We start from the raw sequence: 243,793 nt of genomic DNA, 5'->3' as shown, positions 1-243,793 counted from the left end.
TTTCCCAGAAAAAGCCATTTTACCTATAAATATATACATATATGAAACTTCTGGTGACTTCGCTGGGCACTGCGCAGGTACCCAAAGGAAGAATTTTACTATAGTGATTACTGTTTGAAAAACTTTGCTATTTTAAACTATGAAGCTGTGGGGTGAGGTCTGCCCCTATCTAGGTATCATTGGCTTGGAAGGATGGGCTTCCATGGATGAGGAGGCACAGCAAACAACAAGAAGCACCCCTGCGTGTTGCTGTTGCATCAGCCACAGTCTTGCTTCTCTTAGATCCCAACATTCACGCAGAAGTTGCCATTACCTACATGTTCCAGAGAACATATAGTGTGAACATCTACTATGCGGAAAAATAAGCCTAATTGACTGACATGCTGTGTTTCCATGACATTAGTGGCAGTTTACACATCTTTGCTATTTGTTGCAGAAACTATAAAGGCTTTAAAAGACCAAGCACACAGGAGGATTTGCACCTCAGAGTCATGTAACAGCTTCCTACAGTGTTGATATCTAAAGCCAAAACTCTGTTCTCTGAGCATGCCAAAAGCTATCAACATGGAAAAGCACTCAACGTGGACTACTTCAATAAAAGAACAAGAGGTTAACATGCATTGTCAAAATAAAACTTCTGAAGTCTATGAACTGGGCACAGCTTCTGAACAGCATGCTAAAAAATAAATATATTAATGTCACTTGGCCATGGAGAAGGCAGTATCTTTGCCTTGCTGAGGTTTCCAGAGACAGCATCAGGAATATTGTAGCATGTAGCAAATTTGTCTTGCTAACAACAGGCTGCAAAATATATGAAACTCTGACATTAAATCACACCCCCATCCCACCCCACCCAAACTCTGCATTGTAGATAACCTATACATTCTCAGGATACAGTGAGAAATCATTCTATAGTACATATTTAATTATAATTTAAAAATGTCTAACTTGGACACAATCTCTGGCCAGTAGCAAAGTATCAACACATTACTGAAGTAAAGATCTGTTATTATCCCTTCACTGTAACAAACAGAAATCAAGCATCTCAAGAAGGGTCTCCAGGGGTATCATATCACAACCAATCGCATCAAATAAAAAAATATGCTAATTTCACAAATGAAGTTTGACAAGAAGTAACATTGCATTTGTCTTGGCGAAATGGAGCACAAATGTAACATTTCACAGGTACAGTTACCATGCAAATGCATGTTGAGTTTGTCATTGTTTTTAACCCCAAATCACGAGAAGCATGCAGTTCTCCTGCCCCCACCCCCAACTACTGTATTAGAGATAGTCTGGGTAATGTACCTCTTTGGCATAACCATAGCCTTTTAAGGCAAGATTATACCACTCTAGGAAAGAATACAAGCAAAACTTGATCATACGTATGTTTACACAATGTACATTTTACCATTTAAAAAAAAACAACAAACAAAACATGTTACATAGATTCTCAAACACAGCTCTGTCGAAAATGAAATTTTAAGCTTAAGAAATAGTTTTTAAACTACAAGGCCACCCCATTACTTTTTATGAACAATTTAAAAAGTTCCCACCCCTAAAAATCCGCCACTGTATTTCCGCAGCTGTAACAGTCTTACCCACGCTCTAATACAGTTGATCTTTGCTTGACAGCAACAACAGTTCTTACATAATGGAGATAATGGACTCCGGGATAAATATAGTTCTTAAATGTGTAACACTGGAACAAATCCACCTTAAATGATTAACTGGTCAATTTGGGTGTTCCCCGGCACCAGCGCTCAGGCAGGAGCTTCTGCTGTTCACTCATGTGAGTTCTGTTTTTTGTTGGCATGAAGCTCCACGACCATGCGCGTGTTCAGAATTTGAGTACAAGAGCGATTCACTGGGTACTCTTGTACCCCATTTGCTCAAAAACACGGAGGAGCTTTGTCTTCTGTATTCCTTTATCCAAAGGGGGCCACAGCCCCAGTGCAGAACCTCTGGCCCACACATAACTATTTGGATGCAAAGTAGAATTTTTTAATTATGCTTTTTTTTTTGGTAGTCGTTTAAGCAACTGCGATGGGTTTCAGCAACTGCAACAGCAGACTTAGCTTGCAGGGTCTTTATTCAAGGGTAGCCATCTTCCTCAGCTTTACACAATGGAGCCCTTTGAAGAAGACAAATGAATTGACTGAATCCTTGTGGCCAACGTCCTCTGTAAGTCCTGGAGTACATTTTGACCAGAGGTTTCTCCGTTCTTGTCATACAACAGCTGTTTGAAAGCTTCATTTTCAATGAGGACCATCATGTTTTTTAGGAAGTAACCTTCACAATAGGAAGATAGTTCTGTGACTCCGAGAAACTACAAAAAAGTGAAATTAGAGAAAGGTAACCATTCTGAGAAAACCTGCTCAGCAAATACACTGCATAAGAGCTGCACACAATCAAACACGCAAGCTAAGCCTTTCAGACAGGCACAGTAATACTTACAGATATATATGTATGGAGGGGAAGGAGTTAATCAAATAGTATGTTATGCTGATGATTCTGGTAACAATTCTAAGTTATAAGGCCCTGGCTGTTAAGGAAACAAATTTCCAGGGGCTGAAGATTTCCTTCTTTGAAAATCGGTGGGAGATTTACCACAGAGTTCACTAGACCCATGATTTCATGCTGTAAGTTACACCCTAAAACTACAGGTTTGGAAAACACACTACAGACCAAGTTTCATGAATGTCAACCCTAGCAAGATGGGACATAAAACTCCAGAAACCTCTCATGCAAAGTTTCATGCTTTGAGGGATCTTTGGAGGAGAAATGGAGGTTTGCAGTGCACGTGGTTTGAGGCTGTCAGTATCCCCCTTCCATGGGACACTGCGGCAGGGTTACTGGCAGGGATACTGTAATGTCTGAGCAAACCTTAAATGTGTGAGAGAAAATGCATGAGCAAACCTTAAATGACCAGTAGTGGTCATTTGATGGGTGTCTTGTACTGGTCATCACCCACTGGCTAGATCCTGTGGTCATACAAAGAGTATAGCTGTGATATTCCACTATAGGTGTAATTACAAGGCATGGAAGCGAAGAGAGCAGTGCTCAGCCCATCCTCCTGCCCAAGTAAGCAGCTCCTGCTAGGTCTGAGCTCTGGGTAAAGTGGGAACCTTTGGCTGTGAGGTGCAGCCTGAAGGGCCAGAACTGCTGGGACATTGCACAGCTTTGGGTCCAGGCTGGAACAACTACACAGCAGTAATGCCCACCACATCACGTTCAGAACCAAGAATGGAAATTGCTACAAATAAATTGAAAAATAATAATAATAAAAAGAAAATAAATACATATTAGGGCTAGGTAGGACCTGTCTTCCCAAGGAAAATGAGTGAATTTAACTTGATTTCAAACCAAGCAAGTTTTCATCAAATTATGAGTACACTACTTCGCACTTGAATGCAACAGCACATTTGAATCTGTATTCTTCTCTGAAACACTGTTCATCCCTATTCATTATTTCAATATATTCATGACATTGAAGAAATAATGTACTTTACTTTTCACATTTGTTCTGAGGCACAGACTGCAATCTGCTGAAGTGCTGAGTGTTTTAGGCATGTGTTTGAAACTCCAAATGATTTTGTTGGGAGTTTGGGGGCATTCATGTAAAAAACAACTGGTATCTAGTGGTAAATACTCGATCACTATTATAAATCAAATCTACCCAGTCAATTAGATTTTTCTGGAAGTAAAGAACAGTGACAAAGGCTTTGAAAAATGAAATCCTTAAAGTTATATTAATCGAATAACTGCCTTTGTAGATGTCACAAAGAATTTAAGAATGCCAAGTCCACAGGGATGCCACAGATTATTTTAATACTCTCAATTCAGCTTTTGTGGCCACATCCACATTGTCTCACCTTCTCACCAGTACTTCACCTCTTTAGCCCACACTCTCAAACTCTTATTCCTACAGCTCCTTTTACACAGCTCACCACCCTGCTAAACACTGTTCTACAACCTAGGCCCCCACCACAGAACGCTTTCCAAATCTGTGCTCACTTCATGCTATGCTTCCACCAAATCATATCTTTCAATTGTGATGACAAAGACTGTGCCCCATGTGTCTCTGGATCTACGTGCTCATCTGGCAAAGCAGGTGTTTTTCCAGAGCACCTCAGCATCGCCTGACTTCCTGCAGGTGCAGCTGAGCTTGTGAAGTACAAGGACTGGAAATGGTAGCTACAACAGGAGCAAGTTACTCAAAACCTGCTCCTGGCTGATGCGGCGGTTCCTGGCTTCAGTGCTTCTCACCTCATTCCCATCCTCACTGGGGTCTAACACAAGCTTTTTCCACACTTCAAAGAGCAACACGGAAAAGCAGAGAGTTGGCTGGTGAGCTGGGCTCAAACTGCTTGTGAGCTCCCCTGGCTCAGCAGGACCATCTGGCCTCTTTTGCCACTTACCATTATCTCATATTCATGTAACAAACAGATGAAGCTACTGTGTGATGCAAACACTCTGGGCAGAATGATCTGTGCTCAGATTAATCACCTGCACATCACACAGACCAGGAGCAAAAAGATGGAGTGTCTTCTCTGCTTTGCAGGCAGCGTGTGAGTTCAGGTACTGGAAACCTTCTAGCTATAGCAGTATGAATTTTGGCCCTGGTAATTTACTGGAAGTGGGGTAAATTGGCCCGTGCAGAGCTCTAGGGTGATGTGGCTTAACTAATTCCAGAAGTCAAGATTTCATTCACAGCTAGCTTGGCTATCTCTGCAATGCACAACTTACATCAGTGCAAACAAGACGCTGGCTGTAAAAGCCTCGCAAGCACAGCCATTCCACTGACTCCACTGGGATTTGCAGGCTGGGGCCTCTGCAGGCAAACAAGGAGCTGGATTTAGCCACTGGGTTTGTTCAGTCCCAGCATCAGCAGTGCCCAAGTTCCTCAGACAGGTCTAAAGCTCCATCTAAGAACTTTCTTCAATCAGGATGTAAATAACAGCCACATTTCATGATTCAAAGGAAATATGTGATTTTAAAAACAAAATTATTCAATTTACTTTCAGTAATAGTAATATGAATTGGGAAGTTCCCACATGAGCTGATGAATCAAATATTTTTCAAAAGATTCCTGCACTGCTGATTTTTTTTCCCTGTTACAATAAATGGACCTGCAGATACACCTCATTTCTTGTTCATTTTATAGGTGGAACTTTATGCTATTTCAAACACTGATTGTGTGTTACCTCTATATCTGTGCATTATCTGTGTGTTATCAATACCTAACAGTACTGCTCTCCATAGGAAATACCAGATGATGGGAACAGAGGGGTCAGGTCTGCAGGGGTTTGGCACAATCTACAGGATTACTCTGTTCAATCAAACCTCCATGTCACACTGCACCATTTTATCTCTCATATAGATCATGTAAGCTATAGAAAAAAAAAATCTAAGGAATGCTTTAAAAATATTTCATTGCAACTATTTGTGTATCATTTTCATGTTCCAAGTCGAAGTCTAACTACTAAGCACACAAGAGGAGAAAAAGTGAAACTAATCAATATGGCAACCACCTCCATCAAGAAACAAAAATAGGTTTTCTAGATCAAAAAATGCCATGCTTTTATGCCTAATAACATAGGCTCCCTTACGAGCTAAGTAAATAATTTGATTCCAGTAAGAAGCTGCAAATCTCTCCTCTGCAAGACATAACGTTCTCATTACCATCATTGCACGGCTGTGAGATGTTGCACTTTGACAGAGTATTTTTATATATTGACAAGCTGTCACCAGCATTGAGTATATCACCCCAACGGGCTTCAGGCAGGAGGAAAAAGGAAATTGTAATGGGAATACACAACTTGCAAGGAGAAGGTGAGGTGTCTTATTCACTTAGGTGATTCCTTTTGAATAACTCAGCAGTTCGGATTGCCAGAATAAGGTCTAGGTCTGCCACATGAAGATACACACAAATTGAGTTTGAAATGCTTAGGGAAGAGGGTGAGAGTTGTCACTGATGCTCTTACACTGCATGGTTTAGGACTGTCACTATCCTAGGTACCGATTAGCCACTCAGTCCCAGTAAACGAATGATACATTTTAAATACAAACCAAACATACTAAGCATATGAGAAATGTATTGCTATTTATCATAAAAAAGGACCTCTGAGTATGACAACAGACACACAACATGCAAGCACAGGCAGTTATTTTTACCTTGGCATGATTATAAATATCCACGCAGTTTTCTGTATTAATGCTTTTTGCGCAAATGATCTCACAGTGTCGTTGTAAAGCTTCAAGCTGGAAAAATTTAGCAGCAGAGAGAAGCTAAAAAAAAAAGAGGCAAGGGAAAAAATAGTCAAAACTGCTGAGAAATACAGAATCAGAGCTTGTTTCTTTACTGTTTCATTATATTTTTTTTCTCTGCCCTTGCTTTGGTTAGCACAAAAGTACGGCAAGAAGTCAGAATGAGAAGGTTGCTTGGTTGCTTCAACCCTTTGCAGTCCACCCTAGATAACACTATGAGAAGCTGTACATGGAGACATCACCACAGGCTGCTCAGATCCACATTGGAATAGGGTCAGGGGGGTGGGGGGGTGTGAGAGGAAGAAAAACGAAACAGCAGCTTGGAGAGTCTTTGGTCACTCCTCAAGGAGGGATCTGCAGTTACATTCCAGGATAAAACAGTTCCAATTCAACCATTCCCCAAGATCTGGCTGAAACAGAGCACCTGGGCTGGATGTGGGGATGTCAGAAGAAGAGCCAGGACGAAGAATATAAAGAAATTCAAACCAGATGATGATAACCACCCTGGGCAGTCTTAAAAATCTAGAGAGGAGATAAACTTCAAATCCATCACCTCAGCAGGCTCAAGGAAGTGGAGTCAGATTGGTATATGCTTCTTGCTCAGCAGTAAGGTCATGTTCAGGCAACAGGCACTATCTGGCTCCACATTGCTCCAAGGAGTGGGTGCACAGCAGGATACAATGCAATGGTGGGAACCACCTTGGTGCAAGACCCTGCCTAGTTAACACTCATGTTAGTGTCACGCATCCATATCGCTGCACCACATTGGCTCTCCTGCCTCCAGGACTCAAGCTGACCTCCCTGTCTGGTCTTGTGTCCACCCTATGAGTATACTACCTGGCCAGGCACTGCCTTGGGATCTCTGCATGCCCCTGTAGACTGTGAGCATAACCTGAAGCCTGCAGGGTGAAAATGGCTTACAAATGACTTCTCCAACTGATTCAGTAGTGCTAAGATTTCCCCTGTTTCCCCCTTTCTGTCCTTTTATAGCAGGGAAATGAAATTTCATTTTCTGTCTTTCCATGGTAGGTCTGGCTCTCTGCTCTGGCTTAGGAAGTAGGCTGAGGTTCTTCATTGCTTGCAACCTTGCTCTGACCCAGCAAGGTCTCTTAGGCCAAGCTGTTCAGGTGTTTAGGCATTTATATGGCTCTAATCATCTAGGAGTGTATGACAAAAAGCTATCCTGTGAATCCCAAAAGGGCTCTCATACCACTAGGTAGGAGCACAGGGGAATAAAACTCTGAAACTTCCATGACACTATTCTGACTTCTCCTATGCAGTCTGCTTAAACTCTGCTTTAATCCCATAAATAAATCCAAGTGCTGGAAATCTGCAGTGCTGATGTGATAGCAGCCAGCTGGCCCCAATTATGAATTGCAGCAAAGATTTCTGTGGAGTATTTCTGGTGCTTCTTGTTATCGTATTTGTAATAAGGCAAGTTGCTAAATGCAGCTTTGAAAGATAAAGCCAAATCTTATTCCAGCTGCCTCTGTGGCTCAAGCAGTCACGTGCTGGTTTGTAATTACTTTAAACTGTGAGGAACCATGGCAAGATCTGTTATCAACAGATCAATCAATCAGTCATACATTCTTGAGTCACAGAAGTTTTGAGATGTCACAAAAGTAGAGCAAACAGCTAGCTGAACTGCAGCTCAAGTTTTTTAGCAGCCCAGGTGATAACACATCTCCATAAAGCCATGGCACGGCCTAGCTTAAGTCTCCTTATTTCAAAAAGGGATGGAAATTCAGGAGCTTCTTTCAAAATGACCAGTGAAAGAGAGGATCAGTGACCTTCTCCTACAACACTCCGAAAGTCAGTGTGGGTATGCTTAGTTAAAAATCTGCATTGGAGATGGGTAATTTCAGTTCTGACCAGCTCCATCCTCTGGCTGCTAGCGGGGTTGGTACAGATGTCCCTGTACCCATCAGAACTGATTCACCCAGGCTACTCTTCCCTCAGAGAAGAGTCACTCCCAAGTTCTGGTTAGCAGTACTTCAGTAAAAGCCAAGCCTCATGTGGATGCCCCAGACAGTAGCATCACAGGGACAGAGTAACTAATGTAGGCAACAAGAAAACCTGATGGTGGCAGACTATAATCTGTACATTGATGATTACCGGCTCTTTAAGTAGCTCTGATTTTAGCATTTTCTTTTTGGCTGCTATAATTTGGTGATTGTCACCAGGAAAACTCCCTGAACAACCATCAAGGATTTGCTCAAATAGTTCAGTTCTTTTTAGTCAGAATCATTAGACTGATCATACCTGGCAAGGACAACACACAGTATTATTGGGAAGAGGATGACACAACACCCACACAGGTAATGGATGTGTGATAGACTGAAGGCTCAAGCAGCTGCAGTTGGCTTGGTTTGCCTTTCACCAATGGGCACAATGGCACTGGATGTTTTACATGCAGTGCTAAAGGGGCAAAGAAGTCTCTGTATTTCAGGGAGCACCTGAAGGTTTAATTTAGAAAATTTGACAATCACATGCTTGAAATTGACCTGAACGGTGACTCCAGAGGGGTTCCTCCCATTATTAAAGCCAGGTGCATACCCAAGAGTTCTCCCAAGTGAGGAACCAAATTGGATGCTTTTACACTGCTGAGATAGGGTTGGACATGTGAACCTAAGCAAAGAAGTTAAGAGTGGGGCAGAAAGAAGCTGACTGGCCCAGCTGGAGCACAGCACCTCACCTACCCGGCTGAGAGAGAGAGGGGATGGTTTACTATGCTGCTGGGAGCTGTTTCCAGATTTTGCTAATACCAGCTTTGCATTTCTTTGAAAGAGCCTCTCAAAGCACCTAACGAGATACTTTTATTTCAGTTTTTGTGCTTGATTATCATAATTTTTCTTCTCCTTCTTCTCTGACCAGTCAACTTCACACTGGCAAAAGTTACCACAATGGGTGAATAGCAGTGAAGTAGACTGAGTGTCTCCTGCAGGGCTGTGGACAAGCTGGGCACTCTAGGCAAGGCAGTGCTGCTGGCTCTTACAGGAGTGCTCATGTCTTGCCCGATGGCCAAGTGCCCTTGGATGAATGAAACACAGATCACTTAGCATTGTTCCCATCGCAATTAAGATAAATGTCTCTTACCTCCATAATTTCATTATTTTTAATCAGGAGTGACTCTGCACCTCCATAATAAAGATACTGCATAACCAGCTGTAATAAAACAAAGGGAGTGTTTATAAAAAGCAATCCAAGACATCAGAGAACAAGGAGTAATGTAAAGATTGTAGGCAATACCCAAGGCTTTCCAATACCACCAAGGATTTGTAGATAAAACTGGCCCAAACCTCCTAATTTTAAGAGGTATTTGGTTACTGTCTCTTTCTGCACAGTTCAATGTTTCCTTCACACAGGCAGTCTAATGCCTCAACCCTCACCAGCCACATTGTCTGGACTTCCTAGTGAGCACCCAACAGTTTGCAAGAAGCTGAGTAATTAATTCTGAATTATTAATGTATTCCCCAGTATATTCAGTACATGACTGATTCAGGCAAATACAGCATATATAATGATTATTCCTTTATTCCTTCCCTGGCAATGGAGCCCCCACCTTCACTCAGCTCTGTATGGGCATGCATGGATGATGAGAAAGAGTGGGGAGGCTTTGCACTGTTAACATGAGCCAGCTAAGAACCCTCTGCAGTGAGCTTCCAGCAAGCCTCAAGTTATTGTAGACAGCTGGGAATGATCTGCAGTGGTACCAGTTATTACATGGACCTGTCTGAGCTCTGACTCTAAAATAAGGGGAAGCATATATAGCACATATATGCTAAAGATACAGAAAGCAAGCTCTGTGTTTTCATGGAAAAAACTGATTGAACAATACTGCTAATAGAGGGAAGGAACTGTGTCTCTTCCAAGCCATTCATTAATTACAGAAAGAGCCAACAGGAGAAAAAAAACATCAAGTGCTTCACCTTGACGTGCACTGCCTTGTCTGTATAGCCTGTATAAGTGACATACATGCTATTATATCTGGTCAGGCACTACATTTCCAATCAATAGCACTCTGCAGCTTAGTGTATGAACGGAGGAGAAGCCTCTGCTCATGCAGCCACTACTCTGAGCTACATGTTTCTCAAATACATACGTACTAATTTGGACAGGGCATGTACGATGTTCCTATTACATGTTCCATTCAAACTTTACCTGAAAGATGGGGTACTTCACATAGTTGATCTCAATACAAGTACTATCAGATGAGGGCTTGCTAGACAGCAATGCTTTAAACCTAAATAAAAAGGAGCAAGATTGAAATACCAGCCCAATTATCTCTGTGAAAAAGTATGGCAGAGTGGAAGGACAGCATCAGCTCTTGCAAAAACAGTACACTGAAATGAATGGATTTGTCACTGAAAAGCACTGAGATTTAGACACTGACATAAAGTTTAAAAGGAAGAAGCCTCTCTTAGGAGATTTCAATTTGAATTTTTTGAAAAATACATATGATATCACAATAGGAAAAATCTATATGAGAAATTCAGACTGTTATGATACATATTACAAAACAAAAAATAAACTTTTTTTTAGGCAGACTTGCAACATGAAAAAGCTGCACACCACCATTTTTGAAGGAGATAAATTTTGCCCTATGTCCATTATGCCACTTGAAAAAAATAGTCTGGAACAAAATATTAAAACAACTCCACTAAGACTTTTAATGCGTCTATACAGGTTCAATATGATTGTGTAAGAACAGGCAGGAGAGGAAACTGAATAGGCTGCTGTTCTGTGATTATCAAAACTGGAAATTCAGACATGGATGTCAGAAAAAAACATGTATTTGCAGATTTATGTGAGACATATATACATCTACAGCAATTTATTTCTCAAAACCAGATATTCCCATTTGATCAGAAGGTAACAATGGGAAATGTGCTGTCAGAAACATCTGCCCTTGTACTCGCTCTTTTTGATAATTCCTCTGACCTTTGAGCAGTAATGCAAAACTTGGCTTAGCTAGCAAGACCAGCATTTGCTGGACAGTAACCTTTTCTGTATTGCAACTACATCTTGTTAATTGAAATATGGTTAAGGTTTATTTGCTTTCACTAATGTCAAACTCTACCATGAACACCATGTATAGATTTAAAGCTGGAGTTTGTAACGTGTTTGTATGTCTATCAATATGCTCTAAATCAAAATACCTATTTCTTAATTGAAGGCAGAGTCAGATACTGCAATTGCTTTATGCAAAGCTCTGTGCTGGGTTGGCAGCACAGCTTGAAACAATTCCCACATTGCTCAAACTACCCAAACTTTGTGGCTTGTCTTTGCCACATTTTCAAATATGCCATTATGGAGACTCAGCTAATTTTGTTTAGAAAGCTGTGAACAAATAAGGTTTGTGAGCATCTTTAGGGTTGGGTTGAGCTGGGTAATCTATGTCCAGCCTTCTTAGCACAGGGAACAAACAGACCATAAATACTGTCTTTGGATAGAGTATGATGCATTCTGTTATTTAATCTTATTTAAAATATGTCAAATGCTGTTAATGAATTGTGTGATAGTAGCTTATTTTTCCTGAAGACTGCCTACACTGATGAAAGGCAGGATTTAGCCACTCACAGGATAAATTATTATTAGATTAAGAGCTGGATGCAGCAATGAGCTCCATGCAAATGTGCTTCAGTGGAATGAAGTCAGATGCGTGGCCAGAAGCATGGACCATTTACTGAGTGAGAACCTAGTGATGGGAGCACTGGTTAAACATCCTGCAGACTGATCAGAAACATGCTGTTGAGATTTTCTGCTTAGGAAAAACTAGAAGATTGAAACATTAACTGTCAAAGAATCTTAACAGCAGCAACAAAAGCAAAACCACAAAATTAATTCTATTTTTTCTAAAAAACTAGAAATGTCTCTATATTTTACCTTGGTGATGCAGTAAATAGCAACACTCTATGTGCATAAAATGGTCTTCCTTCCACCAGAAATGTAACATCTGACATCTCTTTGTTGTTAAGAAAATGGGGATCTAGAACAACAAACAGAAGAAGAAGAAAAAAAGCCAATAACTTTGGTTTGGAAGAGGTCATGAAAGTACAGAATATTTTCATGTTTTAAGAAAAGAGGACAATAGTGTAAAAGGATATTGTTTTTAATGAGTAAAGCCCATAGAGCTATTTTGGACAGCCTGAGATAGAACCCACCCCAGCCAGCCAAGTGGAGTTCAAAGGGAATTCAAAGCTTTGAAGTTCATGATGACCTTCACTGAGATAACACTGGAGCTGGCACAGCCTCCCAGCTCTGCTACCCAAAGCAAACTGCAGCTGAACGGATGCTGGAGGGCCCTATGCTCATTTATACCTTATGACACCCCACTCCCTCTGCAGGGAAGTCTTCCTGCCAAGGGGAAGAATATAGCTCAGGTCTTCTGGACAATATCCTGGACAATCACTCAAGTCTTCTCTAAGTCACACTAAAACAACCCGGGCTCTGTCAGCAGGGCTGGGAGGGCTTTGCTGCTGTGGCATCACCTGCAGCCAGCCACAGTGCTTTGAGATGAGGATGGACATCTGGCTTTGGGCCACAGGCTCAATCCCAGCCTAATTAGCAACAGAGACAGATCTTTGCAGATACACGGTCCCACCCTAACGCACCTGACAACCCTCCTGTTTTCACTGGGAGTTCCAGGTCAGCCTAAGTTTGGGGCTGTTTCTTCTTCTAGTTCTGCCTTTGAAATTCCAGTTTTTCTCTGACTTTTGCCCCTCCAAGCCAGTGGCACAGACTGCCCACAGCTTCCCTTGGAGAACCGACGAGTTATCTTCAAGCCACACTTACCTAGGCGAGAGGTCTGTTTGCGCTTAATTTCAACGAGTTTTGGAATAGGGTAGGGTCCATAGCAATGAGTGAAAATGACAGAGAGCTGCTGGCTGATCACTTCATTCTAAGCAAAAGAAAACAAATACATGCAATGTAAGCTTAGTATGCCAGGTACAATCAGTATGCAAAGGAGATGTTACATTGTTCTCAAGCGTTGCCTGTTTTGAAGCTGAATAATTTGATTGTTGAAGCTTTATTAAAATTCAGAGCTTAGGATTATCTGTGTTAGAAACTGCAATTCTCATTTACTTTGTTGCTATGTCTCCTGTAGGAATCAGTTAATATGAAAAGTCCTCTCTTGGGACCAGAGGTCTTAGGAAAATAAGAAACTCTACAGTCCCTGTCCCTTCTGTAGGAACAAAGCTCCTTGGCACTAGTGATTTCCTTTTATTTGCAGACTTACTGTACTGGAAAACGACTTCTTGTCGCTCTTAAGAAAGTGGTCATTGTTCATGTTTTAGAAAACCAGAGCTACAAATGGATTTTGCTGCACAGCCTGGATGCATTTCTAAGTGCAACAGTCTCACAAACAAACCTTCCCTTACAGAGTGACTGAAGCATCCCAGTCTGCCACTGAATCTCCTCGTTCAATCCCAAATGTTTCATTAATGTGCTCTTACAACGCTGGCACTGGCCTGGGCACCAGTGTCCTGAGGAAGCTATCAGACCTTCACTGAACCAGGTCTGGTCCCTGGGCCTTGCCCATTTTTGCCCAGACTTTGGGGGCAAGGCCCCCACAAGATGCTTTCCAAAGCACCTCAGCAGCTTGCATATTTGACGCCCAAGCTGCAAGGATAGCGAAACAGTCACAGCCAAAAGCAGGATTAAAAAGCTTTGGCAAGTTTTATCCCAGCTTTGCTGATAACTGGAGCAGGTCTAGCCAAGTTCAATGGTGCTACATGGTTCATTCATTACAGTATCTTTTAACTACCTTGTTGGTTGTCTAATCCCTCTCAAAGCAGGAAACTGTGAAAACGCAGGGCACTTAGACATGAGAAGGTCCAATGCCAAGGAAGTAAGCAGGAGAGGGGCAAAAAAAATCTTAGTATAAAAATTTGAGGAGTGTAGATGTTATACTAAAAATATCTCCGGGCTTATAGAGCTGAAATTGAAGCTTTTCTTTCTCTGAGCTCATTTCTAACTGCAGTGCTTCTTATATTCCACGAGGGACAAGGAGGACTGGTAGAGATCCTGTAATGACTCCCTTACTGCATCTAATCAAATGGGGTGGGAAAGGGTAGAGCTGTGCCCTCACAGGCACACACTGATGTCAAAGGGGATTACACACGCTCGCCCACAGGCAGGAGCTGGCTCCTATTACTATGTCAGATGTAGCAGTGAAAGAAATACTAAGATAAGAGAAATACTGATACTAAGAGACATCATTTAGCAGGGCACAGGGACCAGCCCTTGGAGAGGGGGCTCACTGCTGTGGCTCTGAGAAAAGGAGGATGTCTCTCACTGGGAGCATCTCCTCTGTTCAGCATCCTCCAGGCAGAGCTCTGCAAAGTGCTTCACAAAGGGAGTGAATCACAGGGCAAAGAGAAAAGGAAGATTTAAGGCCAGATTTAAAGAAGGAAGTGACTCAGCCGCCGGGAGGGCTTGGGGGGAGAGCTCTAGACAGACAGGGCAGAAAGAGAGATTGCTTCTCTGCTCGGAAGGGCTGTGCCGAAGCGCTGTGCCGACTGAGTCAGCCAGGGAGGAGCACGTCCGGGGCGATGCTGATTACCAGCAGGGCAGATCCCAGTTGGATCCAGCAGACTCTAAGAAGTCTGTAAATACAATGGAGGATGTATTCTGTGGCTCAGAGCACAGGGAAGCTTCTGGACAGGAGAGGTGTAATTGGAAGAGCCATGCTCATCCTTACTCACAGTGAATAAAATCAGAATAACTGCACTCAAGAGGACAGCTGCTGGTAGCTGCCTCTTGAATCTGCTGGGGTGCACAGGTCCTGTCTGTTGCTGTGGTTTTGGTGGGTCCATGAGCTCACCAGTCCCAGCCACAGCTGTGCCTGGGCAATAGCTTTGCAAAAACACACATACACATCAATAAAGACAACGCAACTCCTCCGTCTAGGGGTGCCCATGGGAAATGTGCTGAGAGGAAGTCTGAGTAGCAACCTCCCAGCACCTCATCAGGAGCCTGAGGTCTCACTCACTGGTCCAAGCCACAGCACCATGTACCAGGACATCCAGGTGCACTAAGACCAGGGAAGAATAGGTCAATCCCAGTCATACAGGTGTAAGAAGGGGATCCCTGCTCATAGCTCCACCCAGCACGATGAACAGATCAGATGGATGACACCATGGGAGCCTGCCTACACAGGTGAGGTGCTGCCAGCTCCCTGGGTCACCACTGCAGCACAAACCCTGTGGTGTGCAGACACAAGCCCATTATAAATTCACCTTGCCCCCGACTGCCCACAAGCCTGTGAAAAACCTGGTGTAAACTGAGCTCTAATTAGCTCAGGATGTGATATGTTCACATAAGACAGACCCTAAGACACAGAAGAGAGATGGGACAAAGAGAAAAGAGATGCTAGGATGGGTGCATGAAAGAAAGCAGGGCCACCAAACAGACAGTGGCTCAATGCACTGCACAGCTTCAGAGCTCCAATGCAGGACACTGCTCTCATTTGACTGAGAGGAGGTTGGAGACCTTTGGCTTCTGTTGATAGCATTAAATACTTAAAACGTATGTCACTGAAAGACCAAAAAATCTGCTCTGCTAGAAAGCTGAACAATCAGCAGCGTATTTTGTCCCTGAGACACAGGAAATGGAGGGGTGAGCTATTGTAGCAGATTAAGCTTGCTTCTCACACCGCCCAGCACACAGCCAAGCTTGTAGGGCTGTGGTCCTGAATCTACTCCCTGCTGGCTGTCCCAATAAAACAGGCAGAAAGAAGCAGCAAAGATGAGAGAGAAAGGGGATGCTCTTTTTTTTGCAACTGGATGGCTGAGGGAAAAATGGCTTTTTTAAGCCAAATACTGTTCTTGGACCAGCTGGGCTGTTTGTGAAGTAACTGGGAACAACTGTGAGAGTCCACCACCTGGGGCACCAGCACTGGCAGAGACGACACGTCCAGCCTATTCACCCCTACTCCTTGAACAATGCCCATGCCAGGAAGCTCAGAATCCACCATGGTTACCACAACCATTCCATTTAAAGCACCAAGCTGGATAATTCTTGCCCATTGATCCTATCACCCTACCAGCCGACTGTGAGAGAACAGCTGCAAGAATTTGCTGCAGCAGTTCTGAGCAGCAACATTAACACTGGAGGAGCAAACCAAAGTTTGTTTTCTTGTTACAGTTGGAAAACATTGTGCCAGGATGTGTGAGGCTGAGATCTGGAGCAAGGCCAGCATCCTCTCAGACATGGGTGTTCATTTGCAGCCCAAGGGATGCACATCCTCTACTATGGGAGGGGGAAGAAAGTTTGGCATAGGATATAATAAAAATATTTACCTAGCCATGGGGTAGTTTTCAGATAGGCAAGAGGGAACAGGGAACAACTGTGAATCTTCTGAGAGATGTGCTTCCAGCAGAGAGTTGGTCGGTGAGCGAGCAACTTTGCTTTGTAGATACAAGCGGTCTCCTGACTTAAAAGCATTCTTCAGCAGAGATCTAAAGGAATTCCCCACTCCTGGTGAATGCTCTTGGAACTGCGAGGGGAATTAATAAATTCTTTTGAAGCAAAGCTGAGGGTTTTCAAGTTGCTGGAGCAGAGATGACTAGCTGATTGATCTGAAAAGAGGTGAAGACCTGGGTGGGGAATGCTGGGATATTTTTCCCTCAATATTCATCTGATGAAGGTCTGTGGCAGGACTCAGGAAAGGCTCCTCCAGACTTCAGTACATACTAGGGAGGGCTTGCTCCATTCCAGCTTACCCAGGTAAACCCAGCCTAGCTGTTCTGGGATGTGGTCCTGCAAGGGACAGGACACAGATGGGAAATACACAGCCAGTTTTCTCCAGTACCTGTAGAACATATGTGTCATCTTGGCGGCTCCAAACTCTCAAGGGGAAAACTCAGATCAGATTCAGCAGTTAGGCTAAGGGTTTGCTCTTTTCTGAACAGGCTTTCCTTCAGTTGTCCCTTCTTCACAGGCTCCCCCATTCCCACCACATCTCTCTGGACGGCTCAGTTCTCCTTACCGGCCTGTAGATATCCCATCACCACCAAGTGGCTGCCCTCTACAGTGTTAGGCTGCATTTCTTTGCCTCTGAAATCTCAAGCAGTACTTTAGGGGTTTTCTTTCTACTGATGTCACCCTCGCCAGTTCAGCCCTGTTAATGCCATTTTAACTTAAGTGTACCATGCCCTCCAATTCCTGTACCACAAAGCCTCAAAACCAAAAGCTCACCATGCTAGGCAGAAAAGTAACACACTTAGTCTTCTGGGCTTGATGTCTACCTGTCCATACACATCTCCCCAGCAAGCAGAGAAACCACGCTGCTCAGGGAACAGGGATGCTAGCAAAGGTACCTCTTCTCTCCCTGGACCTGGAACTAGCTCTCTGCTAAATGAAGGGTGGCAGAAGTGCTGCTTCTAGTCACCCACTTCACAGGTGGTTCTCAGCAGCTATTGCAGCAGGGCCAGAGTTTCAGGATACACCAAGCCCATTGAGGATCATGAACTTCCATTCATGACATACCGGGATACCCTTGAATTATTCCTCCGTTTATGCTCACCTCTTCCTAGAAAAAGCCAAAAAGAGTGAAGCAACAGAAAAAGCTTTTTGCAGAGCCCCAAGCCCTGAGCACTCAAAGTCTGCAAGACTTTCTTTGCCATGTCTCTGAACCATTTCCATCCTTGCCTAGGTGTTTCCACTACGGTCCTCTCGCATAATTTGCTTTTGCCAGCTGCCTCAAAACTGATGAAATGCCACTTTAGAGGGTCACTCCTAGATGATTAAGCAGCATAATTAATATTAGTCAACAGTTACAAAAGTAGAGAAGTCCAAGAAGTTGGGGATACAGTCAGAAGCAGTAAACTGAGTAACAAAATGGGTTTTGTTAGTGCCGGGCTCAAGTCCTTCCACCACAAATACAAACGGAAAAGAATTAATCACAGGTAAGGCACAAATGGACCCTTCAGTTAGCTTCTGGGAAACCTGCCAAGCCTCCCTTTCAAAAGGCTCTTTATATCACAGCTGTACATTGTATGTAAAAAGCTCAGATCCCCAGGCACAGTCTAATCCCTGGGTGAGAGCCCAGAAAAGGGCAGGTCTACACCATTTATTTATTGTCAGGGAAGAAACGGCTCCTGCCTCTGGCAGGGAAACATTTTAGAAGACAGACAGAGGGTAGAAAAAAAAATCAAACCTGTGTTAGTACGAAGCTGAATCTGCATTATGAAAACACTAAGACAGGATTAACAGTCTGTTACTAACATGCCACTCAGTACCTGGCGTTCACATCTCACACGGAGAATGCACGATGTACATGTGTGGATAACTCGCGTCCTGGTTACTCTGAACTGTTTAGACACAGAAGTACTACAGATGACAACGGGCAACATTACAGATCACTGCAATCACTTGAGAACAGTGAAACCTGCCTTAAGAAATCACTTGAAGTCCCAGCCAAAAGATCAATCACTGAGCACACACTGGGCACTCTGACACACAGAAGGGCATGAGCCACTCCATGAAACACGTAAGCAGGCACTTTAGCATCCTGAAATGTCTTCAGGGTTATTTTTAGTGCAGTTTTTGGTGTGGCTGTCTCCTCTGCAGAAAGTCTACATTTTTCTTCAGTAAAAGCATTTCAATTGTCAGCCAAAAACCACAAGTTTTCAGGTGTTAATTTTTTCTAGAAAGGTAAAATATTATAAGGAGAACAAATATTCTAATGAAACCATTAAATTTTCTATTGAAAAGCAGTTTAACAAGGAAGTAAAATTCCACCCAGCATCCAGAGATCTTTCCCAGTGTCTCTCCAAGCAGGAGAAACATGCACAGCACTCTCCCAAAGCAGGGCTTTCCCCTAGGAGCTGAGCATGACCCAGTGCCTACCTGTGCACTGTACAGGGCTCACCTCTACCCTTTAACCTGAGCCCTTCCTGCAGAACAGCCTGGCTTCTTACAGCAAAACAGAGCTTCACTCAAGCCCATCTTAAATATCTATTTCAGCCCATTGTGAAGCAAGGGACACAAAGGGGAATTTTCTAGCTCCTTCACGTTGCAGTGTTACTTCCTAGGTCATGTGCAGACCTAGGGGGAAAGCCGATGTTTCTGACCACTGTGTCTGGACTTTGCAGAACAGACACATGAGTTGAGTCTGTTGACATTCTCTGAGGAAACTCTCCTGACATTTGTTATAGAGGAATTAAATCCAGAAAGAACACAACAACAAGGGAACAGGATGCCCATCCCAAGCTTCAGCTTTTGAACGTTTTGCTGCAACAGAGCAGGCAGGTGTTTCAGCCTTTTCTGCTGCTTTCCGTTTGTTGGAGATGTGAATTTTTTTTTCAGTAGTTATTGCACCTGTGACAGAGCCTACATGATGCTATTTCTGAAAAGACATATTCAAAAAAGCCCCAATCTTTGCTTTCTAAAAGTTTTTGGATTCTAAGTGGCTATTGCACTGCTGAAAGACTACTTTAGCTTTTAAATTATATAGTCCAGGTTTCTCAAGATACCCATAACCCCGAATCCTTCTGGAATTTAAAAAACTGGTTATTGTTTTGAATTGTTGTTTGTTCTCAATAACTGTCACCACCAGACTGATGGCTGCTATTCAAACAGCTCAAACTTCCAAAAGAGTCTGTGCGCTCCTGCAGCTTTCTTCAGCTGCCTGTAGGCAGCAATACAATTTGCAGAGTTTGTGAAACTCTGCAGGAATTTTAAACTTCCATGAAACATCTTTGCAAAGTAGTTTTCTCCATCTTTCAACAAGCCTGGCTGCATAAGTGTGACCAACACCTCACTAACAGGCTAAATTTTAAAAGAAACTACCTTGTTACTGATGGAAAAGATGAAGAGAGAAAGCTGCAAAATGCAACTAAGGAAGAGCAAGAAATGACTCTTCACACGACCTTTCAAGCTGATTTTGTCTTGCACAATACACTAACAAGAATACTCATAGTCCTTAAAACAAGTTTTTCCAGTGTGAAGCACCTCCAGTGCCAGGTGGAGCTTCAGACAACACTTGTAGCACGTCCATTCAATGCACATGGGGACTAACACACACAGCTCAGTAATGTATGCACACCACAAAGCATTCAAGTGATGGCAAATAGCAGCTCCTCACCCATACTAAGGGGGGAAGGGAGAAAGTTGTAAGAGAGATTATTTGGAATTAAAAGATTGTATTTTTTCACAAAAAAACTAGGTCAAGGACAATCTGATTTAAATTGCTGTACACAGAACACAGCAGTGGATGAAATGGGCTCATAATCTCCTACTTCAACGGTGCAACTGTACTGGCTCATCTGCATGGATGGAGCCAGGTGAATTTCATAGCAATTCAAGTTCACACTGAGCTCCAGAGTGGAAATTTAAAACCAACCTCCTCCAAAGGCCAGGTGTGTTTAACTTCCAAGATTGTGGTTTTGAGTCTCTCTCTTTTCAAATTGTGGAAATGTCAAGATCAAACTGAAACAGCTCCAGGATTTTAACAGGGGACAAAGAAGCATCCCACATGTTCAGCATTTTATCTTCAAGAGAACCTACTCACAAAAACAGAAGAGCTGACCTGTGAGCCCCACCTGAGGCACTACAAAGCTCACAGATCTAGGTGCAGCCTCCACACACAGTTCTTTTAAAAGTCTCTATTTGGGGGGCCCATTCTCTGATTTGTGCCAGCCCTCAGGCTCATCCACTCCTCAGGCAAATATGATCCTCTGATTTGGGGCAGAACAATCCAGCCCAGAGAAAAATTCAGGTGAAGGAAATGTCAACCTCAGCTGGAAGCAGAGGAGAGCTTGCAGTGAGAAGTTTGGGGGTTTCCCTGGGCCACAAAGAGCACCACACAGATACTGACAGGCAGGAATTTAGCTGCATCTTCCTGTCCTTCTGTAACAAGATCTCCCGTGTCATCTTAGCTCTGAGGGACTCAAATCTGCTCTATGCAGCAGCTGAAGTTTAGCTCAGGGCTACTCACTCCCAGAAGTGTCTCTCCAGCTTTCATCTCATGCAGCCCTGTCCAAACCACTTCTAGCAGAGAATGTGTGCTTGTCTGCCAAAGAGATTCAATCCATCCCAAAATGGCAGCATTTTTCCTCCTCACCTGGCAGCCCAAATCCACCACCACCAAGTTTCTGACAGTTTCAGTGTCAGAGTTTTCCCGGTTTGAGTTTCGCTTGCTCTTAGGAAGTGCCTTAACTCAAGCTCTCCATGGCCTTCCCACTGATGCTGCTTTCTCCAGAGTAGTTTGTCTCTGGTCTTTGGTTTGGTAATGACCCAAGCTCACCGCACAACAGCAGGAACTGCAGGGAAGAGTGAGTCCAGAGCCATTCTCTGCCTTTTTTCACAGTTCTGCCTTGCCAGCATGAAAATACTGCCACTTCTCCACTCTCTATCCAATTCTCAACGGTGCAGCTGATAAAGACATTTAAAGGCACGAAAGGAAATGAAAGCGCTCCATCCCACTGGAAGCCACCAGGAGCTGGGTATCAAACCTTCATTTCTGCTTTTGGAAGTCTTCCTCCAGGGCTTTAGTGCAGCAGCGAACAACCGATGTGCAATCTATTCACTGTTCTCCCCCACTTATTTCACAGCTTGAAGAGAGACAATAAAACTAGGGACTTCAGCTCAGCCAGTTTTGCCTGATTTGCCAGTTTTTTGTTGCCGTTCTGTGTTCCAGCATCAGGACTTCTGCAAATTTTATTTTTATTTCTATTGTCAGTGTCCCGGCACATAAATGGGAACAGAGTGCCACCCTGCCACCCCGCAGGACACTGGAATCAGTGCTGGCTGGTGGCAGAGCTCCCACATAAACCCTCACATCTGGACCCTCTAGGAACAGACATTTTAAAAAATATCTGTAAGAAAAAAGGGATTCCATGTATCTGATGGTGTTCTTGTAGATACTGGTTACTTTTTCTTTAATCTTTTCATTTTTGTATTACCTGACCTTTTTGCACTGCCTGGGATCACAGAATCGTAAAAGGGTTTGGGTTGGAAAGGACCTTAAAGATCATCTAGTTCCAACCCCCTGCATGGACAAGGACACCGCCCACTAGATCAGGTTGCTTAAAGCTGCATCGAACCTGGCCTTGAACACTTCCAAGGAGGGGGCAGCCACAGCTTCTCTGGAAAACCTGTTCCAGTGTCTCACCACCCTCACAGGAAAGAATTTGTTAATAATGTCTAATCTAAATCTATCCTCTTTCAGCTTGAAACCATTTCCCCTCGTCCTATCGTTACATGCTCTTTTAAGAAGTCCCTCCCTAGCTTTCCTGGGGAAAATCAAGTCTCTCAGCCTGCCTCCATAGGTGAGGTGCTCTAAGCCTCTGATCATCTTCATGGCCCTCCTCTGGACTTGCCCCAACAGTTCCATGTCCTTCTTACATGCTGGCAACTCCAGAACTGGACACAGTACTGGATCCTGCAAGAACATTTTGTCTGACAGTGGAAAGTAGAAGGTGGGCAGAAGGCATGCTTCCTACTCTGAGACCTGCCCTGTGTTTCTATCTGTTTTTTGGAGAGCCTCTCCGGCCAAATTACTCAAATTACAAATTGCTGTCTGGCTTATCCAGGTTGTCTCAGCTTCTGTGGCTGACACTGTCACTCTAGAAGGTGCTGAAAAATTTGCCTGTTTAATTACCTCAGTTTCCCGGTACATAAAGGAGCGATAAGATCTTCCTCTATATCTCAACTCATTAATATTTGCAAAATTGTTCTGAGATTAGGGGACAGTTGGAACTATTTATAGAAATGCACAATGTCACTTCTATTAGGTGCCAGTTGCCATACAATTAAAATATACTGAGCATCACAATACATAGCAAATGGGACATCTTGTTTTACATCAGCCAAGAAATGCTAAGTGGCTTTGTGAGTCCTAGTTGCTTATTTTATTCTTTTTGCCCTGAATAACTCATTAAGAAAATGTACTGGGCCAGACTGTGATGTTTAGCAAGAGTTGTAATCTCTCCTGAAGTTCCCAGCCCACAGGGAAAAGGATGTCCAAGTGAGCAAATCACAGTCCTCTCTCCACAGCTCTACAAAATGCAGAGCTTTACAATTTGCTCTCCAAAGAGAAGGATGTGAACCACAGTTGCACCTCTTGAAGGAGATTTCCATTCTGTGGGTATATATAAAGAACAGTCTCTGCTCTCAGTCCTTCCAGAAAAGTAAAACAGAAGATCCTTTGAAACTCAGCTTTCTTCAGCTGCCTTCTACCAAGTGACTAGGGAGAACTTTTATTGGCTCATTCTCCTACAAATGAATTTATTTGATTCCTTCCAAAGGGTTGCATAAAGTCTGTCCTCATTTCTGTCTCAGAGAGCTCTGTGAGAGGTCATTTGGACAAGACTGCTGCAATATTTCATGCCATTTGCAGACAATTTGTAAACCCTTACAGTGTCCCAGAATGACTCATTATTTTTCTAAGAATATGAAGCAGTGTATGTGCGTGTGTTTGTGAATATGCATGCTCATGAAGAGCGAAGACAGGCAGCTCCCCTAGGCCCAGAGGCAGGAATAAAGATCAGCCCAGATTTATTCCTTGTTGTGTAGGGTTTTTTGTGGTATTCCAGTTCTTTCACCCCACTACATTTTAGGTTTCAAGCGAACCCAAATCAGAACGTACCAGCTGTATTTGTTTCCATGTTCCAGACTTTGGAAGACCCAGTCTACCATGTTCCAGAGGTATAATTCTATATAAATAATTAATTGTAATGGTCATCACTGGCTTTGGCTTTAACCACCCAGGAGAACACCAATCCAAGCCATCTCTCTTCCTAGATTACAAGGCCTAAATTTAATCTCTGTTGTTTTCAATGTGATTAGTTTTATATCAGCTTTCAAACCAAACATCATCTTGCTGGTAGTTTCTGGATGAACCTATATTAACCCAAGTGAGTTCAGAATAAATAATCTACAAATCCTAGGTTTTGGAATGATTTCCTAAAAGCCATCACAAATATTCTCCAAAAATACCCATCCAATAAAAACTAATCCCAAAGGGAGGGCTCGTGGGAGCAAAAATCAGAACAATTGATGGAACAAATGTTCAAGATGTGTTTGGGACTATAGTCCAAGCCCTCTTTTGCAGCAGGATAGAAGAAATAAATCCATGTAGGCTTTCCCTAGCTGTACTAAGTCTGGGAGTTTTTAGTATTAAGCACCAGAACCTCTTCCCTTTTCACATTATTTAGGTTATTGCTATAGGTGCCAAAAATTATTTGCTCCTTGCAGTTACACATAGAGTTGGGTGAGAAATGTTTCTTACTTCCCAGTTAATTAAAAGAACATACCAACATGTATTGTGGTGCATGAGAAAGAAAAACAACAAACAACAATCAAATCCTTTTGTTGATTTTCATCACTAAAATGATTTGCTGGTAACAGTGAAGTTGACAGGGTATTCCTTGGGAGTGTCTGACTGTCAGGCGGATGAGTAGAGAAGAGACAGTTGGTTTTAAGAGGTTTTAAAAGGAGGTATCCAGCCTTCAAGACATTTTCCTCTCTGCCTGCCCCACGATCATCCCCTTTGCATACCCAATGGTACCTCCCTCAAGAGGTTTTCTTAGTCTGATTTGTCTGGCTAAGAAAATGTCAGCTGAAAGAATAAATCTGGGGAAGCTGCAAGTACAAACAATCACACAGAAGATTTTAAAAAATTATCCTGTTGTGTGCTTGTAGAAACCAGACCCCACAAGTTTAAGAATCCAAATCCCACATGAAGGGGAAAGTCACATGAGAGGTTAAAGAAATCCAAAGCAAACATGAATATTAGATTTGTTGTATGGTCCTGTAAAACAAGCTGGATAAAGTTACCCTTTGGGTTGGTTCAGTGATCAACATTTCTTGTCATACTGCAGTGACCCTTTTGACTTCAGTTTCACCACTATGCACCAGCCACTGCTGTCTCTCCAGCTTGTTAGCATCAGTTTTAAGCTGTTCTAGGAGAACAGGAGATGTGATGAGCTTGTGTGCCTTTAACCCATGCTTCCACAGTGAAAAAAACCCAGAGATTTTATAATACAAATAATACAAACAGTACAAAAAAAAAAAATAATCCTATACAGTCTAAACAAGCCTTGGGACAGCTGCACCAAAACAATATTGCAAGCTTTATGTCTTACGGGATGGGAATGAGGCTCATTCCTTTAAAATACATAATTTATCCTACCTTGCTGGCTTTCAGTATCTCAAACATCAGAGGCAACCCTTGTGTGATGAGCTCCTCTGTGTACTCTTCTTCCTGAATGGACTTGAATTCCTTTAACAAGCACTGAATGAGGGGTCGTCGGTGCTGCTGGAAGGATGTGCGCAAGGACTCCAGCCATGTGTGCAGTGTCCAGGGAACACCTACAGACAGAGGACAGAGCTCATTCCCAGCTTCAGAAAAGGATGCGCCCTTCTGCTTTTTTACCTTTAGTTTTGTTAATCTTAAGATTTTAAGCAAATGCTGCCAAATAACCCTAGAAATCCAATTCCTATTTATCCCCAGTTGATAAGGCTGGGGGTTAGCAGGACCTAATGCACAGAGGCTCTCCTCCAAGTGCTAAGAGAAGACTGTGGTCTCTCTGCTCATCTAGCCTTCAGCTTCTCTGCTGAGACTGCCAATTTGTGGTAATTGCTGTGGTGCTCTGTGATGCAAAAGCCTTTTGGAAACTAGATTTACACTAGCTCATTTGTTTGAATGTGGCCCTGGAGAGCCATTAAATAGCAAAAACCCCATGATTTTGGTCACTACCCACCTGGATTCAAACTGGTGGTCTTCAAATTAAAACTTTCTTTAAGCACTACCATTTTCCCTAAACAGCACTGGGCAAGCTAAGCAGATCAGCCTTTCCAAGTAGCTTGTCATGGCAAAACCACTCTCCAGGAACTTAAAGGGAACTGCTCCCAAGCACAGAGTGAGACAGCACACAGAGCAATTGTACTTCTGCAGGCATTAGGCTGGAGATGACCCAGTTTCTGCTTTTGCAGAACAGAGTGGGAGGAAATGCAAGCTTGGCATTTGACCACCTAAAGGTTTTTTCTTTCACTTCAGCAAACGTCCAGCACCGGGAGAGCAGCCCTGTTGCTCTCCTCTCCCTCATCAGGTGTTTTGCCTGCTCAGACCACCACATGTCCTGATCCATGTTGGATGCCTCCAGGGCTGGAGTTGTGCAGCAGGCAGAGGCTGCCGGGCACCCAGGTCTCTCTCTGGATGCAGATTAGTGGGCACGGTAAACAAGCAGTCCAGACCGAATCTCCTTTGTGCTACCCAGCCACCCACCCCATGGGCAGAAGCGATGCCCCAGGAGGCTGGTATGATGTTCAAGCCCCATGCTGGCACAGTCAGCACACTGAGAAGCCAGTTCCCCATTCCTGATCTCTGAGGCTCGTAAGCCTCAGAAAATAAATGCGTTTTAATGGTGGAGTGCTTTATGGCAGAGTGCAAAAGTAGAGCTCTTAGAGGTGGCCTGCGGGAGGTGGACACTGCCCAGGAGCCCTAGCTAATGCTCTGTCAAGCAACAGTGAAGACAGCTGCTGGTAGAAACCACTCCGTCTTGCAGAAAAGTGCCAGTGACCCCAGAGTACACTGGGGTACACTGCGCAGCCAAAATGGGCTGGGAACCTGCCAGATCCCCCCTCACCTTCTGCTTCCACAGGGTTTGAGGAAGGTAACTGTGGTCAGTTTAAGCAACAGCCCACTGAGAGACATGTTTCTTACAGCGGCCCCTCCCCAGAGAGAGAAGAGAGGGTGCCAGGACTGACCTATGCTCCGTATGTCAATGGTGACATCCACGTAGCCGTGCTCGGCGCTGTGGTACATGGCCTCCTTCAGGGCTTTCAGCTTGGCCTTGCTGTTGCGGCTGGCGCAGAGCGGAGCTGCTGCTGAGTCGGGCAAGTCTGTCCCTTCTGCCAGGATCTCCTCCAGTGATAGAATATCGCTCTTCTCCTTCTCCGGCTGAGCAAGCAGCTTACGAAAGACGTTCCTGTCAACCACAGCGTGACAGAGAGAGAGGGAAAGAGAGGGCAGGAGAGCAAGAATCAGTGGCTAGGCTTTCGCTGTGCTCAGGATACTTGCTGCATCATGACAAATTAGGACACCTATCCAGGAAATTACTCCCATTAATGCCAGGACCAGCTGAGAGCAGACCTGAGGCAGCCCCCACTCCTGCTAGCCCACCAGCCCTGCCTGGGCCACATCTGCAAGACGCTGCTGTTGTGACAGGAACCACACACGTGTCGCACGAGTGGTGGCATCTCATGGTAACAGAGACCCATGAGCAAAACATGACTCAAGACTGCTTCCCACAATCAGGGAAAGCTGAGCTGCCTCTGGAGAAGCTCTCAGGACTCACACCGCGGGGGCCACTCAAGAAGGGAGCTGTCTGGAGCTACTAAAAGCACCACCGCTCTATTAACACTCAAAGCAGTCTGGGAAAGCTGGAGCAGCTAAGACATTCAACGAGGCCAGTCAGGGCAGGTTCAAGCACATCTGAGACTACTTTGCAAAGCCACTGATCTGGCAGGGCCATCAAATAGCAAAGCCCAAACTCAGTCTTGGTGCCCTCAGGTTTGTACCAGTGTAACCTCATTGATCTCAATGGAGTCACTCTTGGTTTCTCCAGCTGTGACAAAAACCAGGCTGGCTCCTATGCCACCTCCCTCATACTCCAAAGTCCTCCCTGCACCTGCTCAGACCCCAGTGAGGGGTGGCAGCAGAGCATGGTGTGTCCTAAACAAATTTGGGGCAGAGAGGGAAGGAGGAGGGGGCGTGCATGAGCACTGTGCAGGTAGGAACACCAGAGCCAGGGCCTATGACATGCACAGCCAGCAGCCAAGCCAAGGGGAGCCCCAGGTCCTCCTCAGGCACGTGCTCCCACTCATGCTGGCTCGCAGCAAGGCTGGAGCAGCGGATGTGAGGCTCAATAACCAAACTGTCCTTTTCATCCCAGGGATCTCTTGCAGGCTGCAGATGGGCAGCGTTGTGCAAACCTGCCCTGACGTGCCTTTAGCATGTTGTTAGAGTGGCAGCTTGTCTCCAAGCAAACAGACGGTAGGTACTGTCTCTAACCTGTATCTATGTTCCTCTGGACGGCTACAATCAGAAAAGTAGGAACGTAAAGATCACAATACTAAATCCATTACACTTCAGTCAGCTCCTGCGTGTTGCAAGATCATGCATGCTAGGTGCTCATTTCATACTTTTTTTTTTTAACTTGCAGCTTACGTCCAACATTAAGGCACACGGGACTTTACGGTAAACACAGATGCAGAAACTGTTCAATGACAATTAAGGCTGCAACAGTGCAGACAAAATCCACCCCAAACCTGAGACATACGTCAACAGGAAATTGAGAAGGAATGTCTTTGGCATTCCTTTCAGCAATCATATCAGCTACCATTTGACAACAATCACGTTGCAACACACCACAAGGAGTTCCCTTCATTATTTTTTTCTCATCAGCTATCAAAATGCAGCTTATACCACCAACTGGCTGAATTCACATGCTAGCAAAAAGCCTTGCTTCTCTGCTCAGTTGGTGACATGTTCAATTGTTCATGCAGAACCTTTCTCCCGCCTGTTCAAACTGGATGCCCAGGCAAAAAATAAGCACTTGAAGGATGCCACTAGACTTGTTCCCACTCTACCTGTGTCCATGTGCAGCAGCCTGACTGAAAGAGTTCATGTCACCTTGTGGAGTCATGGAAATGCCGTTCCTGTACATCGTTCCTATCATGGGGTCAGCTCCTCGCTCCAACAGCAAACTGACCAGTTCAAAATTTCCTGCAAGTCAAGAGATGTATTTTTACTTATTTTAAAATCCAGTATTTGCTCACCTAAACCACAGATCCCAACTGAAAAATTTATTACAGTGGGAGGAGAAAGTCCTTACCAGCAGCTGCTGCCAACTGCAAAGGAGTTTCAGAGTAATTTTCCTCTCCGTGTTCCAAGGAGCCTTCTACCTTTGCTCCTGCATCCAGCAACAGCTAGAAAGAAAGTTCACCATTTAGAGAAACGGGGGGTATCGTAGTTTTCAGAGTTCATGAACAGTGACAAATGAGAGTCTAATGCTTCCTGTTATCTGCAAACTAGACACGATGGAGACAAGCGACATGCAAATTCTGCCCATTTTTTCATAGTGGCAAATTGATTCCTTTTTTCGCTCATTTTACACAGCCAGACACCAGGAGTACTAGTGTCCAACTTCAGAGCCAAAAAAGTGTATCTCAGTATTTCTGAACAGAAATGAGGTAAAGTCAGCATTGGGAAGTAATGCACTGAAGATGGAAGTACTGGAAATTTGCCCAACAAGCATCCTTCCTTCATGGTCTTCTAGAAGCCGAGCACCAGCCTAAAATGGATTGGATTTCAGTTGCCTCCATCTGTTTATATAAAGACATGGCCAAAAGAAAGGCCGCTCTTAAGAACCAATTGCAGTAATGCATCCAAAAGCTGTGATCGCCATCAGGGACACTTCCACATAAATAACAACAAAACTGAAAACAAAAGTGGCCAATGAGAGCAGGATGGAGCCTGCACTACAGCTCCCTCTTGGCCATTTCTGCCTTGAGGCCTTTACAGTTTTGGCCCTTCAATTAATCGTGTCATAGACACAGCTGTTTGTAAGAAGAAACCTTCTTGACTTCCGAGATGCCAAAGCACAGAACCCGCACATCCCTCGCGATGCCTCGCTGGGGTAAGGAGAGTGAGTGCTTCTCCCCCTTCAGAGCAGCACAAGGGCTGTTGCCCACCTCTCCCCCACCCAGAAAGCAGGTTTGTGTTTGCTAGAATATTACAGTGTAAGAAAGTGTCATGAATGAATAAACAAACATATAAAACAAGTGGTCAGGAAGGAGCACAAGGAGTTGTCAGACTTTCTTTGGTGCAACTTTGCTTTAAATTTCTCCTATTTAAACCTCATATTGGTTAAGGTTTGGATACCATATTCATCATATAATAGGTCTATTATATATCAGTACACTCTAGAAGAAGCAGAGGTAACCAATATGAGTATGACAAAACTGGTTTGAGATGGATGTGTTAGAACTGAAGAGGAGAAACAAAACAATGAGATGCAGGTAGGGAAATACAATAATACCTGAACTACAGGAATATGTCCATGCAACACAGCAAATGTCAGAGCTGTCCAATGGCGGGTCTCAGGGTGGACGGATGGGTATTTATGAGCAGTACTGACAACCTACAAACAAATTAAAGTTATTTTTTTTTAAAGAGCTATACGTAATAAAATTCAACCTGCCTGAAAGCCAGGCACGTAAGGGAGTAAGTGGAATAGGAAACCTGGGAAAGGTGCTTTATAAAATGATTGGCTTCATTTTTTTTCCTGCAAAAATTTTCTCCATATTAAAACTGTTCGTGCTGATTTGACAGCTTGAATAGAGTTCATACCAAATGAAGTCTTTTTACCAACTACTGTAGCTCCATCTAAACCACTGGCCACCAGATACTTTTTCACAAGGTCAAAACATCCACAGCTGGTTACAGCAGCACACACTGGGGAAGCAGGGACGGATCATGATGCTTACAGCTAAGGACTGCTCCCACTGATTTCTCCAGACTGTGTATCAACAGCCCCGGGTCTTGGGATTATTCCAGGCACAAAGAAATTCTTTCCACATAAATTGGTATGACTTTTGTCACTGCCATCATGAAAGACACATCACAAGCCCTATGCTAGAGTTCACAGATGTGCTTCCAGGATCCTCCTCTCCCACAGAAGGAAAAAAGACAGCTGAGAAGTGATGGGGCAGTGTGGCATTTCAGAGATACTTTAAGAAAACTCCTTTTTACTGCTGTCTCCTGTCTGAGTCGAGTTAAAAGAGCAGGGTTGTGACAGTTAAAAGAGATGCAAACTATATCCTCAGAAAACAAAATGGTATTTTTCGCATTTCTCCTTCCATTTTCTATGCCTCAGTGCCTGGTGCATCTAATGTAGACATTGGGAAAGATGAATAACCGCTCTTTGCTTCAGTTTTCCTGTCTCAAAGATGGGGGTATTAATATTGATGAGGTTCACAGTGATGGTAAAATCTAATGAACATTTGCAATCCAAGCCTGCACACTCAGATGGAGTGTGACACTAAAATTCAAAATCTTATTATTGATCTTCAGAGGAGGACTAAAATCAGAGTAAAAGATGCACCATCTCTCTGTCTCATCAGTCAGCTATGCTTTTGCTACCTTGTCTGAAATACTTTTATCCACGCAGGAGAGCAGGGCCAGTAATCAAATGCTCAGTTGCATTAGCAGCTCGCATTTACAAGTGCCACATGCAGCATGTTGCTAGAAGCACATGACCAGGCACTCAGTCCCAAGGACAGGGATGAGGGCAAAATCTGAAGAGCTCACGCAGATCCTGCAGCTTGCTGGAGGAGCAGATCTGCACCAGCATCTGGCTGTTATCACCCAGATTTGCCAAAGAGCGAGCTTGAAGGACAAGAGGAGAAGTGTACCACTGTCTGAGTGCAGGTATGGGGCTTCTTTGGGTCTGGGTTTGCTCAGAGGGAAGAGGATCGAGCAGCTTGAAGCTTGAGCCTTGGGGTTTGAGGCTGGGGAGCAAGAGCAGCAGAGGGTGAGGATGGGCAGGGTCACGGTTCTGTGAACACATCCAACTCCTCCTCAAGCATGGATTCCCAGCACTGTTTGGGGCAGCCCATGGCAAGCGGCAAAGAAAACGAAGTCATTCTAACTCCTTTGCTCCTTTGTTTTTGGTTAGAGTTCTTTCCAGTTGGCATAGTATTTGCAGAAGACCTGCAGCTGACTGGGCTCTTAAGGCCTCAGTTGAGATTAGCTGAGTAGCTACAGGTCCCATCGACTCTAGAGCGAATCACAACTTCTCAGCACATCTGGAAATTTTTGCTAAAGATGGGCAATCAAAAAGGGAGGCACCCAGCATTTGAGGCTACTTTTGGAAACATATATATATAGCTGATTTGCAAAGTGAATGGGGGAAAATGATGCAGGCACCTGACAGAGTATTTATTTTTGTTCATGGTTGATTTGCCTTTTTTTTTGGCCATAATTGGCCAATTTGCACAGTTGGTTGTGGTGTGCACAAATCATCTTATAATTGTACACCATAATTATTCACAGTTCTTGTCCCAAAGTGTTTTCATTTGATTTTAGAGCAAACACTCTACAGAAATGAATCAGGGAGGTTCATACTCCTCACTGGCGCTATTCTCTCAGATGTCAGCATTTTCAGGAAGACAAAATTCTTTAAATTTGGATTTGGTTCAAGTCTGGAAGATTACTGGAGCAACTGGGAGGACTGTTCCTAATGAAAACTTGTCCTAGGAACCAAAAAATGCCACCTCACCTCTGAGCCACTGGCAGGGTTAAAGGAGAGATCAGTCTCCAGGCCCATCCAGTCTTTGGTCTATCTATTGAGAGTGGTAACAACAGTTGGGGTATTCAATTACTGCCAGCTCTTGAGGGTGGTTTGCTTGAATTTGGGAAGAGGTGAGAGTGGAACTGAAATCATCAGCTGATTTCACATAAGCCACTGAACAGCAATCAGATAGTAGTAACTGTCAGTCTCTTACAGGTAACATCCGTTTCTACTTTCAGATTTTTTAAAAGTGCAAAATGTCTGGCTGAAAGCAGTGACTACAATTTATCAGCTCGCTCAAGTCCAAACAGAACAGATGGAACACAGATAAGTGAAGCAGACTGCTTCATCTACTCATGACCTCAACAAATTGAAACTGGAATCACTAACAAATAATTTTTTCACAGATCTTCAAACGGCTCTTTAAAAATGTACATACCTGCATTGCACAGAGTCGAACCACAATCTGTTTGGTGGACAGATTGTGTAAATTTGTGATGTGCATTCATCAAAGAGACGTTATATTCTGGAAGCTTCAAGCTCCTAATGCAACAGCTTTTAGCCCAGGGCACTTTGTAAAGCAAAACAGTGGAACTTACACTGCACTTGTGTGCTTGGGCTGCTTAGCTGGAACATCCCAATGCATAGAAATGCTCGAGCTTTGGCAGGTTATCAAACAGATATTTCTTTTACCCTCTTCATTTTAACTCAGCTGAGATCCAGGGAGTCCTTCCAGTATCATTAGAGCTGTGCTCCGTGCTAGTGCTAATGCCTGTATTCATTTGCAGTGTGCAAACACAACTCAATCAATATTACCTGTGGGGTAAGTCTGATGACTTGACCCCTTCTGTGCAGTGAATCCCGATGTTAACCTAATGCAGTTTGATTTCACTATTCATTTCAAGTGGTGCTGCCCAGGATTAGGCAAATTTATTTTCTTTTTAATTCTTGGCATTTTCCTTCTGCTGCAGTTTCAGGGGTTAGTTTAAGATGTAAACAAATAACAGAACAAAGATACAACCAACAAAAAGTCCTCACCTCAGCATTCAGATCTGCTCCAGCATCTAGCAGCATCTGCACCATAGCCTCATCACCCCTGACACAAGCATACATCAGTGGAGTCATGCCCTAGTCATTTTTTGGAGTTAAAAAACAAAGGAATTGACAAATTTAACACAGAACTCTATGATTTTTTTTAAACAATTATTAAAGTATATATAATCAAGACTAACAGCATGTATTTAATGAAAGCAATTACCTCTGTTACAGACATGCCCCTCAAACTAGCAAAAGCCAACCACTTTTGTAAAATCTCCATTTTTGTCATCACTTGTGTTGACTGTTTTTATTTCGTGTTATCCTCAGCATCCTCAGCACGGTGAGGGAAACTAGGCTTGTCAGCCCCACCTCCATCTTCATATACTAAACTAAGCATCTTTGCCTTTGGGGCCACAGTAGATAAATGTTTTTATGAAAGCAATTGTATTTCCACTGGCATTTAAAAAACACAATTCTATTCAGTTTTCTATTATCACAGTTTCATGAAATGTAACTTTTTAATTACTGAGTCTCAAAAAAACATCCCAAGCTCCTCTTACGATAGTTTAGATTCTGGCACAGCTTTTTCATCATGAATACAGTAAGGGCTGGGCATGTTAAGGCTTTGTATAGCACTCCCTAGCAAATCAGGACTTAATTTTAAATGAAGTGTCAGACAGCACTGGTGCAAGTTGCTGGTTCTAGAAAAACATAGCCCTGTTTGGAAGTAAAGTAGATTAAGTAGGTGACCCTTCACTACAAAAACACCACAGTGCAATTTGTATTAATCTGAAATACCTTCTGTGGCTGATCACAATTTCCCTTAAGAGAAGTATTACTGTGGCTGTGGTAATGAGTTCAGATGAAACCATGAAAAAAATCATTAAATCTACCACAAATTACAACTGAAAAAGCTGCTTATTAAATACATTAGGGTATACTGATCAACAGCCACCAGTTGTTTTGCAGTGAATCTACTGCAGCACGCATCTACCTCTGATGCATGTTTCTAGCCTACCTAGAGGTCCCCTGGTAAATCTGCTGTCAGATGATAGCCTGTTTGCTGATTAACCTGAGTGCTGCCATGAAGTGCAATTATTTTCAGATAAATTGGAGGTGCCCAGCATGGCCAGACACAGAGTCACGACACCACTCTCCTTAACATGAGCCCAGCACCAGTACCTTATTTTTCCTGTTTGCATGCAGGGCTAAAGCTAGGGAGTGCTTCTGTATGGAAGGGTTGCCCTTGTAGAGAAAATATACATTCAAAATATAAAGACTTGTCCCAGTAAGGTACTTAAAGTCCCTTCGAAGCACACTGAGTTCACAGGATCGAACCTGCAGCGTACATACGGAGATACAGAGTAAGGGAGCAGGCATTTTGGGCCTCATGCCATTAGTAAGAACAAACAAGTTCATCCCAGGCAAGAAGAGTTCTTGGGTGACTTGGAGTTACTTGCAAAGAGAATTTTAAAGTATTTCAGCTACAGTCAGTGGCAAAACATTTCCTTTGACAGTCAATAAACACTACAGGAACAAACAGGACCATAAGAGTTACAAAAAATGGTGTTTGGGCCTTGAAATGCAGGGACAGGATGGCAGCTTAAAATTAATTACACGTTCCTTACACTATCATTTTAATTTCTGTAGGTGGCATAATTCAATAAGTGACTTTTATGTTTAGCACAAAGAGTCTACTACAACTGAAAAAAGAATTTGAAAACCTTGTGCTGGGGCTCCCCTCTGCGAGGCACATGGACATTGACAGCAAAGAATCCCACTGCAATGTTGGGAGCAAAGGGTCTGCCAGGGGATTTTATTTTGTTATTTTATAGAATCATAGAATGTTTTGGGTTGGAAGTGATCTTGGAAGGGAAGATCATCTAATTCCAACCCCCCTGCCATGGGAAGGGATAACTTGCTCTATATCAGGTTGCTTAAAGCCCCATCCAACCTGGCCTTGAACACTTCCAGGGAATGGGCAGCCACAGCTTCCCTGGGCAACCTGTGCCAGTGTCTCATCATCTGCACAGTGAAGAATTTCTTCCTAATGTCTAACCTAAATCTACCCTCTTCTGGTTTAAAGCCATTACCCCTTGTCCTATCACTTCAAGCCCTTATAAAAAGTCCCTCCCAGCTTTCTTGTAGGCCCCCTTCAGCTACTGGAAGGCCACTGAAGCTGAGGAAGGATTTACCACTGACTGAAAGGCGCCCACAATGTCATTCTGCAGTGTTGGGGCTTTAAAGAGTTAAGGAGGTTTCTAACCTCCCCTCCCCTTGCACTGCTGTCCAGTGCCAGTCCCCAAGCCTTGCTCAGGCCCCTCCCTTTGCATGTAGGAGGAATGGATTTTTAATGAGTCCATTGTTAGTGCTCAACAAACACACAGAGGAACACGGTAATGGCATGTGCAATCAACGCATTTGGCTTTTGGCAAAATAAAAAGTGGCCTTTTTCTTTCAGCCTTGTATCACTTAGAGCTCTGTTTTGCAAGATGTGGGATCTTACAAGATGTGGGATGTTTGATCCAGTGAAGCATTTAAGCACAGGCTTAACTTTCACTCAAATAGGATGCGAGCATGTCTTCGGAGTTAAGTAAATGATTAGGTACTTTGATGAACCAAACCAGAATGTTCCCAGGTTTCCACCTGGAGGACCAAGGAAATATGCTGTGAAAAGTTTCCAGGTTCAGACTAACTTAAAATAATAGTAGTTTTTTATGTATGAACCTTGGAATGAGGTCTCCAATACTATTTTTTTTGGAGGAGTACTGCTCTCTTCTCAAGATCTTCTCCAACAAATCCACAATATTAATTGAGACTGAAGCCACTGAATAGCAACATAACTCACACTCCCAGAGAAGCTTTAATCTCAGAGAACCTAAACCTACTTACAACCCAGCTGCTATCCCAAGTGACTACCTCAAGGGCAACAGCTACCTGCCTCCTGCCAAAGGGGATGTCACAGCTCTGGCAACATGCAGTGACACTTTCATCAGGGGCACCAGAAAATTCAGGGGACTCAATTTCAAAAGGAAACAGTAGTATCCATGGCCATCATTTCCCTCTGGGAAGGGGGTACCACCTCGGTGAGCATCACAGTCCTGTGATGATGAGCATCACAGACTGCTGCCAGCAGGCAGACACAGAGGCAGGTTTGTCCCTGGACACAACCACCAGCTTTGTGGAGATGTAACTCCAGGGAAATTCAGGCTCCTCAGTTGGTGGGTGTTGGCCACAATGACTAATAGAGTCATAACATCGGAGAAAGACTTTCACATCTGGAAGACCAGTTCTAACTGGGCTCAACTCAAGTAAAGACTGCCAGTGATTAAACAGGGTTTGGTGCTACATGTGACATGCATTACAGACCCCAGGGCGGTGTTCAGTGGAAGGATGTTCAGTCACCAAGCCCTGCCCCTCACAGCTTTTCATGGCACTGAAGTAATTTTAAAAATTCACATCAATGCTAAGCTCTCTCGGGATCTCTTTTGGGCTTCAGCCTGCACTGTTAAGAAGACTTAAGGGGACACATTCGCCCTCACGCTGAGTTACCTCAGTACCAACAAAAACTGGAAAAGACCGTAAGTTAACATAGATGTTTGCCTGGCCATGCTCTAACTCAATGCCAGGTAATGAAGGGAAATCATTAAGGTCCTATCTACGTTCAACTGAAAGCTGGGGCTCATATTTTAGGATTAGCAGGCAAACCTCTCACATTTCACAGTTGCTTCTTCACGTTTCTGTCTTATTACCTGTTCACTCATGCTGTTAATCCCATCCGGCCCCAGCAAGGATATGGCTTGCTTAACCAGATCCGTTCGGCCACAGTTGAGCATCCGGAAACCCAGGTCCTGCTTGAACTTCGCTTCAGTAGCAACTGCATCCAGCTTCCGAGATGCACAAAAACAGTCGTCGATTCTGTGGATGTGAGACATAAACTCGCTCAGAGGACACTCAGAGGACAGACCTCACTGTCCCTAGGAAAATAATACTTTGCCCTATCTTTGAAGGCCAGGCACATACTCATTCTCCTTTGACCTATATGTTTCTAGGGAAGTGCTGAATGGGGAATGCTAATGCAAGCTAATGGAGACTGTCCTTGGTCTATCTTTCATGGGAAAAGTGATACATTTTATTTAAAAAATGTGCAAAAAAGCACAGATTTCACTTGATTTTGTTTCCCTATTTAAGTAACGTACAACACATTCTCACCCCAAGTCATCTCTTCACATGGTAAGGTGATTCAGTCTCCTTGCTTTCTGAAAGGTTTCAGTGGCTACATTAAGCTTTTAACTTACAATGTATAATCATTGTATAATCATTGACAACACAAAAAAGGAAAAATAATGCCACTCCAAACACCTTCAAGGATCTTACCAGAACAGCCCCAGTAACAGGGAGGCCTTTTTGGAGCAGACAGTGCATGTAACAATCACAGACTGGCTGAGGTTGGAAGGGACCTCTGGATGTTATCTGGTCCAACCCTCCTGCTCAAGCAGGGCCACCGGAAGACAAGCAGCACACCATGGGTTCAGGGAAGAGAAGTTACTCTTGCCAAGTAATCGTGGCAAAACACCACAAATCCTTGCTGGCTGTGTACAACAGCTGTGATGTCATTCTTTTAAGGTCTTATTCAACAGATCCTCAAACCATAAACTGCTCAAGATACCAATTTCAAAGGGAAGGTGGGCTAGGAGTTACTCAGCCAGGATATAAATCTACAGCTCCAGAGAGAGCCAGGCAATTCCGATCTGATGTTTATCCAACTCGGTTTCATCTTAAGAAAAGACAGATTTGCTTTTCTTTCATGCTGAGGAGTGTCTGGGACAGAGGGTGGAGTCCAAATCCACAGTGCTTTTGGTGTGAATCTGGATAAAGGACTACTGGGAAAACATCGCTTTCATTCTCCAAAAATGCTAGGTCAGAAAACAAGGGGCTACTTATTAATGAAGAACAAGATACAGATCAAAAGTGAAAGTAAAACATACATCCAAGATTTGGTTTCCATTTGATATGTTAAAAAATGCAGCAAACCAAAAGAAAAAATACAAACAGCCTGTCATTATCATTTAAATTTCATCTTCAAAGTGCTTTATCAGAGCTTTATAAAATATATAACACTGCTTAATATTTAACAGCAATATGCAACAAACATGCTGTTTATAGAGAAGCTGTGGTATGTAGTAATAGCTACCACTCTTCCTTTTTCAGCAGAGGAAGGAAAGTGTGATGGAAAATACGCAGCATTTTGACGAAAGCTTCTGCAGGACACAGTACTGAAACAGGCATCTGAGCTCAAGCTTGCTCTCTGCTGTGCTGGGCCGCAACAGGTTTGGAAGACAATGGATATTTAGTTCATATTCATTCTAGTGGTCAGTTTGGTTTTTGACTGCTAAAACGTTTATGTCCTAAGAATGCAAACAAGGTAATTCTCGAGTATCATCACTCAGGGAAACAAGGATGACACTTCATCACAATAGGTTGTTGCAAGATTAATGCATAACACTTGGTCACAATAAATACACTGTAATGGCAGTAACAGATTCTGCACTAGTAATATGCCTAAAAGAGTAATGAAGAAAGCAATGCATAGCAAGGCCAGGTTTTCTGCAGTACTTCTGAGTGAGTTAAAGTAAAAAGAAAACCAGCACAAATATGCAGCGCTGAGCTCAATGACACCAGGATCCCCAGGAGCAACTGCAGCTTGCCACATTCACATCTCACGGCACATTGCTGACAAAAGAGCTACAGCAACATTTGGTACTTGCTACCCCCATGGCATGAGATGCTAGAGATCATCTGTACCCTCCTTTAACATACAGCATAGATAAAGCATGCTCAGAAGTTAGGTGCTGGGGGTTTTGGTGCACAGAGAGAGAGAGAGTCTGGATCTCCCAGCTGCTGCTGGCCATTTCCAGATGACTGGGCTGAGAACGACGTTGTTCCTCAGTGAAGTGCAGCTATGGAAAGATCTAGACAGCCTCTGAGGACTGCAGAGGTGTCTGCCACTATGAATCACTGCTTGTGTTAAGCCTCTGCTTCATCATTTGTACTGAGGAATGTAACATACACTCTGAATAAAATGGGTCAAACTCACTGCTGGCAGAATCAGGCAGAGTTGACGTCAGCCCAACTCAGTGCATGCACAACACTAACTGATGATCTCCTCTTTAAAAAAAAGCAGCTTCTGACCTAGGTTGCACACCCACACAATGGAGGAATGAGGAACAAGGATCTATCTCACCTATCCTGTAGGGGCTGTTCAGATCTCTGCTCTGGCATGGCTTCAGAAATTACTTCTCCATAAGCAACTCCTCCATGAGTTGGCTCCAGTCCCCTAAAAGCACCTGCTTACAGTCAAGGGGACTCATAAATTTCTGCTGATATTGGGTATAGGCAAACTAGTACTCCTCAATCAACTAGGCGTGGGTAAGGGTCTTGGTCCAGGTGCTTCAGGATGCTACTGCTGTACAAACACTGCAACAACAATACAGATGCAGAGGAGCCCGGGGCTGCATGGATGCTAGGACACCTGCACTGACAAAATGTGATCCACACCAAGTACCACAAAGCAGGAAACCACAACTTAGTACCACTACCAGTAGCTCACCGCCTTTTTATACCCCAGAAAAAACCCATTGTGGGTGAGCTACAGCCCTGATTTATGTGACATAGCAAAGGAAACTATATGGCAGAAATTGACACAGACCATTGCTGTGTCATATGTTGACTAATAAAATGGATAGCGATCAAATTGGGGAGTTTAATAAGAGCACAACACAAGGGAGAGGAACAGGGATGCGTCAGAAGAGAAAGTATAGCAACGTCTCAAAAAGCCAGAGAGATGAAGGAGTTAAGGGAAAGGAAATTTAACATGTGCAGATAAAAAGCAGTGAAAAGACACATCAGAAATGATCAGGAACTACAAGTACCGAATAGGAGAACACAGCATCACTTTTAACCAACTGAGAAGACAGTACAGCAGACAGATCGAGCAGTTGCACTTCAAAATGAAAATGGAAAGATTAAAAAAAAAGCAACCCAAATCCATCAAAATCAACCCTAAGCCAACACAGCACTGCATTTGCTTCCAAGTCCTCTTTCATACCATTAACTGCATAATGTTGATTCCAACAGGAGCACAGGGTCTCTGCTCCATATTACACTGTGTAAGGGGATGCTGCTCCGTCACAGGCACCAGCCAGAATCACAAATATAAAAAAGGAAGAAGGAAATAAGCACCCAGGCCTGAATCACTGAAGACTTCTTAACTTTGTACTGCAACAAATACACTGTCAAGCTACAAAGAGGTGGGAAGATGTTTGAAAAACAAGGTTGATGAGGAATGGTTAAATCAGCTAAATATATAGGGTCGCTTTTTAGAGTTGTGAAACTTTGCCTGCAAAGCAAGGGAAGACAGTGTAAGAGCAAACAGAGCTGGAAACCTCCTCAGCTGCACAGTCAGTTCACGGCCCTTTTGCCAGAAAGTCTTTGTGATTGGTTCCAGTGCACAGCAGGCTGATACCAGCCCAGTGCTGGGACATCCCCTCCAAGGCCATCTTGGTTTGCTGCCAGATTCTGCCAGTTGCCAGCACTCACACAGGTCATCCTCTCCCCAAAGACCCCATCCTGCAGAAAAGGTGCTTTTTTCATTGAAGGGACAGGGAAGGCTGACAGGAGAAGAGTATGGGGGCCAATGCTCTTCTTCCCTCCTCTCCCTGGGGACTATCTCAGGACAACAGGACATCACCACCTCAGATGCTGGGTCAGGTCAACTTTGAGGTCTTTCAGAGATGATACAGCGACAAAGGTAGGTCTGACAATCATCCTTTGAGGGTGATAACCTCTCTCAAAATGCTAAGCCCATTTCAGATTCCTCAATTTAGTCACATTTGGGGCTCAGCAGGCCCCTTGGCACCACCACTGCTGTGCACATGCTTCCACTCTCAAAACTGAGAAGATGCTTGAATTAATAACATATATAGATCATAGTCCTCATGCTCAACAGCAAATCCACCCCTCTAATTAAAAGGTTCAATCACACAGCCTGTAGACTCCCAAACTGGTCCCTCCCTACCTTGAATCAAGAAAACAATTGCTTTTATAAGTAAAAGGAAAATTAGAAACAGGTGAAGTATTGTTTACTTTGGATTTGTAGCAAAGCTGTGAACCCGTTTTTTTAACTTATAATGCAATGCAATTTTCTCCAAGTCCTCTTTTAATTCTTCACATATATTGCTTCTACAGCAGTTATCTTCAAGATCATTACAGTGTTGCCACTGCACATAATTAACTTTACTGTGACTTTATATGGGTGATGCCATGGTAACATTAATTATTTGCAAATGGTCACTGTCAAATGCTGCACGGTGACCATGACATTCTATCATACCCCAAAATACTCAAGGCTCTGAAAGGAGCCAAAGATAATCTTTATTTATAATGGCTCCTAGCAGTACAGCAAATTATTTTTATCTTTTCCCAAACTCACATTATGAAAACATAATGCGGCACTTCTTCAACAATGGTTTAAACGCAAGGATTTTTCTTTTTGTTTTTCATTTTTACTCAGACTGGCTTAGATGGGGTCTGTGAGAATCTTTAATCATGGATTGAATACATTGGGGAAAGTGGATGATTCAAAGGCAAAGTGTTTCCATTGTAACTGGTAGACACAGCAGCTCTCTTATTGCATAGCTTTTTAATTATTTGTTCTTTGGGAGGGGATTATTGATCTAGTCAGTAGTGGTCAGTTTGGGAAAAAAAAAAAAAAAAAAGAAGAAAAAAAAAAGAAGGAAAAAATAAAACAAAATTTAAAAAAGCAATGCTTTGTAAATGTTACCAAAAAGGGAGTAGGAACATCTTAATCATGTTCTAAGCTCTACATGCTGGCATAGCATGCTAGTAGTAGGTCTAAAAGAAATGGAGTGGAGACTGTGATGAGCAGCAGGACAAATGTCCCCCTCCACTGAAATGAGTAGATCATCATCTTGACAGCCAAGCCCCAAAACCTTGTTTGTCTAGCTGGGACTCCATCGCCAGCCCTTTCAATTAAAATAATGAAAATCTATTAATTAAGACAATTTTTTTAGCTCTGTGGAGTTCATTCAGTCTGTCTCTCTCCTAAATATGAATAAGGTCTGGAGTAAAAAAATTATAGTTCAGCTGGATAGTCTGGAAGGAGTCGTATTTTAGCCAGCAATATACATGCATTTGCAATGCTGAATTTCTTGGGGTCAGGGATCACAGTTTTGATCTGGGTATGCACAGCCTGTAGCACAAAAGGGTCCTGTTCCTTGCCTGGGGCTGTTCAGTGAGATGACAGACACAAACAGCAAATAGTAGGAGCTGCAGATGATTTAAATCTGTGAGCTCTCTGTATTCCAATGTGGTGCTTTAAAAGGGAATATAACGATGATATTAATAGGACTGCAATATAAATATTATATTGGGACAATTATTTGCATTTTCAGTTTTGGAGAGAGGGAAACCTAAGCCCAAACATATTGATCAAAGTGATGAAGAGCACTATTTTTTAATGCAGACATAAAATATATCCATGTACTTTAATCAGGGGCCAAATCAAGACAAAAAAATAAAAATACTCAAGATATTTATTAGCGAACCTCTTATTCTCATTGAGGCCTGAGAATAAATTGGTTACAGATACTGGAAAATACATTTTAAAAGTCATGTGACTATCAAATCAAGACCCAAATCTGTATTTCAAAACACTCTCAATATTACAGTCCCATGTATATAGGCCATGAACCACGTTCAGAATGGAATCTGACTTTAGATTTTTAACAAGGACATCAGATCACAGGAAAATTTGGGTATAGATTTAACTTTGATAATAGACAGCACAAGTCTTCACTAACGAGTGGAAGACAATATATTATCTGCATCCTTATTATTGTATTCAGGAATGTACAGAGAGACAAAGCATGTGAATCACTGATGAACTTGCTCGCAATGGAAAATACCCAAGAAGGCTGGATCCTAAAGCCTCTAAAGTAAGAAGTGTGACCTGCCCTAAAAGAGAGGAAGAGCATGAGGACAAGGTCCTCTCTTCCAATCATTTCTTTCTTACTGTCATCTTCAAGAAGCCAGTTGGCAGGAGAGGTAGAGATTCACCTCAGGAAACCCATGTTCCACCTTTTAGGTAATAAAATCTCCTTCATACACTGGCACCATCTGACCCGAGGGACTCCTGGATTTTGTCAAGTAGCTTGTTTGCTGCCGCTTGCTGGTTTGGCATTTTTGTGTCTAACTACAGCAATAGCCATGGCTGCTGTTAAAGGCTTTGTGAAAATTTGTGGGAAGAACAAGGACTTTCAAGGAGATAGGCAAGCACCAAACGTCCCTACTTAGAAGCAGCTGTATCTAATTAAATAGCAGAATTTTACAGCAATTTTCTACTGTCTCTCCTTCTCCAGAAACTCAGCCCCTTACCCAGCACATTTTAAGAGAGAGCAAAGAGCAGTGGAAATGTTTTTCTGCCTTCAAATCTCTATTTATTAAAGTCTATTTGTATTTTCATGCTCTAGTACAAGCACAGGATTTCCATAAATAAAACATTAAATGCAACTCTTCCTCTTCTACTTTCAAGTTTGAATTGCATATGTGTGGTACAGTATCAAGATGACATGGAAAATGGTATAGTCTGCTCTGTAAGAACAAAATAGCAGATCTTCCCTTTATGTTGCTGTATTTTTCCTTTTCCACAGTCTTCACAAAACCCCCTAGAATGAGCCAAGGAGGGCCATGGGCTCCCATGGAGCTCAGAAATAAGCTTCACTCTTGAGGTTGATCATCCTGTTTTCCCAGAGTCTTCATCAAGAGGGTTAGTCCCAGACAGAAAAGGCAGACTTAGGTATTCTCACATTTAGGCTAATTGGAAATTAGGACTAGTTTTCAATTAAAGACAGTTTTTTGAAAGCACTCAAGACACTTGAGTTTGCCCAGAGGCCTTTCTGGATCAGAGCTGTACATGCAACTTGGAGCCCTGGGTCAGGCTGCGATGAGGCAAAGGTTGTGGGAGCGGCTGGGACTGGAGGGTTAACAAACACCATCCCTTGCTGCAGCAAGGCTCGGATTCATCTACGCTTTTTTTTGAACTTACTCATGACCCATCAATATCCACATATTTCTGTGTCGGCACTGCCCTTTAAAAATAACCTCTTTTTCCTTCTGCTGTGTTTATACCTGATGTATTTCTAGAGAAGAGTCACATGTTCCATCAGCATCAACTTCACTCAGCTGAATAAGCCCCTTTCTTCCCACCTTCCTCCATGAGAACATTATGTCAAAACTCAAATCACCCCAGCCCATTTCTCTGTACCTGCTCCAATGTGAATATTTGCTTGACCCAGACACAGGATTTGTGATTCCACATCACTTCCTACCACTTCCAAGTACAGAGGCACCAATATTTTCCTACTTCTACTGGAAATACCCCTCCTGATGCATGCTCAAAATACATTTGCTTTTTTAATGGCCAAGGAAAAAGCCACTTTTGTGGTTCACAATTATACTGAGATGAAATACTGCACTACAGGCCTTACCACCACCTTTCCAATACTCAGCTCCCTATACAGTATGCATTATACTGTAGATACAGTGTATATGTTACATATGTACATAATTTTTAACTAATCTCCACATGTTTCCATTTGTAGAAAGAGGCATTTCATCCCATTAATTTTGTCCCAGCACTCAAGGTCATCCCCTTTTTCCTGGATGATTTCCCAAACTTCCTCTTGTCAGGACAATGCCTCTCAGCATCATGGCATCAGCAAATTTTAACTTCATGAGCACACTGCTCAGATTTGTGCCAAAGCCCTTTCTGAAAATTAAAACAAACCAGTTTTTAAGATGGAGAGCTGAAGATCTCTGCTTGTAACCCACAGCAGCCATCCCTGCCGTTGCCATCTCTCTCAAAGCCAGCCCCTGCTCACTTCCCAATTCCTTTACTAATCCCTATCTTCTCCATCTTAACTAATAGCTCCCTGCATGGACTGCATCAAATCTTTCACTCAAGTACAAATAGATGAAGTCTACTGAATTTATTTTGGGTAGAAAATCAGTTATCTTATCAAAAGCTTATTAGATTAGTCTAGCAAGATCTATGTTTAGAAAAATCTGTGTCAAATTTTATCCCATTTTTCCCTCAACAACAAGTCTTTAATCAGTCTTTGCTTGGAAAAAACATTTGAAGGCCTTGCACTAACAGCCTGGAACTTTCCTTCAGGTCATTTTTAATTTCAAATGTTGGGCATTATTACTATTAATCCTTAAAGTTATGGCCCCATTTCGGGCTTGTCAAAAATACTTCCCTCTGACCCTCTGATTTCATGAGGCAGCTCTTTCTCATCGCTGGGATAGAGGTTATCTGGTCACCCCAATTTGAGTGCATTAATCTGCATAATTTGTTCTCCTTTTGGTTGCTGCTTTTCTATTTTCATAACCTTGTTGCTATTTTTCTTTCATTTTCATTGGGATTTTCTTCCAGAAAACAGAGGCAAAGTACACACTTATGTTATCGGGTGATGGTCTCTGTTGGTTCTAATGCACACCTTTCAAAGCTGCCTCCTCAAGGCCAGCACTTACAGATACCAATTTCACCTCTCTCAGGAAGAGGAGAGGAAGAGAAAAGAGAAGACTGCATTGCCATGGTCAGAAGCAGAGACAGGACCCAGACTCACAGCCAGTCAGAAAAGAAAAGGGATATTTGCTGCTGAGCTCCCCACAGGGAACTCAGAAATGCTGATGAAGTCTATGAGCAAGCAATTGGAGGGGATCAAGTTATCATGGCTCTCCATCTGTCGTATTGGCTTCTGCTCTCACCAGCTCTGCTTCCACACCAGCAGTGATGCTGCCACCTCCAAACACATCAGACTGGAGCAAAAGCGGGAGCTCTGAGAACATCAGCGGGGCCAGTGTGCAAACCCTGCTGCCTAGCTCTCTCCTCCAGCATCCACAAAACAACCAGAAACTGCACACAAGGGACTGTGATGCTTCTCATGGGCTCCCTGGTGGTACTGGAGCCCAAGGGTCTCCAACATGGGACCCATGTTAAACATGGGACTGGGCAAGATGAAGACAGACCCCTGTGAGATTCCACCCGTGAGGAACCTGACAGTAAAGATGTCATCTCCCATCATTGCCCTTTGGGTACAGCTGCCAAAAAGGACTTCAGACCTCTCTACAAAATTGTCCTGGGCTCCTCCTGCCACCATGTGGCACCTGCCTCAAGTGTGTGGCCAAGGTGGACAGTAATGAATGCCACAAGGAACAATCTTGCTTCTCCACAGTACAAGAGAAAGGCACAAGCCTTTTCCTCTATGGATAAGAAGAAACCACTCCTCAAGAGAACTAAACTCTGCTCCTCCTTCAAATCCCAGGAGTTTTGCAGCCTGCTGGCCAAGGACACAAGGGACTAACAAGTGTGAGATGGCTTCAAGACACCCCACTGCTGCAGAGAAATGCCCAGCCTCATGGGCAATGATTTTGGAGGATCTTGGTGCCATAGGGATACTTTCAGCTTTCCTCTTCATTCAGACACCAGGAAGGTGTCCCTTGAGGGGCTAGGTCAGCAACCCCACAAGTCATTCCTTCCCCAGCCAAGCTGAGGGACAGATATTCATTAGGATGTTCAGGGGTTCAAAAGCCAGAACCCCACCCTTGGACACTGGAAGCTGGAATCTCCTGAAATGCCTCTTCCTGCATAACTGGAAGTACCAGGACTTAAGATACTGCCCAACTGATTTACTTCAGCAGAACCCAAAGCCCTTCTCAGAGGTGAGGGGGCTGCTTGCCAGGCAAAGAAAGACCCAGGAAAGGAAGCTTTCCCACAGGAATAAGATGGGGCATGAGCTGGAATCAAAGAGGTCTGAGGGAATATTGAGGGCAGAAGAAAATAGTTAAAATAATACATGGGAATTTCGCAGAGGGGGTTGTACTTCCACCTCTGAGACTGTGGATTTTTCTTCAATTTTTGCTGCTTCTGGATATCAGAATGAACATGTACATGCATGCAGACACACTCTCACACTCCTCAGACTATACCCTTCTTTTAACTTCCGACTGGCCAAAAAACAGTCCTTTATCCAGTCAGGTTCAGAAGTGACCAACAGTCCCCTACATGATGCTACCACCTCTCTCAGGTCAGTTTGTTGCAGCATCTTTACATCCTCCAGGAGTGTCATGATACACTGCACCCAGAATGAATGACCCTGATAAAAAGCACAGCAGCCTTTGTGCTGAGCAATACAGGAAGCTCCTCCCTTGCTCTGTTTCTCTGCCTTCAGTCTCCAGTCCCCAGATGTAGTCATCCATTAGCAAACTTCCCCACCACATGTCCAACGGATTGGGACTTGCTGTTTTAAGGAAATGTCCCACAGCATGAAGGAAGGAAAGACATGCAAAGAGCTTTTTGTTTTTAGGTGGAGGAAGGGGAAAGGTACCCTTTGCAGATGTGATAATGAGGAGCAGCCAAAACCAGGCATCTGTTTGCAGCTAACCAGACCCAGTGTGGACTGAGAAGTGATGCTACCTTATTGCAGCAGAAAGGCAGGTCAACACAGTTCTTACCACCCTGCCTCTTTTTGCCAACAACTTACCTCGATCCCTGATGAATTCATAAAAGGTCAAGAGCAGCAAAGCAGAGCACCCACCTTCACAAGATTTAAGCCAGCAGAGAGCTACTGTACACACAGTTCTCTGTTGACTACATCCAGCTTCAGGTGGCATGTTAGGCTACCTGAAGTCTGGTCTCCCGCTATGACAAAGAGTATTTTGGACACAACCTGGGATTCAGTCTCAGCTACCTGTAATGCATCCAGCAGTCAATCCATCTGTGAAACCCACCTCCTTGCAAAAGGTGGAGACAGATGCTCTATTTAAAGCTGCCACTACTGGGGAAAGGGGAACATTTCTCATCTCCCAAGGCTGGAGAGAGGGAAGAAACTTTCTGGCACATCTGCTGCTGTAAAATGAAAGAGAGATTATGAGGGAGACAGGCAACTCCTACCTGATTCCAGCTTCTCTTACTCCTCTATCCAGGAGATTAAAACATTGCAGGAAATAAAGGCAAAGGGTTTTCTAAAAAGGATCAGAAGAGGGGAGAAAAGAGAACTATTGGAATGAAAGGCAGGAAGAAAGCAGAGATGATTTACAAAGCCACATATTTGGAACCTCACTGCTGGAGTATGCAGTTGTGCTGGGAAGTGTCACAGGGATCTGCTGGGAGACTTCCATGGTGCAGTTCAGATAAGAACCAACTATTTGTTTTTTATCTGAACTGATCTTGAAGTCCATAGCCTTTGAGATACTGCCAGTCTCTCCTTCTCCCTCTCTCCCTGTATGCATTTTTTTCCAGCATGGAAGCTGATTTTGCTTTATGCGTTTGCAATGGCAGGCTGTGAATCAACAACGTGGAATGATGCAATATCACATAGGACCACAGGAACTTTTGGGTTCAGGTCTCTGTATTTTAGGGACTAAAGAAGACTGCTAAGAAAAGTCTAGAAATTCAGATAGTTTCAAGGTTCTACTTTTTAAGTTACTTCTATAAAAGTCACAAAATATATCAAGCTAACTGCATTGAAAATCCTCCAGCTGTCATCCATCACACAGCTTATTTGAAAAGCCATCTCCTGTAAAGTTGTTGCATTTTCTCCCCTCTCCCAGTGTTTGCATTTATGGAATTGATCCTTGCCAAGTAGTTGATAGTTGGAAACTCTCCCTCCGTAATGGGAAGACATGAAAGGTTGGAACTTGGGTTAGGGGAAATGAGAAGTGCTCAGGGTCTGCACTGAATACAAATAAAAAATTACAAGCTGCAAGGTTTCAAATTAACATACTGATGCCTCATGTTATTCTTCAGAAAATCTCGGTCCTTCTTTTGATCTCAGGATTACAGGCAAACAGGATCTGATTCGCAGTGACAAAAAGAACCTGCTGCACTACGCCGGCACAGACCTTCAAATAAAGCCCAGATTACATGGACACTCATTTGCAGACCTCTGCCAGCACAGTAGAGTGAGACTGTCATTTTGGGACATCAGTGAGTGAATCGGGCCCCTGCAAACACATAAGCACACACTGCAAAGTCTGGTCTCGCTAAAATCCAGGATTTGTCTCTGGAATTGTTTATCCTTTCACTCCCACCTGATTAATCCTAGGTTGTGCTCTTCAGGCTCATTCCCACTTGCAAGATAAGCATGACACTTCTTTTTGAAATGAATTCTTGACAGCAACTTTAATCAAGTGCTGACCTGTTCCTTATAATGAATAAATTCTTCTGTGGCATAATACGACTCTCCCCAACTTCAAATAATTTTGAAACTCCTGAAAAATTGTTTAGCATTTGATGGCACCACAACATACAAACAAATGACAACTTTAAGAATGGTATATTGTAGTTCTTTTAATGCACAGATATTTAACTCTATCTATGTTATTTTTTAAGACAGAGGATGTAGAGTAGAAACATTAGAGCCTTATTTGTAACCCTACAGGTATTAAATTAGTTGTGCTTGTTCAAAACCAAGTACTAGGTCTTCATAAAGTGTGTAGTACCTATAAATTCTAACATTTCAGCAGGGACTCAGAATGCTGCACTTCTGGAGATGAGGGCCAAGATGGTCACACCAAAGGGAAGCAATTACAGTCAAGATTTGAAATCTGAAACACTCAACATTTTGTTTTTGAAATTCAACATATTTCTTCAGTTAAACGTTGAATAGCTACTACTATAAAAAGCCTGTGCGGATCCCAAAGTATTATACTCTTTGGTGAAAGAGCATGTCAAGGCCAGAGTCAACAGAAAGCAGCTGCTCTGATGCAGGTTGTCACAGCTAATCATGTAGATCACCCCTCTGCTTTCTGTGTTGTAAGAAAGAATGCATCTAGTACTGTATGTAAAGGCAGACTGCTGAAAATTGGGGTTTATGTCCAAATTTGTTAAGCAATAGCAGTAAGTAAATTCTACTGTGGCAGATTCAGAATGCCTTTTCATAAGAAAATCAAACCCAAATACATACTTGACTCCAACAAAGCCCTAAAACATGTTTTTATACCTGTACATAATAATAAGGCAAAACAGACACTAAAAACATATCCTGGCAATAAATACTTTAAGACTTCATTAGAAAACCAAAAGGTCATATCTGATACATGAAAAAGTCAAATTATCTAGGCTGACATTTACAACTAATTTAAACCAACATTAGCATGAAAAATACCATTTTACTGCAAGAGATAGTCTTCCCTATAAGTTTAAATGTGCCCTTTAAGCATGAATCCTGAAAGCACAGCTCTTAAAAATACCTGCAGCCCTGCCAATTATATTTCGGTATTTTATAGCAAAGCAACGTGAAGCAGGCAATTAGCAGAAGATTTCAGCCCCTGATTCGCAAGCAGAATCTAACAGTCAGAGAAGCAAACCACCCATCCTGTGAGCAGACTGTGGGCTCGATCCAGCTGTGACAGATATTCAGGCCCCCATTACCATGCAACCGGCTCATCCACGGATGTGAGGAAACACCGGGAGCCGATGGAGCGACGCACACAGCGGCGAGCCCGCGCATCCACGCACCTCGCCAGGCAGCCTCAGAGCCCTCTGCCTGCCTGCTGGCTGTCACTAGGAAAGAGACAGACACGTCTTTGGCACAAAGCAGCCCCGCTCTTTTGTTGTTGTGGAGGACTTACTTTAACTGTCGAGGCTCGCAGTCAACCCCCGGCAGCAGGAGCCTGGCCGCCTGCCGTACGTCATCGCTGTCCACCGAGAAACTGCGCCGGTGCCCCGCGTGTGCCACGGCAACCCGAATCCACTCCATCAGGGGAGGCAGCACGATGAACGGCCTGGGGAAGCAGACAGACATGACTGCTACAGTACACTTGCATCACAATAAACAGGTATCCAGAGAGAGAGAGAGATGGAGGGCAGGGGGGTGTGGGGTTGTGTGCATGTGTATATACGTGCGAGAATATGGATACAGAGAGGGAGAGAGAGAAACCAGCGAAACGAAAGCACAGGAGGGCACACTGGCTCAGCACATTTCAAACAGGTCTACATCAAGATGTCTCACCCTGTCTCTGGAGCAGGATTATTTGAAGAGTGAGATTTACAAGCTGCGCTCATTTATGGGGCTCCTGTGAGGTCAGTGCACCCACCTGGCAAGTCCTCCCTCATTTCCCCTCACCTCCCTCCACCCCTTCGCACAGTGTATCCCAAAAAGAGGGCAGGAGTCTGGCACAGGACCACATCCTGCTCTGGCTGACAGACTGGGCTTGGTACCCTCTTCAGCCACTTTGAAACAGTGACAGGAGAACAAACCAGGGCAGAGAGAGGGGGTGTCTCCACCCTGAGATGTCAGGGATGGAGAAGTGATGCCCAAGGAAGTCTCCAGCATCTCCTGCCAATGCAATAATCATCCTGAGCTCACTGCTGAAAGTGAGGACCTTTACAGCTGATCCCACTCTATTCTGGGGGTTATCTGTGAGCAGCATCAAAAACCAGATTCCTTCATTTAATTTTTATGCCTACCATTGCTTGTACCAATCTGCCACACCTTTGGGTACCAGCAGTTCTGCCACTTGAGCAATATACAAAACCAACCCTCAATGTGGGTGGTGGGATTCTGGGCCACAGCCCTCACTTCAGCAAATCATGGACACTACTGGAGACACAGTCCTTCACTCCTCAAGACCTGGACAGCCCTATGTCCTAGTGGGAGCTGCCCACGTCATATGTGAAGCACACAGCACACAGTTTGCCTTCATCTTCCCTAAAAATTCTGTAGGGACCGAGAGAAAAAATGCCAAGCCTTAATTGAGAACCATAGATTGACATCCTAGTTTAGAGTTTAAAGAAAAATAACTGCAGCTGAACATCTTGGAAAGTTGCTGCCTGTTAGGTCAAGGTGGACAAAATCCCCAGAGCAACACGGGCTGCAGCAACTGCCCTCCTATCCCCAACAGGTTTTTATATTCACTTCATCTCCTAGCTAGGGTGTCCAAAATGCTTGTCCCTTCCGCAGCTGTAAACAGGAGACAAAGTCTGTGTGGGAAAGGGATGAGGAAAGGTAGAAAAATTCCTCTTCATAAAAAAAGACTGTAAAATTCTAAAAATTGCAAAATCATTAAAAAATAATACACTTGTTAAAAGAGCTACTTGACAACTATACTGTTTCATCCACACTGTGAAACAGATACCATGGCCAAGGGATGTTAACAGAGATTGCTACAATATTAAAACAAAATGAAAAAGAAATGAAACTTGAAATTACTACTGTTCTCAAGGAACGTCTGGAATTAACCTACTCTTACCTCCCTCTTCTGAACCTTTTTCTTTTGTCTTATTTTCCATGTGGCTCCCCTTCCCCTCCTCTTTATCTGTATATTCTCATATTCCCTCTCTTTATTAGCTCAATATATCATCATAATACTGGAAAGATTCCTTTTAGTGCAGCATCATCCCCTACTTTTTCTTCCTTCACTTCTGTTCCTCCTTTTCATTTGATACTGTTTCCTTTATTTGCCTTCCCTCATGTGGTCCCTTTTCTCGGAGGGGAAGAGAAAAAAGTCTGTATTAGGTGCCCAGTAGGCAAATACTTTACATTTTAAATATGTAACTTTACCCCAGAAGGATCTACCCTGAGAAAAATTACTTAAGAGGATGTTGATTCTGGAATATCCTTTTCCTATTTATAGCTCTTTATTCTATTTATTTATCTTTTGAAGACTTAACTTAGCTCTGATATTAATATCCTTAAGGAAAGATGATATATTTCAAAAGTGCCGAAGAACAGAGAAGCCCTGAGGCCACTAACTTTCCCTAGGATGCTGGGTTCCCAAATCTCATAGCCACTTAAATGGAAAACCTTTTCGAAATCTGACATCTTTGGCAGACTTGCCACTTACATCATTATTCTATTCAAACACATCAACGTCACCTCAAGACCAGGCAGCATTTGTTTCCAAGGCTTTTTGCTCTCCCCGGACCTGCTGCGGCCACGTAAGGAGATGGATAAGGACGGAACATCTTCTCCCACAGCTCCCAAGAAATAATTTCTATAACCCAGCTCATTTGTTGTGATGGTGATGGCAGTCAGAGAAGGGAGAGGGGAGCAGCAGGGATCTATCTGCTCCTGGAAAGTGACATGCTTCCCAGGTCACCTATGGCATGTTTCTTCAGCACAGAAGGGACCCTCCCACAGTGTGAAGTAGCTGGGGACAAGTGATTGGTGGCAGTTGTTTTCATCTCTTGCTGAGCCAACAGCAGAAAGGGAGCTGCAGATTACACTGGAAGTGTAAAAATGCATTTAGTGACCCACAAAACCTGCTGATAGGAAAACAATTAAAGGGAAACTCAATTCTAGGTTATGGATTTGCATGAGCAAATGCAGCCTGGATCAGATAAACTAGGATAGGCTTGCACAGAGTCTTCCTATCTGCTGGGCCAAAAGAAAAGCAGAAGGCTGTGGTTGAACTGGGGACTTAGGGTTTCATGCTTTCTCCTCCTCTTGTCCAGGTCAGAAATTCACCCCGCACAAAATCTGCCTCACCACAGTAGCGAGCAGAGCAAATAAAATTATTTACAGCAACTTTTATAACAGCACTACAAAATTGCCTATTTTTTTCTTTCCTGGTCTTTCAAACTTCAACAGAGATCTCGAAATGAATGTGGCTATTTGGTGTAATAAATCCCCAAAGAGAAGAGAATTGGTGTTTCGTGGAAGCAGGGGAATTTTCTCTATTTTTTCCTCTCTATTTTCTCTTTTTGTTCCATACACAAGGATCTGGAGTTCATTCACAATATATTCCATTCCTTTTCCCAAGGTAAAAAAACCCAAGTCATCACGGCATATCTAAGCACGTCAGGGAATTTATATTTTGAGAAGAGAGCCAAATATGGTTGAGTGCAATAGGTTAAAAATACCCTCCAAGAGTCCATGGACCACTTTAAGGGGATTTATTTTTTTTTCCATGCTGCTTAGGTGCCAAAGGAGAAAGAGGAACACAAAGTTACAGGGAGGTGACAACCCACAAGACAATGTGAAATCAGCAAGACATATTTCACTTTTCAAATGATACCACACAAAAAAAGGGTTAGGCGAATGCATCAAATCATTGTATAAATTGATTTGTCTCTGCTGTACAAAGACAAGTAACAACAAGAAGAGTTTGGTACTTTGTGTTCCAGAGCAGACACATAGCAGGAAAGTCACCTAGTTTTATGTTTTTGGAGCGCACACCTTAATTAAATTAATCTAAACACAGCAGGAACACACTGGGCTTGACTCTGCCTGAATGATGTGGAACATCAGGAGCAGCTCGATGGCTGCAGAGGCACCTTACAGGGGTGCAAGGTCAGCGAGTGCTCTGATCTCCTCCTCCAGCCCAAATCTGTACCTGGGCTTAACTTGAAACACATGCTCCTGTCCTCTTTAATTCACTGCAGTTCAAAGCTGAGTATGAGTTTAGGTATAGTCCCAAATAAAGGATAGATTTCAGCACAGGCTTGTAGTTCCCTGAACTGCCATTGAAGAGGAAAAACGTGCCAGATGGGGTTGAAAGGAGAAGTCTCCGCACAGAGGAATCCCCATCCCATGCAAAAGAGCTGGGAGGTGGGGGAGGAATGGGGGAAGCCAACAAAAAGCAGATCCCAAAGAGTTGGACTCTTCTGTCCCCTGATACTTGGCAAGAGGATAGCCAGCTCCTCTTGGAGCTTGCCCTCTCTGGGTCCCTTTTTAAACAGAAAAAGGAATTATCAGAGCCTCACATCACCAGTTCCTCCCTCCACACAGCATCCCTCCTCTTTTCCTCTGGCTGCCCATGCCCCTGTCACAGCTATTTTGGGATGGCTCTGGGACTTGCAAACTCCTGTGCCTTGCAGACATCTGCAGACGAAAAGCAGTCAGTACCCTCCCACGACAAGCGACCGCTTCCCTTCCTTGCCTTCCTCTCCTGCCCCAGATATCACACGTCCTTCTCCACATCACCCTCAGACCTGTCAGCTCCCTACCAGCACCCACCCACACCTCTTCCATCCAGAGCAGGGCCAACGACCCCTCTGCACCCGATCAGATGTCAAACCTATGATTTTTTTTTGCAGGGCTGATGTCTCTGGGGCAATTAGAATTACAAAATGGCTCATCAGGAAAGCAAATGTTATGGAAGGGGATCTAAACCTAAGGTATAACCTGCTCCAGTTGTGTCACCTTTTGCCTAAAATCCACACTCCTCACAAGATGCACACAGCAGCCCTGAGCTGCCCACCAGCTTCCTCCTTGTCTTCCTAGCACAGGAGATATTAAGTCTGTTCATGCATATGCAATACCTCAGGCTTTTCATTACTATTATTACTGTTGTTGTTGCTGTTGTTATCAGTGGCAGTTTACCTGTATATAAACAGGAGTAATCATCAGATGGAAGAGCATGAGAAATGAGCACTGTAAAATTCAGTAGGATGCTGCATTATTTTTGCATGGCTCTATGAGCAGACCAATAAAGCTCCTTTTTGATCACTGCATATTGCGATGCTGGAGTTGGAAAGCACCAGGGCCAGCACTTCTACAAATCCTGACTCCAAACAAACCCTCACTTCTTTTTCTCCCTGTCCCTACCACCTTTGCCAGGCACACAGTCCTTGCTGTCCATCGTGACTTCATGGTCCACATTGCTGCACAGTCCTTCAAGAGCAAGGCTGACACACCCAACCACCCAGTTCTTGATTTCTCAGCAGGGTAAGCAGCTCTTCTTTTCCCTTGCAGAGAATAATCCAGCTTTTTGGTGGGACCCCTCTGCCAGGAAAGTGGTGTCCTGCCTCACTCTCTCCTTCTAGTTGCCACTACTGGAGTGACTCCTGAGCTCCCCTCCAGCGGTGACTCCTAAATCCTTTTTGACAGGCAATGAGAACGCCAAATCTGGGATTCCTGCCTGTTTCTTTTCTGGCATACAGACTGAAACCACCTTCCTGATAGTGCCCGTATCACCTCTGAATACTCCTCACTCAGGCTCAGTCCTCCTCCACCGTCGCTCTCAAACCCCAGACAAGCCACCAGCCCCTCATTCACAGCACAGCCCGCAGCATACTCCAGGTACAGGAGCTCAACAAGCATGCATGAGAGATTTCCCCAAATAATCACAGTGTTCAAAGAAAAAACTGTCACTTTGAGCACAGCACAGCACCCTCTCTATCTCCAGGGGCCCTTCACAGTGCTCTGCTTCAGATGTTGAGCCCTTGTCCCACCACACACAGACACTCAATGTACATATTAAAATCAACCGCTACAGAGACAACTGGCATGATGGTCTGCATCAGGATGGGAACGGAGAAATTCCCAAGGGTTAATCCCATTGGGATGTGAATTCCCACAGCTGCCTCCAGCTGTCCCTCCCTCAATTTCACCAGCTGTGAAGAGTACATAACTGTGTAGCCCTGACCTTGCTTTAATGCCTTCTGTGTGGTTCAATTATTGCAATAGCTTTGGATTATTTCTGTTTGCAGGAACCTTCAGCTACTGGGGAGGATGCTGTTGTGGTAGGTACTGAGTTTCTTCACCCACTCCAGCCAAGGAGTGGTGACTGCAAAGTTACGTGGCAATGGCTACCAAAGGGCTCCATGTAGGTAACTGCTGTTCTACTGATGACTTTTGCAATTTTAAACACTGCTTCTGAGAAGCAGAAGGCTGTACTTCTGCAAGGAAAAGCCTATCTCAACAAAGGTAGGGAGATGTTTCTGCTTGCAGATATGAGTCAGCAACTTCAACATTAAGAAAAAGTATTTTCATGTTTGGTTTCGTGTTTATGTTTTCATGGGTGGTTTTTAAACAAAATCCCAGAGTATGAATTGAAAATCATTCTCGGTTCTGAGGCTTTTCATTTAGAACATATCATGAAATCATATATGCAATGCAAGTCCATTTTTAGCATCACTGGAAAACAGAAAAGCATGTTTCTCCCAGTGTTTAGGATACATTTCAGATGGACTTAAAGGCAACACAACTCTCATTTTATATTTACACTGTAAGCTATTTGTCTTCATTCTGAGAAAATTATGAAGCCTTCAGAAGGCTGCCAGCCACACTGGGACCCATGGACCCAGCAGCAGCCACTGATGCACCACACAAGTCCACACAGATGTCCCACACTAGCCAGCTCCTCACCCACCCCAGAAGCCCAGCTAAGGACATTCCAAACAACCAGCTTCTGAAAAAGCCAGTCCTGTATTTTGTTCAGGCTGAAGGATCCTTGCTCTCACAAGAGCCTTAGTGAGACCTGCCTAGGCGGAGGGAGGGTTGACCCTCAGGCTTTCATATAGTGAGACATCAGTGCTCCAGATTCTGCACAAGGGTATCCACAAGCCATGGTTTTTGTGCTCACATCCAGCGTTTGAACGCGCTATCCCTGGTACCACTTCTGCATTAAAAACATTGACAGCTGAGACTTGAAATGCAACCAAGTCAAAGTGATGACTTGGCCAGCAACCACAATGGGGAAATATTTCACAGGCAGTTTTGACATCAGATGTGACAGGACCGGCTGCGGCGTAAATCCCTGGAGAGACGCCAGTGTAGGGAGCACGGTGCAGAACCCCCTGGGTAACACACTGTTCTTGCAGTGCTGCACGCAATTTGTCTATTTAAAAAAATCCTATAGCTGTCCCATGGACAGCTTAAGCCTGGCTTGATAAGTTAGACATAGAATATGGCCCCAGCCCAGTAAGGATGGTTGTCTGACAGCTGAGCTATGAATACTGCAACCTCACCCGCTGCAGGCAGCTGCCTGTGCAATTTCTGAAGGGATTTTTTTGAAAGTGAAAAGTTTGATATTTAGAATGCAAATCTAGAGGAATTATGTAAGGATGGATCTGGGATTTCTCTTCAGTGGTTCCCAGTAAAATCAACCCTGGAGTTAACTTTGAGTTAAGCAAGCGCACGATTTTACCACGTGAAGTTTTCAATTAAATAGTGAATAAAAATATGTAGGGTTATATGGGGCTGTGTCATACTAGCATGTGTAATCCCTTCTTCAAATATATGTTGCAAGGCTTTTTAAGGTTTCATAGCAGGACTTCCACATTCCCAGTGCTAGCACTTTAGCAGTTCTTCATCAGCATTCCCCGTAATTCCCTCCACTCTCTTCTGGTCTTTGCTGGAGACTGCTCTACCCATGGAGTCTGTACCACATGATAATTTAAATCAGGTACACATTTTCTTAGTTATCTTCTTTTTCCTCGTTATCTTCTAGTAATCTGTACTACAGACACAGCTGTACCAGTTAGGAAGGTGCTTTGAAAGCGTTCAACTTAGCAGTGGAACACTCCTTTCATTAAGCAGTCTGCATCACATTAATTAGTCAGGTACATTAATAGCTATCTGAAGCATGAAACAAAATTCAGATGATGACCCAACCCTCCCCATTAATCACAAACAACTACAGACTACAATTTGCATGTGTGTGCATGTGTGGGGGACATGTACCTTTTTGTGTGTGTGTCCACATGTGTCTACAAGGCAGGCAATAGCCCCTGGGATCTTCATATGGGATTGCTCCACATGCAGGGAAAAGCAGTGAAGGGAAAGTGAAAAGAAGGTTAAAACCAGACACATATCCATCAACTCAATTAAGACTTGAGGGGAAAAGCTAAAGGCTGCCAGGCAGCACAGGCAGATAATGCTCCTCAAAGTCAGAGCAGCAGAGGAAGCGCTGGAGAAGGAACTTTGCTGCCTGTAAGCAGAATTAGCGGGTAGTGCTGGACCGGCTGAGCTGCTGCTTCTCAATGAGTTGTTAATGGGGTACATAGAGAGTTAGGAAGTAATGAGGACTTTGTCAATACAGCTGTGGATAAAAGTGGGTAAGGAACCACTTAAGGAAAAGACCATCACACAAATCTGCAACTACAGAGCCTGTGCTTTCCGGTGCTTCAGAAATTACTTGCAATAATTTTGGAAGCATTACAGAGGCTGAGAAGCTAAACACAACCACGGGACAGATCCTTTTATTAAACCAGAAGCACCAAGAAATAAAGAAATCTTGGCAACTGTGGCCTCATTTATAATTCCTTCTTTTTCTTTTTTTTTTTTCCAATTCTTGGGAAAGCAAAAGAACGAACAAATCTAAATAATCCACAGCCACCCACAGATGGCAGCACCAGGCGAGCACTGCTTTCGCAGGCAACACCCAGCACAAGACAAATGTCTCTTGTCATGGCCTGAATGGGTGTATTAGGGAAGGGGGACCCCACAAACAGGTCCATCCCCGCTCCCTATCTTCATGCCTGCCAAAAACAGCTGTCTACATTTCGACAAACAGGCCCAAACCCCCTCCTGTACCTCCACGCCTGCCAAAAATAAGTCATCTACATGGTAGCTGGGGCCATTAGATAACCCGCCTCAGGAGGACCGGCTTGTGTCAGTGCCAACAACACAGTCAAAAAATTAGAGGGTTTCTTCCAAAAGGACCAGATTGGAAGAAGGATATTAATTTAGGGTGGCAGTGGGTCACACATCCATCTTATGGTTGGGTTTGTTGGCACTTAGGAAGTGGGGAAGTTTTCTGAGCAATCCTGGCCACTTTCCACTCCCTCCCCTTCCCACAAAAGCAACACTGTGCTCCCCCCACACCATTGCTGTATAATCACTTTTCCCTTTTATTTTATGTAAAGACAAACACTACTAAAAACACCCTGCATTCTCGTTTCTTCACCTCCATGAAGAGTAAACACAGAAAAATGCTCCCTAGAAAATACTCCCTAGAAACGAGGCACTGGATTTATTCAAAGGTAAACATCCTGTTCTACACATCCCCCAAGACTGTGAGGAAGGTGTTGCTTTCTGTACTGGGAAGTGCTAAGCTGAGCAGGACCACCATCGTATGGGCTTCCCTCCTGCATCCAACCTCTGCAGAAGGACACCCAGAGCTTTTGCAGCTCCCCAATTCAACGCAGTTCAGGCCTGAAATCCAGGTGAGCTGGAGATGGGTGGGAAGGATGGGAGCTGCCCTCATGGGCAGCTCATCAAGCCCTGCAAGTGCTGGGGGAGCTCTCTGGCCACATCCTGCAACCCTCTCCACCCTTGGCACGCACAATCAGGGAGGAGGCCAAGCCAGTAGCCAGGTTGGTTTCATGTGAGCAAGGACAACCCCCATTTCATGGAAATACTGCCCATGGCCAGATCCACCCAATCCTGGCTTCTCTGCACCAGCAGGGACACAGAGGAACCAAGGATGGGGAAAGACACTTGGACTTCCTTCCTTCCTTCTGGGCTTCTTCCAACATAAAAGCAATCGCTGCAGCTGCAGAAGAGAGGGAGTATGGCATGTAGATATGGATACAAAAATGTCATGCTTGACAAACCCATTCCCTTCCAATGCACAAAACCCCACTGTGGAAACCAAAACCACCAGAAATAAGTCATGGACCACAAAGCACGCTTGCCCTTTCAAAAAAAAAAAAAAATTGTTGGAAAATAGGTAAGAAGGCTCCTCAGAGCACTGAGGAGAAGTCAGCTTCACCAACGTCTTCTCGGGGCAGCACAGGATGGTTGTGTCCAGCTGATGCCCAACCCCATGGAAATATCTGAGCTTATGCCTAACCCTGCATGGCTCCCACTCCAGCACTAAGTCCTAATGCATGTTTGATCAGGCAACAGGAGGAGGATCTGCTCCTGCCAAAAGTGACCACAAGCTCTTGGCAATAACACCGAGTACTTGCTCTGGCCCTAACCACACACCGCAGTCGTTACCCTGGCCTGCCAAGGGCAGTCGTCTTGCCAGAGTATTCAAAATAAAGCAAAGGAGAACAATTGCTTTAAAATAGTCAGGGTTTCAAGTGCTCTAATGAAGAGAACATGTATTGGGGTGACCTCAGAGAAAGGAAAACCTATTAAAGCAAATGCTAGAAGTGATTTTTCAAGTATTCCCGCACTTTTCCTTTACCACAGGGAAAGTCTGCAGAAACCTTACAAAACCAGAGCCTCAGCCTTATTCATCATTATAGTCTCACTGGTTCCAGTGGCATTACTGCTACAGATGGGGACTATAGATCAAGTGAGGGTATTTTCTAATTCTGGTTAATTTTTCTGCCTACTAACCACTCTTGGACATGAGTTAGGCCTTCCACAAAAACAAGGCTGGATGACAAACCATGAAATTAAAAATAATTTAGAAAGATGAGAAAATTCTGCATTCTTGTAATTTTCCTTCTGATTTTTATATTTTGTTGTTGTTGTGTTTTGTTTTTTTTTTTCATACTTTGGAAACAATAGAGCAAAAAGCAAAAACCATGGTCACGGAGCAACCCAAACTTGAAAAGAAGCAAAATGCCATCCAAAGGCAAATGGCAATATTCCCAGTAACATCATTAATGCCAGAGTTCCATCTCATATGTTTTTCTGTGAATCGATAGAAAAGTATCTCAATGAAGATATCACATTGTACACCACTTATGATTACACATGCGATGAGATTCTCAAATGCTGCTTTTGAGATGCAGAGCTCATACTGAAACAATAATCATGCCCCATATGCATGGCCGTTGGGGCTCACGTGTAGAGCGTGATGGATAGGTTGGGATGTAGTGTGAAGCTCAGCTTGCAGAAGCAGTTTGCATTTATACCACCATGATATCCACCCTAAAAAACTAATACCTTGCACTTTTCAAGCACCAGCTGCTCCTTGCGCCTCCATACTGGGGAAGCCTGGTTTAAGACAGGTGAGAAGCACAGCAACGGGGGATCAGCACAGCCTGCCTCAGCACACAAGTGGAGGCTGGTGTTACTAGAGGGTTTGCTGGGCTTTTGACAGGAGATGGCTTTATTTTCTTGGCCAGCAAGCTGTTTCAGTTGCTTTCTGCATTGCCAGAGTGCAGAGTTGCCCTGTGCTGGGCACTCTGCCTACAGGCATTTGGTTACCCTGTCTGTGGGGTTGCCATGTGCTCCAGTGGCGTCTCCTCATCTTGTGGCAGACCCAGAGTCAGGATGGCACCTCAGGCGTGCCTCCCTTGCCCTGGCCATCCCTAGAGCAGGGACAACAGCAGCACAGCCAGAGTCTGCCTTGTCCCTGGCCAGGGCAGCCCTGAGGTTATTCCCGTGCCCAAGTACTCACACTCAGCACGGCTGGAGCTCAGCATCTTTAAAGACCTTTCCTTTCCACACACTACTCTATTCATTTTCCACTTCCCCAATCACAGCTGTCAAGCCCTATTAATGTGTAGAAAAAACACATTTAAACCCAAACCTGCAAGGCCAGAAATAGAAGTTCTCATTTTCTTTTCCAAAACACAGAATAGCTGAGCAACAACGAAAGGAAAAGGAAATCTCTCCTGAGTGCACATCTGGAACCAATTTGCTGTATGTAGCCACTGGGTGTCACTTTTGATATATATTGGGTCAGCCACACAGCACTTCACCGAGACAAACTGATTTCAAAGAGGTGATCCTAAACCAAACCAGACTGCTCTGCAGCCTCTCACACTCAAGCTGTAATTAGTAATTAGCCAGCCAGGCTTATTTATTAACAAAACATCTTCACCACGACATTAAGCACCATGCAGTGGCTCTTACCTCTCTGTCTGCAGCGTGACTTTTGATGGCTCCACATTGGGGTTTTCCCACTCCATCTGTGGACAGTGCATGAAGTAGCAGAGGGTGTACAGAGCCTCTGGCTCCCAGTAGAAGGATCCTTGCTTCTGGTGCATCGGTGTCCCGTTCCCATGCTGCTTGGCATTGAGGGGCTGGAGGTGGTGCATTGCTCGAGACACCAGGTCACCTGGAAAAAAAGCAAAAGCTGGGTGAATGCCAGGCTTTTTGGCTGTCTCTCTCCAAAGTTTTCAAACCAAATGGCGTGCCAGGCTGGTTCCATTTGACCTCACATATACCAACAGGAAGGGTAGGACAGGATTCTGTGGACTTCTCATTGCCGGGTCAGACTTTGCCTGGTGGTTTACACAGCTTGGAATGACATAACTGGGCTGCACACAAGCCCCAAGTGAGAGATTTCTGCAAATACAGTTTGTAGGCAGCATCAGCCTGGCCCATCTCAGCACCACCAGAAAAGCCAGTAAGCCAGGGCTGGCATCACAGTGACCTACAGGAAGCCCTTGGAGGCTGCCAAAACTCCATAGGCTGAAAAATGACCAGTGGGAATGATGCAGAGTGGCATCAAAAGCTTGCACCCTCCTGGGAAGAGAGTGGCAGGGTAACACAGCCCCTTGCAATGAGGATGGAGGCAGTCAGATAACACACACAGCACTGCAGCAGTATGCAACGGGACAAAAGGGTGAAGAAAAATAGAGGGGGGGGAATTGCTAAAAGACAGTAGCAGAAATGTGCAACTGAAACTACATTTTGTAGGCCCAAGATGGGCTAAGAAAACTTTGTGTTAGCAGAAGAGCAAAACCCATGAAGGAGGCTGAACAAGCCCCTCAGGTTTCCAGAGAACAGAAAATGGCCCAAGAGAAAGATACGCGTCATGTCCCCTGCTCAATGTGGTTCTGGGCTCCTCCTCACATGGGAGACCAGCTGCAACATGCAGACCGGAATCATCAAAGCCAGAAAGTGAGATTAGCAGGCAAATATACAGGCAAGCAGCAGTGAGTCTCTTAGCACAGTACTGATTGTAACTAATTAACCAAAGCATCTCCCGCCAAGGCAGTGAATTCTACAATTGTTGACCAGTGACTACTCTATCAAAGGCAGGGAAACACTTGTGGTTATAAACTGCCTGTTTTCACATGTTCAAATCACCCTGAGCATGCTTTGGGGGGAAATAATGATCTCAGACCAAATCAGATGGTTTGTTTTAAATGAAAATCTGAGCAAGAGCCCTTTGGGTCATTCTTAAGCTATACAAAAGTGAGTGATGGGAAAAAGAGGACATAATTTTCCAGTGTTAGGAAGCTGTTGCATGCTTTCTCTTATTTGCTTTACCCAAGTGACCACTGAGCACTGAAACTTGGAAGGAAAAGCTGGAAACGTACACAAAGGTAGGAACATAAAACCAAAATGGGGGGTGGAGGTGGGGTGTGCTGAGTAATGAACTCCTGGGCAAACTTAAAGGAGAACCACTTCGACTGCATGCAGGGCAGGGTACAGAGGGTTTTTTCTGCAAAGTCCTACCCCTGTAAGCATATGACCTGTCTCCAGCCTGACTTGCATAGAAAATGCTGCTGCTGCTGTGATAACATGCTCCAGGGAGAACAGCAATGTCTTGTTGAAAAATGCTAAGCCCAGTCCTGTAAAAACACAGCCTTAAAACCATGAAGAGAAGAAAACCGCTGGCATGAGAAAACTGCCAAGTCCATGATTTTAGGGTTTTCACACAATTTTTTTGCTGCACTCTGCAATACTCCTCTGATTCAAAGCCTTCATTTAAAAATAGTTTATGTCTTTTCCTGCAGTCAGGAAATTGTTATGATAGGACCAATCTTGCAGCCCTGCATGCTCATAACTTCCAAGAGAAGCTGTGTGCATGGGAAGCCTGAAGGATCAGGTCCGCAGCAGAAAGAGATGCGCCTCTGAGATGACTACCCAGTCCTGTGCAAAATTACCTGCAGGTAGCCAGAAGTAGCAGGTAAGTTTGGGACCTCCCTCACTCAGCCCACTCTGCCACAGCAGACTGGCACTGGCTAGCCAAGCATGGGCCAATTTAACTGCTAGCGGCCTCAATGACAGCAAAAGTAAATTCCTCTCTTTTTCTCTGAAAGGCAAAATAAAGTATGTAGAAATGCTGGCTGCAACATCCAGCTTTAAGGACAACAGCAAAAACAGAGAAAAAGAAGTTGCACCAAATTCAGTCTTTTCAGACCCAAGCCACTGTGGCCTTAAAGCATCTGGTTAAAGTTAAGCACCTGACTAGTCTTATTTCAGTGGACTGAGACATGAGGCACCAGAGAACACCTCTGACTTCTGTACAGAATGATGAGTGAAAATCAGGATGCAATTCAGGCAGCACTATCACTCCATCTCTGTTCCTCCCAGAGCGCTGGGGCGATGCAACCTCAGTGACACATCCAGCACCAGAGGAAGCTGCATGGTGAGTAAGGAGGGAAAGCAGCAGCCAGAATGACGTAGGCAGGGAGGGCAGGTCGACACCGCTGCTGATGCAGGACTGGAGGAACTCGAGCCTTGCTGAAATATGTGGCAAAGCCTCCATCCTTTTCAATATGACCAGGAGTTCAGCCTTTTATTTTGTATCTCCTCAGCTGCTTCTCAAGAAACCCGAACTAATTCATGTTATTAAAGCTGAATTGATACTTTTTGTGTTTCAGCTTCATTTAATTACATCATACTAAAAATTAAATCTTGCTTAGATCTTGCTTTTTGCCTTTGCTATATCATCTCTTGTTACATGTAAAATAATTTCTGTATCAACAATTATTACAACTTTCCTCTATCAAAGACAAATCAAAGCTTAAGTAATCAATACCTATAAAGCATCAAGCTTCACAGAGGACAGTAAGCAAGCATACAAAGCTGCACTGTGACCCTGGTACCCAAAAGGCAGAGCACTGGAGGCAGGACAGGAATCACTGCTCTCTCTTTAATCCCACAGTGTCACCTTAGGCAAGCCACTGCATGCCCCGGTGCCCTTTTCCTCCTCCAGCTGCATCCAGTCACAGTGCAAACTCTTCAGGGCCAAGACTGCGCTTTACCATATCTGTGCACCAGGATCAGTGCCAAGAAGACACAAGAGAGCTGACAGGCACACGTACACACTGTATGGTAATACTTATGCACACACTGTAGAACACAGCATAGTACAACATCTGGTTCAAGATGCACATGTGTTGCTTCAAATCCCTACCAAGTTTTGCTGCTTCTCTTCTTCCTTGCTAAATATGCTCTTGCTTCTCCATTTTCTTCCAAAGAATACAACAAGAGTTAAACTTCTTTTTGATCCTGGCCAGGGCACTCTAAAGGCCATGGACTTGAAACCAGCTCCATGATAGGACTCACTGGTCTTGTCTCCAGCAGTCAGCCAACTCAAGTCTCAGCTGGGAACCGAACCAGTTTTTGCTTTCCTTGCCAGCTGTAAAAGCCACAGTATATCTGAAAACTGAGGGCAATCTTGAATTTGTGGCCAAGTATAGAGATAGAAGCCCCTTTCATCACTTCATGCTAACTGCCTCTTCTCTTCAGAGGCATGCTCAGCTACAGCAATGCTCTGCAAGCGGAGGTTACCTGCTCACACCATTGCTGGCTCTTCTGCTTCTTTTTTTGTACCTGAGAACATGCCTCAGCTATATCAACCGAGTGCATCTGGACGGCTGATAAATTCCCGAGTGCATAATAACTGAAAATCCCAGCAGTTGAGTCAATCTTGTAGCTCCAGGGATGCGGCTCCTGAGGGCTGTGGCATCATGACAGCAGGGTCTCAGCAGGGATCCCTGCCTCGCTGTCCCCTGCGCTCATTTTTGCCCCTGTACCACTGCCTGCAGCCCAGATGAGGAACAGACTGGCCAGCCAATCTGCCTGACAAAAGACCTTGCCAGTCTTACTTTGTTTTTAATCTAAACCAATAAACACTTCCACAATTTATGCAAAATAAGCCAAGTGAGCTGAAGCACAAACTGCTCTGCTGGCAGAGCAGGGAGAGGAAGACATCACATCACACAGGGTAGACAAACACATACACAAAAAAAAAGAGAACAGCAAGGTAGAGGGATGTTTTGGAGTATGTTTGTTGCCAAAATTGGGAAGCCAGAACTGGAGGGCAGGCTCTCAGAGGGCAACAAAGGCAGCAGCAAACCCTGGGCTGGCACTGCCTTGCAGCCTGGGTCAGGACGGGGAAGAGCTCCAGCAACACAGCTCCATGCTGGAGCTTGTCAGCCCAGAGAAGGGCCGTGCCTCGCAGGCTGGCTAGCAAAGGACCCGTGAAAGCACCACCACAGTGTGTGGAGAGCTGCTGCTGTGACTGCCAGAAGTTCATCCTTTCCACAGCTAACGCGGGACTCGCCCACCACTGCCGCTGTCAGCTCGGCAGGGTTTATGAATGCAAGGGACATGTACATTTGATTTAAAGACTGAAAATATTATGTAATGCTCACATTGTGACGCAAGACTGGTTTAAGGCAATCCTGAGTGTTTAAGGAACAGCTTCACTGACTTCGAGCCAAAGATGTGATGTGACAGGGTAAGTTAAGCTGCTCCAGTCTGTATAGCGGGTGGTATATTCAGCAACATACAGTGCACAACTAGACTGCTTGAGCCCTCTGCACAATTACCATCTAAGCAATTTTTACTGTATTTGGCTTCAGTAAAAGCTATTGCCACTGCTCTTACTATTTTAGAGCCCAATGTTTTAAAAAATAACACATTCATTTCCAATTTTGTAACACTGGGCGGGGGGAGGGGGGCGGCAGAGAAGGAAGAAAGAGGAAATTATAGATGCCCAGTGCCCACTTCTGAGAAACTTTCTGGAGATTTTATGGTCTGTCATGATGGACCTGATCTTGCAAACATTCCTGCTGCCTATGAGCACTACTTTTAGAGGGATAACCTTCCACAGCCTAAAACGTTTGACTAGGTGTGAGTTCACACAACCAAAACCCAGTGGTGAACGATGCTGGATTGATTCTTACACAGGGGAGAGTGGAGGATCTCTGTTTCCACCAAAGACCTCTTCCCACATGATGCCTCGTTAGGGCACTGTGTGAAGCAGCAGCAGGCCATGTTTCTAGCATGACAGCATCCTGCAGGCAGCACCCATCAGTTTAATAACATTGGTCTGACACCCTTCCAGCTGTCCATGACTCCAATGTGAGTGGCCTGCTCCCAAGGATCATGTCCTGTGGTGGGCCATGCTGACAGCAGCAGTGTTAGTGCTTTGCTGGCCTAGCTGGGTGAGTATTTTCTCTTGCAAAGAGGGGGCCAGAGCCATAGACTGGAGTTGTGTCTGTCCCTCAGAACCTTTAATGTCCTCCTGTGTCCTGTCCAGACCATGAAAAAGAGTAGCAACAGTCAGGGAGCTGCACTCCAGATGCCAACTTCATGTCAGAGCCAGGAGTTTCCAAAGTTTGGCCCCTTCAAGCACATGAGCCAGGAGTAAAACTCACTTTCTTGACCTGGATTCATTTCACACCTCAATATGGAAATCTTGGATGTACAGTTTTGCTCATGACCAGCTCTGGGGAGACTGTACTGAAAACATGAATTATAACCCTGATAGTAAATCATGGTCTGTTCAATCCAACTGCTTACCTGGTGGCCATGGCCATCCTGCATCCCTCTTGTACTGTAGCTAAGTCTCTCTCCCTTCCTACTTCCTACTTCCCACTTCCCCATTGCCTCTGGTTTCTGCACCAAAGTGATGCACTGCTACAGCTTGCCTCAGCAGGTGCCTGTAAGTGCATGAAAGCGGGTGGATCCAAGCAGCTGAGCTGCGCCTCTTGTGCCACAGCAGATCGCCTCCAGCCAGCCGCTCAGCCATCCACATGCTCCTGGTTTCAGCTGCACTGCTCCTCCACGTTTGCTCTGCCTCCGGTGTTTCATCAGTCTCTATGTTTCAAAAGAGAGCTGAGGAAAAACGCGCTTGGCAAAATCTTTCCTCAAATGATTTATTAGAAGTCTTTCTACCGGCACCTCAAGATGACCCATCTATACCAGGAAAGAAGGGTGCAGAGCACTGGGGTGGATGCACACTACAAAGTGTGTCGGTACGTATTTCACTGTCACATGCTCTTAGCACAAAATATCTTCTAACATATAGCCATGCTACTGTGGGCACACAGTATATTCTAGACTCAAGAACCAGCTGGCTCAGGCTGTGGGTGTGTTTGGAGGGCTGCAACACACAGTCCATGGAGCATCCCACGTGAAACAGATTCACCACAGAGCTCACCTTGAAGAAACCTTCCCACCTCTGCTTGCCCATGTCCTGCCTCTATATGAATTTGCCACCCCAGACAACCTTTTCTTCTCCTAACTGCCATTCACGGAAGACCAAAGGAAGAAGCTGTGGTCCCAAACTCTGAATTCAGCACTGAAAGACACGATGAAGATACAAGCAGCCCCTTTCCTGACAGTGGCTTCCCTGTGGCCTCCCACAGATTATTTAACCTTTTATCTTCAGTTATCCCACCATCACAAGAAAGTTCTATTTATATTACTGACTTAAGTGTTTGTGTACGATTCAGTGTTTGCTAAGCCTTTGAAGACTGAGAAATTAGGGATTGGATATATCCCATAAAAAGCCACAATAGTAATTAAACCTTTTTAAGTTCACGTACCTATTTTAATAACATTACCACCTTCAAAATCTCCAATCCAAAGTGGCAAGCATGAGGTTTGTGTTTGATTCCCTTTAAACCACATCAACTCTAAACAAAACAAGCTTTGACTCAGATGAGTTATTAATCTGCCAACTTAATGCAGAGCCTTCCCTCTGCAAACTACCACTGCCTTACGGACTATCATTCCTGGATTTTCCTTGGTCTGATGTAGACCCATGTCCTCAAACTCTGAATTTAAGAGTCTCCCACGGCTCAGCAGGCCAGCTGAAGAGTGCAGACAGGATAGGGTTGACTGCAAACCTAAGGAAAGGAAAATGCTGTTTTAACCCCAAGCATGCTGTGATGCACAAGAGCTCAGGGGTAAATAGGAGCCTGCACCCCAAGGGTGATGTACGTAGAGGAGTTCTGAGCAGATACATTGGGAAAGGACAGTGGAGGGTTGGAGCTCCAGCATCCCACCCACCAATTTCATGTCTTTTGCCTCTAACCACCAAACCTGAGTGAGTCTAAACGCACAAGGTAGAAACCCTGGAGGAATCAAACCCCTTGCATGGGGACAGACCCCAACTCAGTCCCAAAAAAGGTGAAGGGGCCTGAGTCCCACCTTTGGAGAAAGCTGAGGAGCCCTCAAAGGGCTGACAGCAGATGGGGCCCAGACAAGCAATATCTGCCTCTGTTCATCCCCTGTAACCCAAGACTAATCCACTACCCTGGTCAGAAGGAGGGGATTATGACACTGGGTATGTCCAGTGGAATGGAAAAAAACAACAGGGGGGCATTAAGTAACTCATGACCCCTGTTGTGCACAGATACAGGGAGTGAATGGAGGTTCAGGTCCACTCCTCAGAGGGGGCTGCAAGGGAAACAGAATAGCAGTTGTGGGAGCTGGCAACCAGCTAGCACTTAACAGAGACAGAAAACTACCTAGCATTTAAGCATCACATTAATCTGTCTTGGGTTCTTTGCTGGGGTGCAAGGGGGCACCTCAACAACTTCTCTTTTTAGCTTTGACACACAGAACAGATGACATGTGGATCACAGAGAGGAGGCCCAAAAAGCAGTGGGAAAACGAGGGACTAGAGATCATTTGCAATAATGCAGCAAAGGGCCCTCAAAAACTAGAAGTATCTCCACATCTGGAGAGTGCCCACACAGGCTGCCAGTCTATGGACAAACCCTAGGCTGAAGGGAGCACTACCACCTGGAACTGCAGGTTTCAGCTAGCACCTCCACTTAGCTCAGCAGTGTGCTGCATGAACCAAACCATTCACAAAGAAAAAGCTTTGGCCTTTCTCTATGGTGCTGCTTAGCCTGAGAAAAATATCTGACAAACAGTAAATAAGCAGAGCATTCGTAACAACTCTCCTTCAGATGACACCCTTCCAGCAAGCACCCTTGCCCTGACATTTGCTTCTAAGCCTAGGTTTAACCTCTTATTTACAGTACATGAATCAATCTGTACAGCTCTTGCAGTGCTCCTTCCTGTTGGTTGCAGAGGATTGAGACTAAATGAAAAGCCAAGGGAGGGGATGCTGACTTTCATCATCTCCTCAGCTGGAGCTGTGAGGAGAAATGAAAAACAGTATTGGTATGTGCAATCACATTCCTGCTTACACTTGAGCAGTAACCCTTCCTTTCATCCCTAACAGTGTGGCAAGATCTACTGGGAGACTGTTATTTTGGAAATATACACGTGCAGCACTGCAGAAACAGAGAGGATGATGGGGAAGAGTGGTAAAAAGGAAAACATCACTGAGACTTGAGGGGTGATGTGGAGGAAATACCAGCCTGAACATCACATCTGGGAGATGCTTTAAGTTAAACACTATTCAAAGGTCAAAAAGCTCTCAGATGAGCAATGTTAAGTCACATCTGCATCTTCAGATTATCCTAGTTTAAAATGAAAATGTTTACTTTTTGTGGTTAACACAATAATAATACCACTGTCACCGGTCCCTATGGCTTGCATAACTGGGTGGCAAACATCTCACACAAGAAAGCCATAGTAGATTGGTTGTCCTTGGACTCAGTGCAAGCCCCGAACAGTTTTCTGCTCTGACACAAAGACATTCATGAAGACTCATTTTGGATTATATCCTAAACCACAGTTTATTCCTCTGTGAAGCTCACTAGACATAACCCTTCAGCAGTCTTATGCATGTGCCCCAGCATGGTGGTCCCAGCTTGGCCATACACTAACACCTTAGGGTCTTCACCCAAAGGCAGTAAGGGAAGAATATTCTGTGGTGCCAGGATGGGTGCCCACCACACCCTAGGGCTCTGCTTTTCCTTGTCAACACCTACATGCATGTGGCAAGAGAGCGAGAGAGGGTCCTCCTTCATCCAGCAAAACACCAGCGACCTCCAGTTGTGAGCTTCATCCTTTCCGCATGTGGTCTCCAAGCCAGCGGTGGTATTTTTAGATGGGTGATGAATAGGTGTGTTGGAATGTTATGCAGTTAAATATAACATAAATGCTTGTGGATTGCAAGCATGCATATAAAGAAGTTGGGAAAAATATTCAAAGGTCAAAATGCAGTATCACGGGATCTCTCAAAAGCCACAGCTCTCCCTAATATTCCTCTTTTTCTATTCAGTCTACTTATTTTTCTGTGACTGAAGGGGAAGAAATTAAAATAGAAGAACTAGATATCTAGAAGAATCCACAAAAATTTCTGAAAAAAAAAACCCCAAACAGATCTATACCCCTCTAGGTCTGGTTTGGAAATACAGGAAACTTTAGGAGAAGTTTATAAAAAAAAAGGCTTGTGAAATATTTTCTCTAAGATTAAACAGTGAAATACTGTCAGGCTACTGTTTAAAATCCTATTATTTTTGCTGTGCTTCAGTTCTTCCCAATATTCTCTATGTAATAAGCATTTCAAATGAAATTACATTATTTTAAAACACACTGTAGTAGGCAATTACAATTCCTGAATACTAAATGCCAATATAACATAGACTAGATTTATTGTTGTTCCTTAACTTTGTGCCATATTCATTATATTTTAATGAATAAGGTTTCACATTAATTTTTCAAGCCTTTTCCTTGGAATCACACATTAATGCTGTAATTGCATTGCAGAATTAGGCCCTTATGTACATTCTCCTTCTAAGTCCTGAAGATGAAACCTTACTTTCATTTCCCCCCCCCCCCAAGTCCGCAACATCACATCTTCCTCCTGTTTTCGGGAGAGTGCCGCAAGGCCAGCGGTGCCTCCTTGCCTCGCTGTTGTCAGGCCAGGTAGGACCATCCCAGTGACCACCAGCACCTGCTGCCTGCTACGCCCAGGAGATGAGAGCAGAAGCACCACACAAGCAGGGTTTGGGGGAGACCAAAGCGTCACCCACTAGTCCAGTTGTACCTGCTTGGGTATGAGGACCCCTCAACGGCAGCCTGGGTCAACCTCATCCGCTGCAGCATTCCCAGGGTGCTGCCCACACTCTATGTGCCCACCATCCCACCTTTCTACCATTTTTTCTCACCTATGTCACCTCACAGGGAGATGCAGCTCACCTAAATGCTCTTTTCAAACACATCAGACATGAAAAAAACTAAGGAACCAGATAAATGAGGGCCACCACATGAAGGGTGTGGTGAAGGTATCACAAGACAGAAGGCCTTTCACCTTGAGAGTCTGTTTCCACCTGAGACAGGCTGTGAAGAAACTGAACAGATTTGAGCTGAAATACAGGTGCTGGGCAGTAAACAGGACCCACTTGTCAGCTGTCATCTTCCAGGGGACAGATTTGATTTCCTGGTCCCAAAGCCTCCAGCAGCTCACCAGCCAGCCACACCACTGAATGTGAGGATGCTGCACAGAGCTGAGAGCAGGGGAAAGCCTTTCTTCTGCATGTGGGTGTTTTTTAATTCTAGTTATTCTGCGTACTTGCAGTAGTTTAATTATTAATGTTAATAAACTATAGAAAATCTTATTCAACTAGAATTGCTTTTTTTTGTTGGTGGTCTTTTTATTCCCCTGAGATAAAATCAAATTGCTTCAGTCCAAGAGCCCTCTTTGCCCTTGTTTTTTGTGCTCTTTTGAAGAGAACAGAAATGAGGTCCTGACTTCTGGGATATTGCAAGCTGGTGGGACACTGTGGACACATGCCCGGGGACTGCCCGCTCTGTAGGTCCACCAGGCCAAGTTTCTGTGCCTGCCACTCACACCTGGTTGCCATCTCCTCCCCTTCCTGTTCACAAGTGGTATCCTCTTAGTTCTCTTCTATTCAGAGAGTTTCTCTCATCACCTCTACTCATCCCTTCAAGAGCAGAGGCTTCTACATACCTAACCCTTCCCTCATATCCCACTTTCTCCATGTCAGAGCTTGCCATATCCTCTGTTCTCTCCACCATGCCACTTCTAAAGCTCTCCAATCCCACTCACACCACCGTGGCTGTGATAAATCCTCCTTCACCTACTCCCTCTCCACCAACACGCTCTGATCCCCAGGTGTTCCCCCTTGGCTTCTCCCTGCTGCTCAGCACTTCTGCTCCCACACTGTGGTTCCCCAGCTTCCCTCCACAGCACAGGCTTTGCTGTAACTTCCAGGTCACAGCCAAGAGACAGATACATAAGCACTGAACAAAGGGCAAACTCCCTTGTAATCCCCACCCCTTCATTTTCTATACATTTAATGAATTTTGCCCAAATTCACAGGTTCTTGCTCGCTGATGTGCTGTGCGTCTCCCTCCACGTTTTGCAACTCAGTTTTGAACTCTGCACCAGCACTGCTCCACAGCAAAGATTTCTACCCAGCTGAGCATCAAACCTTGCAAGCTTTGCCAATCACCCCTCCTCCGACTGCTTCTTCCCCAGCACGTGTTTGCTTGCAGTGGCTGGGGAGGTACCTCCAGAGGGCTTTCTGGAGGGCTACCAGCATGCTGGAGGTGCCAACCTCTCTGACAGCTGCGTCTAACACCCACTGGTGCACTCTTTTCTTCCAGCTGGCTACCCTGAAGAGTGTTTTGCCTGTGTTTGCAGTCAACAGAAATAAAGAAAACAAACCCTATCAACCAAGCATTTGAATCTAAGATTCAAATCTTAGAGAAGATACATTTCTAAAAATCAAATTTTAAAAGAGTGAGAGGGGTAATTAAGGAGTCTGGCTCTTTGGGTTGTGTAGAGAGGTTAAAAAAAAATCCAGAATGAAAATTAAAAACCCCTGAGGTATCCACAGATTACTTATTCATTAAAACACGACCATACGTACTTTCAGAAAAAGAGCTGTATTTAGTGTATTTATGCATAATTTGGTTGGCCCACAGACAGTACTGTTGTGTGTTTCATGCACGTGAAATAAATAAGCATACATTACTTAATTTGAATAACACCAAACACCTGATTTCAGAGATGGAGCAACACTCCACACTAAGGCATGTAAGCGCTCTTGGCTTGTTGATGTTTCACCAGAGCAGAGAATAACTAGCAAACTGAAAATAGAATTTCATACTGTGGCTTGTAGAGCAACATCCATGGTATATCCACAGGGCTCATGAACAGCACGTAAGCTTAGCCCTGATGATATGATGGAGCTACAGAGGAGACTCCCGTTGCTACAGGGAAGGCCAAGAAAATGAACATGATACACCTACACGTTCTTTACAAAGCTCGTACCAGAATTCAGTAATAAGAACAGTGGTAAGCTGGGCTGCCTCTATCTTCACACAATTGAGTCCTTTCAATTTCTCCCCCAAAATTTCATTACAGACCTTAAGAGAAAAATACTTGACAGCACTTCTGACAGACCTCAGAAAAAAATTAAAATACCTTCAACCTTTTGTGTCTGAATGTTTCTGTTTTCCCCACCCATAGCTTCACATCACTGACCAAAGCCTAAATATATGATTTTAAGGCTTCTCTCTTAATAAAAAATAAAAATAAAAAATTAAAAAACATTCTCCTGGTCACTTTATCTTCATGTCACATGTGGATTCACATTGCCTTTGCCTCCCACAATTTCTTTGTGCTGAATCCAAAGCTTTCTGATTTTGATAGATACCATAGATTCTTGCATTTCTCAACGAGTGTTTAGTTTAACAGTAAGTAATTTTCTTCCTGGCACAAATTCATTTAGTGCAGGTTTGAGTTGTGATTCTTCCCTCTGCTGGAACTGGAGAAGGAAAAGCAGGGTGAAAGACCCTCTATCAAACAAGCTCTGTTTTAAATTTGTGACAGTATTTCCTTCGCTTATTGCAACCTTCAGCTTTTTGCCTGCCCATCTCAAAAAAGGCATCTCAGTGAAATGAGAGAGGGTGCCAGTATGACAGGCGTTTGCAAGTCTGGCCAAGTTGTGAGGTGCTCTGAAACACAATGTAAGGAAGACAAAACAAAGCATCTTTCATCTTTAAAAATGGGAGAAGTGTATGCAAACAAGACACAGGCATTACTAGAAGCACGAGACTTCCTTCCTCCTATGGTTTCAGCTTTCAAACTGGCCACAGAGCATAAGCATAGTTAGGTCTGACCAACATCTTCAACTTTACGTGTGCCCCTTCGTCTCTCCTCTGCACAACCAGGCAAGGCAAGCAGCTTTGCTTTACTCCAAGGAAAGAACCCCAAACATTATCAAACAACCTTGTACTTACTGAGTTCTGCAATGCTCCCCACACGTGTAGCAAGTAAAGACTGCTCGATGGTCCTTAGCTCTGACTGGCTGAACATCTGCACTTCCCCAGGCTTGTTTGACCTTTGCTGATCTTTGTGAAGGTTCAAGCTGTCCGGCAGGCAAAGAACACCTACAGTAGGTAAAAAGAAAGGAGAATTCCAATGTAACATCAGGCAGTATGGATAACTTTGTTGTCCCCATTACATCATTTTGAGGACATTCCAAGAAAAAGCCAGTGTGTGCAGACCTCAGACAATCAACATCTACAACTCAATGGCACAGATGATTCATGTGATCAGAAGTGGCCCCTGTTAGTTCTTCTGGATATCCTCAAGTCACTTATGTCACCTAGAGATAATTCTTACAGAAAATCCTAGAAAATTGCCCAAGGAGGAGCTCAACAGGGTTCCAAATAAGCTTCCTAGAAACTACTCCAAACTCATACAACAAAATTATTAGAAAATTGTACCTCAGTGACAGAATTCTTAAAGATTGGCTTCAAAATGATATATCAGACAGACAATACCTCTACAGGATTCTTCTGTAAGGGGAATTCTACTCACAATTGCCAAAATAACAAACAGAGTCAAGATGCTCGCAGTGTCATTGATGGGCTTATCCAATTTCTTTTGTAAATACAACTACTGGCAGTTGAACAGCTTGGACTTCAAAAGCCCATTATGCAGAAGCCCTTACAGCTGTGAATTTTTGTGGGGCAGGCCATAAGTAAAGTTACTGACATAAAACAATTCACATACACATTAATTCAGCCAGAAAAGTCACTTTCTGCCATGACATCTAAGCCCTCAGGCACAGATAGAAGGCACACACTCATTAATCAAAATCACTGTCATGCTAAAAAAAAGTACAGAGCAAACACTGCTTTACCATCCTTGGGTAACAGATGCATTGAAGTCCAGCTTGGAGAGCAAGCTCTCCTCCCTTCCTGTGGTCTATACACAGCCAGCTATAGCCATGCTCTCCACACCATCACCTACCCAATCCCACTGGAAACACACAAGTAGAGATGCATTGGAGGCAGAGGAATTGTACCTGATGCATGATGATTAAATACCAGCTTATCTCTGCATGATATGCAACAATGACCCTTGAGAAGATGCCAAAGCAGGAAATGTATTTTTATCTATTAGCTTTTACTATTCCTTCCTTTTAATCCTAGGGGAGAGGTTCTGCCCTAATGGGCCAACTAGACTTTGCAAAATACATTAAGGAAGATGTACATATTTACTGTTTTTCTTCCAGGGGAAGAATTTATCTACCTTCCCAGCTGATTAAGTATATGGTGTCTAACTCTAGTGATCAGTCGTTCTACCAGTAGATACTATATTGGATGTCCTGGGCACAATGGCTACCTTAATCCCTGTTTACTTCAGTTATGAAACAGCCCCACGAACATCAATGCATTGGAGCATTGCAAGGCCAGGTAACATGCGTGAGAGGGGATGCTTCTCAGCCACTTTGTTAGCTCCACCAAACTGCTCTGGATTCCCTCCTCACATCCATCTTCTCCCTGAAAACACTTTAGTCTAAAAGTTGTATTTATAGCATGGATCTAAAAACACCCATCCTGGGAGGAGAGAGACAGTGAAGGTTCAGCGAGCAAAGACAAAAAACACAGATATACACTGGGAAAACCCAGACCAAAGTTCTTATCCACTACACTGGAAGAGAGCAACCTAAAGCAGGATAACCCTCCACATGCAACAGGTACGCCAGAACAAAATCTCTAACAGCCTGCTTGAGTGCTGGAGATAGAGAAGCAGGAGCAGCCTTAATCCCAGCCCTGGCTCTGGTCCCAGGGCTGTAATAACCACAGTAAAACCCGCCCTATGCAGGTGTAGAAGATCAGGAGAGAGGAACATGACTCGTAAGGGAGCACCCTGGAGAGAAAAAGCAGGACATCTGACACAGCAACAGGGAGGAAAGAATTAAAGGTAATGGATAAAAAGCATCAAGAGCTTATCAAACAAGCTCTCCAAATACTCCCACCATCACTCAAGAGGCTGACTCGCATAAACACTTGGCACACTGATCAACATTTATATTCTGGGGAAGTACAGAGCTCAAGAAGTACAACACCTGGATTTAAATTGCAGACTTGCCTGCATATTTAAATAAGTATTCTCTCTTGGAAATCTTTCTCATTTATTTAGATTATTCTTTATAACTTTAATGGGTAGAAATTAAGACAAAATTGGAAGAGTCATCCCTGCAGAAAACAGATGTGTAACTGATCTAATACTCAAAGAGATTTCTAAAAACAAGAAACAGAGCACAAACAGCTTTATGGCATCTGAAAAAAAAAATAATATCCAGCAGGGAAATATTTTTGAGTGAAAACACACCCCACGTGTGGAAAAAATACTGTTTTAAGATACCTTCACAAATAAGATTCAAATAGTTTAAAATCGTGTAGAGGAGATACTTCTCTGGGTGATTAAAGCAGCATGATATAGACATTTTATCCTCTACTTTGTCTATGACTCTGTTCCCACAGCCAGGCCTTTTCCTTACAAATAGCCCTGATGATTAATTACCCCGTTCTTTAGCGAGGGGAGTGTATTCTTAGGCTCTTGGATGAGAAGTGCAAATGAAATGCAAAATGTGCTATTGTTCAAAAACTTTGCAAATTATAGGATACATCACGCCAAAGGGTTTTACTCGGGCTGGAGATTAGTGAAGACATGCAATGGCCAAACATCTGATACTTGTATGCCAGCTTCAAAGCAATAATTGATCACAGTCGGTGACCAGTGGGGTGATGGAAGATTTGTTTATAACGCTCATAATTTTGCTGGATCAGATCTGGTTTTTGCCACTATGGAGAAAGGGAATTCTATGGCTTGGGCATGCAACTCTGCCAATTTTCTAACTTCAACTGTTTTCCCCGAAAACAATTATGAAAGTGAATAAAATGCTATTTAGAAGAAAAACCTGCTATCTTTTTTTATCAGCATTTGATGTGAAGCGCAAACTTGCTGACTTATAAATAGAAACGTTTAAATAGCCACCACCAGCTTTCACTGGTTTGGCTAGAGTTCAACTTCCTTATTTTAATTCTCTGCCAACTGGTATTATCTGCTTGCTTTTCCAGCTGTGGCTTCAGCAGCACCATGTTGTACTTGACAAACAGGTGAAGGTCTCAAGTTTCCAATGGCCTGAAGAACAGGACTTTTCCCCACACACACTTTTCTGGCTGTGGCTGCCGATGCTGTCCATTATTAGACACTAAAGATTTCTGTGCAGCACCTTCAGAAATTAACGGTGGTATCTGTCTTTTCTCTCAACTGGTGCTGCTCAGTGTCCTTCCTTTCTGCATGGTGACTCAAACCTGTGAGCTTCTTTGCCCGTTATTTTATCCCTTTTCTTCCCTCCAATTCATTAGAGTGAAAACTGAGCAGTCAGTTGCTGCTCAAGAAACACAGGGCCAGACTGACTTGGCACACCCCTGGCTGCTCTCTGCCACCAAGCCATGTCCAGCAGCTGTATGCAGATTTATGACTGCTGTGAACCACTGGAGCAAGGTGAGACAACCAAAGCACTCAATTGCATTTGCATTTTGTCACCTCTTCCCCTTGGTTGTACCCTCCTGGGAGCAGGGGCCTGTCTAGGACTTGTCTCCAAGGAGACATACCCAGAATGGGCCATACCCAGTTTGCTTTGTAAGTATAAGCCCTTGGCCTCAGGCTGCCCTGCAGTCTGTAGGTAATAGGCTGAAGAGAAATACAAAGGAAACATTTTTAAATAGGCAGGATGACAAAAAAAAAACAACACAAAAAAAGGGCAAAAAAACCCCCAACAATACAGTGACAAGCTCCCAATGCTCTCCCTCCTAAATCTCCAGAGAAAAAACAACATTATAGGAAAAATCCTATGCACAATTATTACACTTCACATTTTTCCTGCCCTCTGAGCTAGGCTGAAGAACAAGCCAGAGCTCAGTCCCCAGGGACTTAAAAATCTCAGACCAAAGAATTACTGCACAAAATTACAAAGTCAAATCTGAAGATGCCTAAACTTACAGAAGAAGCATTTTTTTTACATCTTCATGTAAACTCATCCAAAGCCAGGGGGGTACCTGGTAACTCTATTCCAGTCCCCCCATGCACATTGCCACCTCTTGGGCTTGGTTGATGAACCACCCTCTATGCAAGCCTGTTGTGGTATAAATATACATACATTTGTTCATACTAATTGCAGAGCTGCCCATGCTGTCCTTGCAGCAAGACAGAAGAAGTGTGCATGCATCACACAAAGATCCCAAACTCAGTGCCTGGCAGCAGCCTCAGCAGTTTGCCCCTGCTCCTCAGTCCCTCCCCAGAAAAACAACCCAAAGATGGCCAAGAGCAAGTCCAACACTGGACACTGCAGCACTCGTGTTACCTTTTCGGCTTTCAAGGCAGGAGGAATATGGGGTTTGTAGCCCAAATCTCACCTAAATGCAGAGGAATCACTAAAAATTCTAAGCCCCCTCCACTGTTCCTGTATTTAGATAGATATCTGCACTTACGTATATACCAGCTGTTGCAAAACATTTGATACCTGAAGAGCTGGCACCTACAGTGCCCATACTTGAGGATCAGCAGTTGGACTTCACTTTCTCTCAGGAGACACAGGAGGCTACTGGCTTTCCATGAACCATGTATTGCTCTTGGCACTACAAAGCTATTTGCATCATACAAAGGCAGATCAAAGGGCAAAACAGTGAGACATTAAGACAAGCAGTCTTTTGTATAGCACCATGAATGACTACATAATGTGGAAAGCAATAAAACAGCAAGTCTGTTTATTTGGAATGGGCTGTAAAGTTCTGGGCAGAGCTGTGCTGCATCCTCAAACATCCCACAGTTTTGCCACAAATCAGCTTTTCCATCTAAAGCAGCATTTTCAATAGTGAGTGTACCTCAGAAAAAAGAGATACAGAACCTAAACCTGCAGTTCCAGTTGCTGCAGTCCTCAAGTCACTGCTCCAACCTTCTCCTCACCTATACATCCTTCAGTACCACAGACATCCTATATTTGAAGCTTTTTCATATATATATCTCAAGAAATCTGAAGATATTTAATCCAGCTATTGCTTGATTATACAGCAAATTCCCCAAGACCAAAAGATACCTCAAGTGTCACTGAACTAATTTTTTTACATGTTTATGTATACAAACTGACAGACCAAAGCAAGCAAGGAAAAGTTTGCACTGCCTACATTCACGGGTCTGCAATGCATAATGTCACCTACATTTCCAATTGTTTGCCTCCTCCTTCTCCTTTGTATTCAAATCCCAAAACACATTTGCAACAGTACTAAACTGATAAAAATGCCCACTGGACAATGTGATTAAAATTATCTGTGCTGAGGCATCTAGCAGGAACACAACACGAATGTATTTATTTTGACTAAAAATGTAAGCGCTGATAAATACTATAAAACCTTTTTTGCACATTTCAGTATTACCATTTGTTCCTTTGGGAAGAGTGCCAGGTTTCTCTTTATTTATTAACTTAAAGAAGAAAGGTTTTGCTGCTCTCTTGTTATTTTTCTTTAATTAAGGGCTCCTTCAAGAGAAAATAATTTCAAGTATCTTTGACCTCCCTCTTGACCTATCTATTATATCTTAAGCAAACATACGTATCTGGAAAACAGCTTATACTCCCACTTGCAAGGATCCTATAAGAGTGTATAGAAATTAAGCGTGCAGGAGAGGTATCAGGCAAATTGCTGTACAAAATAAGCCTGAAAATTGAAGTTAACCCTGAAGGGTCCCAAAAACATGTTGTTGCACATTATGTTGCTCAAGTGAATGCTGACCTTACCTAGGAGGACTATGTTTAGGAGTAGGAAATCCACTCTATTGTCATAATGTTTCTATTTTTCACACAGGAACATGGGACTAGAAGGTCTTTGAGTCCCGTCTCCTGCTCTCATAAAGAACCATGTGAAATTCAAAAGCTTGCAAAACATCCAATAAAAATTCTTTTCCTTCCACAAGCTCATGTACCAAAACCCTTCACAGCACCAGAGAGCATTCTTGAGATCGAAAGTATAAAGGCCTATGGCAAAGAAATAAAGGGGTCAAAAAAGTATTGCCAGCTGCCTTTGCAATAGCAAAGCACATCACACGGTGCAAACCCCACATGGTTGGTGTTACAACATGCAGAAGAACTCTCCTGGCCCCACATTTTGCAACCGTGGCAACGATGCACTGTCCAGGAACACACCAGGTTTTGAAGCATGGTGTTGGAACACCAGCAACAGGAGCTCAGCATCCCCAACACCAACACACAGGAGCTGGTGAATACGAAGTGGCATAGACCACCACACAGAACCTTAAACTTTGAAAGAAACCCTGTGGTTCCTGATGTTTGAAGCAACCTGCACTGTGACTCCTTTGCTTGGGCAGTCAACCTGACTGGCAAGGCAGACAGAAAACATCTTGACTTCTCCTTTCAGAAATGAGACTACAGGAAAAACCTCTAATGCTACTTAAATCTGCCAGTGCTTTCAGTTAACAGAAGACCTGGAAAGCATTCAAAGCAAGGAGTGCTAAGTGTCTTCTTTCCACACATTCCAGCCCAGTTAAATAACAGGGAGAGGCTTTGCATGGAGAAAATGCAAAGCGCTTGGGAGAGCCAGGTGGTGAGATAAAGTTTCCAGAGCCTGAGTCTTAAGAGTAGGCAGAGCAGCACAAATAAGGAAGAGTGGAAAAGTCTCAGGAATCAGATGTAAGAGACTAAAGGGACGCTACTTTGTGTGTTTTTAACACCTACTACCCAAAGATATTAGTAAGCACTTCTACTTAGCCTCAAGACACTGACGTTAAGCAGGTACGGTAATATTCATGTCTGATTTACAGATGAAGTAAAAGTAAAAGCACTAGAGGACTTAGTAACTAATTCAAAATGAAATAAGAGGTATCAGAGAACACCAGGAAAAGAGCATAAAGCTTCTAGTTATGCAGTTTAACCACAAGAGATCACCCTTTCTCTCCTGGAAAAATCAGTAGAAGAGCAAATGAATAACGCTTAAAAATGAAAGAAACAGGAGCCTAACTGCTAAAAATTACCAACAGCAGCAACCACTGATAAATTACAAACAGAAGTTGTACAAACTCTGCAGGTTTTGGGTTCTCACCAGCAGGAACTTCACTTCCAGAAGCACTGTGAAGAATGATCCTCGAGCTACACAAGGGTAACTTTTTCTGGAGGTTTTGTCTGACCAGTTTTGTCTTTGGCTCCTTGCAAATGGAAATTCTACTAACTGCGTATCTGCAGAGCAGTTTTTTTCCAAAGATGTGATCATTTTCAGGGCAGTATCCCAGCTGAGTTGGATTTCACTTCATCAAAAGCCAGAACAGATGATCATCTAATGCAGAGAGTACCTCTGTGAGTTATTAGACCAGATTGTTATAGGAAGACGAGATAATAGAATTATATTACAATGTGGCTGTGACATCTTCTCTTGTAAGGAGTTTCTTAGCACAACACATTCTACTTAATTGGGATGTCCTCCTTATTAGGATCTTTCTAAGGCAATCGTTTTAGCGTAATGATAATGAGTTGCAATCACTGCTGCTTAAAATGGCATAGAAGTAACAACAATTCAACTAAATGAGGATATATTCTAATAGAACCAAACAGTTAAGTGGTGCACAACCAACTGGAACACAGGATGGATTTGACTGTTGAGGTGATGTATGGCAAAACAAAGAATAATCAGTACACCCTACTAAACATAGAAACTAAGCTCCCAATTCACCAGTTACAGCTTTACATTTATTTTTATTAGGATATAGAGGAAACAAAATCTTGGTCCTGCCAAAACAAATTGCAAAACTTAAAAATCCTCAGAACCACCATTAAAAAATACTAAAAACACTGATGGTGAAGCAAGCCAGTTCACATGCAAGAGAAGAAATGAAGACTCATCTCCTCACGCTTATCTCAAGGTCTCTCTCAATTCCCTAAAATGTCCCTTGTGGTACTGTCAGGGGGCAAAGCAGCAGCAGATGCTGCTTACCAGCATGCATCAATGGTCAGGACCAACAACACATGTGCAAGCTGTGGCTCATTCAATAGCTCTATCCCTCTCCCTTTCCCTAGTGAGGAGACTGACACTCACCACGCACCTTCACCTACCTGTCGTATTCACAACTGCTCTTCCTGTTGACCCCGAAGGGGCATTTTATCAACTTCACAACAGAAAAACTGCTCAACAGTACACTGTGCTCAACCATGCTATTCCACTGTCACAGTGACCACAGAAGTTTCAGTGCAAGTTGTGATTTTTTTGGCAAAGAGATGTTAGAGCTGACACAGCGCATTTACTTCATGCTGAGTACCCATCAGCTTGAGCTTACCCTGATCTAAACTATGCCCCAGACATAGAGATTTGGAGGAGAAAGGTTTTCTATTGCATTCTTTGACAGGACACATCCAAAGAAACTAAAATTTTAAAATACCAGTATCATGGTCCTTCTCTGCTACATGCAAATAAATAGAATACATGCAACCCTCAGTGTCTCCAAAAAGCAAGAAGCAAGAAGCTGAGAGGACATGGGGAATTCACAGGAAGGAAAGAGCACCAGGAAAGTGTTGGTGGTACTTGCTAGTGAGGAAGCCTGGAGAAATATGTATTTAACAGCATCCAGCCTGGGAGATGACTCCTCCAGCTACCAGCAAGTGCTCAAGATGGCAGACACATGCTCAAGGAGGAAAGGATGTGTGCAGGTACAAACACAAGACTCTGGACATGCACAGGAGCACCAACTCATGCAAAAATGGATTTGGCTAAAAACAGGCACAACCCTTTATTAGACAGGGAGTTCACAGAAGGTCTAAGCCTTTGAGTCACTGAAAAGGACAAAGAACACGTTAACAGGTTTTATTTTATGAAAAAGGCCTGTCGGCTGATAGAAGCAGGACAAGAGAACTCAGTGATTCATAGCTTAATATGCTTTCCCAGAGTCTGTAATTTCCTTCATTTCCGTCAGCCCCCCGAAATGCCCAGCCATGACAGATGACTTCCCCTTCAGCAACTGTGACGCGGACACGGCCTGAAAGCCCAACGGCGCTGACACGGCCTCTCTCCTAATCCAGTCCAGTCTCATCCAGTATTTGATAAACAAAACAGCAGCAGTTAATTAAGCACTATTGGATGGGTTTATGCTCAAATCTCTTCCTTGTGAGCTGTTTTAACAATACTGTTGTGGACTTCTTGAGAAGACAGTCTATTTCCATTGTAAATAAAAAACCCCATGCAAACACATAATCCTCCATTTTTCAAGGCCTACTGCTATCCAAACAGGCTCCTGTACCAGTTACTGCAGCTCTAGAAAAGCAGCACAAAGTGTTTGATCCAAAATAACATTTTTTCCACTGCCTTCTTTACTGTGCCACCACTCCTTTGGCACAGGCACCGTGCATCAGATGCCTGCAAGAGTTGGACTCATAATTTCAAAAACACCAATGCACTTATTTGAGCAGTTGCACGGAATACTGTACAACACACTTGGCAAAAATATCTCAAACACTTTAAAAAAATCTCCTCCATTTGCTTCAGTATTTGTAAAGATCAGTATGCTTTTTAGAGGAGAAGGAATTGCCAAAATTCCTCCTTTCGCTTTGGAGCACCATCAGCTTGTACAAAACCCCATGAATAATGCACAGCAGAGCAGACACTTGGTGTTCAGCACAGGGCACTCCCATCACAGTTACCAAATGCAACCTTGGCATTTCACAGGCAGGCAGCAGCTGGAAATGGGATTGAGGGAAGCGGGATGAGGCGCCTGTGGTCTCCGGAGCAATCACCACTTTGTGCTTGAGAGCCAGTTATGTCTGCAAAAGCTTATGCAAACCACATGTACAGGAATAAGCATGTTTTGCAATTCAATCTGGTGAAACACCTGACCTTACAAGGGTGGGGTGGCAGGTTGATGGGAGAATAACACACCTTTCTGCAGAGCTGGGTGCTTGCTATTTGCTTTCTAAGTCACCTTCAAAAATGCCAAAGCCTTGGGCTCTGTCCCAGGGAATGCTAAAAGCATCACCATCCTTCAACTTTGAACAACTAAATCATCAGACCCCAAAGGATTCTGGAAGGGCACTAGGGCATGTGCTTGAATAAGAAAATAAATAAATGCAATTAGTAAACTCTGCAGTTGGTAGACCATAAAGCTGAAAATGCAGGACATGTAGGGGCTACGATGAAGCCTCCAGGATGACAGGATACAGGTGAACAAGACTGCCCTGCTGCCACACGTTGCCGTGCTTGGGCGGGGAAACGCAGGAGGCTCTGGCAGAACTCTCAGGGCCTTTGTAAGGGTTGGGATTTTACCCCCAAGCGATGAGTTTTGGGTAAACTGGAGCCCACAGTAGAGGCTGAGTAATTGGAATTTCCTTTCAACTTCTTGCACAGATGAATATCATATTAGCCACTCCACCCTCACCATGAAAGCCCACGCTTAATGAAAGTAAAAGAATAAGAAGTTTTAGAAACACGCGCTTTTATTTACTGGCTTTAGGGCAGTATCCCATCACTCCAAGCACTTAGTACTCCCTCCCACCCTGCTAAGGATGGCAGGGAGCACAGCAGGACTACTGTGATCTCCTGAGCTGTTGAAAACCCCAGCACAAGACCTGCCCTGCAGCCCTGCGTCATTTGGGGTATCCCTAGCAGGTGAGATGTTCTCATCTGCCAACACCAACAGCCATGACCTACCTGGGACCAAGGTACCCAGCTCCCACCTTCAGCAAAGGAATAACCCTCTGCCTTCAGCCTGTGTTTTGGTGGGGTTTTGCCACATATTTAAAGCCAAATATTCATCTAAAAGTTTCACCGACTGGAAACCCTGGATACTGGCCAGATGACAGTCCTCTCTAAAAGTAACCTTCACATTCTTCAAAAATTCCCATTGGCTTACTAAATAGAAATGGCTTGTTAATAACGTGTACTTTACCGTCCAGACCTTTGATATAGACACCTACAACAATAAATCAGCTCTGACCAGTAAAGGTTAACCTATATACATATATATGCATGGCAAAGTCATTACAGAAAATGAAAAAAATGTAAGAGACATCAGACTGTCACTAGCATACTTTTATGACCCCTTGCCCTACAGATTGGCTAGCTGAACACATTTCAAATAATTCAGGTTTTCCAGACTTGAAGGACACCCTCTTCCCTACCCAGCAATAATACAAACTGTGTTCAGGTGCATGAGCTCAGAACATGGCTACCAGTTTAACTGAAAAAGATTTGTAAAAATTACTTTATAGAGTGGTTTGGGATTGTTGGTTTTTTTGCTTCCTGAAGAGTATCCATTTGTACATTCTGAATTTCATGATAATGAGACACAGTTTTCTTCCTAAAATACTCATTTTTTAAAATGATGCCCTCTATTACTTTTCCCAGACAGAAAAGGCTGTACATTTATTTCCAGAATGGTTAAAGGTCAAATCCAGTTTTCATTTATGCATAATATTCAGATTTTAACTTCCACATTATTAATCTCCTCCATTTTTTCACCTAGATATTCACACACAGTTCCACAAACACCAGATACCCTGGAGTAAAGGGATATAATCATTTCTACAGCAGACCCTTCTTCAGCACACTGAACAGAGTGCAATTAAGGAAAAAACAGTTGCTCACTATTTTATGCTTCTAGTTCAGAGTGGTCTTTGGCATGACTTCAACACAACCACATCTTAACCACCCTCTGCTTCAAGCAAAGCATGATGACTTTCCCCATGGGCTCCTTTCTTCCCAGGGGTGCCCTCGCTGGGACAGAAGTGCCTCCCCAGTGGTGCCTCAGCCACCCCACAGCATTGCTTCACATGCCCTTCCTCAGTACTCAAGCACCAAATCTAGGGTGGGGACCAAAATGCAGAGCAGTTCTTCCCCCACAGCCTTGGTTTTGGAAATGTCTGAGCCAACTTGGCTGACATTAAAAAAAAAAAAAAAAAAAAAAAAGGTACTTTAAAATCATTTTGGGGTAAGTGGTTGCCCTAGAAAAAGCTACATGCAGTTGGGAGATAGCAGAAGCAAATGAAATCAGGAACATATAATGATCAGCAGCAGGTAGCCATAACAATGGGCCATGCTAACTGCCTCACCAGCTACATCTCATCTGATTATTTTATTTAGCCTTTTCTCGTTTAAAACAGACTGAAAGAAACCAAATGGTATTTGGAAACTTCTAGACATGGCTTCAGTGGGTCAGCATTGCATAACTGACAGGATGAGTAGCAGCAATATATGCCATGAAGGACACAGGAACTGAATATACCTTATCGATGTCTATAAATATCTAAAGGGTGGGTGTGAGGTGGATGGAGCCAGAGTATTTTCAGTGGTGCCCAGTGACAGAACAAGGGGCAAGGGGCACAAGCTAGAACCCTGGAAGTTCCATCTGAACATGAGGAAAAACTTCTTTACTGTGGTGGTGACAAAGCACTGGAACAGGCTGCCCAGGGAGGTTGTGGAGTCTCCTTCTCTGGAGATATTCAAGACCTGCCTGGATGCAGACCTGAGTAATGTGCTCTGGGCAATCCTGCTTCTGCGGGGGAGCTGGACTAGATCATCTCTAGAGGTTCCTTCCAACTCCAACAATTCTGTGATTCTGTGAATATAAATCTTGGAAACTGATTTAAGTCAAAAGCCCAGATAAAAAAAGAACCCCCACATAATAAACGAATACAAAGTAAAATCCATCATACTCTATTTTCTCAACAGTCAAATACACTCCATTTCCATCACTCAGGTACAGTCCCTGAACAGCTGCCTGGTCAGGATGTCATATCTTCCTCATCTTGCTTGTGTATAGTCCTCCATTTTTCACTGGCTGTGCTCTTGACAGCTACCTCCTCTCATCATCCCTGGGACCCATTTCTCAGCATCTTCTCCAGCCTTACAACAGCTCCTAAACTAAGTAAAGCTGTACTTATTCCAATCACATTCACTGTGAATAAGCACAACAAAATGCTCCCTGTTTTAGATTTCTTAATATTAACAATTATATGAACCATAGGGAACTATAAGAGAATTATGAAGTTCATAATATTTGGAAAAGACACAGATTCAATGAGAACTAGTATTTTGCAGCATAAAAGCACACCATGAAATGTTAATTGCAATGTACAACACTGCAAGACCTACGAGAGTGACAAGCACATTTTCATCATCTCAGCTGCATGTCATGAGGAAAATGAACAAAAATAGACTAAAATTCTAGTTCAAAAATAAATCTGTAATTATTTTAATTCCATTTTAGTAAAGAGGCAGAATTCTTCCATTTCTATCATTTGTAGATTCATGGCCTTCAGCCATGAGTGGACAACATATTACCATTGACCCAAGGCACAGGGACTGCCACAGCAGGCCAAGAGTGATCTGTGAGCATCATTAAGAAGTTTAAATAGAGTTCAGATATAAATATATATATATATATATACAGACACACACAATGTGAAATTAAGGTAGGCATTTGCATGCACCAGACTTCTCAGAGAGTACCCTCTGCTGGAAAACTGTCATTCATTTTGAACTAATTTGCCCAGAAATATGTAATCAATAAAGCAATTCTTGACTTGCTGCTAAGAGTCTGAATAGGCATTGGATTTGGTTGAGCAGAGAAAAGCCTGCAGGGCCACCTCCACATACACCCCTCTTGGTGGATGCCTAGTGGAGCCAACAGACAACAAAATTACAATTCCTGTCCCCTGTTTATCTATGCATTTGTTTCATCTTAAGAGTTAACAGGCAATAGGATTTGACATTTCTCCTAAGAGCACCTGTTTTAGAGCGAGGGCTAAGCCACAGAACAGTGCTGAAGATGCTGCCTCATAGGCAGGTGACAGCTCCTGAATGTCACAGCTCCTGCACAGAGCACTAACCCATCAGCAAAAATACACCCAATTGAGTACATTGATGCAATTTCTGTCATTGCTGTGGTCTTTTGAACTAAGTCTTAGTGCACTCAGGGACAAAAATATACTATCTACAGACTACCCACAGGTAGAGCTAAACTATTCATTTAAATGGGAAACTATCATTTTCTCTTACACTCTACATAGATGCAACACTTGGAAGACACACTGCACGTGGGTCATCTTTTCTGACATGAGGTTCACATAATGAAGAAAGACAGTTCTTCTGGCCCAAATTCCTCATGTATGTAGGTGGATACAGTGGATGCTCAAAATGGTTTGTTGAGTAAGAAGGTTGCTTCTCACCCTGGCAGAGGTGGAAGCAACCTCCCTTCTACCCATCTCCTGCAGTGGAAGGTTATGGTATGGCAACATTCCAAAATCTGAAGTTCACCATAAACACTGCTGCAGTGGGTAAAGCCTTCAGTATGAGAAGTGAAAAACCTGACTTAATGAAGAGGAATTTTGACAGAAAAGGTGAGGGGTTTTTTTTTTGTTGTTTTGTTTTGTGTTTTTTTTTTAACATGGAAATTGTTATCTTTTGTATTTCTAGAGCACAGCAAATCACGTTAACTTTTTCATTTAATATATCTCTAAGTTCCTTCCTCAGACAGTTTCATCTTTGTCCAGCACTTAGGTAGCATTCTTTGTCCACTAAACGTAGCTAGGGAATTTGACACATTTTTATTGTGGGTATACATGTCACTAATACTGATTTATCATAGGATCATGAGCTGTTTCCCTGTCTCTTCTTAAACTGACACTACCCAAAACTCTGAATTCACAACAATCTTTAGTGTCAATTGACATTAAAAAGTCTGCTACTTGTTTTTAAATTATTATTTATAGGGTTGAGTATAACAATCATGGAAAAAGCAATGACTATGTGACAATCTGAAACCTTCAAGACCAGTTCTCAAAATCCCAAACATTGGGAATTAGCATTTTAACATATATTCAACCCCATAAATATTTAAAATTCTACTTGTTCACATTCAAGGGTCTCCAAGTAACTTTGACTTTGCCCGGATCATGAAATGAAGGAGACAACTTCTGAGACAAGGTTTTCTTTTTCAGATGGAGCTGGAAAAAGGAACTGGAAACTGTCCTTCAGTTTTGGTTACAAACTGATCTTAAGGCTGCCTCTTGCAAAGTCCACTCATTGGAGTTTTGTTGTTTTTTTTTTTTTTTAAAAAAATGTTTCAGAAGGGATTGGATTCAGAAAGTGAAAGTCCAACAGCATGGCATTCCCCAGCACATTCTGAGATAGGAAAACAAGATGCAGGTGCAGACACAGACTGTCCTAAACCAATTTCTCAGGATCCACAGCCTTGATCTTCACACACTTTTGGAGAATTCAATCTGAATTGTTCATAAAGCAAAATTCTGGGGGTCTGCACATCCTGGTGGGGACCAAAGAAAAATATGACTGCTAGAGACAATGCTTGCAACTCTAAGGAGAAAAAGACCTAAAGATTTTTGGGGTGACTTCAGAATCACGAGAAAGATGCAGGATGAAGCAATGGCTTCCATGTGCAAGCGGAAGTGTGATTAAAATATCCTCAGGCACATAACTCAAGAGACAGCCCAGACCAATGCGATGCAGACAGGACAGATAAGGAGCTCCTGAATTGTGGTTTATCGATAGGACATACAAGATGAATGCAGACAGCTGTAGCAAAGGAAAACAAGAAAAACATAAATGGTGGAAAATAACCCTGAGCTGCTCTGTATGCTTTTGGGGGACAAACCGACAGCTGCATGTGCAAATGTGATCTACCATCTTCTTTTTATGAGCTAATAGTAACTACCTGGTGTGCATGGCCGCAACATATGAGTATAGCTCTGTTGAAGCCAAAACCAGTTTGCACTTAATTTTAACTGTACACCAAGCCCTAATTTAGGCACTTCAAAAGCCAAAAGGAGACTGACCAGGAAATGGCTCCGAAGCAAAGCGAGACATTCAAAATAGGTACTTCAAACACAGAGAAAGATTATGCATCTTTGTGGCAGCCAGAACACGCAGGTCTTCATCCAAAAAAGACAACATCCAGGACAATAGGACAATGTCTTGTCCAAAGACAAGAAATGCATTATTAGAGAGGAACCTAGACTTGGTGGAAAAAAAAACATTTTTATCACCTCTCAGCTGGATAAAGGCACCTAATCTACTGATCATGAAGCCTTCAGGCCTTGGCAAGCCCCCAGTTGTGCAGCACATCATCTCAACCACACAGGCTCCTGCAAGTGCCAAAGCCACCACACTTCCCCCAGAACTCCCAACCCCATGGTGTCCCACCACCTTGCAGTCCAGGTGCAAGTTACTCAGCTAATAATAACTACTTATTTGGCTAATATCCTGTTTGAATATCAAATCCAGAGGCCCGTGGGACATGCTGGAAAAGCTGCCGCTAAGCTGAGCAGACACGGGATGTTTGGATGTGGAAGGTGACTCCCATAGACATGTGAAATGCCTGCTGTGCTGGGGCTCGGCTGGTGGCAAACTCTAATGAGCTGCCCGCCTGTGGAAATCCTGTTCCAGCAACAGCTCCCCACCGGCACCTCTGTGAATGTGCCAACACCCACTCTGTTCAGTTCCCTCAGTTGATTTATTTTGGCTACTGACCAAACCTCCACATGCCACGGCCCACAGCCGGGAACCTGCGAGAGCAGCAGGGGAACAGCACGGGGGGGTTGGTGACACACCACATCGCTGCCAGCCCGAGAGCAGGGGAACCAGCAGCAGGGCTGGCTCCTCATCGCTTCAGGAGGGCTCTGCAGCAACCACACCTGTGAGAACGGACTGACCTCCTTCCTCACACCCAGGGACGTACGTGACATACGTTGGTGCTGTGGTTTGCAAGCAGGCACGGAAACGGGCTTGTATTTTTGCTGGTGGAGCGGTGTGTGCCGGGGAGCATCCTCTGGCTTCGAAAAACCATTGACACAAACCAGCCCTGCGCCGGCGGGGCTTGGTAAAGCACGTTGCTGGGTTTGCTTTATCACTGCAGACTATGTGCTGCTGCAGATCACTCCCATAAAATGAGATACATCGCTGTAATAAAGGAAACAATATTTACCGAGATACTCTAGAACTTTATTCTCAATATATATCTTTGAAGCAATTAGCGAATATTAGGGCATTCATTTTCCTTAGACCTCTGTGACTTGGTCGGGTATGGTTAGGTCTCTTTTATAAGGTGTAATGTGTCAGATCTGCCTTGAACAGGAGTAGAGATGCTGGTACCTGCCACAAAACTTGAGTTCAGACGCCTTAATCTGCCAGCCCAAACCCCCTTCTCTATGAGAGAAAGTGTTGGCAGCAGGGTAAAACAAAGCATGAGATGATCCCTAAGCAACATAAGGCTCACTGCCACAACCACCAATGCACCCAGTAAACAATTTAACACCTAGATCCAATGAAAGTTCAGTAAAGAAGCAATGTTCTAGTTGGATGCAACATGAAGTGGTTTCACCCCACTGTACGTACACTGACACTGGGGCCACTGCCCCTTCTTTACACCACTGATGATCTCAAAGTGTCCCTAACTATGAGCTCAAAACACTCCTCATGATGAAAAATGAGAGATGTCCAGAGGAGCATGCTGCACAACAGCAGTGAGGTGGGAAGAGGAACTTTAGTCCCATGGAGAAAGCATGCCTTGTCCAGGTTGAATGATCTTCCACAGCAAGTGCAAGCCCCTCATAGCACACCTCGAAAATTAACTGGGACCCAGGATTCCGTCCTCCGTTTGCAGTCTGCCAGGGATGTCTCCTTGGCCTTCAACAAGCCCACAGACCTATGCATGCCCATATTTATTCTTCTGTATAACTGGTGATGCCACGGAGGTTAGTTTCAGCAATGTCTGGAAAGCACTTTGAAAAGCACTATGCTACATGAACAGCCCCCAGAGTAGGCTCATCAATAAACCAATTCTCAGAAGAAACAGTGAAAATGGAAAATGGGAGAGTCATAGTGGCTTATTTAAAACACAGGCAGATCACTTGGCCTTGGTAGCAGAAGGGCGCATTTCACAGACAACTCTGCTATGCAGAGGTGAAAATGAAGTGCTTGTAAAAAAAAATTTATTCCCCTCACCCAACACTGTGGACTCTAATAAATCCAGATGTCTAATATTTCCATTCTTATAACTACGCCTTGTGGAAAAAAAAAAAATCAAAAGAAAAATGTGAGGAAGAAAACATGCTTTATATTCATTACAGAGCTCAGAGAACTGCACAGTCTACCTGGGAGAGTCAAAAAGTAAAAAATGCAAAGGAAAGGAAAAAAAAAGTAAAAATGCAAAGTACAGATGTTTCAAATCATACAGAGCAAATATTCAAGTGAAATATTATGAAGCAGCTTAGTAGAACTGTTTTAACAGTCTCAAAGATACTTTAAAACATTTCATTATTGGGAAATCCAAATGTCAAAAAAATCCTTGAATTGGCTTAAAAATAAATACATTTTTATAAGTAAAACTGGAGTTCTTTCATTTGCTGCTTTATTTCTACAGCTTTCAGCACATACTCTGTTGTCAAACTTATCTTTTCAAACAAGAAAACCAGAAATTGCATTTTCCTGCATGTCAGAGGAGAAGCTCTCAAGATAATCCAGCATCCTGAGAGCTGAGGCTTTAAGAAAACAATCAAAAAGGTAGAGACCTTTACCAACCACTTCAGCCGTAACTCTTAACTAGGTCCTCACTAGTATCTCAGCCATTCAGTCAGAGATTTTTAGTAGCACCTTTTTATAGATTTAGAGGCAATAAATCTGTCAAATCTTCCTGCTTTTCTTTCATCTTCTGTGGAAAAAAAATAAAATAAAAAAGAATGCCAAAGTAAAGCTCATGTGATTTTCCAGGTAGAGGGAAGACAGTGAAAACAATTTGGCACTAGGAAAAAGAACTCATATTGTCAGTGTCCATAAAAATATGTAATAATACAAATATAATTCACCTAACAGTCCCAGGACAAGAGATTTTTTTTTTGTAAACTGTACTTGTGACCTTATTATTATTTTGTAGATGGCTCCAACCCTTTAAGCTTTGCCAGTATCAACACAGAAACCCCTGCAGGTTTAGGGACAGAGGCACAGCCACCAGAGCTGTGGGCCAAGGGCTGGAGCACTATCCCACCTCCCCTCACTGCTGGAGATGTCTGGTGGAACCAGTGAGCCCAAGTGCTTTGCAGAATTGAGTAATCCCTATCTAGGTCATGCTTTGAATGCAAACATGCCACAAGGAACTTAATAGAAATTAATGATTGTGTAAAACATGGTGATTTTAAATTTAACATACAGCATTGCAATTTGAAAATCTGGGCTGGCATTTCACAGCATTTCCTTGGTTTCAGCTTTTTCTAAAGATGTAAAAGCACCACCCTAAGGTTTAATGAAAACGCTAAGGGACAGTGATAAATTACTTTAACCCAGCCACTGATTTAGCAGAATGTTCTTAACCAGATGAAGCCTATAGGAAACTGGTTTCAGACAAGGCAAAACTCATACCAGTTTTATCATCAGTACACTAAAGATCAAAGATGGCAGGACTTTTAATTTGCCAACTCATCTGCTTTTTGTTTTCATGTTTTTTTTCTTCAAATCCTACTTCAAAAATAACGTAGCAGATCAAGCTCTCCATCACTAGAGTGAAAAATGATGAGTAAAACCAACAGAATCACTGAGACTACCACTGAGCAAAACACTCCGGAAAATCCAGTCCCCTCTCTCTCTCTTTTTCAGGTATAACTAGAACTCATCAATGTCTTGCTAATCACTCACTTCCAAAATCCCAACAGGAAGCAGGGGATGCCAAGGGAGCTGCCTCCAGGCGAGCAGCCCATCCAAACAAGACCTCTTGCTCTATGGCAGAACACACTTATCTCTGCAAAGCCTTTGTTTAACCACCCCAGCTGAAAACACATGTGAATGACAAGCATTTACAAGTAATTTAACCTAAAATTCATGGTGGGGTTTGTTAGTCTTTGCTGAAAACAACATTTGGAAGCCACACCCAGCCTCTGCAGCTTCAGCAACCAGGGCACTCCTGGTAACATGGAACGGCAGCTGGCAGCACTTCCCATGGCCAGCTTTAACACAGCTCACTGGTAATTTTCTTTTCAGAGATGCTTTTCTCTGTCATTTCATGTAAACTTTACATCAAGTTGAGCAAACTTTTGTTTAGTGAACTCAAGGAACTAATTTTAGAAAAGAAAAAAATGAAAGGAAAACTATTTGTGAAAATCTGAAAGAGGAAAGGAGTGAATAATTTGACCTGAAAGCTCATGTGTTGACCAGATTTTCACTGTAAGACTAATCACTGAAGAAAGCACCGAATGGCAAAATTCACTCATCATAAACTTCAGAGATTTCAAGAAAGCACTTGACAGACTCCATCACTATGCACTCTGGAACATCTTGAAGTGTTAGGCCTGCCAACAAAAATAATTACATCATCAAGCCTTTATACCAAGCTGCAGCTTGAATACTTAAAGCAAATGTAGATTTAAGTACAGGGTTCAACATGAAGGATGGTGTCAGATCACCAAGAATTCGCTCACTTCTATAGCTGGGCACTGCAATCGACTTCAATGGGAAAACAAACATAAAAGTAACAATATAGAATCATAGACTGGTTTGGGTTGGAAGTGACCTTAGAGATCATAGAGTTTCACCCCCCTGCATGGGCAGAGACACCTCCCATTAGACCAGGTTGCTCAAAGCTCCATCCAACCTGGCCCTGAACACTGCCAGTGAGTGGGTCTCCACTGCTTCTCTGGGCAATCTGTTCCAGTGTCTTACCACCCTCATAGTGAAGAATTTCCTCCTAATGTCCAACCTAAATTTACCCTTCTCAAGCTTAAAACCACTACCCATTGTCCTGTCCTTACACGCCGTTGTGAATAGCTCTTCTCCAGCCTTCTTATAGGCCCCTTTCAGTTATTAGAAGCTCGCTATAAGGTCAGAGCAGACGGGGGAAATCACCTCCCTTAACCTGCTGGCCACGCTCCATCTCAGGACATGGTTGGCTTTTGAGGCTGCAAGAACACATTGGCAACTCATGTTGAGCTTCTCATCAACCATCATCCTCAAGTCCCTCTCAGGAACGTTATCGATCCATTCTCCACCCAACGTGTATTTGTGTTTGGGATTGCCCCAACCCAGGTGTAGAACCCTGCACTCGTCCTTGCTGAAATTCATGCAGTTTATATACTGCATAATAACAGGCCCCTTCAAAATCCAGCCATTGCCTGTCCCCACGTCTTCCAAGTGTATCCTACCCAGCATCCAAGACTGACAAAGGCCAAATGTTGGATCCAGTGCTGGATGGATTTAGCAGCCTGCTACAGAGGAAAAAATGTAACGAAACCCCAACTTCCATCTTAGAAGTAGTGATGCAGTTTATACAGCAAGTGGCTGTAATTCAGTCAACTTTGTTCATTTCACCAACTGAAAAGAGGGTATTTTTGCTTAGCATCTTAAATAGGATTTAAAAATTATCTGTGGCTCAAACTTTTCAAGACTACTAGTCTTCAATTCAAAATGTTATTCCTGCTTTGGTATGCAGAAAAGAAAAATGTATATCTGCAAAGGGTACAGCCAGACAAATGCTGTTGGAAGTAAATTAATCAGAAAATCCTAAGTATAGCACAGTATGTATTGATAAGAGATGCAAGGATTTACTCCAAGACTCTTATCTGTAGGGTTACCCAGAAAAGGAGGTAGAAACATTTGTCTAGCATGGTAAGGATGCAACAAGCAGAAGGTAGGGGAAAAAAAAACTTGGGAAAAGTGGAAATAACACTGGAAGTTCTGCAAGCACAAGTGGCTTTTTAGAGTAGTTCCTCCTTGTCTTCAGCTACACAGATAGATAAAAAGCTGCACTGTTAGGTCCTGGCCACAGCAATACAGACACCAAAAAGCTGTAATTTTGCTTGTGTAACAGCATCTCAACTCTGGGGTTTTTGCTGGTTGGGTCTTGCCAGCCAGAGGCAGTAAATCCTCACTGACAGCCACACCAGCAGGACTTGGCAGCACCAAGAAGGCTTCAGCCTGCGCTACCCCAAGTCCCCAGGCATCATGAGCTGCTGCATTCTTGCATGTGCAAAAGTACAGTCCCATCTTGCACCCGTGGAAATGATATTCACAGCAGAGCTGCCCACAAGCAGGCACACGGGGGAACAGCAATAAACCTGTCCCCTCGTGTAACTGATCTTTGCTCAACTACAGGTTTTATAGAGCTGTGCTGCAAAACTGGGGAATACTTAAAAGTCACTGCTTTTAAGAGACAAGGAGCTGCTAAAAATGAGATGTGTTGTGAAGGGATTCCTTCTTTCTATTTTAACAATGTTGTTTCTATAAACGTTTTGTGTCTTTATTGTAAGGTTGGAAACTATGAAGGCTAATTTTAAAAGAAGAGTGAATGTTTAAAGCAATGTAAATCCCCCTAAATGGCAAAGGCAGTCTATACTGTATAATATACTGCAACTCCTAGCAATCCACTAGTGTTTAAGTGACTAGTGTGTGCATGACCTCAACTAAAATTAAACTTTACAGCCCAGTATTAAATGGCTGACAAAAACTGCACTTATTTTAACATATGCACTAAATAAAACACAAGGAAGCCTGAAAATTTTTAAAAAAACAAACACACAAAAGCATTAAAATTATTGTACTCATCAATATATAGGTATTAAAATATAGAGACAAAATAATAATCATTTTAGGTTGACAATTCACTTAAGTTGCAACATATTCCAAACACAGTAAAAATCAGGAAACGTAATTTTTTGGAACAACTTAGATAACTGCATGTGCAAACCACACCAAAGGAAAGTTAAAGTCACAAAGTCAAGTATTCTAAAATTAGGAATTGCCCAATTAAATTTACTACTGCAATTGTAGCTTTGTTCTCCTGTGCATGCATATTACCACACTTGGTTTTATTCCTCTCCTAGGTTGTTGTGTTTGGTTTGGGGTTTTTTGGTGTTTTTTTTTTTTTTTCCACAAAACTGACAAGAGACCTCCAAAAACTATGGGAAAGTTGGAAGGAAAGCAGAAATAACAGAAGATTACAGTGATTGGTCCCCGATTGTAGAGAAAAACAATAACCAAGAAATAAAAAGATACTCAAACACCCTCTGTGTTTCCTTGTCCTCATGTCATTGAGATTGATGGCTTCACATTGGTGTGTTTCCAATGCACAGTTAGCCACCTTTTCTCTGGCTGAGTATCTACATAGTGGTACTTTATTCTAGGAGGAAAAATCCCCCAGATTTTCTATCTGTTATAGGTAATATTCCATGGAATATGGAAACACAGGACCAATCTGCTTTTGTGAAATACTGCTCTGCAATGCCAGAATTTTGTTCAGCCTTAAGTAGGACAGTTGAACACACAGTAAAACCCAAAAAAGGAAGCATTTGAAACTACATCTCACCCTTTATTCACTCAGCTTTAAAATGATAACTCCTCATTAGAGGATCACCTCATTAAATAGCCCATCTGGGTTATCGTGCAGGTTCTCCACTTTAACAGGCAGCACAAAACCCCAGAGAACTTGTGGACAGTTCATGTCCAAGAGCTTTTTCTTTGTTGCACTAAGCAAAGATTTGCCTGGCGTCTCTAAGGACCCTGATGGCAATAAGGTTGGGCATCTTCAGTTTGTTCTCTCCATCATTAAATCTCCCAGGGAAAGTGCTGTCTTTCATTATCACCATCATTAGCACTTCCTGGTGACTATGAATTCAGTTCCTTGAATCACCTGTCCCAGCTCTACTATTAAAATCCTCTGGAGGAGCTTGCTGACTCTTTCTAATCCCAGGTAAAAAATGTTTGTGTTATTACAAGTTATTTAAGAAGACCTTTACAAAGCACAAAGAACACACATTTGAAGGGCAAGGTTCACCAGCACACAGGGGTGATGAACATTATGCAACTGCTGCAGTCATTTTTTAACACCTAAAGAAATGCCTGTGGGTCCATATATCCCAAATCTCGTGTTTATTTGAGGTCAGAAGCAGGGGTGACTGAATATAGCCTACTGTTTGTGCCCTCAAAGGCAATTCTTGCGTCATGTAATTATTGTCTCTGATGTTCCCACACAATCGGTAGCGTGATCTTCACCTTAGTGAAACAACTGATGAGAGAGGGTGCAAGACAAGAAACAAAACGTCCTAGTGTCATTTCTTTCTCTGAATGCCACTAACACAGAAAACAGAGCCCCACTCATAGTCCCAAAGGCAACAGATATTAAACTACCCTTCTGATCATCTTCTACATCTTTCCACGTATTTCCACATGTAGTTGCAAGCTCAGGCACTCTCAGCTAACATCGAAAACAGAAAGAAAATATTTAAGACTTCATAACCTTAAGATGGTAAATGCTGCCAGACCAAAATGAAGTAGGTTTGAGACAGCTTATACCACAAAAGACCCTTATGGATGTTTTTGACACATGTACATATTAAACAAACAACTTAAATGTCAAAAAACCTGTTAAGGCCTGGAGTAAAAAGAGCTTGCAGTTTCCTGGTGGAATGGCAGCCGGATGCTGCTGCATTGCTGACACATGTGGATCAGGACATCAAAAAATCCAAACCTAACACCAACAGCTTTGAAAGTAGGTACAAAACAACACCTTGCTTAAGTAGACAAGGCAGCATAACTTAAATTCCAGCTTGAGATTCAAAGCATTTTAATAGCAGCACGCACACATGAAAAAGCGAAATGTTTTAAACCATAGAAAGCACCTCTTTATTTTGTTTTCTAGAAGATGCACTTTGACCCTCATGCTTTATGCCACTTTACTTTCTTTTGCTGCTTTATATTTCATTCAGAGAGAATAAAAAGCAACACAAGTGCCTGAGACCTGGAGAGAATTACCCACATCGCTGGTCTTTCTGCACCTTTGACACTGTCCAAGAGTGAATACCCCAGATGTTTTCCATCTCTCCCTCAGGCTGAGACCAGCAAGACACATGTCCTGTCCTGGCTCCAGCTGTGCCCCCAACAATCCAACTGTGCCAGCTTGTCTCCATCTGCTCCTGGTGGCTCTCCAGGAGCAGGAGATGGGGACTCCCCACCAGCTGCCAGCTGAACCCAACAGAGCAGCCCAATCATGCAAATGTCCAGGTTCTGCACCCAGGGTGGGCTGGGCAGCAGGCAGACCTGCCAAGTGAGCGACAGCTCTGCAGGGGGCTGTCATTTTGGCAAGGTGCTGTGAAAGCACCAGGACAGCCTGCGCAGGGAAAGGACCTTTGCTGATGGCTTGACCCTCCCAGGAGGTAGCCACCACATTGGCTGTGACCCCCTGCATTCATGGACCCCAGGCCATCTCCTCTTGACCACTTGTGGCCTCAGACCAGGGCTACAGCTGGCCCAGGACACCTGTGCTTCACAAACTTCCAAAAAAAAGAGCTACTCAGTACAAGATACTGAAATTCAGGCCAAGTCTTCCCAAGTTGAGTGGCGTTTTTCTCGGCTCACAGAAGACTGAGGTAGCCATTTGTTAACTGCATCCTTCACCCATTAGCTTTGCAGTCTGCAAAGGCGAAATACTGCTGAGCGCTCACATTAGCAGGAAGTCTTAATGAGGGCAAATGCTGGGAGCATGCTGCAAGAAAACCAATTTCCTCACTTAATTTGGACAAGGTGAACCTGACAAGATACTGCAGTTGTACTTGCTGTCATACAAATTCAGAGCAGACGGAGGCTGCTGGCTTCAAACTCGGGGCTACTCCTTTTCTAGGGAGCCCACTCCAGGAGAACTCACTGTTTTTTTCTGCAGATTGGGTTTATCTGTCCCTTAGATGAAGGTCAAGGAAAGGCGAGGTGGGCTACAAGGCACAATCCCACACCAGACATGCTCTGAAAGGAGATGAGCAATGGGACCATCTTCCTAGTATACAGCCAGACAAGCAACTTACAGAAGTGATCTTTTCCTAACACTGAGACAACCTCAATCAACTAAAGAACAATTTCACAATTCAACCTCTCTTGTTTCCCCTTGACCACCTTAAGCAAAATAATTAGCTTGACAACAGACATAATTTGCCTTTGCATCTCCAGTTATGCACAGGGCTTCTGCAGGCACAGATATCCCAGCCAGACAGTTTAAGGATTCTGTAATTTTAGCATAAAAATGCAGACAGTGCAAGACTGGGCAATAGTGGTGCAAGGTTTTGAGGAATATGGTCCTGAATGTCTAAGATCTATGTGTCACACATATTTCCATCATCCCTTGTTTCTTCTCCATGTATAGAAAAGCAACTTAAATTATCAGGAAACCTCTTTTCCATGCAAACACAAGGCAGAATCACTCATTTAATGAACAATGGCTTCCAGAGTATTCTATCGAGACACATAGACTATATTCTGAACTTGAATAATCCCTAAACTTCCAAAATTACCTCAGGAGGAACATACAGGCTTTCACCCTGCAAACATATGCATATGTATATCTTTGCTTAATTGAACTGTTACTCATATTTATAGATGTTTGCAGAGCTGGAGCTTCTACCTCTTTGTATTCAAGTTGCTTAACAGGGAAAATGCAAATGAGGTAATGTGCTGCAAATGCAAATTATGTATTACTGATAAAAAGTTACAATTCAGCACAGAGGATTAATAGAGAAAATATTGGAGCCTATATTGAAAGAAAGAAGTGGGGAAATTACAGATTTCTTAAAAAATGTTTTACACTTTCTATTTCTTATATTTACTTCCACCTATTAAACATTTTTTTATTTATTATCCCTCAAAATGGAGCACCTCGCCTTGTTTGCCAACTTCAGGCTGCATACAGATGCTGAGATACTGTTCTGCCTATCAAGATGTGGTTTTTGCTACTTTAAATTTAAAAACTCCCACAGAAGGCACTGAAACAGGGTGATGGCGAGAAGGTGAGGGAGGCAGGAGAGACTGCCCTGCTGAAAAGCTCTGTTGTGTTCGGCCACATATTTTTCTCATTTGTTTAGTCTGAAATTCCTCCTTCAGTGACTCTGGATTTCTTACCTTTTCGGAAGGCACCAGGAACATCTGGACTCCATATGCCTTGCACATACTCTGTGCCAAATGAAGCTATTTTTTGTTTTCTAAACCTTTTATTTCTCCCGCATTGCCACTGACGAGGTTTTAAATGTCTCCACAACAGACTACAATGTAACCTCAGAATCACTCCGTTTGTTGACACCAATTCTGTGGTGGTACAATAACTGTGGCTGAGTTAGAGGCATTTTTTGCCTCATCTTCTTTTTTTTTTTTTTTTTTTTTTTCCAAGATGATGATAGTACAAAGGAAGAAGGCAATTCAGCAGTAATGTCACCTGCACACAAGGAAGCTACCCCACCGACATAAAGAAGGAAACAAGTAATTCTGGTGGTCCCTGCTGAAAGAATTAGACTTCTAGATAGAGTTAAAAATTTTCCTTTGGTCTCCTGATTTCCCAGCTCTTGATAGAGCTACCCTCTATGCTTTCTGAAATTAAAATACTGGGGAAAGTGCCATAACCTTGTGAAAGTACTTCCCTCTCCCTTAGCTAAAAAAGAATGCAGCTTTTATTTGCCTCCTCCCCACCAGGTATTTCTGCATCACACCATCTCCCACAGGGCTCTCTCATATCCACTGCTGCTGGAGCTGCAGCTACTGGAGAGACAACAGGCCAAACTGAGGTTTCTTCCAGCCAAACCACTGATGAAGAGGTTTGTACCACTTTGAAACTTGACAGCGGGTTGTTTTGCTGTTCCTCACTCTCCAGGATGAGAGGGATGCAGAGACCCAGAAACACTTCACTAATTATTTGGACACTGTTCCAAATCCAAATGGGATTTGAAATATTGTCTCTGTTCTAGAATAAATGGCAATCTGTGTGTTTTTTTCCTGCTGGACATGAGGTTGATGCAGAGGTGTTAAATCTCAGCAAGGAACCCACTCAGGTTCTTTATACTGAAGGAAATATCAAGCCCTGGATCCCAACAACCACTACATTGCATCTGTCAGTGTTACAGACATCATGCTTTTCCTGGAGTTGCTACTTTTTGCTTTGTCATGAACAGATTTCATCTCAGTATTCAGGCACTAGACTGAAATGGGGAAGACCAGGGTCCATTTCTACAAACACCTCAAAGGGCCCTGAATAAGGCATTTGTGTGAACTTCCAATCTTCTCTTGCCCCTCATCTGCCCACAAGATACTGGACTTGCAGAGAAAGGAGCCAGTCTTCTTCAGTGCAAAGAACGTGCCTCCCATAATGCCACCAGCAGAAGCAGGACCTGCTGGATAATATTATAATAAAATTGGCGATCATCACGGCAGCACCTAGGTTTAGATGGGCTGGTTTTAGTGTTATTTCCCAGTTACAAGTGAAAACCACAGCAGTTTATCCCAGCATCCCAAACACTGATGGTTCAAGTAAAACCCACCTGTGCTCCAGGTGTGAATTTGCTAAGACAAATCTTCACAAATGTATCCCTGTCACAAGGGACATATTTAAAGTCTGCCGTAAGCTTTGATTAATTTACCAACATACGTAAGACTGCACCTTCCTTCTGTTTCAGGCCAAGCACCTTCAGTCCTATTAACTCCTTGACGATTAAGGATAACAGTGCTTAAAGAGGTGTTTGCACATAAGATTATGTATTTACACCAAGCTGTATGCACACACATGTAACTGTTACACTGTGCAGCACAAGGGCTGGCATCCCCCTGAGCAGCCCCTCACGCAGTCTGTAGCAATGTTAGTTCAGCTTTCACAATGTGATGGGGAGGTTGCCCCACTGCCTCCATGGTGAACCTGGAGGGTAATGCACACCCCCACTGTCACACCCAACTCTCCTGCATCTCACTGAAGCAAAAACTCACCCCACCTGGGATGGCTTCACTGGCTTTATTCTTCCCTTCATAGGATCATTAAGGTTGGAAAAGACCTCTAAGATCACCAAGTCCAACCATCAACCCAACACCACCATGCCCACTAAACCATGTCCCAAAGTGCCATGTCTACACATTTTTTTAACACCTCCAGGGATGGTGACTCCACCACTTCCCTGGACAGCCTGTTCCAATGCTTGACCACTCTTTCGATAATGAAATTTTTCCTAAAATCCAACCCAACATCCCCTGGTGAAGCTTGAGGCCATTTCCTCTGCCACACACCAAATATGGGAGCCAGGCTAGAGTACCATGGGACTGTGGTGTATGGTCAGGGGCACAGGGGCTGCACTACCCCTCCACTGCATCCTCCTCCTACCCCTGTCCTAGACAACAAGCAGCCTCACAGGCTCCAGTGGGCTGCCCTTGTTCCAAATATCTGCTGACCATTCAGTGTGTTTACTGCTTACTAGAGGCTGCACAGGAAACACTGTTTCACCTGCACTGCTTTCAGCCCCACAGATCTCCTCAGCTCCACTCCTGGGGTTCAGAACTGAAAGGTGCTGAGAAATTGGGCTGTTGTGCAGGAAGACAGAGCACCTCCTTGAACTCTCCCACACTGTTTGCACCTTATGAGCTTAAAGGCTTTGCCAGGCCAACTCTGACATCAAGAACACCTCCTTACCACCCATCTGTACAAACACAAACAATGTACACTTCTTTCTCACTCACATGCACATGTGCATCCCTGTCCTTCTGAAGTACAAAACACAACAAAGAGCTGCCCGTGCGCAAACATCCCCGAGAGGAGGAAAACATGTGGCATATGCTACTGCATTGCTTAATGCATCATTTATAGCCTTTCGGGGACTGTACCACTGTGATGAGTAATTTGGCTATAATATTGTCCAGAGACTGCACTGTGTAGATTAAGGCACTTTGGTGGTCACTAGATGGGCAAAAAGCAAGAAAGCCATGATAAAACCTGAGCTTACCATCAGCATAGATCTTGCAATGAGAATGAGAGCTGAAATAGGCTTTGCACTGTCAAAACATTTATTTCTTTCACCACCAAACCTCCTAGTGTATAGCCCACGTATAAGACATGCAGCAGATCTGTCTGTCGGGAAGCAGAGGCCGGCAGCACGCTGTCTGTTTGCATCCATGCCCAACCACAGCTTCAGCTGGGCTGGGTACAAATTCAAACGCAAGGAGTTAGCAATCACAAACCACATCTCCACCACAAGCACCTTTTCCCTGCCACAGGACGATGCAAAGATCACATCTGAAAATGAGATGAGACAATCTTCACTCGTCTTTAACAGAAGGAGTCTCCGGGTCAGCAGGGACAGCGACTGCTCAAGTGCTGTCCTGATTTACACAGCTGTAAACTCTGGCAACATATGAACCCAGGCACAAGGGCGAGTTCATAAATTATGAACAAATATGTCATGCCAAAACACATCAATCATCATCAGTCACGGACAAGCCAAGCACCACCAATTTGTAATGTTGACATTTGCACAAATCTTATACAAACAATCAATGGAATCGCATAGCTGACTGGAAAAGGAGACACCGGGTTTATATCATTTGACACTGGATTTTTCACTCAATGCAAAATGCTGAATGACCTTAAAATTGACAGAGTCAGTGCTGTAGTCAAAAGTCAGATAAATGGCCTTTTCCCACTAGAGAAAACAGAATAATTTAACCATTAATTCTTTTCTTCAGCGCTGCTGGTGAAAGCCACCTCCCTAAACAGGTGAAAACCTGAAAGTTTGTTTTACTCAGCAAAAAACCTGCACTCTGCTCCTAAAGAAAAGCATCAAAGAAAAAGCTACGAATACGAATGGTTTTAACTATGTAATGGAAGTTTTTAATTGATACCACAAGGCTATGTGAATGACACAAGGAGCCAGAAGTTGCAGGCTGACATTCCTAGAAATAGAGGGACTAACAATGTTTTAATGAGCTATTTTAGACAAAAAACTGACTTATTGGCTTGTCTTCTTTGAACTACTATTATCAGCTACTTGACATTATTTAGCCTCCTAATTTCATTCATTTTAGGACCACTGATGGTTGCATTAGGACAGCCTGCAAAATGATCTAGCCTTTTGTTCCGTGGTTATGAACTGCAGAGCTTCCAGCACTCTCCTTTTTGCAGGCAGGAACAAGTATTTCCTGAAAGTGTGTTTTGGGCAGAGTGCATTGAAAGAAGAGGAAACTTCTGTGGTTTTCTCTCTCAACTGCCACACAAAAAAGGACTTCCTTGCATTTAATATGAAAAGAGAAGACATCTGCTTCTAGATGGCAGAGCAGACCTTACTAGGAGCAAAAGGTAAATGCAGCTCTTGTGTGAGAAGCTGTACAGTTACAAATAACAGTTCTTCTTGAAGGCTTAAAAAAAAATAAATAAATGCTGCCATTCATTTGTTGGAAGACTTTTGCACCTCAGCTCTGTCACCACAGCACATGCCAATGAAAAAATCAAAAGCAAGCCATTTCTGCAAGCATGGAAGGTGGAATGGGCAACCACCTTGGAGAGGTGCACGATACTCACCACCCAGCAAAGGATCCCAAAATCACCCCGTTCCCCCAGCAGGAGGATGTGCTGCTTTCAGAGCCAACTGGCCACGTGGGGGTAAGGCAGGTGTACCCGAGTTAGTGTGAGTACACAAATGTAAAGGTTTTGATGAGATAAGAAAGCATCTGTAATATTTGCTCTTCAGCCAGCACTCCTCAACCCTTCCACTACATACATTTAAAACTCAGCACTGATTCAGCCAAGCACAAAAGCACACACTTGGATTTCAGATGGTAAATACTGATTACAGTCCCACTACAGGTATTGTTTTTAAGGGGAGGCACAGGATTAAATGCAAGTGCTTTGCTGAATCGATGTTTTGATCTCTTTTTCACTAGTATCTAATCCTGTGTCTGAGCTAGAACATAAGCCCATAGGTGTGGAGAGAAAAAGCACTCTTCTGTGACCTGAAGATCCACTATTCACAAAAACAGGCATGTGAGAGAAGGGTTAACTATTCATGTAACATTGGGTATGACCTCAGGCGTCACTTTGCACTTGAGTGGGATTCAGAGCAACTCTAAAAAAAACCCTAAAACCATCAGGTATTATCCCTCTCTCTGGGAAAAATAATAATTAAAAAAAAAAAGGTGGCAGTGATGGGAAGGTGAGGGACGTGTACATTGGCTGGAGCTGCGTGATGGGATAGTGTTTCTTAGGTTGGTTGAGGCCCTGGGAGCCTCCCAGTTTTCCAGTGCCACTCTGCAGAGGCCATGGGACCAGCCCACCCCCACTTGCCAACCTCCAGCCCTGGCTTAAGCCTCCACTGAGACTCTCCTCTTGGGGGCTGTGGCTTCCAGCATCCTCCACTGGGTCTGCACAGCAAATGGAAGATGCTGATAGCATCTTCCAGACTTTCCTTTTCCCTGGGATGTGGGACCTGGCCATGCCAGCGCCTGTGGAAGCGGAGCCTGCCCTTCCTCTGCCACAGTGCTGATTGTCAAGAGATGGGCTCCACAGTCAGGATCTTTCAAAAAATCTTATCTTAAGGGGCAGGAAAGCTTTGCTGACTGTTCAAGCAGTTAAACCACAGGTGTCCCCGTCGCCACAGGGAGCAGGGGGAAGGAAGGGAGCTCTGCAGGACATGGAGAGCAGCTCCTTGCTGCACCCAGTTCAGCACTGCAATTAGTATGTTTCGAGGTCGATATGCTGCAATTGATTTTCCTCTCTCTTACCAATCTAAAATGGGAATAATTCCATCATAGTTGATGTAAACATTAGTACAAAATTGGTTTAAGTCAGAAAAGCATTGGGTTGACTGTGTTAGTGTATCGGAAAGTTTGTTTCGAAAGAACAGTCTTTATTTCCTTTTAACTATGTCTGCATCAATAAAATTGTCATTATTATCTTCATTTGTTTGAATGCCGTTGCTCAGGTTCATACTGGAACAAAGTGTTTACAAGTTAAAATCCATAGGCCCATGAAAATCCTTCTGATGTGCCACAAAGCTTTATTTCTATAGAATACTCTGGCTGAAGAGAATACTCTCCTTTTGTGGATGAAAAAGAATTTCTTTCTGCTTAAGGTGCAGCCTTGCCAACACTGGTAAAGCAAGAGCTGATGTTTCCTACTAACCATATGGAATGTAGAGATCTTTTGCCACACTCAAAAAAAAAAAAAGAGGCTTAAATTTTATAAATGAAAGACATAATCCCCACACCAGGATCTGAAGCTTGCCTGTTGCTGTGTGCTCATATGGGATGGTGCCTCAACACTGCTCTTGGATATGCTCACAGCCATGTCCCACAGCAAGGGACGTGGAGGGGCACTTGGATGGGGACTGCAGCAGCAGGTCACCCTGCAGGACTGTCAAGAGGATTTGACAAAGCCTGAGTTTAACAGACAGCCCCTGCCCCCAAAGCAAGAGAAGAATTTTCTAAAATACTCCAGAATAAAATGAGAAAACCTTCTTGCTCTACTTCTAAAATGAGACAGTAGAGTTTCCTGCTTGCTACTGAGCTGAGCCAGGGCATCTCCACTGCATGATGCCCAAAACGAAGGGCTGACTTGCTCTGTGCAAACAACATCCTTCCTCCCATGGCTCAGATTCATGCTCCTGTAAATTTACCCATAGGTGCTGCCATAAGAAGTTTAAGCCCACAGCTGTAACCAGAAAGAGATTTGTTCTCCAAAGGTTTCTAAAGCTAGCTGCTGTTTTTTTTCAATATTACTGACAATGGAAGATGATTATGAATATTATTATTCCTGTTGTTATCATTATTATCATTATTGTTAAAGTAAACCTGTCCAATAGCAGTCCTGAAGAAGAGAGAAAGCTTGAGCTCTCTATTTGGGTCAAGTTTCTCTGTTTAAACAAAGGACATAAAACCATAACAATTCTATCAAATGCAGATAGGAAGCTTAGCAAAACATTAGATTCTCCCACCAGTTATTATTTCTCAGTAAGCCGACATCTGTGGGATCACTCCTGGGCTTTTTAATTTAGCATGTCTTCTAATTAAAGAAAGATTAACTGCACTTCCAGTAACTGCTCCTCCTTCCTCCATCAGGCTCAGGTTACTGTCTTCCTTCCAAGCCCCCAGGAAGGGTTGGCTAACTGAAAACACATCCACTACAGCCCCTCTCCCACCTGTGGGCAAAGCTCCAAGGCGCCAGCTCCACCACAGTCCCGGTTCCCCCAAGAGGACCTTCTTCTGAGTAAGAGACAATCCTCATGGCCTGAGCAGGATGACGGCTGGAAAAGCACACTGATTCTCCACGTTTCCCTTGAAACTGAGGGGCAGAGATGGCCATCTTCACAGGTGGGCTTGAACCTCACTTCCTCTCACAGAGCCACTGTTAGAAAATATGCTTCCTCCTTCCAAAGCTGTGATCAAATGACTGAACTTAAATGGGACAAATCTTGGCATGTGCACCAAAGATCCTGCAGGCAGTCTTGGATGAGCCCAGAACCATCTACTGAACCCCAACCCTATCCTCTATCCAAAGAGACTTGCTCTCAAACTCTGTTCACCCATGGTGCTTCCCTGTGACTCCCCAAAGGCTTCCTTAGCATTTACTCCAACCCTCAGCTCAGTTTTCGCTCAGATATTTCAGGTACCAGCTTCCCATTATAAATGCTGGGAGGTTACTCACCTACATCAGTTCAGGACCTGAACCTCAGATCAGAAAAGCCTGCCTAAAAACTGGTCCTAATAGTCATTAAACCAGCCATTGTGGTAGATGATCTGCAAATCACATGCACATAAACACATACCCACAGCTGTTAAAGAATAATAGTGAGGTCACTATATGCAAAAATAATAATAATAATAATAGAGCTAGGAAAACTACCTTTCATTTATCTTGATGAGGGAAGGCACCTGGTGTTAAGTGAGTTACAGGAGCAGTGAGGATGAGTCTGGTCTTCCTGGCACAAATCCCATCCCAGCTAATTTCCCATGGCAACTGATCTTAGATCACCTCCCTAGCATGCTGTCCCTCAAAGACAACTATCAGGGGACAGCTGAAGCCAACAGTGATCAGCCATGGGAGGGTCTGCTGAAATTTTCACTTGTGAAAACATCCTATGAAAGAGCAATCCCTTTGATACACACACACACCCAAATCAGTTTCTCCCACAAAGTGTAAATATTGAAGACTTATCTGACTACCAGTGGAATCTCGTGGGCGGTGCGTACAAAGAGAGGAGAATCACTGCACTTGAGGGATGAGGGTTGACTGTCCATCTGCTTGTAGCACAGAGATGGAAGACAGACAGACTGCAGAAGCACCCTCAGTGTGCACCAGCCTCAGTGGCCACAGGGGATACCTGCCCACCTGCTCCTTCAGGCAGATGAGCACAGCTTTTCCTCGCACTGACAAAGGGCCCTCAGCACATCTGCTGGGCTCAGCCTGCACCCATGCAGCTTTTTGGCAGCCCTCCATCCTGCTCGGCTCTGCTACGAGGTTGCTCTCTGGTTCACCAGGAAGTTTATTTCCTCACTGGGAAGCACATGGAGCTGGGGAGGATCTGGCAAAGGAGGGCTGGGAAACCTCCTCACTACAACCAAGGAGCTGAAGCCCAGATATGGGGAGCAGCTGCGTGCCCAGCCAGGCGTTCATGGGTCCATCGTGAGTGCAGGAGCTACAACAACTGCAAAATATGGGATTTTAGCAGGTCCACCCCTATCCAAACCTGCTGCACTCTAACCCACAGGCCAGCATGCAGTGTGGTCTAAGACCATGGCATTACATGGTCCCCAGCACGGGCATCCCCTTGCTGCTTGGGCATGTGGGCTTCCTCGGATCCAAGGTGTGAGCTGGTCCTCCAACACCTCTCCATCACCAGAGGTTCCCAAGGCTCACAGCTGCCTTACCCTCCACCACCATCAAACTCTGCAGAGCTCTGGTGCACAGGTTTCTGATAAGAGTAATAATAAGCTTACCACCAAAATGATGGGTAGCCAGCCCAGGAATACTAGTTCTCCCAGTAGAAGTGATGTGAACAAGTTCCCCCACCGGGTGCCATATAGAGTTTGAGATCTGTAATGACTGCTAACCACACCACCAACAATGGACCAAAGGCTTATTCTCATGAAAGCTCACCAAAATTAGTCATATACCCATTCCACTCTAGATAATTTGATATCAGACAATTTTTTAATTTCTCCATAACATAAACTCTTGCTCACTTGCATTCAAGATCAGAGAGCCACTTCATCAGATGCTGCTTCTCCACTACAGACATATTTTGCAGAAGGCAGAGAGGATTCATGTCAGATCTGCTGCAGATTTTGGTGCACTCACTGGTCATGGGTCTCCCATTTGCAGCCCCATGAAACCTTCTCCCTGCCACCCACCAGTTTCCTTCCCTTCTCACTTGATCTGAAGCTCTTTGATAGAGTGATTTCATGTCTGCATGTAGCAAACCTACCATGACATATCTCTTGGGCAAGGCAAATGCTAAGTCACAGCAATAACAAAAGTGGGCTGTGAATCACTCTTGTCCTGTGTGGAACAGGACTTTATTTCTCCTCTTTTTCCTCCTCCACCCATCATTGCAAAATAAACAAAACAAAACAAACAAAAAACAAACAACTCCCAGTATAAGACATGAGACTCAGCAGAGCTCTGCTGCTGGCAGGGCCAGCCCTCAAGCACAGACCACCAGTGCCCCTGGATAATGCTCTACAAAGAAGTTTCTCCATGATAGTTTAAAACCAGTTTTCCTGGCGGTCTCCCTGCAAAGCTGAAAGAAGAACAAGCCTTTTGCATGTGGGAAAACAGCGCTGCTCACATGCAGACAGCTCCTAACTACAGCATTTTAATTAAGGATTGAATCATGTTCGAGCTTGTGTAGTAACAGCCTGTAAAATAATCCTTTTAAACACCCGTTCATGGTACCTGCCCCATTGCAGCAGTGGGATGGGGAGAAGGGAGGCTCCACTCCAGCACAGCTCCTCACTACTGATCCCTTCTCTTGCATTACCCTGCCAAAACAGAGGGGTGCATGGGGGTGGGAGGGGGTCAGCCTTGTCCCTAAGGCACCTGCCACTGCATTTTTCACCTCAGGGGACACCCTGCACTGCCATGGCCTCCTGGGGTGGAGGAGAGGCCCCAGGAACGCACTCCTTACCCATCACCTCCACCACAGCCCTCCTGGTGGCTTTGGTCCTGCTTCCTGCACAGAGCTGCCTTGCTGCTGGCAGGATGGTAAGCCAGTCAGGATGCTCCCAGCCCCACCAGCAGCACCAGTCTGCTCCCTGTGACTTAAATGGGATGTCTGAGTGCCTGATGGCTCTGCATACCTGTGTTTTTAACAGTCATCTCAGCACCTCACTTTGCAGTGACTGATAAACCTCTTCCTAAAAAAAACCAAAACAACAAACAAAACAACCAACCAAAACACACCCCTCTATTAAAAAAAAAAAAAAAGCCAAAAACCCCCAATAAACCCCACCCAAAATAAAATAAAAAAGAATATTACCAAGGAATGGAGCTTTATCTCTCTGTCCTTTTTAGTTTTCTTTTCTCAAACTAAGAGTATAGTGCCTTCATTGTGCAGTGGCAGCTATGAATATCAGACTTACCACTTAAGACATCTGAGACTGTTTAAAGAGAAAGGAGTCTGTTTTACCCTACAGGCACAGAATTTGGAAAGGCAGGCAAGCCAGGTACAACCTACACCAGAGAGTGTGGCTGCGAGCAGCATCACCTGCACTCAGGGCACCACCTGCAGTATGACCAATCCTGAGGTCAGTACCTCAATAAAAAAAAGGCTCATCTTACCTTGTGATTACTGGCACAGACATTGGGGCCTTCATCAAACACACATTACAGTCAGTCATATTTACAGGGCAATTTTCATCTTCTTACTCTGGCTCAAAGTAGAATGACTCTTCCCCTACATCCCTTAGCAACTCCTACTCAGTCAAAACCTGAATCAACCTGATTTTTCTTTTTCTTTCTTTTTTTTTTTTTTTTTAAATTTCTCCAGTGTTGGAAGTTTGGTCTAAAAGACAAAGGGAAATGGTTGACAGAAGAAATAAAAATGGAAATGTGAGCGTCATTAATCAATATGCAGCCCTCTCAGAAATGAAAAAATCCTGACAAGGGTACAGACTCCAGTACACTGCTTCAGACATCCTATGTATATGCATATGTCTCTGAACGGTCTCTGGGAGTGCATACCACAAGTGCCTAGATTTGAACTTGAAGGTACCAGCCCTGGGCATGCATCCCTGCTTCTCCCACCACTAGATTACCACGACAGCACATCCCACCCAGTGCTGCAAGCAATGACTGGGACAAAATGTGTTGACCCTGACCACTGCCTGTTTCTCTACACAGCCTATTTTACCTATTTGAACTTGCAATCCAGGGGAAAAGGACAGATTATAAAGCTTTACAGTGGAAATCCATCCCTGAATTGTAATCTCCCTCTGCTCTGCCTTACTTGCTCTTACCCATAACTTGATACCCATATTAAGATCCAAAATCCTAAAACAGAACAAGGCCAAAGGTTTTGGGGAAGCTGTGCTAAACACAACCTTTTATTCTGTGTTAGAACATTGCTTTGTCATTCACTGGCAGCCAGGAACGATGCTGCTGCTTCCCTCAGAAACTTGCCCCAGTCTGAAAACCGTAAAATTGCAAAATCTTTTCTGTTCTAACCCGCCTGGATACAGCCAAGTTTCACTGTGAAGTTCAATCCATTAGCTGATTAAAAGCTATAGATCATGCTGTCTTGGACACATTCAGGCCATTATGAATAAAACCTGTCAGAAAAGCTTCCAGCACAACCAGTATCTTTGAAATTGCTAGGGCTACAGTTAATAAAACTTTGCGTTCAATTGTTCTTCAAGTCTGCAATACCAACAGGCAAAGAAATTTATGGTATTCTTTGAAATTACATATTTAGAAGTGAGTTACAGGTCCAGCAGCTTTAATTCCCAAACAAACAAACAAAAAAATTCCCAAAAGAATACCAAAGCTGTTGTTGCATGCCAGCAACAGTTTGCTTATGAAAACTGCACATAAAAATATAATTTATGAATTCCAGCTCCAGTCTGCAGATTCATTTCCTCCAGACTTAGTAAAACTTTGAAGACAACTTTCTTCATACCCATCTGTCTACTCCCATAACTCTTAAAAAAAAAACTACAAAAAAACAACCCAACAAAAAAAAACAGTTAAGGAAACACCGCTCTAGCCAACACACCCGGCTATTATTCACTGCCATTGAGAGCCATCAACTTACCAGGGGTAGGATTTGAAGTAAAAAAATCATACTAAACAACAGTTTTTTTAGGGTTTGCAAATAAATGCTGACTGGTACATGGGGGCAGCTGTTTTCCAGCATTGCTACAAGAGCTCACTTCCCCATATGTTAGGATTGCCAGGAATAGGGACCCTGCTATTCAGCAAGGCACTTCCCTCATTCTTAAAATTCAGCTGTGCCACCAAGGGTGGGGTGGGAACCTGCACACATCTGGGAGGCCCTACTTCTCCTGTTCTAGCACCAAAATACCACTGGCTGTAGCTAAATTAGGCAAGTAAATTATGAGAATGCAACTGCTTCTTGAACATCACAAAGCCTACTTGACTGTCGCCTCTGACACCAGTTCTGGCTTGACAGGGAGAAGAAGAAAACTACCAGGTCTCCTCTGCCCAAGTAAACTCCCTCTCACTTCTGTCAACCGAGAACTCAGTCCTTCTAAAAGCACTCCTTAAATGCACCTGGGTATGTCGCCGTCTTTTTGTTAGTGTCACGGCAAGCCCCCTATTACAGGAGATTTACAAGACTTCCTGAAGGCTCAGCAAGCCTCCTTACTCCTTCAAACTTTGTACAAGAAATAAGCGAAGACTTTTCGTCTACACATTACAAAGATATCTATGCACTTGCCTTTTAGAGCAGCAAAACCTAAATCTTGTCAAATTGCTAGCTGCACACTATTTACCTAAATCATTTATCCTTATAATCTTCAAATGAACTTCAAAGAGGCTGTAAAGGCTCCCAGTGTATTCAGCCTTCATGGCCACAAAACAAAGTTTATGTAAATATTTTTAGCTCAGTTTTCATTTGCCAGCTAGTTACCATGTCCCGATCCCAAGCTCACCAAAGGCAAAGAAAAGACTCTGTAATTATTTATGACTCCTTCTTCACCTGCCATTCTACATCAATGGTACCCTATGAGTATTCGTAAATGTTCTGTGACCTTGTGAATTATTTTATTGTAGGATTTAGAAAAAGCAGCTTTTCAAAGTGACAGGGAGTCATTTACAACCTGCATAGTTTGGCAAATTACTGAAGTGCAGCTCCACGCACATACTAGTGTTCTTCACCTGGTATTGTTTTAAAATGTAAGTTTATTGTTAAAACTGCTCTCAAAAAAATCTTATCCTATAAAATATTCTTTGTCTTACTATCCCATTTAATAAACAGCCAACAGTAAAGGTTACTGATCTTGTTTGTTTTGAAAACTGAAGAACTGAAATAACAGAAATCATTCCAACTGACAGATCACACTCAAAATACCTCTGAAGTGTTTTGGCTTTTTTTTTCCCTGCTGGAACTCTGAGGATGAAGAGAAGTGCTTCTCCACGAAAGTTACTGAGAGCCAAGCTACAGAATGCAAGCAGCATGTATTTACTTTAAAAAAGTGAGAGACGTTTTAGGCAACAGGAAGAGTGGGTTTATCCTTTTTCCACTCTTCCTAAAAGCTTTCCAGTGGCCCATTGGGTGCACAGTTCAGTTGAATGCCAACAAACTTGCTTTTTCAGACTTAATTTTGCAAAGACCTCACACGGAAACCATTGTAAATTGCCAAAGAGAGGTTGAAAATTACAGTGTTAAAGTGCTGGGAAGCAAAGCAGCCATACAATCCCACAAATCCCACAGAGGACAGGTCAGATAACGTCCAACTACCACTAACATTAAAGGAGAAACTAGAGTTTACCAGATCGTGTGATTTCTTTTTTGACATTTTGACTTTCCCCCCTATACCAATGGTTTTTATACATGTATTCTGTTATGCTCTTGCTGATTGTCAGCTGTCACCTGAAACTGGAAAGAACACACAGCATTTACCTCAAAAGGAAACAAAGCAAGTGATCACCATTATTCCTGGAAGCCTCAGCCTCCAAAAACTAGAACTCAGTTTCTCAGGGCAGCTTGACTGTGAAATAAGGATATATAATTAATAGAATGGCAACTAAACTGACAGTACCAAGTCTATAAAAGAAGTTTTCAAGACTCATTAACTACTTCAATCAAACATGCTCCTTAGTTGAACCCATATATTTCTAACAAACTAGTGTTACCAAAAATACCCGAATCTGTGCCAACTGCACTTTGAACAAAAAATTTTGGTAACTGAAGGAAATACTTTGACGAGGACAAGAATAATCAAAGGTCTGGACCTGTGAAAGAAGAATGATCAGATTTGCTCTGAGGTCAGCAAACACATCAAAGATTGCTGCAAATAGAAATGAACTGATTTGCTATCCGCAATGACAGTGCACAGAACAGGAACTCAAAGTGCAGCAAGGAGGATCTAATTTAGGCATTAGGGAAGGCTTTTTTCCAATGGTAAAGATAACATTGGGCAGGTTTGCTGAGGGAGCCTGTGTAGTTTCACATGTTGAAGACTTTTACAAACTGAGTAGGCAAACTGTGCCAAAAAGGGCAAAGATATCCTACTGGGCATAAGCAGGTGGACTCCTGAAATAATTCCCAGAGCTATTCTTTTGAGCATATGATAGATTAGTGGACTAAGAGATGGAAAACACCATCATCAAGAACAAAGATTAGGAGTTCCTCCTGTTTGTGGGAGAGAACAGGAGGAACGACAATGCTGACTAAATAAATAAAGGGTGGAAGGACACCATTTGCTTTCAAAGTTCTCACTGGCTGGTGTTGCTCAGGATCAAGATGGCAAACTAATAACTCCATAATTACATAAACAGTTAGCCACAATAAATGCATTGCTTGTTTAGTTCTAAACACAGACAGTGGTGAAAGATCAAGATTACCATTTTGACAAACACATAGACTATAATAAAGTGTGGATCCTTCTGTCTCAGGACCTCAAAGCATTTCAACAAGGCTCCCACTGCTAGTCCTGGCATCTCCACTTTACACAGGACTGAAGCAGACAGAGCTTGATTTTCTGCCTGAGGTAAGGACACCCCAGACAAAGCATTCACAATTTTCCCATCCTCCCAGCATCCAACACAATTTAAACTGCCATGAGATTTCCAGTTGATATAAATCCCCTGACTTGTTTATAACTGCCTGAGGTAACAGAGCATCTTCCCTAAACTGAAGGAGGTGTAGGGACTCTACAGGATTGAGAAGTAACTCACTAGGGAGATAAACGGGTCTGAAAGCGTATGACAGAAGATCTGAGCTGGCTGCCAGGAGCTCTGTGGGTTCTGGAACTGTTAAGTTCCCAGATCCATATGCCTGCATCTTGAGTTTTTCTACTAAAAATGGGGGTTTAGAAGACTAGAAAGCTATTATTGATGAACATGGGAGCCCAAGATATGAGCAATGTTTCAGCCACCTCTCTTTGCCCTCTGTTTTGTATCAGAGGATACTTACTTACACAAATGAATAAATAAATATTAAAAATAAAAATTAAAAAAAAATAAAAAATTGCCAGGTAGGTGCATTTATGAACAAGCCAAATACCATTTCTACCCAAATCTCTGTTGCTAGTCCTAAAATTACACGCACACTTCCAGCTCTAAGGAATAACAGCACAATTACCTTTGCGGTAGCATCTGTTCTGAGCATTTGCTCATATGTTTGCTGTCCCCAGTGAGAAAGACAATACTGCTCTGGTACAAATGGAGGCTTGGGAAAGGAGATAACACCCACTGAAGACCTGGTACAGATTCGATAAACATGCTGCTGAAACTCTCTGACAGCAGTCAAAAGGGAAATTTATTCCTTGAGCCCCATTTCTAAGTTTATGAAACATGTTGGACAAAAAATCACTCATTGCACACTAGCAAGTATTAGAAAAAGACCTTTTGAAAGCCAGTCGCCGTTAGTAGCTGGGGTCTCACACTGTCAAGCTGTGGCATCCTGTTCATGAGGACTTTACAGATGACTCCAAGGTATGAGCCTTGTCACCAGAAGCTTTATTGATATTGTGCTGAAGAAACCCAATCAAGCTGAGAGAAACAGAGTTGTTCAGCCTGGAGAAGAGAAGGCTCCAGGGAGACCTTATTGCAGCCTTTCATTACTTAAAAGTGACTTATAAGAAAGATGGGGACAAACTTTTTAGCAGGGCCTGTTGCTATGAGACGAGGGCTTTAAACTGAAAGAGGGCAGATTTAGAGGAGATATAAGGAAAGTGGTGAAACATTGGAATGGCTGCCCAAACAGGTGGTAGATGCCCCATCCCTCAAGACATTCAAGTCAGATTGGATGGAGCTCTGAGCAACTTGATCTAGTTGAAGTTGTACCTGCTTATTGCAGAGGGGTTGGACTACATGGCATCTAAAGGTCCCTTCCAACCCAAACTATTCTGTGATTCTGTGAATGTATTTGGTCTCTCGAAATGGCAAAGACTGAGCAACATGCAACTTCTGCTTTGTGAAACAATGCTCAGCTCCAGGCTTTTCCTCAAAGATAACACTTGTGCACACTGGGTACCACTTTCCTACATGTTTTCAAACACAGGTATCAGCAGGACCCCAAGAACTGAGATAATGGCAGACTGGCCACCTATATGATCCCATTTCTCAGGGGTCCTTCTGCCTGCCAACAAACACTCACACAACCACTCAATCAAGGTCCTTGCATGTGTCCAGCTTTCAAGTCCAATGTACTTCAGCATCACCTTTCAGTCACAAGCTCTCAAAGGAGGACAGATTGCAGACCCACTTTTATCCCTGGAGGTTTAGCCTTTGATGTCTTACCTTATGAGCATGCATGTCACATCTTTAGACAAGTTATCTGAAGACATCTTCAATACATTTCAATCACACAATCACCAAGATGTTACTTCCTTACCTATTTTAGCTGCTGGAGTAATCTGACAACATATTTTATCTAAAACCTCCTCCAACATAGCAAGATTTTACCAAGTGATGCACTCAGTACAATACAGCCAAGAAACATGGATTTTCCTTAGATATTAATGTCAGCTCTTTCTACCCAAGGGATGGCTCCTGCCAACGTGCTAAAAGACACTTTCCTGTCAAACCTCTGAATATGGAGACATCAATACTACCCTTCAAGGCAGGCCTCCAAGTTTCCAAGCTGCCTAAGAAGGAGCAGCTGCTCATTAGAGAATTTTTCTTTTCCCAGGACAAAAAACTTCTTCAAGCTGAGAATTAAAATTAGTTTACCTTTTTGAGCTCACTCTCTGGCTGGTAAGTTGAAAGCTTTACAGGCACAACTAGTAGCAGGGAAACTTAATATAAGACACAACAGACTTAACAGGTCAGATTTTCTGTTTCTCTGCTCTTTCACTCCTCACCTCAGCATGGTTCTTACCACCTCCTCACAAATGATAGGGTGGTAAATGGTGAGGGGGTCCATCTTAAATCTCAGAGCCTAATAAAACCCTCCTGAAATGGGATATGATACAAACAACTCAGCAAAATGGCTCAGCTTCAGAAAAACAGAGTCATTAATTATTTAGAAGACAAGTGCCAAAAATATTCCAATTAGATTCATTCCTATTACCCTCTTGCAGCTGCCTTTGCTGAGGAACTTCCAGAGCCCTTTACTCTGTGTGCCTGAAATCTTAAAACTTTTCTAAAGCAAAACCAATAACAAAAAGCATCTGAGTACTTGTCTGAAAACTGCTGCTCTGGACCATCTACAATTTTGTGGTACTTTGTGCCCCGTGGCACGATACAAGTCTGTGTTTCCCATTGTTCTTGTTCATCTTCTTAAGGATGCTGCTGTTATACATGCTGGTTTTGGACATCAACTCAATACTAAAAAAAAAAAAAAAGGAAAAAAAAAGTTGTCAGCTAATTAAGTTTATGTTTTCATCGCCCATTCTGATGGATGGGATTAGGTCGCCAAGTGTGCCTTGCAGGAAAGGATGTGGTTCTTCCTGAACCTATGCCTGCATCCATAAAGGCTGTATTATAATCATAGCAACATTAATACTGAGCCTACTGCTACCTATTGAAAACTAAAGGCAATACTACTGAAGAAAGCATCTGTGAACTACGGGATACGATATAATCATTTTGACATTTTTCTGAATGATAATTCAATTGTCTCCATTCCAGCAATACACAAGCTTTGCTCAGGCCAACCAATCTGTTATCAAACATAATACAGGTAATTGGAGTTCCAATTAGCAATGAAGATTAGGTGAGCATCAGTTTACATGTAATAAATTTTCATGCAAAATGTTACTGGATGAAAAGATAGTCTATGTGAAAGCCTCCTTTTGATTGCCTTGCGTGGCACTGCACCTTGCTTTTCACTCATCTAATCTAGCTTTACTAAGTGTTCAGGCAACCATTTGCTTATCCTGAATGCAATGAAAATTAAGGTTATTTCTAACTATTCATGTTAAATGCCCATTTGAAGATGTCTCTTATTAAACTTCTAGATATGAAGTAGATCAACTAAAGTACAAGGTCACACTGCACCGATTTTTCAAGGCCTTTGCTCAGTGATTTTCTTGGCTATCCTCTGAAAATCAGAAATATCACACAATATGGGCAACGATTTCAGACCCTACCAAAATCATAACTATGCAATGACCTTTATAGCCCCAGACCAAAAGAGAAATTTTACTATAATTTTTTAAATCAACAGAATAAACTATTTTCAATAACACCTGCACTGGACCTGGTAGAATGGCACCTCAACTTCAACAGGGGTTTGTCTGCAATGCCACACACTAAACCACCACCACCAGCAAGACACTGATAACACAACCCATGGCTTATCTGACTCCTGTTTCCATGGTCTAGAGAATAGTATCCATCCTAAAAACTTTTAACTGCAATAATACATTGCTAGGTACTTCAAGAGTAGCTAACTGCTTGAAAAGTACAGCTAACATCAACATTCTCTAAAGCTCTTCCCTTCAGACATCATCTATTTATACACACTTAGGCATCAACTCTGGAAAGCAAACTACAAGCTTTTGCTTGCCAGGGGAGGCAAAAAAAAATAGTGGAAAGCATGCTCTGATTTGAAATCCTGTAATCTGCTGTCTTAGCAAGGGGAATTGGAGGAGAAAGACATGCATCTCCACTCAACTCTTCCAGCCCCATTGGCACAACCATCCTGCCCATGGATCCCATGTCACACAGCTGGGGCACCCCAGCTCCTGCGCCACAGGGTACCCAGCCAGGATGGCTCCATTCCCTGCACCAGCCTGTGGGCACCATAATTCCTGACCAGGTCTCTTTTGTTTGATCCCGGGCTATCAATTGCTTCTTGTGAGAAAATGCCTTTCCAAGCTCTTCCAGGGGGGTAATGCCTTTGGGACCAGTTCCTTGGCTACACATCTCAGCAGTTCCCCTTTGTACCTCAGCCCAGCCATGTGTGCCAGAAAAACTGTCCCCACAGACTCTTTAATAAGAACAAGTGATGATTCACTGAATTAAAGCACCCTTAGTCCTAGTGGCTACAAATTTAGCACAGAACTGCAAAGTTTTCTGCTGAGCTTCAGCCTGCCCTTGGTTTCCACCCAGCCTTGCAGAGAAGCATCCCAACCTGAGGGAGGAAAGATGATTCACCCCATGTCACCCTTGTAGGCGAGCAATGAGAAGGGCAACAGGAGGAGACTTCACACAATCCCTGTAGCTTACACTGAAGGCTGGCCAGGCTCCCAGGGGAAGGAAACAAAAGAAACAACCCTCTCCTTGTCCATCAGCTGAGTCCTCAGGGCTGCTTGCAGCCATGAAAACTGCTGCTCTGGCCCCACAGCCTCAGCCCCAGAAGCCATGTGGGTACAATCCCCTTCAAAGTCCTTTGCCACCACTGATGGAGAGCTCATGGATAAAGGTGCTACCTCTGGCAGGGTCTCCTGCCCCCTTGCCCCACGGTCTCTGCCATGGCGCTCAGCTGCTCTTCTCTAGGCAAACATTGCCATTTCCTCATCACACTTGAATCCCCTCTGTGGTCACCTCCCCAGCAAATTTGATTAGAGCTACACATTTTCTCACCTCCTCTAAGCAGAGCGGCTTATTCACATCCACAGTTGCTCTCCTGTACATTTGTTTATCCAACTATTTATACTGGCAAGCAGTCACCCTTGTAACCATTACAAGCTAACCCTTTGGTGAGACCAAACCAGCATGTTGTCCTGCAAACAGCCACGGCCCACTAGTCCTGCTGCAATAACCAGCTTTTTGCACATACTCATTTAAGCTGACGTTTCTCCCGAGCAGTTTCATTATCCCCGCCGTCAGCCAGCAAGTCCATCCCCCCCTTGGGAAAACCCTGCCTTCTTGAGTGCCTCGTTCCTCTGGCCCGTGGCAGGCCTGGTCCTGTTTGCATTCAGCCACCCCCAGGTCATGTAAAACCAGGGGGGAAGGAAGGGGAACCTTAGGAGGGGTGCAAGCTTTATATGCTAATAAGTCCCCGGGCAGTGAGGTGCAGGCAGCATGGCTGCAGGGCAGGTTTTGGGCAGGAGCAGGTGCATGGAGCAGAGAGGCGTGTGTGCACCTTGCTAATGGTCTTCAGACAGGACATTCCAGCACCTCCAACGTGACCCATTAACAACTAACAGGATGCAGTAATGAATATAGGGCAAATAAGTCAGCACACACCCAGCAAGGCAGGCTATTGAGCCTGCACTTGGAAGAGAAGCCTCTGATACTAGACCTTTGCCAGGTTAAAAGTGTTGGCAACAATATGTAAATGTGCTTTATACATGTATAGACATCTCTCTCATCAACTATTCCTGAATTTCCTGGATTAAACTACAGAAACCACCAGTGATATGGCTGTTCGAAGCCTACGAGGAACTGAACATGTGGTGGGTTTTAAGTAACACCCACTCCATGCTATTTATTAAATGACCGGTGTGCTTTTCCAGAAACCAATTTTGCCAGTCATGATCTTTCCATGCTCCAACTGAGAAATCAAGAGAGTCAATTCTGGGATCCAGGAACCACTTAGGCAAAGGGAAAATGGTAAAAGGACCTGAAAATCAATCACAAAAAGGACTTGAAATTCTCCCTTGATCGCTCTTTTTGATCCTATGATGATAAGAGGTTTATTTGTACCTTGGAAGGCTGAATTTTTCACATCCCTTTTGAGAAGCAAAGCAAAAGTAGCAAAACAAAGAGTATCAAAACCAGGTAGGAAATGTCACCATGAAAATACGGCACAGTTATGCACAGATAAGCAAAAATAAAATACCAGTGATAACAGGTGTGTTTGGCAGGGAGGGGACTGTTTTTGCACTGCAGAGAAAAGCAATTAGAACTATCTAATTTCCCAACCACTTTCAAAGGGCTGGTTTTATTTCTTTTTTTCAGTGGCATGGCCGAGACAAATTCTGCCAACATTCAAAACAAATTTTTGTGATGCTCATAACACTTTCCTCCCAGAAACAGAGGACAGGCTGCTCTCCATCAACCCGTGCCCAGTGGGTCCCTTCCAACACACATAGCATCCACAATACATCTCTCTCTCATTCAGAAAAGAGGCAAGAGATTTAACTTTTATTCCGTAGATAATCTGGCGCTTCTTGGGGGAGCCCATGTATTATTCACTAAAAAATTTCTAACACCTGTTAAATTATTGCTAAAGGTCAACATTTCCTATTCCTCACAAGAACGGATATGTTTTGTTGCCCTTCAGAATAAATGTTTGTGGTAATACTTCTGTAAGCGCAGGTCACCCCACCCCCTGCCCCCAAAGAGGAAGAGCAAGCCAGCTGGAGCAGTGACATGCCCTTCCCAGTATTCTCCACCTTAAGTATTAACTCAGTCCTCAGCACCTGCAGTCATAAAGAAAGTCCTTGATGTGACACAGCAATAGTGAGACTGGCTGGAGTGCTCTGAGTTTACTTTTCTTCAGAAGGGAGAGGGGACACTGCTTAAATGTCAAAGAAAGGTTGGGGAACACCAGCTTTTCAGCTTGAATTACCAGATGTTCTGAGTCATCCCCGAAGTTTCACATCCGCCATCACAGCCTTGAGATCAGCAATGCGGCAGATTTTACATGTGATGACGTGAAACTCCTCGGGGTTGGACTTTCCTGAAGGACAGAGCTTACTTCTGCTACATACCCTCTAAGGGGCCAGCAGCGACCAGTGGAAGAGAAGCCTGGTCCTGGGCAGTTTCTGCTCCCAGGAGCTGTGGCTACAGGAGAAATGTCGAGGCAGTTCTACACAGATGTCCCTCCACCTCTCTTTCAACTCCTCATGCTGCCAGGCTGAGGACAAGTTTTTCAGCTACATGGTTCTTCTGACAACTTCTCCTCCTTTTCTTATGCTGTAGAGAGCCCAGAGATTTAACATCCTTGCCCTAAGCGCTCCTTCCAAAGGAGGCAGAAGAAACACCTGTATCTCCCAGGGGAAGGAATTAAGCTAATGTCTCACTGCAAGCATCTTTCAAGGTGATGCTGACAACAGTGTCTGCTGTTAATGTGGCTGCAATAGCTTATATATATCAGCATGGGTACCCAGCTGGAAACATTCAGAAGCCTCTATCCCAAACTCCTCAGCACTGGCACTAAAATTTATAGCCAGACTACCTCCTGGTCATCAGAGTGCACATGTTGCCCGCCTGAGATGTGAATATTTGCCATCAACCCCCATCAACTACTCTTGCTGCTGTAAAAGCAGTTCATTTCACATCAGTGGGATCTAGGCAGCAAATTTTCAGTATCTATTCCGCCCTGTTGATAGTGTCGATAAATTACTTGGAGAAACCAGCTGTAAAAATTGCTAAGTTGCTGATGACATGAAACTGAAGGGAGTAGTAAATACAAAGCAACCACGAGAGAGATCCAGAGGGATTCAGATCACTTATGTAACTAGGCCAGTACAGTGAAAATTAAATTTACTGCAGAGACAACGTAAAGTATGGCTCAGTTATTAGAAAACTGCAGAAGCAAACAACTTGCACTTCTGAACTGAAGCACAAGAGAACAGGACCATAAAATAGCAGCACGCACCCATCAAAAATCTCTCTTGAAGAGAAAAAAAACTAATCCAGCGGAGCTGATGCTGTGATGGGATCTGCAGTAGCTGGAACGGCACGGCCCTGGCAGGGGGCTGAGCAATTTGCTGATCACACTCCCCTTGGAGATGATAGGGCAGGTATGAGAGCAGGCTGCAAACAGAAAACATCCTTTCTTAGCAGGCAGCATTGCTGTTTCACTGTGAGCCTTGCCAAGGGCTAAGTAAGCTGCTGGGAGACAGGACAAGAAGCTCCCAGACCCGCTGGCCATGCCTGCGGCAGCTGGAGAACAAGCCCAGGTACCTGAGCCCAATGAAAGCTCTGAACTGAGAAATGCACTGAGGCAAGGAAATACATGAAGGGGTTGTGGATATAAATTACAGCTTCCCAGATTCCTTAAGCAAGGACTACTTTCTCTGAAAAAGGCATCCAAAATCACCTGTGCACTACATCGTGCACCCATCAAACCCACAAGAGCCCAAAGGCTGGAGTTCAGGGGGAACAGGAGCACAACACAGCAGCCTGATAACCCATCAGGGCAGCTCCACCACAGCCATGACACCACCCAGGCAACACCATGATACCAGCACTGACAGCTAGTGCACTAAGGTGAGGGCACCTGCCTGCCCTGGGGACCAGGAGCCTGGCAGCTAGGGCTGCTCTGACAGGGATGGCCACCACGCAGCAGAGGGGAGCAGATGGAGCAGAAGCCAGCTGCCAAATCTGGCCTTTTCACAGCATGACATTTTTCCAAGGCTTTGCACTTCACCTACTTTGTACAGATCCTCGTGAGGATCGGAAGGAGGTGTGCCTGCCACCAGGCAGCTTCTCTGCCAGACCCCAAATCCCCACTCCCAAAATACCTCACCTAGGCCATGTAACATGTATCTCCTTAATCTTGTTCTTGGAAATACGTAAGCTATTTTGGTAAAAATTCCCTCCCACTCCAAAATTAAAATAAAATACACAAAATAATCAGTTTGCTGACCTTTTTGGGGAAATTTCTGCAGCGGGTTTTACAAATTCGCAACACAATAAACAGCCAATAAAGTCCAAAAGGGCAAGAAGTCAGTCAAGGGACTTGGTGAGCAGATTGTAACCTGCAATTTGTATTGCACAGACATTTTAAAACTACAAAAGCCGAGACAAGATCCCTACTGTAAAACTGCCTAGTGGCTAAAGAGAAGTATATGCTTCACTTTAACATAATAGATTACCAGGTTGATGTTCCTGCAACACCTGACATTACAGCAAATGGTGAAAAATCTTCAGGCTTCAGTGCTGCCAGGTGCTGAAAATCCTTGTAAGGTGCTGGGTACCCCCACCTCCCCCAGCCTTCACAGGGTGCCCAAAAATGCTCAGTGCTTCCTTGGCCACATGCAGGACCACAGCACCCAGGTGACAGTGCAATGCGGCAAACCATCTCTCCTCATCTCTGGAGAAGCATTTCTATCCTGAAGCATAAAATTTGTTTAGCTCTATATTCATATGCATAACCAAGTATCTGACATAAAATTATATAATCCCTAAAAAAAACCCCATAAAATAATCATTTTGATACTTGACTCAAGGGCATCTAACAAGCATGAGGGAAGAGAGGAAACTTAACCAGAAGTTCACTTTTTAAGTGGAAAACAAAAAGTGACCTCAAGAAGTAAAATCATTATGATCAAGAACAATATTGAAAATGTAATTAAAAATGTTATTTGACATAATTTCAGGAGAACAGCAAATGAAAACATAATCAGCATCTACATATAAGCCAAATCTCCCACTCTTAGATGTTCTTTCACATGTGACATTTTATTGTCTATAAATCTGTATCACGTTTTGCAGTACAGAACAGAAAAGCTCAGGTTTTTTGGTGGGTTTTTTGGGGTTTTTTTTTTATTTGTTTGGTTGGTTGGTTTGGTTTTTTTTTCTGTGTGGGGTTTTTTTTTTTCCATTTTCTTTTCAGAAATGCAGTACGGTTAGCTGACTGCATTAGCTTCATCATTGCCTCTCAATCCAAACTGGAATTTCCCAAATGTCTTTCCCCTTCTCTACGCCAGCTGTGCCTCTCTGCAGCAGCCTGCTGTCCTGGCAAGGGAGACTCACACCTCCAGGGTCCCCTAGGGTCACTTTTGAATCCATGGCCATTTGAGGGAGAAAATGAGGTTTCCAAAATGTTGAGTCTCTCAGAAATGAATGAAAATTGACAACAAGATACAGGGTCAGAAGGACCCTGTGGGCAAGCTGCCTCTTGCCTGCCCGCAGCTGGGGAGGATGAGAGGGGCCTGGAAGAAGCCTGGGGACACAGGGACAAACAGGGCACACAGCTTAGCTTGGCAAGGAGGGATTTGGAATTTCCATGCTTGGGTGACACAAACCCATTGAGAAAGCTGCTTTTAACAGCTAATCACAAATTACTTGCTTTCCATCTGAGGCTCTGCTGGTTTCTCTCCTTCTGCCTGATTTTAGCTCCTAACTCCACACCAAGCACCAAGCTCTAGGACCCTGATGCTTCATGGTGCTAAATTGAGAGGTCTCCCACAACACTTTTTGCCTTGCAGTGCCTATTGCAGGATTTTTACCAGCAGCCCCCAGAGGAGATAAACAACCCAGCAAGCAAATAAATAAATTTATGGGGTTTTGTTTTGTTTTTCCCCTCTCTCCCTCTCTCCCTTTCCTGGTGAGATTTCAAAACAGACATCAGTTCATGAATAAAGAAAAGGTTGTTCTGTTTTTGTTTCTAAGATAATGAATTTTTGTGTATTTTTAGTGCCAAGGAAAACAGACACATAAGAAAAGGGATGAAAGCAACATGGATGCTAAAATTTCCATTTTCCTGAGCTTCACCACATCTAGGCTGTGGCTGCATCTTCCTGCATCTTCACAAAGGGAATGAATGGGTCTTCCTGGTGCCCACATTGATGAGTTTAAATTAGACTGAAGTCAGTGGGACAAGCACACAAGATTAAATGGTAGATTTGAACATCCCTTGATCCTGAGGGACCTTAAATCAGCCCTAGGCCTCCTTTCAGAGGGAAAGGATTAACATCAAAGGACAATCATGAGATCTCTCACTTTGCCACAACAGCTGCTGGGGATTTAAAGGCTGTGTAGAAATGGAGTAAAAGAACGTGGGAAAGGGTTAATGTCTTTAGAAAGGTTTGAAACGTGGCAATCAGAATAACTGCCTTTGGATGAGAAATGCTAAAGATGATGAGCTCTGTGTAACAAGCAGGTAATTGAGTCTTGGTTCTTTGCAGCTTACAATGAAACTGAAGAGAACGGCGAGATGGATGGTAATTGCCCCAGGTAAGAAGTGTGGGTGTAGCTGTGGACATACAGGGTCAATACTGACAAACACACCAATCTGTATCATTTCTTAAACGAGGTGCTCTACTCTCCTGTTTGCTGAAGGTAAGTTACTACCATCTCTCACCCATTCGTTCTCTCCCCAGAAGCAGCACTGTGCAGGAGGAAACCTTCGTCTGAGCAGGGCTGGTTTGCTCAAACACATGTGGCTATGTATTCGTGCTGGGCACCTGAAGACATGCTCCTACTGAAAGCTCCAAATTCACCCCATGGCAGAGCACAAGCTCACAACTCTTCCACAAGCAGACTTTGAGCATGGCAGGTACTAAGAAAACCAAAAAGTCGACCCCAGCAAGCAAATTCACATTTAGGATGTTAGTTAACACCTTTTCAAGCCCAATGTCTACTCAAAAAACATCCTTCCCAAAGGCCTGAACTTACCAGAGCCGAGTGCATCCAACTTCAACTGAAGTCAACATCTACCTTAGTGGCAACTTTAGTTTAACAACATTAAAAGTGCTCATGTTTCCTCAACAAAGATGCAAGAGCCCTGTGGGAACTGCTGGTGGATAGGTTTCTGAGAGAGCAATATTCATTTCTATGAGTAGACTGCACTTCCAAAAAATAACACCAAAAAACCCCTGTGCACGTTTGCACAGAGCATGGCTCCTACCTCAGGTCCCAAGCCCACAAAGACCTCTTTAGCTCTTTCAGATGATGGAATTTCTGTGGGAGCCATGCTTACAGAAGAAAAAGAAATGCTCAAGAAGCATAAATGGAATTATTATTTTCTCTCTGTTACTGCTGACCGAGTAAACATCTCAGTAACTATTTATTTACTCCCACAGCACCCAAGGACTTGCTCCAGAAACACTGGAAGTAATTTCCAACACCCTGCAAACAACTCACGCTCCTCCACACTCTAGGTCAACCAAGCCTGAGGGTCTTTTAAGAAACAACTCCTGACCTGGAACTAATGCCTCAAGCTCCACCTTCAGCAGCCACTGGAAGCATCTCCTTCAGTGCTCTGGGTTCGCGTTACTGTTTAAAAACTCACTTTGAAATTATCTAAACTTACAGAAGTTGAGGAGTTACATTTCTGGAGGAACATCATTTGAGCCATGACTCAGGAATTCAGCTACTGAGCTTCTGTTGCCACCACTGGGACTCCAGTACACCTCTCAAACCCAGCAGGTGGCTCAAGTGTTTCATCAGTACTGGGACCTGGGCTTAAAATAACTTCTGGTCACTGAGACACCCATGGAGGTGTTCACTGGTTGTGCCCAGCAGGACACAATCACCCCACAAATGGCAGTCCCTACCAATAAGAGCCTGCAGCATCCACAGTGGAGGTCCCACAGTCCTTCCCAAAGGGTCTTGATCTTTTACCCATTAACTCCACCTGTTTTTTACCCTGCTGCTGCATTCATCACTAGTTATGTCCCAACTGACTGCAAATAATTGATCCCTGCCCACTCTGAAACTGTACAGAGGTTTTTTGCTGCAAACAGTATCAAGGATCACTTCTGAAATGAAAACAAAAAAAAACCCAGCTGGTTATCTTAAGCAGACTTCCCACAGCTGGAGATGGAAGTTCAAACATCAGTCACCCTTGAGGACCACACTGCAGGAACACTCAGGTAACCCATCATGAGCCCCTGACTCTTCTCTGGGCCACTAACCCTATACTTAATATGCTTTTATACTCCGCATATTTAAGTATTTCTTCCCACCTGAATCATGCTGTGTCTTCGCTCACTCCGTTTTCATCAGCTTTCAGTCATTTGTCTAATCACTCTGTAACAGCCTTCATTTTAAACAAAATCAAGGAGAATCTTTATAATTTACAAAACACATTTTGTAGCATACAGGCCCCTTCCAGGGCTGCCCAAGTAATGCATACATAACTCACAGTTTTGCCTGGGCTTAAGTCCGTCCCTAATCCATGAAGTTTTTCTCCAATTTGAAGTCCAAGGGCTCCCTTCCCCACACTGAGCACAGTGTGGACAAATGGACAAGCCAATGCACAGCCCTTTGACTTACAATCAGAGCTGTTTCATTTTACTGCCAGTAAAATGAAACAAAAAGTGAAGCAAAAAATAACTTTGTGGTTTTTTTCCCCAAGTGTCCTGGTTTCGGCTGGAATAAAGTTAATTTTCTTCCTAATAGCTGCTATAATACTAGGTTGTGGATTTAGGATGGGAACTGATAACTCACTGATGTCTTAGCTGTTGTTAAGCAGTGTTTATAAGTCAAGGACTTCTCAGCTTCTCGTACTTCCCTGCCAGTGGAGGCTGGGAGTGCTCAAGAAGCTGGGAGGGAACATAGCAAGGAAAGCTGACCAAACTGGCCAAAGGGGTATTCCATATCCACACCATATGACATCATACCCTATATATAAAATGGGGGGAGATGGCTTGAGAACATTGCAACTCAGAAACTGGCCAGGCATCAGTCAGCGGGTGGTGAGCAATTGTATTGCATGTTGTTGTTGTTAGAATATTTTTTCCCTTCCTTTTATATCCTATTAAAATCTCTTTATGTCAAACCATGAGTTGTAGTGGTTTTTTTCCCAATTCTCCAACCCCCATCCCACTGGAGGGGTGGAGTCAGCAAGCAGCTGTGTGTGTTTAATTGCCAGCTGGGGTTAAACCATGACACCAGATCAACCTCTCTGAGAAGTAATGAAATATTCCCATCTCCAACACTTTATTTCAGCAACCTGTGCATGCCTGCAGAAGCAGTACTGCAGGCACACTGTGCACACAAACACAGTGAGTCCCACGATCCTGGGAAGCTCTGAGGGGGCTGTATGCCCACGCTTCATAGAATCATCCTGGTTGGAAGGGACCTGGAAGATCATCAAGTCCAACCATAACCTAAATCCCCAAACCATAACCTGATTACCCTGTTCAGTGCTTAAATCATGTCACTAAGCACTATATCTGTATTTCTTTTAAATACTTCCAGGGATGGTGACTCCACCACCTGCCTGGGCAGCCTGTTCCACTGTCTAATTGCCCTTTCAGTAAAGAAATTCTTTCTAATATCCAGTCTAAACCTCCCCTGGTGCAGCTTCAGGCCATTGCCTCTCATCCTGTCATTATTCACTTGAGAGAAGAAGTCAACTCCCACCTCCTTCCAACCTCCTTTCAGGGAGTTGTAGAGACCAATGAGGTCTTCCCTCAGCCTCATCTTCTTCAAAGTAAACAATCCCAGTTCACTCAGCCTCCCCTCATAGGACTTATTCACCAGACCTTTCACCAGCCTGGTAGCTCTTCTCTGGACACACTCCAGCAACTTGACATCCTTCTGAATGGTCCACACTTGAGCTGGACATCCAATGACCACAGAGATGCAGCACAGCACACATGCACTGTAAGTGGTACATATCCACTCTTAACTTCTTTCTGTGTGCTACAGAGATGGTCTCAGCATGCCCAAGAGATATTTCCAAGCATCTGGACACGTCCGGGAGCATCAGGAACAATAACAAATTTACAGTTCTTAAATTCAGCATGAATACAGAAAATAGGGATGCATTTGGAAAACCTGAATTTAAAGTGACCCTTCACTAGTATTGATAGAAGAATGTCACAGTGGGTTGGGAAGCAAAGAGCCTCCTAAAAAGACAAAAAGGCCAAAAATAGTACCTTTCCCTGTAGCCATGAGGCAAAGAAAGACACCTACTAAGAAGCACAATCTCAAAAACTGCCAGACACACTCTAGGTAATAAGTACTTTCAAAGCAGCATTAGGCTAAGGACTTGGAGTAAGTCAAGGGACGCTGTACAGAAGTACCACACAGACCTACAACTACAGTGAAATGCTGGAGGACCTCAGTACTGCGCAAAACGTTGAACGACAAGTACTTAGGAGTCCCTTCATGTGCCAACAGCGGGTAGGACCTCTTTGTCCACCTACAGAAAACCCTACCAATGGATACTGCACTCAGTCTCAGTCAGAGAGACTCGTATTTACACGCCTCCCCATACCAATGCCACCGTATCCACCTGCAACCAATAAATCCCAAGAAGTGATGCTTCTGCTGGCTAATCCCACTGGGCTGCCAGCCAAGCTCTGAAGTCCCAGCACTGGGGGCCACTGGCATAGCAAGGCTGTTTTGACATTATGCTTCGATATAAGATGCAGAACTGCCTGACCCAGACACAGCAGGCAATGCCAAAGCCATATCAGAGCAGCCCTGCAACTTGCAAACTCCAAGTGCCAAAATTTGCTCTGGATAGTCAAGACTAAAGGAACTACAATCCAGAAAGGCTTATGAGTGCACATTTTCCAAACTGCTGTTCACTGAGTCTCCTCCTTAAATGAACAGCTAAATGACATGTGTGGATAAACTACAGTTTTTAACAGAACTTCTATTGCCTGAAATGCACTTTTCCCACAACTTTGTATATTTTTAGCAATCATCACAGGTAGAACATGCTCACCACCTCCTTTGGTGGAGTAGTCTCCATCATTTTTACTGCCAACAGTCTTGTTTGTTTTAAACAAGGACAAGCCCCAGGTAAAAGCACATAATTATAGTGCCGTATGGTACCCTGGCATCTAGTACAATTCTTACATTTGCAGACTCGACATCGGATTGTATAGCAGATAATAGATGTATTTCATGTCTTTGATTACCAGCTACTGCTGCTTGTAATAAGATGGGAGAAAAAGGAAGTCCATGACAAATGTACCCACATATACCAAGAACATCAAGACGTGTTTTGACATCTCAAGTCACAGTTTCAATGGTACATGCATCCTTTTATCAGCTGCCTCCACAAACATTCATTTATTGCTAGTGTATGAGAGGGTAACGGGGGACCCACAGTTTCAGGTGATGTGGTGAAAGCCAGCTTCTGCACAGGTCTGCTCCTGAGCCTGACCAAGTCAGCCAGGTCTCAATGGCTCCTCCAGGATGAGCTCAACTTAAAATCCAGTCAGCAGTCACAGCACAAGCAGGAAAACTGTGTCGTATCCCTTCATCTATTTTCTCCATCACCTGGAGGACCTTGAATGATACTCGATGAAATTGGGCAAAGCTTAGGTTTTAGGGTCAACTGTGGCAACACCACTGCAATGCAAAGATAAATTATTTAAATAACAGACTGAACTGTATTTATGGCAAAACGTGAAGTTCAAGTTCAATATGTTCTCCAACACCTTTCCCAATGTGCTGTACTTGTCTGGCCAAAGCTACTTTGACATGCATAACCAGTACTGGGGGTTAGAGGCTCAGAGCAGCCGACCACAAAGACTTAACCTTCATCTGCTAGGCACCCTCTTCCCCCCTAGTGTGTGACTGGCTTGAAAAGCCCAATGTACATATTTTCAAACCATAATTCATTTTATTTGCTGTCAGGTTTCTGAGTCTCTGGAGCACACGTGCTTCCTATTTTTTAGCTCCTTTGTGCTGCCATGGCATGTAAAAAACTGACATGTGTGCAGTGGGGGTGGATTTTGAGGGAAGGTGGAAAATCAAATGAACACTACCATTATTTTGAAATCCCACTGTAGTAGCTGGGGCTTTACAGGGCATGAGGAAACAGTCCCTGAAACACTCATAATAAAATCACAGAAGCTGACAATAACGTCACTATTCAAGATGCAAAAAAGCACCAGCATCTGGACCTCAGTAAACTGGAAGTCTACAATCATCATCACCACATAGCATCAAAAAGAAAAAAATCTGTAGGTCATATACCAACAGCTGTGTGCTTTCAATGCTTCTTTTTTCTGCCAAAGGGGAAGGCTGATTTAAAATCCATGGTCACCACAGACCACTCTGTGGTCACATTTTCAGTCACATTGGTTCTGTCCCCAACACCAACCGAGCTGAACAATGTCAAACCCTTCCATTTGTCTTCCTTTTTCTTCTTACTCTGAATTTCCAAACTCTCCCTCGAGAGGCCAGGAATAACTGGTTAATCAAAACCACCCTGTGGTTTGGATAAAAAAAAGCTAACCGCAATTTTTTTTTTTTTTTTTATGAATCAAGCATTCCTGCTTTCAATCCACAATAACCCCACTTTAGCTACATGATGGTATCACTCTGAACCTGCATTTTCCTGTTTACATTAAAGTTATCAGCTGATATTCCTGAAATAAAATAAGTATGTAATTCCTTCCTACCCAATTCTTTTAAAACACCACTATATTAAAGGTTACATCATTAAATAAACAGTTCTCATGGCTCCAACTAACCAATGCTTTCCACTGAAAAATTCTGTTTTATTTAACTATTAGCTTCTTGATTTATCCTTTTTTTTTTTCTTTTTTTTTGAGAAAAGTTGCTCTGAGTAATCAGATTAATAATGTTGCAACTCCTAACTAAAATTTTCATGGGAAAATTATTTACATGCTTCCATTGTTGAAGACTGATGGCAGATATGAACCAACCTCTCTTTCAGAGCTGCTGAATATGCAGAACCTGACTAGAACTGGTCTGCTTGATTATATATCAATTTATGTTTATGCATAACTTACTATGAATGTATCTTGCCTTAAAGGCAACAATCTACTCCCCAGATAGATACTTCATTCTGTTACTGAATGCCTCCCCTCATGAATAATTGCAATAATTAATTTTTTTTTAATACAAATGTTCTGGAAAACTCTCAGGCCATTTTTAACCAGAGAATGTTGCCATTACATTTGCTACATACAAATGCTGCAAAGTGAAATACTGCTCGGCATTCCAAATTGCTACTAAACACTTTGTAAAGCACTGCAGTGGTTAACTCCTTACCCACCCATTTAGGCAATGTATTTATGTAACCTCTACAACCTTTACACAAAAGCAAGCAAACTATTCCTGTAAGAGGTAAAACAGGGAATTCTATTTAGGTTTCTCCTTACTTCAAGAGTCTCTATCCATGAAAACCTCATTATTTATAGTTTTTCCTTCAAAGAAAGACCTTTCTGAAAATCTAAGAATACCATCAAGTACAGCTTTACAGGAAAAACAACAAATAGAATAATCAAGATCAGTAGCTTTATGCCCAAAACTCACATTGATTTTATTAGGTTACAACCCAAGGAAATTGCTGTGTTGTAGAAGAACCCAACAATGACACAAGTGCTATTGACAGCACTTGTGCAATAGCTAATTTTTGGAAAAGAGCAGATCCTCCAATAGTAGCAGCATGGAAAAATAAAGTATGGGAAATCCTTTCTTAAGGGAAAATAAAAACAAAGAACTGACACACGGATGTAAAGCTGGATCTAGCTGACTTTCATAATGTGTGGGTTTACATTTTTTTTCAGAATATGAACAAAATACATGTGTAGTAGTGCCCTGGTTTTGGCTGGGATGGCTTCAGCTGGGAGGGAGTTAATTTTCATCTTAGTAGCTAGAACAGCTCTACATTTTGACTTCAGTATAGGATTTAGTACGGGAAGAATATTGATAATACACTGATGATTTTAGCTCTTGCTAAGAAATCAAAGGCTTTTCATGTCCCCATCTTGTTCTGTTTTTCTTTTTTTTCTTTTTTTTTTTCTTTCTCACAAATTCTCTTGTTGTTTCTCCTCATCAGGCCATGGTTTTGCTTCTGCCTCCTCACTTGAGACACACCTCAGAGAGCTAACATGGAAGTGGCAGCCAACATCCCTCCACATAGATTTATTAGGTTCATTCTTGACACAGATGAGCAAGAAGACATTCAAATCCTCCACCATAATTCCCCTCTTCCCTTCTGCCTTCCTTTGGCCTGCCCTCCCCACATCACTTTTCTCTGTGCTCCAAATTTCTTCGATCTGTCCTCACCTTATCATTAGCTGTGTGCTGCAACTACATCATTGTATCTCAAAAGCTGATAACTGAACAGGACAGACTCAAGGTATCAATCAGTCATTTGCCTCTCGGTGAAACCCAAGGGAAAAGGTGAAACAAAGACAGGCCCAGCAGGCAGCCACCTAGGATTAGCTTCAAGCACTGCCCACCTACATATTTCCCATGCTATACCTGAGAGACTGCCCAGTGCCCCAGCTCTGCATCTGTACAGCACATCCTAACAACAGCTACCTCCTTCAAAAGGTTGGTTTGCAGCTGAGGGTCACACCTTTGGTAACGAAAAGCACTAAGAGTTTGATAAAGCTCCTCTGTACTTATGGTGAAAGGAGCTATTTGCATGACCATCCTCCAAAGCACCATTAACATGGAGCTGTTTGAATTTCAGGGGGTTTGCAAGCGTGACAGCTCACTTAGACATCGTATGTTCAACTCCAGCAGTACTGCACAGGCATTACCTTTCCCTGGACTCCACAAACATGATGCAGTTCCCACTCAACTGCAGCACATGTACTTCTGAACCCATTCCTGAAGCCTGCAACCCAGCAAGAAGGCCCTTGCAGGCAGAGAAGGGACTCATGTCAGCTGAAATCTACTGAGCAGCCTTGTATAAGGAGCACTATCCCATGGACTATAATGTAAATTTTGGCCAGAGGTGGCTCAAGCTGTCCTGCTCTTCTCTCATGCACTGAGCAAATCCCAGCTGTCACCCTGGAACACCACCACTCAGGTGTTCCTCTTCAAAGTGCTTTCCAAATGCTCACCCATTAATGCTGCCAGAACTTCTGAGAAGCAGACAGCTCTGTTATCCCCAAATTACTGTCTGGGAAGCCAGGGGAGGGAGTTGCAGGCTTGAATATTCAAGGAGACTGTGAGGCATTAAGGGAGACATTCAGCTGCCCCAAGTTTCCAAGCTGCCCCCAGGTTCTTGTAGCTAGACACCAATGGCCCTGGAGGTTTCTGGAGTGCAGCTGAGAAGAGGTGAGCAAAGGGCAGGGCAGCCACAGACACCTCAGTGAAATTAAACATCAATACTGTCCTCAGTGTCCAGTTCCCACCTCATTTTTGGTCTTCCCTTAGGCTCCTTTGAAAACCCCAATGCTGGAGATGTCCTCACAGGAATGCAAGAAACAAACTTCTGAATGAGAAGTCCCCAATCTCAGCCTCGCACTCAGGACCACCCAGCTGTCCTCTCTCCACATCATCACGCTGCAAAAAATAACATGAACCCAGGACTCCACAGGACAGACAAAATAACGCACTGAGATCAAACAACCAGATGAGCAGACACCTCTATGAACTCATACCAGTAAATACAGGTTGCACATCTTCAGGATTTTAACCAAAGCAAGAATATGAAAGCTCTTCCCATGGCCTGAACAATTCACCTACACCAGCCAAAACAAGTGAATTACACATTTATTTGCTGAGCAGGAGCACAGGTTCTTTTTCTTGTTCTATTTAGCACCCTCAACTGTACAGCCCTTGAGCAAAGTGACCTAAATTTGAGGTTAGGCTTGCCTCCAGCCAGGTGCTGGTCTAGATGCTCTTCAGCACCTGCACCAGCCCTAATTCTTCTCTCACTCACCCCTCCACAGCACTGGGATGCTTTTGGCACTGGTGATTTGCAAGGCCCAGAGTCCATTGCTCCACTGCCCACTCCTCCCTTAGTGCTTCTTTCTGATCCTGAGCTGCTGAGCCCATGTTCCCCTTAAGCTGCTATAACCGCTTGTTCAGGTGATGCTGCACCAAGGGAACTGCATCTGAAGGCAATCCAGTACTTCCGAGGGGTGTCATAATTAAATCATTATTTGGTGAAAAGCTAGTGAAATGATGCCTTCTGGAGAACAAAAGCACAGGCCACATAAACCCAAGGAGCTGGAGTAGCTTCAGACAATGTGAGCTCACAAGCAGGCAGCAGACTGAAGAGCCTACAGCTAGGAAGAAGGCAAAAGGAGCCAGTGCACAGAAGGGGATGGACAATGAGAAGACAAAAAGAGAGAAGAGAATGAAGGAAGCAAGAGAGAAGAATGAGGATTTTGCTTGGTCACTAAACAGAATAAGCCAGGTTGTCAACTGGTGCAAACTGGTCAGACTTGTCTCCATCTGTGGAGCTGGCCACGCTGGGGATGGATGAAACACAACCATCGGTGTTGTGGCTCTAGGAAGGAAGCCATCTGAGCGACCAGGGTTTTGCTGGGACATGCACCAGGACACTGACAAGGCTAACAGTGGAGCATTCAGTACCATTTTTAACCTGTTCTTGTTTAAAGCACTTCTGCAAATATTTAAGCTCCAGAAGTCCCAGCAATGAGCACAATACACAAGTTTTTACAGCAAAGAAAGCAAAAACAAACGAGACAAATGATCTTCTCTGGTCTAACCTTTCCCTCGGGCTGTGCTCGTCACTGCTGGCACATACAAATTCGGCCTATAAGATCTACTGCAACAAGTTTTCTCTAGTCCTGCACTAGCTTAGGATTTCCAAGCTGCCTCTGTTCCTAGCGACAGGCAGAATAGTTGTGTTCCCGTATCACACATAACACGGCAGGCAGCCGCTGCTGAAAATGCTGTGCTTAAATACAGCTGATGTGGAACAATTACTGTCTTGTAAAACATTATAACGGAAGAACTACCGGAGCCGTTTAGTACAATTCCAGAAATGATACAGCTCCTTCTGCCTTCATACGCTAATTGCACTGAAATTGCATCCAATGAGCCCATGCATATTTAATCTGGTCTAGGGCTGCTGAACATGCTGCTATTGCATGAGGTCCTATCAGCCAGAACCATAAATTATTAACTTTGCCAACTAAACTTCTGCTGAATAATTTTAGGTTGCCAGTGCAACGTTTGACAGAGGCAAAGCTTGCTTTGTGTATCCCTTTATCATTAATATTCTTCCTGAGTTTCCTACAGCACTGAAGTGTTAGGAAGGGTCACTGCTCTGTTCAAGATGAGGTCTCCAGGGAGGATGTGGTGCCTCAGACAGACTGTGTTATGTGCCATCGCTGAATATTTTCCTAAGCAAAGCACCTCCTCTTGGGTCATGTCTAATCTCATCACTAATTATATCTCTTTGTTAAGGCCAAAGAACTTACCTGGTAGTCATCTTTATTAGGCAAAGATTAATAAATAGACATGAGCCTGCTTTTCAGCCTTCCATCTAACATGCAAAGCACCGCTAAGTGGTAGGAAAAAGCACAGAGAACAAAAATCCAATAAATGAACCTGTGCCTTCACAAGGCTTTGCTCATTAAACAAAACGAGGCTGTGACAGCTCTGCTTTGCTCCGGGTAGTCTCCACTGAGCTCACACCCCGCAGCCTGTGGCAGGCGTGTGGTTGAGCACACACCAGTTTCATCCCTCCTGCAGCAGGCAGTGCTGGACTTGATCAGTGCCTCTGCTGCCAGCTTCCTGAGCTGCTCCCAGCATCATGTCCCATTCACTTCTGTCCCCCTCACTGCCATCCCACCAAACAGCACCCAACTTCTGTAGGCACCCAGCAGGCATTTGTAAGCAGGGTAATGGCACTGGCTGCTGGCAGTGGTACACCAGGGCATCCATCACCTCCCCTTTACACTTATCTCTGAAAGGACATCTGAATGGATATCTGCTGATGCTTGCAAGAGTTATGATAAAATAGATACAGAAAAAACAAGCAGCCTTGTGTGGGTATATGAGGGATACTTCCAAAAGTTACCAAACAAGTGATGAGCTCTGGAGTTGTTAAGCTCTTCTTCCCAGCTTTCCCACACTTTTCATTAGGGACAGCAGGGTTAAAGCCCTCAATCCACTTGCTAAATTCTTTTTTTCCCCCCAAGTACGTCAAGATTTATTCCAGGCTACCAGACTGCAACTACATGAAATCTGAGATTCTCAAAATAAATGTATTCTAGAGGTACAAACTATCCCTGATACTAATTGCTATTAACACTAATTATCGCCAACACAAAAATCTCCCCATGGAAGATGCAAAACATGGATCTTTAGCTGTCAGCGTGCGTAACAGCTGGTGGAGCTGAGCGCAGCAGGTATCTGCTCACCAGGGTTTTTTTCTGGCAGGGGGGAGGCAGCCTAACAGCAAGGGTCTCACACCCAGCATTACAAATTGGCAGACCTTGGGGAGAAAAAAGGAAATTCTGAACCAAGGAGCAAAGCCCAGATTGTTGGCAGACCAATGTTTGCTAAGGTGCCATTTCTCGAGTAAGGCTGAATGAATCAGCTCATCCTTGCTGTACCTCTCTCTAAACAGGCAATCTTTACCAACAAAAAGGGAAGGCAAACAATGCCTCCAGCACTGTTAAGTATCATATGAAAGCAGTGCCCAACCTACTGTTCGCTGAAATGAGCTCAGTGGAAGTCCCACGGAAATCAGCACCCTGGACTGTAATCCCCCACGAGCATTCCCATCATAAGTTTTACATGTAATTTTTGTCCAAACACAAAGAAACCAGAGAAAGGACCCACCCTGGCTCGGTTGATGCAAATCTCCTAGCCTGGGCAGCCCAGGAGTGTTTACATGCACATTTAACTGATTTGAAGTCATGCTTTCAGTTAAGCAGACGTAACTTGCGGTAGGACCAGTAGGAGCCCTGCATCTATGTGATCCCACTGACCTCGGTGGAAATCCCATGTAGAAGCTCACCAGCCCAACCCTGGCTCTGGGGAAGTCCCACATCCAGGGCTGGTTCCAGATGAGCTACTGCTACACCAGTCCACTCCACCAGCAGGTCACAGCAGAGGCTGAGTACACAGAAGAGCATAAAGCCACATTTCTGGAACCTGGCAGCCTACAGAACGGGATCCCACTGATTAGCACTGCCATGCAGGCTCACACCACCATCTCTTTCTCTCAATGGCAGCAAACACACCATTCATTTGCTCTCCCAAAAGTCAAAGAAAAATTATTGTATTTGTCACTCACAAGGCATATCAGTTCAAAGGTTTCAAAGGATGCTGGCAGAGCAATTTGGGTGCACAAGGGTAGAGATGCCCACAGGGGCAGCAGGCTGAGAGCCAAGCACCCAGAGCTAGAGGACTACACAGGGACAGTGCCTGAGGCAAACAGGGCGTCTGGCTGTGTTGGGCTAGGAGGGAGGTTTCTTGGAGGCCAGTGGTGGTCCAGGGGCATGACAATTGACTCAGGGCTGCCCGAGGCACAGGACAGAGTAAGGAAGGGTGACGTAGGATGTGCAAGACTGCCCCAGGAGTGTGGTACCCCTGGCCAAGAGCAGCACAGCAGGCTCTGGGGACGAGGGTGAATTCCTCTCTCCTGGCCCTCTCAGCAGCAAAGGTCTGACACGGCATGAGCAGCAAAGGTGCTGAAGGAAGACACACCAAGCAAACTGCTGCACACTCTCACCAACCAACCCCATTATCATCCTGAAGCTTCCACAGATGAAGACGACCAGTGCCAGTGGCAATGTTTCTCCAGCTGTTTCCCGCATCTGGGATGTCACCTCGCTTTGAGCTAAGTTGAAAAATGGCACCTCAACAACTGCTCTGAAATACATGGACCTCCCTACCACGGGATCTGGTGACAGGCCCGTATCCTTGCCAGCAGCCACAGCTCACGCTTTCCTCCCTGTGCGGCGCCATGTGTCCCTTAATACCCGTGAGTTGTGACACAAGAGCACGTACACCCCAGTACTGCTGCACCAGACGTTGGGGTTTTACGAGGTGACCACCAAACACAGATTGGGTAATTTGCACCACTAGATAGTGCCATATTTTGCCTGTAGATAAAATACGTTCACAAATTCCCAGTAAAAAAAAAAAATCAGTGTTTTCTGAAGAAGAAAGCGAGGAGGCCGAAGGCCAAAGGGCAAGCAGGAGCTGCTGGAAGAGCTGAGCAGTGGGAAACTGTTTAACTGGAAGCACAGGGAGGATGACAGAGGGCTGGGCAAGGAAGCAAAGAGGGGTCATCGCAGCAAAAAATGCTATGCCAAGAGAAGGCAGTAGCTGAAGGCCCACACCATACAGATTTGGCTACTGATACTGAAACATAACACGTGTTCAAGTTACTCTTGGAAGAAGGGGAAGGTTTGAGACAACCACAAGTAAGAAGTGCGAAAAGTGAGATGAGGCAATTGAAGTACAACTGGTTTAATTTTCAAATACAACCATGCAATCAAAGCACCTCCCATCTGAGGCATGTGGTGAGAAGCCAGCTCATGTGGTTCATGAGGTCACCAGAAGCCCCAGCAGAATTACACCCTTCTTTTGGAGCTACTTATTACTGCAATACACCACATCATCTTTTCTCTTGGCTATAAGTACAAGTATTTTAAAAGGCCCAAACCATGCTGCTACTTTGACAGATTTCAAGAACTAAAAAAAAACGTGAGAGAGAGAACGATGATCGCCCACCTAACAAGCTTGTCTCCAAAACACAGGTATAGAACACAGAACCCAGATTCTGCCCTGATACGCATCTTTGCTCTTACATGGATTTCTTTGGAGTACTATGGCATAGAATGGTGATGATTTACCTCACGGCATTACCCTTTTCTATGGAGGCTGTCCTCTTTTGAAGACAAGGTTCTGCTGCTTCAGTAGCCAAAGGTTAAGCCAGATAAATGCCACGTCTTCAGGCCTGAACTAAAGAATCATAGACTGGCAGGTTGGAAGGGACCTCAAGGATCACCTGGTCCAATCTTTCTAGATACTACTATAGTTTATATGAGATGGATATAAAAACAACTTACAAAGATTTTTTTATATACATATAAGGATATATAAATACATTTATAAAGATATTGGAGAGGTTGGGCATTAGGTACCCAGAAGAGGCACCAAGAAATACCCTCATGGTCGCATATGAGAGCAGCAGTCAGGATCCAACCAAAATCTTTGCAATAGAAATAAAAAAAAGCAGTAGGAGGCAAAGCTGAGCACTTGATTCAAAGCATGACTACTGCCTTAAAGGGAAGGGTTAAATTCATATATATAACAAACTTATCCTGCAAAAACCTCACCCGGAGGTTTTTATTCAGGTGAATGCCTCTTGATTTAATTTTCAGTGCAAACTTTATGATCTGGCCAAAAAGACAGCTTACAAAGAGATTACAAGGTTCAATTTGAGAGCTTATCAATGACAGCATGGGTTGAGCTTACTTAATTTAGGAGAACAGGAGCAAGTCTACCTCCACAAGACTAAAAGGCTGAAACCCCAAAGCCTATATAAGAAAATCTGCTGCAACTGGAAAGGACAGGGGAAAAAAAAAAAAAAAAAAAAGTGGAGAAGTCATTTATGGTTACTTGGGATAAGTGTAAATATTTCCCATAACTGCTGAAGGGCTGTGAAAACACAGGAGAGGGGAGACCAGCCAGACAGGTGGGGCAAAACCACGCTCAGAGGAGCACGCAAGTACATGGTACAAGCTGCACTGGAACAACACACCTCCTAAGCTGCTACTTCAGTTTCCGATAGGTATTTACCTCTACTAAACAAAAAACAATGATATTTGGGTTCCCCAAAGAGAGTAAGGGGGAAGATGGGGGAGCATGGAGCTGAGAAGGGGACAGAGGGAAGCTAGATTGGCAGTGACAACACAAAACGCTGCACAAACACACAAATAGCTCCTTTAAAAAAAAAAAAAAAGTGCTTTGCTCATGGCCACAAAAAGCAATGCACTCAGCATATTTATGGTCTGTGTGTTAGTTTTCCACATTAAGATGACTGCCAGTGCCTTCCAGGGCTCTGAAAACTTAAAAGTCTCACTGGAACCCAGCTTCTGCTGATTTATGTTTGCATCATCTAACCTCTGTGAACCTACACTGGTACCAATGACTAAACTGCTCTGAAATAGGATTATATCATTTCTAGGACAAGGCGTGTGTGTAAGTATTCTACTTAAGCTTCAATAACAGTCCAGCCAGAAAAACTAACCCTGCATTTTCATAGTTTGAAATGGAATAACATGCAATCTTTTTTTTAACACCGCATGGAATCTACTGTCACAATTTGCTAAAATTACAGAAATATATGGTTCTATACAAACTTCTATATATGCATGTGTTTTTACTGTATCCTTACCTAAGAATGTTAGGGATGCTTATGTCTACCAGTACCTGCATTTTCAAAACCCTTGCAATGCTCCCAGTCAGCTCAGACAGCAATCAACTTGTGCCAAACACAAAAAAGAAAATCAAATCACAACAGCCTCATCTTTCAGTGCAAAAAAATTAAATCATTGGTAGTCACATTTCAAGCATGTCAGCCTGTTGAATGTTTACTGGAAATCAAGAGTATCGTTTAGCACCTGCAATAGTTCCTGATCTAATGGTTGTCCTTAGAGTTTGCCCACGGCCACAGGATGCCCCTGAGAGATGAGACCTCTGGGTTTCGTCTGATTCATAGCCTGAGTTCTGCCAAGCCACGTCCTCTCTGTGTGTCCATCAAAGACCACTTCACTGGCCCAGAGGACTTGCCTGCAGAGCTACAGTATGGCATATGCTCTTGAGTCTCCATACCCAGGTCCTTCTCTGTTGACCTCTAATTGACTTTTCCAGTGGGACATGGCTGCACTCGTCTCCAGAGCCATCACATTTCACATCAAGAGCAGCTGGTTGTGCACCTTCCGTTCCTGCGCTATTTTGGTAACCTCGCTGGAGCACTTAACTATCAAGCAGAGAAGGCACTATATATGGGAGCATCTACCAAGGCACTCAAGTCTTTCAGCCCTTAAGAAGCAATCTGATCTCCAACCCAGGGCATCAGCAGCCAGTAAATGTAACTCCTGTTACAACAGCTGACAGACTAAAGCAGAAGTAACAGCACACCAGGCAACGGGATCTCCAGCAGGTGTTTTCCTCTGCCAGCTGTTGCACTAAGGGCAGGAATGTTTCCCCAGCCCCAGTCCACTGCTGGTAAGAAAATACTTCCCATCAACCTCAAGAATGATGCGGGCAGCATGGATTTGGATGTTAAGCTGAAATAGTTTGTCAGAGTGAAGTATTAGGTCTCGTTCCTCTCCACATCCAAGCAACTCTGCAACATCTTGAAGCACAGGACCCAAGCCAGCTCCAAATGAAGTCAACAAGAGCTTTTCCAGTGACATACCCAGAAGGTAGCTCAGACCACAAGCAACCACAGACACTGTCTCGAAAGGCTGGAGGAGTAGATGGACATTTGGTGGTCAGTCATGAACATCCAGGACCAAGCACTACTTCCACATACTGACACCCTTCTATACACACGTAAAATGTACTTGCCTATTTTGGTTAACTGCAGTTTGGTTTCAGTTACTGATAACAAACAGCTAAATGTAATAAAGCATATTAAGAAAAAAAAACCAACAATCTTTTCTTCAGATCCCCTCTTGGTAAATTTTTTCCTGTGAAGTGGAAGGAGACTAATTTTCACTTCATGTGGGAACTACAAAGTCATGCAGATTAACACTTCTACTCTATTTTTTTGCAAAAGCTGCCATTTCTCATAAGCTGTATTAAACCCTAGGCTCTGAGTTTGAGAAGATGGTGCTGCTCAACACTGTGAAAACAATAAGGCTGTGTGTATGGCTGTGCAGCATCCTCTGCCCTGCTGGAGCTGAGTAAATTATAACCTTCACTTCTCTCTGAGGAGAGAAATGATTCTTTCAAATGACAATATAAAATGATGCAGTCAAGCTGCCCGACTTCATTCCCAGAGAGATTTTCTCTCGCAACGCAATGTGGTTCGAGTGGAGGGAGTTACCTGAACACTGCATCAGGATGCAGAGAATAGGGCTCTCAGCAGCAGTTCCAACCTCTTGCAGAGAGCATTCCTCAATACAGGTGGAAACACTCACGCACAATTCTTGAAAAGAGAGTCACCCTACATGTTCTTCTATGTCCCTGAAGCACTCCCTGAATAAATAAATATTCATTCATTATGTTTCAGCTGTTGTCACTGCAGCAGGGTCTGAGGGCAGGATTTAAATTTTGGGAGGAACAAGGGGAGCACCTCACCACGAAGAAAATAAAATGTCATTTCCAGTGGACAGCATTTAGACTATGAAGAACTCGACCTGGTTGCTCAGTCACCCCAGGGTCCTGCAAGATGTGGTCCCCAAGCCTGATCTTTACAGCTTACGTCACCAAGGGTGTTCTGCAACTGAGTCAGGCTTCAGTATCATAGAAAAGTCCTCATGTTTGGGTGTTGCAAAAAACTTCAGTCTATCTAGGATGACAAATCCTGGACTTGGCTTGAAGATTAGAACAAGGAGCTCAGAAAGATTATAACATAAAGAAATATTCATTGCAACTGGAGAAAATGCAGAAGAAGCAATGTAATGAGGAAATTGAGGATGAAGGAGCACAGACCCCAGCACCAGGTTAATCTGAAAGAGTTTCAAGGTGCTGGACAAAAGCTGCCTAGCAAGAATGTCCATCTTGCTGTGAAAAAATCCATACACACACAGTTTGAAAAGATAAGTTCTGCTGCTGTTGCTGGGGTTTTTTATTTGGTTGGTTTGTTCTGGGTTTGTTTGTTGTGGGGGTTTTTTCTGTTTGTTTGGGGTTTTTTTTAGGGGGTGGTTAAAGGAGACTAAGCAAAAATACACTCTCAGTTGGTGGAGAGAGAGAAAAGACAGAAAAAACATCCTATCTTAGCATTTCTATGCCTATGTGTGGTTTACTCTCAGTGTAGACTACCTCTCAGCAGGAAGATGATGTTCCCCATTTCTGTCAACAGATAGAAAGACCGCTCTCCCCCAGATTTGCCCTGACTCTTCTACACCACCACAACTACTATGTCCATCCATTTCTGCCAGTGAGCAATCACCTACCCCGCCAGGAGAAGCCACACACAAGAGGTATTTTGGCCACCTTGAGGACACAAGGGCTAGGGTGCATATTGCACAGGCTTCTGGGATATTCAGCTTAGGACGCACGAGAGGAACAGCAGTAGTTGCCTCACATGGCTGAAAGTGCTGCTGTACCTGGTCCCACTACATACACGTTAATCAAACAGCTTTTTGAGTCAAGAACCTACTTCCAGCCAGTGAGTTTGCTCTTGCAAAAGCATGACAATAATTGCAAAACAACAGTGTCATAGGTATTTACTAATACCTTCACTGACATTGACGTAAAACGTTCTGCAATATCATAGAGGAAAAAAACACCCACGCATTCAGCTTGTATTTAAGGGAGCCTCTTAGAAGCACGGCTGGCTTCTAGTTTTCAGTATAAGACATGAACCAGCACCCCAGGGACTGAGCTGCTGTAGAGTGTGAATAAAACCAGGGAAAACCTACCTGTTTGGCACATGTGAGAAAATAGATGCTACGAGGTCCAAATCGGAAGGCTGTAACTCTGTTTATCTACGTTTATCTTCAGTTACCCTCCTGGAAATTACTAACTGGGCTTGGGCTAGCTCTTTTCCAAGAACAACTCGCTCATCATTTAACCTCCATCAGCTACAAACTCCCAGAAACAGGAGATGTGACCTTTACAGAATGCAAGCAGGCAGGAATGACTGCAGGGGCCACAGGGCACACATTATCAGCTAATGCACCTGAAATGTAAGGTAGTCTGAAAAGAGACTAGAGAATAGCAAGTCTTTGATGGTACCCTGGCCACAACCCTCAAAAGCCCCACCTGTGAAGCGTTTTGTCTCTCAATGCTATTGATAAGCAGATAGGGAGCATTTTAGGTTTTTTGACATGTGAGCATAGCAGGGCTAAAAAGCAGCAAAGCTTTCCTTGCCAGGTCGTTCATGCAATTCAGCAAGCAACAATTAACCCATCACAGCGGTGCAAACAAGTTTAGAAGGATCTATTAAGGCTAGGACCACACCCAAGCAATGATCAGCAGGGTGCTCCCTCAGCCAAGAAACAAGAAATCTAGTAACACTTCCTTTTCCACTTTCCCAGAACCTCTGAAAAATACATAGAATGAAGAAAAAAAAGCCATTTACAAAGTTATTTCAGTTTTAAGCTGTTTGCACAACTGAAGAAGGTACAATAAGTTTAAGTGTGACCTCCAGCCAGAGCTAGTTCCCACTGGCATAACCAACATAAGGAAAGTAATGCAGATCCTTTCTCATGCTACCTCCAGTACAAGCCAACCTATTTTACCCCAGCACACAGGAATGCTAAGCAGGTCCACTTAAGAACACATTCTTTGCTCTTGGACGTATTCTCTTGTAGTCCTGGAAGGCAAATAACATTTGCTTTCTGCAACACATCAAACTGAATACTCGCATTTGATTAGGTAGTTCTGGGAGGTATCCTCAGGCTTTCTCTGCTCCTCTGCATTTCAATAATCTCTTTTTAATTTCTAGATGATAGTATTTTCACCCCGAGTGTATTACTATTTCCACACACCTATGCTAATGCCAACACTTCCAGCAGCTGCCCCTTCTTCACTCTCCTGGTCTTCCTACACTTCCATCTTGCTGCAATGATGTGACAAGAATGCCCAGTTTGCCATTTTCAGATAACTGGGTATTTATTATACACCTTACTCCTACTTCGTCCAGGCCACTTGTTAATGCATGGGAAGCTTCACAGAGTTGGCATCAATATTCTTTCACACTGTACAGCCATGCCTCAAACATTTTTCATAGCTTAAGCACAGACCTGCTCAAACTATGTAACCAATCCATTAGCACCATATGAAAACAATTTTTTTAATCTTATTTTTCTGCAGAATGAAAAATATAATAATTTTATTTCAAGCTTAGCATTATGATTCGTATTTTAATTTTTTAAGTATGTACCCTTCCAGATTTTGCCTTAGGCCCCCCGCTGGTGCCTGCAATTCCTTGAAGCATTCTTGCACTGCACCATATGAAAATAAACTGCATTTATCCCCTGCAGAGTCAATCTGCCAACAATAAACACTCTAAGCCTGCCTTTTTTAATATGCAAAACTCTGACCTCAGATGTATATGCAAGGTTGCCACTGGCTTTAATGAAGACAGGAAAGTATATTTAAGGGCAAAATTGGGAACACAGTCTGGTTTTCCTCATACTTCATATAAGCACTCTATCAGATTCCTAAGGGCCTTTTTACCCAGGCCTCTGTAATGAGCTTTTGTGAGCTACACCTCCCAGTAAACCCCTTTCCCCCTCGACTCCAAATGTCTGAAATCTTAATTTAACTCAGAATACAAACAGCAACTCCAGAGACCATTTCTAACCTCACATATTCTTGTGATGCCGCTTCATAGCACGCTGCTCTTTCATTGCCTCGGCTCATCCATCTGCAACAACGCACTGAAAACAATCCCAGCTGGGCACCCAGCTCCCCCAGGGTCAGGCACATAGGGAAGCTTCAGGGCACATGCCAAAATCACAGGTAAAGCAGGGATTCACGGCAGCAGCACGACCCTGGCTCTCAGAAGATGACTAAAAACCTCAACTCAGGTGACATTCCCATCTCACCAGCCCAGCTCACGGAACGGTAACATCGCTCCCGGACCTTGTCAACAGCCAGAAGACGTTTGCTAATATAGCTCTTAATGAATGGAAGTAACTTCACAGATGCTGGATTTTGAGAAGGAATGAAGCAAACAAACTAAAGCACTCAGCCTGAAGGGTTGAAGTCGCTTTCCAAAAGAGGCTCCTCTGAAAGCAGTACTGCTAGACTTAAGTTCTTTCGTAAGGAAAGAACATGGATATGTGGGAGTGGGTCGACGGGAGGCCACAAAAAATATCAGAGGGTTGGGACACCTCTCCAAGGTTCCAGGGAGTTATTATTGCAGCCTTTCAATACTTAAAGGGGAACCATAAGAGATACAGGGACAAACTTTTGAGCAGGGCCTGTAGCAACAGGACAAGGGGTAATGAGTTTAAACTGAAAGAGGGTAGATTTAGAATAGATATAAGGAATACATTTGTTACAAAGAGAGTGGTGAGACACAGGAACAGGTTGCCCAGAGAGGTGGTAGAAGACCCATCCCTGGAAACATTCAAGGTCACATTGGATGGGGCTCTGAGCAACCTGATCTAGTCAAAGATGTCCCTGTTTACTGCAGGGGGGTTGGACTAGGCGACCTTTAATGGTACTTTACAACCCGAAACATTCTATGATTCTATAAACGAAACACACATTAGGCCTTACCAAGTCCAACTCTACCACGTGCCAAATGACCCATTTAAACAAATAAGCCCAGCACAAACAAAGGATAATTAACACAATGTGGAGTTTCTTCTTAAAGGCATTAAGCTTGACACCAATGAGGGCAGAGATCATCACTGTGGGACAGCAGCCCCCCGCAATGGGGTCTACCCTCCTACCAGCACCCACAGAGGGACAAAACTACGGTTACTCAGGAGAACCTGTGGTGCACCTCCACATGTCCTTGCTTTAGAGAGGCCTGGTCCATGGCACAGACCCTCAAAGTTCACCAGCTACTGGCTTTCTGCCTCTTCCCCTGGGTGCTGCCCTGGAGAGGGCTCAGAGCAATTCTGCCAGACAGCAGCTTCAGTCCCCATTCCTCTTCCAAACTCACACTGACCATGGTCCTCGAGAGCATTCACCTATGTCCTACTCCTCCCCTGGCCCCAAAAAACATTACCCTCCTTAAATAACGCAGGAATAAAACAAAGCTTCACCAGCTCACAGGGCAATGGCAAGGAGTAAAGATGGGTTCCCCTCAGTAGCAGCGACTAAGAGATGCCCCTGGATGTGACACAGGTGGCCACACACAGGCTCAGCTCCTGGGGACTAGGGCAGAGCTCACTTTAGGAAGGATTTCAGGTTTTGCAGATGCCTGCTGCTGAGAAAGCATTTCTATTGTGCAGAGGGGTGGGACGGTGAGTAAGCGCCCTTCATCACCCAGCACAGCTCTGCACTGCTACCCTGTTTTTTCTGGGTGGAAGGCCAACTAGAGATAAACTGGGTTTCTTTAGACTATGAGTTATTATAGTGACATCACAGAAAAAGAAATGGGTTTTGTTTCCTCCAGCTCCCTGCTGTAGTTTCCATTAAGGGCAGAAAAATTCAGAGAGCACAACCATTTTCAATTCAAATGCTCCTGCTGTGCCCTCACCAGGACAACTGCACAGGGGGAAGTTTTTCTATTGCCAGAGACCAATAATGAAAGAGTGACCACCACACTACCCTACTTTCAGGTGTTCAGCCAGATGGTAACCTGTAAATAAAAAGTAAAAACATTCAAAACTCCACCATCTTTATCCAAAATGCTTGTCACCTCTGCATCTGATTTTGCACACGCTCTTTGAGATGAAGGTTATCTGAAAGACTTACATTACAGGAATGGTTGCAAAGTGTCCAGGTTATCTACACTGCTGCTTGCATGGGTTAAAAATAGCAGCTGATAACATGACACAACACTTCTGCCCAGTTCTCAAAAACCAGAAGTGACAGGCAAGGTGAGAAAAGATCAGGAAAGGGCAACTGGATTTCACATTTTATTTCACAGGGAAGATGAAATGCAAATCTTACATTCAAACCCTAGGAACCATCCAAACATCAAACCATCCTCACAGCCTCAGGGCATTGCCCACTTGAATCTGACATGGACATTGCTTCAAACTCCCCTTGCATAAAGGGGCTTCCACAAAAGCTGTGAGATTCAAAGGGTTACTAATCTGCTGCCCTGTTAAATTGTGGATAAGCTAAGGCACAGACAGGGCTGGTAGGTGTTAAGAAGAGCTGAGCCTCTCGTTCATGCCCCTAAGAGCCAGCATGTTGTTGCCACACTACTTTGACACGGTGCTGAGCACAGACAAACGGGGTACAACCCCCTCCGTGCTGCTACAGGGTGAGCACTGTGCCCAGCGAAGCACGATTTCCATGCACAGACTGGGACACACCCCCTTACAGAATGGATGACAAAAAAAGTCACTTAAACTAAATAACAATTCACCGCTCAACTACTTACACATTTTTTCAGCAAGTCAGAGCCTCCAACAAGAGCCTCAGTGACTGCATTTCAACTCTAACTGCAGCCACACGCAGAAAATTATGCTGAAGCTCCCTGCACTGAAACCAGACGGATGTCATCAGTGCAGCTACAACACAAACTTGTTCACATTCAGCACCAAAAAACGTGGATAGAAAACTTCCAGGGCCAAGCACCTCATCTGGCTTCAGGGTACTGACAAAAGCAAGTCAGGCAAAGAAGGATGAGCTACGAAAATAACAATTTATCTCTCTCTTAAATAAACGAGCACACCAGGGACAATTCAAAACCAAACAAAAGGTGTACACCAGCTGGATTTTAGGACAAATCTCATGTGGCATTCGGCAGTCTGCTGGACAGAACAGCTGCCATGCCGGGACGGTTCTTGGTCCTCAAATCTCATCCCACCCCTTGATAATGACATCTTGTGCTGGCCTCTGGCATGCCACTTAGTCTGCTCTCCTGAGCTTCTCCATCTATAAAATGGGAATAACCACACTTAATTTCCTTGCAGAGGTGTTATTAGAGTTAATTAGCTAATGTTTGTACACTGCTTTGAAAAACGTAGGAGTCCTCACTCTCTCCTCCTCTATATATAAATATATGATGACCTATTATCATAACCATCTGTGCCAGTGGGAAATTTTAATTGCTGAGCTAGCTCTTGGGAAAGACCTGCCATTCTTTAATATATAGGTCAGAAGACTTTGTGAACTGTGAAGGTAAAGATAACAGATTTCAATGGGGAATGCAATGAGACATGAGGTAATGCTAAATTTGGTGCTAGCAGGGAGATGTTTACTAAAAACCTGGAAGAAAAGCCTTGGTGGCCCTTCTGCATCAACCACGTACTAAGGAAGAGACTTACAATCTCTCTTCAGGAGAAAAAATTTATCTTCAATTTTAAAAAAATAATTAAAAAATTGAGAAATCAGAGACCTGCATTTCAAAATGCAAAGGATGGGATATCCTAAAGGCTAACTTGGAAGAAATATATGTGAAAGCAATTCCATTGCTAGAGAGAAACAAGTGGGTCAAAATAAGTAGCTCCTCTGGCTCCTGACATGAGGCAAGCTCATTTCTTAAATGAGAAAATGAGAGAGGAAACAGAAAAGAAGTTATGAAGTCGGAATATACGCTGGAGGTAAAATATTATAAGGCATAAAGTTAGGGGGACAAACAGTAGGGTTTTTGTTTTGCTTTTAGCTTGAAAGAGTATATGTTTTTATAAATATAACCAAGGAAAATACAGGGGAAAGAATGGGTCTATTGTTCAACAAGGCAGGGGATCACATAACATGAATCCAGATGGACAAAGCACTAAATAGTTATTTCCCTATGTGTTCTGTACAAAGGACATCAAAGTATTAAAAAGGAGATAAAATTCACAATTTAGATAAGCCTGCAAAAAAAAAAAAAAATAGGAAGAAATGTGAAAGTATATCCATTGAATCACTGTGCCAAATTCTTTTTATAGCAAACATTTACTGAAGCCAATGGAGTTAAACAAGGGATAAATTTAGCCTACATTTTATAACTCAATAAGACCAAATTACATGCACAGAAGGGATCTAAAGAAACCAAATATACACTGAGACCATAAAACTGCTGTTGAGCAGTATTGAAGCTCATATGAAACTAGCAAGATACGAGCAGTCTGGAGATAAACAGTTTGTAGAGAAGAGGTACAACATGGGAATGGGGTAAGACACAGAGCTGGGAAATTCCAATCAACAGCTTTATTAGAAGAAATAAAATACAAAACATAAAACAGCATGATGAGTAAAAGAAAAGTTCAATAAAGAATGATTCTGCCCAGAGAAACCTGAATGCCTTCCAAACATGCAAATGTCTTGGAGGGAATGAATCCTAGATTAATTAAGAAATCTTTACAACTTATTCCTATGGATTACAAATGTATGTGGAAGAGTACGATTTCAACAATAGCTCCAAGAAAACAGAGGGATGAGGAAGTCCTAGGTCATAGTCTTCGTTCATCTATGGTGCTGTAAATGTGAATAACATTCACCAGCTGCTGCAGATCTAGCTCAGTGGAACTGAAAGCCAAGGCTGGGCCAGCCTTGTACCCAATTCCTTCCCTGTGTGAACTAAAGCTCTTAGGAAAGGTGGTAACTTATCACACAGGGATAACGATGTTCTCAGATCATCCTGGAAAGCAAACCACCATTCATGCCAGAGGAACCATAAAAAAATCACCAAGCGTGGTCAGACCTCAGGCTGCCAGATGGAGGGGCCAGTTATGAAGACTAATTCAGATGAATGAAAAAGCAAATTCAGATCGTTGACTCTCTCCATTGGAGACCAGCAGTACACTGGGAACATGGCTGGAGATTTTTAGTCACCTACATGAATCACAGATCCACGTTTTCTGTTAGTATGCTTCCTGTGAGCTTAAATAACCCAGATGTATCAGAAATGTGAGTAAATTCCCAGTTGGCAATTTGGAACATATACATGTTTTTTTTCACAATATTTTAATGCAAAATTTTGCCTATTTCCAACATTGGTAGAAGAGAAAAAAATTCCTATAGAACCTACAAATGCTATCATGTGAAGAACACTGATACAGGGTGTTGGGTTTTTTTATAAATAAATTACTTAACAACCGAAAACATCAGGCAAACTTCATGATGACTCACATTTATGAAAGGTAGCAAGTAGCACGTGATGACAGGAAGAGGGCTGATGTCCATCTGCTCCAGCCCTCTTCTTACAGCCTGGAAAGAAAACTCAGTTCACTGTCATGAATACTGAAGAGGTCCAGCAGGTGATTGGAGAACCACCAACAGAGGGGAAAGACTGACTGAAACCATGCAATGAGCCTGCAACTGAGGAGATGTGCACATTCAGGAAGGATAAAGCCTTTGTTCAGCCAAAAGGCACAATCCTGTGGCAAAGACTGCAGGTTTGGAGAGAGGAGAGAGGTGCAGCTGCAGAGATGCCACTGAAAGGATCAGAAGGTTTAGGAGGAACAGGGGGCTTTAAGGAAATTTGTTTATAATTCAGGGGGAGAAGAGGAAGTTAAGACAATTTACATATAATTGAAAAATAGCAATACATACCAGCAAGGGGATGGAACAGATGAAAAATACAGTACACCAGTCTGAGACCAAGCTGCCAGGGTGTGGGCTTCCTGGCTCTTACTCAAACAACCCCTCCAGTGGCCCCATACTTCAGAAATCACTTTTTATTTGACATTATCTGCCCTGCCTGCAGAGGTACTTTGGATAAACCATCTCTAATAACACAAGCAAGAAACAGCTCCCTGCAACATCACAAGTTGTCCACTTCAGAAAGCTCCCCATCACACCCAACTTGTTCCTCTGCCTCCCAACTGGTGTGTAATGCATGTAGCAGGGGACTGAACCTCCACACCACCATGCCCTTGGCTTTGAAGGGATGCCCTGACTGTAGGTTCAACACCTGATGCTTGCTACAGCTTCTGCACAACCCACTCAATAGCTCCAGCAAGCTACAGGACATTTAAACGCCAGGCCAGCCTGCTGCAGCAGCAGCAGATCAAAAAGCCCACAATATGGTCATTTCTGTTTCTTGCAGGAGTAACTACAAGTCCACTTTGTGTTTTTAAAGGCAGCTTGCCTTGTTGAGACAGGAATGGGAAAACAAGTTAATTCAGGCTCACCCATTCTTTATGGAGTTCATGGCCCTTGTGAAAATACCATTCTTTCCCTTCTCTTGCTGCTCAGTGATGACAAACATTTCCAGACCTAAGGCTGAGGGGATGGATTTGCAGGACATCTACCCTTAACTTGACTTCTTGGAAAGTCCCAGGCCTTGCAGAGCGGCTATTTCCAACTGTTGTATCAGCAACCTGGTGGATAAGGCTGGTGCCATCTGGTTTAGTCAGGGATTATAAAAAGCTGGGCTGCTCCCCATGTCTCTTTTAGCTTTCTTTCTCCACTGTTGGTGAAGCTCCCAGGATGACACCCACTTCTCCCAAAAGCAAACGTCAAGCATCCCTCCAGAAACTCTGGTGATTTGGGCTTAGAGATAATACCAGGTGGTATCATCAGGAGACACTGGCCCCATGCTCTTAAATCACTGCACAATGGTGCTGAAAGCCCAGCGTTTCAGTGGCAATTAGCCTCAGCACCAGGTGTCCTACTGGCAATGTCACCAAACAAGCTGCGGACTGAGGGCACCCTCTTCCCATTGACCTTGATGTCATTTCTGAGATTTTCCAGGGCTCTGGTCAACACCAGGAGCTCTTACACGCCACTGGAAAAAGAGACTGCTAAGAGGAAGGGAAAGTCTTTGAAAGTATGGTTTTAATAACTTTGGGCCTGTATCAGCATCTATCTTCCAGTGATAGCACATGGACCTACCCAAGATGGTCACTGTGCATTTCCCTTTATGTCATCTTAATTCCCCTGAACTTTGCTACACGGTGAGATGAAGTTTTGAAGTAACTTGGCACGTAATACGCATTCAGCAACCATTTATGGAAGCACAGAATTAAGTAGAAGAGAAGATAAAAAAACCTCATCCTAGACTGTTTCTATCTCCTCCACTGGTGCTGCAGTGGTGATTTCCTCTGTCCCTTAACCTTCCAAGCTAGTCGGCTGGTACACACACACTCAAGTTCGAATCTAACCTGTATGACCATGCTCAGCAGATCCAATTTCCCTGCGTAAGTTTTGTTGTCCTGCTTAGGAAAGGGCTTCTCTGGCTCCTCCACAGTCTCTGCACATTTCAGCCCAGCTGAAGGATGAGATAGAAGGTATATCAAGACAAAATGGAGGCAACTTGGCCACCAGAAGCCAAACTGCAAAAGCAAAAAGCTGAAGAATGATATGGGCAGATTTCATGCCCCCCCTGAATGGCAGAACCAACAGCACCAAAAAGGCAAACTGTTTTCAGCAGCACTGATGGGAACTTGGAAATTAAAATGCCAGTCCACAAGTGCAATCCATTTGGTTCACCGGCCCATATGGCCGAGGCAATTATCTCCACTCATTTCACCTCTCCACTCACAGGAAAAAGGAAAGACTTGGAAAGAAGGATGGAAAAATACTGATTGAAAGGAGCAATATTTTTCCACCACCTCTTAAAACATTTAAGTATATACTATCTGAAAAGGATATAAAATAGTATAATCATAGGCCATGGTAAACTGTGCCATCTCATAATGTGCAATCATCACTGTGCAGAACCTGTATGGGGTAGATCAATGGCCCAGCAGGGCAGCATGGACATCAGAGCATTCCGGGGCACTGCAGCACAGTGAGGACAGCCTGCTGCAATGATTTCAGAGAACTTCAGAGGTTTTAGGAAAACAAACAAAAAAATAAAATGTATTATTGTCTCCTTTCCTGATATTTGCATATTGCTAAAGGGACAACTCCATTTTTAAAGCACTTTGCAGGTCACCTTCAAGAATTTGCCAGGTATACTCATGCTTGCATTTTATTTCCTAACCATCCTTTATAATTCTTGATAGGATTGTACTGCACAACCTAGTGTTCCTAACTTCCCTTTGCATCAGGTTATGATTCATGAGACGAGTAATTGTCCACAGCTATGCTTCTACGTATTGCATATTTTTAAAGTCAGGGAAGTCTGAAACTTTGCGGGAAGAGAAGGGGGATGTGGGGGGGAAATGGCCACTCAGCTCTAATCTGAAGTAAACACCAGCTTCTGGCAGATGGGTGGGAAGCACCAGAGACCACTAGCAGCATGATGACTCCTAATTTGTAACAAACGGAAACTAGAATGTATGGAATGGGGCTGCCTGCACCCGTGTGCAATAATTAGTAACAAGCTGCACCACCCGTGGTATGTGACACTGTCACTCCAGAAACCTGCCATTCAGGGAAACAGGAACAAGGTTAGACCTCCCAAACCAACACGTGGTTTTAGCTTTAACACTTTATTTGAAGCATGCATCACAGTGACGATTAAGGAACATCCAAGCTGGATGTTACATCTCAGGTGAAAACCCCAAATCAGACCCACTACTTCCCTCACCCCATGGATGCTAAATGAAACCTCACGATCCAAATTTCAAGAAGAAACCTTGTGAAGAAGCCACTTTCTGGGAGAGCCTGGGAGTGCTGCCTTCGACATCGTTAGGAAGGTGTCTAGCACCGATGCAGGCAGAAGGCCATGTCACGTCATGCCTTGAAGGAAAGACAGCAGAAGGGACACTGCTACGGGTGTGCCAGGAGGGACAGCTGCCACCACTGTTTGCAGTCAAATGCACTGCAGCTCCCATTAGTGTCAAGTAGTGGAGAGCACTTTTATATGTCCCTTTCACCCAGTGTTATCTCCAACACTGCTTTCACCTCCACTGTTTACAGGCTGAAGACAGGAAGGGGTGCTGGGAAGGCAATTCACTCAGAAATGCCTGCTTTTTAAGAACCCACCCTTCTTATTTTCCTGCAGCATATGCATGGGTAAAAATAGGCAACTGGCCTCGATAGCTGGTGAAGCTCAAACACTGAACAGATTTGCTGCAACCTTCCTGGGCAAAACCCATCCTTCCCTGCAGACACCCCTGAAAGGAGCTGGAGGAGAGATGCACAGCAGATATGCTGTGGTTTCTGACTACACTGCTCTAGGGATATTGCATTAGACAGGAGCGGAAGGGTTTCCTTCCTCCCCCCATATCCTCCATTCTATGTTTCAGTCTCAAAATCAACCTAGCCATGAGTTTACTGGTGATGATAAGGGAGGACTGAACATGACAGTGTTCAGTACCGCATCACCCCTCTATAATTGCAGCTGCAGAGGCTTGTAGCTGGCTTAGCACCATCCCAACAAAAAACATGGGACTGACTCCACTCCCTCATTACTTGGAGAGGAGCCAGACAGAGAAGGAAACTTTAATTCCCATAGAGCTCAGTCAGCGGATGGTCTCAGAAGAGGAGGGCTGGAAGGAGCCTCCAGAGCTCACTCCTTGCATTAACTCAGTGAGTGCTTTTGTCAGAGGAACGTTATTCACTCCTTCCCACTCCCCTTTTATTTTCTTACAGATCACAAACCCGACAGACACCTATGTTTAATTACAGGCATGGCACTGAAATACCGCAAGGACAGAATTACTCTGGATTCATGGTACACCTCCACCACTTGCTGATTACTTCACTTGCCACAGGCCTGACTCTGTTTCCACTGAATCTGTGCCTGTCCGTGACCCATGAGGTGATGGAGCAGCACCACACCTCAGGTACCACCAACACCTTGTAAACCATGGAGGCAGACGCTGAGCCAGGTTTTCGCATGTGGGCAACATGGTATCATTAGCCAAACTCACACAATGAACAACCCTGTGCTTTTCATTGAGGGGTATCAACAGCTTGCCCCACCGAAAATGGGATCTACAATATTTAAACTGGATCTATGGCTTTAAACGGGAGAAATGTAGATTTAGATTAGACATTAGAAAGAAATTCTTTACTGCGAGAGTGGTGAGACACTGGCACAGGCTGCCCACAAGTATTGTGGATGTCTCCTCCCCTGTAGTGTTCAAGGCCAGACTAGACAGGACTTTGAGCAACCTGGCCTAGTGGGAGATGTTCCTGCCCATGCAGGGGGTTTGAAACTAGATGAACTCTAAGGTGCCTTCCAACCCAAACCATTCTATGATTCTATGACTTTGAGGGAGTCCTTAGCTGAGAAGGAATGGCAGCTACTCACTATGGTGTTCCTGAGCAACCAAAACTGAAAGTCAGTTTGCTTAGTCAATCCCATCTCTCAGTTTCCACAATACTCCTGGCTAGATGCATTTTCTCTTCCATATGCATGCACAAATCCAGCTACTTGGGCTCACAGCAGGCAGCAAGCAATCAAATACAAATGCAGACATTTAAATCTCAGACAAATACTATGCAAACACATGTACTCTCATACAGGTACACAGCTTTCCAGCAACTGAAATGATTCATTGTAAGGGAAGAGTCTTTTTGTTTGTTTGGGGTTTTTTTTTGCTACAGGAACAGGTATTGATCCTGACACTCAAGTGGTATCTTCTCAAGAGAGCAGTTATTTGTCCTTTTTCTATGTCTTTCTTTCTGGACAGATGTCTTGACCAGAAACATTATACTGCTTTAGAGATTCAGTGCACACGTGCAAAAAGAGAAGGGGCAACATCCCATGTTCCCACAGCACAGCAATTGCTACTCCTGTAGGAATCTGTCTTGCTTTGCTGTTTCCTTTAACCCTTACTTCCTCTCGAGGAATTACTCAAGTGTGCGCAGAACAGCAGATGATGCATAAACCTCCCCTCAGATTCCACTGAGTTTAGACACTCACTTTGCGCAAGTCAAAATATATATTTGGCTTTTTATTATTTTTATTTAAAGGCCTACAGGGTTCCTTAAGCGTTCTAGTTCCCTCTGCTGCCATAAGAAGGTGCAGGATTTCTGAATGCAGTCAGCTGCTGTGCAAAGGCTCTGTTGCGGTCTTGGAAAAAACTCCAAGTTCACGTACCTCCCGATGGAGCTGCCTGCAGGATCACACCTGCCTCCCTGCAAAGGCAGAAGCCAGCACTGGCAGTGAAGGTCACCTCTAAGCAGTAAGGCTTCCAGAGACCGTCTGCTCTGGCTCTGGGTCTTTGGAAACAACTAGGTTTCTGAAGTGACCGTCTAAACAATACATGGGGCTGAAAGGAGCAGCCTGTCTCCACAAGGAAGATCAAGAAGGCAAAGCGTTTAAGCTTTTGCTTTCTACTAGGCTTCCATAATACTGTTCTTGAAGACATTAAAGCCAGGCATCCTGCTAACAAAGACAGAAAGCTAGACACCAACCAGAGCATCTCATTACAGGCCCGTCAGCCTCCCCAGACAGTCTCACAAGTAAGAAAAAGAGGAACACAGGAACCTCAGCTACTCAGAAGCTCTGCATGGTTTCCACCTGGCAGAGCCCAGGGCAGAAGCAGGGCTTTAAGCCAGGATGGGCATGCCAGGAGATGTGGCATTTCCATTTGTGAAGGCAGTACCCACCCCTGCTTTACATCCCTTCTAGCTTCCCATGAGTCAGAGAAAAGAGCTACACAGTCAGGCAGCCAATGCTGCTGCAAACTGAGAGGCATCAAACTGACCACTGCCGTAAGTAGCTACAGCTGCGCCTACCCGCAGGTGCTCTCCTGCACCAACAGTGAGGTGACAGCAAACCTCAACATCCCCAGACTAAAAAACATGCACAAGTACAAGGTTGGTTTCTTCACGCTCAAGGGAGGTGGTGCTTCCCAATGCTACATTTACACATGTAAAACAGAGGCAAATTGTTGACTAGCTGACAGTTTATCCAGCACCTCAAAGCAGTAAGACTGCCTGAAACAACTCCCTTTTGGAAAATAGCTCACCAGGAGAAAGCATAAGGCAATCTGATGGACACGGGCTGTGGCATATTTGCTAGTTCTGGATAGCATCCCTTAAGTTGCCCTCACAAGCGGGAGGCATGCCAAAGTCATGACATACTACACACTACTGTCCCCATCAGTCATTCATTTTGAGGTATTTCAAGCATCTGTGTCGCAAAGACAGCTTCCATCAAAAGTGGTGCTTCAAACAAAGACTGGAATCACTGAAAATTGTCTAAGGAGGGAAGTGTTATATGAAAGTTCAAATATAAGAGCTGTTTTTCTCTGACAAGCACACTCCAGGAACAGAAAGCACAGTAAAACACAGTTATTAACAGAAGGATGTATGTATCTTTCCAGGTGAACTCTCAATAATTTGAGAGGATACCAGATCACAGACTCATTTGGTGGGTTGTTGGGATTTTTTTTGTTTGTTCTGTTTTTTTTAAAAAAACACACAGTTATATTGACTTCAACAGAACTTTTCCACTCTGAAAGGACTGGATCTGCCTGATAATATATCTGACCTAAATGGAACTAGAGTCATTTTATCTCACAATTAAAATAAGCAGAAGGAAGATCACTGCAGCATGTCCTCATCTCATACTAGGAAGCAGAAATTTAGGAAAGGTTTACAGCAAGACTTGAGGCCATGAAACTAAATTTTCCTTTAATTACCAGCTGCTGAGTTTTCAGCTTGGACCTGCAGCCCAGAGTCTATGGACTGGGTAAGAGAAAAATCAGCCAGTATTCCCATGCGCCTCTGTAATTTGAAACCATTGAGATATAACTCAGGGTATAAATCACACAGCTCTATAAATAAAATAAATTATTATTTTGTACTCTTTGGAAGACAGCTGACACCAAATTAATGTAGCAAATGTAAGAAAAAATAAGCCTAGCTTGTGGCCTAAGCATGTAAGAAGCTCCTCCTTGTGCCAGGGGAGAAAACACCACCACCACCATTAGCTGGCTATGCCCTAAGGGGTTAAGGCTACAGGTAGCCCACAACACACTAAATGCCTGTCTGTACATAACATCTTCAGGTAATGAGGCAACTGTTTATTAACAGAAAGGGCCACCAGCAAAATTTCAGCAAACTCCCATGAAAGGGCGAGTTCCTATTCTCATGTAATTATATGGTGAATCTTCCCAGTAAGTCCCAGTCCCAAGTTCCCATCACATGGATAGCTGTGACTGATTCCCTATGCTACATAAAAAGCGTGTCCCACTTTTAAAATGCACAGTCACTTCTGTGAACTGAAGTATGACATGTCCCTGGCACAGTCTTTTTAAAACAAAGCTGCTACATACATGTGAAAAATCAAGCAACCCTCTACCATAAAATACCTAGTTTTGTATAAACTAATTATCCTCTGCAGCAAAAAGATCAGATAAATACAGTTCTGAAAGCATGTGGTTATGAAAATACTGACCGTATCATTTTGGCTCTTATATAACAAATTAAAAGGATAAAATGGAATAATTATTTAATTTCATAACAGGAAAGAAATCTTCTAACAGACAACTGTCAATTAAAATCCCTTCAGAAACACCCTGTTCAGTTTCAAAGTGAGGGACAAAGGTGCATTATGAAGTGGTTTAAGAAATGTATTCCTGCCTATTCTGTACCACTCCCACCCAATAATACAAAGCAAAGAGCACAGGACACATCTTGGAGCCCACCGATAAAAAGGCAGTGAGAGCTTTCCCTGCCAAAGACATCAAGATCCCTTGGGGGTGCCTACAAAAAAACATATTGAAGCCTGAGATGCAGTTCCTGTCTCTGTCTTTATGTGACACGAGCATGACTATTTACAAGAAATATGAAGGAGCACATGAAGATCTTTTCTCAAAATCCTTGCAAAATGGGAAGTTGCATTTCTTATTTAGTTTCTAAGAAAATGAGATTTACATGGCTGCATGTGCCTCCATGGCCCCCAGCAACCTTCCAGCTCATGGGTAGATTTCAACTAACTGTGGCCAAGGACTATGGCTCAAGAGACAGCCACTGACAACTACAAGTGTTATGGAAGAAAAAGATCTAGGAGAGACTATACCATTTTCCCCTATGGAGGGAAAGGCTGATGGCAAGTTGAACCTTCATTGGGCATTGGAAAAGCAACACAAGAGTGTGCTGAACGACACAAAGATGGAAAAAGCTTTAATCAACCCAACCCAAATGTAAAGCTCTCCTCATCCCTCCACCCTTGGGATCTGGCCACAATAATAAATAACTCAATAACTGAATTAAGTATGGAGTCTACTCTCTGACTTAGTGGCCCATCCTGTCTCATGGCTTGCTCAGCCCTCCCCAGAGCCTCCTCCCCCTGTCATGCTTGGGTACCACACAAGGGGTCACCAACAGCCAGCTGCCTTTCTCAAGCCCTTCCCAGACAGTACTGCAGTCAGGCAAGCATCATCAGCCTCTCAAACAAATTCAGTGCTGTTAGAAAGACGACAAACCATCATCAAGACCTTGGCCCTCTTAATGACAATCCCACACAGAAAGACTTGGGGCAAAGCCTTGAAGTCCACAGCCCCTCTGCACTTTTCCCCTCCGTCGATCCTCACAGTTATTAGGGAGGCACAAAACACAGGCTTGAGAAAGCAGAGCATTGGCCTCTCACACACTGCTAGATCATGAACAGAGAAACCCACTCCCATCATTGTCAATTAACAAGCCCCATTTTTATGTTTCTGTGGATCATCCCAAAGGAACAGGATAAGGCTACCAGCCTCCTTGCAGGGAGAAGGTTTAGTTCAAACACTCTGCATCCACTTTTAACAGAAATTGTTCGTAGCACATAATTGCAAGAAAGCCGCAATTAATTGTGCTACAATATCAGGAAACACCATTAGAGCCCATTATTTTCCCTCCAAGGCATTAGGTTACTACATTATTGATGTGACAGTCCAGTGTAATGAAGCAGTGCTTTGCATCTTTCTTCCCGCTGGACACCAAGTTCATGGTGGTATAGCTCCAATGCCAGATTAAGTGAGGTGGTTATTTTTTCCAGTAGGACCAAAAATTCCGGTTAACAACCTAACAAACAGCTGTGCAAAAAAGTTAATCACCTGTCCTTAATCAAATGCAAATTCCTGGGCTTCCATTTGATCCAGCTCAAAACTACAGCTACTTCTAAATACTCTGCTTCGACAGTGAATATTTTTACCTCAACTGGACAGACTATTTTCAGAAAGGCATTTAAGAGAGATTAAGCCAGAATGCAGTAAATTAGCGAGCCACTTATGTAAATACTGAACTTCTTTGAAGTTAAGGGGAAATAAAAAAGCAGCTCTAGGTAGAGGGTCACCTCTCCTAATACTGAGAGCAAGTATGAAAGCCAGGGAAGGAAGATTTGCCCATGTCAAAAGCGCAGAAGAAAACCTAGAAGAGTTATCACAAAAGGAGCTCAGAACAGCAGATCGTTCAGTTCTGAGGCTCTTACTTATTCATGGAACTACTGAAATGAATAAAGTTCATTAATGTGAACAATACTGTAGGAAGGAGCCTCTGTTTGCAGAGTGCCCAGTCAGCGGTGAACAGTTCTGCAGGGCAGAGGAAGGCTGGGAACACCCACCACATCTTGGGCAATGCCTGGGAAGGCTGTCCAGGCAAAGGCTGAGCTAAAACATGAAACAGTACTTCCTTTGTAATTATTAATATAAGACAGAGTATTAATATAATCTCTAGAAATGTTCTCCTTCATGTGCATAACCCTAGAAAATCAATCTCCAGTCACTCCCTGCAGTATTGAGCTCCACGAACCCCTAGTATGTTGCAGAAAGGAGAGAACTCTCTAGAGCTACTTTAAATTTACTTTCTTTCAGTTTCATTTAATCTTCTTGCATCTTGCACCTCTGCAAAAAATTAAGCTGCTGATCAGTTCCTGCTTTGCCACTCTCTCTCTTGCACAGTGCAATCACAGCTTCTCCTGGGTACCTTATTTCTGGACCAAATAATGCCACTCCAGTCGACAGTCGGCATACTGAAATATTCCCCTTGGGTTTCCCAACTTTTATTATCTTTTCTGCTGTTTGCCCTATTCTTACTCTTTCTGGAAATGAGGCTATGGAAACTGAACTAATTACTCCAGGCTCAGAGGATGTTTTATGGAGGTGCTGAATTGTTCTCATTTTTCTTTATGCCATGGCCAACACGCATGTGTTTGTCTAAATAGTGACAGCTATTTCAGTGTACCAGTGCCAGCAGCACTGCAGAGCTTCACAGGGAACAAGATCAGGACCTGTCCCAGTGACGCTCCTCAAGCCATAGTCAAGGGGAGGATAAATGAAGAAACCCTCATTTGCGCAACCCCTCTTCCCTCAAATGCCATCCTTACTCCCAAAACTGATGTTTTCTCAGGGGCTCATACAACTCAGTACCTACATGACCACAGAAGAGTGTGAATCCCAAACCTAAAGACCCCAGCATGCCCACAACACCTTCTCAATTCAGCTGGGGATGTCTCAGCACCCCTGTTAGGAGCATGCAACATGGATTGCACAAGCTGCCCATGGGCTTTGCAGCACCTTTCAATAGTACAGGTCTAATTCTGCTCAGCAACCAGCTTTGTAGCCAGTTTTGCAGTTTGGGTGTGTTTGCATTGTTTGCATGAGAAGCAGCTATTAAGCAGGCAGCTGTGTTCTAGGTAAACTCCCAGAGTGCCCCAAAGCACAGCCCTATGTTGCCATCTCATCTCAAGGTGACAAAGGTGGAAGTAAGGGTGGCAGAGTCCCTTACAAAGGAAAACCCTGCCATCACTGTGCCTCCTCACTTCAAATGAAAAAGAAGTCACCTGCAATAGTGGCCAATGCTTGAGCACCCAAGGCCAGCCCAAAACCTTAGAAAACTCTCTATGACTCACCAGCTCCTGCCTAACACCAACGCAGTCTGTAATTAAAGGTGTCTCGATAAAACCTCACCAGCCCTGATAAGGCACTGCTTCCACACCCATCTGGTAACTGCTGAGCGTCTCCACAACCTGAAGTTCCATCTCAAGCCCATCTTTCCATGTGACACCACTGGTCAGCGGAGAGGAGGCAGAGCTGACAGACATCAGCATCCCCATCTGCTCTGGTGGTTTGATGGCTCTCATCACCCCAGGTCTCCTTATAAAACCTGCCAATTATCCCATGCATATGCAGTTTCTATGCGCTGGAGAGGTGACAGCCCATTTCCCTCCTGAAAATCAATTAGACTATCTGCATGCTTAAGGAGGACTAAGCTTTGGCTAGGGTATTTTTTTCTTCTTGTATTTAATCTTGCTTTAGAAGCACTCAGCCACCGCACTTTAACTGCTGATGTATGTCAGACGGCGTCACTGACTTATCCACCTTGGCTCCCAGCTTTTGGCTGCAAGTACATTGCTACGTTAGTTCAGCATTCTTTGTATTAGACAGGTGTTTATCTCATTCCTACATTTAAACCTGTAAAGCAGTTGAAATTACTCATGCTTGTCTTCCCTGCACCAAACGTGCTCTTTAAGATGGACGGCATCACATGAATTCACACCGGCAGGAATTTTTCATCAAAAATAGCCTGCACTTTCCTGGTGTCTGGCCCTGCACTCACTCAGGTTGCAAAACTGCTTTCACTATCCAAAACCATTTGATGCACAAGGAAATTTTTTTGTGAGCATGGTGGTATAACAAAGAACTAGTCAGTAGGTACAGCCCAACAGCAAAGCAACAGCGGGCCCTAACTACAGAGCTGTGGCTTGTTTGGGGTTAGGATTTTTTTCCCTGTTACAGGAATTGCATATTTTGAAAACCCTCCTCCTTACTGACAGCATGCCAGATAATTAAACTGAACCTTTTATTTTTAAAATCTAATTTACTTTTGAAAACATACACTGCTGGACTATTTTTAGAGTTTTTCTTATGTGGGCCAGTGGAAATAGGCTAGTTAGTTAGCACAAGGGCTTACAGGCTGCGCTGAGCAGCATTCACTTTTGTCATCTCTAAGCTGAACAACGTGAATCAGTAAAACAACTAAAAAAAAATTCCTTTCAAATTATAAATAAATACCTGCAGGAAGGTACTAATCTTTACTGCTGGTTTTGAAATAGCTTATTTTTAGCAAAAATAAATCTGGGCCTACAGCTTTGACTCAGGAGTTTCCTTAATTTGTTACCATATGTGAGACCTTGTTCTGGTATTTGAGGAGCTGCCCTCATCACTGAAATCAGGTGAGGACAACAGGATTGAGTTTAGCCATACCTTTGGAAGGTGTTATATCAAACATGGCTCCACACAAAATGTATCCCAGAGAAATCAAGTAACACGAGTAGCACTAGGATAATTTTTCTGAAGTATTGAGTTTCGTGACCCTTACTTTATAAACATCAAGGGAAGTAACAGCATCAGAGGTACCTGCATCTAGACCCTAGCAGTTTTATTCACTGTACTACAATACAGAGCAAAATAATCTACCTACTCAGACTTACAATGAATGATTCAGTGAAACTAATATCCGATATGCTGGCATGCAAAAAAAGTGGTCCTGTATTACAAAAACAAAAAGTCTTCTTAGCATCCTCCACGCAAAGCATCTCAGTGGGTACCCAAAATGACTCCAGTCTCTGAGATCTCCTTTCTGTTGTTCCCACCAAAGGGCTGGGAGACCAGCATAAGTCTCTGTTGCATCTGACCCACCTCAATGGTGGCAGTTTGCCTTGCTACCAGCCACATCCTCTGCTTTGAGGTGAGATGTGAAGATGCTTCACCTGGGGCAAAGGACCTGCAGCCTGGGAAGTGGATACAGCCCACAACCTCATAACCTCTATATTTCCAAGTCCCTGCCGGATAACATCCCAGAGAGAGTTTTGCAAGGCTTGCTCAGCGCTCTGCAAGGAAAAGCCAACCTACCCTGACTTTAGCTCCTTGCTCACAGCCAAACACAATATATTAGCAAAGGCACTACAGTCCAGCCATGTTTACCCAAGACTACCATGGGACCAGGAAAAGTGCAAAACACTGCAGGATACAAAGTCTCCTCCAATTATTTGACCTCCGTGAAAATGCAAATGCATTCACCATACCTCTGCTGCAACCCCAGCCCTGTTCACTTCCCCCACCTGGGAGCAATATTTCACAGCACTGCAATTTAAAAGCAGGCTGGTTTTATTACTTTTAAAGCCTCAGACCCTCGCTGCCTGAGCACTCAAGGACAGAAATCTGGTCCTTGAAGAGGCCTCTTCTCTAATCTTCTCAGGGGTTCCCATTTGCCTGCTCACTTGCAAGCCTATCCTGAGAACTTTATAGCCATGTCAAGTCCACGTGCTGTTCACATGAGCAAGATCTATCCACGCAAGGGCTCCGGGAGCAGGATACAAACTTGCTGACCCAAAGGTATGACCCATCCCTCCTACATCAGCTGCAATGGGCTCTTATCTCCTGGCAAGCATCCTGTAGCACCAGATCCCTCCCTGCACTTTCACTTTCAGCTGCCTTACAACTCCAGGAGAAAAGAGGTTACACCTGTCCTCTCTACTTCCATACTCTTTATCAACAGTATGCACTATATCCATATCCATCACTGACTTAAGCACAAGGGTAAGAAGAGCCCAGTCCCCAAGTGTCACACCAGCAAAGTTCACACCAAGGAGATCTGTGATGTTCATTAACAACAGCCAAGCCACACACCATCACGCAGGTTTACACCAGATCTGCGTGACAGCCAACACGACCAGAATCTGGCCCAAAATTTTTTAACAAGTATGATACCCTTTAACGTGGTGCTTTTAAATGGCCTGGAACAGGCTCAGATGAACAAGTCCTTCCTCCCTTATCCACCTCTGCCAGCTCAGTTCAGCAGGGGCACAATCACCTGCCCTGAGGCCTACTGGTACAAGTGGTCCAATTTTCTTCCCATTCCTTATTACAACCCAGTATTCTTCAAACCTAAATCAAGGCAAAGCTGATTTTTTTCTCCTTATCAGTGACAAGCCAAGAGAATTCCCATGGGAAACCACAAGCATCCCAAGCATCTCTTCAGCCCCCAAAGTTGGTCCATGTGTTTACCTCAGGATGCCAACTGCCTCCTTACAGTACCATATTTTAAAACCTCCTGGGTTGTTTCCAACAATTACACAAAAAAACCAAACCAAAACAAAAGGTATTGCTTACTATGAACCTAGCACAGGAATCAAGGGACAGAATAAAATACCATCAAGTTGACCAGCACTGCTTGAACGGAGCCCAAGAAAATGGTCATGTCCCATAAGCCATGCTATGAACCTTCCTCCTCACCCATAAACTGCCTGGTGAGGGAGTGTAACAATTCAAAACCATCAGTTCAGTATGACATGTTAAATTAATGAAAATAACTGAGACAAGCCTCTGCAAGCTCAACATTGTATCAGGGTACAATGTGTCCCATCCAGTGCTGCTGAACTGATCCACACTGACCTCCTCGTTCTTCAAATGCATCCAGAATCACACCCCTCACTTCTGCTATCAAAATGAGACTACAGCTGCTTTCTCACTCATTTCACCTGATCACTGGCCTCCCCTCTTCTGTTTTTATAGAAGATTTAGCTTTATGGAAAGCAAGAGGAGTGACTGACCACCATATTATATCTTCTCACAGCCTACAACAGCAGGATTGCTATATTACCTTCTGGGAAAATGGGAAGTTTACATGTTGACAAGACAGAGGTGGCCACACTGAGCCCATTGATAGAAAAATCTTTGTTGTAAGAAATCCTCAAAACCAAGGACAGATTGAGAGCCACACTTGAGGCTTCAGCTGAGTCCTCTCTAATGTCTGTGTTTTTTCCAAGCTGTCCAACTCTCTGGCAAAGTATCTACAGTTTAAGCTGACTGTGCAAGCTCTGGAGTAGTTCTGACTCCATCTGTATGCCTTTTAAAATCTTAACATACTTACCAGGTGCATAACAATTGTAATTACAGATTTACAGGGAGACGGTGCAGTAAGTTGCTTTCGGTGAGAAAGAAAACAAGGGAAAGAGCAATGGAAGAAAAAAAAGCTCCTACTTTTTCCTTATATCCTGCTGAAACCTTCTACACCCAGGGCAAAAGATAAACACCCTGCAGACAGAGCCAGCGACAGGAGCACTGGGATGGAGAGATGAAAAGGGTGGCACTGCTGCCAGGGATGGACAAGATGGTCCGGCCAGGGAGATGAAGAGAAGCACCATTGAAGTCTTGAAACTGAGAAGAGACTGGGGAAGTAAGCAGGCTCTGACGCATGCTGTGAAGATTTTGGAGGCAACAGCACCAGTAAAATCAGCCCACAATGCCAAGCAGCCACTCCTTGGTGTTGAAGGAGAACAGGAACAGCTTGATGGGCTCCAAGCAGTCACCACGGCCACTGGGAGTACACAGAGAGCCCACCTGCTTGCGGACAGAAACGGTGGCAGTGCTGCTGCTGGTCATCCCCAAGGCAAGAGAGCATGTCCTGCTGATGAACCCCATCACCCATCCCCTCCTTGCTTCTTCCATACAGCCTCTACTGGGCCAGCAACAGAGCTATTTTGGAGTGGGAGCCGACAGCTTCGGCAAGCTGTCCGAAAGGAGACCCAGCTCTTTTTGCACTACACATTGGCCACAGGAAATCACTCCAGGCAGAGGATTCAATTCCGAGCGCCCACACGCTCCAGGAATCAGCTCCCTTCTCCTCTAGTGTTATCTAATCAAGCGTGGCTTTCTCCTTTCACACCTTCACTGAAGGTAAGGTAGCGGGAAGACACTGAAGCTTTCCTCTGGCTTCAGACACACACTGAAGCTTTCCTCTGGCTTCAGACACAGGAGAACCATGTCCCGGTCCAGAAGGGTGAAAAGGCTAAGGCTTTACAAGTACCCACCTGGTGCACACCTTGGTAATTTACTCTGGACAACACGGAAGATTTCTGATTGATAACTGACAACTTGGTTCGATACACGCTGCACAAGCACACAAACCAATGGTGTTTTTTTCACTCCAAGTACCTCTGAGTAGCTACAGAAGAGAGACTATTAGAGAAAGGTGCAAAGTTGTCCCTAACACTCACCTCCATCTGTGTTACCAGCTCACAGGAGGGCTGAAAGATGCGCTGAAGCCTGTCACAATCCAGCAAAATAGGCCAGGAACCAAATATACTGCTAAAATTACACTGTTATGCCCCTTGTATACAGAGTCATATTTCCCACTTGTAAGTCCAAACTCTCATTTACATTGGAAACCAAGTGGTGCAACTGCAGCCCTCCCCAGCATGGCCATGGCTATAACTGCCATTAAGGTACTTTCCAATATGATAAAGGGAATAAACATATGGGCATACATCATCTTTATTATTACTACTATTATGGGTATTTCTTGTATAACCATTTCTGGGATTTTTTTTTTCATGTTAATACTCATAACTGGACCAAATTATATGAAGAAAAGTGTCCAGAACAGCAGAACCTTCAGCAGCCAGTCAAACAGCAACACTGGACTGGGTCTTCACTTCCCAGTCCCACCATTGCTTCTTCTTAACCCCCACAAGGCAACAGAGGTCTGTGATGAGCACAAACACTGGGTGTCCATTTGTCCTGCTCCTGCCAACACAGGATGTTCAAGCAAAGTACCCTTTCCAGGAAAGGAACACGGTTTCCCTAGTGCCATCCCAGGTCCCAACAGCATTGATGGCCTCAAAGCACGACCAGGCACAACCTCCTGCCCTATGGGCATGCACCTCTCCCTCCCATCCAGAGAGGGTACAAATGCCCAACTTGTTTAGACATGCTGTGGAAGTTTGCTCAGGAGGTTGTCAGGTAAGAGAACTGAGCAAAAATACATTATTTGTTGCACTGCTACTGATGTCAACCTCTGGGCAAGGGACTCAAGTGCCCAGAAGCAGATGAGAAAAAATGAACAGCAGAGAGACCCCTAAGTATAACATACAGGAGCATATAAGAAACTTCAAACTGTATTTCAAACTTTTCTTTACTAGTGAAAAAGAAGATTGAAATAAAATGGGGGGTGGCGGGAGGGGGAAAGGATGTTCTTGAGACTGCAGTTAAAAAAAGGCCCAGGAAAGAGGAATAAAATTCCATTTTGTGCCCCAATATTCCTCAATCATCATAGCTGAAATAAGTTTCAGATTGATTTTCACATTGCCCTTAAAGCCATAATAGCATCTTGAATGGTTCACTTACAGTAGAACACAGAGAAGTAACAGATAACAGTTTGCTCCCCAGTAAGGAACAGGAACATATATAAACACACATACATATACATATATCTCAGAGCTTTAAAGCATTAATTGATTTGATTAAGCTGTGTTAATATATTGGTATTGCTCATTTGCCTGGAGTCCCTCTGGTTCTCCTAGATTAGGAGAAGAGGCTGAGGTTAAACTGAGGTTAGCTGACATGTGTCAGCCAAGCCTGACCTAATCCTGGGGTTCTTCCTAGTTGTTGTGTCTTCCTCTCTAAATAATATTAAGAATAGGAATAAACCACAGGGATGCAGTTTTGCTCCAAATAACTATTTTTAGTAGCTGTACACAAACAGAAAAGGCCAAGTTGTGCACACCAGCTGCTTTGCAGAAACCTTCTCCCTGAGATTCCCAGTTCCCTGGCAGTGTCCCTTGGGGCCTCTGCCTTTCCCACCATGAATCCTGCAACACAAGATAAGGAAAACCCCAGGACTGAAACAGGAACAACCCATTTTCTAAACTCAAGTGCTGTCTAATACCTTCCTCTGCCTGGTAAAAGTGGACCTTTACAACACAGAGTAGGTGACTTTGAGCTACTTGGACCTGCCCTCCAAGTAGCCACTGTGAAAATGAAATACATGGACCTACTCCTACGATTTGCACTGGATCCAAGACCTAGGGAAACATCCCAGTCATGTTGAAGCAGACCTCTGACCTAGACTAAAAGTAGGGGTGTGATGAGCAATAAAGAAACTAAAATAATATACCTTAAACCACAGAGGTGCCAGCTTTTACTGCCTTTCATTGAGTAAACAATATTTCGCTCCCACTATTTCAAGGGAAATAACACTCCATGTGACTGTTATAGGATGTAAAATGAGTCTTGTGCTGTTCAGATGGAGTTTGTAATTGAAACATTGGAGTGCCAATGAAATCCCAAACGTAAAGTTTTTAATTTTCATTCAACCATGACATTAAAATTCTGATGGTGCAAGGGGGGGAGAAGTAATTACTACCTCAGAGTGCTTTTAAGATCTATTATTTCTGATACAGTAACGGGGGTAAGCTCAGACAAGACGCCAGCAGCTGCTAGAATACTCCAGTGGCTTGTTCCTGACACTGTTGCCTGCTTCTCCTTTGCTGTCATCCTTACTCCCATGCCACACACAAGAAGTGGTCAAAAGGTTTATGAAGGAGATGTGACCTGCAATGCACGAAGAAGTGCCACCACCTCCAACCACGTGCCTTCAACCCTGCATGAGGAGTGATCAGGCAGCTGTTGGAGAGCAGGGCTCCTGTCAAGGCCAGAGGTACCCAAGACAAGCCCAGCAGGCTGAAGCACCCACCAGAAGAACTGGCTCAGACATCTTCTTTGTCTGAAGGCATATGACCATCATTTATAGGAAGAAGAAGGTTATCTTGCAATCATGATCTTATTCAGCAGCTTCCAAAATGACTGGGTATGAGACTATAAAACCTCAACTGAAACCACTAAATGCTCTGCACAGCTGACAGGGAAACTCTGAAAGGCTGGCTTGTGTCTTGCAGATCCTCAGACCATCTTCCCCAACACACATGTCCACAAACTATATTAGAACAATCTTGGACTAAACTGATGTTCCTCACATTCTTGCATCCCATGATCTTCACGGGCTGCCCGTTTCACTTCCGGGATGGATATTAAAGTGTTGAATTTAGCCTGGAAAATTTTTAAAGGTTTGACATTTGCCTGCCAGAGAGACACTGCTCCTCCCCCCAAAAAACTGCCTGCAGGAAAGGTACTGCTAAGGGATTTGCTTTTGCACGGTTTTCCTTTCACCCACTTCACTCAAAGCATATAGGCCATGGTATCTCCAGAAAGGATCCCGCCACTGCTTCTCATCCACGCCTGATGGACCCTGATTTCGGTGTCAGTGTGTCCACATGCCACCCAGCTGGAGAATGGCACCATGATTTATCAAACCTCCAGAGTACAAGACCTGTCTCTTCTCCTCGAGTAGCACAGAGAGATGTGAGAAGTCTCCCACCTATTAAGTTGCTTTATCACAGTGTTTCAAGTACTGAGTAGAGACAGGATCAACTTGTGGTTACGCCACTGTATAGAGATGCAGCTTCCAGCAGTCCTAACCTCCACCACAGATTGCCCACATAGTTTCGAGCAGGTCAAATAATCTCTTACATCAGATTTCCCCACCTTTTAAATGCCTGAGAAGGAAACATTTGCAACCAACCATGGAGCACTCAGACATCAAAATGGCGAGGACTATATAAACAGATGCGTATCTCACTGGTGAAGAAGCAGGCTGATGTGTTTAATGGTTTGTAATGGTTGTTTTAGTTGCCATGAAAATATTTAAGAGCATGAAACGCATCCATGGATTAAATCTAAATAAACATAAACAGCAATAAAAAATGGCTTTTATCACAAGAAGGCCTGACTCTTGTTTGCACCTGTAACCCTAAATATATATAACTGGATGCCAAACCAAGTATCCTAAGATACTAAAGAGCAAAACAACGTTAGTCATTTGCATAGCAAGCATAATGCACACAGGGAGAGAGGCAAAACAAAATGGACAACTTGAGTATGATTCGAACATCTTAGAAAAATGCCATTTGCCCGAGTCAGGACTGAGCTACCAAGGAGATCTGTGCCAGGGAAAGCTCTAAGAAAATGGAGATGAACACTCTGAATCCTGTCCCTGGAAGGGAGATAAATGAGGGTCAGAACGAAGTTTATTTAAATCCACCCAGCTGATACAGAAGGGAGTTAGAGCTGCAAAACAAAATGAAAGGCTCAGTAGGAGCCTGCACAGCCAGCGCTGCAATGTCAGAAACGCAACACAGTGCCACCTGAAACCTACAGGCACAGTACCAGGACTGGAGGGAAAAAACCACCGGTGGCACTCCTGGGGAAGGCAGGCCTGCCAGCAAACAGCGCCAGAATAAAGCGTGAGGGTCCTGCAACACATGCCCCTGGCAGCAGATGCATTTCGAGGGGAGACTCAGCAGAGCCTCTGGGGAGAACATCCACTGCTGGAGCAAAACCGCCAGCGGAACCTAACGGATCTGCGTCTATTTACACTGGGGAGGGGGATTGCCCCCTTTCTTTTGCTTGGATGCCTGCTTAGCATCCTCCTTCGGGTCTCTTATAGGAGTGAAGGTGTCTTAACACAATAGATAATTAGCTGTAATACATTGTCTGTAGCTATGAAAACTTAACAGGGCTTATCTATAGACCTGATCTAGACTTCCAGTTATCCTTGTTCTCCCAGTTCCCTTTTTTCCCCAATATTTGCATCTCAGCTTGACAAGCAGTTTATATTTAAGCTTAATAAAAGTGCTTGCATGTGCCTGTGCATGCTTAGAAGGCAGGAGAAAACCACCCGTTTTGAACTTGGACTCCCTGAGACATGGCTCGTTTCATTTGCCCTTCCCTGACAAACAGAGGGAGCGGAAATAAGAAACGTCAACTTTGGGATCCTGCTGTACCGAACGGTAACTCACTAAAAATATGGGGCTCTTCGTTAAAAAAAAAAAAAAAAAGAAACAGAAAAAAAAAAAGGGGGGGGGTGTTAAAAAAAAAAATAAAATCCCCAGGAAGTTGATGCATCACCGTGTTGCATCTGTGTCAAGCTCCGGATAAACAAGCAGCAACATGAATGAAATCTGTCCAGAAAGACTGCATTTCAGCGCCAACCACGCAATCTCTGGCCAAACCGCTGCATATGTAACAAAGTTTGATCTCGCTTGCGAGCGCTCAGCTGCGCTTCTGCCATTTCCTGTGGAAAACTGAAGCTCTGAACCGTGCCCGTCACCCAGCCCTGGCCGACACCCCTGCCCGCTGCCCCTAAAGACACACACACACCCCCCTACGCCCCCCGCCCCCCCGGCAGAGCCAGGCGGGGATGCTCGGCAGCAGCGCCCACCTCGCACTCCGGGCCGGGCACCGTCGGGAAAGGGGCAAAGCCGCGGCGCTGCCCCCCCTCCTCCTTCCCTCCCCAGCCAGCCCGGCCCCGCCACAGCCCCGCAGCCGCGGCCCGCTCCGCGCCCGCGGGGGGGTTCCCGCCCCGGCGCAACAGGTGGTCGGCGGCGCCCGGTCCCGCCCCGCGGCTGCACTCACCGCTGGCATTCTTGCCGCAGATGAGATGCTGGTAGGGCTGCAGCAAGCCCCAGAGCTCGGGGTCGTTGTTGACCGTCTGCTCCAGCGCTTCCAGAGTGAAGCGGGGCGCCTCGGCGCCCTCCTTCTCCTTCTCGGCCGGGACGGAGGCGGCCCCGGCCCCGGCGGCGGCCGGGGGGCGGCCGGGCGGCGGGAGGGGGGCGGCGGGGCCGGCCAGCACCCGGGCGTGGATGTCGCGGAAGAGGCACTCGGTGCCGGCCGTGAGGTAGATGGCGGCGTGCTCGTGGATGCGCAGGGCCACGCGGCTGTCCACCATCCAGCGGTAGAACTTGCCCACCGAGAAGGCCAGCCCGCAGCGCGCCGACTTGCCGCGGCTGAAGCGGTCGCCGCCGCTGCCGCTCATGTTGTAGAGGGAGAGGGCGCCGAGGGCGGCCGCCGTGCAGCGGGCAGACAGCGTCCAGCCCAGGACGATCTCCATGGCGCTCCGCACCTCGTGCTTGGTGCACTTGGCGAAGCGGAGGCTGAGGCGCTGTGCCTCCCGGGCGATGCGCACCAGGGCCCGGCTCACCAGCGTCGAGAGCCGCGCCGCCGCATCCCGGCTCCCGGGGCTGGGGGCGCCCGGCGCCCGCGGCTCCCGGCGCGGAGGCAGCGGCGGCGACAGCAGCAGCGCCTCCACCTCCTCCAGGCTCCAGGGGACCTCCTCAAGGTCGGGCAGGAGCCGGGAGCACTGCTGCCCCGCGCAGTCCAGCACCTCGGAGTCTTCCGCTAGGACGGTGTTGACGGTGTCGAAGCTGTTGTGCCGACTGTGCATGGAGTCAGTTAGGTGCGGCCAGCAGCTTCCTCCATAGGGGTACGCGGGGTGCGAATCCGAGCAGCACAGCGACAAGTTGGAGGAGTGCACCGAGTCCGCCGCGCCACCATACCCGGAGTCCAGCGTCAGGTCTTCCAGCGTCCTCACCGCCGTCTTACCTCTGCGGGCCATCGCTGCACTTCATGCTGCACCCGCGGGACCCGGGCGGGGAGCGACTCGCAGGAAAAAGGGGTAGGAGGGGGGGGGGAAGAGAACAGCGAGGGGGCGCGCCGAGACCCGCTGCCCGCTTCGCCCCGCCGGCCACAGCCTGCTGCCGCCCCTCTCCGCCAGCGAAGCGGCGCTGCTGCCCGCACCCTGTGCTGCCGCCGCCCGCGGCCCCGCTCCCGGCCCGGCTCCTGCACTGCGCCGCGCCGCCCGCCCGCCCGACACCGCAGCGCCGCGCCGGCCAGGCGGCGGGGGGGGGGGGGCGGGGCCATGCAAAGCGCCTCGGGCTCGGACCAATGGCACTGCGCGGAGGGGGCGGGGATATGCAAAGCGCCCCGCCCGGCGGCCAATGGGGCGGCGCCCTGCGCCTGGCGGCGGCTCCGGTCGCCTCCGCGGGGCGCGGAGCCGGGGCGCGCAGCAGCGCGCGGGCAGGGGCGGGGGGGCTGCTCCGCCTGCGGCGCGTCCCGGTGCGGCCCCGGCCCCGGCTCCGCAAGGCTGGACCCCGCCGTCAGGCCCCCAGGGCGGTGTGAGTCATCGGCCCGGGGCGGAGGGCTGGCCAGCCGTGTCCCCGCGCATCGCGTCCTCTGTCCCTGCCGGCTGGGAACGGCAAGGTGTGGAAAGCGCGTCTCTGTTACCTCCGCCAGCGCCGTTCCTCGGGCACATCAGCGGGAGCCTGCTTCAGCCCTGGCTGGTTCTTCACACCAGCAGCTTCCTGATGTTGCTGTAAACAAAAAAACACACACACACACACAAGCAGCGTGAGACAGTCAAGATGTTTTGAAACCGAGCTGAAACTGCCACGTAAGAATAGCAGGCATCACTCGAGTCAGGAAGAGCAATTTCCAAGTAACTAGAGATTCTTGAAATTAACCCCCTAAGAATCACGAAGGCTTTGACAAGATTTGTATTGAGCTCAGGGTGCATTTCTGATGCATGTTGAGGTTTCTTGTACAATATATGGACAATTTATCCCCAGCTAATGTATTTTAATCTCACATTTCCAGGCTTTAGTGTTTTTATGAGTTGCCTGGCTAATATCCCAGGCAACAGACTGAGAATGTGTATGTTTGTGTGTTCTGGTTTTGAAGAAATGCTAGATCCTTTTAAGTGTAAAATACCAGCGAAATTCTATCCCTTTAAGTATAAAAAGCCCAGCGAACACATTTCTCTATCATGCCAACAGAGGCGGCCAAAATTCTTGGGCAGACAAGGCGAGTCATGTAGGAGATTTCCCCGTCCAAGTGAGCAAAGCCTGGCGATCCTTCAAAATAAACTTCCTACAGGAAAGGCACGAACGCAACTACAGGTAGGCTCATTTGTCAAGCAGGTTGGGGAAAGCTATGACACTGCCTAAAACACCAAGAGGGGGCTGCCGTCCAAATGAAGTCAAGTGCTGTCAGAAACTGGTTTCTCAACATAGCCCTGGTCCTTCCACAAGATGCACTGTGCACAGCAGGTTTCCACAGAGATCTTAAACACCACCGTATCGTAATAAAACCAGAAGAGCTGAGAATGGGAGCAACACGAGCTAGAGCCACTGTCATGCTGCAAGTAAGAAGTTGAGGCCCATCATGCCATCAGCAGCTTGGGTTGTTTGGTTTGGTTTTTTTGTTTTTGTTTTGTTTGTTTGTTTGTTTTGGGGGGATGTCAGTAAAAGAGTGTGCCTTGAGGCTGCAGTCCTATGGACTTTGTGGCGAGCCAGCCGTACATCTCACAGTAGAGCCCCCTGGTGTCTTCAGCACTTCAGTGCAGTGGCTGTTGAAAAGTCACATTTCCGTTTGGTAGGAGAAGGAAGGCATCCCCCGAACCAAACCCCTGGGGATATTTGTTTTTCTAACAAACTCCAGTCACTTGACTCTCTACCTACGCCTTCACAAGGTGCCACACCTGCTCACACTGAGCCCACGTGACAGCAGGTCACACTCAGAAAGTCCAAGTTTGGGAAGCTTCACAGTAAATGGTTTGGCTTCACCAAGACATAAGTTGGGTGTCCAGGGAGGGTGGAGCAAGTGAGCTGAGTGGTTTGTTCACCATCCTTTGTAAAAAATAAAGTGCTTCAGCCTTAGGCAGGTGTTGACCTCTGAAATATCATTTTAAAGCTATAGCATTAACCACACTTTGAGACAAACAGGAGAAATGAGAAGTGGACGGTTGTCTCAGGCTGCATGCAAACTCAGGCACTGTATTACTGACTCAGCACTAGCTTGTACTTCAAAAGGGGTTGGGTTTTTGTTTTGTTTTAATTCAGGAAGCAAATTATTGGGCTTTACTAGAGATTTTGTAGTGGCAGCGAGACGTGCATCACCTAAAATATGGCAGTTTGATTCCCAGTCACACAACCAGTTCGGAAGATGTTGCGACACTTGCACAAAGCATAGGTATGTCAGCAGTACCAAGCTGGTTTAAACTTTCAAAAGGAGCAATGAGAGCTTCTGACTCATTTCTTCAGAAGGCTAATTACCTTCTCATTAAAAGGCCTGAAAGCGTGGATCAGTGCAGAGCGGCCGGTCTGGATTTCTGGTGATCTTCAGCACCTGGAGGATCTCACCTGCCCAAATGTGGATACTCCAGCTGCTGCATCTCAGAGCAAGCTTCAGCATTTGGAAGGGCATCTGAAAGTGCTCCCAAGACAGGATGACTTCGTTCTTGGGAAAAGACAAGATCAAACTGTTTGGAGGGAAACACCCCTGCAACAAGTCCGATGCCCACATGGGGTGAGCTCCAGAAACAGTTCTCAGCTTTAATCCAGAAAGGGCACCACACCTCTCCTGTCCTGGGCTGAAAGTCAGGTGTCTGCAGCTGTGCCCCACTCCACAAACCTTACAGCCAAGGCCATTTTTTTATTATAAAAAAACAACAAACCACAATACTGAAGAAAACAAAGTCCCTGTATATGTCAAAGGAGGGGGAACAATTTTCAGCTTGTTGGAGACATGGACATCAATTATCCTTACAGAGAATTCAGACAGGGACTGATTAAGTACCGTTCCAGGATGAAAAGTGCCAGCAAAAAGGTGCTCAGGGCAAATTTAAGTGAGTGGGAAATTGGAGTTTTTATGGGGAGAGCAGTTAGTGCACAATTTTTTCCTTCCCCACCAAGTCAACTGCCTACAAATGGCATCTTCTTCAGAGCTGTATGGAAAAGTATGACAGCAAACAAGCTGCTGGACAGAACAGGAATGTACCTAGGACTGGGCCACTCCATGCATTTTCTGCATTCAAAATTCAATCTGCTGCACTTTGATAACAGCTCAGATCCAAAGCAGCTTTAGCAGGATCTCCCAGTGCTATTCCCAAGTGCAAGGAACAAGCAGCAAGGCTTGTGAGGGCCTTGCTTATATTGCTGGGGAAGTTGAAGTGCTAATGTGTCTAACCACAGGGGGGTTAATTTACAAAGCAAGTCTGTAATCCTGTACCTGTAAAGCAGGTGTGAAATGCACATCCCTGGCAGAGAAGCCCTTGAGGCTGCAGCATGTGTACAGTGTGCTGTGGAGAAGATACCCCTCAAAGAAGGAACAGAGCGCTGACATTAAGTGGCATCATCTTTACAGGGCCACTGAGCAACTGCTGCTAACTGTTTAGACAAGCAGGCTCAGGGAGATGACTGATGTTGCTCCTCAAAAGCGTACAACAGCAAAAGGAGTGGAGATGAGTGATGCAATGAGGCCACCAGCTGCCTAGCTGGAACGGAGGCACTGGTGGTGTCTCCAGCGTGAGTGGGGGGGAAAGGACATATGGCAGCTGGATGCCCCACCACCTGCTTTTTCCCTGGTCAGTCCTATCCTGCTGATTTCAGCAACAAGCTGAATTATGACCCCTGGCAAGACTCAGCAGGAGCTCTGGAGAGGTTCAGCTGCTCCCCTTGCAGGCTCTACAGAAAAGGGCTGCCTCTGAATTTCAGCCGATTATTGCTTAGCCAGGGGCAGCCATCCGGCTGTACTCCTCTGCTGTGCAAAAGCAGCAGCTCCTGCTTCCCACTGAGCTCAAAACCCTTCCCAACTTTCTCCCTGCACCCCCCATGCTCCCATGTGCTGAGAGAGGAGGTCAGTTAGGGATGTGTAGACTCATGCCTGGCACCGAGGTGAGAGATTACTCAGAATTTCTCAGAAGCCACTATCTGAGGATACTCAGAGAAACTACCAGCCAAAATGAAATCTCACCACATGTAATGAAGCTGTGGAGCCCATGGCCATGGTATGTTTTGGAAGCCAAGAGCATAAACGATTTCAGAAAGAGATCTGACAAACCCTGGAGGCTCAGGCCACTGGTAACTATTAAACACATGTAAATGCACGTACAATCTTTGTCCCAGAAAATTTCTCAACAGCTGTTTGCCAGAAGTGGGGAGGCTATGCCAGGGGAAGGAGTACTTTGTAATCACTCGGTTCCTCATGAGTCTGTCATTGTCAGTTGTGTGAGACAAGATATGGTGCTGCACAGACAGAACCAGAGCCCCCAGGGCAGTCCTTTAGTTTAAGCCCTTTCTCCCACACCAGCCAGGGGCACTACCACCAGTTTGCAAGTGCAGCTTTGTTCAGAGGTCTACACAGCCAATACAGCAGCACTTACTGTCTTTACAAGATGTTGGATCTTGTCCTTTGTTCTAAGGAAAGATCAACTGCAATTCTGCAGCCTCTACATGAATCCTGACAGGCTTAATCTCTTGTTTTCTTAAAACCATCCATGATGAAGACTCTACAGCTTCCCTGGATGGTTCTGAGTCCAGATAATCTTACTGCTTCAAAAAGCCTTGCTAACATCTAACCTAACCTTTTCTTTGCTACAAATGCAAATAATAAAAAGATGCTCCAAAACTTTTTTAGAGGACCAGACTGGCTCCTCTGTCTCTTTTTATCTTAGGCAGTACTAAAAGCATGCATAAAGCCAAGCAGAATGAATATGCAGTCAGCCCCCAGCCAGCAGATCTAGGTCCTTCTCACAATTTGCTACAGCACTCCAAAAAGCATAACAGCGTTTGCATGCTTTATGTGCAGTCAGATTATACATATGTACTAGGTTTTGATCAGAATTAAAAGAAACAGGAATAGCAAGCTTCCCAGAGGACAGAGACAAGGAAAGACTCTGTTCAGTCCATGGTAATTTCCATTCTCACCCAAGACACAACAAACCTGCGGAAGGGGTAGATTCATGGTTACAAGAGAACATGATTTAAAGGTGAAATCTAAAGTGACAAATGAGCTTGAGATCAGCAGCGGGTGCCGAGTTAGCCAACCCTTTACTCTTTGCTTGGGAGGATGTTCAGCATAAAAATTATTTAAGTTACTCTCCTGTTTTCAGTAATTTCTTCTCTCTGTCTAGCTATGACCACTGAAATCCTCCTCCTACTTGGCAGTTCAGGAATGACAGTTTTGTCACCTCAAGGAGTGGAGTTCTTGAAGACTTGTTGGCCGTTTGCAGCAGCTCAGCCCCACAGTTAAGCAACCACGCTTGCTGCATCCTGGTGGTGTGAAGAGGTAACAAGCTGGGTCTGGTGCTCTCTCGGCCCCCCGGTGTGTCACACGGTGCATCTGCTCTCTTCTGAGGGCTCGTATTTCTCAGTCCTTGTTTGCAATTTAAGAGTCAGTCCTAATTTAAAAATAAATAAATAAAAAAAATAAACTGGGGGACTTTAATGATGGTTCTTCATGTTACTGCACTTCATGCATAGTTTTACATGCAATTTTAGGAGGTACAGGTACAATATGACCTGTCCCTCTGGTGAACATGCAAAGGGAAGGATGAGAGAAGGACATGCTCTCCACTTTCCCTACTTGTGGGGATTTCTTTTAAAACAGAGAGCGGGGAAAAAAAGGACTATGGAATGTTATCTTAAAATCCATGTGTACCTCTGCCTCCTGCCAATACTTAGGGCTTACTTATATTTCTGCTATTAAAAAAGCATGTCAGTTGAGCCTATTCCCAGACAATGCTGCTTGATGAAGGAAAGTCCCAGGTAAAGACTTTCTCAGTTTCTAATGCCTTTTTTTTTTCTTTTTTTTTCTTTTTTTTTAATTAGGAGGTCATTTGCAGATAGACAAATGACCTTCCCATCCACGTAGGAGATCTCATACGCACCACACGCTCCCATCCCCACCATGCACATTGCCACGGCTGAGGTCCAGCTCCCTGCATCTCCTGTGGCCTCCCTCACTTTGCAGAGCTCACTCGGTACCACATGGACTCCTGGGTGAGTGGGCAGAGAAATGAGGTCCCCAGGCTGCAGGTCAGCTGGCATCATCTCAGCAGGGAGCAGTTCCACCACCACCACCTCCCAGCCCAGTTCCAGTTCCAGGAGAGGAGGCTTTGCACACAGGTTCCCAACTTCACTCCTGCCTCATTTAAGCAGGCAAGGTTTTTTTCCCCTTCCCCTTGCAATAATTGGGGAAAGCATTAATGAGCTAATGCCGGCCTACACAATTGCAAAGCATAATTAAGATAAGAGACTAAAACAATTTTCCGATTTAAGTCAGAAATTTCTACTTGTAGGCAAACCACTAGAAAAGCACACAAAAGAAGTAATTTTACTATGAATAGTTTTTTCTTCCAATAATTAATCCCTTAAAAATATGAAAACAAAAACTAGACATTTTGGCACAAGATAACATTTAAGGAACTGTGCAGTTCCTTTTCTTTTGTCCTAGCACTAGCAAATTCTACATGTTTTCCTAAAAGTTCCCTTCAAAAACTGATCAAAGCACCATTTTTTTTCAACATTACAGCATTCTGTTCATTCCTTGACTGACCAAAATTATTACTGAAATGCCCATATATGAATTAACAACAACAACAACAACAACAAAAACCAACAGCTCACCTCAAACCTAGTAAGAACTAATTCCAGAAAAACCCACAATGCTGTCAGTGCTTTTCCTTGCAGATACACGACCAGGTTAAACAACCAACTGTATCTTGATACATGGGAGAGACAATGGAGCACTCTTGCTAGAAGTTTATTTTGAAAAAGATTACAAAAATAAATTGTAAATATAGCAACAAATAATACAAACATTTTTTTTTATTTTTTTTTTTAAGATTAACAGTAGAGAGCACCAGGTGATATGAACTGACATTTCCCAGCTCAGTCAAAAGGTGCATTTCATCCCCTGTTTCATCACCCAGTGTGGCCCTGCCATGGTGCAGTCCAGCACAGGCACCCTGGTGACTTGGAAATGGAGGATCCAGCAGGATGGGAAGGGAAAGGCCAGCTGTCCACTTTGAGGAATGCAGTTGCGTGAAGCTCTGATCATAAAATCGAGGACTCACCCTGCGAAGGCAGCGGGCTCCACGTGGGTGCAGACATCTCCTGCGAACCCACTGCACTTTCTGAATTGAGTAGCTGTGTTTTGAGGAACTGGAAAGCCCCTATAGACCCCTGATTTCACACATGGTGAAGGTGTGAGCAAATCATAAAATATTTGTGGGAAATCTCTCCCCCTAATTGTCCCATACTCCCCACTTTCTCCACCCTCTCCCCCTCTTTCTCTCCCATTGCTGGGAGTAGACAAACTGCTTCTGGTTTGCACACGGATTATGCTTTATCCACTTTATCCAGCCAGAGACTTCCTGGAGTTTCATGTACTTTAAGAAATATAAGCTACCAAACTGCCTCTTCCAATTTTTGTAATTTCAAGTATTTCTTGCATTTACGGATGCCTTAAGGCTCAGGAAGCAAGCACTGTAGGAGCAGGGAGAAGGGCTGGGAGCCATTTCTGCTTCACATCACAAGCTCTCAAACGACCTGTACCTCATTTAGAAACCTGCCAAAACATCTTTCCAAACAACTTTTTCTCCTTTCAGAGTCCCCAGTTGGATATCTGGATATCACTTGATGCCAGGTCTGCACTCATGTCAGCTGCAAAGGGAAAATAACATTTTCAGTACCAGAAGCAGGGGCTGGGAAGGGCTTGTGCTTGACAGCTGCAGGATGATGGAAACTGTAAATACAGGATAGGAGTGCACCCCGGGCCTGGGAGGTGGTGTGGGTTAAGCACACACACAGTTTTATCCTGTAGTTACAAGGACTGTGGAAGGGAAAACCTAATGACACACTTAGCCCATGCTCCTGCTCCCTGTGGGCAGGGCTCAGGCATAGGAAAGTGCTCATAAGTAGCTGTTAATCGTATGCTGCAAACACAGCACAAGCTGGGTGGGGATCATTTTGTAAGTAGAGACAGTTTAGGCCCTCTTAAAGACTAATTTTCTGATTTTTATTTTTGTTTTAAATTGAGTTTAAGGCAGCAAGATAAGCTCTCCGCAGACTCTGAACATGCAAAGCCTGTTACCCCCAAGCACAGAAGCTCTGTGGTGAAGGTGACAGCCCACCAGCTTCACATGGACTCAGATCTTAATTTCAGTTTAATGTTAGGAAAAGCCTGTGTTCTTGCACCTCATCAGGAAGCTGTGGTGGTGGTGCTGGGCTCCCAAACCCCCTTGGACTTGAGAGGAGTGAGGAAGGATGGTACCTGTTTGCTTGGGCCACTGGAGGAAGCAGCTGCAGAGGTGCAGATGCAGTGAGTTGGTGGAGAAAGGAGCTGCCAGGGCAGATACCCCAGACACCAAGAAGGCTCCAGTCAAATCTCAGTGACAGGATTTTCCCCAGGGTAAAGACAACTGAGGGAGGAAAGACACAGATGCTTCCTTTTTGCTTCCACCTCCATGTATTCATTGCAGCTACCACAGGAAAGAGCAATTGTTTGTTTTTTAAACATTGTCTGGATCCTTCAGCAGCCATGTGCTCGTAGGATGGAGCTCCAAGGTGGGCACTGATCCCAGAGCTGCAGGGATTGATCCTGCACAGTTCTACCTGAGTGGAAAAGAGAGAGTTCATTGTAGCAGTGCAGCCAGGACACACCAGTCAGAGTCCTGCTCTGGGCCTCCAGGGGACCAAACCCTCTCCCTAGTCTCCTCACTGCCTGGGTACTTACGGACTTGGGCAAATCACTTTGTGACTCTGTGCCTTTATTTTCCAGCTGTAAAATAGAGATAATTATATTGACCTTCTTCATAAAATGTCTTGGAAATGCTAGACAACAGCTAAATACTATCGTGATTATTGTATAAAATAATCCATTATAGCCTCTGGATGCTGGAGAAGAAATAAATGATGGCTGGAGTCCACATAAACACTGTGTTAGATCAATGCAGGCACTATTACAATGTTGATCTGGTCTCCTAGTGTGTGTTTCCACAAATCCACATGGGGATGAAAAATCCAAACATATCTCTTGGCTGACAAATGACTGAAGCTATGTTACACGGAGGAAGAAAAATCTAACCCCATTGCACAAACCAAATGACATAGTTCCTGCTTTGATCACAGAAGGAATAAAGTGTTTTTTGGCTGAGTTTTCTGCATATGAAGAGCATTGTTTTCAGTTTGTTTTGGGGTTATTTTCGCAGATGAGCCATCTGAGTTTGATATGAGGAAGGCACCCTACTGGTGCATTTAAATGTTTAACATTATGTCAAAGTGAGGCGATCATGAGCTTTAAAAATTAAAAACTGTCTGGGAACAAAAGCGCTGTCCCATTTGCTAACAATGGGAAAGAAAAATCCCAAAGTCACCTTCAAGCAAGCTCAAGAAAACATCTCCTGAACTCCGAAGAGGCAAGCTGGACAACCATTTCAAGATTTTTCTAGGAAAGATTTAGAAGAAACCACCTTAATTCTATGCTGCACTACAAACCAGCCCAAAGCTGCTTGCTCCTTTGTGTTCAAGAAACTGTCTGCTTCCACCTCTCCCCATACACCCTGGTCATCACCAGGTCCATGCCAATTAAAGCATTAGAGGAGCTACCCACAAAAGCAAAAGACAGGCATTGATTTCTTCCTCACAATGCCTCAACCTGTGTGTTTTGAACAAGGGTGTGTGACAGAGGTGCTTTACCTGCTGGTGAGCAGAGAGCAGTTGCGTGGTGCAGACTTGCATGGGTACCAGCATCTGTGGTGATCTCACACTGCCCAGCTCCTATCCCATCAGGCACTGAGCTGCAGGACGGTAGGTGCTACTCTTCCTTTTCCAAAGTCCTACAGAGAGGTAGGAGAGGAATAGGTTTATAACGTTGTTTTCTTCTTAAAAAAGCCCATTGGGGAAGCTGGCTCCGCAGGCTCTGCAGTTGCAGGACAGTGTGTTCACAGCACAGCGCCTCTGGCTTGGGCATCCGGGTGAGCGTTTAGGAGATGGACTCCCTGGGGTCACCATCTGTACAGTAAATCTGTGGTAGTCTCACTAAGCACAGCAAGGCCAGCATGGAAGCTGTCTTCAAGGAGGGTCCATGCGATATTTCACTTCAGGGAACACCCACATCTTGCCACAGGCTGCTTCCTAAGTACCAAGGTGGCTATTACAGTCCTTCCCAGAGCATTTCAGCTGCTGTGTATGTCTTTTCCAGAGCTGCAGAGCACAGCACCTAACTAATCTCCTAATTAGAAGCAGAAGGCTTCATTTTAACATGATACCTTCTCTTCATTGTACACTACATTTTAAACCTCACAATGCATTTCTTGAGGAGACCTGTGGCTTCCTGATACATTCTCATCTCACAAAGGAAAAATAATCCAGTGACTTACCAGCAAAGAGTGTGCACCTCAGTGAGACATTTGACTGCAATAACCCATCACCGTATACAAAACAATGTATAGCCCAGTCATCCCCCAGAACAACAAGGTAGGGAGGGTAAAAGTCCAGGATTCACATTTTCAATTGTGTGGCCCAAAATCAGAGGCCCAGCCTGAGATTTTGTTAAAAATTTCTTCTTTCTCTCAGGCTTCACATATTCCCCTTGGCCTCAGCTGCTGCTTTAAAAAGCCAGCTCCTCTAAGGGCGTGGGAAGGGGGGAACCTGTGTGCAATATTGGACAGTTAAAATCTGCCAAAAAATTTACAAATATTGGGGTGCTTTGTCTGCATACACCCCACCATCTCTGCCTACAGTTCCTGAGTTCCTGCACTGAGTTCCTGTTCAGAATGTGTAGAACTCATTTATACAGTGAAATACTTCTACTGCCATAGTCCAAGTTTCTTATTTGAAAAAGAGGTGACATTTATTCAGTTGGTAAAATAATCCGGCAGCGCATATTGTGCCCCTCTCACAGCTTCTGGAAGAAAGCCCAATATACACATTCTTACTGATATAAAAGCTTTTCTGCAGTCACTGGCAAAAGTATTTGGAAAGGGTGTCAAAATACTCGTATCAGCAAGATGCAAACAGCTGATTTCTGTTTGCATGGCTCAGACTGTAGAAAGCAGCCATCATGTAAAGGAGTGGTAAAAAGGCCTTTAGTTACATGTTAGAAAACAAAGTGATTGCAACAAGATTTTAAAGTGGCTTTGCTAATGGGAACCAGGCAGCTAATGTCAGTTCTTTCAGTTGTTTGACAACACCTAAACCAAGAAAGTGAGATCCAAAACCAAAATAAATAGCTTGTTCTTCACACATCCACCCACAGGCACAGCAAATCTTCTGTTCGCTTGGGAGAGTCCCTGGCCCAGCCTGGAAATCCCCAGCTGCACTGTGGCTGTGCCACAAATGGGACCAGGGAGCTGAGCTGGGAGAGAAAATAATGGGGAGAAAGCACAAGGGGAAGGAGGAGGGCACGAGCTCTGCTCTGCAATGTAGTTCAGTACTGGAAGAGACCTACATGTGGACACGGCCAGCCTAGGAGAAGGGCTGAGAAACAACAAAGGCACAAACCTGCATGGTCAGAAACAGTGTGCAAGACCGTAGTCTCACCACAGCCACTGACTGCAAAGCCACAGCTGGGATGCAACGGCCACGGCCACCATCTCAGTAGCACCACTTTTTGTCTCTCCTGTGACTTTCTAGGGTCAGGGTAGATCACAGCTGGAGACTGGAGAAAAGCACTCGTGGGCAACATCAGACATACACTGAACTTCATGGCCATTCTCTTCAGATCCTACCGTCACATATGTGCAAGGGAACACGTTGCTGATGCAAAATTTCTCTCTGCATCATCACTTAATTCCAGCTGTTCCCAGAGCAGCATTTTTTTTCATGAAGAGATATCACTGCCATACTGGCTCAAACCACTTGAGTGTTTAATTGAATATCTGATTCCTGGAAGTGGCTGATCTTGGCTTTTTCCAAAGAAATTTTAAATATGGTCCATAATACACGCTAATGGGTCAGCAGCATGTTCTGGAGGAAGATTTTATTTCAAAGATGACTAGGGCTCAACATATTTGTGGGTAGATAGGATAAACAGTGCAATTGTGCATCTGTTTTGTCTATGCAAATGCCTCGACCTGACAGTCCCAAAATTTAAACACTCTAAGTGCTGACCTTGGGCCAGATAGGAAAAGCTAGATCTTTTCATATTTTCTCAGCATCAAGCAACTTCTGGCTGGTGCCTCTAAAAATGAATGCAGATGAAAACCTAGAGGCAAGTATTTTTACAAGTTTGAAAAAATGGCTGAGTAACCTCCCCCTCCACCCTGGTAATTCCACAGAATTATTTCTGGTTTTGTGAGATGAACTGGAATGTTTTTAAGTCTCATCCTCACTAAGACTTTACCCCTGCTTGATTTTGTATTAAGGCAGAGAGTACTCAGTAAGTCTTTCCTCATTGTCCACTGTTTGATATCTTCCTGCCTTAATTCTAGATTTCAGACTCTTATTTTCATCTTCTACCAAATTCTAGACCATGTTTTGTCACACAAATATATATATATATATATATGTAAAATTTTTGCATTATCTTTCCCACAAGAAAACTAAAATAAATGCCATATTCAAGGCAGTGTTGATTTTCCAAGCAGTATTAGATTTCTCCCCCCGTACTGAGAGTAAGGGATTTGTTTGCTTTTTGCTTTAACACAGCTGCAGGCTGGGTTTCTACCACTGACATACCTGCATTCTTCCCAGGAGTCTACTGCTAATTCTGTCACAGCCAGATGAGAGAGCAGTGAATATTGTTCCTGACAGAGTTATTACTTTGTACCTAGGATGCTGAAACATTTAGAAAAATTATTCAAATTTTGGTCTTTATTTGTATGGTATGAAATTACTGTTCACCTTTACTTACTTTGCTTCCACAAGCAACACCACACTGCCATTAATCCTGTGTGACAGGGCTGCTCTGCTGCCCACGTTGATAGCATCTGTATGAAAGGAGGAACAGATGATCAAACCATGCATAAACCAACTGCAGGGCTGAAATTAAGAATAATCCTTCCAATAAAATGATAAAGGTTTGGAAAGAGTTGACATTTTTATAACGTACTGCTGATAAGACAAAAATCCAGCAACAGTTTCTCAGTTCTAGAGTATAAGGAGGAATGCTGAAAGCTGTAATACACCAGCCACTCTTTTACTGCATCCAAAAAAGGATCCAGCTGCTGAGAGATGAGGTAAAAATGAAGAACTTTTTCTGCCTAAACACTTTGCAGTTTAGTAGGTTCTACCTCCAACTTACCCAGATGCAGTAGGCAACCAGAACAGGGCAAGTAATAGGTTTTCAGTTTGGTGCCAGTTCTAAATCATAATAGTAATAACAATAATAATAGTTTGTGGGTGAAGTAAACATTTTGTTTAGTCTGAACATTTTGGCTTTGAGCCTTTTAAACTTCCAAACTGAACCTGAAGGATTTTGAAATAAAATTGTGGCAAATCAGAAGATATTGAAAGCAATGGTTCAGCCTCTTGGAAGTTTGGGCGCTCGTTTCTCCCCTCCTTTTGTGCATATGAACAATCTGACAGAATTGGCATTTCAGTCTCCAAAATGACATTTGCTTTTCAAGAAAACTTTTGGCAAACAAAATGTCATCTCTCTGTGTAGCAAGGAGGTACAAAGAGAAAACTCTCCGATTTGTATTCCTTGGAGTGGCTCAAACACAGCCTGAACCTGGGTTGGGGCAGCCCCAAGCATAAATAACAGGCCGGGTGGAGGATGGATTCAGATCAGCCCTGAGGGAAAGGACTTGGGGGTATTGGCTGATGAGAACCTCAGTGTGAGCTGGCAATGTGCAGTCACAGCCCAGAAAACCAATCGTGTCCTGGGCTGCATCAAAAGAAGTGTGGCCAGCGGGTCAGGGGAGGTGATTCTGCCCCTCTTCTCTAATCTCGTGAGACCCCACCTGGAGTACAGTGCCCAGTTCTGGAGCCCAAACACAAGAGTTACCTGCACCTGTTGAAGTGAGTCCAGCGGAGGGCCACAAAGATGATGGGAGGGCTGGAGTACCCCTGCTGCAAAGACAGGCTGAAAGAGTTGGGGTTGTTCAGCCTGAAGAAGAGAAGGCTCTGGGGAGACCTTAGAGCACCTTCTAGCACCTGAAGAGGCTACAGAAAAGCTGGAGAGGAGCTTTTGACAAGGGCAGGTAGTGAGAGGATGAGGGCTAATGGTTTTAAGCTGAAAGAGAGTAGATTAGATTAGACATTAGGAAGAAATTCTTCAGTGTGAGGGTGGTGAGACACTGAAACAGGTTGCCCAGAGAAGCTGTGGAGACCCCCTCCCTGGAAGTGTTCAAGGCCAGGCTGGATGGGGCCTTAAGCAACCTGGTCTACTGGGGGGCAGAGGGGTTCTAACTTCAAGGTCCCTTCCAACCTAAACCATTCTACGCTTTTGTGATTCAATTATCCTCAAAAGTAAAAATGAGATGTGAAACCCAAAACCTGTAAATTTGGTCAAAGTGAAGAACATATAGCTAAGGTAAAGTAATAAAGACAGCTTTATGCTTACACTAACTTCTGACTACTGATACCCACCTGCTCAGCTGAGGTGAAAAACCACCGCACACCAAAAAGTAAATTTGATATAAAGCTCTTGAAAGATTAATTCACATAGATCCTCCCTCCCAGGGATAAGCTTCGTGTTGTGAGGTCCTCAATGAAGAGGACTTATGCCAAGCTGGGCAGAACAACTCCTGAGATGAACAGCATCCCCACCCAGTCCCATCCTCCTCCTTGCACAACACCCTGCACCTCAGAAGAGCTGAGGGGGCAGGGGCAGGAGAGAGCAGCCATCCTCCTTGCTGAGGAATGGGAAAATCAGGAGAGTCCCTGATGGGGAGAGACCCCTGAGACCCACATTGCTGTAGGGACTGCGTTCCTGCTGGACAGATGTGGGCAGAGATGAGACACAGCTCCAGATGAACACACTGCTGCTCAGTGCAACCCAAATAAATCTTCTGCCACTGCCGGCCTTCACCGGTGACATCCACAGCATCACCTGTCTCAAATGTAACGGGCCTGAAAGCAGACAAGTGGCTCTATTTAAAACTAAAGAGGAAAGTGCAAAGCTTTGAAGTCAGAAGGCACATAATGAATTCAGCAAAACTTTGTATTTCAAAGCCGGTTCTATTTGCAGAAGCCATCTGCCCAGAGAAAAGCTTGAACATGCACCTCTGACAGGAGTCAAAAGAGTTGAGGGAAACAGATCTTATTGAGGATGTTTCACATCATCCATTCCCACAGTATCTGAAATGTCGCTTTGTAGTGGAGCAGCTTCCATCCTTATATCAATTACAGCATTTACATCCAGCTCCTCCTGGGGTTGCTGGCATTTGAAGCAACTGTCCAGTCCAGTAGCTCCCAGCAATTTCTAATGAGATATGTCAATAAGACATCACTGCTGTCCCTCCTAACAATAACTATGAGCTGTCTGGAGCTTTCCCTTAAGCTCACTGTCCTTCTTATCCCCTTATTGAGGATTGTTGATCTTCCTCTCTTGTCCTTGCCAGCACTCAGCTTTCAAGCCACAAATCCAGAGATGGGCCTGTCCATGCAGGAGGAAAAGCAGCAGTGTGATGTGCAGTCCTTTCACAGGAATGGAGCACAGCCCATGAGCCAGGTTATCAGAGCAGGCAGAAAACACTCCTTGAGCAGAATCAGCAACCAGCAGCTTCTCACAAGCACCACCTCCCCAGAGCACCCATCCTCTGTAGTGGTTTGCAGCAACTGGGGCTTACGTTTCTGCACCGAGGAAAGAAAAAAAAAAGAAAAAAAGCATAGTGTAAAGCTCAGAACAAGTCTGCTTAAGAATTCTTTCTGATATCACTAGTCTCTCAAACAGACCGTAAGAGCCATTAAAATTCTCTCTGATAACTGGCTTCCCAAGAGCATGAGAGCCAGGCAAAACTATGCCAGCATCAGACTCTATCGATATTCCTCCTGGCTTAAAACAGTCCCTAAATTAAGCCTGGAAGTCATCTGTGAAGCCAACCTATGTCATAGACTTTGAAAATCAGTCTCTGCATCACAAGGAAGCAGAGAAAAGCAGAGATCATTGCCCTGAGAAAAAGGTTGAAAAACACCACTGGAAACTTAGATCAGCCAGGGCAGTCAGAGGGAGGTTGACCATGACCATTGGCCCTACTAGAGGCTGGAGCTGTGTGAATGCCAAATGTCCATGTGCAGCACTTCCCCAGGACTCTCCCCAGCTGTGTTGCCAGTGTTTACAGACCTGGTGAGATCATCACTGTCTTTGATAGTGGACAGTGACCCTAGTGGAGACAAAACTTACAGAGAAAAGGGTGGGTATAAGCAGACAAAGAGAGAGAGGGAGAACATAACTGTGTAAGCCTTGCTTTATTAGAAATCAGCTTAAAACCAGTTTCCTCTTATTCCTGAAATCTTGGCTTTCTTGTAATACTCACTGGATGCAGCCCACTGCAAATATGGGCAGTTCTCACTGCTATAGCATTTCACCTCATCTTTAACATATTTTGCTTTAAGACATTCCTGCCAAACAATTATTTCTTCATCCATGCTGGCTTGATTAAGAAGTACCAGCCTTTGCTCACCCGTGCTCACACTCATGCCTGGGGCATCAGGTGGGAAACCAGCCCCAGCACCCTGCTGCAGCACATCACAGAGCCCTGCTAGCAAAGGCTCTGCAGAATACTGAGAAAGAAAAGTGCAGTATTCTTCCTTGATGGCCTTGAAACAGAAGCTTTTACCTTCTGCAGTTTTGTTGGTCCAAGCAATTGACTTTTTTTCTGTGCCTGTAGTGTGGAGACAGAGATCCTCCTAGCTGTGACAGCTGTTCAGAGGGGTGCTTCAGAGCCCCACACAGATGCAGAGCTCCAAGGCACATTTATAGCCCTGCAATTGAAATTAAGTTGCAGACACTGGCACACAGTCCCACCTCTAATCTTACTGTGAGTCCTGGAGAGGAAGAAACTCCATGGTTTCATGCAACTGCTCTGGCTCCAGCTGGGGTCTGTCTGCACAAAGTTCTTCTTGGGTAAGGTCCTTCTCAGTGCCTGCATCTTCCAAGTCAACTTTCTGGTAGTTTTAGAAGAGCTGCCGTAAGGAAAAAAGCAGACTTGCTCTGTGAAAGCTGTAATTAAAAACTAACTTTGAAAACCTACTGATATTCACAGAAAGAAATTCAAACTGGATCCTTCCATTAATGCTGCCTGAATGAGCACAGCATCCGGGAAGGATCCCAGCCCCTACCTGAGCCATGTGGCACCTTCTCCAGCTGCTGTCTGCCAGGACAAACCCACACAGGTACAATCCCCTCTAAAACAGTAGGGCTCAGCTGCTTCTCACTGCTATACCATCTCCATGACCATCCATCTCTAGCACCTCCCAGGAGCTGGTAGAAAACTTACTCTATTGCTACTGATGCATAGTGCTAATTGCGAACAGAAGAGGCTGCCTAATGTGGTGTAATCCTGCCCCTTTTTACTTCTACTTTTTCGGACAGAGCCTTTTTTTTTTCCTTGTTTTCTAGAGGCTAATTTATCATCTGGACACCTTCTCTCAGCACGCTACCTCCTTCACACTTTCAGGCCAGCTGCCATCTTCAGAGGCTCTGGGCAGCCAGACAGACTGAGGGATGCACGTGGATATTCATCAGAACTGCTTTTTGTGAAGGGTAAGAGAAGGATATGGCCAATACCAGTGGCTGGGGTTTTTTTTTGTTTATTTTGTTTTGTTTTTTTAAATATCACTATCACACATATTATGGGGTTATTCCAGAGTATTTTTTGCTTTTTCCTTCTCAGCTACAAAGTGAGTTGGCTGATGGAGTGAGTTGCTGAGTAAGCTGTCATTACTAGTGGCTAGTGCATTGCTGGGTTTTAATGCAGAGGTAGGCACTGGGTGTTATCTAGAAAGAGTTGGGTTTTGACTCCAAAAGGCTATACGGCAGGAAGTGAGAGGGAACAGGAAGATCAGAAGTTGAAATACTTTCCAAAAGTGGACAACAGCGGCAACACCTGGTGCAATACTCTTGACTTCAGGGGCTGAAGACACCCTCTTCCCAGGGTGAAGCTGCCTCACTTTGGAGCCCAAAATGTTGGATATCCAGGCCACTTTCTCCCAAGAGTTTTTTCAGCATATACACCAAGGATTCAAACAAGTAAGACAACGGCCACCAAACTACTTGTGTTCCAGTGATACATTAACAGAAGTGCTAATACTTACCAGCTGTACCTACATGTCAGCTTTCTGAAACTATGATAATTTCTTTGTTGTACCAAGAGGAGCAGAAGAGGGTCAGCAAAGACACACGTAGTCCAGGCTCTGCACTGGTAAAGAGGCTCTTAGTTCTTTCCTGCTTCAGGAGGTCTGAGAAAGCAGAAGCCAGGCTCTACTTCAGCACAACCTGGCATTAAAATGACATTTTTCAAAAAGCGCCTGCAATAAAATAGCATCTTCTTAATGAGAAGAAGTGCTCCCAGCAAGGATCAGGGTCATAGCTGCTGATTTTACTGACAGAAAATGAACTTGTGACACGAGTTGTGCTATCACTGCAGAGTTAACTTGGCCAAGAGATAATTAATGGAAGATGTGCGGTTAAGTCGCCTGTGCTGCTCTGAAAGTCTCAGACTGTAATTGGTACCATTGACTCTTGTAAAATAAACTGTACTCCTGATCCAGCTAAGAAATGGAGACGTGGCACTCCAAAAGAAGTCTTTTACTTTAGGAAGTGGCCTTCTGATAAAGTGATTTTGAAACCTGAGAATCTTCTGGGCAGGTTTCTGGCTTCCATTGCTGTTACTCTCCTCAGTGTTGTGCTATATACTTTCTGATTACCCTGCCATGCTGTATGTAGCTGGTGAGTCTTGATGACGCATTTTGATGCATTCAGCACAGCCACACACTAGCATGAACCAGAGATCACCATATTTCTGGCTATGGAGCTAGAATAAACATGGACCTGTGCCCAGACAGTGTTGGCGGTGGCTAGAAAATCAAGACTGAGAGTCTAACAAGAGAACTGGGGAAAAATCTGCTCCACTGAAAACACGGTGCTGGAGTAAATCTGTCATTGTTCACGGTACTGAGGGTTTTGGGCAGCCTGGTTTTGGCATCAGGAGCAGACATCACTGTTCCCATTTCCCTGGTTCCTTCCCACTCTTCACAGTCACTCAGAAGCCATTTCCCCAGATCCTACACATGAACACGTATTAGGCAGAGCTGATAAGGACGGAGAGGAGGGTCTGATAGCCAAGTGGCTCTGCTGCAGACTCTCTGTGTGGCCTCATCATGCCGTGGCTCAGTTTCTCCCCTTAAAATGACTAACAGCACTTCCTTACCTCCCGGGGGAGGTTGGGAGGATAAAAACAGCGACAGCCACAAAGTGCAAAGTTATTACAACCATCCGTCCAGAGACACTGTCAACTTTAGCACGTAGGCTGCTATCAGGCACAGCGCTGAGAGCATTCCCAGAAGCTGTCCTGTTGGATGGAGCACATGGCACGCTCCTCTGGTCTAGGTGCCTCTAGGCTCAGAAGGCTGAACCAACTATTTTCTGCCTCTGCGAGAAAGTCAACCTCTGCCAACAGGTTTCTCCTTTTCTTCCAGGAGAAAGCAGGAAAGGAAACCTCTGCCACCCTGGGCACACTGGGCGAAATGGAGCAAGGGCTCAAGCACTGCTCTGCAGCAGCCCTCTGATGGGAAGAAGCTGACAAGCCATCCTGGGAGCCTCCGCTCCTCCCTTCTCTATGAAAGCAACAACTAGGTGTGGAAAGATGCTGTCAAACCCTACACCACATCAGTTCTTGCCACAAGCGCTCCCTCGCCTCTAATCACCCTGAAAGGAAGCACAGTGTAAACAGTCTGGTAAGATCTGTACCAGACGCCTGCTGTGGTGCATCAGGAGATTAACATATTAACTCTGAAAAGTCCACTAATTTCAATAAGAACTCTGTACTTAAACTGAAAGAAGTTTTGCAGAGATCAGCAGTTTGTGTGATGCTAGGGAACCAGGGAAACCTGTTAACAGCAGACTGTGGATAATTGAGAAAATTATTCAACACTGCTTTTAAAGGACCTTGGATTACAATATTGCATGGGTTGGTAATACTTTGCTCCTAATCTTTTCAAATATACATTTGCAATGGTTTGTTTATTGCTAGCTTTTTCCTTGCAATCAGAAAAACAAAGGCTTTGCTCCTACTGGAGCTCCAGCTAAGCAGAGTAAGCAAAGACAGACATTGCAAGAAAGATTATGGATGAACATATCTATCTGATGCAGGAGGTTTGTTTTGTTGGGGTATTTTTGGACACGTAATATTACATACAATCAGGCATTGAAGTTTTACTTGATAAAAAATTGAGAAGAAACCAACGGCTCAGAATTATCCAAGATAAACTACAGGGCCTGAGACGGATACCAAAGGCAGCCCAGAGGGCAGGGAGGAGTGGGATGCGACTACGAGGGAGCTCAGCACAGTGTGGTGGGAGGGATAAATCTGAAAGAAAAGGGACTGGCACTACGCCTGACAAACACATCCTGGAGCCTAGCAGACTTCCCCTAAGAACCAGTTTCTTGAGCAAAGCTCCATCAGTGAGGCCATCCTGCCACTGCAGCTGATGGATCCAAGCAGCCTGCCTACAGCCAGCCACCTCTTTGGGGCAAAGGGGAGGAAGAGGTGTGTGTTATGCCTCTTAGACCACAGCCTATTTCTTTACATGTCTTCAGTCTTGCTATGTGCATACTCTTACTGAGCTCTACAGAATATTTTTTTACTATCAGGGAGAAGTCACAAGCAAATGTCATGAAAATCTGGCTCCAAAACTGTATGCAGTGCAAAAATTAGCCCTGGAGCTATTGGATGTTTGGGCATGTTTCCCACTTTTTCATCCCGACATACTAAGCAGCAAGAAAGCTGGTGAAACAAAGGAGCTAGATAATCTCCCATTGGAGCAGAGACCCAGTTGCTCTGGAGCAGCCCCTCCATGCTCCAGGGCAGGCAGCACAGCTGAAGAAAAGAGAGACACATCTAGGAACCACAGCAAGGACAGCACGACATGGCTTGCAGACACCAGAGTCTCAGCTTGCCCAAAAAACTGTGTGCCCAACCCTGGCGTGCATCTGTCCTCTCCTCATTCCTGAGCAGCACCACATGAAACACCCACCTGGGACAATTACCTTAATTTAATTAAAAACAAAACAAAAGAAAACAGACCAAAAAACCCCAAACCAAACCAGCCAACAATTCAGTAGCCAGGAACTCCTGCCTTTCCTCAAGGTGGAAGCCAACTATTCTTATTTCTCCCAATGGCCCAGGCACAAGCTGTTTGGTTAAGGTGGGCTGTTGCCCCAGTTTTGTCCCATCCCTATCATTCCCACCTACTTCACATAAGAAAGATGCATATTCCATTTCACTTCAGACCAGGCATATGTGAGTGATTATGTGTGATCAGCTACATATAATTATCTTAGATGTAGGCCTATAAATGACTCATTAAGATCTGCATCAGTTGGTTATTTAATATGTTCTGCTAATTAAAACTTTGTGATGAAGACAACTACATGTAATTATGCCTCTGGACAGTGCGATGCACTTCCAACTAGTATTTGCAATCATGGGTGTAAGGTGACACTTAAAGCAGGGTAGGAAGATATGGGTTAACTGCTGTTCTTAATTGTTCTTTGTTACTAAGATCACAGCAGAATTTCATTGTACAACATCCCGGGACTCTTCCGCATAGTGAACATTGCAGGAACAGTTAAGAAATGTTGTTGTATGGTCCATTATCCTCCTGTATACCTGAGAAGCTTGTGAAAAACAAACAAACAAACAAGACTATTTCACCTAGAAGCAACGTGTCTCTGTTGGCTCATCTGGGGAGGGGGGACAATAAAAGAATTGGACCAAAGAAATGTTTGAGAAAACACAGAGTGTTTTACCCTACAGGATCCAATACCTCATTTCTTGCTCAAGACAAAGACCCTTGCTGGGGTCACCGTAAGCTTCTCCTGAGTAAAGTCTACAGATCTGTGGTCAGCATACACTGGATCCAGCTTCCATCAGTGCCAAGTAGGAAGAAGTACAGTGTCTCAGAAAACACATGAGGCACCATTTTGTTGGTCGAAAGGGAGCTATACTAAGTTTACAACGGTGTAACTAAGTAGGTCTGATTTAGTTTGTCTCCAGTCTTGTTGTCTCAAAATATGTTTTTGTCAAAGGGAATACGCCTACATATTAAACGGGTAGGGACTTTTCTTGGGATAGCTACCAATGTAATAAAACATCACTAACAAGTGATAAATGCTAAGTAAAATAAGCTTCTCCCAAGCAGCTTATGCTAAGAATTTAAACCTTGCCCCACTACCAAAAGACTACCTTATGTGTCATCCTTCTCATCTCATTGACAGCCTGATATCACCACTGGGATAAATGTAAAATCAATCACCTCAGTGGTTCTTCTACTGCAAGTTCTGCTTGGTTAATAACAATGGGAGATGACTGCCCTTGTGTCAACACTAGGCATCTCCTGGGAGGAAGCTCAGCTCACTCCTGTCGTCATTGGAACAGGGCATGCTTCACCCAGGGGAATGACTCAGGTAGAACTTGTAGGTTCTTGTTAGCCAAAGAGTATTGCCTTAACCCTAAAGTCTGCAACTCATGGGAGCAATGTACTGATCTCATCTGTGGTTAGTTTCCAAAAACACTAATTTGTGAAAACAAAACAAAAGCTACAGAAGATAGAAGATATGTCTATAAAATGAATTTGAGTCCCCAAAGGTGACCTGGTATAGTCTGTACCTCTGTGACCAGCACCAGTAACTCACCAGAGTAGGAGAAGCATGAAGTATGCTCCATGTCAACCCTAAATGCTTTCTTCTCCCCACTATCTCTTTCCAGCTTCTCATGTCCAGCCTCTTTCACATGGTACCACATCCTCAAATGCTACTGCAAGAAAGAGCTAGAATGGAATAGGTAACAAAATTATTCAAATATAACTTTGCTTTAGTTAACAAGTTGTTACCGAATGACTGACCTTGTGTCTGTAATGGCATAAGAGTAGTATCTAAAAACCTTGACCACATCAAACAGGCTATTCTTCATTAAAGAAAATTAATGAAGCCCAGTTCCCTACAGACCCGTTACTCAGACCACCTTATGGAGGCTCTTCTCTTTTCAGTCACTCTCACGATATAGTGGATGCAACTAGTCCTTAGTCACTCTTGTCTCAACTGTTTTTGGCATGTGTTCACAGAATCACAGAATATTACAGGCTGGAGGGGACCTCCAAAGATCATCAAGTCCAACACCCCTGCCAGAGCAGGACAAAAAAACCAACAAACCAAAACAAAAAACACACACACACACAAAACCCAACAAAGAACCCACCAAAACAACACAAACACACCAATTAGGGCAGATCACTCAGAAAGGTATCCAGATAGGTCTTTAAAGTCTCCAGAGAAGGAGACTCCACAACCTCCCTGGAGACCCTGTTCCAGTGTTCTGTAACCCTCACAGTAAATAAGAGCTGCCTTTTTGATGCCCAGCCCTCATGTGTTTATAGACATTAATTAGATCCCCCCCTCAGTTTTCTCCTCTCTAGACTGTGTTCAGGTCTGAGTTTCAAGATAAGCCCTTCAGTGCCCAGTGAGACCAGCCATTGCTGATTACATTGCTGATATCAGCCTCTAGCTATTACTCAGGGGAGCACTCATGGTGTAGCTTTCTCCTGTATGAGCATTTCACAGGGTTTCTCTATCCACTGATCTACTTTAATTAAACTGCTTATGCTTGAGTCTCCTACTGGTAGTTTATCAAAAGTGATTCAGACTGGTCAGTCTCAAATAAGGAGGTATAGACCAAGTGAATGTTTAAGACTCAAATCTCCCATGAGACAAAAAAGTTCACAAAACAAGATAGCTTCATGTGTGCCAGCTGCAGCCTGTGATGGCTGTGATGATGCCAGCACATTGTTACTAGCTTGTAGAGAAGGGATCTGGGCTTAGAAAAGCAGGAGACAAAGCTGAACTGTTCAGGAGTTCCTCAGCAAGCACCACCTTTGCTCCTGTCTTTGAGGGATGTGGGATTAAGCATTAGGACAACCAGACTTCTAAACTGAATTTAAGCTCTGCTACATTCGCCTTCAACATAAAAGCGAGAATACAGATACCCCAGTGGATTTATGGCCACGATAAGCATGTTTTTTCTTGTCCATGCCACTTTTATATCTCAGACATCTTTGTTCTTCTATCGGAGCACCTTGCAGATTCCCAGCTAGGGAAGTGGGGCAGCAGGCAACCCTCAAAGGGCTCATCTGTACATGGCTCAGCTCCATTTTCCCAGGTGATTGGTACAGCCACCTCCATAAAGTGCCCCAGGACAGACAAGAAGAGGCACCACCGTTCCTATGGGGTGATACAATACAGGCAAGCTCACCTTGACCTGAAACTATAAGGAAAGGCAGCTTATCCCTGTCAAGGTTCACACTTGAGCAACATCGTAGGGCAGTGGCTGCCAGTGAGTGAACAGCAGATGCAGACAAGGCTTGGGGGTAACTGCAGACACAGATGTGTGGCCGTGACAGTGCAGAGACAGAGCACGAACAGGGTGTGCTGGCACCTGGACCCAGCGAGCTCTCTTTTGGCCTGAAACTGGAAGAGCAACAGCAGGAAGGCCTGGAGGCTGAAGGGGCAGAGAGAAGAGCCTGCCTGTTGCCCCGCCGGGGCCCTGCATTAGGATGGGAGCCATGTGCAGCACAGAGTGGGGAGAAGGAAGACTCTGGTGCCACTTACTGTGCCCCTGGCTCAGCAAGTGACTCCGAGGCTGCAAACAGCCTTGGTGCAACTCGAGACTTGCTATGGTTTCCACTTTGCATGTATTCTTTGGGTGCAGCAGCACTGCTGGAAAGGGCACAAATCCCCGCTGCAAAACCTGCTTCACGGAATAGCAGAGGCGCTCAGATGGAGGAAATGCCGCTTCCCACTTGCACTGCAGTGTTTCCGTGTGGCCTTTGGCTGATATCATCCTGGCATTCTCCTCCAAAAGCAGGTGGTTCCAGGCATTGACTGATGGTAGGAAACGAATTATCACCTCCCCTGAAAAGTTATGGAAGCAGAACAGGATTAGATGTCTTACCCAAGGCCCACAAGGAGAAACGGGGTCAAATCCAGAATTAGAGCAAAGGTGCTTTAACAGTAGGCTACAAGCTATAGGTTTGCATGCAGTCTAGTACAATGTGGCTGTAATCCTGCTGAGGCCTCCAGGCAGCACTGCAGTATGCATCATCATCATAATGAGTTTCTAATCCCAATCAAATGCCCAACCCAGTAGGCACCGCTTGACTCACAGAAAGGATTAGCTGACAGATTGTACACAATTGTTGCAGGAGTCACTGGGTCCCATTATGCAATCCTTTTATGCTGAATATACAGAAATAGCTGAGAAAATGAGGAGCTTTTGCTGAGAACATAAGGAACTGAGATTTTAAAATATAAGTAATGGGTATTCTTATTCCTCAGCCCTAGGGTTAACCCATCACTATAACTGCACACCATTCCTAACTCTTGAATCAACCAGACTAACAAGGACAGGGACTCGTGTTGGTACCGTGAGACAATAAAGACAAGCTACTTATAAGGTGATCCTCTGAGGCATCCAGACCATTCCTGGCTCTTCTCCTGAGTATGTCAGCCACCAGCAGACATATCACAGACCGCACTCAGTCCAATCACTGTGTAGTTTCACCAGGCTTGGGCCTCATTGTTCATCCTACCACATAGCTGCTTAAACCATCCCCCAACTCAAATTAGAGGGGAGGTATACAAGGCACTTAGGGACAGTCTTTGGGTTATACACTTGTCAGTATGGATTCTTTGGTAGTGGAGACAAAGCAAGCTCTTAGAAGGGTTGTTGCTAACCTTGTCATCAGGCATAAAGGAAATCAGAGGGAATTATGCGTGCTAATTTTATTATCTTTCTGAGGCTTGTGATCTCAAAAATCCTCAGGGATTTCCTGAGATGCTCCCTTCTGTCAGTTCCAAATAGGAAGCGTACTTCATGCATGTTCCTCAGATGAACAGCAATTAACAGCGAAACAACAATGGCAATAAATGATGAACAATAGTAAATTAACAACAGAAGGAGCAGACCTGTCCACCTGCCTTTGCTGATCTCTTTTTCTAGCTGGGCAGGACACATACTCCAGCACAGTCAAAGGCAAAGGACATTTGCTACTGACTTCAGCAGCAGCAGGACAGTGACAAGTGGAGCTAAATGAAAGGGATTTCAGTACTGCTGGCTGGGGCCTGTCAAAGAGTCCTTTAAGCTTTGCGCAGAGGGTGGCAGTGGAGCTGACTGGTGGCAGCAACAAGCAGTTTGTTGGTCACATAGTTGGAGTCACGCCTGCCAGACATGCATGGGGGACTACTGCCTTGCGTGAGCATCCTGAGGAGCCCCTGATCTCTGGGGTGGCCCATGTACATCAAGGAAGATATTAACCCCATGTGCACTGCCATCGTGATAGAAGGAAGGGAAGACGGTGGTGCCCTCTCTATCTGGGAAAACATCCCCAGCACCTCTCAGAGTGGACTAGTTTAACTACAACTAATGTAGAATCATAGAATGGTTAAGGCTGGAAGGGACCTAAAAGATTATCAGGGTCCAACTCCCCTGCTATGGGCAGGAACACTTCCCACTAGACCAGGCTGCACAAAGCCTCATCCAACCTGGCCCTAAACACCTCCAGGGAGGGGCTTTCCACAACCTCCCTAGGCAACCTATTTCAGCACCTTACTACCCTCATGATGAAGAATTTCTTCCTGATGTCTAACCTAAATCTCTCCTCTTTCAGTTTAAAACCATTACCCCTTGTCCTATCACTGCCCTCTCTGGTGGGTACAAACAAAACAGGGCTCAGTGATGGGAAAAGGTTAATGTTTAGCTCTGATCACAAGTCTGCAGAAAGTCAAAGAGTGTGAAATGAGATAAAAAATGGTCCTTGAGCAAGGCATAAGAATAAGATAACCCCAAGGCTTTGCCAATTCACCACATGAGGAAGCTCCTTTCTATCCCAAACATAGCCAGAGATTCAGCAGCATGTCTGGAAGCAAATATCATTAGGGCTGATCTAGCTTGTTTTTATCCAGGCGTGACACTGGCACTGAAAAGACAGTGTTGGGTTTTGATCTTGCTTTCAATATTACACAAGGAATCTCCCACAGCAAAAAATTCCAAATAGTGATTAACCTTTTAGGGCAAAACACAGACTTCCTGAGTGTTTGATCTAAACTCAGTTATTTTTTAATTTCCAGGAGTGGATTTTTTTCTTCCTGTTGGTGCTTAGTTCACACAGATTCCTGAGCAGGTCCTGAAGATCTCCTGAAACACATAAAATCTTACACAGAGACCTGAGGTCCACTAGGGATTAATGCATTTAAGCTGTGAAAACATGTTTCTGTAAGTGGCAGCAGAGCTATGTAGAAATCTTGAATATGAAGCAATTTCACATACAAGGAATGTCTTGCGGTTCCTGATGGAGTCAGGTTGCTGTTGTAATTTCCATCCTCAGGGTGGTAGTGGCTGCTCACTGGGAGGGAGGGCAGCACAGGGTCACTACCAGATGCACCTCCCAGGAGTGCGTTGGATTTCAAGGGGGGCATCTGGAACTGAGGATATTCAGCACTACAAAGGATCTGGCTTTTCAAATGCTTTTCCTTCTTGCAGGCCAGAATAATTAAAAATACAGGGGATACCTTGTTTATGTGCTGCTGTCTTCCATGTCCAGGCACTTAATGATAAATCCTTACAACAGTCTTATAAGCTGCTCCTAATCTGATTTGGCAAGCTGGCCAAACAATTCCTGCTTCTGATTTAAAGTGTTTCCTTCTTCACTGAAGGAAGAACTTACTTCACTGCTGAAACCTCTCTCCAGTTAAACGATGGCACTGGAGCAATAAACAACTGACCCAAAGGATCATTTACAGATACCAAACCTACTCATTTAGTGGTACATGGGCACAAAACGACTTCACTGGCAGCAGCTGTCTGCTGCCCACCTCTCTGGATTCTCCTTTGAAGACAGATGAGGAGAAACTTTCCAGAAGCACCAGGTATCCCAGGAGTGTGGGAGTGGGAAGCTGGGACAGAAATTCAGCGGTCATAATCAGGAGGAGAAAAACAGGGCTCTGTTCTACTAAATTAAGCAACAAAGTGGCAAGCCCAAGGAAAAACAAGCAGCATTTTTCAGTCTTCTTGCAGTTTATTATGCAGCCTGGCTGTGCTGTTTTGTGTAATATAGATTTTCCCAAAAGAAAGCTGTGCCGAGGTGTAGTTGAAGGGAGACAGTCAAAAACAGCATTTTGGGTAAAACAGTACAGACATTGCAATAATCTAAAACCCAAGCCCTAGACAATCAGGGTGAAAAATGAACTTAGAAATAACACAAGCCCAGCTGAGCATGGAAAGAAATAGTTACTGCAAACTATGTTGCCTCTGCTTTAAGGTGATTCAATATAATGACCATGAAACTAAAATAATAGTCATGTAAGTGTGATCAGAGTGTTGTATTCGGGTTATCTTAAAAATTAAAGTTTAAGGTGCAAAAATTATAAAACTAGTGTCCTAACATTAGCCAGTAGGACAAAATGACATCACCCTACAATATTTTTGCAACATGCTTTGACAAACCTCTTCTCCCTTCCCCTGTTCAACTGCTTGAGCTAATGCATAAATATTTTTCTGATTAAAGAATAAAATATCCTGGTGGTGTGGGGAGAGACTGGATTCTGATTAAGCCCTTAGGAAACAAAAAACGATGGGTGAAAGAGCAAGTCTGCTTCCTCGTATCTTTATTCTATTCTTGATCACATATTTAAGATCAGAAACTTTAGATAAGTATCTGATCCCTTATCACATGAGATTTCTAAACAAGACAGGTGGAAAGCAGAGAGCAAGAGAAAGCTTCTGTATCTGTAGGAGCAACTTCCCTCCACAGAGTTGCCTGAAAGCTGGTAGCAAAGATGCCCATGAGAAAACACATGCCCCCGTGACAGCATCTCTGCTGTGGCTGCAGCAATGAGGGGAGAGGAAGAAGAGGGAAACATCAGTACCTGAACTGCAAGAGCAACATGTAGTGTTGTTTCTTCTCAAGTCCTCAGTGCATCCCACAGCAGTAGCTCCTTGAAACCAGGTGTGCTGAAAGAGCCACAGCTCCCTTGCTCTTTTTGCTGTAGTGCCTTCTGGCCCACGTCCTGCATGCACAGAACTTCTGTCCCTCCTGATGCATTCACAGGTTACCAAAACTCCTGGAGCTGGGAGCAAGAAGAAACTCGACGGCACAAAAAGCTGATCTCACAGCTGTAACAGCACGGCTGACATCAGCGATGATGGACACAAGTTTCATGTACCCACTGAGCCTCCTGCGAGACCTTAGTTTCACATTTAGGACACTGCCCAATTTCAGCTAAATGTCTTTGTTTTCATTGTGCAGAGCAGTGGAATTTAAGATCTGGGAATACTGCAAACCTAATACACTGCAAGCAGTATCCAGCATCTTTCTGCATCACTATACGGCTGGAGTTCAGACATAGGACAAATTCTTCCCAACTTACAGATTTTTCTAATTGTTTAATTGTTTTTCGATCTTCAGCCAGGGGAACATACAGAGCTGAGCGTTTCATTATATGCTAAGACACAAGGTACAATAAATTATATTGAATTAATCTCTGCTCAAGTAGTCATGCATTCCTCTTTACTGCCATGTTGTCCTTAGAAGCCAGCCTGCCTTGCTCCTTCTAGGCTATGAGCATCATACAGATGCTGTATGTAATTCTGATCTCTCATACACGTGTCCTGTCCAGCATCATCTGACGCAGGACTTTCAGCCTCCCAAAGGTCCAAAGTCCTTAGATGTTTGGATGCAGTTTGACTATTCAGGAAACAACCAGGGAAAACTGCAAAGACTTCTAAAAACCTCTTCCTAAACAAATCCAAGTCACTTACAGATTACAGCAAGGAGGTACGCAACCATGAAAAAGCAGACATCTGAGGGCATCTTCCCCCCCACTGCCAGCTACCCATGCTACCAAGAGTTCCCTGGTATTTGCAGGAAACTCAGGGACTCCAGATCTCCCACTTCTGCCTCTTGCTCTAGAGAGTGCCTCTTCCTTGGTGGAGGGCATTTGTCTTGGAAACAGTCAGCCTGTGGCACTTCTACCCATTCCCCTGGTAGCAGGGTTTTCCATATGCTAGTCCTCAAGCAGAAATGCTACCACAGCTACTTTGAGTCAATGATCACCAGTTGCTTCCTGGGCTCTTCCAGGGTGGAGTTTCTCAAGGCTGATGTGCCTTGCTTTAGCCTCTAAGACTGAATTGGTTTCCTGCTGCCAAAAACCTCACAATATTCATCAGAACAAAAACTAATTCATAAGCTGCCTCTGATTCTCCCAAAACCCTCACATTGTCCTTCTGACATAGGAAATGGGAAATAGAGTTCTTAGAATCTGCCTTCCCTATGTAAAGAAGGAATTATGCAAATTGCACCTTACTAGTCTGGGCTTTACATATTTTATTCTTCTAGGTTGAAACGACAGCAGTTTTTCACATGCACTGTATGAGAGCAGTTCCCAAAGATGCATTCCAACTAGACTAATCCTGTTCTTGCTGTAGGTGCCCAGGCTGGGATGCATCCACAGAGCATGGACTCTACAAGAACAAAACAGTGGAAAAACCCTGTGAAGGTGAAGTTAGTCTCCTGTTTATACTGAGAGCTAGTACTTCATGTAAGCTGTGATGTTACAAAGTCAGGCGTGCATAGTATTATAAAGACATTTCTCCTTGCCCCTTTGGACACAGCTTGACAGAAGCAAGAGAAAGTCTCTGACAGATGCTGATGAAATGAGCTATCTGGTTACAGAGCTGAAATATTTGGAAAGGACACAAGTGAGAACAGAATCCATTGCCTTTGTGAGAAGGGGATTTAATTTCTGAACTATCCACACATGGCAATGAACAACCTTGTCTCTGCCCTCTGGTGACAGCCTGCAGGCACCGTGCAATTATGACTACAGCCTTTTATTGTTTGTGTCCCAGATTAGATTAAGTTGGTATTTAAAGATACAATTTTCTCATTGCATTGTCATACCAGGACAGAGACATGGCTGTTGGCGTGTTCCTACTGAGGAGCAAAATAGAACTCTGAATGCTTTGAGGATTTGGACCAAAAAAGTCCCTCCACAGCTGGGGCCTAGCTAGCTAATCAGCTCAGCTGGGGACCCACCTCCCTCCATGTCTGTCATCATTTAACTCAGGTTTGACAATAATGTTCTCAGTCCCTTCCCCCTCCTACCCAGGTAGAGAAGGAGTTAGAGAAAAAGAGAGAGACTTGGCTGGATTGAAAACTAAACTATACAGCTTTAATTAAACACTAATGATAAAAGAAAATATATATAATTATATACTAATATGTTCAGATATGTGCAAAAACCTCTCGCCTCCCCCCACCCCCAGCAACTCCCACAGCACTCTCCTTAGCTGGCAACAGTCCCAAAAAGTCCCGGAGCTGCTGGAGAAAGCACAGAGTGATGAGGGTCAGGAGAGCTTGAGCCTGGGGGTCGGTGGTGCTGGATGGACGGAGTCCTCCTTGGACTCCAGGAATGGACGGAAGAGAAGGGAAGAAGAAGCAGGAAGGAAGTTGCCTTCTGTGATCTCTGACCTTCCTCTGAGCTTACGTAGATATATGGAATGGAATATCTCTGGCCAGTTTTGCTGTCTGTCTAACTCAGCTTCCTACAGGGGGGTCATAGATCTCCCTGTAGTGTCTGAGCCGGCAGAGTGAAGGTGCGACCTTGAAGACCCAGCAGTTAGAAAAACATTCCACTGTTATCAGATTTTGTTGGAAGGCTCTGTGACTAGTTAAAAGAAAGCTTACTGAAGGAAAATAAAATCAGTAAAAGGAAAATTGGCTTCATCCTGGCTCAAACCAGGACACAGAGATTACATCGTCACATGGAGATGCTGCTGGCCAGAAAGGTGCTGACTGTGTATCAGTGTTTCACTTGCTGTGTCACTGAGCCACTCTGGTTTGTGTTTGTGTGTCTATGAATGTTGTTGTTGTAGCCACCAAGTGAGATACTGTTCGTATAAAATCATAATAGTGTTAACAACATTAGTTGGGATATTATTTTATGTGATGAAGAGTGTGTAACTCAATAATCCATGTGTAGATCACCTGATCCAATCACAAGTCTCTGTGAAAATTAATCATAGGATCATAGAATGGTTTGGGTTGGAAGGTGGAAGATCACCTAAGTCCAAACCCCCTGCACAGGCAGGGACACCTTCCACTAGACCAGGTTGCTCAAAGTCCCATCCAAGCTGGTCTTGAATACTTCTATGGAGGGGGCATCCACATCCTCCCTGGGCAACCTGTTCCAGTGATTCCAGAAAGAATCTCTTCCTGATGTCTACCCTTAATCTCCCCTCTTCCAGTTTAAAGCCATCCCCCCTCATCCTATCACTCCATGCCCTTGTAAAAAGTCCTGTTCCTACCCAGCTTTCCTGTGGGCCCCTTCAGGTACTGGACGGACACTATGAGGTGTCCCTAGATCTTTCTCTTCTGCAGGGTGAGCAGCCCCAACTCTCTCAGCCTGTCTTCATAGCAGAGGTGCTCCAGCTCTGATCATCTTCATGGCCCTCCTCTGGACTTGCTTCAACAGCTCCATGTCCTCCTTGTGTTGGTCCCAGATACATAATTCTTGGAGCTTTAGGTGCTACATGCTAAGATTTTTTATTGAGAAACATCCTAATCCTGTAGTGTGAGGAGGGGCATGGCATGGCTGTGTGCAGAGGTGGTCTTGACTTTGCTGTGGCCAGGCAGGGAGAGGACATCTGTTTTAGGTAGCACTAGGAACACAGCACAGTGCCCTTCTCTTTCCTCTCTTGACTTTAGTGGCTGTATGAACTCCTTAAAATTGTTTTCCTAGTTAAATTGAAAAGTAAGAATTAACATCAATAATAACAGTAATCTAGAAGCATTAATAAAAATAATAGTCTGGAAGCATCATTTTTACTTCTCCTGCTCTTCCTGGAGGTTAGGAATCTTGTCAACCATGTTTGAATCCCAAAACCTTTGAACCAAAAAAATTGCTTTGAAAACCAAAATGCTTTGAACCCCAGCTACAAGCTGTCGTTTTACACCAGTATAAGAAAATTTCTTCCAACTGACATCATTGCATATCTCAATGCTTCTTGACCTCTCTCTTCCTTGTCAACTAAGCCATTCTTATCAATATGATTCAAAGAGAAAAGAGAGTTGGCTTGTTTGTTTTCTTACAGATGGGACAATGAATACACGGCATGTACTCCTGCATGCTGGGCCTGGTGTTGAGGTAGTTCATGCACAGTCAGGTTAAAAAGTTCTAATTCTCCTATATCCCCTTGCACAGATGATCAAGCCAAGTCAGGAGCTAAGTCCATTTTATTTGACTCCCTGGAAAGAGAAATTTTTTAGAAATCTTGTCTTGAAATATCTTTTTTTTTTTTCCTATTACCTTCTGTTCCACAATTTTCCCTTTTTTTGCTTTACCCTTGCATTTCCTTTAGTTTTCAGTCTCCTAAATACTAAACACTGCACCACATCACAAAGTAAGTTACAAATGTTCACACATGATCAGCTGTTATCTTGCTAAACTAAAACCAGGTTATGATAAATAGGAAGTTATGCTATAACATTTCCAGGCAAGCAAAGACAGGGGGCATTAAGGAAACTTGATGGACAGGGATTGAACCCTGCAGCTGAGTGAGCAGGATAAATTATAACAGGCTTTACTGATAGCAAGACTAAAGAACGGGCTGCACTGAGGAAAAACCCCCTGAACATTGTAAATCAGCAATGCACAAAGCCACATAAAAGATTATCCAGGAGTATAACAAAGTAAAAATTAGCATTAGTATCTCCAGAGTTTACAAACAATATTATAAAAAAAATCACAGATATTTCTGCCTACATATAAACAACCAATGTTAAACCATTCCTCTCTTAATTTAGAAGTTGAGATTCATTTGTAAAAGCTGTGTGGCTTAAACAAAGATAGAAACCATATCCATGGAAGCTGAAAGACTACTATGTATATTGCATTTAAATTGAGAAAGAACTTGGTTAATGAAATGGTGAGAACAAACATCGGAGCTTTTGCCCGTAAGAAAGAAAGGTACATCAATGACTACAGAGTATATCATATGCTTCCAAACCATCTGAATTCCATTCCATCATATGGAATAGTCTTCGATGGCCAACCCACCCTTCTTTGTGGGAAGATAACTTTTAATTATAGAACTGCTTGATTGTCACCATAACGGTATTTCAAATAAATGAATTCAAAATTAAATGACAACAACTTTAACCAGGAGAGTCTTCTAACACCTGTTTTGTGGCCCTTGTTAAATATTTATTTTGTAAAAAAACCCAACAACTTATACAAAGCCAAAACCTGTGACCAATATGCTTCTCATTGATTAAGCCAAAGACTGCAGGGCACTTTTATCTTTAGAGACATTCAGTACTTGGGCTTCACTAGCAAAGCACAAATTGATTAAAACTTAGAATGACAGGATGATAGAATCATAGAATCATTTTGGTTGGAAAAGACCTTTAAGATCATGAAGTACAACCGTTAGCCTAACACTGCCAAGTCCACCACTAAACCATGTCCCTAAGTACCCCAGCTACATGTCTTTTAAATACCTTCAGGGATGGTGACCCTACCACTTCCCTGTCCCAGTGCCTGACAACCCTTTCAGTAAAGAAATTTTTCGTAATATCCAATCTAAACCTCCCCTGATACAACTTGAGGCCATTTCCTCTTGTCCTATCACTTGTTACCTGGGAGAAGAGACCAACCCCCACCTCCCTACAATCTCCCTTCAGGTAGTTGTAGAGCATTGAGGTCTCCCCTCAGCCTCCTCTGAACCAAATAATTCCAGTTCCCTCAGCCTCTGCTCATAGGGGCTTGTTCTCCAGACCCTTCACCAGCTTTGTTGCCCTTCGCTGGACTCCCTCCAGCACCTCAATGTCATTCTTGTAAAGAGGGGCCAAAACTAAACATAGTATTTGAGGTGCAGCCTCACCAGTACCAAATACATGGAGACAATAATTTCTCTACTCCTGGTGGCCACGCTATTTATGATACAAGCTAGAAAGCTGTTGGCCTTCTTGACCACCTGGGCACATCGCTGGCTCATATTCAGTAGCTGTCAACCAATACCCCCAGGTCTCCTTCCATCAGGCAGCTTTCCAAACACTCTTCCCCAAGCCTAGAGCATTGCATGGGGTTGTTATGACACAAGTGAAAGACCTTACAATTAACCTTGTCAAACTTCATGCAACTTGCCTCAGTCCATCAATACCACCTGTCCAGATCCTTCTGCAGAGCCTTCCTACCCTCAGGCAGATCAGCATCCCCATCTGACAGTATCCTCTGCAAATTTACTGAGGGTACACTCAATCCCCTCATCCAGATCATTGATAAAGATATTAAATAGAACTGGTCCCAATACTGAGCCCTGGGGAGCACCACTTGAGACCAGCTACCAATTAGATTTAAGTCTATTCACCACAACACTTTGGGCTCAGTCATCCTGCCAGTTTTTTACCCAGTGAAGTGTGTACCAGTCCAAGCCATCAGCAGTCAGTTTCTCCACGAGAATGTTGTGGGAAATGGTTTCACAGGCTTTACTCATCCACTAAGCAGGTCACCTTGTCATAGAAGGAGATCAGGTAATTCAAGCAGGACCTGCCTCTCATAAACTCATGCTGACTGGACCTGATCACCTGGTTGTCCTGCATGTACTGCCTGGTGGCACTCAAGCTGATCCCTTCCATAACCTTCCCTGGCACCGAGGTCAGGCTGACAGTCCGGTGGTTCCCTTGATCCTCCTTCTGGCCCTTCTTATAGATGGGGGCCACATTTACTAACCTCCAGTCAACTGGAACATCCCCACTTAGCCAGGAATGCTACTAAATGATGTAACAAAAAGTAGCTGGGTGAGCACTTCTGACAACTCCCTCACAGGACCCTTTGGTAGATCCCATCTGGCCCCATAGACTTGTGTGCATCTAAATCATGTAGCATGTCATTAACAATTTCCCCTTGGATTTTGTGGATTTTGGATATTTCTACTAAAGCATGAGGCAAAGAAGGCACTAAGTACTTCAGCCTTTTCCTCAGGCTTTGCCACTATGTCTTCCCCCAGCATCCAAAAGAGGATAGAGATTCTCCTTAGTCTTCCTTTTATTGCTAACATATTTATAGAAATATTTTTATTGTCTTTTACAGCAGTAGCCAGAAAAATTTCAAGTTGGGCTTTTGCCCTTCTGATTTTCACCCTGTATGGCCTCATGACATCTTTGTTGTGCCCCCATGTGGCCTGGCCATTTTTTCAAAGGCCATACATTCTGTTTTTCCCAGAGCTGCAACCAGATGTCTCTATTCAGCCAGGCTGGTCTTCTTCCCCACTGGTTCATCTTTCAACACAGGGGGATGGCCTGCTCCTGCGCCCTTAAGATTTCCTTCTTAGAGAGTGTCCAGCCTTCCTGGACTCCATTGCCCTTCAGGCCTTCCTTTCAAGGAATTCTCTCAACTAGTCTACTAAACAGGCCAAAGTCTGCTCTCTGGAAGCCCAAGCTAGCAATTCTGCCAATATCCCCTCTTTTTACTTCTCCAAGAATTGGAAGAATTTCATGGTCACTATGCCCAAGATGGACTTCAACAGTCACATCACCCACAAGTCCTTCTCTATTCACAGGTCCAGTGGGGGGCCTTCCCTAGTTGCCTCACTCACCATCTGTATCTGGAAGTTATTTTCCATACACTCTAGAAACCTCCAGGACTGTTTCTTCTCTGCGGTATTGTATTTCCCACAGAGATCTGGCAAGATGAAGTTCCCCACAAAAGCAGGGCTAGAGATTATAAGATTTCGCTTTGGTGTAGATACACTTGAGTTGGGCTATTGATCCCACTACCTTTCTGAGGGGAGAAGACCTTAATCCAGCTGATCATTCTCAGATGCTTCTGTGATTTCTAACCCATCAATAACCTTTGTGCCTTTGCTGCCATATGAATCTTCATCTTCTGCATCCACTGAGATGGCAGGCTGAACGACATCACCAGCACACCATTCCACAAACATTGATATGTCACCCCGAGGCTTATCTCTAGGAGGCCTGATTTTATCCTCTTCCCCCTTCAAACTTAGTTTAAAGCTCTATTATTAAGCCCTGCTAACTTATATTTCCTTTCCTTTGGGAGAAAGGATATATATAACTTATACATAACTTGATGCTTCTACATAGATAAACCATTATTCTTGAGATATAGTTATTCCAGAGCAGAGCTGAGACTCTCTAGTAGAAGAGGGTACAGGCAACCCCAAAAATGTCATTACTTGAATTCTGTGTACAAATAAAATGGTGAATTATGCTTTCCACAGCTGTTAGTCCAGTGCCTTTCAACAGAGCAGTTAGCTCAGATCTTGTAGAGAGAAATGCTTACCTTCACAAAATATAGCATCTACTTTCAGCAAAAAATATTCAAATACATATAGAAATGTAACTGTCCATTTGTATTATTATTACCATAGTCCTTCAATGAAAATAAATTAAGATTATTTGCAGAATCCTGACTTTGGCTTAGATTTTAGGAAAAAAATACAACAAACCAACAAACAAACCAACAACCAAAACAAAAAAAAAACCACAAGAGTCAGACAAATTTCCCATTTTTCTATCTTTTCAATTAAAATCTGATTTCTTAGGTATGAGGTCACATTTAAAGTTTTGCTTTTCACCTAGCTCATTATGTTAATAGGCAAATAATATTTCAAAATAAAATAATTATTGACTCGGGAAAATGCTTTTTGCTTAGTTGTTCTCCTCCTTATTTGTTAGACTATCTTCATGTGATACGACCAAATCTTCTCTTCAGACTTTTCAGCTGACATGAGATCAACTTTGTAAATGCTTTCCGTTTCAATCTAGTAAATCCAAGTCAGACAAGATACAGGGATTAAGAACATGTGGAAGTATAATAACATTCTCAAGGCACTAAATGACAGCAGGATAAGAGTTCTTGAAACATTATTTTTCTACAACCCAGCAGGAGTCTTTATTCTAAAGTAGCTTCTAAATACATGCATCTTGAGAACTTTTCTGATATAATTTCTAGTCTTTTTTTTGCTACAGAAGCCTTGACAGAGAAGACCATTTCCTAAGACACATAAGAGAACTGAGGACTAGACACTTAGTTATCTGTTTAGCTCTGCAAGTCCACATTACTTTTCCAGAATACCTTTTTTTAAGAGGTTTTAGCTTTCCACATAACATACCTAGGTTGGAAAGACATATCTTAGTGCTAAATTTCATCCTTATTTGAAAACGTTTCAGAAGTTTCTAGTAATATATCCTCTCTACATAAAATCAGAGTCATAGTTATCATTACCCATAGCTTCCCAGTCATTTGTCTAAATGATTAAAGAAAGTTATAGCTGAAGGTGTGTCCACAGAAGCCAGAAAAACATAAACAAACAGAAAGTGAAGCAGATCAAAGTGGAGTAAATGAGTCACAGTCACAGTGAGTCTTACAGTTCCAAGCTGAAAAATAAGTATTAATATTAACGTAGATATTTATGGAGACTTGCAGGCAATTTCATTGCACTTCACAGCAAAGTGGAGACCAGGATAACTCAAAGAAAAGAAAGATATAGTCACAAAATAAGATTTACAGTTAACACTGGTTTCCTCTAGTAGGTCAAAGAAATCATTAGATGTTAAAATATTATGGTGAAGAATAAGAGGGTTCAAGTGTAATAGAAAAGGAAATGTAATCTGCCAAGAGCCTTGCAGCACATGTGCTGAAAAGTCTTCATGCTGCTTAGATCCTTCACTGCTAGCTTTCATACCCAGTAATATAAGATTGTATATAGAAATGCCATTCACATCTTTAAAGGTATATAATGCTCTTTATAACCTCACTGTGCTTTCTTGCCCCAAAAGGAAATACCTTGTTAAGCGGAGAAAATAAAGCCCCCCAAAAGGGAGCCCAAAGGGGAACCAGTAAGATAACAGTCTTCCTTCAGAGGTGATCCTTGTCACAGAGTCTCAAGTCAGCCAGACACCCCTGGGGGAAGTCCAAGCTCTCATAAAAAGCCCCAGTAGAGAATTCAGCCTGTTTAGGAAAAAGGAAAAGTGCATGTGGCACCAGATGTTCACTGAGACAGAGGCTCCATCTGGGATAAGAAATAAGTCTTTTTCATAAGATAAGAAGACATAAGGCAGACTACTTCAAGCAGCCAATAGGTACTGTTATTTTCAACTTCTCATGTGTAATAGCCATCAGGTTATGACTTCTTGTATTCTTTCAGAGCAATTGTATTTTTCCAAACTGTTTTCCACCTTCTCCGATTATAACTTGACATTTCACTCCCTTGTTTTTTCAGCTGTTCGTGGTATCTCAGGATGACTCTGGCTTCTGCATCCCCCAGTTGCACTTCAAAGATGCTAGCTGTACTTTCTGACAATGCTTCTAGCTCACAGGGCTAGTTCCCAGGCTCCAACTTCAAGGATAGCAGGCCTTCCTCTGGCAGTATTTTTTGATAAACATTTTCTTTTTCCCAGTAATCTTCCCCTTCTAACCAGGCCATCTTATTGCTGCTCACATCAATAATATATTCTTAAGGGCTCAGGGGTTATCACTGAAGCTTTTTCTGCTGTTATCACTACCTATACAGACCTAGCAAGAAATAATCACCTAGGACAATGACGAAAGACTGAGAAAGGGGAAAGGAGGGAAAGCAGAAAATATTTTGCACATATTAAGTAAAAGAAAGGTATTCATACGCTAATTAAGTCTTTATTAGAGTGTTACAAGTTTGGTTGGTTTTGTTTTGTTTTCCCTTCAGTGAAGACCTCAGCCCTCAGCATTTGACTTGATACTGAATTTTAATGAATTTGGAAATCTCATTGAACCAGGGAATGGCCTATCAGATTAAATCTGTGTCAGCAGGTTTGAAGAATGAAACTTTTTTTCTTTCTGTAGTATCAAAGAGTGAACAGATGCACATTTGATGATTTGCAGACAGAATAAAAGACTAAGAAATTGGAGTAATAATTGGTCTAACCATGCAATGATTCACCTAAGCAAGCTATTTCCACTTAAATCAAAAAGCATTGCTTACCTGAGCAAGCATTTCCCATCTACATAACAACTTGTAAAAACGGAATTGAAGTCATCCAAGCAAAATACTGCTTAAAATTAAATGAAAACCAGATAAATAATCTTTCAACAAGAACAGCAAATTTTTAACAGTTTTGTATCTGAAGTAAATTAAGAGTATCGTATAGAAATCCTTCTGAAGAATCAACATTTGAAATACTCTTCAGGTGATATTGCACTTTCTTGATTTATTTATTGTAAGGTTTAGGCGTTTAATTGCAGTTGCTTTTTTTGCCAATTCAATTACAGAGGTATGTTTGAAATAAGCTTTTCTCCATTTCACATTCTATCTAGGATAGAATTGTTGTTTTCTTGCCTTGAAAAATCTATTTAGGAACATAGCTGGAATAAACATTTATATACATTTATAAGTTTATCTATACAGATGTTCACCTACTACAGAGTGTTGTATACTACATGAAATCCATTAGTGTTTGTTTAGTTCACTGCTTAGTTAAGGAGGAATGTAATTGTATATTTATGCAAGGACAGTGTTTCTTATTTAATAGACTTCCCACAATATTCACCTAATTAAGAGTTAGCATTAAATAGAAGATACTAATGCTGGAAGTACAGAACCCTAGGAGTTTCAGGTAGTCATGTTATGATACACTAGCATCAAAGGAAGAAAGTATATCCTTATCCTTATCCACATCTTATTTTCAGGAGGCTCATGAAACCTAGAGGCGGCTTCTGGCAATTCATCTGGATCCTCTTTTTCCCTGTTATCAGTTCCACTGTGTGTACAACGGCCTGTGGTGGCAGAATTTCACCCACAGAGTCTAAATTTGAATCCAACAGGGTACAGAATACACATCTGCCAGGCATAAATCTCAGGAGCAACAAAAGTAACTTCTTCAGAATTAAAAGTAGAAGGGCCAGATTGTGACACTGGCCTACACTGGAGGTTGTATGAAACTATATTTGCTTGTGGGAAATCACACTGAATATTCCTGTTTTCTGCAGGAGTTTCCAGTGCTCTTTAGATGGTGTGCTTATTCTATCACACCCTGGTATTTTAGCAAGTTCTTCCCTATATGTTAAACCAACCACAACATCAAAGGGAAACAAGAATAAAGAGCAGCTGAAGTCGTGTCAGGCACACAGGTGGCAACAGATCCCATTTCACCTTCTTCACTTCTGTGGGTATTCATCTGGACCATTTGCTGGTGAAAGTACTTGACCTAATTAATTGTGCTTCCCACCCAGAGAGTCAGAGATATTTGTTTTGTGGTTAAAAAGTCATGCACTTACTCATAACTAAAAGACACAAAAAACCCCTGATAAACAACAAACAAAGAAAGTACATATAAAGTAAGGTGCAGAACAAGGAAACCACGCAGTTAGTTTTAGCTGCTACCATCTTATTCAGAAAATTGTGGGTGGGATCTGTGGACGACAGCTCTGAAAGGCAGAACTCATAAAAACTGGCAGGTGTTTAAGGCCAACATCCTCCAAGTACAAGAACAGTCTATCCCACTACTTAAGAAAACAAGCAGAGATATCAGAAGATCTATCTTAGCTAAGCATGAAACTCAAGGCAAAGCTCCAGTATATTAAAAAAAAAAGTTCTCTCTATGAGGTAGAAACAGGAACAGACTACAAGCAGTGGTGTTAAGAAATCCAAAGTTCAGTTAGAGTTGAGAGTTGCCAAACGACATTAAATGCAACAAGATCTTCTACTGCTACATTCATAGTAAAATGGTGAATAAGAAAAATGTAGGAAAATCTGTGGGCCTTCATTACACTAATAAATCATGATGGCCTTGATCAGTTTCACCAGGGTTCTCTGCCTGCCGCACTCCTTTGCTCACTGTTCTAGGAGCTGCATTTCAGTTCAGGTCTAGACCTTTTGTCCTTTCCTGAACTGCATCACATGTATCCTCATCTCCACCTTTGTCTCTGGTCCTGTTTTCTGGATGAAATTCTACATTGTAGACAGTTTGTCTACTGGATAACACCCTCCTACTTCTGTCTCTTGTCCAATCTCCTGCTGCTAGATCCACTCAGGACCTGGTTCACTACCTCCCCTTGACTGGAGACAGACTCAGGCTGGCCTAGCAGCAGCCAGCTCGTACCTAGGAGCTGCTACCAAGAAGACGGAGCCAGGTCTTTCAATGATGCTTGGTGGAAGCACGAAAGACAACAGGTGTAAGTTGAAATGAGAGGTTCAGACTGGATATATGGAAAAAATGTTAACCCATGAGTGCAGTCAGGCAGTGAAGCAGGTTGCCGAGAGAGGCTGTACAGTCTCCATCTCGGGAGATTTCAGAAATGACTGGCAAGTGCACTGGGCAACCTGGTCTGACCTTGCAGATAAGTCCCTTCTTAGCAGGATATTGAACTTGAGACCTCCTGAGACCATTTCTAAGCTGAATTACCCTATGATCCTACAATTCTGCCTCCTTCCAGCACCAGAAGCACCCTGGAACCTGGAGGAAACCCTGCTGCAACAGCACCTCAAGCCACCTGGAACCTGGAGTAGATCCTGCTGCAGCAGCACCAGAAGCCGCCTGGAACTTGGAGGAGACCCTGCAGCAGCAGCACTACAAGCCGCCTGGAAGCTGGGGGAGACCCTGCTGCAGCAGCAGTACAGGTTGCCTTGAACTCCAACATCACTCCCTGAAGGAGCTGAGAGGGAATGGGGGGCTGCCACGCAACAGCAAAGGGATGGCAGCTGTACCCACTCTGCGGGGAGCCGTCCTGCTCATGAGGGATCTCTGCTCTGTGGATCCTGCCCAGCTTGAGCTGCCTGGCTTAATCCTGCCCACGCCTAACACCAGAGCCAGAGCCAAATGATGTGCAGCTTGGTTGGAGGAGCTGTTCCCTCCCACCTGCTGCTGCTCGGGGGTCGCCCCTCTTACTGGGAAGCTGTCCCCTACAGACCTACTGCTGAGCTCCACAAGCCAGAAAGAACCTGCATCCCAGGAACCACACGCTACAGGAGGGTTAACGCATGCACGTGCACACACACAGCTTTTGAATTATTTTCCTGCTATATGCCTAGCCTGCCTCTCCTAAACCTTGGTCCCTTTGTTCCTCAGTTTGTGTTAAACCTTAATAAACCCATTAATGCGTAAACTAAACATTGGTCTCAGTAACAATTTGTGAGCGTGGTGAGGGTGGTGCTCTAATTTCCACTCTAAAACACAGTCCCGCAGCGGCCGTTCCTCTGTGAGAGGCGAACGCCATGTGTGAGTCCTTGAGTTCATTCAAAAACCCCTCCAAATTGGGGGGAAAGTTGCAGGAGCATCCTGACTGCTGGTAGCCCCCCTGGCATTGGCTCGCAACAGCTCTCACGGCCATGCTCCATTTGTTCAAGACATCTCAAGGACAGATTATTGAATGGTGTAAATTATAAAAGGAAAAGATGCAAAAAATTCTTCTAGACAGCTGGGGATAAACTCACTGCCTTTGAAGTGGTGCGGGTGGCTGCTATGTTTGTTGGCAGTTCCCTATCTTTCATAGTTCAGCCCCAGGCTTAGAACATGGACCTTGAGCCCTCTTGTCCTCAGTAAGATGGCCAGAGATTGCCTACCCTCTCCAAGGACATCGACACGAAGTTGAGTACTCAAAATGGCATCAGGTCTGGGCACCAGGTTGGTTGGTGGTGGCCCGTGTTAACAAGAGTCCACATTTTTTGGGGTTGGCAGGGTGAGGTGGGACAGAGAGCCTTGGTGTGAGTTGGGTTGATCCTGGAAGCTTGGCTGTCTCTGGTGACTGAGAGTGGCTGCTGCCTGTGTTTATTGATACTCCCCTGTCTTTCACAGTTCAGGTCCAGACTCAGGAAAAGGAACTTGAGGCTTCCTTTCTTCAGTAAGACGGCCAAGTATTGGCTACCTTCTCCAACGATACCAACACAAAGTTGAGTACTCAAAATCACACCATGTCTGGTCACTAACTACAGGGATGAGCTATGTCACAAGATTGTAACCTGTACCAACATGGGTGTGCTGTTTGTCAGCTGGCAGGGTGAGCCTGGAGTGAGAGCCATGGCATGAGTCAGGGAGATCCCTTGGACCTGGTTGTCCTTGGTGACCGACGGTGGTTGATCCTTGTGTTTGTTGATACTCTCCCATCTTTCACAGTTCAGGTCCAGAGTCAGGACAAGGACCTTGTGCCCTCCTTTCCTCAGTTTCACAATCCAAGATAGGCTTCCTTCTGCAAAGACACTGACACAAAGTCGAGTGCTAAAAATTACACCAAGTCTGGGCACCAGCCTCAAGGAGGAGCCGTGGAACAGGACTGGTGTATTGGTGAGGTGCTGTTTATGATGTGCCATGGATTTGTGGGCTGGCAGGAAGAGGTGAGACTGAGAGCCCTGGCGTGATCATGAAGATCCCTGGACTCTGGTTTTCTGTGGCCACTGAGGGTGGCTGCTGCTTGTGTTTGTTGAAACTCCCTTGTTTTCTCAGTTCAGGCCCAGCCTCAGGAGAAGGACCTTACTAGCTTCTGTCCTCATTAAGATGGACAGAATTTGGCTGCTTTCTGCAAGGACACTGACAACAAGTTGAGTAGTCAAAATGAAGCCAGGTCTGGGCACAGACTGCAGGCATGAGCCATGGCTCAGCGCGTGTGGGTTGGTGGTGGCCCATGTCACCATCGGCCAGCAGCTTGTGTGCTGGCAGGGTGAGCTGGGAGTGAGACCCTGGGTGTGAGCTGGGGAGATCCCTGGAGCTTGGTTGTCCGTGGTGTCTGAAGGTGGCTTTTACTTGTGTTTGTTGATACTCCCCTGTCTTTCACAGTTCAGCCCCAGATTCAGGACAAGGACTTTGTGCCCTGCTTACCTTAGTAACACAGCCTGAGAGTGGCTACATTCCCGATAGACACCAAGAGCAAGTTGAGTGCTCAAAATGACACCAGGTCTGGCACCCACTGCAGGGCACAAGAACAGTGGGTTTGTGGTGTCCTTTGCCGTGAGTAGGGGAGATCCCTGGAGCTTGTTTCTCCATGGTTACTGAGGGTGGCTGCTGCCTGTGTTTGTTGAAAGTCCCATGTCTTTCACAGTTCAGGCCCAGACTCAGGACAAGGACCTTGATCCCTCCTGTCCTCAGCAAGACAGCCAGAGCTTGGCTACCTTTTCCAAGGACCCCTCACAAAGCTTAGTTCTTAAAATAACACTATGACTTGAAAAGAACTCACACCAAATAATTGCACCTTCAAACTAACAAAATTAATTGTGTATTCTTTGCAAACTAAATGTGCTGAAACTTAGAAATGCCCCAAAACAAATCTATGATTCTCTATGTAAACTTCTAAACACATAGTCTTTTATTTCAAGTGTCTTCCAAAAGGTTTGGTTATTTTGGTTTTGGTTTCATTGACTTTTTATGTATCTGGCTTAGCATTGATAAGCTGAGGCAAATTTTCATTAGTACTGAATCTGAGAAAATTCCAAAACTGTTAAAGAAACCCCTGGTAATACATTCTTTAATGGACATTGTCACCTACATTATTTTGAGATAGGATCTTACTAACACAGAATTAAGCATGTTTAAGAGAAAAATCACTTAGAAGACAGAAATTACTCTATTAGCAATAAAATGTCTTGTTCCTATTTTTAAGTCACAGGAAGAACACTTATTTTTTTTTCCCATACAGCTAATATATATATATATATTAGATATATCATATATGATATAAATAATATATGATATATATACTTAGATAAAATAAATATTATATTGATATAGGCTCAGAATTAAAATGTCTTATCCATCTGAGGAAATTCACTGTAAAGGAATTTAGAAGTCAAAATGAGAAGCCACATGAGAAGCCAACCACCTCAGAACTGATACATTACTTAGGGCTAGTATCTTTAGAGAACAGCAACTAATATGGATTAAGAATTATTTTGATTTTTAACAAAAAAGAAACTTGGATGCAACTGAACTATTCAAGGAATAATTTCCTATCACAGAAATCAATAGGAACAGCAGCACAAAAATTTCATAAGATAGTTTACACTGGGGACAAGTGGGGCTAAGAAGTTAAAGACAGGAATGAAGTACTGTGACTCATAGACCTCTTCCTCTGAAACCCATGTTTGACTCATTCAGTTTCCTTTCTTCCACAGAGATTATAATGGTTCCATACTATGCAAGCATATAAGACTAATAAATAGCATCCACCATTATAACCATGCTATTAAGGCAGATGATGACAGCAGGAGTAGGCAGAGAACAGCATCCTACATAAATCACACAAGCCTAGCAGACAAAAATAATTATAGAAGGATTAATTGCAAATCCCTTCTGGAAGGGAAGGATCAAAGCCAGGGTCGTGTAACCAGTTCTGACATAAGCAGAAAGGGTAAAAGAGAATGTTACAGGGTGGAAAACAAGGTGCTGTGGAAGTTCCATCCACAGGGGAACAAGCTTCAAGGAGCAACAAGAGACAAAAAAGTCACAGGAAGAAATTAAATTGCTCTCTCTTTAGCATGATAGCTAGTGAGTTTGACAAAGTGTTGGAAGAATAAATATTTTCCCTAAAGCAGAAATGTCAGTGTATCCTCACTAGACCCAGATGTGTGCCAAGAGCTTCAAAAGCTCCAAAAAGGTGTACAACAGTATCCAGCCTATAATTTTGAATATAAGAAGTGATTTTCAATCACTGAAGCCAAATATTGTAATATGAAGTTCAAAAGGTTCAACAGAAAGGAACAAGACACCACTGCAGGTATGAGAGGTCTGAAAAAAACCAGTAGGAGGGAAGAGAGAAAGAAATAGCACTATACTGAAACAAGCTGCTAAAAACCCCCACAAACAAGCAAAACCCAAGAAAACAAACAAAACAAAACAACAAAAAGGAAAGCAGTTCCACTTCAGAAGTATCTATTCTGCAGCTCAAAAAAAAGAAATTGACATAGAAAGAATTAAAAATATCCAGGCAAATTATTTTAAATTATGAATATGTTTGAGAGAAAAACAGTGTACAGATTATGAGTTAACACTAGAGACCACAGATAATTAATCTACTCTAGATATGTATAAAATACTAAATATTCATGTATGCAAATGATTAATATTCAAACACCTGCTAAATTATCATTGGTTAATTGGTGATAATTAACAATTAATTAATCAATGTATCTCTATAGAATTGAAAGAAAACAAGTTCCTAACTGAAAATAAGAAGGTACATAAGCAAACACAGGGAGACACTATTTGGCAAGAAATACAGTTCAGCCCCATGACACAGACAGTGGTGAAGACTGACATCCTTCCAGAGACCTATCGAGCTGAGAGGACATGGCAGAGGGGCTGATGGAAAGCCAGGCAGGGCTGAGGATGCACAGAATAATATCCATGGGTGGATACAAGCAGGAGAGGGGTGATGCTGACATCAACCAAAGCTTAGTGCAGGTAAAATCTGAAACACAAACTACATCACCCACATAGCTGACAACAGTGCAATCAATACAGCGCAATAGTGTGAGTATGACTCACTTACTGAAAAAGGCACAAACTGATCCATTTCCAGAAGTATTTCTATTAAAAAACCACCAACAGACAAAACCAAAACAAAGAAACACAGAAACACAGAAAGAAACACAAGAAACACAGACAGACAGACAGACAGACAGACAGAAAGAAAGAAAGAAAGAAAGAAAGAAAGAAAGAAAGAAAGAAAGAAAGAAAGAAAGAAAGAAAGAAAGAAAGAAAGAAAGAAAGAAAGAAAGAAAGAAAGAAAAGATGGAAGAGAGAAGGACACCGGCATATCATTTTTGTGGTAAATAAAGGAAAATCCAGAATGAATTAGTTTTGTCAGGATCCTCCTTCATAAAAGATTTTTTTCAAACCTGTTTTCCAAATTTCTAGGATTATTGCAGTCAGGAAATGTGCAGAACTGGAATTGTGATATTATATAATTATTTTTCAGAGTTTTCATCCCTTCTGTATTTTCAATTTAACCCTTTTCTTCCTAGATTTTCAATTACAGAAGAGGTGTACACTGGACATTGGGATGAACATTTGCTAGCAATAAATGCTGAAATAACAAGACAAATTTATAATTTGGGAAAAAACCTCAAGGGTAAAAGTTAGATATACTTAACTTTTTGTCACTGAATAGACTAAGATAATATCTGGAAGTAATTTTGAGTCCTATATGACTATGATAACTCCCAGGAGCAATTCAGAGGTTGCTATATATTCTTTCAATTTAATAATTAATATTTTCATAAGGCATTTCTTTTAACATATTTCAGCATTTGTCTCTGATACTGATAATTTTCTATTTTTTTTAGCTATACATTGAAATGGAGATTATAGTTGAGTTAAAAATACATGGTTTGGGTTTTTTCAGCTTTTTTTAAGATCAAATCAATAATGAGTCAGTAAAAATTCTTTAAGATTTGTGAAATTTCTTTCTGAACAGCCCTTGTATTTCTGAAGAAAGTTTGTAAATTTGCCTCCCAACACACTACTTGTGACAAATATATTCTTCATGAATCAATAACTCATCTCCAGATTTTGTTTCATTTTTTGACAGTCTAAGTTATCGTTCATGTGCTGGAACAGAGAGTAAAGCTGATTTCATTGTCAGTCAAAACTTAATCTACTGCTGCACCTTTGTTAAACAGTGTAATAATCTGTGTCTACTCATCTTTGAGAGCTTCTCAATTTCAGTATTCCAGTCATCTGCTCCAAGTTTGAGTTTATTTTAGTGATACAAACCTATACATAGCCTTGAAGACCTGATATTGCTGATCTTTGTTGTTGGCAAGCCATGACACTCAGCAGTGAATTTATATGGAAGAGAACTTTACCAAGGCAAATTTGTCTTCTCCTTTGTTTTCTTTTCATATGTAGAACTAGTAGAGACAGAGCAATCTCACTATTAAAATTCTAGATAGGAGGATCTATCTATGAAATTAAAATTTATTGAAGTATCATGAGTAAGACCCTGCCTTCAGAGGAAAACAGATCACAAACAAATCCTTGTGCAGAGGAGGATGACAACAAAACAACCAGTTCAGTGAGAACAGCTGTTATCTAGAGTGAACAGCAGAGTCAACACACAGCCTAAGTCCAAAAGAAATAAAAAGTTTAAAGAAACAGAAGTGTTTGCAGAAGAATGGCTATTTTGCAAGATGGTGAAAGTAAAGAAATGGTTGTTTACTACAAATCATAACTAATGTTTCATTCTTGCCTATATAGCAGGTTCTCTGGACTATTATGAGCACACAGCTGAGTGAATGACTATATTGTCTGTATTTTACGTTGAAAGTCAAAGTTAATGTGCTATGAATGCACATGATTCTTACCCATACACTGTATAGCATGCCTAGAGCAAGTACAACTGGTACACATGAAACACAAAAAGAAACATCTCATGTAATACCTAAAATTACAAAAACTTCAAATATGTTACGGAATGGCAAATCCTTCAAGATTTAAACCTAATGAAATCAAAGACAGATAGGCTTAAAGCTACTCTTCAAGTTCTGTCAGCCGTACTAATAACTTAGCTGGATATTTTTCTTGTTGAATAGATTCTACTAATGTCACCACAGGTATATTTTTTCACCAGAATGTGTGTTAGTAATTTTGAACTTTGAGCAAAGGCACCCCATTGTAACAGTTCTGCTGTGATCAGGATGTCTGTGATTTGAGATCTCAGCTACCATGGCAGCTAAAATCCCAAGTGGAAGTTAAGATTAATTTACTAGTTTTTAATAAGAAAGAAAGAAGACAGAAAGGAAGACAGAAAGAAAGACAGAAGGAGTACTAACTCTTGTAAGTTATTCCTTAAATTAGGAGTCACTTCTCGGCCACTTACATTGAACTCTTCTACCACAAGCCTCTTTAATTTTGAATCCAAATTACCTGGATATCCCTCTGTAAATATGAATTGTCATTAAATTAATAATAGGTGTAAAGAAGCATAACACTGTAAAACAGTTACCACAATGCTTGATTTGTTTTGTTTATTCTTGCTGTTTTCTAGTAACTTTGAAATGATTAATTATTTGTTTTCATTTGGAGCTCTGCTTCTCATTTTCTCTCTCATACTGAGTTGGCAAAAGGTGAGAATTCACATTTGGACAACTGAACTATGACAAAAAATCAAACATGATTTTCAACTACAGATGAATATTTTATTCCTCTCTATTCCTGCCTTCTTTCATCCCATGAATTCCTGCCAGCCCTTCTCACACAGTGACAGCACCTTCTTTGTAGGATCAAAATACAAAACAATGTATTGCAGTATTTTTGGTTAGTGGCATTTCTAATTACAGAAATATTTTAAATTAATAAAAAAGGAATTATTTACTACTGTAGATTTAAGTTTTTCACTGATTGTGATTTTTTATTTACTTTTAAGAACTTTAAAACATAAAAAAATTATGTTGGATCTTCTGGTCTTTCTTTTATTGGTGATTTCACTGGATTTACAAATTTTCTCACAAAGATAATATTTTTTATCGAAGTGGCCCAGTAATATAAAAATTGTCTAGTCTTAGAAATAACTTTAGTCCCTACTTTTGTGCAATTTCACAGGGCAGGCTTCATAAAAATTTTCCAAATTATTCAGGTCAGCCTAACTAATTTTAGTCTCAATCCTTTGCTGAGCTTCATGCCCTGCATTCTCTGCATATAACAAAACCCAGTGGTATAAGCACTGGGTTTGGGGCTGTACTTGTTTTTCAACTCATTGGGTTCTACTTCCAATTAAATTCATTTTATTGAAATTAAGATGGCATTTAGGGAAGTAATCATGGGTTTCTGTGCTTCAGAAACTAAGTGGGAAATTTTGAAAAGAAAATTAAAAAAGGAAAACAGATAAATTAAATGCAGTGTAAGCAGCAACGGTACCCCCATTATCTCCTTGTTGAGTCTTGGTGTTTATTATGCGTGTTTGGACTCCCACATAATCCCACTTTACTTTTTCTGCCAGCTTTCCCTGACCATGACATGTTTTGTCTCTTCAGTTCAGTCTCCAGTTTTTGAAATATAACATAATAGTGGAATTCTAGTTTCAGTTTTAAAGGAAGCAATGGGAAACGGTTACTCTCTTCCCAAGAAATCTCAGTTGCACCTTTAAAAGAAAGTTGCAATTTCTGTGCATAATGTCGGGGTGGCAAAACTGAAAACTGTTTACAGAAGAGGCAACATTCTGTGACAGTACCTCTCAACAGAGCTGCCAGCTTTCAGGAAGGGTTGCCAGGACTGACCCACTGCAAAACTAGAAGAAAGAAGCATCCAGATGTCAAAAAGTCTGGAAGACGTTTCCACTGCAGTTCCTTGAAAGAGAATCCTTTAGGCTTATCCTTTATTCTTCTGCTACAGTTTTAGAAGTTTGAAACTCTTGAATCCACCAGAGAGGGGCTGGAAGTCCGCTGAGCATTTCCTAAGCTTCCCTATAAAAAAATACACTGACAACTCCATGTAGCTAGTTACATTGTCTGAGTGAAATGCATACACATATAATTAAAAAGTAGAAAAATGCATTTTTATTACTAACTAAAAATATGTAGCAAGAATACAATATGTCTTTCTAACCTCCATATCCATCACATTGGTTTTCTATTGCCTGTATCTCCCACGATGTTTCTTAGTCTCATTTCCTCAGTCTGAGATACAGTATTAAGGCATGAGACACTCTTCCACTTAAAGGACAGGCAGATAGCTATTGCCTTTCAGTCTGCTTTTACCTACTGGCTCTAATTGCCTTTTCTGAAGCCCTAACAGAAGTTAAAGGTTCCATCTATGGGAAGTTTTAGGCATCTGTAAATGGTGTGACTGCACTAGCATGTACATTGCCCCTGCTATTCCCTAATGGCTGCACAGGACTATGGCCTCTCCTCCACCGAGTGACGACAAAACAAAAGCTGCAAGAATTATCACCAAAGGGAAGCAGAAACAGGACTTAACAGATACCTCATCAGTGGTTCATCAAGTCTAAATTTTACTCTAAGAGAGGCCACTGTATGTGTTTGAAAAGAATGCCAAATGGCAAGAGTGGAAAAGGGAATTATTTTTAATGTACTTGTAGTTTTTTACCCCTTCCTGAGGGTGGTTTGTGCCCACAAGAATGTGTACTTTTTTCCAAATTTAGGGTTGTTTATTAATAAAAGAGATTATTTTCTGGGAAAATAAATGTCCAATATATGGCTTTGTAGAGAAAAACCACATAATCAATAATATTTTGTGAGATTAATAGACATAAAATAGTAGATAATGACTTTTTATTATTTCCATTAGTATTGTCTTCAGTCTCACAAAATCTTCCTCCCCTTTTTTTTCTTAGAAAGCAAAAAGTAACTACAACAAAATGAACATTAAGAAGCTTTAATTGCTGCTGACCATAGCATAATCTAATCAGCATCTCCAATAACACACCTATCCAACTCTGAGATGCTGAAGAAAATAAATTCTCACACGGACTCTTTAAGTTGAATGGGAAAATGTAAGGGAGTTCAAGGAGAAGTTTATAATGAGGATTACTTCAGTTGTAACTCTCATGGAACTGAAAAATACATACCTGCAAAATAAGAAAGACAAATTTCCAAAAGATAGTCACATATACTCTTTGCTCTACATTTCTACCCTCCTTACCTTTTAGAATTATTTGTGGTTTTCTTGTGAGTGATCTCTGTGTCAGTTGCTAAGACACAGAGGAACTGTAATTTATTCAACAACTCAGATGATTTGTGTTTTTAATCAAAACTGTTTTCTTACCTAGTACCAATTTCACAAGCCTGCTTGTGAGCCTAGCTACTATCAGTAATTGGGGTTTTCCCAGGTGCCAGGGCAGGTGAGGTGATTAACACACCTTATTAAGCTCCTCAGGAGGGGGGGAGGGGGGAAGCTTTCATACATGGCAAAGATAGGAGGGAGCTGGGAGAGGTAGCATCCTCTCAGCAGGGGTTCCTGGAAGTTACATATTGGACACTCCAGAAGCAGCAGCTGTGTGGGTCAGAGCAACAAGTCCTGGTAAGAAGAGTCTTTTTCTCTGCCTAAAACTGTATGAGATTTCTTTCATCATTAGTAACATGGGAACAGAAGTGTAGGGTTGGATTTGTAGACATTGACTGAGAGCATCTTGTTCAGTAATACCAAGCCAATGGCAGGTTAACTTTGGTGTTCTGGATTTTGTTGGTGTGGCAACCTAAACCTCTGATTCAGTGGCATTAACAATGACAAAAGGTGATTTATCCAATGGTTGTCTATTAGGGATAAATGAATTCTGGATATGGTTTTGGCATCAGATCTGGAGATACTCTCATGACATCCTATGGAAGCTTAGTGTTGTAGTACATTTGGTGTCATTCTGGGAAGGAAAAGTGGGACTTGTAGATACTCTGATTATAATTTAGGCTGCCACACTTTCTTTATTCCAGATGATGGTATTTGAGCACTTGCTTTTGCTTACTCAGTTTTTCCATTTTTTTTTCTTCAGATTTTTTTTAAGGTGAATTATTCTCAATACCTAGTTTAGCTGGAAGTTTGCTTTGCTATCCTTAGTTAATTAAAAATTGATAAAATGGCATTTAATTCATGACTGTCCTACTTTCCCCATTATTTTTACAAGTTAGAATTAGCTTACTAGTCTGCTGGTATCTTTCTAGCTAAGCTGCTTGAATACAATTTTAATGATTTGTTGAAGGTCAATTTCACTATTGTTCAATTTATCTGGAAAAAAATGCTCTTTTTTGAGAGAACTTGGATACTTTCATTGATCTTGTGTGCTTGACTTCTTGCTGGATGTCTTTACCATGTTAAACTTTTCCTTACATTTATTTTGCAATGTGTAAGAAGACAGAAGTTAAGCAGTGAAATATCTACTTAACATGTGAGCTCAAATACTAACTCCTCTGCTACCAGTAGTAAGCACTTAGGCTCACAAATAAGTCAGGGGCATAGTTAAATGGGATTCTAACCAGCTGAATGGAATTACTTACCGAAGTAGTTACTCGGAGGAATAGGGATCTAACACTGGGGCATAATGGAGAGTATCAGGGTAAACTTCTGACTGGATAATAGGTTTTCAGAAGTGATTCATGCCTTCTCAATGGACTTTTACACATTTTTGTGCCTGGGCTGATATTTATGAGACATCTTTCATAAAAATGAAAAGGAGAGAATGTGATCTAAGTTTCTTTTGATCATTTGGTAAAGGGTCCTGAAATACATGTATCTAATCAGGGAGCTCCTTGCTCTTGAATTTATGTAATGCTTATCTGTGCACATAAAAAATTAAGGAAAATGTGCATTGCAGTTGCTGTTACAAACAATAGCAGTGTGAAAACCATGTTGAGAAATATCAACCGTTCATCCACCATGGACCTTCTCTGTATCTAGCACTGACAATCCTTTTACTCCTTGAGATGGGCCTTTGTGATCCTATCGACTCCTATTTAGTCCTGTTCTGGTTCAAACTATTGCCTTGGTTTTACTTTGCTTTAAATTTTTTCCCTAATAACTTGGCTTTTCTTTTTCTGCCTCTTAATATACCAGTGTCTTGTTGTTTAAAAAAATAAATATGCACTTACCCTGCTTCTCCTTGCTCGTCATGCTCTTTTCCATCATGAAATATATTGACTGCATTACTAATATGCTTTCCTGAGCTTGCTGTTCTGGGTGCTTTGCAAGTCTGCTTTTTACAGACTTTGCTTTCCTGTTGCTAGTAACATTATTCTCATAATGGTCATTAGTTCTCTCTTCAGGATCATAGAATCATCCTGGTTGGAAGGGACCTTGAAGATCATCAGGTCCAACCATAACCTAAATCCCCAAACCATAACCTGATTTACCTGTTCAGTGCTTAAATCATGTCTCTAAGCACTATAACTGTATTTCTTTTAAATACTTCCAGGGATGGTGACTCCACCACCTGCCTGGGCAGCCTGTTCCACTGTCTAATTGCCCTTTCAGTAAAGAAATTCTTTCTAATATCCAGTCTAAAGCTCCACTGGAGCAGCTTCAGGCCATTTCCTTTCATCCTGTCATTATTCACTTGGGAGAAGAGGCCAAATCCCACCTCCCTACAACCTCCTTTCAGGTAGCTGTAGAGGGCAAAGAGGTTTCCCCTCAGCATCTTCCCCTTCAAACTAAACAATCCCCTTTCCCTCAGCCTCCCTTCATAGGACTTATTTTCCAGACCTTTCACCAGCTTGGTAGCTCTTCTCGGGACATGCTCCAGCAACTCTACATGAAGTGTACTCTTCCTGTAGTGAGGGGCCCAGAACAGCACATAGTGCTTGAGGTGTGACCTCTCCAGTGCCAAGTACAGGGGCATGATCACCTCTACTCCTGCTGGCCACACTATTCCTTGTTGTGACCAAAGTGCAGAACCAGGCACTTGCCCTTGTTAAACTTCATACAATTGGCCTTGGCCATTGATTCAGTCTGTCCAGGTCTCTCTGCAGAGCCTTCCTACTCTCGAGCAAATTGGCGCTTCCTCCCAGCTTAGTGTCATCTGCAAACTTACTTAGGAAGCACTCCATCCCCTCATCTAGGTCATTAATAAAGGTATTGAACAAGACCGGACCTAAAACTGAGCCCTGGGGGACAGCACTGGTGGCCAGCTGCCAGCTGGCTCTACCCCATTTGCTACAACTCCCTGGGCTCAGCCAGCCAGTTCTTTACCCAGCAGAGAGTGTAACTGTCTATGCCATGAGCCACCAGCTTCTCCAGGAGAATGCTGTGGACATGGTGTCAAAGGCCCTTGCAGAGTCCAGACAGACAACATCCGTGCCACTTCCCTCATCCACTGGGTGGGGCACCTGATCATAGAAAGAGCTCAGGTTAGTCAAGCAGGACCTGCCTTTCCTGAACCCATGCTGGCTGGGCCTGATCCCAGGGCTATCCTGTACTTGCCATGTGAGTGCACTCAAGATGAGCTTCTCCATTATTTTCCTTGGTACAGAGGTCAGGCTGACATGCCTGTAGCTCCCGGGATGCTTCTTTGGGCCCTTCTTGCAGATAGGCATCACGCTGGCAAGGCTCCAGTTGTCTGGGGCCTCTCCTGTTATGCAGGATTCTTGGCCAGCTGATGGGTGGGGCCTTGAGCGGGGGGTGGGGGGGGGCCACTGGGTTTTTTGAGTGAGACAGAGTCACACATGGCGCTGATTCTCATCGGAGGAACGGCCACTGCGGGGACCGTATTTCAGGGTGGTGGTGAGAAAGCACCCCCCCACACACCAGGCTCTGAAATTGCCTCTAAAACCAAGGTTTACTCCACAAACTCATTGATTTATTAAGGGTTAACACAAACTGAGGGATGATGTTTACAGGAAATGCCAATGTAATGGCTACCAGGGGGTATAAATATGTAGTGACCAAGTGTCCTTTAGGGAGGCAATGCAAAAGGTCCTGTGCTTTTGAGGGAGAGGGTCAAGGACCCAAGGGAGGAGGGAAGGAAGCCCGATGTCAGTCCTCCTCAAGAGGTCACAATGTGCGTGCGAGGTTGAGGAAAGGTGTGTGTGTGAGTGTCCCACGCAGAAAGCGTCTGAGTGAGCCTCGGGGAGGAGGGAAGGACCCACCTGCTGCACTTGCCACCTTTGATACCCCCTGACCCACCTGTCCAGACAGTGCCACTGTCCAGAGCCAATGAGCGTCCGTGAGCCCCACATTAGGGTGGTGACTGCCAGGGGCACAGGATGGCTTGTCGCCCATCCTTTCTGTCCTGGACCACATCTGTTGTTTTGGGTTCAGTTGTCCTTGAGAAGCAAGTCTGATTTAGTTTGTTAGTTGGGGATAATCAGGAGAGGCCTTTGCTGGCTTAAAAGGCTTTTTGTTTAGACTTATGTGGGGAAGAAAAGAACAGTTTCCCACATCTCACCCCATGGCTTTTAAGGCAGCAAGGTGTAAAGTGAAGTTTTTTGTGCATTAATATATATATATTATATCTGGATTCCTGCCCAAATCCTTCTCATTTGATCCTTCTCCTCATTTGATCCTTCCCCTCCTTGGGTGTTAGCTGGAATGTATGAACAAGGGAACAATTCCCATACAGTATAAGTATATACAATCACGTTTAACAATCTAACATATCTTCAAAAGCTCCAGGATTACTGATTATTACTAGTTTTAACAAATAAGTTATATGCAGTATTAATAAAACATTGTAAATATTCAAATTTACCAATCATCTATTCTAAATTACATTCTTACTAACATATCAAACTCTTACTAACATATCAGGCTCTTATTATTTCTGACAGTCATTAGATGGTTCAATTGTTATTCTTGAGCCAGACGAGAGCATTTATATTATCATTCACCCTTGGATCCTGGCTGCAGTATCAGACTTGATCAGTAGGAATCTTGAGTGAAGTCGTCTTACTCGAGCACAGTTCATTCACGAAGGACATACCCTGGCTATACACTGATACAAGATTAGAAATAGAATAATTGCAGTTATTATAACACAAACTCAGTTTTCAATTATATGGGAAAAAGAAAAGAAAAATAGATTATTTAGGGAATTCCCAAATTTGAACCAAGTTCTTGTCACTTCAGTGAGTTCTGTAATAATGTTCTTAATTATTTCCATCCCATACAATACATTGCAAACAACAACTCAAAGGCAAGTATATGAGGAGACAATGTTACAGAGCACCTTGTTTAGGCCATGGGCTAATCAGTCTCACAGCAGTCACAAAGTAACTCTGCCGGAGTCCAGCTGTAGATTGATCAGGCCTGGTACTGTCACCAGGATGTCTCTGGCTCTTTAAGCAGTCATGATTTGCAACATATTGACTAACATCATTAGACATAAATACACAGAAGTGCAAACATACACACAAAACTGAAACACCGAATTACTCAATGTGAATTATCCATTTTGTACTGATTTTATGTTGTTTGTCATTTAAATCGGATGCAACCCATCTATTCAAATTCACCAGTGTTTGTAAGGTGAGCTTGACCTTACCAATATTTAGCAAATTTGCAAGAACAATTTGTCCAGGATGGAGAGGAGTTTTAGACTGCTTAAAAGACCTTTTATTTCCTCTGTGATCTTGAGTGGGTAATTGGGGGAAAAGTCATTCAGGTGGGGGCACCTGTTCACTCCCCACCTGTTGTTTATAGTAGTGACTGCATCCCTCAATCTTTCATCCCATTTCGAGTCTTGTGGGTGAATAAGACTTTTAATTAACCCATTAGTGCATTCTACTATCCCATTAGCTTGTGGGTAGTATGGGGCCTGAAATGTCCATTTAATACCTTCCCTCTTAGCCCACTGTTGTACAAGATGTGGGGTAAAGCGAGTTCCATTGTCAGACTGGATATTTGTGGGTTTAGGTAGAATCCCAAATACCTTTTCTAAGAAGCAAACTGTGTTTTCACCATTTGCCTTAGAAACAGCTTCAGCCCAGGTCAATCCTGACACCACTTCCACAATCACAATGATATATTGTTTGTTTCCTGATTTTCGGAAGGGACCGATGTAGTCCACCTGCCATGTGGACCACAAGGGTTTTCCTTCCCTGATATGCGGAGTGTCACTTGGTAGGGTATGTTCCCCAAGTCTAACTTTGCAAAGATCACATGAGGAAATGACTGTTTTGCACTGCTCATGGGTGACAGGCCACCCACAGGCTTGTGCCTCTTTGTATAAATCAAAGATTCCTGAATGCTCCCTCTTACAGTGGAGCCATTTGAGCAATCTTTTCCATTCCTGATTTTCTCCTCCTGTGATAGCTGATTGGATTTCCTTCACATCAGTTCTAGCTAGCTCATCAACATAGTTATTCCACTTACTAGCTTCATCCTTTAGAGCAGCTTGGTGTGAAGGTATCCATCCTATATGAAAATTAGGATTTTTTTTTTTCCTTCAGTAAGCTTTCTTTTAGCTAGTAGCAGTGTGTTCCAATTGAGATTGATAACAGTGGAATGTTTTTCTAACTGCTGGGGCTTCAAGGTCGCACCTTCACTCTGCCGGCTCAGACACTACAGGGAGATCTATGACCCCCCTGTAGGAGGCTGAGTTAGACAGACAGCAAAACTGTCCAGAGATATTCCATTCCATATATCTACGTAAGCTCAGAAGAAGGTCAGAGATCACAGAAGACAACTTCCTTCCTGTTTCTTCTTCCCCTCTCTTCCATCCATAGCTGGCATCCATCCATCACTGTTGACCCCCAGGCTCGAGCTCTCCTGACCCTCATCACTTTGTGCTCTCTCCAGCAGGTCCGAGATTCTTCAGGACTGTTCCCAGCTCAGGAGATGCTGTGGGAGTTGCTGGGGGTGGGGGGAGGCGAAAGGCTTTTGCGTATACCTGAACATATTAGTATATAATTGTATATATTTTCTTATATCATTAGTGTTTAATTAAAGCTGTGTAGTTTAGTTTTCAATCCAGCCAAGTCTCTCTTTTTCTCTCTCTCCTTCTCTACCTGGGAGGGGATTGAGAGCATTGTTGTCAAACCTGAGTCAAACGGTGACATTGCATGTGTTCTCCAAATCATTTCTCTTTCATCTTGTGATGGCTTGATACAACCAACATCAGTCTCTGGCAAGCATTGCCTTTTTGCTGCTGATTTCAACCCACCATTTTAAAGGTCAACAGTAATTTGTCTTACAAGCTAATTTTTCTAGTCTTTTTACGTTTCACACCAATCACCTTAGAGCAACAGTTTGCACATTCATCTCTGGCAGCCCTCAGCCATCAAGGGAAGGCCATGTGAACTCTACTGTAAGAGCTGCAACACCTTTCCCTGTTTGCCTGACACTGCTGTCCTTCAGAAACCACCCTTGCTAGATGGGGCAGGTCCCAGTGCCAGCCCCTGGGAGCTGAGCACACACCTTCCCAGCAGACTGAGCTCCCCCATCACCTCTTGAAGGTACACCACTGAGCATGGAAAACCTTGATGTTCAGCAGGCCCATGAGAGGGCAGAAATGGGGCTCTAGCCCTTGTTGCTGTGAATATTCAATATGAAATATGTCACCATTTTCAAGAACATGGACTGAAACCTACAACCCCACCCCTCTTTGCCTTGGTCGGAAGAGCATCTTAATCCTCAGACTAGGAACTTGTTTGTTTGGGCTTTTTCTTGGTTTGGGTCACAGGAAATAGAGCAGTATTTGTGTAAAAGCAAGACAACTTTGGCTGGAGAACTAGTCATCAGCAGGCTAAAGAAGAGTTCCACCTTGGAAGTGGGAGATGGGGATTCAGCTGCTCAGAGGTGGAGGAGAAAACACAGCCAAGTCTTGTACGCTCAGGGAAAGCACCTTCAGGGATGGCCTTCAAGAAAAGCCCAACACGATGCCAGCCACAAGCTATGAAACTGAAGCAGAAATGCCTATGGTAGCCTGGTTGGGTACCAAACTACCTACCCATCGCCTTGTCTGTGCAAGGCTGTCTCCCAAGCTCTCTGTTCAGGACTTTGGGGCACCCCTCCTCAGTCACCTAGTGCTCCTCTCATCCCCAGCTGAAGAGCTACCCCCTCTGGCCCTGGGGTACAAACACACATGCAGAGCTGGGGGAAAGCCCCCATGCCATCATGCAGCCACAAAACTTCCCAGAGCAACAGGGCTGCCTCATGTGGCCTGCCACACAACCCTGAGCACACAGGGCCCTGCTCACCCATCTGTTTTCCTCACTACAGAAGTTTGAATCATGTCACCCCAATTAGCTGTACAGTTGAAGGTGACCTGAGTTTTGACATCACAAATGGCCTCACCTAAGACTTATCTAAGCTGCTGACTTGATTGTATTTTAGCTGGCTATAATTATAGTAATTAAATGCAATTGTTAATAACTAGGATGATTAATATAATATTATTCAGTGTCACCTGGGCCCATGATTTCATTTTTATTATATGGAGAGTGTGAGGTATCTGTGCTACTTTGATATCAAGAGTATTCATAGTGAAAAATTTGACACTAACTTTCTTAAAGGGATAAACCTATAACTAATTTTAACTCTAAGCTAATTAAAGGCTATACTTGAAAATTATCCAAAAAGTCCTGTTTCTTCTGAGTAAGTGTTGCAAAGTTTGTAGAAGACAAATTGTATTTTCAATACAAATATATTATAAACCCCAGCCTTAGGTACAAACCAGAACTCAATTACAACTATAGCATTATGACTATTAGCTCAAAAATATAGTAAAAGTGGTAAAAATAAATAACAATGGGTTACAGTAGTTTGGGTAAAAATCATACAGCTTATTAGCTGTGTCAGATCAGTCTAAGTGTGAGAGAGACCTAAGACATGCCAACAGAACAAGAAAAGGATGAGAAGAAGCAATGCATGAGGACTTACAAGTATATAACATTCCCAATTTTAAGAAAAAGGACAAAAGGTGGAAATAAATAGATAATTGCCCATACAATTTCAGAGATAGAGGTATGAAGGGAAGAAGGTAAGGAGGTTGAGATGGCATGACAAGGAGCTTGGACCTGAAAGTTCAAAGGAGACATTTTCATGAGCCCCATTTAAATCCCCCTTCCTATTCTGAGAGGCAGTAGATGGCTCAGATGGGATTCTTCAGCCCCATCACTTACCAAGTAAGGACCAAGGGACTCTAATGTTATTCTGGTTTACAGCACTTCTACTGTGGCCGCTTCCTACACTTTGTACAGGAGGAAGACTCCTGATTTGCTTCTGGAGTCATGCACAATCAGCTCCCAGGTGTTTTTTCCTTCCTGTATGGATAGGAAAGACGCTTAAGAATTTAAAATCACACCTTTTTGCCACAAAAGCACATGGAAAAAGAGCAGTCAGGTTTCTGTGCACCATTTATCAAAGTCAACAAAACCTCTGCCAGCAGTCTCAATGGTGCCACATAATGAGACCAGCACATACTCATCCAGCAAACAAGAGGGCCAGAGGAGTCACAAGCTTGCTGCCTATTGGACCAGAAGTACCAAAGGGTCTTATATCAAAACAGCTTTTCCCAATATGCCAGGTTTGCTCTGCCTTGCACAGGCTGTTGCTCTCTATGTTTTGGGATTAAGTACATCAGAGTCAAGTCCAAAGGACAGAGAGCAACAGCCCATGCAAAGCAGAGCACTATTTCACCCACCAAAATGTTCCCATGGAGTCTCACATCAGGCATTATGGCAAGATACCAAGGCCAGTGCAGCACAGGCACCACCTACACGCACAATTGGATTCACTGCCTGCTTGCCCAGCCTGCACAGCCCTGCAGCACAGAGTCCTAAAATTGCTTTGGTTGGAAAAGACCTCTAAGATCACCAAGTTTAACTGTTAACCCAGGACTGCCAAGTTCACCACTGAACTATGTCCTAAGCACCACATTTACACATCAATACCTCCAGGGATGGTGACTCCAGCACCTGCCTGGGCAGTCTGTCTCAGTGCCTGTCAACCCTTTCAGTAAAGAAATTTTTCCTAATAACCAAGACAACCCTCCCCTGGCACAACTTGAGACCATTTCCTCTTGTCCTCTCACTTGTTACCTGGGAAGAGACCAACACCCACCTCACTACAGCCTCCTTTCAGACAGCTGTAGAGAGCAGTAAGGTCTCCCCTCAGCCTCCTTTTCTCCAGATTAAACAAGCCCAGTTCCCTCAGATGCTCCTCATAAGTCTTGTTCTCCACACCCATCACCAGCTTCATTGCCCTTCTTTGGACACAACATCCTTCTTGTAGAGAGGGGCCCAAAACTGAACACAGTATTTGAGGTGCAGCCTCACCAGTGCTGAGTACAGGCAGGAAATCACTTACCTACTCCTGCTGGCCACACTATTTCTGATACAAGCCAGGATGCTGCTGGCCTTTTCAGCCACCTGGGCACACAGCTGGCTTGTATTCAGCCACCTGTTGACTAACACTCCCAGGTTCTTTTCTGCCAGGCAGTTTTCCAGCCCCTCTTCCCTAAGCCTGTAGCACTGCATGGGGTTGTTTTGACAGTGTCATTGCCTGGACAACATTACAATCCAGGGCTAATTTCATCTGCACTGGTAGTGTAGCAGAGCCCTGAATGTGGACCTGGCCTGGATACCACTGTCTTCTGCACCAAGCTGTGCTGCAGGCAGCAAAACCCCTTCAGGGCTTTATTACTTCTAATTATAACACCAGACAGATGTGCAAAGGCAGAGTTTGGCACGGTATTTTGCGTTGACTGAGGGAAGCACTCACCATCAGCTGAGCAGCTCCCCAGGCAGGTTCATCAGTGAAAGCGAAGCTCTGCAATTAGCAAGTCGGCCCCTTCTGTGTGAGCACTGAAGAGCTGCAGAAAGAGCAACTTTCCACCAGCGAGGGGCTGATTGTTTGGTGATTTGCCTTTTCTTTTTTCTTCCTGGGTGGGTGGTTGGACTCAGTGATCTTAGAGGTCTTTTCCAACTGTAATGATTCTGTGTGATTCCTGCCTCTGCCACCTGCAGCTGAACCACAGCAAGACTGGGGGCTCTCTGGGAGGACAACACCAGTGAAGACATCAAGCTGGGACTCAGGAGGTTCCTGCTGTTATCCCTGCCTCCAGTACTCAGGTTCACCAGCTTTGTGATGGGCCCTTCCTTCCCCTTGCTTATCCTTTGACTCTGCCTCCTGGAACTTCATATTAGTCAAATGGAGCCCACATGTGCTGCTGCCACCAGTGATTACAAATTATCTCAATTACAAGTGATTTGGGAAAAGACCTGCATGTCTGGTGGAAAAATCACAGCTCAGATCTCTCCTCCATTTTAAAGCCACCATGTCTCTGAGAGTCCACATTGCAGCTGGCAACTGTAAATGAGATACCTGGAGCACCAGTAACAGCACTTCTATCAGAGCAGAGAGCCCAGCAGGCACTCATCCTGCTGGGACCATCACTCTCTTGTGACCAGGCACCTTAGTACCTATCTCAAAGAGCCAGATGGGTTCCCTACCCCACACTGCAGCCAACAGTCTGGGCATAGCCCAATGGACTGCATTTGCAGGAGCAGGACACATTTACTTGTGGAAAGAGCAAGAATTTAATTGACATCTTCAATGGCACATCTCAAACTCTAATTTAGGAAGTGGGTTTGACCCATTTTTAAATAGAAAATACTTGAATTGCCCATGATGTGCCAAGAGCTGTGCAACATATGCAGAAAATCTATCAAGTCCCTGTGGAAAAGATGGCTAAGTGTGGCTCTACATTTTTTCTCAATGCACTTGAGAACAAGACTTCATAATAAGTGTTGCTGAGAATCTGCAACTATCACAAAAGGGAGTGGAAATGTAAGTGCTATCTCAGAAAAGCCTCTCTGACACGCTTAAGGAAGTCACAACTTCAGAATAATCACTCAAAAAAATCTAGCTGGAGAGATGCATACAGGCACAACATGCAAGTTCTCTCCCTTCTTGGCCTCTGGAAATGCCTTTTTTTTTTTTTTTAACCTGGGATTTTTCTTCTGCTTTTTCAGCTTTTACCTGC

The 243,793-nt window shown here is 43.8% G+C and overlaps 1 protein-coding gene across 1 annotated transcript; it reads right to left on the bottom strand.

Moving 5' to 3' along the window:
• Positions 1-913: 913 nt before the first annotated feature.
• Positions 914-179,053, bottom strand: ABTB3 (ankyrin repeat and BTB domain containing 3). Its single transcript, XM_051638474.1, has 17 exons — positions 178,022-179,053; positions 76,445-76,594; positions 63,188-63,392; positions 51,330-51,482; positions 37,367-37,532; positions 33,615-33,704; positions 30,324-30,425; positions 29,118-29,211; positions 28,873-29,008; positions 26,989-27,209; positions 25,412-25,590; positions 13,066-13,171; positions 12,157-12,259; positions 10,432-10,513; positions 9,367-9,435; positions 6,178-6,291; positions 914-2,329 (listed from the first exon to the last, which is right to left on the bottom strand). The coding sequence occupies exons 1-17, from the start codon at positions 178,998-179,000 to the stop codon at positions 2,120-2,122; spliced, it is 3,159 nt and encodes a 1,052-aa protein (XP_051494434.1). The 5' UTR covers positions 179,001-179,053; the 3' UTR covers positions 914-2,119.
• Positions 179,054-243,793: the final 64,740 nt, after the last annotated feature.

Source organism: Apus apus, chromosome 1 (genome assembly GCF_020740795.1).
Source record: "Apus apus isolate bApuApu2 chromosome 1, bApuApu2.pri.cur, whole genome shotgun sequence".
NCBI lineage: Eukaryota > Metazoa > Chordata > Aves > Apodiformes > Apodidae > Apus > Apus apus.
The sequence above is the reverse complement of the archived record's forward strand: the minus strand, read 5'-3'. Positions and strand labels throughout refer to the sequence as shown.

Excerpts from the sequence above, each read along its gene's own strand:
- ABTB3 (XM_051638474.1), bottom strand. The coding sequence starts at position 179,000 with ATGGCCCGCAGAGGTAAGACGGCGGTGAGGACGCTGGAAGACCTGACG. Across the intron at positions 29,212-30,323 it reads GACATATTCCTGTAGTTCAG|CTGTTGCTGGATGCAGGAGC; the intron begins GTATTATTGTAT and ends CTTTCTTTCTAG. Across the intron at positions 9,436-10,431 it reads TGAAGTACCCCATCTTTCAG|CTGGTTATGCAGTATCTTTA; the intron begins GTAAAGTTTGAA and ends GTTTTATTACAG.